The following is a 271,213-nucleotide window of genomic DNA, read 5'->3' as shown; positions in this document are numbered from 1 at the left end:
AGTGAGCAAGTATCTCTCTCTCTCTCTCTCTCTCTCTCTCTCTCTCTCTCTCTCTCTCTCTCTCTCTCTCTTCTCTTTTTAGTAGATTTTCTTTTTCTAGTGAACAAGTATCTCATAGAACAAAAAGTAATAGATGAAACGAAAGAGAAAAAAAATCACAAACTAAGATGAGGATTTACATGGTTTAGCTAAATTAATCCGTGACCTATATATCAAGAGAGATCTATTCATTTAGTTCATATTCGCCACAATTTAAGAGCAAACTATGCAAGGGAAAAATCACCTTAAAAATGAAGACAAGTATTTATTTAGAATTTCCTGAAAAACAAACAGGAGGGTAAGTTGTCAAGTATGACAGAATCTCTTTCTTGTAGAGGCTTCAAAAAATTCTAAAAGAAAAGCATCACCATCCTGCACTCTCTCTCTCTCTCTCTCTCTCTCTCTCTCTCACGCGCACACAGACACATTTCAACTCTTGTAAGTGAACACCAATAACATGTCAGATCTCCTAGATCTGACATAGAGTTAAGAGAGGTAAGAGATTTGGCTTCAACACTGCTATATGAAATAACCAAACAAAATATCTTTGTTTTTACAAGGGTGAATGACTCTTGTTGAGATTCTAATTATGCAATTATCAGATTAACCAAACAAGCTTTGAACTCATGATAGTTAGCAAATGATCAAGATTGATTCATTGCTTAATTAAGCAAACATATTATCAAATCAAGACTGAGTTTCTATCTATTTTGTAAAGCCGAAGTATTTGTTTCCTAATTGAATGAGCCTATTAACCGAGCCAAGCCCAAGCTTTTATCTATGTTTATAAGAGCAGTTAGAGTTGCCTTGTTTATGAATCAAGCTTTAACCGGTCCCTGAGCTTGTCATGTATCTCAATTGGACGATGCCTGCAAGCAAGACATCCTAGTGGAAATTATTTGTTCTCCTCCAGAATCTATGGCTGAAACTGTTCTGCTAGATGAGATGTCATCCTCCAAAACTAGATTTCTTGAAGGCAATGATCTTGTGGAGGCTCCTTTCTCTCTTCGAATATTTGTTACCCTAGTGATAGGATGACAGCACGATTTTGTCCATATGGATCCAAGAACTTTTCAATCATATATATAGAACTGATGGTCAAATCGATGAGGTTTATGCAGTCTTTCTACAGCAATCTCATGCTTGATAGAGCCAATGCTCATCTGCATACCCAGTACTGTAGACTGTAGTAAGCATATCAGATTCAACAGCCATTATGTAACGTTTGAAAACGATCAGATCAGAGATCAGAGATCAGAGAGAGAGAGAGAGAGAGAGAGAGAGAGAGAGAGAGAGAGAAGTAATAAATCAAACGGAAGCTGTCATCACATTGATTCAAAACCCCACTTCTTCCCGTTGCTCGCATATACGAGGTCGAGGTTGAGGTTTAGCCGGCAACCTCAACGCCCAGGGCCAGGAGGGGACGGTGAAATGCTCCCCCTCCCGCACGTCCCATCAACCAAATTATATTTACGGTCACACACGGATTGGGTGTGAGTTTGGGTGCGGTTTCCGGGGAGTGGGGCGGGGTACGAAAAGGCCGTCAACGGCGACGACCGCAGTGCGGAGCGGGCCACGTCAACGGACATCGTCCAACGTGGTCGGGTCGCTTACCTGTCAGGCACTTAGACGCTGACAGTCGCCTCGATACCCGAGCTCGGACACCTACCCATTTCCCTCCTTCTCACTCCTGTTTTATTTATTAATACTTTACCCCACTGCCCTCCTTTTGCATGGAGAACATCCCAATACCCGGATATTTCACTACACCCTAGTCCTCCCCTCATCTCTCTCTCCTCCCCCCCCCCCCCCCCAAATAAAAGAAGACGAATTATTGCGGAAGTAGCTGGAGAATTATTCTGGTGTTCAGATTGATTCACACGCTAAATGAAGGAGAAAACAAAAAGAAAGAACGTGATAGGGATGGCATCATATCGTTCTAAATATTAGCCATGAAGCTAATAAATGGTTTCTCACGAGACATTTAGTGATCCAGGCACCTCTCTCCGTGAAGGAGTGATATTTCGCGAATGCAATAGCCAGAGGGCATGCACAAAGAGAATGAGAATGTTCTAGCTACGTTCATGCGTACATTTAAACAGAGAGCTTAAAACGGTAGTGTGACTTATATTGTTAGATTTAATTACATTATGTTGTTCTTCTCATTGACAGGTGCTATTGCTGTTTCAAGTCACTTCCAAGGTGCATAGATCCTCGCAAGCATACCGTAGCCAACAAGAGACTTGTTTAGGGTGTAATCTGCTGAGCACCAAGTTTTGTTACACATAAAATATTGAACATTATGTATTGCTACTGCAATATAAACATAAAGCAGTGGGAGTTGCCCTTCCTCATACTATCTGTCGCATAAAATTACGCAGACATCGTCTCGTAATTTGGAGTCGTTTGGTCCAAAGCGCATTAGGCTTCGGACGGGTCATTCTTTAATGGTTGGACGCACGAGGACTCGGATTTTTTTAATTTTACGGCGAGTCGACAGACAGTTTAATTCCAAAGTTTGTAGCATATCTAGTGAATCAATCCATTGTCGATATTTGTATTCAGTTTAATTCCATAGTAATGTCTGTTTTCAACAGTAGCAGTCAAAGCAACCCCATCGACCCGAGGATATGCTGAGTCCACGCGCATGCTAGCAGGACAGTGGGAGCGCTGCTAACGTGCACCATCCAGAGGAGGAGCAACCGTCAACAGAGTTGACCAGACGGCTTCCCTCAGCCGCAGACTTTGGCCATCTGCGCGCAGCGAATCGGCGTTTGATGGAAGCTTTGTCGCTTCTACTTCGAGATTACGCTCAACATAAAATTAATTACTACGAGGGAGGGAGGGAGAGAGAGAGAGAGGAAGAGTAAAGGATGAATACACCAGTTGGGAAGAGAGGATGGAATTCATTCTACCACTCCATTTGAACTTGGGAAGTGTAATTAAGAAGAATCACATCATCATCGTCTTCGAATACTGGATACAATCAAGCGCATCATTCTTGCCCTTCCATAAAAGCTTTGAATTCTCAATACGAGGAGGGAAGCCACGCAGAGAGAGAGGGAGAGAGCTGAAGCTGAGCGAACGTCTGGGAGTTGAGATGCGTCCACTTAGTGGACAACGACTGGCCGGGTCTAGTCTTGGCTATATGATAGGCCGTGGAAGGCTTCGGAAAGGAGGCAGCAACCGGTCTCGTCGCTGCCGCACTCCTCTTCGCCGCCTGCTCCCACGTCGACGTCGTCGTCGTCGTCGTCCTGTTCGGCGGGGTCAGACGGCGCGTGGGTCGAGGTGGTGGTGGATGACGCTCCACCGCCGTCAGACGGTGGCGGCGCCCCCGTCGCCGCTGTCTCGGAGGAGGCGAGCTGCTCGCTGGCGCGGCGGATCCGGTCGACGACCCGCTTGGTGAGCGTGACGGGACCGCGGCCGCCGATGGGAACGGGGTCGGTCAGCTGCTTGCCGTCGCGGGGCGGGGAGAAGATCACCGGCATGTACTCGTCGTTGTCGCAGGCGAACTTGGAGTTCTTGAAGTGCTCCTTCAGCGCCTCCAAGCCCTTTGACCCCAACCACCCATCAGTCCAAAAAAAAGAAAAATCCGAAGTTCCAAGATTAACGAGATATAAAGGAAAAAAAATGAAGTAATTCATTTTCCATATTCCTTCTACCGTCCAGTATTACAAAGAAATAATTTTATGTTACAATTAGTAGAAATTACCTGCAACCGAGCGTAGGTAACCTGGCAAATCTTTCGGGAGTTGAAGACCTCCCAAGGCTGCTTGTGGAAGGCTTTGTAGAGTCTGAATGCGGCCTCCGGAGATGTGAGGTTTACGAAACCATACCCAACATTGCATTTGTTGCTGAATTACATAAAAGAAAGGAATTTAGAGATCTTTTCAACCAAGGAGAAGAAAAGAATTCAAGCCATATTTTCTTCTCCAACGATGCTATAGTTTCTTTTTCCTATTAAAAAAAGAAAAAAGACAGATTTTCTGACTATTTTGACCATTTTTTTAAACAATTTCTGATCTGAAAGCTGCTTTTCAGTTTCCATTGTGATGTGAGAGAAGAAAAGGGATGCGACGCAGCTTAATTTAGATGCATAAAATATTATTGCTGATTAATTTTCCAAGTCTTCTGCTGTCATTCGGGCTTCGATGGGTCTTTTCCCACTAGTGTTTCTTTCTCCATGCCAATCCTCCAAAGTCTGCGACCATTAGGGTTTGCTATTCTCCATCTCCACTGTTCCTATCCGGTAGCTTATGATTTCCCACTTTGCTCCTTTTGTGTTTGCTAGGCCACTCCATTTCCATTTGGGTTACCCCCTCTTTACCTTGCTATTTTCGGCTTATTTCTGCATCTACCAGGCTTCATCCCAGCATCCTGCTGCCCTTCCTTTTTCTCTGATTTGGGCGTAGCCTTTTGGTCGGTCTTTTCTTTTTTTTAATAATAAAAAACAAAACCTTTAATCTAAGCAACGCAGAAAAAAAGAAAAAAAAAAGAAGGAAAGAAGCCACCTTTACTAAGTAGCATCATAAAATAACTCGCTCTACTTACTTGAAATCTATGGGAAGGTAGACGAAGTCGTAGGCGGAGTAGGGCTCAATCTCTTTCCCCTCGCCAATCTCCTCGTTGCAGTGAATGCAGTGGTTGTCAAGCATGTTCAACAGCAGCTTCTGACTGCACCACCGGCCCCCCAATTATAACCCATCACCCAAATGTATTGAAACAGCGTAATAAAGGAGTACTAAGAGAGAAAGAGAGAGAGTGAGAGAGGATGCTTGTGGGGAGGCAAGTGGAGACCTGTACTTGTTGGGGATGTTTCTAATCATGACGGTGGTCCTGGAATCTCTACAAGAGGATGCGGATTCCTCCTCCTCCTCCTCCGTCTCCTCCACTTCCTTGAACAGAAACCTCGACTCCCCGCCGCCGTTCTTCCCATGACGATTCTTCCACCCCTTCCTGCTCGACTGCTGCTGCTGCTGCTGCTGCTGCTTTGAAGATGGTGATGACGACGACGACGACGATTGGTAGCTGCTGCCGCTGCCACCTTTGTTCCTCCTCCCACCGCCGCTGCTACCGTCGCCGCCATTACTGTTTCTTGCGATGTTGGTGCCGGGCCTCTTCAGCAACACCACTCCCTTCCCACTCCCTCCACTTGGCGATGGAGCGCCTCCACTGCCTTCAACCCATCTGGTCCCTCTCAGAAGCCTCGGGGGTAGAGGATAGTCCTGGTGACCGGAGCTCCTCATCGGGTAATTGCTGCCGGCGCGATAACTGGAAGAGTTAATACAAGAAGCAACTTACAAGGATTGGAAGGAATCAGAGAAAGAAGACGATCGACCGGACCTTCTTGTCTGGCCACCTGGTCTGAAGAATTCAAGCACGAGTCGCCTCCCGAGGATGTGCTTGCCGTTGAGCTTGGAGAGCGCACGAGCGGCGTCTCGTGTGTCGAAGAACTCCGCTACCTTGAGATGTGGTCTTGAACCCATCTCCTTCACCTCTTTCACAGCTCCTGCAAATAAAACGAATTTATCTTGAAAGGGAAAACTAGGAGGCTCTTTCCCATAAAGAACAAAGAAAACATAATGAGAGATGAAGGCGACAGAGACCATTCCGAAGAAAGATCTCTCTCGTAGTATGCATATGTATAATCCCAAAAAAAACACAACAAAACAAGACATAGAGAGGGAGCTCAGAAATAATACAAACAAAAAAAATTAAACAAAAATAACTGAGTCGAAAAGCTGAACCCAAGAAGAAAGTGAAAGAGACGAGCCGACGAGAGGTTGATAAAGTAGGATTTTTTCCGCAATAAGAAAGATATATGGATGTTATTCAAAAGGATGGATGTAACATTAAAGGTGGTTATCGATTTAGTCGATGCTATTATCGGAAAGTTCTTCTCTTTCATACCGAAAGGCTCAAAGATTTCTCGAAGAGCAAGCGAGGAGACGTTGGGATCCAAATTGAAGACGACGATGGAACCCTGGTTGGGATCGTCGACTCCCCTTGCGGCAAACTGGGCCCAGACCGCCTGCCCGGCGATCAGCCCCCGGCCGCCCATCGGCGGGTGCATCAGGACCATCTCGCCGCCGGCGAGCACGCCGTACTGCTGCCCGAGCAGGCTCTGCTGCCGCACGTGCTGCTCCCGGATCTCCGCCACCGCCAACTGCGCGCTCCGCAGATCGAAGAAGTGGACGGTCACGATCCCGTCGACGGCCAGCGACCTCATCTCCACCGCCCGCACCCCGCCGAAGGCCTCCATCTCCGCACGCACCGCCGCCTCCCCCACGTACCGCGGCACCATGCTCAGAACCACCGCCCTCGTCGCCGCGCCGTCCCCCGCCACCCACGCCGGGCTCACGTACTCTTCCAGTGACGCCTGCGGGTACACCGGCACCGCCGGTGGAGGTGGGTAGGGGTAGTAAATTTGGGGCTGACCGAGGGCAAACTGGCTCGTCGGGTAGAACTCCGCCGCCCCCGGATCTAGAATATTCGCCCGCATCCCTTCCATCTCGCCGTCCACCACCACCTTCTCGAGCTCAGACAACCCCAAAATCTCTCCCGACTCCTCTTCGCGCGAGAGAGAGAGAGAGAGAGAGAGAGAGAGAGAGAGACCCGGGGATTTATTCGGCGGTACGGCGAGAGCGGTATTCCGGCGTGCGAGAAGGGGTTCCTTCCGTCCAAGGATGTGGAGGCTCAAGAGAGAGAACGGTAGGGAGGGGGGGCGGCCGGGAAGCGGAGGAGTGGGCAATTAATGCGGGGCGCCGTGCCGGCGCACGTTATAAACACGCCCTGCGACCCGCGATGTAACGGTCCCGGACTTTCTCCCCCGCGGTATATATATAACGGAGTACGTAACACTGTTATCTAGCTAAATGTACACCTATTTTCTCATATCGCACTCGCGGTGTCTCCCACTGCTTCGACAGAATGTTCTAGAAAGGGTTGTAAGACCTGTACCCAAAAAAAAAGGATAACGGGTGGTGTTTATTTATGAAGCGGCAGGGAATTTGAACGGGGATTACCATAATAGGTAGGGGGCCCGCCAACGTTTGCCACTGGCTTTGTGGATTATTTACGAGAATGCCTCTGGCAGCCGTCCTCGCGCCTCCTTTTTGATGAGGAGATGTGGAAAGGTATCTTGTCTTGCACCGAAATGGGGCAGGCCTTGGAATTCGCCTGCCTGCCGCGCCTGCTTCTTTCCCGGGGAATGAACACGCAAGCGGAAGAGGTGGAGTCGGAGGAGCAAATGGCTTGGAATTTTTAAGAAAAAAGAATGGTGGATCGAGAGAGAGAAAGAGAGAGGATCAGAGAGGATCGAAGTGGTCATATCTGGAGTTTAATGAGAACGAGATCAGGTGCTTCCGAGTCATCACCACCATTTGCAGCGTTTGTAGCCGCTGAGGATGCAACGAGGGTGGTCCATGGCCTTTTAGACGTCGGCAAAGATGGCAACGGGCATGAGAAGGCAGCTTTGCTTTTGCCTTTGCATGACACTTGTTGGGATAAGAAGAAAAAAAAAAAGGCAACGAGACCGGGAAAGGAAAGAGCAGGAGCTAGGACTGGTGATAGTGATGAGGCTGTGGAAAACTGGCGTGCAGAACTGTGAACTTGCTGGGTCGAAGTTGTGAAATGGATCGTTGGACTGTAGAAGCTTGTTTATATACAGAGGGGAAAAAAAGGTTACATTGCTTTCTTTACTTTCCATGATACAGTATTATTTCTATTGAACTTGGAAGTTTATAGTGGTTAATTAGTTTGCTGGATTAGATTGCTGCATTGTAATATTATAAAGTTCACACTCAATGCATGGGTATAACCATGAAATTATGTTGCTTGATTAAGACATTGAATTGCCTTAAAGTCTCCTGTGGCTGACCTGGTTTCAGATTTGTGACTTAACCATTGAAGGGGATAAGTGTTTTAGAATTTTCTTCCTTCTGCTAGTGTTTTCAGTTATGAATCATTTATCCAGAGTGAAGGTCAAGGATTCAAGGTAAAATTACAATTCACTTGTGAATATGATTGTATTTCTACTCATGCATATGTATCTCATGTGCTCTTAAGATGCTTGATAGATCAACGTACCAATCTAAACCCCATATACAATCATCATGATCACATTGAGAACTCAAAAATCTCTAAAAGCAGCAAAGAACTCAAAAACAGAAAAAAAAAATCTAAAAGTAACAGAGAACTCAAAAAATTGCACCCGCATTTGCTGACTAGATGGAGAGCAAACAGAAAGACTTGTGTACTTTTCCTCCTAACCAGTATCCGAATAGTCCAACACTGATTGCCCAACTTTTCAACAGCATTGGAAAATTCAATTTTAAATCAGCCACTGTATGCTTTGTTTCGTTACGTTCTTCATCCATCGCATTAAAAGGATGCTCATGGTTCTGGCATGGTTGGTGCAACTTGCAGATAGAAAAATCATAACAAAAAGATGAGAAAGTGAGGCTTCAGGCCGAGAAGGTGCAGATGGAGCGAATGATATAAGGCATTAGTATTGCACCTTTATTCATTCCTCACCCTGCTACAACATCGCATGCAGCAATTTTTTTAGAATTTTTCTACTAGGTTAGGTTTGGGTCTAACATCAGGACCTAAACACGAAACCGGATTGGATCGGAGTCATTCATGACCCAGTTCGACCTGACCCATTTGCACCTCCAATTGGCACACATGTGGACAATATTCGGTTATTATGGTATAGGTTTCACATAGGAAAGCACGTGAAACATGATTTTATCTCTATGATTCGATGCTTCATAACTAAATAGTTAGCTTTCGAGGTAAAGAATATAGTTTTATCTACATGATCCATTGCTTCACAGCTGATTAGTCCATTTTCAAAGATAACAAATAGAGGTTTGTCTATGTGATTTAATGCTTCATTAGCGTCTTTCCCATCCTGACCAACAGCAAAAGTTTGTAGGCTAAGTAAATGCCATATAACACTACATATCCAAGGTAGGCCGAGTGATTACAACTAATGAACATCTTACTAGCCAATGTAGAACATGCCAAGTAAGAGGGAAATGATTTAAGAGTAGGCCGAATATATAAGAAATACCTTGCTCATCAATGGAGAATAGGTCGAGTGACGGAGTAATTCAAGAGCAGACCAATAGTCTCTTAGTTACCATTTTTCTATGAGTGAGCAGCATTCTAGTAATGAAAGTTTTTGATAATTCAAGATAATAGGATCCACTATCACTACTCAATCTTTTTGGGTCCGGTGGCATGCTCTTGAATTTATCTGACCGGTAACATGGTTGATTTCTCCCATCCAACAAAGGCACCAACAATAGGTCAAGCTGCAATTTCAAAAGCTAAACGTGATGAACACATGATATTGTATAATATAATTAGCTTGATGAATACATGATTATATAATACAATTAGTTTTATTTTTTTCATGCAAGATTGCTTGGAAATTAAAAAAAGGAAATGAGGAAAAACTAACACAAAAATAATCATTAAATTTTCAGAGGCAACTGCAGAAATTACTTGATATTCTTAGTTATAGCCTCACTTCAAAATATATGGAAGATTTTAAAAAAATGGTTTATTGTATATAGTAATTCGTAATAGAAAGTTCGCCATCACTGATGTAGATCAAGTTGGCCTTCTTAGGCCAATATATCAACATAAATGGACACATATAACTTTATGTAATTCTCACTGCGAAGCGTAGATACAAGGTTAAAACTTACAATGCCGAGTCACCGGTTATTTGAGTTTCTAAGAGTCACTGGTTAAATTTCATATTCATCTTTTTATGAACATACATTACACTTGTCCTGTTGTCCACTTGCTACTACTTGTTAATAAGAAATCAATATTAAATCAGGCAGAACATGAGTATGCATAATATCATTACAGCTCCCTTATGTCCGCTTAAGTGGGATTGTCAATCCCGTAATAACGCACACTCTCTCTCACTCTCTCTCTCTCTCTCTCTTGGTGGTACAACGGTTGTTCATGCTGCTTTAGTGTGAGTACAATCCATAAAGTCGAGGAAAAAAAAATAGCATAAGGGTGGAGGGGCGGCTTCAAGGTATGTCCAAATGACCTCTTCCGAGTGGTGAGCAGTGAAGAAAGCAATCTAGTCTGCAGCACTATTTGCCTTCCGATACACATGAGCAACTTGAAATGAGTCTCAATCTCTCGCAATTATATGAATATTTCTGCGTATTGGATGGCCATTGCCGCTCCACTCTTCATTTTAGATGAAGATGTTGTCGGCCCTTAGAATATGCCTCCCAAGCTGCCTTTGAGCTCCCCCCAATGACTGTCATGTCATAGGTACGACGCCTTTTTCCAGCAGCCAACTCGGGGGGAGGGAGAGAGAGAGAGAGAGGAGTGTGCTTTGGAGTGCATCCATGAAGAAAGCGGGGGTGTCTTTATCAACTCTCATAAGATAATGGCGGATAAATGCGAGGAAGCAGGAAGGACGTGTACGGCCGGGCCCTGCCCCTGCCCGGCCCAGCCCGGCCCATGTGCCCCGGTTCTTCTCGTCAGACCGCCGCGCCCCGACACGTGATTCCCAAAGCCCCTTAATCCACGTGCGTCTCTTCGTTACTTGCACGCCCCTGTCCCCTCTCTCTCTCTCTCTACTTTTAAGTATATACTATAAGAAATCTCCATACATTCCTTCTTTTTGTTTATACGCGATTTCCAATCCCACTGCTTGTTTAATCCCCCAAACATGAAACTTGTTTATATTATGCATCATTCATAGGCATCATCACTTTATGGGCTGTAGGTTCTGCGTCCATGCTGTTGCGAACCCACCACCCCACCCCACAACCCCACACACTCAGTGGCTTAGGAGCTTACTAAATTAGTCCTGGTTCTTCCCCATAACAAACATTCCATCCGTGTGTTCTTTTAAAGCGGGGACTAAGCCCAGGCGAGTTCCCCCCTCGCTGGATGCATGCTTCTTTGGCTTCTGTCGTTGAAGAAGCGCACACGGAAGCATATTATTACAGTGCGTGCACGAGGCGGCACTGCGTTTTCTTTATCTCTCTTCGCTTTTGTCATTCGGGAGGCACCTCAATGCTGTCATCGCCCGGGGCCTCGCCCATCATTATTTGGTTGGAGGCTTTTGTGGGTGGGTCCCCCTGTGGGATGCCGCTGCTCCCTTTGATGGTTACCGCCCGATGGCTGCCTCCCCTAGTCACGGACTGCGCTGCCATCTGCTTGGCTTTGCATGCCCTGCAGGAGGCCGTCCCGGCTGCTGACCGGGGCCTGTAGCCCTTCATTTGGGGATTGAGTAGGCAATCAGGGAGGACGTAGGGTTTTTGCCCTTTCAAGGTCAGAAAACGTTTTCGCTGCTGCAAGGGCTTCCCATCCGTTCCATATCTTCTTCAATTTTCTTCTCTTTTTTTTTTCTTTCTTTCTCCACCTTGGTTGGACAAGTCTTCTGTGATCTTTAGTCCGAAGACGCGCGGGGCGCTGAAGCTCTCTATACTGGAGGTTCTAGGTGTGGGAGAGCAGGGGAGCCTGATGTCCTATCTGGGGGTGCCTTTATGTGGACGACGACTGAGGATTAGGGACTGTGTGTCCCTTGTGACTAGAGTCAGATGCAGGCTGGAGGGCTGGCAGTCTCATTCATTGTCTATGATGGGGAGGATTATTCTGGTGCGCTCTGTACTTTCATCTGTTCCTATTTATCTTCTATCCCACGTCGATATTCCGGTGGCTGTCTTGAGGTCTCTTGAGCAGTTGTTCAGGGAGTTTATCTGGGGGAGGAGTAGCGGCAGAGGCGGGATCCACTTGGTGGCCTGGGAGAGTGTATGCCAGCCGACCAGTGCCGGGGGGCTGGGAGTGCAGTCCTTGATGACGAGACGGGAGGTGTTAGCGGCGAGGCATGTAGTCAGATTTGTGCTTGAGCCAGAGAGCATGTGGTCCTCACTGATGAGGGCCAAATATGGTGTCTTGGTGCCTGGGGGGCGGGTGGAGCGTCACCACTCTCCGATATGGCGTGTGATGTGTGCCAGGGCTATGGTGGTGCTTCCGGAGATTAGATGGGTGATTGGTGATGGGCGCTCGATAGATGTGCTGGAGGACAGCTGGGTGACCGATTGGCCGATATGTCGTTTGCCGACCATGGTGGACTCTGCGAGATTAGCTAGGTGCAGGGTCAGGGATCTGCTGGATTCTGAGGGGAGCCATTGGAGGGTGGGGATGATCAGGGAGGTGTTTGGTGAGCAGTTGGCGGAGTTGATTCTGGCCTTGCCAATCCCCTCTGGAGGGGCGTCAGATAGGCTGCTTTGGACTCCGACGGGGCGGTCACAGGTGAGGGCCAGGGATCTTTTTGCGTGTTCTGCAGGACGCCAGTGCGACAGATCATGGAAGGATGGATATGAAGATTACGGATTCATCCACGGGTGGCACTTTTCATCTGGAAGGTGGCTTGGGGATGTCTCCCGACTAGGAGTCTGCTTGTTCGGCGTGGGATGGGGGTATCTCAGTTTTGTGAGACGTGCGGTGATATCGTGGAGACCATCGAGCATGTTCTCCTGCTGTGCCCTAGAGCTCGACAGATATGGCAGTGTTCTTCGGTCCCCTTGTTTGATGCGGCAGTCTCGACTCAGGATCTGTTGCGGATGTTGAGAGATTCCATGTGTAGGCCCAGGCTGGCAGCGGAGGGTATACTGAGGGCGTACCTGTCTTATCACATTTGGTTGGATAGGAACGCAGGCATATTTGAGGGGAGGCGGGTGCCTCCGAGGATGGTGGTGGACAGAGCGGCACGACATGCGAGGGAGGTTATGGCGGCTGCCACTGAGTTTTCTTCTGGGATGGTCAGGGACACCTGGAGTACTTCTTACGCTGTTTCAGCGCCCCTTTTCGTTACTGTCTCTTGGGTACCCCCACCCCTTGGCTATCTCAAAATAAATTTCGATGGCAGTAGGTCACTAGACGGTTTGACTGGAGGGGTCGGCTTTGTGATCAGGGATCACGATGGTAGGTTGGTGGCTGCAGGTGGGCGTCGGACTCCTGGGATCACAGTTGTTGGTGTGGAGCTGCGGGCTGCTTGGGAGGGCTTATCCTATGCCAGGCAGGTCCTTGGAGCCGAGCGAGTGTTCCTCGAGGGAGACTCTGCGGTGGTGATCGATTGGATCCGGGGGATGGACAGGTACGGTGACGGTCACCCCCTTATTCGGGAGACTCGGAGGATGGCTCAGATGATGGTCGGTTTCCAGATTGGTCATGTGTTTAGAGAGGCGAACAGGGCCGCCGACTGGGTCGCCTCTTTTGTGGCCCGGCATTCCGGGGATGTTTTGTGGACGTCTACTATAGACGCTCCTTCTCCTTTGTTGTCTTTTATTTCTTCGGACATGGCGGGTTGTACTCATGTTAGATCTATTTGAATGAGTAGCTGTTTTTACCAAAAAAAAAAAAAGAGCTCGAGGATTGAGGTGCAATTAAATGAGTTGGATTGGACCGAGTCATGGGTGACTCCGACCTAACTCGGTTCCTTGTTTGAATTCTAATGTTGGACCTAGGCTCAAATCTAATGGAAGATTGGATCGAGTCCATTGCTAAAATCCAGTCCCAACCTAAAAAATTTCGAGTCTAAGTTAAATTAGATGAGAACGACTGGCTGCAAAAATAATATGCAGTACTCATCAAACTAGATTATCTGGGGAATAGCCCATGCCTTCATGTTTAGGCATTTTCGAGGCTCAATTGTTACTTTGTTGTTACAAATGCTTATTATTCTTTAATAAGCCTTCAAAACCAAACAATGAAATTGTATGAATCATTCTATGTTTTGAATCGGAACGATAAACTCAAGCTGCAAAATACTCCTCGCATACAGGACATGCACATTGGTCATAAGGCATAACTTATAAAACAATCTGGAGGCGGGCTTTTTCGGGCCCAAATTGTTTACCGGATTTGGTTCGAGTCGAGTTGTAGAGTTGGAAACCCAAAATTCAAACAGATCAGGTTGGGTTGGGTCTGAATTCTGTAAACCCAAACCCGACCCAAAAAATGGAATGGATTCAATTTTAGAATTTGACCGGCCTCATAGATCCTCCAAAATGAGTTAGATCTAGTCTAAGCGGATCAGATCAGGTCACGATCAACCCGACTTATGTCCAAACTTACTTGAGAAGGACTTGTTTGCATCATTTTTATCTTGAACGCTACAAAAGTTAAGAGATTCAAAGACCATTATTAGTTGGGTTGCTCGGTTAGTCGGTATCCATGGAGATATGTGAAGTTAAAACACATCTTTAAGGAAGCTAGTAGTGCGGCGGATTGGATGGCATCTTTTGCAGCTAGCTTTGTGATTTGAGATTTTTTCTGCATCAAACTATTTCAGCACTTTTTTGTAATGTTCTGATTTTTTGATTCTTTAGTTGTATCTATCATCGGGCGGTATAATTTGGCCATTTCAACCCCTAAAAAAAAGGACCCAAATGTTTTATTTTTCTTAATTGTGTTAAGTTTAAGTTGTATAAAAAGGTGATGGATACCTGGCTAGCTAAAATTTGATGAAGGCGATCTCTGGTTCTTTTTATCTCCTCTTTCCTTCTTTTGTTCACTTTCTTTCCATATCATCGGAGGGTTATATCATTAGCACTCGCTAAGGCTACGTCAGTCTACACATCCGTTAAACAAAATCATTGGCTTAGGGCGCAAAGTTAGATTGATATGGTCACTTCATGACATCCAAGCTCGCTCCGTTGCTTCGTTGATTTCAGACATGGTGCCGAGAATTCGGGAAACTTGCTACTACAAGAAGTCGCTTCATAGGCCACCGCAAAAAAAGTAGATTAGGAGTTCATCATGTTGAAGGACCACAAGAAGGTTGAAAGTCCCATCAAAGGCATGTTCGGCTATTTTTATAGAATTAGGTTAAAAATTCTGTAGGATTCGTAGATTAAACTATTTATTTAAGCATGGCTCTGTATCGATCAAACTTCATCCAATCCAAATCTTGTGGGAAAAAAAAAACTCCTCCATAGTTTTTTTTTTTTTTTTTATGCAACCCAAAGACTAGGATCTGAGCTGAATTTAGATAAACTTTCAAAGAATGCAAGCTATATGGGCCAACAAGCCATACTCCTACAGAGTTTTCAGCCTAATTCTGTAGGAATATACAAATAGGCTCTAAGGTGTTACGGCATCATTTAAATTTGTTACTCCAAGTAAGCCAAGTAAGTCACATTGGCAACATCATAATTAAGGTTCCACCAAGCTGTATCCGAAAAGGATTCACCTTCTATCACACAATGATTGCTTCGAGATTTATACAGGCGGATGATAAGGGAGTTCGGGGTGTTTTGAGATATCGACATCATGAGACCGATCATTCTTTAGTGCAGAAGATACAACCCGAGCCCTCCACCACATATTCTGCCTGCATGGTGTCAAGGCCCATTCCTGGAGACAGCATGTAATCTTTGCTTGGTAGATATGTGGATGGTTATCCAACGAATATAACGGTCAGGATGTCTCATACAAGAAGAAGCACATAAGTCTGCTGATTGGGTTGCAATCTATGAGGCATCTCATCCTAGAGCACATTACTGAGATTCCATAATTCCAGCAGCACAAATTGTTCTTTGCTTCAATTTGATCGAGACCAACTTGTTCCTTGGAAACATTAGAGAATTTATAGGCCAACTAACTCTATTTGCTGCGCTACTCCTGCTTTTGAAGTGCCCTATTTGACATGTCCCATTTTGATTGAATTATTTAATTTGTCATTTTGTCTTTTTGCATTGGTAAATCTATAAATATCAGCCCACAATATGGTAAACTAATGAGATGCATAAAGCTAATGAATTAAGATTTTGAGTAGCTTCAATCTTGGAAAACTCAGAAGAATATCTTATAGGATCAAGATAAAATATTGAAAGAGAACAAGTATAGAAGTTTTGTTGTCATCGAGCCTAGAACAACCCAATAAAGGCTAGAACTTTAAGATTCAGATTAAGCAGTATAATGGATATGACATGTAGCCATAAAGGATGACATATACATCCTGAAGTTACAGCTGCATGTAATGGGTCCAATAATAGTTACCAGGGTGGAAGTCAAAAGTTGGTTAGGGGTGATAAAAGGGCTAAACCACATCCGACGACCTAGTGAAACCTAGTTCGTAAAAAGGTATTTCAAATTTAAAATCTATATAAATTTTACAATATTTTGAACAATTTTCTTCAAGATTTTAAATTTTTCGAAGCAATTTCTTCTTGACTGGTTGTTCGAGAGACCTATTGATGCATCTATCGAAAGCTTACGTACGAACAGTATCTTTAAGATCATGGCAGAAGAGCCATACATACACACAAATACATACACACACATACATACATACATGCATGTGCACACGGATATGCATACATATATGCATAAACATATTATGTCAGATTGTTTGTCTATGGATAACATTTGGCTGGTTATTTCAATTTCTTCATATAGTAACCAAATAAGGCTACTTTACCTCTCCAATGCAGCCTAGGCTAATATAACATCACCTAAGCTCTATGTCTTCATAAATCCCAAAGGACCCCTAAACCACCTCATGGAGAAATCAGTACATGGATTTGATGCTTCTTTCTTCTCCCATCTACTTTGCAAATGTCCACATTACTGAGATTAACAGAACTACCTTTAAGCCTTCCAATTAAAACAAGATGAATATAAACAGAGTTCTAAAGTTAGAATCAGAAATTTATTATTGCCTTCAAACTACTACAAAACATATATGACATAGATGATAAAGAAAAATAAATCCCGAAATGGTTTCTGGCTTTCCAATGTGCATTCCTTAGGTCACCATCATCTTAGAGTTCATCCTTGGAAATTTCCCTCTTGGAAGGATTAGGGGATGTCTTGATGGGGTATGAAGCCTCCATTGCAATGCCACATTTCCCATGTTTGGCCCTGATGCCACGCTCCATTCTGATGTAGCCTTTCTCTCCCCACTCAGGTCCCCATGAGTTCTTCACAATCCAGTATTTAGTTCCATCCTCGGTCGTCCCATATCCAACGATCGCGACGCCATGGTCTAAATCTGTGCCGCAGGCGCCGGTGAAAACACCCTGCCATCAAATTAGAGGAGATTGCTTCGAAGCATAGAAATCTCCAGTCAAAACAAAGCATACATCCTGGAAAGCCAAAAACTAAATGAAGTTGCAATAGTATTATGAGTCTCAGATATGGCCTTCCTCTAGTTCATAAGCCCAAGTTAAATTAGGTCCAGTTGGATGTATACAAACTTAGTGGTAACATTACGGACGTAGATTTATGTTTGAAAGTTCACTGCAAAATTAATGATTTGGAACACGAACCTCAGAGTAGAACTGGAAAGCTGTACCACTTGCTTCAATGGCAGCAGATACTGGCTGATGAGCCACAGCTTTCATGAGAGCTGCCTCATTGTTGGCAGGAACATTCTCGTATCCATCAATCGTCACCACTGCTGAATTCTCCTGCAAAAAAAAAAAAAAAAAAAAAAAAACTTCTTCCTAAGAATCGCAATGAATAATCCTACAACAAATGCATGGATCAATCCAAGAAGTCGCATTGGATTTTTTTTTCCTTGGATTTTAATCATAAATTCTTGAAACGGAAGCAGGAAAACGTATTGAGTGTGTTATTTTGGAATGCTGTACTTTGTCAAAGATTAACGTCCGTGTATATTTATTATATCATAGTAAGTATTTATGTAGCTTTGAATTAATATTAGAAGTTTTTGTCTTGGTCTTCATTCTTTTGCAAAATAGATCTAAAAGAATTCTCTATTCAGCTTTTGAAGACTAGTTGTTGTTCATTACCTTGGAAGCGTCGCACCTTCCATCTTTGGCCCTGTAGGGATACTCAGCCTCTGTTGTTATACCTCCATTTCTCACAATGAATTCGAATGCATGCTCCATTAGACCTCCATTGCAGCCATTGTTGTCGCGGTCGTCGCAGTCGACGAGCTGTTGCTCCGACAAGGAGATTAACTCCCTCGTCTTGATCTGATTTATGCCCTCGACAGCAACCACAGTCGAGAATGCCCAGCAGCTCCCTAAATCATCAACAAGAACAGTCACATAGCTATTAAAATGAGAACTTTTTGGTCGAAGAATTTATAAATAAAATACGATTGAACTGTCTAATAGTCATAAGAGTAGTATTCATTAGATACATACCGATATACCTATCTATATATCACATCTTTTATCATAATTTTACTTATGGCAAGAGATCAGAATTCCTATTTTCCATCCAAAATACACGATGAAAAATTTAAGCACGATAATTCTCTATAGGGATGTATAACAATTTATGATACAGAGTTTAGATATAGATATATTTTGTCATAATTGAAACTGATCATATTATTCTTAACTATATATATTTGTTAAAGGTGGAGCTCGCTTACCACATTGGCCTTGGTCCTTGATGCTTGTGACGGCGCCTTTCTGCCTCCAATCAACCAAAGCAGGGAGATCACGAGCATTTTCATGCATGAAGCTTCCGGTGCCATGCGGGCGGCCGCGGCGCAGCCTGCGGTGCTGCACCTTGGAGCCGGCATACCAGCTTCGAAACTCTTGGTTGGTCATGTCGCCAAACTTGTTGAGAGCGAGCTTGAATGTTGCACCCTCCTTGTTGAACTCATGGATGAACTTGACGTTCTCCTTGAACACATTGAATCGCTCATGCTCGAGGTCTCGAGAGACCGTGTGGTGGCTCCGCCACCTCTCATACAAGTTCCATAGGCTCTCCTCGGTTGCGAGGTCCCTGTCGTCGAAGGGCACGCCATGAACAAATGCAAAAGCTAGAGCAACTAGAACCCCAGACAACAAAACCTTCCCCATATTTGTCGATAGCTGAAGAAGAGGGAAGAGAGAGAAACAAGGAGGATTTGGAGTAATGGATATCAAGAAGAATGGTGAGAGGTTTATATAGGGGGTGAGAAGTGATGAGGTTAAAGCAGGGATTAAGGTTACTTGAGGGGAACCACCACCAAAACCAGAATAAGGTGGTATAATGTGAAGACTGAGGTTGGAAGGAATGGCATTAAGGGATGGATATTCTAATTAACTTGTTCTCCTGTGGTGCAAGGAATAGTTGTTCCACATGACAAGCACGCTATGTGGGGATCGAAGGTGGTGAAAAGTGAGGGCTTAAAGTGGGTCGCTCTTTAGGCTTTATAAAGCTCTTATAAAACGGTCATTCTGTCCTCCATCGTTAGAAACCAGAAGCCACCATCACATGAGTAGTTCATGTTCTAATTAGAGAGAGAGAGAGAGAAGATTGTACGTAATAGTTGGTAACGTACACTAGTTAAGCTATTCCTGCATTTGATAACCATAAAATAATGGTTGGGTTTGATAGCTGAACTACGGCTGGGATGAGTGAAACACACAGGGAAAAGCATGAATAGATGCGATCGAGTGAGTAGAAATAGCCATGGCTGTAATTCTCTAATTGAAGGTGTTATATGACCAAGCTAGCATGGTGTTTGGTAGTTGTACCAAAAGATCTGAGATTAATCATGTTTGCCTAGGAATTTGCTGGGGATAGAGATATTTGAGGGAGGCTTCTGCTATTGAACAACTATTTATTAATGGGCCTCTTTTTATTTCTTAAAAGATCATTGTATCTGCACCTTTTGCTTCTTTTTAGAAAAAGGCAAGAAACTAGAGTAACCAATGAAAGTCTATAGTGCTCCTAAAAAATAAATAGTAGGAGTTTTGGACTTTTCATGGACCCATTGAAACTGATTAAAATATCCTAGACTAATAAAATTTTATAAATATTCTAATTATGATTTTTAATGGTATTTGTCTTTCATATCATCTTTTCTGTAAAACGGCAAAATCATAATCAGTAATCGTTATGTATTTGGTAATGCTTGGGGTTGGTTTAGAATTTATAGTCATTATTAAAAATTTATTATCCATTGAATTGACTAAAAATTTAGAACTTATAGTTATTATTAAAACTTTGTAGTCATTAATACTTTTTTTAGTATTTTTTATTCCCAAGGCTTAATTAGAATAGCCAAAGCAGACCTTTTCCTCTGCAAGCAGAACAACCATTCCAAGATCTTCTTGTAGTACAGAAAAAGAAAAATAAAGCAACATGATCATGAATTTCATGCTCACCTTCCTGTAATAGAACTTCATACTAAAGTTTTCCAAGAACTCCCTCCATGTGCTATCATTAGCTCAGTAAAAGTTTAAAGATAAAAATTTAAGCATATAAGTTTTGTGCAACATGAGAAGGCAAATTAAATTTTGGTCCACCTACACCAATGCTATACCTCGCACCTTCATACTTTACATCAGCCATTATTTTAGTGCTCACTAAGTATTCATTCGGAAACTTGAGGCAGTCCTTCATGCGGAAGGAAATTCTAGAGATTTATTTTCTAGATCTTCAACCTAGATAGTTCTAATTAGGGGTGTTTTCATTTTTTTTGTTCTTGATAAATATCATGGTATGCTGTTAATAACTAATCATTAGATTCCAAAAAATTAAGTTGTCATCAGACCTTAATGGCTATCACAAGTATTTTGAAACATGAAACTTTAACATAGGAATAGATGCCAACCATCTAAGCTGAGGCTGCCTCATGATCACTTCCTTGCATTTGAATTGATGCTTCTTAGTCACTCATTTGAGAAAAAACCCAGTAGTTATGGACGATATCTCACAATTACAAAGCCACTGTCGGTTGTGGTGGAAGGGTTTTGCTAAACTATTGCAGGCCTATTTGGAAAAAGAATTGGACTGAATTTTCTATTGGATTCATACAGTAGCTAGTTTGCTTAGAACTACAATAAACAGAACCACAAAAACAGACACAGCGTGCCAAGCCTAGCTGTTAATGATAAAGCTCAATTTGTTTTCCACAATTCGCATTCTTCTTTATCTCCTTGAGGAGATGATGCCCAGATATGCTAAATATGACTGTCCTGTGCTTTTCAAAGATAGATTTGCTTTCACTTGTAGATGCTGCAAACTTCATTTGCCAAATAATATGCTCTTATTGTCTGATGCAACTTCTACCCAAGCTGCTTAATTCTTCTCAGGTGTATAAAAAGTTCGGCTGCCTCAAAAACCCAAAGGAGCAATGCTGAAATAACAAGCAAACATCACATACAACCCCTATGAAACAGGGATATCCCATCTAAAATTTCTGCTGCTGGATTGGAAGCTGTCCAGGAGAGTTTTTTCCCTGTACATCATCAATCACTCTGAAAGTTTTCTGCCCGTCCATTCCAGATCCTCCCACCATTCCACTGACTCTTCCTTTATCCTCGGTCCATGCATCACATGCATCCCACCACCACCCTTACCGATGCCCTCTCTCCTCGATTCAAACCAATACAATTGTTATGACTGGTGGTGGTTCAGTGATGTCCTTACAAAGTCTTGAGTTGAGTTGATATCAAATTGTTGTTTGTAGAGAGTGGGAGCATCTACCAGATAAATGCAGGATGAAGGAAAAATTATGTGGACCTAGATTCAACAACTGAAATATCATATTTGTAGGTTTTCTTAAGCTAATAAGAATGCAAGTTTAACCTCGAGGGTCAAAGCGGTGCGAGGTGGACCTCCTATCTTACTGGAAAAGTGAGGAAAAAAAAGCTGTGTTAGCCACTGAGCATCCACCAGAGTGTTATCATCTTGCTAAAGATGGTATATGGTATGCGTGCATGCGTGCATATACATATATACGTGCACTTGAATATCAAGGAAATCAAATACAGAAATGAGATCAAACAATGAGCAATATATACCAACGGTGCAGTGATCATGGAATGGAACAAGGACCAAAAGCATCTAACCAAGCTTTTTGCAGAGAGTAACAACCACAAACTTACGTATGAGCTATGATGTATATATAATAGAAGATTAAAATAATCGTCTCACAACAACTGAAGAAAGACTTTAAATGAATCCTTTATAACAGCTTACAGCTAATCAGCCAGCCAAAATGCTTCTCCCAACGCTGAATTAAGGAAAAAAATACACGTAGTGATACCCGAAGTAGAAGGTACATCACCTCGAATCAACAAGAATACAAATTATATGCTCATCATTTTAATATCTAGACAGATCGGATAACAAAATATGAACTAAGAATATATTCCTAGGTTTGTACATAAGTTAAACTATACACTAGTTCAAATTAAATTGCCAGGTCTTACATGCACCCAAGCACGCATGTACAGATATGCATATGTACATATATACTACACATACAGTATTTCAGATTAAACTGTAATGTAATATATGCACGCACACATCCATGTATATAGACATACATGTGCACATTCGCACATGTTACATGTGCTCAGCCACATTATTTTCATTTCTAGACAGATCTTGACATATTACTGAATCCATAAACTAATTCAATGTTATCTGTGGCTGATTCTGTTTCAGGGCTAAAGTGGAGCAATACTAACCTGCTTATGCCTGCCAAACACTTTCACAAGCCACTTTATTCCAAAAATAAAATAAGCATTAAAAAATAAATTACCTTTCAAAGATAATCCAGAGTAAACTATTCTAGCATGCAGGATGGAGTGGTTTACTCCGAGTACCAGTGGATCACTCGTACGCTAACCCTCCTACTCCAGGTTAGCTTACTCCACAATCAGACAAATATCACTTCACCCATTTTTTATAGATTAACATGCGGCCAATTATTTACCTATCAATTCGGGTTTGCACATTTTGAAAACATTAGCTGCCTAGAACAAATTATTTATCTTAACCACGAATAAGTACCAGTTATATTATTTATTTTGATTACAAGAAGTCCTTCAATAAATGGTGGCAATACATAATATGACATTTAGTATTCTTTCTTACAAGGTATTCAGTGTTATTCCCCGAAAAAACAATCCATGTCCATAGACGGTAATTGTCAGGTTATAACAATATCATGCAAAACCAATCACATGAACAAAGCAAATGTTATTAGCAATATTAAATATTATACTCTGAGAACTGAAAGAAGGCAACAACATCACAACCCTGAGCTTGAAGCATTTGATAGGCAACCAGCTCAGAAATCCAGCATTGCAACAAAATGATAGTGAAAATAAAGATATTTGAGACTCGAGTTCACAGTATGAAAAGATTATGCATAGTTCACAATACGAAAAGATTATGCAAGTGAATCCCTTTGTTTCGCTTCAGCCAGTAGTTCATCTCTGACCTGCTTGATTGCCATTTCTCTCTCCAGCCTCTCTTTCTGATAGGAACAAATTTAGAAGCACTAATTAGAAAAGCAAGAAACTTTGTTCTTGAGACCCATTTTCCAAAAGGAATCACACAAAACATTGAAGAAAACAATGGATTTGCTTCAAGTATATTGCCATGACCAGTGTTTCAGAATTCCATACAATAAACAAAAAAAGAAAGTAATTATGTCTTCAAGGCACACATGCACATATATCTCATTAAATCATGAAAGAAAAGTAGTTATATAATCATTGATTCTAAAGTATTATAAAAAAATAAATTTAAGACGTGGGTGATCTTAATTTTTGGAATATGTTCCCTTTTTATCAGAAACATGATCCATAATTGTATCAGCTTCTAAAGCACACACCATGTCCCTTTTGCAGATGGTCAGGCGCATTTGCAACACGCAAACAACCAAGAAAGGGAATTTACCCACACTAATTGTTTCTCCATATGACATAGAATAGCCTTTCAATCAAAAAAAAAAAGACATAAAATAACCAGGATGTACAGATGCAAATATAACAATCTGAAGTTCTTAGGTAACAGTCTGATTTGATATCGATAAGAAAACTATAATGTTTCATATTTATTCAATTGTTCACCAAAATTTCCTTCTTGTTAATAGGTATGCAACATATCTTAATATAGATGATTGTTGGAACTTTAAACCTTCATTACTTTCTATCCGGATGCCAAATGTAGTTATTTGGTAGCAATAGACACAGCTAAAGAAGTTAACCTAAGAGACAAGTTTAAGGTCTGTTTGGCATCCTTTTTTTCTGTTTTCTATTTTTAAAAATGAAATCACAGAAACCGAGAAAAAAATTTGGTGTTATTATTTAAATTTTCCATTTCCAAAAGTCAGTTTTATTATTTCTAGAAAAATGAAAGAAATCTTTACTTTCTAGACAAAAACCAGAGTCGCCTTCATCGTTGCAGCCACACTGCCGCCGCCTTCACTACACAACCAATGCCCCCCCCGCCACCACCATCTCCACTAAATCACAGCTATCATTATTGCCTCTGCTGCATCACCGATGTCCCTGCCACCACCTCTACCTCTACAGTCAGTGTCATCACCTTCGCCATACCGTGGTCACACCCGCCACCAACACCACCGACACCTTCATTGCCTCCATCGCTACTACCATCACCTCCCCCACCATGGCCATGTTTATGTTTTAAAAATAATTAACTAGACCAAGCATGTTTATATTTTTTAAAATTTAGAAGAACAAATTTTCGATTTTTCTATTTCTGAAAATAGAAAAAATAATAGTGATGACAGACAACACCTTTATTTTATACTTCAATTTTACTTCATAATTTATAAAAGTAAAATAACTAAAGGACATGGAGTAAGAAAGTTTCAAAAGTACGCATCCAAGCATACATACACACAGACACTAGATGCATGGTCCTAAAATTTTATATCAAGATAATCTAGATTTGTGTAAACAACATTGTCCTAATTAAACAGAGTGAAAGAACTTGTTATCATATCAAGCAATGCCCTCTGCAGCTAAAAGAGAAAAGGGTCACAATATTTAAGGTTTATAAGAATTAATTGATCCTCTATGAAACTATAATCAAACAACCAAAGTTTTGATTTGAACATTTCTTTTATGAGTTTAGGAATTAAGAAGTGGCTATCAGAATTAAAATAGTTTCTTAATAATGTTTATAATGTATTCCACATAACGCTTTAAGGGCCTATTTGGACACCAAAAAATCTTAGCATCCCATGAAGTCTTCTTGGTGTGGCTTTGGTTCCAACTGTTTCCTTTATAAGTATGTTGGAAAGGAGTTGGTTCAAAGAGATGGGAACAGCCGACAACAACTAATCCTTATTTTTCAGGGACAAGTAATCTCTTTTCCAAGGTGATATTTCTTATCCCTAGAAAAGTAGATTAGCTATGGCCCACTTGCCCAATCTCTTTGAACCACCTGGCTTCCACCATATTTGTAAAGGAAATGGTTGAACAGAAGTCCCACCAAGAAGAATATACCAAACACGAGATCTTATAGCATGCAAACAAGCCATAACATAAACTGCGATCTAATATGATCCTTTGAATTTTTTAAGCAACACTAAATTATGGATCTGCAAATTTAATAGCTCTAGAGTTATTTGCGATCAATTTTGCAACTTTACCATAAAATATAGTATTTATTTTTCTTTAACACCATCCTTTACATTTTTGACAATGAACAAAATCAAATATCATCACATTTATCTGATCACACTGCTTCATATTTCCTTCAAGACATGCTGCATAAACTATAGCACCTAATTTCATTGATCAGTTGTTCCCTTTTTCCTTACTTCTTTCCCTTTCAATTATAATCCTATCATCCCATGCATGTCGCGAACATTTATTTGACTAATATTTGAACATGTTATGGCTAATATTTGCTAAACTACATGAAAAGGGTTCGGACAAATTTGTGTTTGAACCAAACTCCTGACAGAAGGGGGGGAATTAATATAGCACAAATGTAGAAGCAATGCAACTTCATGGAGAATCAAGTTCATGGAGTTAAAAAAGGGTGATTTAGAATTCAAGCATATTTCTTTTATTTTGGTTTGTATAGAGTTGACTTTAAATTTTTAATTGTTTAGCGGTCTGTAATTTTTAAATTTAAGAAACATTTATGTCAGTTTCAATATATTTTTTTTGTTTAAAATTTCATTTTATGTTTTCCAAAAATAAGTTCAGGTACTATTCCAGGAAAACATTTTTTGGGGCCATAATATGAGTCTTAAATCCATTTTGGTTAAAATTATTTGTAATTTTAGGTTTCAAGATAAGATACATTTTTTTTGATGTGTTGGTGTGTTAAAGGATGTTACTTCAACAAATTTACCACAAACTAAAAGAGACAAACAAGATTAGAGATATAAATTGTCTTTTACATTACCTTCAGTTTAAACTAATGTTCTTTACCAGTTTTGTCAAACTAAATCAAAAATAGACTAGATAAAGTATAGGAATATAAAAACATCGAGCTAATGTATACAAAAAGTGTATGAAACAAAATGAATCATTCTTCTTCTACCATCTTCCTCTATTTTCCTTAACTTCTGGTTGATCTTTTTCAACCCATCACCGATCTATTGCCTCTAGGCCATGGCTGCATTCCTTATGACCAGAGACTTTAGCAGCATATTAAGAAAATGAAAACTGAAATATTTTCTTGAATCTAGGTTTTGCATGGTAGGCTCAATTAGGATAGCATTACATCATATAAGAATTTAAAGATAAAACCCTTGGTAGAGTCCTTGCCATTAGCCCTAGGGTCTTTACAGAAGCTTCATTACTAACAGTTACTTCTCCCTCTTAGGCGACTTTGGCTTTGTCCATATATATGCCATTCGCAATGCTTCCCACCAAATTACTCCTTTGAATTTCCAATCATAAGATTTGTGCAAATCTATCAAATCCATGTGCAACCTAATTCGTTAAAGATTTAAATTTTCCTATAATTTCTCCGTGGAAAAGGAAAAATTCAAAGGTTGACTTTCCTAGCAAAGGAGAAATTAGGGTTTCAGTTAGTCCTCATTGCTCATCTCAACCTTGAGTACCCTCTCCTAAATCTTCTCCCTGTATAAGATGGAATCTCCATAGTAATTGGATTACTCGATAAAATCGCCTCGCTTTCCTTCCAAATTAGCATCATTTCCCTTCCCCACATCTAGCCAAAACAAACCCAATTAATCTCAAAATTCTCCATGCTCCTATAACTTCAAAGTTACCAATACCCATGCTGGCTTAAACCACCTCCAAATTCGAATCCCACTGATCTCTATTAACCATTTCCCCGACACACCATCCAATATCTGGATCCTGCCAGATTCATAACTTCACAAAGACAAAAAAAGCGTCATCGTCATGCATCTTCACTAGTCTGCAGGCAAATCACACACAATGTTTTTCCTGAGCGCTTCAACGCTCTACAACTTAACAATCACACGAACGAGGACAAAAAAAATTAGCAATACATCGATTTGCAAAGAATAAATCGACAGTGATTCGAAAGAAATAACAATCTACAACTTTGTTAAACAACTAAACCTTAATAAATTAGGGGAAAAAAACAAGGGAAAGAAAAGGAGAAAGAAAAAATGCAGAAAGGGGGAGGGAGAAGGGGAGACTCACCTTCTCGTCTTGGTGGAGGGCGATCCAGACGTGAACTTTGTCCATGGACTGCCAGAAGAGGAAGGCCCCGAAGGTCATCGCGAAATACGTCGCCACCTTCACCATCGTCGGAATCGGTCGGCTCGCTCTCTACCTCCTCCTCGCCCGATTCGCTTCGTCCCCCGTTTTTATTTCTCTGGAATGGCCGCGAAGGCGTCTTATTAGATCGCGTCGCCCTATCGAAGGCCTCGTGACGGCATCTTAAATCTTACGGAAACCAGCCAAGCGCTTCGAGGTCCGACCCGAAACCTGCGGTTAAGATTCGGAAAGCCTGATCCAACAGGCACTGGGGGGTCCGAATGTTATATCAATCATCAAATCCAATGTTGCTAGCTGAAGTTTTGCGTTTATATCTAATATCAGCTATATAATCTAATGTTACTAACTATAGTTTTGCATATATATTTTGTATTTATTATCGAATCAAATGTTACTAACTGCAGTCTTGTGTTTATATTTTATATCAAGGTTGGCGGAACCATTCCGAACCGAATTGTTTTGGCCGATTCGAGTCGTACCGGTAGGTCACCGGTACAATTCCGGCGACGGAAACGAAACTTGTTATCAGAGCCAGAGAAGAAGAAGAAAAGAAAGAGCAAGCAGAGGAGAGAAGGCTGGAGGAGGGTGGTAGGTCACCGGTACGATTTCGGCAACGGAAACAAAGCTTGTTATCAGAGCCAGAGAAGTAGAAGAAAAGAAAGAGCGAGCAGAGGAGAGAGGGCTGGAGGAGGGTGGTGGGGGTCGGCATAATACATTAATATAGGTGCTATTAATAGCGTTGTTTGCATGGCAAATGGAGACACTTCACAAATTAAACATTCATTTTAGATATATATATTAGTGTATAACATGCTTGACGTGCATTTAGTTTGTTAAAAGTTTGTTTAATCTTACTTGACCTATTTAATAAATAAACTTTGTAGGTTGGGTCAGATTACCTGCTTGATAAACACATTGGGTTCAGATTTAAAATTTGATCTATTTAATAAACATGTTGGATTTCGATCGACGAATTTTTGATCTAACTCATATTCGACCCAGCCCGCATCAAAACCAACCTAACCCGATTGCCACCCTACCTTGAAAGTCATCATGAAATTTGTCGCCACTCTCACCGTCGCTAGAATTATCATAGGTCCAACGATGGCATATTGCAACAACAGACAACCTCTTTTAGGTCAGTCCTTTGAGATTTGGAAAGTCTAATCTAATGGGTACCAAGTGGGATCTAAATATTAAATGGATCAAGTCATAATCTAATTTAATTATTAAACGGCTCATAAATGAGTTAAAGATTTAAATTTGAACCTAACCCATTTAATAAATAGATTTAGATGGGTTTATCCATTAACACCTAAACTGTTATGCTTAAAGTGGATCATTGGTGGATTAGATTAGACGGATTGGATCATAGATGATCACTTCTAATCAGAGCGTCCAAGCCACTGTGGGAAGGCATCCAAGAAAAAGGCGAAGTGGCGGCAGCGATGGAGGTATAAAGAAACGCACGCCGACTTTAGCAAAAAGAAAAAAGAAGAGAAAAGAAAACGCACGCCGTCGCGTACGCCGGACGCTGCTGCTGGGCCTGTGCTCTGCTGAGGAATCCGGTGCTGCTCTCCACTCTTCCTCTTATCCGCGATCTCCCATCCTTTCTCGCCCCTCTCCCTCTCTTCTTCTTCGGAACATCTCTGGTCCTTCTCCGGGATCCATCAATTTTTTCGAATGGAGGTACTTCGCTTGCTCTTTAATCGATTCTTCGGCGTAAGTGGACTTTTTCGTCCCCGATTTCTATTTCTTGTTAGGGTTTCTTTTTCTCCTGTTTCTTGAGTGCTTTTTTTCTCCTTGATTTCTCAGGATCTATCGTGTTTTCACGGTAGAATTTTGAGACGCAGGAACACACACCTATAGCATATCTGAAATTTATGAGTTTGTTTGCGAAAATCTTGTTTGTTCTTAAACTTGATTTCTTGCAAGCGATATGAGGGGTTCTCGCATTTAAGAGGGAAAAAGAAAAGAGTACCAGATGATGAATTAAAACGGGCCTAAGTAGGCTCACATAAAATTTCCTAGCGAGCACGTACAATAACTTATTAAATTTTAGAGTGAGGTTAACATACATAGCATGATTGCAAAGATAAGGAATCAGTAATCGAATTTTCAAATCTTGTAACTTTAATGTATTGATTATTTCATTTCATGGTCAGCGTGTTTTTGGTGGTATATTATAGCCAACTTAATTGCCGAACTAGCATCTGGACTGCTTAGCTCAGAATTTTTTCTTGTGAAAGATCTCGGCAATGCGAATGATATTGTCTGTGTTCATAATTTTCAAAAACTCACATAACTGAAGATGAGTTGGGATGAGTTTTAGATTAAGAACTTTGAGCTTGGAATATCCTGCAATCTCCATTCAATTTCATGTTTTTCAAAATCTAAATGATTGTGAAATTGCACGCTGCCTAATTTGCTTCCTAATGCCAAAATGATCTAATATAAATCACGAACTCATGATGGTAGGAATATTGCATAGTGGGGCTCTTTTGTTTAAAGGAGTTGAAACCTAGGATCAAGTAGGGGTATCAACCAAAGTTCACTATGTCGGTACTGGACGCCATACCGATACTATCCTATTATAATATCGATACACCCAATAGTGGGGCCGATTCGGTGTATCGAGTGTCGGTGTGGCCACCGGCCCTCCATACTGTGTACCGATTTAGTCGGTACGCATTGGTATTGATTGGTACGACAAACCTTGGTGTCTATTGTTGTGAAGGTTAGGATCCTCTGGGATTGATTGGAGCTAGTCAAGATGATTTGCAACAACAAATGCACAATGAATTACAAGATTACAAGATAAACTTGTAAAAGTTTTGTCAGCACTTAAAATTTCTAAGGCCTTCTTATGGTAAAGCATATCTCAAAGGAGAAGAATAATTTTACAGAATAGCTGGCATCTATGAGCTACCAATCCTGATAAACTACTTCTATGAATGATTATAATCCTTTCGAGTCAAAGTTTTGTTTCACTTACACCCTACAGACGTAAACATTTTGTAATTTGTAATATATTGTCCTCAGTCTCTCACAAGGGAAAAATCAAAGAAAAGAAAATGTAAAGAAACAAGAGGATATTTTTAAAGAATTGAAAGGAACAAAAAATATCAAGTGCTTCTTTGGTTAAATATGATTGGCATGGTATTAGTGATTATGATGTTGGAAGAGAAAACACTATCTCTTCATGCAGCCTGAAAAATCACCTTCTTGAATTACAAGACCAGCAATTTAGAGGTTAAGTGGATTAGGTCATGGAGCTTGCAGGTCAATTTGCAACATATATACAAAATCACCTTCTTGAATTGCAGGACCAGCAATTTAGAGGTTAAGTGGATTAGGTCATAGAGCTTGCAGGTCAATGTGCAACATCTATTTGTCATGAACTGGTGAGGTTATGATATTGTTTTGAGGTTATAGACTAATAGAGGTATCGAATAAAAATTAGAGAATAATACATTCCACAACATCTACACCTTACTCTTCAATAACAAACTCTTGACTCCACAAATATTGCCTCCTGAAGCATCTATTCGGATGTATTATTCTTAAAAGTAATTCTTACGCCATCCTATAAGTGCCATGATTGTTAATTTGTGGTCCAAACAAGGATTCTAGAGTCACATCTATTCTTAAAAAATGGTAAATTTTGACATTGTGAAGTTTAGGAACATAGAAATCCATTTTTGCCTCTAATTGTGTTCCCTATAAGTCCCAGAGTAATTATATGTAATCTAGGAGTCCTTTTTTGGTGTTAAATCATTACTTTAGAGTTCTTTTGCTGTACGAAAATAGGGGTATAAGTAAAATGACGAAATTACGAGGACTTATTGGTTGCCTTTAACATAGTATTTTCTTTTGTAGTGGACTTTTTCTTCTTTCTCCCACCAAGGGACATCTTTTTTCTTCTCTTCACATCTCACCCTGTGCCACATGCTATACAGCTCAACAGTTTTATATTACGATGGATATCCAACTTTAGCAAGCTACTTTTTATGTTTGAAAGAACTAGCAAATGGACATGATATCCATTTTAAAATAAGAGTACTTTGGTTCAATGATACTTTAAATCAAACTGTTAACTTATTTAACTTAAGAAGTTATGTTGATCTGTTGATTATCCTTCTCATATTTATAAATTTTTTTAGTTGTAAAGAGATATTGTTATTGGTGAGAAAGTTCTTATATGAGTGCTAGTGCACACCATACCTATTTGATGCTGCCTAAGCTCTGTCCATTTTGGTTTTTTTATACTCTTGTTTTGCATAGTTTAATTATTAATTTGTAAATCATGAGATTGTTCTCTTTTGCTCTTTTTTTTTTTGTCAATAGTCTCTTGCTAATGATAAGAGAGCAGGTATGCATTGATATTTTTGGAGGATCATCTGCCTTAATGCTCTTCTCGTTTTTTAATATAGCATTTTTGGACTAGTGGACCAAGCGATAAAAATAAAGCAATGGTGGAGTATTTGCAGCAATATGGAATAATCAAATCAAAGAAAGTGGCAGAAGTAATGGAGGCAATTGATAGGGGTTTATTTGTACCTGCTGGAAACCCACCCTATGTTGATAGCCCTATGCAAATAGGTTATAATGCAACTATATCAGCACCTCATATGCACGCAACTTGTCTAGAACTGTTAAAAGAACATCTGCAGCCAGGAATGCATGCTTTGGATGTTGGTTCAGGTGCTCTACTCAGACATGATATGTTATTATGCTGTATGATACCTGCATTGTCGGTTTAATGTTGTCATAGGGCATAGAAACAAACATGGCTTTTTTTTTATCTTTGCAATTTCTTACATTCTATTTACTCTGCATGATGATGTTTTTAGATATTATATTTGCTATCCAAGCTTTCTCAAAATCTGCAGACTACAGGCTTCATTTACATTGCTAAACTGTCATATGTATACATGCTGAGCCAACGTTACTTCATAGTGAGATTTGATATTCAGTTGAAATGGAGAAGTCAATTCCCTATGTATATTAATTACATTATTGTTGCATCTGCTGCTACATATTTTACATTAACTGAAATGGTTCCACACCAGTATTCTTGTCTGTCTTATATTCTGTAAAAGCTTTATTAACCTTATTTTTTGTAGATGGATAATTGGGGAGAATCCCAAACTTCATGTTTTATGCTTGCATCATTTTATTCGGCAATGCGTTGAGGCTACTTAAATTTTCTTCTTCCATACTTTTTAAAGGGTGGCCATTCATGGGAGGAAAATATATTATTATTTGGTTGAAAATCGACTGTTGTCTCCTAGCATGAACCTTGCATGAGTAAAGTTTCATCCAACCTGACCCAATTTTTTTTTTTGCACTGGAATGGGTCAGTGTAGCATGAGTGGCAGCGTAAAGGCATATTATAATTGTAGCTTCTGACAGTTGCTGACGCAGCTATTTTGCTTAGCAGTCATATTAATGGGGTGCTTTTAATCAACTATCATATTTCTTCTGTCAGGACTAGAAATGAATAGTTTAACTAAAACGATATATTTTTGTTAACTTGTTCCTTTTAAGCTATGAAAAGTGTTTTTTTCTCTATAGAAGTGTTAAAAAGTCATTATAATGAATATACACAGCATATAACTTTTTTGGAAATCACCCATTTAGCATATAGTTTGTATGAAAATTAACAAACAGGAGTGGTAGCTACACTTGTTTGTTTGAAACTTTGTACTCAAAATGTGTGCTATATACTAATATCTGCCTTGAGAATTGGCTTTATTGTTTAGAAACTCAACTAGAGCAGAGCAAAGCAATTTATCAAGCTTGTTTTTGAACATTTCTGATTGAAACATAGACCAAAATGAGCTTATTTTTCAGTGATGATTTTGACTATTGCCAAGAGGGATCCACTTTTGATTTGTCTGAGATGCAGAATTTACCTTGAATACTGATCACTTTTCATTATCTGCCTTTTTTTACCATTCTCAATAGCAGATCCTCCACTGTAGGCTGTGTAATATTTCCTTTTTCCTTTAGTTCATTTGGTGAAATTTGTTTGCCTTGTAGCATCTTTATTACTTACTTTCCCTGTAACTTTTTTTTTGAATATTTTATTTTTAAAATAAACTCTTAATCCGATTTTACTATTTTGTTCTATTTGGCCAAAACCATCTGCAATGGAAAAAATACTTGAACTTTGAATCTTAAGACTACGTCAAATGTGCTTTAGAACTGATTTTTTTTATATCGTGCTCATTCTACTTTAGGATATGTATAATTTAACTTATATTGACCTTATGATTTTTGCAATAAAAATGTTTTACATCGTGGTCCATTGGCTTTAAGACTTATGATTTATCTTGTTTTGGCATTATGTTTGTTTGTTCCAGTAAGATTCAATTCGATTCTATTTATGGATTATGCTCATCCATTAGTGGATATTAGAGTTGAGTGATGAGGATATCCTCCATGGAGAAGATTTAAACCTGCTTTCTGATGTCATGAAAGAAAAACAACTTTTGGGAGTAGTTTTGGAGGCACTTGAGATGTTAACTTGCAGAAAGAAATATATATGTTGCCAATGCTTGTGCCCTGCCATGGGAAAAAGGGAAACAAGGTTGACATCAGCTGGAAACTTGCATGTATGAAAATCTGCAATAACAATCCCTGAGGACATTTCAGACTTCTGATTTCACTTTCCACTGATGTGCAACATTTCCAGTGTTGTTTTTATGCATGAAAAGTGGAGGTTGACTTCTAGATTTTTTTTCAATTGAAAAGAAAAATTAAGTCCAAAGTATGAGCTATTATCTAATTTGGCATGTTAGGGTGTCCCTGAGAGTGTCCAAGCAGTGAAGCTTGGTTGCAAAAAAGTGCAAAGGTGTTCAGGGCTAGGGAGGGCACCTCAATCCGAGTAGGGTGTAAACGAGCTAAACATGAGCAAGTTGAGGCCATCTCAGTCTTGGCTTGGAATTCTAGATGAGCAACTCGAGCGCAGCTCAGGCTCAAGTCCAGCTGGAAATATTAAGCTTGAGCTTGCTTCATTGTGATGTCAAGCCATCTCAAGCGTCGCAGGTCGGGCTTCATATGGAATCTGACTACACCATCATCTTCCAACAAAAGGTAAAAAAAATAAAACCTCCTCCCATCTCTTTCGACATCTACAGCTCTTCCTCTACGAACAACCTTACCACCTTAGGCATTGAAGTTGTGATGAAAGAGGAGTTGGTCCTTCATTAGATTGATGCCCCGCCAAGGGGATCGCCACCCTCATGACTTGGGTTTTGGAGATAGGAGAAGGCCAGAGCCTTCACCATAGAGTCGGGACTGGAGAGTGAGAGGAATAGCCATCATGAGACTAGGAGGGAGGCGATCTTGTGGGGAAGTCTGAGGTGGAGGTGGTTGTGTTGATTTGGAGTTTGGAGAGAGGACAGTAAAACTGATTGGGGTGAATGGTCTGGAGCAGTCGAGAAAGAGATGGAACAGAAAGGGCCAAAGGCATTTTCTTTTGGGGTTCTATAATTTCCTTCCATTGATAGGGGCTGCTAGATCTTAATCTAATGCTTCTACTGTTAGATCTCTATTTTTTGTCTAAATAGTGGAGCCATTGGATTAAGATCTAACGGCTGAGTTAATTCCTTCTTCAAATAATTTATAGAAAGACACTAATAAATATAAAACAATATTTTTTATTAAATTATAATTATTTATTATTTTTAATATTTTGAGATATATCAAACTCAATACAAGTGAGCTCGGTCTGACTTTTATTCATCTCATTTAAATTTAGAGCTCAAAATTGTAGTTCATATTCAACTCATTTGTTAAAACAAGCAAGCCAGTGGTGACCTAACTTCTGAGCCAAACATGAGCTGCTCACGAACAGCTCATTTATTTGATAGCCCTATGTCCAACATAGATTTAGTGAAGCAGCAGCATGACATGGCTAGGGTATACCTTGGACAGCAACAAATGATGAAAGACTCATAAAGCTGGACTCAACTACTACAGATTGGATAAGATTTGTTGACTATGGCTATGGTATGTACATAAGCATCCGTTTGCACATAGTACATACATATGTTCTTATATGCATGTACATAAACATGTATGTATGTATGCATGCTCTCGTGCCTACATGTATGAATTGTATGCAAATGTGTGGGCATGCATGTGCATATGTGCGCTCATGTGCTTCTGAATGTGTTATCTGTGTTCATGATTTGGTTCTTGCATTGGTCATTAGTACATTTTGCTGGTTCATTTGACCGTTATTTACTCTAAAAAGCAAAGCATTATATCAGGGGAAAATGTTTGTCCATAAGTAAATCTGCCAGGCATTCCTTATGCTTATATTACATATATATTGGCTAATAATTTTGTTTGAGCTCGTTATTCATAAAATTTTAAAAGTAATGATTGGAGTTATAATAGTAGAATAATTAAAGATTGTCCCCTGTTTCATTGGGTTTTATGACTTCAATAATTATTTTTCCATTTTGTGTTATTTTGCAGGGACTGGGTACCTAACAGCATGCTTTGCAATGATGGTCGGACCTGAAGGTCGTGCCGTAGGTGTTGAACACATTCCTGAGCTGGTTACTTCTTCCATTGAGAATATCAAGAAAAGTGCAGCAGCATCATTGTTGAAAGAAGGTTCTCTTTCTGTACATGTTACTGGTATGTTCTTCTAAATCAGACTACAATTGAGGGGGTTACCTTGTTTCTGGCATGCTATTTATGAGGTTTCCTTGTCATATAATCACGAACTATTCAAAAAACTGAAGGAAATGCAGGAAGATAACAGTTTGACATGTAGGAAATAGTTTTAATTTTTAATCATATATAGGATTTATTTTTAAGGTGAATTTTGGATCGCCCTGAAAGGCTTAAGATTGTTTAATTTAAGTCAAAAGAGTCTGAATACATGCATTTATGGATGGGAGTAGTCTTTAATATGGCCGAGTTTCTGTTTGATTAGGATTTCTTTTAGGAGTGAAGTTATATATTAGTTAGAAACTTAGAATCCTAGGTTCTGGGTCAGTGAGGTGGGAATCCTTGTAGATTCTAAATAAATTGCTTTAGGATTTTTAGGTAAATAGGTGCCTATAAGTAGTGGTCTATGAAGAGCGGCAAATCTGTTATGGTTAATGGTTTTTTCTGATAAAGAAATTAAAGATCTGGATGTTTCTTTTCCTCTTTATGTGCCTTTGCTGCTCTTTTCCTCCTCCCCCTTTAGATAAATCACTCCATATTCTTTATTTTGTCCCATCTTCTATGGCGATAATTCTTCTTTTTTTCTGGCTGTTTATCATTGCAGTCTACAACCAACAGTTCTTATCTGATCTGAAAGTTAATTTAGTAATAAAACCCTTCCAGAAAAAAGTGCAAGCAAACTCCGAACCTAAACTAGATAATCCTACTAGCTCTTGATGTGGTTTTTGGTGTGGATACACTAAATCACAAGCGAAATAACCAAATAACATGGGTTTTGCTTCTAGAATTCATGATCTTCTTGTGTCTGTTACGCAATGTGATCCTATTTATATTGAATTTCGGTTCAACCCTTTCCTGAAATTTTAGCTTTGGTCTTACTGTTGCATGAGCTCCCAGGTTTGTTGCAGTTTTTTATATTTTTCTTCTTTAAATGGCTAATATGCATCGCTGCTGAATGATGCAGTAAAAGACATTTAAGCCCAAATTTAAGTGAACTTGCTAGGAAAGATGTTGAAATGCTTGTGACAGCAGAAGGTGTGGTCCTTTTTTATCAAGGAATGGTCACAAAAAAAAGACCTGTATAAAGACAACAGATGGGGCGAGGTTTGTATGTTAAAGTTATTTTTATGGTATCAAAGTTGGTTTATATTTTCACTCTGATCCTCTTTTTCGCAGTTGGTCTCTTACTGGATAATATCTGCACCTTATAGGTTTTCTTTCACACAATCCACTTTACCAGTTTTGTGTTTGCATCACTATGTACTACCTTAAGAGATGGTATTCTTGTATGGGCAAGGTTGACAAAGAGAGCTACAATCAACTTTGACATTTGAAGAATAGCAAGTTAGCTTAATGCTATTAAAAAACTTGGTGGAATCCAGACTATGTTGAATTGATGAAGTTTGATAATGAACTGGCGGATTTTCTAGTCCTACAACAGATTATAAGAAGTTGATGTATATTTGGAATCTACTCTCCAGCTCGGAATTTTTTGCTGCTATGCACTATTTAGATCTGCTTCTTTATTTAATATTATCTTTGTTTTATTTTGACTTACCCACTGGCTGCAGATGGAAGGTTGGGTTGGCCAGAACTGGCACCATATGATGCCATCCATGTTGGTGCTGCAGCACCTGAGATACCTCAACCACTTGTTGAGCAGTTGAAGCCTGGTGGCAGGATGGTGATCCCTGTTGGCACCCTTTTCCAGGATCTGAAGGTAGTTGATAAGAAGCTGGATGGTTCTATCAATGTTAGAAGCGAAACATCTGTACGATATGTTCCACTCACAAGTCGAGCAGCCCAGCTACATAATTACTGAGGGTAATTACTTCTGTGAATTTTATGATATGCCAATGCTAGCAACGATATCATCTTTGTTTGAATGTCATGTCAAGTCTACGAGACATAGTGAAACTGAAACCAGGGACCATGACGCCTCTGGTCACCTAGAGTATGGTTGAAAGCAACTATGGCCATCATCCAACGAAAAGAGATGCTTGTACAGCTTAATAAGATTGTACAATATACTATAGTGTTTGCAGGTTGTGGTTTATTATCACATGCAAGTCGGTCAATCTTATCTGGTTGCTCTGTACATTGTGATGACCAAGTTAAATTGCACGTACTTGTAAATATTGCTTGTCGTATCCAATGATAAAGATGTGCTTTACTGCTATATTCTTGTTTAGTAAGGCAGAAAAGGTATCTGAGGGCTTTCCTAAAATCGTAGTGTGAGTACATGCAATCATTGTGTACCATGAGATCTCCTTGCTCTAGGTGGATAGCTGGTTTGCTTCTTAGTTGACCTCATCTAAGATGCAATTGACATTCATAGACCTAAGAAATTCATAATCTTTGCAAGCCCCTGATCTCTTGTAATGCAAGGTTTGCAAGCCTCTGATATCTTGTAACGCAAGGTTTGTATCCGTAATTTTCCTTCCTTCCTTGATTTTCAGTAGAGAAAAAAAAAAGAACTAATTCTCCTGGCTTTAATTGCCTTCCAGGCTTCTGTGAAAGCTCTGAAGCTATAATTGGCTGCTTCAAATTGGTAACATGCTGTATTATGTGTTTTATCTTGGCTGCTTCAAATTGGCAGCATGCTGTATTATGTGTTTTATCTCTCTGCTTGTCGTGGTGCTCTTTGGTTTGTCAACATATGAACTGTTCGTCAAATTTTCTGGTGTTGATGGTGTTCAGAACATGCAGCGGCCGGTGACGATGATCAGTTCCAGCTAAATACCTAGTAGGCATTTGAAAGGCCTAACATCAACAACATTCAATGCATCTCAACCTTCATTTTCCTGGTGCAAAATTAGGCATTGGATTCGAAACATTCGGGCAAGGAGATCAAGCAATTTAAGTACCTTGGACGGTGATTCAGATTACAAATAGTTCTTTGGTTGGTCAAGGAGGCATTTTATGCTCTCAGTGTACTCATGGTTTGAGATACATTAGAAGATGGAGTTTGATCTGAATAGGAGCTTCTTCCAGTGATCTAATCCCTGGTCGAGTGGTGGATAAGGGAAGGTTACCAACCAGCCACACACCATCAAAAAATAAAATAAAAAAAATAAAAAAGGATAACTTTTGTTTGGCCAAAGGGAAAAAAAAATTGGGTAACTTTGATTGGTCTCTTCTGTGCCCCATCTTGCCTCTGCTGGTTCTTGGTTTTGCATCTTCTTTGATCTTGGACTAATGGATGTCTCTACTCAATTATGCAGCAATTGCCTCCTTAGCCAGCTCTGACATTGTCTCCCGTTGTCATTGAGCTCTCTGGAAATCTACTCCTCTCTTTTGTTTTATTTTTTCCTGCTATTCTAATTGGTGATCTATTTTTGTTTCAAGGACTTTGATCTTCCCATCCCATGGTTGTCCCCAGCCATCACAGGCATCCACCGGCATTCATCCCCAATTTCCCTACCTCTCTCAGCCTCCAAGGAGGAGAGGTATTTTAAGGTCCCTTACCATCTCTTTTGCCATCCATCGGTGCTGGCCAAAATGGATCCCCTTTTGCATGGCTGCTCTTCCTGGTGATCAATATATATCGGAAATTTCACTTTGATTCCATTTTTGTTATATGCTATTGTCGCAAACATTGTTGTCCCTCGTGGTTAAATAACGATGTTGACTTAAACCATGCCTAACTTTAGACTTTGGGGTGTCCGAGGAAAAACTCTCTTCAAGTTGAAATTTTTAAAACTCTATGCATAATAAGAGTTTCGTGTACTTCAAAATCTAAATTTATACTAGATTTTGGTCATAAAAAAAAATATAAAAAAAATGCTTAGATTAAGAATGCAATATAACGGATAAATTTTAAACAGCTTTATGAAGAAGGCATATTAGTGTTTTGCCCATGCTTTCATCATCTCATATCTCTTTAGCAATCACATACTTTTGCATGTGCTATAACTAGCTTTAACAAAAACATGATATGAACCCTTTTTTTAATAATGTAAGAACACTGCCTCCCCTATAAGTGTGTGTTCCAAGATTGATGAGATTAGGAGAAGACATGCCATGATTCAGCTAAAATATATTAGTCGATGGGACCAAAAACATGTAGCTGCCAAAAGAAGAGATCGCTTTTCTACAATAGGGGTTTTGGAAAAGTTAATAATGTCGAGAAATCCGTTTCTCTCCTGGATTGATTTTTTTATAGATGAGATGCGGTCAACCGAAAAGGGAAAGGGACTCTAGATTCAAAAATGTCCCAATAGACGTCATAGTTGAACTCTTTTAAATTGGTTGGACTAAAGCAGCTAAATTATAACTGGTTCAATTTCCATCAATAGCAATAGTTGAATTATCAAAACCTCTTTCCATTTGGACTTCAAATTAAATAGCCAATGCTGCTTTATCTTTTCCACCTCACAAAGTGATGTTTCTCGCCGCATACCAAAGTCCCCTTCAACTATCTCCTGCGGATATGATTGGGTATGCACGATAAGCATGATCTAAAACTGTTGCTGGAAATTGGACCCGGGGGCGGCCGCGAACCGAAGAGGAGGAGCTCCGGCGAACACTGGCGGGCGGCGATCCATCGGCGAGCGGCGTCCTCCGTGGGGGGCCTGCAAAAAGCCGATGGCCGGGGTTTCCGGCGCCGGCCCTCCGATGCTTAAGTCAGAGGGGGGCTTAATTGTGGAGAAGGAGAGGGACTGTATTTCCAAGTCCGAAGCCTCCCTTGGGAGGAAGAAGCCTCCTGCCCCCTTTTTAGAGGGAGAAGCTCCCCTTTTATAGGGAGAGTGGCATGGTTACCTGTGATGTGATTGGGCGAATTAATGGGTTACCGTCACGATTGGACGTGGGCGTGTGAAGTAATGAGTTGCCGTGGATGGCCCGTTCCCATCATGAGAGGAGATGGCGTGTTGCCAGAGCTTGCTTGTGGCGAGCAGTGCAGTACATTCTTGGGAATGGTGAGGTGTTGACAGTCGTAGCAGGGTATGGTCCCTGATTAATATGTCGTGGCGTGGCCGGCAAGTAAAGCATGGTGCGGTGAGGCTGCTGCAGGGGATGGCCGCAGCATATAGACGACGAGGTCGGCCTTCTGAGGTCAGCTCAGCCTTTTGGTCTCGGCCTGCTGTGCTCGGCCTTCTATGATTAGCCTTCTGTGCTTGGCAGCCTTCTGGATGAGCTCGGCAGCCTTCTGTGCTCGGCGGCCTGGATGAGCTCGGCAGCCTTCTATGCTCGGCGGCCTGGATGAGCTCGGCCTGGATGAGCTCGGCAGCCTTTTGTGCTCGGCGGCCTAGATGAGCTCGGCCTGGATGAGCTTGGCAGCTTCTGTGCTCGGCCTTCTGGGCCTTAGCCTTCTGAGCTCGGCAGCCTGGATGAGCTCGGCCTGGATGAGCTCGGCAGCTTCTGAGCTCGGCCTGCATGATGAGCTCGGCTCGGCTCTCTGAGCTTGGCCTGCATGATGAGCTCGGCCTGTATGGTGAGCTCAGGCTTGTTGTCAGATTTGGGTGCTTTAATTGTACGTGTGGGGTGGTCTATTTTTTCCCCAACACTACCCCCCGACTTCCGAGTTCGAGCTGCTTTTTGGCTCGGACGAAGGAAGTAGTCCAGTCGTTGATCATCCTGTGATATAGCCAAATATATATGGAGATGTGCGTGCCAAGTAGGGTGTACCTCTCATGCAGTTGGAGTCAAGTGCTTCAGGTCGACTCAGCAGCCTTCTTTGGCTTGTGGTCGACTCAGCTCTCGAGAACGTCGAGACGACGCGGCAGATCTTCCGCGTCGCACTTCTCCCAGCATTGGAGATCTGTGTGGGCGTTGCTTTGTTGTTATCCACGAACATTTTGAGGGTGCTTTGTTGTCAATCACGAACGTTTCGGGGGGCCGCGAAGGTACTACCCCGTCATCCCGAGGTCGAGGGAGCTCGGGCTCACTGTCGACTCGTCGGGGCATCTCGACCTTAGTCGAGGAGGCGCTACGGGAGGCCGCGAAGGTACTATCCCGTTGTTGGTGTTGAGCGCCACGGAGGGCCGCGAAGGTACTACCCCGTCTTCCCGAAGTGTCGAGGGATCTGGGCACGCACTGTCGACACTCGGGGCATCTCGACCTTAGTCGATGAGGCGCTACGGGGGGCCGCGAAGGTACTACCCCGTTGTTGGTGTTGAGCGCCACGGAGGGCCGCGAAGGTACTACCCCGTCTTCCCAAAGTGTCGAGGGGTCTGGGCACGCACTGTCGACACTCGGGGTATCTCGACCTTAGTCGAGGAGGCGCTACGGGGGGCCGCGAAGGTACTACCCCGTTGTTGGTGTTGAGCGCCACGGAGGGCCGCGAAGGTACTACCCCGTCTTCCCGAAGTGTCGAGGGGTCTGGGCACGCACTGTCGACACTCGGGGCATCTCGACCTTAGTCGAGGAGGCGCTACGGGGGGCCGCGAAGGTACTACCCCGTTGTTGGTGTTGAGCGTCACGGAGGGCCGCGAAGGTACTACCCCGTCTTCCCGAAGTGTCGAGGGGTCTGGGCACGCACTGTCGACACTCGGGGCATCCCGAACCTAGTCGGGGCATCATTGGAGATACATACAGGAGATGGATTTCGTTGGCGATCGTGCGCCCTTATTCGGAGCGGGGCGACGTTGGAGATAAGGATACCCGTAGGTCGTTTTTTGGATTCTCCGACCTGAAAATAGATGAAATATTGAAATTATTTGAAGCCAAAGTGGCATCCTGTACCTTTTGGAGATATTTTGATGGCTCTCGAGCTTCGAAGTCCCTCAGGACTTGGCTCAGCACCGGCCTTCTTTGGCTCGATTTTCTGGGAGGGGTGTTCTGCACTCAGGCTTCTGAGCTCGGGCTTATGAGCTCAGCAGCCTTCTGGTCTCGGCCTTCTGAGCTCGGCCTGCATGAGCTCGGCCTGGATGAGACTGCTGCAGGTCGTGGCTGCAGCATGTGGATGACGAGCTCGGCCTTCTGAGCTTGGCTCGGCCTGCATGAGCTCGGCCTGGATGAGACTGCTGCAGGTCGTGGCTGCAGCATGTGGATGACGAGCTCGGCCTTCTGAGCTCGGCTCGGCCTGCATGAGCTCGGCCTGGATGAGACTGCTGCAGGTCGTGGCTGCAGCATGTGGATGACGAGCTCGGCCTTCTGAGCTCGGCTCGGCCTGCATGAGCTCGGCAGCCGTCTGTGCACGGCCGGGGCTTCGGTGATGGCGACGCTCTGAAGGAGAGCAACGTCACGAGCGCCGTCGTAAGGACTTACACCCATGAGGAGGGAGTACATAACTCTCCTTCTCCAGACCTCAGCTTTTATTTCTCTTTTCCTCCAACTCGTTGATGTGAGACTTTGGCTACTACTTCTCACTAGTTGCCCCCACGTACGTCGTTGTAGCGGGAGCCATGCCTGATTCGAGATAGCTCGGGAGAAAGTTTCTTCCTCTGCTTAACATGAACCCGTGGAGGCGGCACAGGAGGAGCCTCCACTTGTTGCAGGCTTTGAGCTGCAATGGCTAGCGCTTGGACTTGCTGCACTAGCGCGTCGAAGTGCTCGGGTTGGACTTGTGGAGCTTGATCTGGCGGAGGTCTTGGTGGTGGATTCTGGACTGAGTGCCCGGGGCTTGGAGCATGATGCCGGGAGGTATCAGAGACTCCTCTGCTCCTTAGTTTCATGGCCACAACTCGGGCCCTTCCTCTAGCGCCAACTGTTGCTGAAAATTGGACCCGGGGGCGGCCGCGAACCGAAGAGGAGGGGCTCCGGCGAACACTGGCGGGCGGCGATCCGTCGGCGAGCGGCGTCCTCCGTGGGGGGCCTGCAAAAAGCCGGTGGCCGGGGTTTCCGGCGCCGGCCCTCCGATGCTTAAGTCAGAGAGGGGCTTAATTGTGGAGAAGGAGAGGGACTGTATTTCTAAGTCCGAAGCCTCCCTTGGGAGGAAGAAGCCTCCTGCCCCCTTTTTAGAGGGAGAAGCTCTCCTTTTATAGGGAGAGTGGCAGGGTTACCTGTGATGTGACTGGGCGAATTAATGGGTTACCGTCACGATTGGACGTGGGCGTGTGAAGTAATGAGTTGCCGTGGATGGCCCGTTCCCATCATGGGAGGAGATGGCGTGTTGCCAGAGCTTGCTTGTGGCGCGCAGTGCAGTACATTCTTGGGAATGGTGAGGTGTTGACAGTCGTAGCAGGGTATGGTCCCTGATTAATATGTCGTGGCGTGGCCGGCAGGTAAAACATGGTGCGGTGAGGCTGCTGCAGGGGATGGCCGCAGCATATAGACGACGAGGTCGGCCTTCTGAGGTCAGCTCAGCCTTTTGGTCTCGGCCTGCTGTGCTCGGCCTTCTATGATTAGCCTTTTGTGCTTGGCAGCCTTCTGGATGAGCTCGGCAGCCTTCTGTGCTCGGCGGCCTGGATGAGCTCGGCAGCCTTCTGTGCTCGGCGGCCTGGATGAGCTCGGCCTGGATGAGCTCGGCAGCCTTCTGTGCTCGGCGGCCTAGATGAGCTCGGCCTGGATGAGCTTGGCAGCTTCTGTGCTCGGCCTTCTGGGCCTTAGCCTTTTGAGCTCGGCAGCCTGGATGAGCTCGGCCTGGATGAGCTCGGCAGCTTCTGAGCTCGGCCTGCATGATGAGCTCGGCTCGGCTCTCTGAGCTCGGCCTGCATGATGAGCTCGGCCTGTATGGTGAGCTCAGGCTTGTTGTCAGATTTGGGTGCTTTAATTGTACGTGTGGGGTGGTCTATTTTTCCCCCCAACAAAAACGATTCACAATTAGGAGTATTTTTTCCTCGTACGCCTCGAATCGCTCAGCCTTCTTTTATAAAACTGGGTTCCAGCACCTGCTTCTTCATCCTTTGCATCTTATTTGTCAATACAACCATGAAGCCTGAGTCTCCATCGTCCGGACCAATGGCCGAAAGGGTTGGGGAAAGGAGGGAACGTCTAGAAAAGTCCGGTATTCCTCTGGTCGCTTAATGTTAGGACTCATTTATGTAAATAGCCGGATCTTTGAGGGTAAAGAGCAGCACCCAAGGTCGGTGTATGAGACGGCTAGGAACATTTGAGGCTTCCATCTAGCTTTTACGGTGGCTAGATTGACTCTCGTTTTCTGGCAGGCCCCATCATTTAGTTTTCTCAAGGTAAACTTCGACAAGAGTATCTCAAATGGTAGTAATGGAGAAGGAGTGGACTTTATGATCAGAGATCATAAATCCAAGTTCATTATAGCCCGCAGTCGGCGCACAGCCGAGGAGTCAGTCCTCGGAGTCTCTTCCCCTTTTCCTTTCATATTTCCTCTTCATTACAAAGAGATCTTTCTATACCGATGGTCAAATTTTAGGACTTATGCGTGGGACAATCTCAATGCTCATTGTCGTTGGTCCTCCAGTTTGCTTGTGTAGGACCACTAGGTTGACTACATCAAAAACTATAAAAAATCTAACTAGGAGAGGAACAGATTTCTCGCCATTATCAACTTTTCCAAAACCCCTCTTGCGGAAAACCGATCTCTTATTTTGGCTGCTACGTGTTTTTGGTCCCCATCAATCTATACATTTTAGTTGATTCATGGCATGTCTTCTCTTTAGTCTCTTTGATCTTGGAGTCCTATTCAACCTCCAGCCGACTGATGAGGAGTTTTCAGCAACTCCCAGGTCAAAGTTCCTTTCGACAACTTCAGTCTTCATTTAGTAGAATCAGCCATCTACATCACCTATATTGATACCTACGGTGACTGTACTGGCCCTGTCTCATACGAAGACCTCGTGGCCTTTTACTTAGTGTAGGTCTGTAACGCAGTTAAGGTGGTCAAAGCTCATCTTAGACTTACCGCAACATTGACTAAAAGTTTCTGCTTTTGATGATAAATATAACTAGATGTTGTATATTAAATTGCATGTCATCACATATATGGTCAAAATTTGTCGGCAAATTCTTTTTTTCTATTAAAAAAATTCTTTTATCACATACTTAGGCAAGCTCATTGCAAAAGTGAATGCGTTGTTATTATGAACGTTGACCACTGCAAGCATATGCCCCTAGCTATCTGTATTATTTATGATTCGGACAAGTGGAAGTATTTTAGAGCTTAATTTACGATTTGGAAGTATTTGTTTGTATGTGATGAATATCTTGTTGAAATTTGACACTGTTAGCTCATTTTCACATATATATTTATAAAGTTTGGACAGAAAATTTTCTTAACTATTTCAAGATCGATTCCTAATCGCGTCCTTGCTGGTTTTTTTTCCCACATCTGTTTAGTTCTTTAATCATTCGGTATTGACTCTGAACTGTAGAGAGGTGTTTGGACAATATTCTCAAACCGTAATGGACCATATTTTGGACGATGGCAAGGTAACGTTGAGTCGTAATTATCGCTGCTGCTGCTTTTTTTTTTTGGTCAAACTGAGTGCTGGATTTATTTCCTTTAATTTCCAACTTGCTTGATCTCTTGTTTTAAGTATAATGAATGCCTGTTGATTTTGATTTTAATCTCAAACACAGCTACACCCCTTTTTAGCTGCAATGATTCAAGCAATACTATTGTTTCCTGTGAAAAATGTGAAGGCCGACGAATTTCTAAAACAATATGGAAGCTGAAGAAACTTTTATAGCCCGAACCAAAACATTGTCCTCCACAAACCATGCAGAAGAGTTTGGAATTTGGCCATGGTAAATTCTTCTTGTCAGATCACCATACTCTCTCAAGGCAGCAACCTCACCTGTTCTTGCTGGAGAGTTTGGGACAGCATTGTTAATCTGAGAATTTTGAGTTCTTTACAAACTTTTTTCCACGAGAAGTCATCATCCCCTGGCAGAGCAACAGGTGAACCCATAAATTCCCTAGTGTCCTTTTGGCTGCCTCCAATTCTTTATTGTAGAGGTGTTTAATCCATTCCCTTGGCTAAGAAATTAGGGGAGAAGTATAAGGCACGAACCAAAGGGAACTGCATCAAGGCCACAAATTTCTAAACTTATATGCGTGAACTGTAAGGAAACCAAATCGAAATCAATTTCGACCGAAGTGCTTCGATTGAATCTATTTTCGGATCCTCCAACATGAAGTTTTAGTTGCACGTTGCACCTTCACAGGTGCTTTAGTCTTGCCTAGATTATTCAGCTGACTTGCCAAACAACAAACACCAGCTGAAATTAGTTGATTATGGTGATTCAACCCAAGCAAAAGCAATTTTGATTTTTGCACATCACACATTTCAAAAGATTTTAACCTGTCACTATAAGTCCTATCAAGTTTCTCTTGTTTCCATGCTGAATCCATGATTATCTCACAACTGCATGGATTTCCAGCTTTCTATACAAACAATGTTTATATCAATTTTGGACAGGTTGGATTAACAACTATTAGTCTTGGTGGAGACATCTTGGATATGGACCAAGAAATCCAAGTAACATATTTCAACTAGCTTCTTTTGGGTAAAGTCCTGGATCATTACACAAACCTTACATTTTGGTCGATCTGATCGACCCTCTCCCCCACCTTAACAAAAAAGGAAAAAAGAAGGAAGATTTACTATTTTAGTTCAGAGCTGTTCATAAGGTAGCACATAAGGATGCATGAATTGCATGCACCACAAAGATCTCAACCTGCTTATTTATTTGTTTGGCATATATAAGAAAGAGTTTTTCTGAGGAAAGGCATATAGAGTAGAAGTTCATACTAGCATCACAGAACATTGAGTACACAGTGGATCCACTCTTTTGGGCAATTTTGAGTCTCCACCTTTGTATAGTTTACAAGTAAGAAATTTGTTCGAGCAAGATTAATCATCATGGGGCAGGGATGTTGCCATTATAACACCACCAACATGAACGAAGCAATGAAGACCCAAACAGTCCTAATCAACAAAAAAGCATACAAAAATTCCCCTACAGCATAAACTACCAAATTAAATTTCCTTAATAAAAGCACTTACTGTGACTTTCAAGAATCCGTAAATGCTCCTTTGCTTCTTCAATATCAAAATGAGCCACGACGCGGCCTTTCTTCAGCAACATTCACTCTTAGTGCCCGACCATCCAAACTCTGTTTAACACCAACAGGGCGCATGGTAGCATGTTAGCAAATAAAATCTGCCTGGTTGAAGATACATCTAACAGGTGGTTAGTTGCCATTTATTATACTAAAATTGCTAAAACTGAAAAGCCTTTGACCAACATTTTTAGCTGATAAAGCATATACTAAAATACTGCAAACCGTACCTAAGATTTGTAACATATGAAAAAGAATATATTATTTGAGCCTCTGTAGAGTAAAATTTCTATAGCAAAAACAGCCTTCATATATGATATCTTGTTCATATAACAAGAAAAGCAGGTTTCCTAATTCTTTGCTTGAAATCATCTGTTTAGGTGAGTATAAGAATTTAAAGAGTTAGTTTAAGCTTTTGAATATCAGAGTACTAGTATCTCTAGCCAGAGTTTGCTGAGGTACTTCATCCATCTAAAGCAAGCCAGTAAGGGTGGACTGACCTGGCCATCAAGAGCAGCAATTGCATCATCTAATTCGTTCTTGGATGACATAGTCACGAAACCAAACCCACGTGAACGACCAGTCTCTCTGTCATACACCACCCTTGCATCGATCACTTTACCGTGTTCACTAAACACTTGTTCCAAGCGGGCATCATCCACTTGCCATGGCAGATTGCCAACATAGACCCTGAAAGAAGGTTCAAACTCTCGGGGAGCTCTCTCTACACGAGTACCTCTAGGAGCTGCCTTGTTTACAGTCAGCGATCTGCCATTTAGTTCCTGCTTCCATAAATCATTAGAAAGATAATAAGCCTTGAGAAAAACTATAAATTAGTATCCTCTGAAGACTATACAGTCATTTCCCTCGATTGTTAAAAAAAATATATTTCCTGCTTCCACAAATCATTAGCAAAATATAATCCTTAAGAAAAACCATAATTTGATATGCTAAGTATACACTCTCATTTCTCTTATTTGTTAAAAAATATATTTGACAGTTCACTAATGAGAGTGATTATTATAATATGTAGATACAAATTTGGTATCAGGTCTTGTTTAGGTAGGCAGGAAATTTTTAAAGTTCAAATTAAGTTGAAGATTCCAAAATAAAAAGAAAAGCGTAAAGAGAAAAAATTTATCAAATAACTAATTTACATACATATTAATGCATACAAAAACAGGCAAACACGGTGCAACAGATAACAGCAGCAACAGAATAATATTGATTGGAAATGCATGTATATACAACTGAGAAAATCATGAATATTACATGAATTGTGCTAGAGAGCATAAATCCATATTTAACATTTTCATCCCAAATAGAACATCTAGCGGAATAATTTTGGTTTCCAGGCCTGAAAAGCCCAAAATCGTATGATAGAAAAGTCTATTTTTTTTTTTTTGCTAGTATAGAACAATCTAATATGGATATATCTACAATTATGGTCTGAAACAAAATCATTCTGTTAGGTAGTATCGGTTTTCCTGCATGACAATGCATAGGCATGTCTTTGTGTGTCTTAGTTATTGTACTTGCCAAATAACATATTGTCAGTTGCTTAGTTTTCGAAGTATAATACATAATCCAAAGAACTCATGCATGTTTTTTTTAATAGACCAATGAGCAACATAATCATAAAAGAAACATAATCCAAAAAACTTGAAGGACCAAGTTAAGAGCTTCTGCTACTACTACAACATCTGTAGCAAATATGAAATACAATGCAAACTCTAGCGATTGAGATGGTGCGCCGTACAGAATAGGAGTAAGATCAAGAGCAAAAGCTGCACATGGTTTGGGGTCAAGTTGGGCTATTGAACCAACCACATGGAATCGGTTTGATCTTGATTTATAAAGAAATAATGTGGTCCTGACTCTATACCTCATTTGATCAATCAAGGATTCAGTTAAATGATCTAATCGAAACCAATTCCTCTCACCCCCTGCCCCTCTCTCTCTTTCTACACACACATATGTTTGGATGCATCTATCAATCTAATGCACACATCCATGCATGCATATAGATGCAAATACACATATATGCCAAGAATTCAAATATCAGGTATGGGACCGTAGCAATGGTAGCTGATATGGTACACATCATATCTCAATGCACCACATGGATAAAGGGTATTGATCAGTATCCTTTAGCATGGCTGGTATGCCCTTGGTAAGGCCAAAATGGGGCATACCTGCTCTGATAGTACCCGTATTTGGTCAGTTTCAGAAGACATTTAAATCCATGACATATATGTATGTAGTAAATGAGTATATGCAATGCATATAAGTATAATATATTTTAAATATCTAATTTAATATGCAAGTAGTATATGCATTTTTTAGCAATTTGGAAAATGATATTCGTAAGGCAGCATGCAAAAGATTTTAAGTGTTATGGTCCATGAAAATGATATTTGAAGAGATTTGCCTACCAACTGCAAATACAATAATAAAATCATGGGTCTATAAAGTTGCCTAACTATTAGATAAATCCATGTTTATAAAATTAGGTATCAGATATAGTGCCAAATGAAAATAAAATATTCATACCTTGTCTAGACACCTTTTTCTGCCCCTTTCCATTACTATTCTACTTTGTCCTACCTTCTCCACTTAAATATTCCATTGATTAGATTTTTGTTAGGTATTATGAGCATAGAGATCATGAATATTTAGTATGAGCCTCCCTGTTTCATTAAAGAAATTAATTCATCTTGGAGAAGGGGACATTCTGTTGCTATTTTTGTTTATCTCCTATCTCTTGTATCTATATTTGTTTCTTAAACCAATTAAGTTATATCCAAAGAATAAAAAAGAGGGTAAACTAATACAACAAAAGACTTCAGTTTGGTAGACCAAACAAAAATCTTGATAAGATTTTCTCTTTCTATTTACAAACAACCAACTTGCTGTATCCAGGCCCAAATTGCATGACCAATAGAAATCTGCCACAAATTTAATTGTGGGAATTTCAGCCAACCAAGGTTCTAGAAGATTTGCACACTTCTTGTTCTCAATCTCCCATCCATGCAACCCTCCCCACAACCCATCCAAAATAATGAGCCCCCAAGATTCCACCCTCTCTCTCTAACCTCCAAATGATAATCAGAGTATCCCTCCTTGATACACATGCACCAACTGTTCAAGGAGCCTAATATCTCACACTACAAAAAGATATTAGGAAACCAAGTTAACTAAACTTAAGCTTCATTCAATCAGTAATGTTCTTTTATAGATCATTTAATCAGTTTAACACACAAAAAATAGATATAGGAGAGAAACAGAAGCAACCTCTCCCTCTTCTCCAAGATGGATTGGTCTCTTTTAGCAAATGAGAAGAGATGGGATTGGTCTCTCTCTCTCTCTAAATGGGAAGATCATGCCTAAATAGCAATTTTAAGTAGAGAAGTAGAACAAAGCAGAAGAATAAGGAACGAGAGAAGTGTCTAGACAAGGTGATTATATTATTTTCTTTTTCACACTTGATCTAATGTTAACTCTATTAATTTACAGTTTTCTCCAGGGGTCAGGCAACTCTGTAGAGACACCAGTTCCAGCTGAGAAGAAGCCAAGTCAGTTATGACATCAATAACAAGTTTAGTAAAAAAGACTTATCAAGCCCAATTCTTTACACAATGCTTCTATTACACAATGCAAGCTGTTATGCCGAAAAAAAGAAACAAATCATGGTATACACTTGTACTAGCTACACCAGTGTGCTACATGTGTATGCCTAGTGGTAGAAATTTCGACATTTACGCAAGTTATGGTATAGTAGAAAAACTTTCTTTACATTGTAGAAAAAAAAACCTTGTATTTACATTTCAAATACCAAATCTCTTCAAAGTCGTCATGTAAAAGTTGTCAATTATATGATTTCCATTGCAACACTTCATCTTCTGCGTGATGCCCTTCAACAATACCCAAATTTCTATGGCATGCATGTCCTGCTGCTTGTTAGAACTAATTATGATAAATATATTACATTTTCACAAACACACATTGCATATAGAAATTTGCAAGTATATGTGTGTGTATGTCAAAAACTAACCTCTCAAAACCCTCTCAACTACAACCCCTCAGCCCTCTACAACATATACAACTTCTTAACCCTTTCAACACCCCCCTCCCCCCTGCTTGCATCATCACCGACTTCCCCCCCATGGGTGCTCAGGTCTACATGCAAGCTTTCGCCACTAGTGGTTTCAACGCTGACCTCTTTATCTAGAACACCCTCATCTCCATGTAAGTCGAGTATTCTGACCTGCCATCCACATACAACGTATTCGACGGAAGTTAGAGACCTCTTTTTTCTCCAAACTCTCCTCCAAACCTAGGCAGTGAGTTTTCTTGTAAGTCAACTACTACAACTTAAGTTGCAACGTGACTTAAGTTGCAATGCAACTTCAACTATAGGGCTCCAAACAGCCTCTGAGTATGGGAGATGTTTCTAGAGTTGTCGCTTGATCTATACAACTTGGCATCTAAAATTTAAATGGTCCAGGCAGTGATACGTTGGCTGGTTTTGTATGAATTATAGAATCAGTTGACTTTGAAACTAAAGAAATTATTCTCCAACTCAAGAAGTTGTTGAACTTCAGACATAAGTTGCACATAGAAAGCATGTGCAAGGAACAGTTTCAGTAACCACATAAATGATACAAGCAAATTTTCTGATGGTGATGATGTCTCACTTTTAATAAACAGCAATCTTTGAGTGTCAGCATGTCAACACTTATAACATCAATTAGGGGATCACTGATTAAAATTATTATCAGGTAGTAGGTTAAGTAATGGTAGGGGCTAATTATGCCACATGAAAGCATCCTTAAGCTTGAGAGGCTTACAAAAAACGAGCAATACAAACATGATCTACTTTCTGCATTTCTTGGACAAAAAGAACACAGATACAACAAAATGTTGCAGCATGTGCAAGGCATGGCAGGGCATAAGGCACCATCTTCCAAAACTCATTTCTTGTTGTAATAAAATTACCAATATCAAGGGAACAACTAAACCTAATATCTTCAACATGATGTAATGCAGCTAGATAAATAAAATATGAATCCTGAAAGAAAAATAAGGGCACTCTTAGCAGTTCATCATGTGAAACACTCATATCCAGCACCTGATCAAAATCATGCAAACATAATACTCCCTGTAACCATATTCTAATGAAGAAATAGAGCATAAAGCACATCAATATTCTATTCTACAATGCACATTGTGCACATCCAATCATGTCGCCAAAAAAATATGGAAAAGAAAAACTTACATAACGATGGAACGTCTCCACAGCTTTCTCAGCTTCTTCAATAGAGCTCATAGTGACAAACCCAAACCCACGACTCTGATCTGTCTCCCTATTATATATAACCTGCAAATCCAGTTACAAATTACAGAATATTATCAAGAATCCTTAGTTGCATAAGACATAACCATACAATTTTTTTCCTACTAAACAGGAAAAACAGAAAGAAAAACATAATTTTCAGAACAGGCAGTAGAACCCTCCTGAGCCCCTCCTCCATTCTTCTTCCAGAAAAGATTTATGTATATGGAGACTCAAATAAAGAAAACACATCCTGATATACTTTACTAGCAACATTTCCAGGTAAAATTAACATCTGTTCCTGATAACCCTCGTAACAATCAGAGAACCTCTCATTTCAAAAAATAAAACTAGCCTCAAAATAATCCCTGAAAAACTCATCTTGACTACACGAACGGGAGGAAATCATCATAGGAACAATCAAAAAATGGCGAGGACAATCTCATTGCAAAAAATAAAGCAAACCTCAGAAATCCACGAAAAATCACATCTTGAGTACAATAACAGGCAAAATCATCAATAAGAACAACGAAAACGACGAGGAAAATAAAACAACTGCCCTAGTACAAGTTTCGATCTTCTCTTTTAATTTTTTTTGTCAGGCATTTACCTCGGCGACTTCCACGATACCAGCCTGGTCGAAAAGGTGGGCGAGCTTCTCGCTGTCGATGTCGTAAGGGAGATTCCCGACGAAGAGCTTGGCCTCCTCAGGCGGCTCGGGATACGGCTCCTCTCCTCCCTCCTCCTCCACGTACTCATCCTCCCCTTCCGGATCTCCCTCGGCGACGACGACTCCACCCTCCTCCACGTACTCCTCGTCCCCTTCGGGCTCTCCCTCGGCGACGACGACTCCACCCTCCTCCACGTACTCCTCGTCCCCTTCGGGCTCTCCCTCGGCGAGGGCGACTCCATCCTCGTCCGTCAGCTCCTCCTCTCCCTCCAACTCGGAGAGCCCAGCTTCCGGCCCCTCCCCCTCCTCCTCGCCTTCCAAGCCGAAATCTTCGCTCTCGACCTCGTTCTCCTCCTCCTGCCTGGCCCAGTCGGAGGTCTGGGCCACGCGGGGGATCAAAAGAAGCTTCTTTCGGGTGGAAAGGAATGTGGGAAGCGAGGAAGCAGGCGAGGAGAAGGAGACGTGGAGGAGACGGAGGGGTTTGGAAGGTGGGGGGAGGAGGAAAGGGTTCGAGGGTTTGGAGGAGAAAAGTGTGCGGAGGGAGGGGAGGCAGCGATCCCCCATGGATAAGGGCTTGAAGGCCGGAGCTGCGGTCATGGTCGGCGAGAGAGAGAGAGAGAGAGAGGATAAGGAGAGGAGGAAGTGGGGTTTTGGATGATGGGGTTGGGGAGGAGCGGATGGTCCAAAACCCCAACGGAGCCTTAGAGGCCGATATTTCTAGCAACAATATCTTCCCCATTTTTGTGTGCTGCTGCTTTCAGCAACATATGGGCCGGCCTTTTCTTCATCAAGGCTTGGGCTGTGTTTGGTTCCCAAATAAAAACCCAATTAACTATTGAGATTAAGGGGGCATAGTGAGTGCTTATTCAGCTTATCCAACGAAATAATACTTGGAGCAATTCCAATTTATTCAGCGTTTCTAACCTAGAAATAATAATGTCATAGTAATTTCATAGTTATTCATGTAAAAATATGATTGAGTTAGAGTACGGAAGAGTATAAAGAAATAAAACGATTTATTCGGATATTTCAAACTATAAAAGAACTTTAATTGTTTTTTTGTTGGCCTATTTTTTTATTAATAGTAATTAGTTGATATATCTTAGAATAATTATTGATATCAGTAAATTAGTTGAATTGTTGATCATCAAAAAAAAATCTTTTTTCTTCAAAAAAAAAAAAGACACTTTCTAACTAAGATTGCATCTGACGCCAGGATAAATAGGGTTTATCTCCATTTATCCCCAGGATAACTGCCAAAGGCCTTGAGCTATTGCATGGGATAAGTTATACCCGTTATCATTCAAACTATCATGATTACACGTGAACTATGTATGGTTTAATTTGGTCTAAATGCCCCACCTTACCCATCCATTATTAGATAAAATGACGAATTTAGCCATCCTATAATATTATATAATAATTATTAAATAATATTATATAATATCTATATTTTATTATATATTATCATATAATATAATATAATATCATACAATATTATGAATGTTATAATATTATTATAAAAGTAGGATCATACAATATCATACATCATATTATAATTACAGTATAATGTGTATAATCATAGTATAATTTAATATAACAGTATATATTATATTATATATTGTCATCATATTTTATATTAAATAATATATTATATAATGCATGACAATAGGGATTGGAAGTGTAAACTTGTCCGATTTTATAAAAAATAATTTTTTCTATCTTTAGGTAATATCCAAACATCTTTTTTTTATCTCTAGTCAGCATTCAAAGACAATCTAAATTTTAGTTGGTGCATTTCCAAATATTTGAAATAGTTGATGCTCAAGTACCTTGATGCTAAACTCATACCTAGAAAGAGGGAGCGGGTATAGGGTTTTGTATTGGTTGTAGTCCTGTAGATTGATTGTTGGAATCTTGAGAGGGATTAAGATGTGTGCTAGAAGTGGAGGTGATCGAGCTTTTAGAGGTCAGCACTTTTGTTTTCATTTTTTTTGAATTTTAAATTTTTTAATCGGTCTTTTTCCCTTTCCACTAGTGTTATATATATCCATATATATATAGAGAGAGAGAGAAAGAATGCCTTTAAGTTTTAAGCAAAATCACACACTTTCCATTTTATTTGTGGAAACTTATACTTGTTCTACTCTAATTTGTTTTTTTCAAAGGAGCATTACTAGGCTAAGATGTCTTCTTTCACCTTTCGAAAGGATCACAAGCATTTACCAGGCACACTCTTCTATGTTATCCAGTAATGAGAGGACTTTTTTTATCTGAATTTGAAAGCTGTACCACTACTTTTTGGTGGCCAAACTCTTTGTGTTGGTGTTAGTGGATCCAAAATTGCATTCAAACTGGTTTGGGCGCAGATGAAATCTAAATTTTCTTGGGCTTCTTAAATCATTTGGTCAAGCAACATGATCTTCCCCCCTTCTTGGCTTACTATTCTCTTTGGGAGCATTCATGATCAAAGGCTGCTGATCTGATAGCCCATTTTTGCCTCCTCTTGGAAGAGTTGCCATGTTCAAATCCTACAGTATCTCTCAGGACTTGAGGCAGGTAATAAGCTGTGTAAGTTACTGCAGGGATTGGCTCAGGATGGCACAAGCTGGCCTGGCAGTCTGATTCAAATGAGCACAGGCCAGCATGATTTGGTCTGGAAAAGCAGGGCCATGATGTTCATAGACAATAATACAAACAAGAGTTCATGATCCAAGACTTTCTATCCACAGATGATTTAGTTGGTAGTGGTTTTGGATGGAGACTTTCTATTCCCTTGCAATTGGAGAGGGAACTTTTATGCTCTAATGACAAAACTCATGCCTCCACCTGGTCAGGAATGGTGGCTAACGACACCAATAATTTAATGAATGATTTCCTCTTCATCAGTGCTGTGAAAGCCATTTGAAAGATATCATATTCTCTCCTTTGTAAACTTAAATCAAAATTGGATAAGAATCATGGTGGCCATCGCAGTCATCCTCTTTTTCTTTGGTGGGAAGGGATTCTCTTTGCTGTTGGACTCCTCACACCAATCACCATTTCTTCACTCTTTAATCCAACATAAACACAGCCATTCTAGAGATTAGTCCCTCTTTTCTTTGTTAGGAAGAGATTATCTTCTTTGTTGTTGGACTCCTCACACCAATTACCATTTCGTTACTCAGTAATCCAACATAAAGCCAGTAGAAATATTTTAGCCAGCACACACCAGTTTATCATTTCTTTGCTCAAAACAGAGGATGGTAAAGTCAATATAAATCTTTATAGCAGAAAGGGCAGCCATAAGACAACAAGACAACTGCAGGGTTTTCTTGGAACTAACCTAGATCATTAATATGTCTTACCAACTAAATCAGCATCATTAACATAAACATTATCTTTTTACTCATATAAAGAAGCCTATTAGCCTTCACACAGCAGTAGGAAGTTTGTAAGAAGTTAATGTATTACGTATTGGCATAGAAATGTTCGAGGGAGAAAGAGAAAGCTGACAAAAAGGTCCATTGCGAGGAAGAGCCGTGAAAGAGGACCTAAGCAAAGTAGTGCGGTCAAAGTTTGTGGAGCACAAGATTCATCAATGGGGTTGAGATAGCCATGATTCATCAAAAAATAAAGAGAGAGAGAGAGGGCCGCTCCCCTATGAATTTGTCCGCATTCATCGTTTTCATTGTTACAATCATCTCACTTAAAATAAGAACCCTGAATGAAGAGTGGGCGAACAAAATGACTTAGTATGGCCCATCTTGGTATTACTAGTTAAAAAATAAAAAAAACAAATCAAATTGATGAATGGGTTTCAAAATTGCGAATTGAAAGCTATTTAAAATTTATTCCGCCCGAACCCAATCAACCCAAATATTTTATTTATTATTTATTTATTTATTTTTATTTCAAGCTCAACTGCATGAAGTTCAAGCGAGCAAAGACTCTAGATTTGGCTGTTGAATTTTGAGGCAGAAAACAAGTCGCTTATCAGCAGCCTACTCTTACTCATTTAACAGTTCTGGTCACCGTCTAGATTCAGGGCTTTTTTGTCTTTACAAGATTTTTTATTATTATTATTTTACCCCTCCCTCGAATTCTGGCTTTAAAAGCTGCTGATCCTCTCAATATTTCCTCTAGCTTAGGTCTCTCTCTCTCTCTCTCTCTCTCTCTCTCTCTCTCTCTCTCTCACACACACACACACACACAGAGGAGAGGTAAAAATGGAAGAGATCCCAAAAGACTTGGAGATGATGAAAAGAATGGAAGCTCCAAGTATTGAAGCAGGCCAAGTAGCAACAAGTCAAACGCAGCACGGCTCCGGCACAACCTCGGCTCATACCGTGGACAAAGGTTAACTAGTTTCCATGCCATCTTCTTCCCCCATCTCTTTGTTTTCTTCGTCAAAAGCCTTGCAGCTAAATGATGTCTTAAAGCCCTGAATCATTTGGGCTGTTACCATCTCTCTCTCTCTCACCCACCAAGAAGAGAAAAGGAAAATGAAACCATGCATAGCTGAATCTCATGCGACTATGCGTCACCTTGTAGTAGTAGGCAGAAGTCATAGTACTAATTTGTTCTTTGGTCTTGTTCTCAGATGACCAAACCAAGAGTAGCTTAGTTGCTATACTCTAGTTACAGTCCTTTTGGTTGTATTGTTATATGTGATTCTATCTTCGTGCATGTTCTCTTCTAGGTTTATGTGATGCTTCAAATTGTTTTTTTTTTTTTTTTTTTTTTCATTGGCAGATTCGTGGCAACAAGTGGGGCTATTGCTTGTCACAAGCTTCAACTGCGCCTACGTGCTAAGCTTCTCCAATTTGATGCTGGTGCCTCTGGGTTGGGCTTGGGGCATCACCTGCCTGGTCATCATGGGGGCCTTCGCCTACTATGCTAATTGGCTCTTGGCTGAGTTCCATGTGATCAATGGCCAGAGATTCATTAGATACAGGGATCTCATGGGCTTTGTATTTGGTATCTCTCTCCCTCTCAATGCAAGTTTGCTCTACCAATATTAGGTTTACATAACCATAATCACCGAACCTTTTTTCGAATCTTCGGGTCGGTAAAATTAGGTATGTGTGCATAAGAACCTATGCCAATGTAGGAGTCCTACATCACAAATTGCGTGTAGATATTGAAGGCTAATTAATTTTTCATGTATACCTATCGTATAGTTGAGATTGTAGTCAGAAACTTCTACAATTAGAGTTTAAGTTTTTATTGATCATGCAACCTTTGCCCCAATAAGTTGATCTTACAAAGAAAGAAAATCTCAAGCATATTCCTAGTAAACGATTTGCATCTCCAAGTATGTTTACAACTGTGGCTACGATGTTCAAAGTTACTTTAAATTGCTGCAACAATCGTATTCGTATTTTTGACATGATATAATTTGAAGCATATTTTTTTAAAAAAAATTAAATTCATGACAGTTTTTTATAACCATTAAAATATTTTTGAACGTAAGAATTTATCCATTTAATTTGTACGTACCTAATATAATAAAATTATACTTTACGACTCGTTACAAAAACGATTGATTAGTAGGATGAGGAAGACAAGATCAACATGTTAGTTAGCAGGTTAATAAATTTGAGCCAAAATAGAGACGAGGGTGAAGCACAAATGAAGGTTCTTAATACCAACCTTTGAGAACTTTCATTTAACCATGCTGAATACGCTTAATAAATTAACCATCTCATGTACAAAATGAGTGATATGCATGATTTCTTTTTTATAATAAGTTAGATTCATGAAGTAGTTTATTTAATAGGCAAGTTGGTTTGATTCAAAGTTTTGGTCAGTTTGTTGAATAATTCCTAGATTGATAGTTCTATGCGAATATCCGTGTCTCACTCGATCAATTGCCATCTCTACAACCACATGAATTAGCTCAGTCCCATCTCCTATGGTAGAGGTTGCATCCAAAAGAAGGATTCACTTTTTTTAGCGCAAATTCAACATTAGACTGTATAATAGTAGAGATCTGTACAGAAAAAAAAAAAAAATCTAAAGTGCTTTGAAATCTTATGCAGAGCATTATCCAACGGTCGACCTCGTAAGCTTTGAAATCAATTATTATTAAAGATACCATCCCGAACCTTCTTCATCTTGCTCTTCTCGTGTCCGTCTAGTGAGCCGCCATGATAGACCTTGGTGTAGGCCTAGGACTTGGATACCAAGACGTTTCCAGCTCCCTTTCCGTCTGTAATCCGTAGTCTCTTTTTTTTTTTTTTTGTAAGAAAGAGTCTCGTCTTCGGTAGTCTTGGATTCAAGCACAGAGGACAAGAATCTGACTCCATAGAACTTGGCTGGATCCAAATTCAATGACTCGTGGCTTGAATTTAGATTACCTTGCTGCTTTTTCTGTTCTTCTTAGGACGTCACAAGAAGTCAAGGAGACGACTATATTGGATGCCAGTCGAACTAAGGTTCCGTTCTATTGTGATATGGTGCAAGCGGACGAGAAGAGAGATTTTGGTTTGGTGATAGTAAAATTGGGTTAAATGAATTAGCTGGAATTATTTTGGAAAGAAGGGGTTAACTGGGTTCATCAGGCTTTGTTATGCCATTATGTCATGATGCATGATGCCACAATTTTTAGAGCTTCGTTTGGCTAGGATATGTCAGATTATGGAATAATCTAATAATTTTTAAAATCATTTATTTTAAAAAATAATTGCAGGTAAAAATAAATTTTATTATGTTGATTGGTAAAAAAGTTTCTCTAGAAAATGGAACCGGAAAAAAATTATTATATTTGGTTGACGATAATTTTATGTGATAATATTATCAAATTTTCAATAATAATTTTTAATAAATAATTCGATTAATAATATTTTTCTTTGTCCAGTCCATTTGTTGATCATTTATGGCCCACTTTTATGAAGATGGCTAATATAGGCCACTTCAAATATCAAAATATATTTATATAAGTTAATAAATATTTTCAAATTATATATATATATATATCTTATTATAAATAAATTTATGATATTTTTATCTACATCTTCCATGCCATTTACCTTCTCTTTCAGGTAGGAGAATGTATTACCTCACATGGTTCTTGCAGTTCACGACCCTACTTCTTGGAAACATGGGTTTCATTCTTCTAGGAGGAAGGGCCCTAAAGGTACACATTCATTACTTCCAATCCAAATAACCAAATGATGTTAGGTCAAATGTGTTGTTCTGCCTTCTTTTTTTGGTATATTTTAGGAAGCACATTTGCCAAAATTCAAATGTGATTGCCATGCATGAAGCTTGGATGGAAACAAATAATAATGATAATGATGGAATATTGTTATAACTCATGTCAAGTTTAATCAAAGCAAGACCTTGCTCTGGCTAAAACTAGGTCCAATACCCCTAAAGCACTCTTTCACTAAGGAGATAGTCAGGGTTATAGTAAGCCAGCATGCTGATTAATGCTTGATGAGTCACTTGCACTTGAATTTGTAATCAGGAGATCAATTCAGAGTTCAGTAATTCTCCCTTGAGGCTTCAAGTGTACATCATGGCAACTGGTGTTGCGTACTTTGTCTTTGCATACCTAGTCCCCACGATGTCGGCCATGAGGAATTGGTTGGCTACTTCTGCAGCCCTCACTATAACTTACAATGTGGTTCTCATAGTGATCCTAGTCAAAGATGGTACTCATTTCTTTCCCATCTTTACTAGCCATTACCAGCCATAATGTGTCGATAACTAAAGATTATTTTGGCATGAGTCTATTATCTCCTATCGGCATTTTGATGTGTTGCATCCAATGAAGGGAGAAGAAATAGAACAAAAGATTACAAGATACATGGAAGTGAAGTAGAAAAAGTCTTCAATGCCTTCGGCGCAGTTACTGCGATTCTTGTTTGCAACACTTCTGGGTTGCTGCCAGAGATTCAGGTAGGTTGGAGCAGCTCTTATATGACTAATGAGTAAATGTCCATGAATTACAGTGACATTCACCAATCTATCATTCACCTGGAAATGGTTACTTGCAGTCGACTCTTCGCAAGCCTGCAGTGACTAACGTGAGAAAAGCATTGGCCATGCAATACACAGTTGGCCTTGCAATCTATTATGGTGTGAGCATACTTGGTTATTGGGCATATGGCTCATCTGTTTCAGAATATCTCCCAAATCAGCTGAGCGGGCCTAGATGGGCAAATGTGCTAATTAACTGCACTGCCTTCTTGCAAAGCATAGTCTCCCAACATGTAAATTTTACTCTCTCATTTCATTTGCTGCAACTTTTGAGTAATCTATTCGCATTAGTTTATATAAGGCTTAAGAGTCTCAAAGTCTTTCTTTATCGGCCACAGCTTGTATCTTGTTTTTTTTTATGAGATTAGATGTTCTGTGCGCCGATTCATGAGGCTCTTGACACCAAGCTCCAGAGACTCGACGAGAACATGTTTTCCAAAAGCAATCTCATCCGCCGGTTCTTCCCGAGAGCACTAGTCTTTGGGGGGAACACATTTGTCACAGCCTTGTTTCCATTCATGGGAGATTTCGTAAACTTGTTCGGTTCTTTCACGCTCTTTCCCTTAACATTTGTGTTTCCTAGCATGATCTTTATCAAGGTAAGGATTGACAATCTAACTGCATTTTCGATAGATGATCACGGAGACAAAATTGAGCTGGGTTCTGATTTTAAATCTGCAATATAATTCATTCATCGAAACAGATCAAAGGGAAGACTGCAAGAGGAGAGGAGAAGGCATGGCACTGGGCTAATATTGTTTTTTTCTCACTGCTATCCGTGGTGACTACAGCAGCTGCTGTTCGATTGATAGTAAACAATGTCAGGATATACCATTTCTTTGCTGACACATGATGTTACAAGGATTGGATACAAGATTGTATGGAAAATATGGGAAGAGATGGTTGGGACCGTATGAATGATTTACTAAATCTCAACTATCTCAGAAGTAGATGTAACTTTGATTCAAGTTGCATGCTTGAAGCATATGCCAGCTATGGCAGAATGGTTTATTGATATCTATTCAAATAATGGTTTGATGAAATGAAATATGAATCTTTATTACTTCCATATCTTCTTCGAACACCTGTTCTCATTGACACTGATTTTAAAATGACTGAAAAATACCAACAGAACCATCTACAAACCCACATGACAGATGAAGGCTAGGAAATGGAGCTCGATCGAGCTCTGAAACCTCCAGGAGAGATCTGAAGTGCGAACTCGTTATATCCCAGCTTGAACTAGCTTAGGTCAGATAAGGCTGTATCAGCATGAGTTAGCTGAGATCAGAATTAAATATGGTCTGGGTCTAAGTTTGAACAGCAAGAAATCCTACCTCATTGTAGTTCCAGTATGTCCTCCGTGATCTGCAAATATGGTAAGCGCAGGAAGAAGCATGACTAGATGAGTCTTTCAAGCAAGTATGCCTTCTCAAAACTTAAAGAAAACATCCACAGAAAATGAATTGTTAGCAACTATACAGCACCCAGCTAAACTCATCAGAGTTGCCCTTGTCTTAATCAACTAGAGAATTGAATCCCAGCCAACATGTCACAAAAGCATCTTCTTACGATATAGACAGCTAAACAAACAAACAAAAAAAAAAGTCATTAGTACCACGAAAGATAATGCAACCTTGAGACATGAGTAAAAACAATTTGAAAAGGATTCTCTGGACCTAAAATTTGGCCTAAGGGTTATTTATGTACATAATTCCAGAATACGGCAACTCCATACCCCAACACAATGAACCATAACTTCAACTAATTGAAACACAGCCAATTGGATCCGAGAACCCCAAATAGTGTTCATGAAGCTTCAAACATTGCTCATTAGAAGCTGCTGCAGCCGCATAAATTGCCATAGATACTGACCACATCCATTGCACCCCTCGTAAATGCTGATCACACTAATAAAGCTTTATTCTAGTATGAATTTGACTTCGGCAGATGGGACACAACTCAAGGCTCTGGCCACAATCACAGCATGTCTGCAAGGAGGCAATTTAAGCAAAATAAACACAACAATAATAAGCATTACTTCCCAAATTGATAAGCACTGCTACTTTTAGTCTCATTATCAACTAAGATACTCAATTTATTTGGAAACTGCGCAGAACATATTCTGATTCGGCCAGTGCCTTGAGATGATTTTAAGTAAAATGAAACTAGAGAGAAACAAAATACAAAAGAACGTCAAAAAAATTCACCTGGTGCCCACAACCAAAAGCCATGTCCTTCGGGTTTGTAAAACAAATAGGGCAAAGCTGAAGAGGATCAAAAATAATATCATAGTTAGCAGAGCTTTCATTTCTTTTTCCTTTTAAAGAACAGATGGGAACAAAGAAAAAGTTAATGAGCATTTTGCATTGACAAGCTATAATACTTGGGATCATAATAATATATCCCAAGATGTAACCTTAGCAGCAATGTTTTAAAAACCAGACTAGATCAGTTGGTTGAACCGGTGAGAACCACCTGAACCGGCGGTCAAAAAACCAGTGAAACCTTTCAAACCGCTCTGGTTTTGGAGTACCAGATGGTTTTCATGAATTATATAAAATTCGCAATTTATGAATCTGCCAATCCCAATCATGCTATTTGTGCCTCTCTCTGGCCATAAGCAAGGAGGACCACAAGGTGGGTCATGGCAGCCACGTCCATCTCAAACCTTGAAACATCTCTTCCACCCACCTCTCCTTTGCGTCCGAAAATGTAAATCACATAGAGTTAGGAAGGCACCATGGCCATGGTCCTCTGTAAAGCCTCAAGCCCTCAAAACCTGTTAAGATACTTCACTTTTATGTCTCAAACTGAAATCAATCAGTGATAGAAAAAATTTCCTTCCATGTTTCAGTACAGCTGGGGTTTGGAGGAGATGAGAGGAAAAAGCTACTGGATAGTGGGTTTCTTCCATGTGAATAGGTTTGGAATCAAAGAACTGAAGTTTTTTTCTTGGATAGGCCTGTAGGCTTAGCTAAGATTGTCACTAGGATGTGTTTTATGCTTATTTTTACTGTTATATTTTTGTTGTCAGAAGGCCCAGGAGTCAGATTAAAATGTGTTCCCAGTTTTAGTTACTGATTTGGTCCTGAGCGATTGTTTAATGTACGTTTATTTACTAGCTCTTTCAAGGGTCAGTATTGATCTTGGATGAGTAAGACTTGTTAACAAAATCTTTAAATCTTACAAAGATGAGTAATAGCATTTTTATTATTATTGTGTGTAACTCCATTTTTACGATACCATGAGATCATGATTAGATATATTCATAAAAATTGTTGGAAAAATGCCTAAAATATAAAGTATATATTTATAATTGTAATGTATTTTTATTTAAAATTGATTAATAGTTAACATATTTATTGTGTTATAGCGATGCCATGTTTTATTTCTGGTAGATGCAATGGTTGAAGAGGGAACCCATAACCCCGTCACTTATCGGGTTCAGGCAACGATCTAGGTTTTAAAACATTGCTTAGCAGTATGAAACTAGAATGTTTTGATGCAGTAATGAAAAGCACATGGCAATATAATTTTGTAATGAAAAGCACATGGCAATATAATTTTGTAATGAAAAGCATATGGGAACATAATTTGTATGTCCCTTATCTACCTGATTGTCCGTTGATGCACTTGGCGCAGTAGGAGCTGTCCTAGGTGTAGTATCATATCCAGAATAAGGTGGTACACTCTTCTGGAAACTGGTCTTTTGGAAAGTTTTAGAACCAGAGGAAGATGTAGTGTAACCTCCAATAGGTGGGGGAAGAGGAACCCTCTCCGGAGACTTAGCTGAACAACGACTGCTTATTAACAACAGAAACCAACATTCCCAGATTAAGTAGGAAGTAATAACATTGCATAGATAGAAAGAGCTTCACATACTAAAGGGGCTTGTGTCCATACCCTAAGATTCCCAGTTCCAATGTTGCTTTATATTGTGCAGGTATTTCCATCAACGCTGCAAGAGCAAATGCTGCCTCTTTTCTGGTTTGGGGCATGTTCTTTGACATTATCTCCGTAAAATTTACAAACTGGAGGGGGAAAAAACAACCTCACAAAATTAAAAGCTACTGTAGAGATGAAACGTAAAGTGTTAAGGGTGCTTACCTGGAAATTATCAAAGGATCGAGCAGGAATGTTATCATCGAATTCCTTCATCATGTCCCAAGGGCCATCTCCAACTCCGACTAGAACAATAGACAATGGAAATTCACTGCAGCATGAAAAACACAGTAAGAATAATAGATTTAGGAGGAAAAAAAATCCTGTTACTAGTGACTGCCTTGTAAGTAGACATTTGTCATTTCAGAATGGCTTATCACCATGATATCAAGTAGCTCACCAGACAGATTTGTCAAATATAATCCATTCAAATATGCTAAGGTCAGTAGGATTTGAGTAATATTACCTAGCTTTTACAATACAACAGAATCAGTAGGATTTATCTTACAATGATGAGATAAATTTAAAAATAATACAACAGAATCAGCAGGATTTGAGTAATATTACCTAGCTTTTACAATCGCATCAACAGTGTTTTGCTCCTGAGAGCTCAATTGTCCAAATTCAGTATCTACGCTCCTTGTAACCTGTACCAGCCATCATTTTTAAGAGAACAAGCCAGATTAATTTGAATCAGATTATGATTACCCAAATTTTATGACTCCCCAGGATAAAAGTCGTATGCAAAGAATAGCATGGCATGACCCCACTGGGCAACATGAGTACATGACCACTAACATGCAGGCTTGGTTATATATTTCTGTGAGCGAAAGACATGCAAGGAATACATGGAGAAATGGAAACCAGCCAGCAGCAGGATATTTGTTCTAGAAAACACAATAAACTCAGCTACAGACAACCAAGGTTTACAAAATTAAATTTTCTTCAGTAAAGGAGTTGTGTTGAAAAGAGATTAGCAAGTTAATAGAAAATCCTTATTTGTAAATTCTTCTATTCTAGCTATCTCCACTATACAGATTGCTTATTAATTGTATATTTTAATTTTCAATGAGTTTCATATGATTATTTAAAGTTGCAGAAAGTAAAACTGTGAACATTTTTCAAAATCGTGACTTGTCTATACATGATATATCAACACATTTAAGTAAATCCATAACATGCTCCTCTGATGTGCATGTTAGACATTTTAGGTTGTTAGTAATGTAGTATATAAATTTTTCATAAGCATTTTATGTTTCAAACATCTAATAAATTTTTTGCATACTACTTGATTAATGCCATCTTAGAGATTTCACTTATATCATCCTACTGGTGAGCATTAACTCCTATTGGAGGTTGGATGGAACTAAGTTGTGAGAAAAATAGACAGTCCAAAGAATTGCCTATAGACTGTTTTTTATAATAAGAAATCTCCAGTATGCGCTCGAATTCATTGAGAAATAATGATGATGGTTCAAAAGCCTTCAATAATTTCAGGTCATTCCCCATCGTTAGACAAGCAACACAAACTCAAATTATCATTAAGGATGCAATAATAGTGTGGCATAGCAGGATTAAAGTAAGAAGACCCTAAGGGAAGATTGTTGGAAAAGAATAAATTATTCAAGAAGCACACATAAGTTGGCACTTGCATATAGATCAACATCGTTAGTGTTGCCCTGATGATTAAGGATGTCCATGTTTGATACATACCACTAAATATATGAAGTAGGTAAGTAGACTTGACCAAGTTTAAAATACATGACTTTCTTGGGTTTTATCCCAGATCCAAGATATGATGAGCACAATTTAAAAGGAATCACATTAGACTCCTGAAAGTTTAAGAATATATCCTTATATTCTTAAGAATGAGTTTAGGCATAAAGAATACATGCTTAAGTATTAAGTTTACAAATTTTGTAATATGTAAAGACTGAAATATGATATCTTGGCTTCTGTTTATGTTTGATGCCAAGGCACGGCAGAAAGTGTAGCATATTATGATTGGATAATTCACTGGCCAACAAAAATTAGCAGAATACATGACATTTAAACAAGAATGCTAGATATATCCAGTTAAATCTCTATTCAATTACTATTGTATTCATTAGCATCTTAGATAGTTAATCATAACATCAACATTGTAATATGCACCCTTAGTTTTACTATATGTATATATATATAGAGAGAGAGAGATAGACTACGCTCCATTCGGATGGAACCAGAAGTAAATCCGATTGCCTATAAAGCCATCCAATCCCTCACCAATCCTGAAGTAATAAGGGCCCAGTTAACAAGTTAATGGGAGCCATTAAGGAAGAAAACAGAAGCATTAATAGGATGGCATGTGCTACCCATGTATGCGCTTGTCCCTTGGTATTATCATTTCAAAATAAATAAAAAACTCTCCCTTGCAGACTGGCTACTTCATTAATTGCTAGGACCCACTTCATTAATTTCCAAGAGTAAACACAAACTGGCCACGGATAAACAGAAACCTGCACTCCCTTGCAGAAATAAACTGAATATTTAAAGGATAAACACTAACCACTCTAGGAAAAACATAAACCCTCCAGGATAAGCACATAGTCCATGCCGATAAACAGAAACACCATAGAAATACACAAAAACTCGACCCCCACCCTTGGTCAGGTCAAGGCTCACTCATGATAAACAACAAGGATGGAGGATAAACATAAAGTTTGGATGCAGTAAACACAAAGTAGTGCAGAATAACCACAAACCTTAAAGGCGTAAACACAAATGGGCCAAGCATAAGCAGAAACCTGTGAGGATGCTCACTATTTTGTGCTCCCCTCCAGAAATAAACAGACATACCTAAATAATAAATACTAACCCCTCCTCAATAAACACAAACCCTCTAGGATAAATACCTAGTTTGCAGTGCAGGTTTTCATTTATCGCCGCAGACTAGGTGTTTATCCTAGAGGGTTTGTGTTTATCCTAAAAGGATTAGTGCTTATTCTTTAGATGTTTCTACTTATTTCTGCAGGGGAGTACAAGTTTATGTTTATCCATGGCTTGTTTATGTTTTACTCTTAGAAATTAATGAAGTGGGTTCTAGCAATTAATGAAGTGGCAAATCTGGAGGGGAGAGTTCTTTTTCTGAAATGACAGTACCAAGGGACAGGCGCAGATGCGGAAGCGCATCCCTTCCCATTAATGCCTTTTCCCTTTAACAACTCTCATTAACCTGTTAACTGGGGCTTGTTAATTCGGGATTGGTGCGGGATCAGATGGATCCTGAGGCGGCCAAATTTGCTTCCAGATCCATTCGAATGGAGCGAAGTCTATATATATATATATATGCATGCATGCATGTACCCATTGAAGTTACATGTTTGCTTCATATTAGCCTTGCAGTGAAGTTCCATCAGTGTTGACTAACTAGAAATGAGTTATTCTAAGCAAACGACTAATACAACTCAAGCATAGTAGTCTCCAAGCTATCAAAAAATCTTGGATACTTTGTAATTTTTCCTCCAAATGTTTTTCTTTAACTTATGTTAGAAATGATGCATGTTGCAAAATGGAACTGCAATCATGCCCCATTTTCAGCAATACATGCAATTCTATGGTCAATGCACCAACAATATTTGCATATATTCACAAAATTTGGTTACAAGGTTGTAAACAGAAACCAACAGATAAAAGAAGCACACGCGCACACATATACACACACAAAGAGAGACAGATTTTAAAAGGAATATATGCATATGTTATTTTTCTTTTCCTATTATTTGGTCAGAAATTCAGTGTTATATTCAAATTTCTCGAGTTGTCTCCAAAGACTATACACAAGTCACTGGAAATGCAAAACAGTGTCATCTAAAACAAGATAAATTAAAGGCAATATACCTGCCCATCAGCAATTATCAGTAAAACGTGGTATTGTCCACCATTCTGTTCCACAATGGTCGTAGCCATTTCAATAATAGGAGCAAATGAGGTTGGACCTGGAAGGAAAGAAAAGATAACTACTAAATAATCAAAATGGCAAGCACAGCCCAAGCCAGAAAATATCAAATAGTAGTAAATATACCAGCCAACCGTAGACGTGGGACTAGCTCTCTGTATCGTGCTAGGGCCTCCGTAAAACCATTGCATGATCTCTCATCAGGATAGAAACTAAAGACATCCTGATCATGTGTTGATGCTGCCAAAAGACAGAAAATGCTCGACATCTCAATAAACACTAATAATTTCATTAGGTTTTTTCCTAGAAAACACCTCATAAGAAATAAAAGTTACCATCTCCAAACCCATAACATGGGATCAAGTTATCTTCATCAAATGCTGACAACGTTTGTCCGATGATAGAGATTGCTTGTTCATAGGGATTTGGAATATCACCAATGTGATGCAAGCTTCGTCCATGGAATGACAATTTACCTGATCACCAAAATATGTAAGATATCTAATGCATCTAACATGGGACATCTTCAGTGCATAAATACTGAAGAGTAAGAAACATGGGATATTTTTCATGTATAAATATTGAAAAGTAACCTGTCCACTCATTGCTCTTTGTGAAATCAATACCAACAATCAGATTTGAAGACTCCAGACCAGCTTGTGCAAGAGCCTCAGTGACCTGTCGATAAGCAAATTCACAATCTAGATTAGATAAAAAGCATAAAACAGTTAAAACTGGATAGTAATAAATTCAATCAACTAGGTGGTCCTTGGCATAACAATTTGATGACATTTTCTAATTTGCAAAACACCATTAAACATTATAGAGCAGTTTTAGCATGACCAAACAATCTCATTCAATCAATGTTGACGTGACATTTTTCCAGCTCTCTCTGAACTGAGCCATGCAGGCCATCAGTGAGAGCTTGGCAGAAGAGCCACACTAAATGAGTTTTATCATTGAGAGACCTTCTGGAGTCACTAGACATAGCTCAGCAGTCTACAGTATAAGCAAACACTGCTCAGTTAGTAAATTGTAGCTGAAACATTATAATCACTGTTTCCAAGCCAGGAAGTAAAACTATAACTTAAACTAATTGAAGACTGGAGTGCAACTGCAAATAATCATAATATCTTTAAAAGCATAATAAAATTTGTTGAATGACATTACTGTAAAGAAGACAACACTTGGTTCATCATTGCCTCATCCAACTTCATACACAGACTAGAATTAACTGCATCCTTACAATTATGCCATAAACTATGTGTCCATCCTTTTCTGTTTTTTTTTTACCAGTTTCACAAGATCATTAAATATTATAAAACTCATCTCAACTTGCTTGTTGAGCTTAATACAAGCTAAAGCTGCTACCAAATGGTTCATCCAAATCGGCAGCCCTTATTTTGAATAGGAACTCTTAGCATGCTGCAAACTCTTGTCATCCTAGATTTTGTCCCTTCTCATGTATGATAAGAGTTCATGAGGGCTGAAAATGCCCCAACATGGTTAAAAGAAAAAGAAGATATGGATCTCATTTGAAAATTCAAGAAACAACATTTAAATCCATGTATTAAAATCCTGACAAATCCAGCTAGAGCTCTTCCTAAAAGAGCCTGTACGTCTAGGTCGAACCGGAGTGCATCCATACTCAATAAACTAGTGACTTCAAAGTCCTTTTTATATCATTTTATTACGTAAACATTAGAATGTCTGGTAATTTCTCACATTATTTTTGTATGTTTCTGAGTAGGATACTTATGTTACTGCACAATTTTCACGAGGCCAACTATTTATTCATACCCCTCCAGTAATTTAAGATGATGACCAACACCCTTGACACAAGATGCACCCTAGCTGCTTCCTGAGTTTGTTGCTCGGTTACATAGATCTGGCATTGCCTAAAAAAAACATTGATTATCCAGAAATTCTCCACGCACCCCTGGAAGATCATCATCAAGTCGCTCCATTTTGCTTCATTTAAAATTACTAAAACAAGACGTTGCAAGAACCATTCTAAAATTCCACTTTGCTTCATAATGGAACAAAGATGGATTAGTAAATGCTCATTACAAAGTGGATTCCATGGGCGCTCATAGAGCAAATTAAATTTTAGAATCCTAATCAAGATTTTTCGAGATCTGCATTAGAAAAAAAAAATGCACACAATCAAGCTCATCCATTTAATTCAAAAAAAAAAAAAACCTGGATAACATACCTGCTCCACAGAATTGTAATCGTCGGTTATCTTCGAGTACCTCCGATCCAGCCTCCGTCGCGACCCACCGGCAGGCGGCGTCTGCGGCGGCGGCGGCGGCGTCTGCGGGTAGGCCTGCACCGGCTCGCCATACCTTTGGGACGGAGGAGGGTAATTCTGATACCCGGGCGCTTCATAGGGATACCTCTGGCCCCAATACTGATCCTGCGAGTAGCTCCGGTCTCCGAACGAGCCTGCCGACCCGTACCTACTCCGCGGGCTTGCCTCTCTTGAGCTTCGCCCACCCATCAACCCCACCTCCAAATCTATAAATCTCCTCCGAATTCACGCAGATTCGCCGCCTCACAGGGAATCAGATTCGCCGCCTCACAGGGGATCAGATTCGCGCAGATTCGTCGCAATCAGATCCACCGCAGATGCCAAGAAAAGACGGGAGACGACAATGCCTATCAATTGAAGGGTATTGCGAGAGATAAGGAAGAAAGAAACTCCGCAGCGGCGTGAGGAAAACAAGCCGAAGTCCACCTCCCAAGTCTTTTTGAGATTAGTCGCCGACTTTATATCTACTTCTCCGAAATTAATAAGAGTAGGTCAGATTGGATGACCAAAAGGAATAAGAAAATGTAGAAAAAGCTTGGATTAAAAGGAAATGATTTCCCTTTAAAGAAAAGTCTATGGGCTAGGTAAAAAGGAGATGATCAAAGCAAAAGTTGCTTGTCTTTTCTTATAAATTCTTTTCCACTTTCCCTTTGCGAAATACAAAACTAATGATAATTAAGAACAGACTTTCTGAAAGAGTAATTAATTGCTTGGATCGCAGGCTTCCATTTTAGAATGTTGAAAGACGAAGAAGCAGCAGCAAGCAAGAAGGAGAAGAGATCCGGAGTAATAATAATACCTGTGGATGGGATGTTATTCCGATAGGAGTCAGATCTTTTTTTTTTTTTCGGTAAATGGGAGTCAGATCTATTCGGCACACAGTTTGGACCTCTGGATTTTGACTCGCTGGAAGAAGTTTTCTCACTAAAATATTTTTGAAAAAAAATAATATTTAAAAAATATAATATTTTAAAAATAATTTTTGTATATTTGGTTAAAAAAACTCACGTCCAAATTGAGTATTTATTTTTAAAAAAATTATATAAAATATTTATTATATGAATTTTGATAACTTAAGACTGCTATTTTTCTATTCCCCTCTACTAAAAAGTAAAAACTCTAACTAAATAAAAAATATTTTATTTATTTTTCTGTTGACCGTCTTTTTTTTTTTCTCTTTGTTTGACCTTGGAGGAAAGGGGAGAAAAACTTATGTTTGATTGAGTATATATTTTTTAAAAATATATATATAATATCTATTATATTTTAATAAAAAAACTTTGTACAGAAATTTTGATAACTTAAAAAAATTAAAAAAAATAATTTTTAATTAGTGAGAAAGTAGCTTTTTTATATTTTCATAAAAATTTTTTATAAAATATAAAATCTTATTTTCATGAAATTACTGTTTTATTATTCTTTCCTTCTAAAAATTTTAACTAAATAAAATATATTTGGTACTACTGCTGATGTTATTAGTCTTATTAGCTCTCTCTTAATCGCAGTAAACTTGGGAATGTGATTTGGGGACTACAAGGTTTATTATTAAAAGAATTGGGGGAGTGTTGCGTTACTTGCGTAGGTACTTCTCATTGCGTGTGTTGAAGCGTGACGGTGGAAAACCGCCGACTTCTCTTTGTTTGACCGGAGGTTGGAGGAAAATGGAGGAAAGCTACGGTTCCAGGAAGCTTCCTTTTTATGGGCGATCACTGGGTCGCATGGTTCTAAATAACGGTATTATAGTAAGACCTCGATTTCCGCATGATCTATTATCTTCTATTATGATATCATTATAGCACTTATGTTAGTGGTTATTTTAATTTTAAAATTTTGAAAAGTTGATATTTGAGATAAATAACGGCAGTTATAAACATAATAAGGATGAATATTATGAAAATTATTTAAAAAAATTATATCTACACCCCTCCACTTTTTCAAAAAAAAAATAATTGGGCTCCATAACTTTAAGTAGCATTTGATGATCCAAATAAGAATGTTTTATGACCAATTGAAATGATTGCTATTGTTGTTGTTTTTGTGTTTTTATTTTTTAATAATTAGTGAATTACTGAATGGAGATTGATATTGAAGATTGTATTTGTACAAAATTTCTGTTCTATTTTTGTTTTTTTTAAACAATAAGATTTTTGAAAGCAAATAACTAGAACCAAATTTTAATTTTTCACATAACCAACAAATTTTAATAAAATCTAATATAAATAAAATGTAAAAATCTTACCTCCAATTGCTCTCCCATGAATCTCCAAATCAAGCTAATTCTCCAAAACTGTAAAAACAATAAGATATGGAATAATGAGCTAGACAACCCAGCAAGCAATGAGCGCTTTAACTAGATTAATCAAGCAATAAATAAATAATTATTTAAAAAAATAAGCATATGGAATTCAATAGGTCAAAACCAAATTCAGACATGCAACATCATCTAAACAACATGCATGCCAAATTTAATTTTTTTCCAAAATTCAAATCTTGTTCATAAATCTAAATTCTCTCAAAACATCAAGTTCAACTCGTCAACGATGAGCTACGACTACATTTTTCTTATGGAAGGGCCATGATACCACGCATCTTCAGATGTTGTACCGCGTATCTGCTTGCGGCGTATCGCGTATTTTATTATAACATAACCTTCAGGACTAATTAAGTGTTAGCGTATTAGCCCTATTGGCTAGGTCCTTAACATAGTTAGATTGAGAGTCCAAAACAATTATGTAGTTTTATATCTTAGTTCGACAAACATACAAGAAATCATGCGGTATCGAGATCAATTAAGCATAATCTATAACAAGATAAATTCATCAAATTCATGCATCATGAATAGTATGATTCCAAAGTTATTAATATAATATTTTTATAATTTACCAATATATCTAGAAAAAGTGAAGCATTACTTTACTTATGAGTGAAACCAGCTACATGTTAAATCAATTTTGAAAATCCCTCTCAGAGCATGATATTTAAATAATTATATTTTAAATGAAACTTTGTCATAATTATTTTTTAAAAAATAAAAATTTTAAATTCCAACATCCTACGGGGCTAACCAAGTAATTTCGTCTAATCAAGGTCAGACTAGGCTCAATAAAAATTAAGATTGACTAAATCTAGTAATATTTTCTAATTGCCAAAATGGAGGCCAATAATGCCTCGGTGGTCAAGAATTAGAACTCCCCTTACCGAGGCCAATAAAACCTAGGGTCCATCCTTCATCAACAGCAAAGAGAGAGAGAAAGAAAAGGTTAGAGATTGAAACAACAAAAAGAGAGAATGGAGGAGAGAGAGGAGAGAGAGGAGAGAGAAAAAAGGAGAATAAAATTCTCTCTCTCTAACTAAAGCGGTGGCTGCTGCCTGCTAGTAGGGTTGGAGATTAGAAAACTCACGGACGGCCAACAGGCAGCCGACGGCCAGTGGCAAAAGATGGCGGCAATGCAAAACCAATCGAAAAAACAAGGCTTCCATCCTTTAAATTGCAGGATCCAAGATATCCCGACGGCCAAAACTCTACCCATGGCTTCAAACTGTCACGGAGAACTCGACGAAGACCCCGACGATCAACAAAAAAAGAATTAAGGGCCGGTCTTCCAAAAATAAGGGAAAAAGGGCTTAGCCGATCACCGGCCGAAATTGGGGCTACCAAGGGCCACGAAAGAAGAAGAGAAAGACCAATCCAATATTGTTGGGTTCTTACCTGGACTGCAGTCCAAGCGCTAATGGCAGTCGATATTTAGAGAGGAAGACCAAAGGAATCTAGCAACAAGCTTCAATCAAGAGGCTAGGTTCTCCAACGATGTGGAAGAGAGGGTGGGAGAAGCTCTAAATAGAGCTCGAGGGACACCAAAGACCAGCCTCAAGTCGGTAACCATTCAATGAACTCAGGATGAAAAAACCCTTCCATAAGAAGTCTCTTCCTTCCTCACACGTGCGTGGCACATGCTCTATTTTTCTCTTTATTTTGCTCGGTTGGGCTGGTGTATGCTTCCGTGCCGGTCAGTGGCACCATCTCAAGAGCCAAATGATCTATTGGCTTTATGCGGCAATAGAGGTTCTGATAGACTCAATCCAGATGGTCATAAAACAAAAAACAAAACAAAACAAAACATCCGGGCAATGCTGCCATCTTATCCCTTCCAGAGCCACGTGGACTGAAGCTTTAAAGACAATACTTCATCAAATTCATACTGTCTCTACTAAAGTTAAAAAATTCTTGAAGAAAGATATGATTTCTATCATTTATCAAATACTAACAACAAGCTATTTGAATATTTAGCAAGGCATTATATTTTGTCTGTCATAGTAAAATTTCTTAATCATATGCTCAATTCATCTCTCAGAGTCACATCCTACAGATAGCATGCAGATTAAGATGTCACAGTGTTCACAAAGCTAATCACCAAGGTCCCATAGGCATGGATCAGTACATACAAGAGGTAACGCTGATCAAATCAGGAGAGGTTATGTCAGATATTGCAGCCAATTTGAGCGTAGCTGAATTGATAAGCAGAATTTTAGTACTCATACGACAAGCCTGCAGTGCAAGTAGAAGAAGAGGAGATCAGGATATTTCTGCATTCAGTTCAGTGATGAAAATACATGATGTACATGATCTACTAAAAGAGATAATACCAAATCTTAAATCATGACAAATGCTCCTCTCCTGCGAATATGACAATGAAATATATGTGTGTCGAGTTAAAAAAATGCCGATTACTTATGCTGAATTCCTTTTACTGCTTTTTTTCTGAGCAATGAATTCTCTCTATCACTGCTAACATCCGGCAAGCACTCTAGTACAAGGAGGTTCAATTGCCTTTTTAAATCAATTTATTACTAAATCTGTGCAACATTTACTGCATGATAGATGTTAGTATCCAGCAAAATTACTACTTTTTAGTCTACATTCAATAATTAACTGCTGAATGAGTAGAGGTGCTTAAATGTTAAAATCACGCCAATCAATAAACCATGTTGAGATCTGTTCATCACTACTCACATTTGGCGAGGAGTTTCATCCGAAGGAGATTAAATTGTCATTTTTCGATTACTTTAGTATTGAAATTGTAGCAATATTTAAGTGCGTGACGGATGCTAGCTGATGACAATGTCACTAACTTGAAGTCCACATTCTATAGTCAAGTGCTGAATGAGAACACACTAATATTCCCAAAGATTTGTAACCTTAAAGAAGAATTGACCAGTGGCGATCAATAAAACATTGGCCTAATTAGTTGCCTAAGAGTTGTGGAGAAAAAAGACTGGTTGATGGTTTATATTTCTTTATAGAAAGAGATGGTCGAATTCTCCTCCAGGATACGTGGATGGCTACAAAATTAACATCGAACAATATCTAATTAAGAGTCTAGCTAAAATTTTCGGTAAATTCAACATTGCTCTTGAAATAAAATGTACTCATAGCTTTAATTGAATAATAGTTGTTTGGCTTTTTCGAACATTTGTACGTAGACTACATTGCATTTTTTTTGCATGGACGTCACACAGAAAATGATATAAGTCAAAAATTGCTGGCTGTTCTTCTTGGTAGTCCTCGTAAATAGATTATTACCAGAATAAGTGGAACATAAACACACTGCTTGTATCAAAATTATAAAATCTGTAAAAATTCATGGAAATTATCAATGCTGCATAGCAATCTAAAATGAATTGACTTATACAATAACTACTTTACTTCTTTTAGCTGAAAGGAATACATACTGCAGATACTGTAGGAGATCACAACAGACTGGAGACATATCAATTCAAGTACATGAATTCCCTTGAAATGCTAATAGAACTACTCAAGTTTGTGATCAAGAAGAAAACACGTCATCCCAAATCATTCTCCATGGCTATAAAGACTACAACAATTTGTTTATGTGCTCTCTTTTGTCTGAATCTGCTTGTAACTAAATGCTTCTCGAAAGATGATAACGATATCACAACTTAATCCATCGTTTGCCCAATAATTACAGTTTATGTGTCAACCTACATCCATTTAATGCTTGTTGTTACTGATAACCTTCACATAGGTTTTAACGAAGGAACTCTGTCTTTCTGTTGACATAAACCTTAGTTACATCATATGAATTGTACGTAATAGTCTCAGAGCACTTATCTATGACTTCTTTTTGAGAAAAATTTATGATATTTTTATAAATGTAGTTCCACTCACTGCTTCATAATTGATATACAAGAAAGCTTGTTCTTTTAACACAAGCGTACAAGCTTCTTAATAACTAATCTAAGTACTTTGGTACATCTTTGGATGCTCTTATACGACACTTCTGAGATAAGGTAATGAATCCCATTTATGAATATTGTTTCTACATGGAACATAGATTTTAATGGTTAAATTGTGTCTTTGACTACCTTCAAGAGTACGATAGCAGGGTCCATGTGAATGTGTTTGTGTAAAAATTCATGTAAATATGTGTAACTCATGATGGTAATCTGAATTTTAAAAGCTACTTTTATCTTCAGGATGTCTATGGGTTGGGCGACTTGGAAACTACACCTTCTTAATTAAAAACCTTGAGAGATAAGCTTTGAAAGAAACAGAATACATAAAGTTAATATTAGAGGGCTCCAGAAATATTACATTTCTTTGCTGTTGTACATAAATAAAAACATGTGAAATCTACTTACAAACTTGAAATTTGCTCCGAGATGCATCCAAAAGAACAAAATAAAATATATGACATTAATAAATTCACTTAAAACCTTATTTTTGGCCTCCCAGATGGAAAATAAATCAGTTGGTCTCACTTGAAAATAAAGGGCCCGAAGGGTACTTATAAAACCAAAATTTTTCACCATTAACTTTAAATATGCAAGCATTTGAGGCACGTGACGGAATAAATACACATGCCTTAAACTTTAATCAAAAAGCATTATACCAATCTACATTGGGATGACTTTATAGTTCAAGCTATGATACATCTGGGTTTGAGAAGAATCTACCATCAACTTTCAACTTGACATCAAATTTCTATGATAACATGTTGCATCCATGACCATGGCAACTTTGGGCAGGAGAGGCCAGTTAGACTAGCAGCGAGTGGGCGCCCCTCTCCTACTGAGGAGAGGTTCTGGTTTCAAACCTGGAAGTGGCACTCCCATGCATTTCTATAAAATAAAAGGAAATAATGGACTAGAGAGGGCACTTAGATGACACCTAGACACCCGATCTGTGTGCAGAAAAACTATCCTATTATTTACCATGAATTTTGATCCATGCAATTGAGGAGGAGCATTCTAAGGTTCTGCATGACTAGTAGACTCTTAAATAAGAAGGGTAGAAGGCAAAGTTTGACACGGCAAACTATATTTAATTCTGAAGCACAAATATGAAGCCAAAGAACCAAATTTACAGAACAATATCCAGAAAGTCCAAGAAAGACCAAGAAGGGTGGAAAACACTATCTATCGTTACCTTAATGGAGCTTGATTCTTTTTGTGATATTGCGATAACAGATGGGGCATGCTTGAAGGTTGAGTCCGCATCCATAGCATGTCTGCAAGAAAATACAGGTAGAATCAAATAAGCAAATTATATTTCAAATGCTACAGATAATAATGGCCAGGGAACTAGAAAAAAAATAAGATTTTTTTTAGATGATTATTGCCTTAAATTCTTGTAAGCATAACAATACTGGAGAAAGTAACTAGAATAAAAAGGCTGGAAATGTCCAAACTCACCTGGTGACCACAATCAAAGGCCATGTCTTTGGGGTTCATAAAGCAAACTGAGCAGATCTACCCACAACCACAAATAATAATTAGACAATTATATGTAACAGAATCAATCCAGAGTTCCAGAGAAAAGGATAACATAGAGAGCAGTCTATTTGCAATTGTAAATGTATTTTTGTTCTATAAGATTATTGATTTTATATTTTCAACATAAGGCTCGGGTTCAAGTGAGAAGAAGAAAAAAACCAAATGGAAAATGACTTTTCCAATAAGTAGTTGGACTTTTTACAATCCTTGAAAGACAATAACAAGGTGTGGTAAGTCATATCGGATAATACTACAAAATCCTGAGATGTTATCCATGCAGGCTAGAAGTGCCAAATGGACATTAATTAGTGACACAATGGAGAAGAAAAGTTGTAGGTTATTCACATAGCGTACCTTATTACAGGAAGCAGGACTTGCTGCAGGTGGAGCTGATGCCCGTATAGAATTATATCCAGACATATGCAGCACGCTCTGCGGGAAACTAGTTGATCTGAAGGTATCTGAGACAGAAAAGGCTGCAGCATAACTTCCATAAGGTGGGAGACAAGGGGTCCTCTTTGGAGAAATTATAGCCCTGCTACTGCTTAAGCACAGAAAAGGGCCACCCTGACTAAGTTTGAATTGAATACCATAGAAGTAGCACAGACTTATATGCTGTATAAGGTTTGTATCAATACCCTAAGATGCCAAGATTTAGAGTTGCTGTATATTGTGATGGTATTTCCATTAAAGCTGCCAGAGCAAAATCTGACTCCTTTCTGGATTGCGGCACATTCTTTGACATTATCTCCGTGAAATTTACAAACTGGAAAGCAATGCAGGTTTACTCAATTAAAGGTAAATGAAGACAAGATGACATGGCTGTATATGAATGGAGATGAAATGTACAATATAGTATTTGCCTGGAAATTGTCAAACGATCGCTCAGGAATATAATCGTCATATTTCTTCATCATATCCCAAGGACCATCCCCAACACCAACTAAAATAATAGATAGAGGGAATCCACTGCAGCACAAAAAGCATGGTAGGCTCCTCAAAATAAAATATGCATGGTAAGGAGACTTGCGAGGGCAAGTAGATAGTTGGGGGAAAAAACTGTAATATTCCTCTTCTCATCCTATAGTTATCAATATAACCATCAGCATGTCAAACAATGGCAGGTCCTGAGGGTTAGATTTTCCAAAAAGATAGAAATTGAATTTTGCAATATGTGATAAAGTCTCACAGGTTTCCCTACAAATATCAACATAAAAAATATAGATTTTCATTACCTAGCTTTTACAATAGCCTCAACAGTCTTCTGTTCTTGCCAGCTTAACCGGCCAGATTCACTGTTTTCACTTCCTGTAACCTGTGGAACCAAATATTTTAGAAGTAGTAAAGCTTCAAAAAAAAAAAGAAAAAAAAGAAATTGGATTGCTCCAGTAATAAGCAGTCTATATGTATGTATGTACATATATAAATATATAAGTGGATCTGGTTTGGTGAAATTCAAAGATTGGGTTCCAAAATGAAGACCTACGAATTGAATCTCATCTACAACATCCAAATTAGCTATGAAATAGATATCACATGTTATGGAAAACTGTTGCCTATGCATCAGTGCGATCCAAAAATTATAAGCTTGTATGCTTAACTGGCAAGACTCGGGATCTTCCCTTTTTGTAACTTGCCCAAATATTTTAAAGGTAAACCTTCAGAAAAGTTGAAACAGAAAACTAGATTTTCCCAAATATAAGTAGCCAATTCATGCATACATGCATCCATCCGCACATGCATGTACCTAAAGTGTAAACTACAATGCTGAATGTGATCCACAAATTCTAATTTGCCTATAAACCAAAAATTATATATTTACGGAAAACCCTTGCCTATACATCAAGTCATCCTAATGATAACATCATGTAAGGCAATATGATAGAATGTTTTGATTTGATTTATAGGTTAAAAGAAAGCAAAACAGTTGGATTCAGGTTTGTATATGTTTTGCATTGTAAATTTTGGAAAGACAAAAACCAAGATGCATTGGCAAGAGATCTCTGAAACATATGAATTTTGGTTCAGAAGTAGTTCCTGGGCTGATTTGAGACATCCTACATGCCATTCTAGACTGAGTGCATGATGCAGTGGATTTGCATGAGTGAGAAACTGAGAATGAAATTTGAATGGAAGAATAAAGTAGGGACGTATAACGATATAAATCACTCCTTGTATGATTAGGAGGGACATGATAATATAAAAACCAAAAATCCACTAATTTTACTCAGGTCTGAGTTTCCTCCCATCTTTCCATTTGCAGACACAATTGCCTCTACTTCATGACATGAGTTCTCATGCAAATGGCCTTCATGACAACATGTTTGCTTCATGTACTACCTTGATGGGGAAAGCCTAACAAACTCATGGAGTACCAGAGCATTTGAAGTGTTGTTTACACCTAAGTAGAGCCCATTTTTGGTGCCGTTATGAGAATCGGCATCTGTTGGGTGCTACCTCTAGGTCATGAGGACAATTAGCTCTCACAGGATTCCAAACAGAATCATCCATGGCTTTAAGGACTAGCACTCTCATGGTGCTCTATATGGCTTAAGCAAGAACCCATGGAACAATATGTAAGCAAGGCCAGCTACAAGACTGTAAAGGAGACTCACATCACATTCAATTGGGAGCTATTAAAGTTTTGACGACTAGACCAGCCTTGGCTGGTAGGTGGCAAAAGGGTCATCTTCCTAGTCTATTTGGGGGGAAAATCACAAAATGATGATCCAAGGACAGCAATACTAATGTCATAACTACAATCCTATTTTAGTTACACTTGCCACATTTTAAAGAACAGAGGTTCAGCTGATTTAACATTTTCCTTTTGAAGGATTTATGCTGACTAAAGATGATGAACACTATTCCAGGATGTACATCAATGGTGGCACCTCCAATCATTCCTGCAATAACTCAAAAGTTTCCAAAGTCAAGGAACGTATGAGCTTAATCTTCATCGTGCTCACCAGACTGTAATATCCTCATGTTCACCACGGATCCATTTAATCACCGAGATTACAGCTAGTAGTCTGGATGAGGATGCATAAATTGCATATTTATGCTAATTCTTAATTTACAATCGGTACGGTAATGAAGTTTCTAAAGCTAAGTTAGCAAATATATTCAAAGTCAAGATACTCATGAGGCAAATTACATAAGTACACCCAAAAAGCTTTTAAGATCTGTTATTTGGAAGTCAAATCTCTCAAGATTGGCTGAAGATCAGGATACAATTCATGTCATCATTGGAAGCAAGAAATTATGGATCCAGCCATCTAGATGTAGAAAAACATAACAGGCACATGCCTCCAAAAAAGGAATAGACAACCTCAAAATAAGTAGGAGAAAGCCAACTTAAGGTAGCATTTAAATATTATTTCAAATGCAAACATGTTCCCCATTGGCAAAGCAGAAAAATCACCAATTGAAGTGGAAATCTATGTAGCACATATTCATCATGGGCAAGGGATCATTATGGAGGGTGTGTCCTTTCTGTTTTGTGGTTATTTAACAAAACAAATGTATTATTTAGTGTTTTGTATTCATCATTTGCATGTAATTAAAATGTTGCTACATATTGTACCAAAAAATAAAAAAACATTACTACATGAAGGACAATTCTTGAGGATATCAAATATGAATGTCCCAAAAGAATCATGTGTCTTCCAACGATCTTATATTATTGTATGGTTCGGCAGATAAGTTCAGATTTCAGGAATTTTGGTTGTTTTGGCAGATTTAGTTTCCCTCAGCAATTTCAGAAAAAAAAAATTAAGATATAACTGAGAAATGAAGTACAAGTTAGTACAGAAAATGAAGTAGATTTCATGTCAGGATATTATTTTTTTTGACACATTAGGGTGTAGAGTTTTGGTGGTTTTAGTTCAAAATCATGGACCTTTCTCGATAGGCTTTCTATGTATTAGCATCCTAATAGTTTGAATTAGTCTACAATACATCAAATTTTATTGGAAAGTTTCTTATGATCCGAATAGAGCAACCAAAATAAATGCAAAACCGCATCGAATTCGACAGAACATTTTCTAGTAGAGTGGATGATATTTGGCCCAAAGTTTATACCTGCCCATCAGCAATTATCAACAAAATATGGTACTGCCCACCGCTCTGTTCCACAATGTTCATAGCCATTTCTATTATTGGAGCGAAAGATGTTGGTCCTGCACAGAATAAGCTGAACTATGATTAGTTTACAAAAGGTTAAGAACAGCATAAAGCATAGGAATAGAGCAAACAATAAGCTACCAGCAAAACACAAATGCGGGACAATTTTTCGGTATTGTGATAAAGCTTCTGGAAAACCTTTACATGGCCTTTTATCTGGATAGAAACTAAAAACATCTTGATCATGTGTTGATGCTGCCAATACGTAGAAACTCATCACCACGTGAACCAGGGAAAACGAATTAGAATCATATACTTGATAAGTATATAGAGGACATAGAAATTACCATCTCCGAAACCAAAGCACGGAATTAAGTTATCCTCGTCAAATGGTGATAAGGTTTGTCCAATAATACTGATTGCTTGTTCGTAGGGATTCTGAGTAGCACCAGTGTCATGCAAGCAGCGGCCGTTGTATGAATATTTACCTGCTTATGGATTAGATCAGATATGTACAATAACCAAATTAGACAAATTTTCAATTATGGATGATAACCTGTCCAGTTGTTGCTCTTTGTGAAATCAATACCAACAATAAGATTCGAAGACTCAAGCCCAGCTTGTTGAAGAGCATCAGTGACCTACAGAGATTAAATACCATTAATGTAAAGGCTCAAATGTTGGAGTTTTGAATAGAATAGACCAATCATATCCCCCCCAGGTCAGAATGTTGTTTACTTTCCATCATGTGTACAGCATCATCAGAGGTTTGACAAGGAACAGGAAGCTTCAATGAACATTTCAATGCAAACTACAAAAATTAGATAGAGTCAAAAGTTTACAAGCATACAAATGCTCTATAATGTCTTCATAGATGAGTTCCAGTTCTATGGCCTCCAATGAAGTTTGGCACCCTGCCCTTTTGTTATCTATTTTAGATTCACTTAGTCCATAGATAAGAAACATAAGGACCAAATGCCTACAACGTAACCAAGTAAAAAATATTAATATACAGTTCTTCATTAATGTCTCTTTGTTTGGTAGGATATTTTGTATAAAATTCTTAATGATGACTGCATAATGAAATATTAGTGTAAATAGAAAATCGCTATTCATTTTTTTTATAGTAATTAGGCAATCACATATAATATGCAATTAATTGTTTGAAACTCTACAAGATTGAAACTCATGAAAAAAAAAAACAGAGATGAATTTAGAATTTCACAAAACATCGAACACACAAAGTAAAATCTTAACAAGGTAAATTTAAAATTTGTTATCATGAAAAAGGATTGAAAGAAGGGCTTAAGATAATTTTTCTTTACTTCTTTTTTCTTCTTTTGCCAAAGGAGCTTAATGACCCTGTCAAGTGTTTTAAAACAACCACAACCAAAAAAAGAAGAAAAACTATATAGCAACATGGATTTGCCAAAAGTTTTTTCTTCTTTTGCCAAAGGAGCTTAATGACCTTGTCAAGTGTTTTAAAACAACAACAACCAAAAAAAGAAGAAAAACCATATACCAATATGGATTTGCCAAAAGTTTATACAGGCCACAAAAGGTTCCAAAGAAAACCAAGCAAACATGCTACCCCATCCTATATCAAATCATTTTTCAATCCCGGTCGGGAAGTTTCTTTCCTATGTAAACTTACCAAAAATGCAGAGCAGCCATGACAAAGATAATAAAGAGATCCTGACAGAAGAAACATCCAAATATAGCTATGAAGTCTAAGCACATACATCACCATGGTGAACAAAGCACAGTGCACCATACCTCGTTCAAGCTAGTATAGTTATCGTCTATTCTTGAATATCTCGAATGCATCACATCCATTCTGCTATCACAGTTACGGCCATGAAAAGAAGGGGACCTATGTTTCCACTCGTTAACAACTCTCGAGCTTGCCCCTCCCATCACCTCCAATAATCTAAAGATAACACCCCCAAATTTAGGTACAGACAGAAATGGGGTTGCTGCAGATCGAATTATATTCATAAGACACAAAGCTCTTAAACACCACAAAGATAAGCTGGGAAGCTTAGTAACGAAGGAAACCGTCTAATTGGAAGCGAAACTTCCGAGTACGTGCAGCAGACAGTGACTCCGAGGAGGAGGGGGGAAAAAAAACCTTTTTTTTGGTAAATTAAGGAAAAAATAAAAATTAGGAAGAAAAAAAAACTCTTGTAGTTTCGGATTCTACTAATCATTGTTTTACCAAGAAACTCTTCAAATTTTTCATCAAAAAAAAGAAACTCTTCAAATCCACACATTAACAAGAGAGCTTCTCTTCTCGGAAATTTCGGTCCAGGAGTGTTCAAAATGTTTATTCTCTAACTCTAGCTGCCTCTCCAAGGCGATGTAACTTGTTTCATCAGGAAGTGTATGAGAAGTTGCGCATGGTCGGTTTGAAAGCTCCTCCTCCATTCCCCCTTTCTAGAATTCAAATAGATCCAGGTTACAAGATTGAAAAATAAAAGAATTTATCATTAATTTGCTCCACTTCGGAGATCGAGACAAAAATTAAAGGAGAGAGGACAAATACCACAACCGAATCGTCGTCTTCGCCCTTCCTGCTTCGACTCATCCCACCTCTCGCTACCACATTCGGAGTAAGTAATCGTCTAGGATTTTTTTATGCAAAACAAAATAGTGGATAGAACGCGGAGCTCACGCGGTAGAATCTTCGGACCTCTCCCATCCAAGTCATTAGAGTGTGAGAAGAAGAAAGGAAAAAAAAAAAGGGGGTTGTTTTTATACCGGAAGAAGAGTATATTTATAATGGAATATTAGAGATCGAGAAACACAACGTAATATTTTGGCAATTAGAAGATCTGCAGCATCCATAGAGGACATATGATCCAATGCAAATTAACTTTTGATCAATTTGATTTAGTGTTCCCAAATATCGTGAGCACTAAAAGCTCGGCCATGCAAAAGGTCTTTGATATGTTTTAATAATGTTTTGAAGTGCGACATCACGTTTTAGTAACTTATGTTGACTTGATTTTGACAAGAAAGTAAAGGCAACGAGCTTTAAGGTGTTTATGAGAATTGCAAAGTACTAGAAGTACCATAATTTGAGATTCGCTGAAAATTATCTAGTTTGCACCTTACCTAAAATGCTGCTAAAGATTTCATGACACTAACATGAGGTAGTGTTGCACCAGCTAGGGTTATCACCTCGCCTCAACATCTCATCTTCGTGTCCTCTCTTCTCTTCACCTTGTCAGCAGTTTGGAGAAAAGAATCTCACCATCACCACCAATTCAATTATGAATCATCCTTGTCTCCTCCTCCTCCTCTTCGGAAACGTACCGTATCTTGGTTCACTTGATTAAGGCCTTCCTTCCTAATTTCTTTCTTTTTTATATCATTTACGGATATGTTTGCCTTAAAAATTATATTTGCAAAGATTTTTTTTCCGATGCTATTGGGATGGGCGATGTGTCCTAAATTTCTTCTCTCATTTGATTAATCACACATGTGCCTCACGGCTTCTACTAAAAGAGCAATTGTTATAACACCACTTCAAAAATATCTTGTTTCAGATATCCATTTGATGGTTGTTCTAAAATGGATTATGATGCCTTGTGGCGCCCCGGACGTGACGACGTAAACAGAATGCATTACGTACTTTCAAAAGTCCAGGAAGCCCGAGGCCCAATAAATAGACGCAGGCCTGAAGGACAAGCCACGTCGGGCCTGGGCTTCACAACAGGATATGGTACTACAGGCTGAGACCGGCCCAAACGTGGCCCAGCCCGCCCGTTAAGCAGATACTGGTGCCTGAGAAAAAAAAACCCTTGATTCCCAAGTGGGAAGTTTTGTATCTGGAAAAAGAGTGTGCAAAGAATAGGAAGACCATCGCCTTATAATTAAAAAGTTACAAGGATCACGGTTTTTTTTTCCTTTTTTTTTTCTTGCTGGATAGAGGAATAATATCAAACCTAGAGAAGCAGTTCTGAGAGTTCCATTTCATTTCTATCTTGTTGCATACCATCTCGGAATCTTACAAAGTTCGATCCCGGCCATTGCTATGACCAGCAAACATATCTATGATTGTTGATATTCCTTGAGTCATCCCGATTGTTAGCATATGTTGGAGGGCGAATGAAGGATCAAGGACTTTAGTCTCACATTAGAAGAGTAGCAGAAAGGATTGTGCCTTATAAGGAGGGGTCACCCTTTTCCTTTCAGAGGGCCTTTTTAAGAAGGACAAAGCCGTGAGGAAAATATTGTCCATTAAGAGCTACACACAACACGCGTCGCGCGATAACGTATGCACTTCCCCAAAGCGAACAATACCTCTGGTCGGGACAGTCACTTTCCCACTCTAACAGCAGGTATGACAATGCTTAACCATTTAACCCGTGTAAGTTGATTCAACACATTATAGATCAAGTTTGGTTACTTGTTTAATAAAATGGTTAAGTTCGGATTTAATTTTTGACCTATTTAATAAATAATTTGAGCTCATACCGATAGATTTTTTTATCTATCCAGTATCTGACTTGACCTATATTTGGCTTGACCCAACCATGGCTCTCCCACAACCTTGCAGACCTCATATCTCCCAACCGTAATAATCCCAATCCTCAATCTGTAGGAAAGTAGCTTTTTCATGTCTCCTATGAGTTTTTCTTTTTATAAAATATAAAAATTTTATTTTCATAGAAATATTGCTTTTTTACCTCTTTTCTTTACAAACTCCAATAGATATTTTTTTGTTTTCTAGTTGACCACAATTATTTTTGTTCTTTTTTCACGAAACAAACGAGAACATAATATAGAGCAGACATCTCCATATCTATAAATTGTGTAGATAAAATAGCCAAACAAGATTCCTTGACAAGTGTGAGCATTTGAAAATGGAGTTTTAGTTGTTTGCAATACTTTTGTACATGTTGGTTAGTCAGCAATAACTTGTAAGTGCTACAGATATTTGGAGGGCAGGATAGCTATCTTGAACAATAAAATGGCTTTTCATATCCCATGCTCTACTTTGAAGCTAGAAGTGTTGATAAGGAATAGAGCTATTAGTTGATAGTGAGAGAAAGCATACTATCCTCAATTATATGTCATGTTATACACCTCTAAGAACATCAAATAAATCTGCTATGAAGATGTTTTTGATCTGAATGAGATGTACGATCACCTCTCATTTTTTTCAATATTGACCATGGTCTTTGCCAAAAAAAAAAAAAACTTTTCCACCATCTAGATAAAAAAACTTTTTTTTATAAAATTAACATGAATTATGTAACTTGCAAGTCGTCTATGCAATTTATTTTTTATTTAATATATAAGCAAATTTTGATGATGCACATAACCAAACAGGATGCCTTAGCAAGTGTATGGGTTGGGAAAAGTAGTCTCAAAGTTTATTTATCTTATGTTTAATGTTTTCTACATGCTAGTTAATTGACAACAACTTAATAAATGTGATAGATATATAGAAAAAGAGAGGATACCTCTCATAAACATCAAAAATAAAAAGTTTTTTTTTTTGTCCACTCTGTAACTTTTAAATTAGAATTACAGAAAATTTTTTTTCTTCAATCTAGTCAAGCAAATATCTCAAAATAAAATAATAAAAATATCAATAATCAAAATTCAAATAAATGGCTAGAATAAGTTTGTGTTGGGCCGGTTTTTAATCCGAAGGGTGAAAGTTGCAGGGCCATTTGCACTCACATGTTCAGTATTATTTATAGAGTAAATTATAAATTTTTTTTGAGATTAGAAATAAATTATTTCTGCATCTAATAATAGTTTGAAAAATTTAACAGAATATTAATCAAATTATTAATTTTTAATGGAACTCAAATGTCATATTAAAAAATTTAAGAATGATTAAAATAATTTTAAGTGATATAATAAATATCAAAAAAATAAAAAATATGCATATCTTCCTTTTTATCATAAAATAGTTTTAATTTTTTATACGAGGTAAATAATTTTTTTAACTGGGCATTGGTATTTTATTCTTATTTATTTTTAGGGTTTTTTCATGAATACCCTTCTAAATATCAAATTTATATGGATATCATTTCAAAATTGATATTTGCATATATACCCTCGTAAAATACTTATTTTGCTATTCTATCCTTTTTTTATTTTTGTTTTTGCATATGTATGCACACCATCTAACATCATTAAAAAAAAATAACAGTTTCAAAATAACATAACTAAAATATTTTTAATGGATAGATGTGTAAAAAATTTTTTTTACAAGACCATCGTCATGGAGGACAAAAAAATAATTTCAAAATTTTATTTTATATTAAAATAAATATATTTTTTATTAATGGTATTGGAAAAATCGTTATATTAGGAATATTTGTAAAAAATAATATTTTATGAAAGTACAAAAATAAATATAAATTTGAAGGGGTATCCACGTAAATTTGAAATTTGAGGAGCACAACCCCGCAAAAAAAAAAAAACTCTTATATTTAGGGATCCGAATCTCTGAAAGCATATATCCCTCGCCTTAATCCTACGGTTCTCAGATACCCGGTTACTCTAACCGACTCATCCAACGGTAGGCCACAGTAAAAGAAGGATCGAGGGAGAATTCAAGCGTGGAAGCCGAACCCGATTCCGAGTTAAAATTCTAACTCGAGTTAAGGAACGGTTCAAGACACGCGGCATCGTATCTATAAAAGGAGCTGTCCGGATAAGCCCCCCCACCGCCTAACTTTTCCTCTTTCCCCTTCTAGGGTTAGGGTTTCTTCGAGATATACGATCCTTGCGTCGCCAAACTCTTCTCGATCTCTTCTTCCCCGCTCGCCGATCATGGAGATGGAGTGCCTCACAGAGTTTCCCCACACTCATATGGATCGGCGCCCCAGGAAACGCCCGAGGTTGGGCTGGGACGTCGTGCAGACCCCAAAGGTATTGACTTTTCTTTCCGATTTTTGGTACTCCCTTTGTTTTGGCGTTTTCTTGTTCTAATCTGGTAGATCCATCGGAGTTTGTTCGGATTTACGGATTAGATCAGGTATGTTTCGGCTTGTTTATGTTTAGTTAATTTTTATTTTTGGATCTGAGATTTTGATCGACGTTGTTGGATTTGATGAGGATTCTTAACTATTTCTTATAGGACTCGTGAAAGCCTTGGATGTATTAAATTTTCACATGAAAGATACCGGCTTTATAAATTGAATTTATTTAATGGTTCTAGGGTTCGTCAGATCTGTGATACATCAGGTTATTATTGTAGTTTTGAATCAGTAATTTGGAACTTGACGATAGTTTCTTGAAAAAAGTTATTTTTTCGTCATAACTATTGAATTTATAGGATTGTTGAGATCGTCGTTTGATCTTATTTATCTCATAATATTATGATTTAGGCTTCAAGAACTTTGGTTCTCTAGTCTGTGGATTTTTTTTTTGATTTTTCGGTGATGTAGGAACCATGCAATATAATTATTTTTAATAAAATAAAATATTTTTTTATACCAAAAATAGAATAAAATAATTGATGGACTTGATACTAGTAATGTGATTGAATACTATGCGCGTAGAAAATTAGAAATCATATTTTGCTGTCTTTTGTAGACAAGTTTGCTCGCATGGATAAAGGCACCGATTTTGCCAATCTTGAACCTTTTAACTATGGCTATTGTAGTATTGATATAACTGGACAATAAGTAGTGTTGATATCACTTCTTTGTTCTTCAAACGATCATCTAGCTTGCTAATCTGCGGTCCTGATGCATGTATGGTATGATTCGTTTGGCCTCCATGATGGATCCGCTTTGGGATTACAGCCTAGCAAGCTAATTGATTATTTCTTATCCTTGTTTACCCTTTTAATCTGCTTATGTTAAGTAACTTCTATTGTGAACATGTTTATTGCTCAATTGGGATCCTCTGGAACACATTTTAAGGGAGGGAGTTTAGTCATGATTTTGTTTGATGAGTGGAAAAAAATGAATGGATGGCTATGTGTAGGCTCAGATAGGAATGTTATGTGGGCAAGAAGTTGGAGATGTGACCAGCTTGATATCTTGGAGGGCACCATCAGACCATACTTCTTCTTCTCTGTATTCGAAGGGAGTGGCTCGAAATGCTTCCCCTCCTCGGAGAGAAGATGATAAAGATGGGCATTACATGTTTGCGCTTGGAGAGAATTTGACCTCTCGCTGTAATTACACTTGACTACCACTGTAAATCTTATATATTCTATGGGCGGTTTGTCACTAGCAGTGTTGGCGGTTTGCTGCATTTCTTCTTCTTCCTGTTCCTTTTTTGGCATTTATGATCAAATTATCTATAGAAATATGTATGATATGGATGCATGAGTAGAGGATATAGTGGTATTGATTTGAACTATCTTTCCAATGTAAAGTGCATCATCTTTTTGTCCATTCTTTTTCCTTCTCATGGATTTATTCTTTTATTACATACATCTAATTTTATATCTAAAACAATTTAGTATCAATACTGTGGCTAGAGTATGCTTTTCGTGCTTGTACTCAGCTAGTTGCCAATGTATTTTTTTTTTATATAGCTAAAGGGCCTCTTTTTTATCTGTTGATTTTTCCTCTTTTTCTGAAAGTTTTGCAAAACTTTGCATTTGTTGATTTTGTTTCCCTTGATGTTTTTTTTCTCTGCTGTCATTTCTATGGCTTCTTGTTTTTGCATTTAGTAAGTTTTTTCCTTTAAAAACTTGGTTTTTGTATTTTTTTTTTAAATTTTAAAGCGTCCAAATCAAGGTTCGCTCTCTCGGTAGCGGACCGGTGTTGCACTAGCATAATATCGGTACAGTATGGTACATAATTTTTTTTAGCATACCGAGTGTCGGTACGGTACCAGTACCGAACTAGTATGGTATGGTACGCTTGGTACTGTCCGGTTTGGTATGGCATATTATGGTTAAAACTATGTTGATCTCTTCTCCGTCGTGATTTTGTTGCAACTGTAAACTTCAGAAATTTTTTCGTGTGTTTTCTGTGCATGGTTGCATGTTTTGCATGAATAATATGCTTTTATTTGCCATGTTTACACACATCTGACTCCAATCTTCTGCTTGTGCTTTGGTTGCAGATAAAATCTACAGCAAAATGGGTGAAGGTTAGTTCCTATGCTCCTAATAACCCTCAGCAATAAAATTTTTTTATTTGCTCCCCATATATTCTTTTTTCTAGATGGTTTTTTATGGTAACATCTGTTTTATTTTGTAGATGGTTTTGCTCCTGATAACATTCAGTAATAAAGTTTCATTATTTGCTCCCTTTATATTCTTTTTCCTAGATGGTTTTTTGATAGTAATATCTGTTTTCTTCCTGCATGGTTATGTTTCTCATCATTCCTTCATTGGTAATTTTATGGAGTATCCTAGCTGAGCTTTATTTATATTTAATTTCCTCTTAATAGCTTGTATTCTTATTTCAAATATGTCCTTTTGTTATGTGACAGGTACCTTTGGTCAGGTCTTGGAATGTTGGGATAGAGAAAAGAAAGAAATGGTAGCAATAAAAATTGTCCGTGCCATCAAGAAATATCGGGAGGCTGCAATGATAGAGATTGATGTGCTCCAACAGCTTGGCAGACATGATAGGGGTGGTACCCGGTGAGACATACTTTCGTCTATTTCTTTCCATGAAGGTCTTCTGTTGGTTTGTGTTTTGTTGGTATTTTAGTAGGTTTAAGGTTACATCTGTTTAAGTGGGTGTATTTTTGCAGTTGTGTGCAAATACGGAACTGGTTTGACTATCGTAACCATATTTGTATTGTAAGTATATGATGATCGATTTATGATAGCTTCCCCAATTTACCAAATATCTTTTGGGGTTAAAGTTGTCGGTGAATCTAAATGATTTCAACAGGTATTTGAGAAGCTTGGGCCAAGCTTATATGATTTTCTACGGAAAAATGGTTATCGCCCATTTCCCATTGATCTAGTTCGGGAGCTTGCCAGACAACTGTTGGAATCTGTTGCATGTGTGTAGACGGTTACTTTCACAAATTAAATATTTGCTTTACATTGATGGTTATTAGCTTCTGTATACTATTTAGTCTCCCTTCTTTAGCTTTTGGGTTCTTCTCTTGGCACTCTTTCTGGGTGTTGAATGATAGTTGGTTTTGTTCTTGCATTATATTTGGGTTCCTATTTTGTGTAATTCACTGGTTTGTTTTGTTCCTGCACATATTCTTCAGATCGTTTAGTGGTTTCCATGTGTTAAGAATACTTGTTTCCTTTGCCTCCTTGCAGTTATGCATGACTTAAACCTCATTCACACTGATTTGAAGCCCGAGAACATTCTTCTTGTTTCATCAGAGCACATCAAAGTGCCTGATGGTTCATGCTCCAAGAGATTGCCTAAGTCAAGTGCTATCAAGTTAATTGATTTTGGAAGCACTATTTATGATCACCATGATCATAGCTACATAGTATCAACAAGGCATTATAGGGCTCCTGAGGTTATTCTTGGTATGTACTTGTCATTTTGCTATCTTGATTTCTTATTTTCCCTATTTGCTCTATAAACGTGGCATTAATTTGATTTTGAAAATATTTCCAACAGGACTTGGATGGAGTTATCCATGTGATATATGGAGTGTAGGCTGTATTCTAGTGGAACTTTGCTCGGTATGCAAGGCTCTCTTTGTTATATTCTTCTCACCAGCAGTTCATTCTTGTTGGCATGAACAATTGATAATCTTTTTTTTTAAACAAAAAACTCTTGATGCTTTGTTGTAGGGTGAGGCACTTTTTCAGACCCACGAGAATTTCGAACATCTGGCCATGATGGAGAGAGTATTAGGTCCTCTGCCCCAGCATATGCTGAAAAGAGCTGAGTAAGTGTTTTGTAAATCTGCATGCTGTTAATCCATGTTGTTTCTGTATTCAGAATAAGCAGTCTCCTCTCTCTGATTCAACTCTACCTGTGTAATCGTGTGGCATTTCTTAATTGTTCTTCACTTTCAGCCGACATGCTGAGAAATATATCAAAAGATCTCGGTTGAATTGGCCGGAGGCTGCCACCTCGAGAGAGAGTATCAGAGCTGTTCAGAAGCTGCCTCGCCTTCAGGTATGGATTGCAAGGGTTGTTGAAACTTGAATGCTATCTTCAACTAATTAAATTAAAAAACCATTTACTGAGTTGCCTGTGACTGGTGAACATATTTTATAAGTTTTCTTTATCAATGTGGAGAAGGGTAGCTTACAGATTGAGTGTCCACAATTCTCCTTGTTGGATTGCCCTAGTCTGTAAGATCTGCTTGCGATTTAAATCGATGTGGGTTTTCATTTTGATTGCATAATTGAAAGAATGATAAGATATTTACTGTTTCTCGAATCGAATTCGCTGAATTAACATGGGATATCTTGGAGATCTTAACAGATCCGTACGTTTTGTGCTTATGAATGTAAAATTGATCTGCTCTCTTATCCAATTGTGGTTTTGTTTCCTGTGCAGAACTTGGTGATGCAGCATGTCGATCACTCGGCAGGCGATCTCATTGATCTCTTGCAAGGTCTCCTTAGGTACGAGCCCTCCGATAGACTGTCAGCTCATGAAGCCCTCAGGCACCCATTCTTTACGAGAGACTTTCATCGGAGGTCATAGACAGGTTTCTTGAGCCCTCGGGCGCCCATTTTTCCACCAAAGGGGAAAAAAAAAGAAAGAAAAATTCGGCGGATGGGATATTAACCTGCTTTCAAGGTACATACAGTCAAGTCTACTGTTTGCAGCTTCCGAGGGACTGGAAACTGGTATTGTTGGTGATCTAGGTGCAAGGGTTCTAGAGCTGTCAACCTAACTGATGTAACACCATACAAATGTAAATTTGGATGTTTGTTCTGTAGTTTTGTTAAAAAAAACTATGTGAAGTTTGAGGTGAACAACATTGTAGATTTTGAGGGTGAATATTTAATGTGTTCAAAACATGCTAGGCAGGCCTTTTAATGTGTGAATGTTTTAACTTGCTTAAGATGGCTGTTAAATGGATTGTGGCTTCTATCCTTCTGATCGTAGCGCTTTATCAAAGGCTTTGAACAGTTCATTTGTATGAAAAGATTCTTTAGTAAGAAGCAACTCTGGTGATTAAAGCTAGAATCTTTTGATTTTTTTTATTCAGTGTAGACAAAAAAAAATCTCCTCTTTAATTGTTCAACTACAATCATACGAACAAGAAGAGGGAAAATGAGGAGGCAGCCCATGTAGTAGTTATATATTTTTCTCTCTCTTTATGTATATATATTTGCAATATTTGAATGAAAGGTCTATAATATTGGATTCATATGGCCAGGACAGAGGTAAGGGTGGACTCACCATGGTAACTTACCTTGTTGGGGGCATCTTTAATTGCGGAGGTGCGCCTTCTCCATGGATTTGTGCCCCGGACCAAGCAGCAAATCCTTATCACGCCTCTGCAGATCCTACACCCACCGAGAGTAAGGACTTATAATGTGTGCAAGCAATTGGTTAACATACCTCCACTCTGCAAATGCTATGTGGTCGCTGAGAGTTTAACATTTATGGATTTTATAATGTGTGCAATTGTACAATCATGCAAAACTAACATGTTTGTTTGAAAATTTTAGAGCTAGCAATGTTTGCTGCAAACTTTTTAGATTGGGCCAAAGGAGGTGAACTTGTAGGTAGTTGTTATATTAATTGTTGCATCCAAATTTGTCGGCAATTTGATTTCGTCGATGGAGAGTGAATACAAGATTTGTGATGCAACTATCGATCGAGATAGAACACACTTTCATGGTATGGCGGTCTATGATTGACCTACGTAATAGAGACGGCGATGTAAGTCACGATCTGCTAACACGAGAAACGTGAGCATACGGTGCAGGTATGTTTGATTGCAATAACAAGCTAAAAAAAATTCGACACATACTATTTGATGTAAGACGCTATAATTGCAAATAGCACCCCCATAGGTTATAAGTTCAACTCTTGTTTGTATTGCTCGGGAATTTATTATATCCACCTGGACAAGTAAGCGATGCTGACATAGGTTGGGTGGTAGATTCACCTTCACATAACCATTGGGTCATCCACTGGTCGCTTTGAGATCATTGCAAATGAATGGAAGGTGGAGTTTGGAGTGCCTTGAGATCTGTGCAGTGGGCGATCTCAATGATGGGTTCACAAAAAGGAAGGTGAATCCTTCTTCCATGCAGAAGTTGCAACTTTTATCTTTCTGAAGATATCCATGCAATACGCCCTAACTAGAATTAAGGGCCAAGTTGCTCTGAGGATTCAAGTAAACTTGATTCTTTCACAATATTAATCTCCAAATCCCCTAACTAGAATTAAGGGCCAAGTTGCCCCGAGGATTCAAGTAAACTTGATTCTTTCACAATATTAATCTCCAAATCTTGCGCTCGCTTAAGAGACTTTTGTCTAATTCTTTTACTTGAAGGGTCTTTTTTATGCAGGAATTTTATTCTAAAACCTTGATATTTTTAACAATTGCAGCCCAACTCCTGTTGCCATCCGACGGGCAACTAAAATTGCTACCATATCTGCTGTGTGTCATGGAACTTGTTTCCGATTTGGATTAAATTATCAAATTTGGATATCCCGGCCCCTCGGCCTCTTACTGCGCATGGGGTTGTGCAGATATAAATGAAAAGTTCCCCTGCTCGGCTGCTCTGCCTACTCTTCAAATCAAACATGAAGCACCGAAGGGTAGAAAGAATAGGATTTCTTCCACCTCTTCCTCCCTTCTCGGAGAAGGAAGAAGAAGATATGTGTGGTCTCGTATCATTCTCGGCAACTTGCCTCCTCCTCCTCCTCATTTCATCTGCAGGCCCTGCTGTTGGAGGAGTGCTTTTCTCCACTCTTCCTAAGACTCTAATGGTCTCTGCATCCCCCAAACAGGGATACAAGGTATATGTCTCGCTCTTCTCCACTGATGTGATCAAACTACAAACAAAACCAACAAAGTTTCGGATAACAAATTCCATATTCTTCATGAAACCGAGAAAAATTTCATGCGACCGATGGATTTTGGAATATCTTTTTTTTTTTTTCATGTGTTGAAAAGCATGCAGATAAGAGGAAGCAAAGAATAGTTTTCTGGGAAATAAACAACTGCGCCTGAAGGATTTCAATTTCAGATTTGTTAACATATGATGAACACGTAATTGCGTGCTTTCTAGTGTTGGGAGCTGGGGAGGACAAGATCACGGTATCGTGGGGCCTGAACCGGAGTCTGCCTGCGGGGGCTGACGAGGCCTACAAGGAGGTGGAGGTGAGGCTGTGCTACGCTCCGGCGAGCCAGGCCGACCGAGGGTGGCGAAAGACAGACGACGATCTCTCCAAGGACAAGACGTGCCAGTTCGGCGTCGCCGTCCGGCCCTACACCACGACTAATTCGACGAGCTTCGAGTACGAGCTGTCCAGAGAATTGCCTACCGCCACCTACTTTATTAGAGCATACGTCCTCGATTTCGACGGCAAGGTGGTGGCCTACGGCCAGACCACGGACGACCGCAAGGCTGCCGATTTGTTCGAGGTCGTGGGGATCTCCGGCCGGAGTCTCTCGTTGGATATTGCCGCCGGGTGCTTCTCCGCCTTCTCGGTTCTGCCGCTGCTGCTGTTCTCCGTGGCTGATAAAGAGGAAGAAGGCCCAAGGAGTGACTGCTTTTCTTTTTTACTAAACAATTTTTTGGGGTTGAAAATGACTTTCGTAGCATATCCATTTGGATGCAGTCCACTTGTTTTAACAACGACAGATTGATTTTTACACGCTAGATTTCTAATTCATGTCTGAAGTTTGCATAGCATCGCAAGGATGACATGAAGGTGCCCTTCGCCCCCAACAATTCGTGAATGAATAATTATCCTAATTGACCGCTGGAGTTAGATACAGCCACGGATATTTTTGGATGCATCTGCTCTATATTTTTTTCTGGATGGCCTTGGCCTTTTTTGAAGATTTTATAAAATAGAACAGGCTTTATGATGTCTTATTAACTAATGTATATGCCATTCAGAGAGTAGTTGTCATGGTAAATATTTGTATTACTTTTTAGTCTTCTTCCAGCCCCTCCCAACCTCATCGAAAGCCCTCGATTTCATTAGGAACCGTCATCAAACTCTGAAATTGTCATAGAGAAGCCTACAGAAAAGAATCATGCATTCAAATCTGCAACAAACCATAAGATTTTGGCAATTCAGTTTTCTTTCTTTCTCTTTTTTTTGGGTACAGTAAAGGAGGCAAGCCCAAATCCAGTTCTTACAAAACAAGTTCCATAAGCATCAGCTGGCAACAACATAGAAAGTCTGGGTGGAAGAGAATCACCCTTGGTCCAATTAGCATCCGCTTCCAGTCCCTGCGACGCGCGCTTGTCCGCCACCACATTGCCTTCCCGATAGATGCTTCAGATTTTAAAATTGACAAGCATTCATGCGACCCTGTTCAAGCTTTGCTGCCTTCTAGTTTGAAAAGAATCCAATAGCCTGTCAACATTCAACTCCATTTCGATACTTCCATTCAAGTTTTGGACAAAGCTTGACAAATTTAGTTTAAAAAAAGGAAGAAAACAAAAAAGGCCTTGAGAAATCTCTTGTTAAAGAAACCATAGCATTTTCTCATTTGTTTCATCTTGCTGACCCAAGAGATTTCTGCACCAACCGGACTCAGATGCAAACGGCTGGAGGGGAGTTGATAAAAAGTAGAATTAGCTCACGAATAGCATCTTAAAGGCTACGATGAAGCAGGAAGTTGCAGAAAATATTTAAGTACGACAAAACATAGTTTTAGACTATCAAAGTAAATTTAGGTTACATTATAGTCCGCCTACTTGCCTTGACATGGAAAAAAGCAAATCTTACACTGCATCAAGGCAGCAATAAATAATGTGAAGAAAATGTTATCATCATTATCCGTGATTTATCACCACATTTTCTGGCAGCAAAAATGAACAAGGATTAAAAAGGAAAAAGAACAAGTTATTGCTATGTTTACTGATGTTAAATAAAATAAAAACAAACAACCCAACCCAAGCATTCACACCAGCAGCATTCACCATCTCTCCCTAGACATCGACCTGAAAATGAGAGAAACAAAAGAAAATAAGATAAAGTGAATTAGCAAAGATATGCCAAATAAACACCATTGACTTACGAAATGGCACCATGATTATTAAATCACAAACTTGGGCTATCTAAGCAAAGCAAATTATGAACAAGATGGAGTCTTGAACACTTCTCATCACATGCGCTGCACCATTAAGTCGATAGATAACCTCCTCCCACATTTTAGAAGGAAGTGCAAAACACTGCCCACCCATTGGCATTTCAACATGTCTTCAGACTAGACTTTAAAGAACAGCTTACTGAATGGCTGACTGGATTCTTAAGAACTCTCTCTATAAATCACAAAGGGAACTGCTCAACTGTATGGATAAAAATCATTAAATGCATGATGTCTGAAAGGTCAACCAATCAAGATGACATTCCTTTAAGGGGCAAAAAAAAAACCAAAAAAAAAAGGCAATTGAGCTGCAACATCACCAAATGTTTTTAAGTAAAATATCCAAACTAGCTTTCTTTTTTTTTTTTCCTGGTGTGCGCAAGGATGCAGCCATTATGGGGTCTAGAGATGGTCAGATCTATGTAGCCTTATCCCTGTGCGCTGAGAGGGTATTTCGGTGTTTCAAACTTATGACCTACAGATTACAATGAAGCAACCTTATCATTGCGCCACACTTCACAATCTTGAAACTTGAATGGTATTCCTTGTGTTAAAAATAAAGAATTGTGCCAGGGCACTAGCTGACCATACTTTTACTTATAACTAACTGAATATAAAATCAACAAAAGTCTGACACACAGAATGAAAGAAAGTAGCAGCAACATAAGCCCATGACCGTTAACTGCAAAAAATATACCTGTCCATATTTCTGCTGTCAAAGAAGCTTCTCTCTCTACCCCCATGAAATCCTCGTCTATCATCAACAGGCCTGGACCAGATATCTCCCATGCCACCACGGGATCGAGGTCTATCCGTGAAATCAATGCTTCTTGACTCCTCAGACAAACCAGACTGAGATGGTGGCCTAGTAGAGGATGAATCGCTACTGCCAGCTCCAGAGCTAGGCCTGATGTTGCTGGTAGCTCTTTGACCAAACCTTACCTTGTCATCCAAGTGACGTATAAGCATCTCCAGGTCTCTCTCTTTGCTAAGTATCTGCTCATGTAGACTGGATAAGTCTTCAGCGGATAACTGTGCAGATTTTCCATTCTGATTCTGCTCAGTTTTGTTAGTCAGTGCCTTCAGATGATTGATCTCTATTCTCAGCATCTTCTCTTCATCTGTCTCAGGTCTGAAGAATTCGATATCAAAAGAACATTAAACATGTCCTGACAAAGCGGCGTCATCCAGAAACATAAGACAATTCAGTCATAAATCTGGTGCTGTTGAATAATGTGAGGAAATTTAATCAAAGCAACATGGAGGAAATCTCGTCACGGTATCATGGACTGTATACAAAAAGACTATCCTACCAATAAGCTAAAACTTTTATATATCAAAACTGAAAATATGAACCCTGATCACTCTTTAGAAATTAATTGCATACAACAATCATGGAGTACTCATGCTGGTACATGACAAAAATTGCATATCAAATGTATTATGTAAACTCTAAGAATCACAATTTTTCCAAATTCAGCTATTTTGATCTAAATGGTTGAAAACAAAAACTCTTAAAAATGCCTTAGTGATGAATCCAGAACTGATACTAGTCATTGTTATGCAGGACTAGCTGCATGATCTATTCTTATTCTTAAGCGAGAGACAAATAGGGCTGTACAGATCAAGGTCCGCCATACCGAGTCCGGTAGGCGTACCGGTTGCCTAGCAGACCGGTACGGGCCGGTTCGTACCGTGCTCCGGGCGGTACAAACCGGGAAGCTCTTCTCCGCCGGAACCGGGAAAGAAGAAGAGAACCAGAGAGAGCGTGGGGAAGAGAGGGAGGGAGCCCACCTTCAGCTGCCATCAGAGAGCCGCGGAGGGGCGTCGGAGGCCGGTGGGGGGCGGCGGAGCCCGGCGGGGGACGGGGGAACCCACGGGGGTGCTGCGGAGGCCGCGGCCACGTTTTTTAATTTGGGGATTTTAAGTGAAGTCGGCAAATTGGTTGCCGACTTCACTTAAAAATTCCTAAATTTTGGACGCGGCCACGGCCTCGGCCTCCGCAGCGCCCCCGCGGGATCCCCCGTCCCCCGCCGGGCTGCGCCGCCCCCCACCGGCCTCCGATGCCCCTCCGCGGCTCTTCGATGGCGGCCGAAGGTGGGCTCCCTCCCTCTCTTCCCCGCGCTCTCTCTTTTTCTCCTCGTCTTCTTCGTCTCCGGCAAGGAACCGGCCTGTACCGGTTTCCACGGCTCCGGCGTACCGGTAGCTGGTCGGACCGGTTTGTACCGGCCCGTACCAGTTCGGCATACGCTGGTATAGATTTTATTTTTAACAAGGTATGAAAATGACCTATATCAGTCCGGTATGGTACGATATCATATAGTAATGACACATGGTACAGAAGATGGTTTTACTGTAAAACTTAAGAGGGAGGATGGAGGCATAGGAGAAGGGGGTCCAGCATCCTATCATGGTTGGCGGAGATAGTGGTGGTGGATGTGGTGGAGCCCATGGAGGCCAAACGAGTAGATGTAGGCACCAACATTGAAGGCGAGCTCAATGAGGTCGGTACCAGGGCCAAGGAGATTGAGAAGGGTGGGTAAAAGAGAGAGAGAGAGGGAGACGAATAGAGAAGAAGAGATCCTGATAGAGGGCTAGGACAACTAAATGCCGTAACTAGGCACAACCTGTTAGTACCATCTGAAATCAGGTGGAACCAGTCGATTCGGCCTGATTCGCCACATCCCTTATTTAGAGAGATTCAACTATTTCAGTCCTGGCTGGTTGCTACAGTATGCCTAGAACCCAGAGATTTGGGATGGTTTGGCCAACCTTGATTTTTGGGCTGCAAAAGAGATAGCTAGCAACTTGCATGGAGTAGAACAAAGAGCAAACAAGAGAGAAAAGTAAGGAGAATAGAGAAAAGAGAGAAAAAGATGAAACAACACAAAACGAGATATTTAAAATATAAGGAAAATGGAAACAAGGAGAGTAGCTATCCTATTTCCTCCTACTCTCAAGATGACTTCCCCCAAAGGTCTTACCACCTCTTTCAATTACATTTATAAGTTGAACGCAAGAATTTAGCATTCCCCTCAAGATAGCTCCAGTCCTCTTAACATTTAATAGTGGAGACATAATAAGGCTGTGATTCAAAATTGCATGTCTTCTAAAGGCTGATAAATATCTGGTTTCTGTTTCTCCGTTTCCCATACCAAGTTTTCTTTAATTTTGGCTGTGTTACATTCAGCCAAGGGCTTTGATCTTTACAAAAGAATGGAGACTTGCTTTGCCTTGCCAATTTTCAGTTAAGAATCTGAAAGAAAATAAGGTTTCCATATTCAAGTCAGTTTAAAATTCAATATCTAATTCAGGATTTCACGAGCAATTGAATCAGATCTGCATCAAACTAGGACATCAAATCGGAACGAAGGCCCTAAGGTCCAGCATCGTTAGCAGGTCAGCAACATCTGCAAGATGTTGATGAATGCCAATCGGAAAGACAAACTCAACAGTATGGTACTCGGTTAAAACATGTTGATAAGTGGTTGCTTCACCTAATATCAAGTTTTGATTCACATTTGACCTTCCACAATCTACGGGCAAAGGTAGACCTAGAATTCCATCTTCTCTGTTATTTTTGACGAGAAGGAAACTCTGAAGTAACTTTAAAGGTTGGATAAACAACCATGCCTATCTATGCAGGTTAGGACAATATTAAGTTGATTTTCTAAACCATGAAAATTATTTTGCTGATCTATAAGTGAGCGAACAACATCCAGCCGCATTCCAGATTCATGAACAATCAGGTGCTTATTTTCCTACTTATAGGCAGCATATCCAAAGTTCTGGCACCCTGGACAGCATACTAATGATTTTAGTGATGTGAATGAAAGGTCAGAGCTTACTAGAAGCCCTTGTACAAAGCCAACTTGACCAACCAAGACAAAGGGCTTGTTTGGTTTGGTGTAAGTGGGCCAAACGGGAGCCCACTTCACTGGAGTTGGTTCGGCTCCCCTTGGGCCAAAGCCACTTCAGGCCTTTTCTCCCTTAAATTGGGCCAAGTGGGAACTTAGTTCAGCTCCAGTTCAGGCCAACCAAATGCCCAAAGCGAGCTCCTCTGGCACGAACTGAGTTTAGATACCCAATTATGGGCAACCAAGCAGGCCCAAAGTTAATCACAGCTCAATCTAAATTTCAAACGCATGGGATTTTCTTAATAATAATGATCGAGCATCATCGCTAAATTATCTACAAGAGTGGCAACATGGAAATGTCAAAGGAAGCCATACCAAGGAGACATAGCCACCTTAGCAAATGATGTGTGTGTATTTAGAAGACATGATATTTTGTTAAATTTCAGAATCATTAAATAGTTGGAGGTTTCGGGTTTCCACGAATATAACCAAGAATCTTTTGGCTAATGAAGGATCATGAAAAATTGGGTTTCTCAATAATTCAAACACTAGCTATGTGTGTTTTCTAAATAATTCAGAAAATAGCTAATGGTAACTTGAATAGAATGATTCCCAAACTACAGCAATCAAACAAGTCTAAGCATGCACATAGATCAAGTCAACCAGCTTAGCCAAGATGCAGCCACTCCAATTTTTTTAAGATATGTAGGTCATATCCAGGCCAATAAAGCATAACCCCTTCTAGAAAATGGGATTGGGGTCATTATTTTTTCTCGTAGCCCTTTTTGCAAGGATTGGCCTGGCCTAGCCTAACCTAATTTTTTCCCCAAAGAACCTGAGAAGGACAGATCAGGCTCCCCATATCTAAAACAGGTTGGATTTAGCTCATACTGGACTAATTTTGGATCCGATCTGTTTGCAAACCTAAACAGCATATTAAGGGACAATGCTAGCCCATGGCCAGGCAAGAAGAGACATATAAACCAATAACAAGGTAGCAACTAGACCAGAAAGAGATTCCCTCGAAGAAAACATCGTATTCTAGACTAAGTCAACAATCAAATATAAAGTCTCTCCAAGTGTACCTCCATTCAAGTGATCAAGATTAACATCTTATTTGTTCATTTTGCTCTCATCTTTCATCTGCAACACTATAGGCACATGTGATGCAGCTCAAGTAATGGCAACAAGTTGAAATTATCTAAAACAAGGACAAGTAGGTGTTCGTATCTTAAGTGCATCTCATAGAGCCTTAGGTCCCTGTCCTACTTTCCTAATTGGAAAAATAGGTGCTTTTGGCATACAGTTGCACTCATATCTTCCACTTGATTTTTAAGCCACCATCTCAGTTTCCTAAATAACCCAAGATTTAAAACGGTGTTAAATGGATGTCCTTACACTAGCTCAATACTTCAATACCAACATCTATTATGTTTCACATTACAACAATGCTCATATTTGGCCAATTCTAGAAACATCATGTATCTATCACTCATTATCTTGAAAAAGCAGTTGTACCCTCTAAATAAAGATTGTTGGCGGTCCTTTTCAAGAAATCTACCAAGTAATATTACTCTATTTTGACATTCTCCTCCATTGCTCATTTGCCTATTCACCAAGGTTTTAGGACTCATTCGACCCCTCAGTCAAAGTTTTGGTTCCAGTAGTTTCACTCCGAGTTTCGAAATTTCAGTCCAAAAAAACAGTTGAAAAAACCCAAAGATTGAGAGAAAATAAAAATAAAAAATTGAAGTCAATTTATTTCACCTCTTTTCATTATGTTTTAAGTTATCTAGGATTATAATGTAGTCCAGACAGTTTCAGGCTGAAAGTAAACAATGTTGAGGCTTAGTAGCTTTAATATATCACATGAATGTGCTAATCTCTTAAGAAAAATACCAGTATCACTCAATCAATCATAAATTAACAAGACAAGTATGTAAGAGTATAAAATAAGTTAGATTTACTTATTCAATACCACATACTTTTGCAAGGTCGACATTAAATTAATGGTGACCATCATCATCATCATCAAGTGGGTGAGCAAAATGATATTCTTTATATAAAAAATATTTTTTGTAAAACATAATGTACTAGCTACTTACAATAATCTTTTTAAAGTACTAATAATAAAAACTATTTTACAGGCCTCTGCCTGTCACATAATATATTTATTATATATTCATTTAACTCAAGAAAGAAAAAGAAAATGCATTGAAAATTGGTACCACATAACCTAAGAACTTAAATAAATAAAAAGGTGACTAAAATATGATAGTAAACAACGAAACAAATCTACGAAAAAAAGCATCTATGGCTAGTTTTGGTCAGCTTTAGCTGAAACTCACCAGAATCTCGAAGATCAAAACCTCCAAAACTCAACCGAAACCTCAAACTGGGTCAAGTTTGGTTTGGTCTTGTTCAAAATGGATTAGTGCTAACCAAAACTTATAATTTTGCACTACACTAATAGGTATAGCCTCCTTCAGCTTTGACATAGTACATAGTTTTCTTCTATCAATTGATAACAAGAAATAAAATACCTAACTAGAAACAAGTCCTATACATAGTTCTCAAGGTACCATTCTCCATAATTGTTAAGAACCTCAAATTTTATCCCAGGTTTATTGGTGCAGTATGTGTTCCTAGGGCCAAAGGGACTCATGGGAAGCACTAAGCTTCATGAAAAATCACTTATAATAAGATAATTTCAACACGCAATTGTTTAGCTGCACAGATTCATTAATACGTTTGCAAATGGGTCAGGTCAACCCATGATCTGACACAACAACAAATTGGACCGACCCTTGTATGAAGAATGATCCAGCACAAAATCCTAACCCATATGAACTATGTTGTCAGGATCATAATTGAGTCGTAAATCATATAAAGGGTTAAATCAGGCAGTGTTGTGGATTGAGTCACTCATCATAAGAGTGTCTGATTTATTCAAAAAACTCAAAATATAAAAGAAGTGTGAAAATTGAAAGAAAAATGATAAACAATGAATAAAATGAATGAAGAATGAAAGCATTACATATAAGAACTTTAGTTTTTACCATCAAAAACCCATATATAGCAATGCAAAATGAAACAATCATCATGTAAACTTATCCAAGATACTTTTTTACTACCTATAAGCTCAATCATCCCTTTACGTAGGATATTTCTAAGAAACAAAAGTAGGCTTTAAGAAATAGTTGTACAAATACGAAAGATATGTCTCTTAAGCATAAATTCCATATAACTCCAAAATATTTTGTTTCTTTACTTTCTATAAGTCAAAAACTAAAATGAGCTTGCTAATTTTATGAGGTCGAGCTTATTAGAGACAAATAAGTAATTGTAAAAGCTATATAATCCAAAATATTAAATAAAACAAAAATCCACATGAGTTAATATGTATGTAACATGATCCAATTAGATCATATGATTCGAGGGATTGTACAATGCATAACAGATCTAGATATCGCAATTCTAATTGACTCTGATCATTTAGTGCCATTTTAATCAAGGCCATTTTAATGAATCGGATATGGATTGTAAGGCTTTAACAACAATGCAAGAAGAAAATCAGGCAAGGTCTGGGTTTTCTAGTCCCTACTCAGTCCGCACATTTCTCAAGTCTAATCTGAGTCACATGGTGCATTAGCAACAAAATCCACTTATACAAAGCCCTTATAACCAAGCTTATAAATAACGTGGGATGGGGCAAAGCAATCGGTTTCTTCGGGGAATCAAATGCCCTGCATCCCAACACTCAGGATGGCGGGTATCATGTCGTCAATCTAAATATTTGCAATTGGTGAATACCTCAAATTTTTGCATATTTCTCATTCTGTTGTTAATGCAGACAAAAATTTTAAGACTACACAACCAACGACCCTGTGAGCAAATATGTTAGCTTCCTTGTTATGAAGCCACAAAGGCTGCACGGGCAGCTTAGGTGTCATTCCTAAACAATCAAAACATCCAGCATAGAAATTAAAAAATTTCCTATATGAACCTCTTTATGGAACAAAACTGACACTCAACAAATGATGATGAAAACAATCAATTCAAAGTTTCCAAGATGCCGACTTTATATGCAAGCAATAAGTATCAATTAAGAATTATACACTGCTTTAAATACAATGATGCACTATGATCTCAGCATACTGCATTTGGAGACAGGAAACCAGAAAATGTTGCTACTGCTAGACTAATAAAGAAAACATAAAAACACATATTAAAAAGGTAGTCGGGATTGTTGAGATATAGATAGAGAGTCTATACCTGTCAACACTGCAATGCTCTAGCTCCAGATCAATCTTCCTCCAATCTTTACCCCGCTCCTGCAACAGAACCTCTCGGGGCTTGGCATCACCAAAAGGGTTCACCTTCGGCCGAGATTTGGGGGCTTCATCTGCTGCTGCTGCTGCTTGTGAACCAGGGCTCCCAGGCCTGCTTGACTGTGCACTAGAAGGCCTGCTCGAGTGCGAGCTAGTCGGCCGGCTTGCCTTTATGGAATCAATCTCAGAATCTATCTTCATCCAATCCACCCCTTTCTTTGCCAAAACCTCCTCTCTTGGCCGCGCAAAACCAAACGGGCTAGGACGAGTTCTCACAGGCTCACTCGGTGCTCCCACATCCCCCTTCGGTGGATCCAAGATGAGTCTTGGCCTCTCCTCGTTGTTGGGCAGAGGTCCTCCACCTGTCCTCCCCCACCGGTCGAAATCGGATGGAGAACGAGAATCCCTGAACCCCGATCCAAAGCTGGGGTACCTGGAAGGGAGAGGCTTCTTCCCGGCAGCCCAGTTATCCACCTCGACAGCCCTCGATGAACCTCCACTACCAAGCGAGCTATATCGATCAGAGCGTCCGGAATCGATCGGTGCAGGAGCAAAGGATTTCTTCCCAACAGCCCAGTTATCAACCTCGTCAGCCCTCGATCGGAGGTCCAAATCGGAAACCCTAGCCGGCGGTCCCCTCCGCGGCTCCTCATCAAAACCACCGTATGACCTCCTGCCGCCACCAGCGCCACTCCAGGAACCTTCCCCGTCGTCGGATCTGCGACCAGGGAAACCCCCACGGGATCCACCGCCGTAGTTCCGGAACCCGCCGCCAAGGCGGCCGTGCTCGAGCTCCTCCTGGGAGCGCTCTCGAGGACCAGTTGGGAGGCGGAGCATCTCGTCCGGGGTGAGGCCCCTGGGCTCGGAGAAAGATTCCCCGCGGCCGCCGCCGATATAGGAAGTGGCGAACTGCGATAGAGGCATGGCGACGTGCTTCTTCTTCTTGGGCTTGGTGGCGGCCGCCTCCTTGAGGCTGGGGAAGCTCTGGGCGGGCTCGTTGGCGAGGACGGTGCCCGCGGTGCCGAAGGCGGAGGAGGAAGCTTCCTCGGCCCCCGCCTGCTCGAGCTCCTCCGCCTCCGCGCGCTCGGCATCGAGCGCCCAGGCGCCAACTCCGACCCAGGCCTTGGACATTTCTCCTTCCTTCGAGACTGGATCTGAGAAGACGATGAGATTAGTATCAGGGTTAGGGTTTCGGTAGCGAGAGGAGCCGGAGCACAGCTAACATGCGCCGGGGGGGGGATAGGGTGGCTCGCCTTAGCATCAATTTTTATTTTAGTATTGCTTTCTCTTGCAATCTTTCATTATATATACATAAGGTCAATATTCCCTCTTTGTCTAATTACTTCTCATAGTTTTATTCACTCTCCCACCAATAAATATGCATGGTTTCTTATCATTAGCATCTGAGCCAACTAACAAATTCTTTATCCTCTCCCACTATTATGATCGATATAAAAGATACGAAAGAACCTCGATTAGCATAACATTTCTTATATAAATTAAAGATTATGGTCACACATTCCATAGTTGCAGTTGGTTTAGAAAGTATAATTTACTTTTCAAAAAATTGTTGGATAATAAAAATAAAAAAGAAAATTACAAAAAGGAGAAATTAATTGATAAAATGGATTTTTTCAAAAAAGTAAAAATTATACCTAACATAAATTTTTGAACAATCGTACGTTATATTCAAAATTTCCAATATTCACGAAAACACTTTGCCGTGATAGTGTAATATAGGATTATTTTTGATTATATTTCTAACCTAAAACATCTTAAATGCCTATATAGAAAAGGCTGAATGCGAAGAAATACAATCACCCAATCAAAAGTAGGCTCTCATTTGTATTTTCAGCGACGGTTTAGACAACACATTTAGACATTTTTTTTCCAAAAAATCCTATAATTGAATAGTTATGCTAGTTGTATGAAGTGCCAACAAGAGATAAGGCACATTTTAGTTTTACTTAGTGACATTTTTTAAGGTGTCTCAAAGTTCTTAACACTTTGGAGAGCTTAGAGTTGAAGGCTAAGCAGCAAGTAGAGAGAACATTTTTGTCAAGTTCATTGCCTAAGAATATTTGTTCTCACTCCTGCTCTTATTTCTACGATCATTTTTTTGCAATATATATATATATATATATATAGTAGAAATTGTTTTCATTTCAAGTTTGTCTCCTTATTTTGTCAGCACCTTAGATAGATTACCTTAGAATCTGATGTTGCTAATATCCCGTTCCAATGAACCGTATGCCGCTAGCATATTTAGATAGCAAGATTCTCAGAGATTGTAGAGTATAACCTTGACTTGTTTTTCCCTTTTCATTTGAGATGATGGAATTAATTTGAAGCATGAATTATACACTTGTTACTACCTACAATGTTATTCTTGGAATATATTGTTGATTGTATGTGTTTTAGTGTAGATAGGATGTGTTGATTGCTAAACATAATGCAATTATAATTTCTGTTGTATATTATTATTTACATGTTGATTTCTGTTTTGATCATTTATATTATTATTTGGGCAGATTATTTTACTACAATGGCTCATTCTAATATGGTAAAAAATGAGATTATTGATAATACAAGAAATGAGAATGACACTATAGAAGAAGATAGTGAAAATGGTTGACATATGGAGCTTAGCGAGGGCATGCATCTCCTTTGAGGTGAGTCATGTCTATCGGAAGGTAAACAGTATAGCAGACTAGATGGCATCTTATGTGGCTAATCAGTGGAGTTCTTTGGACCTATGAGGCATAGATGCCTAGGGCTTGTTGGTATATATTGTTTTTTGTTTTGTTTTTTATGTATTCATACTATAGTAGTGTAAATCTTCCTTTTGTGGTAAAAAAACAATTGTAAGAAAATATCCTTTGTGGAATCATTTGTTGAAGAAAAAAAATCTGATGGATTTAGATCTACTTGTAAATATTGTAAACAAATATTAAGTAATAATATTAAAGGTGGAATTAATTATCTTAAATATCATGTTTAAAATATTTGAAAAAAACATTCAAAGAATGTTATCAATTAAATGCTCATAGTAGTTAGTTTTAAAGATCCAGTCAAGTCATTTAAATTTAAGCAAAAAGAGAGTAGATGATTTCCTACAAAATTTATCATATGCGTTCAACCTCTATTTCACATTATCGAACATCCATTTTCTTTGAATTTTATGAGATCTCTTTGGCTATTGTTAAATATTATGGATCGTAAATGTCAAAAATGGGATCATATAGTTTTTTTTATTAAAAAGAAAGGAACTATTGCTTAATATGTTTAAGAAAATTTTTGTGTCAATTTCGTCGATGATATTTGAATATCAAATATTAAATTGGCTGCAAGATGCTATAATATCCTTAAATTATAAATTTATTGTCCAATGATGATTATCAAAGTCAAGTGCATACATATTATAGTAATTTTAGATATTTTGTCGAAATACACTTTTTTTTTTTTTAAACAAAGACTATAACATTGCATAGAATCCATTATCTAACAAAAAAAAACTACAGAAACATATGTGAAACCTTAACACCTTAGGGTTGATCCACTCAACCCCAAGGCTTTAAGTTATAAAACCAACCTTTCCCCTTGATAAGCCCCTATTCCCAAAAGACTATTCAAAAACACATGCATGTTAAGGCCATCTTAGCTTCAACAGCATAGTTTCCAATTGAGAGAACTTAGCATCATCTCATTAAACCAGCCTAAGGCAGGATCACACAAACACTTAGACAATTCCCTTTGACAACCAGATGTAAATATAAAAGATGAGATGTTGTTTTCCCATGGCCGCCTACTTCTTTTTTTTTTTTGTTGTCACAACTACACTCAGCCAAGTGGAATTGACAGGTGGCTACCACAATCTATCACAACCTTAAATTCTGTTAAATTTCATCAACAAAGGATGCAATGTGCCCAATTTGCCGATGCTTTTTCCGCGTTCCAAGACATTGCCGGCTTGGATGAGATTGCATTATGCGTGGCACGTGCTTCAGGTGACCTCCATCCTTTTGGAGAATGATTCGGCCACGGTGATCGGCTGGGTCCGACAGGGCACGAGCAGGGATGAAGGTGTTCATCCCCTGCTCCATGATATTTGATTGATAGTAAGGGAGGGCATTACATTTCAGGCTATGCATGTATATCGTGAGGCTAATGGGGCGGCGGACTGGATGATAGCATATGTAGCGAGCCACTCAAGAGGCACCCTGTGGGTTGGGGAGGGTGAGATACCTGTTACATTACGAGACCTTTTGTTTATCGATTTTATTGGATGTATTCATATCCGTAATGTATGAATGCCCGTTTTAGCTTAAAAAAAAAAAAAAAAAAAAAAAAAGAAAAGAGAAAAGAAGACACTGCCGCCTTGCTCCTAGATTTGGTCAAAACCAAAGCCGGCCTTCTTGTCCTTCTCAGCCTGCAGACATTCTCTAACGGACACTTCGCATAAATATTCCGATGCCAATCTCCCACTGCTTCGTAGTCTCAGCCATTTGCATAAAAAATTCCACCCTCTCCTCCTCCAAGTTTACACCTCAAGAATTTATTAGTCTCATAGAGCCCATAAGCAACCATCAAAGTTATGTGCCCAAAGTTTTGTTCTGGAACCAGATTCTCTGCTCCCTTGCATCATTGATCATTTTTATGCTAGGTTGTGAGAAAACAATTGAAAGATGAGCATGGAGAGGAAAGGATTGCATCCTAATGATGGTGAGCCTGTGGCAGACCTCACAGACTTCATGAATGACTGGTTCTTTGGAAGTGTTAGAACGAACCAAAGAGCTTATAATTTGACTGGGGCAAGTGTAAAGGAGGAGGAAGAAGTTGTCCATGGCAAGAGTAGCACGAGCAGGCTAACGCAAGAATGGCTCGAAGAGGCGAAGAAGATGGTCGCAGGTTCGCCGTCGAGGCTTGGGTCGCCGTCGAGGCTAGGGATTTCTCCAAGGTTTGCAGCCTCATCACAGACCAGGGAGCCTAGTGCTTTGCTTGATAGGAGGGATCCACTCTCACGTTCTGCAAGAAGGTATGTTACCTTTTAGTGCATCTTGTTTGCACCAAAAAAATGCATGATGATAACCATAATTATGATGATATGGATCAAAATTTGGAAATCCAAAAGGAGATAAAATCATAAAATTAGAGTGAGGCTAAGTGATCACCATTTATTTTCATGAGAGGGATAGGCCTCCGTAGTCTCGCAGTTCAATAGGTTATGCGGAACAATTTCGCAATTATTCTTGAAAAATTTGAAAGCAGAATAAGATCGAGTAAAGTTATTTAACCCTATAATTATACCCTTTTCCAGCTAATTACTCAAAAGAGCACTTGTTCTTGATTGCTTCGGAATTCGTGCATGCGATGCTCAATATTACCCTCCCTCTCCTCATACAAATGTTTAATTAGAATATTTTGGATCGCATTGGAATTTTGATTATCTGCTGAAAAGGGAGTACAAAAAGGATTAAAACAACTTTATCAACAAAACATAATGGACTTGGTCCGATCTTCTAATTGGGACGGTGGAAGATGACACATCTTTCATTAGCTATGCCATAGTTATTCTTTAATCAAGTGCCACCCGAAGGACTATTACATTGCTTATGGACAATAAGGAGTGCCTTATTTCATGATTAGCCCCGGAAGAGCATGTATTATAGTATTAAAGCATTAGTCGAAGCTACTCTAATAACATTTATAACAATCAAAAATCTCATTAAAAATAATAATTAGACAATAATTATTATTTAGAATAAAACTAAATGCGTGTGGTGCCCGCACAACTTCATGCATGATATAGGATAGAAGATGAAAAGTAGTGGTGCTTAACATTATATGAGGGTACAATTTTAAATATAGTCAAATTATAATTAGTTCATTCAAGCATGGTTGATCAAATAAGTTTGGTTAGGAATCTTAGGATATATATATAAAGAAAAGAATAAAAATTCCTCTTAATTAGCCCATGTTGCTTTGTGAGTGGTGCAAAGAGAGGACAAGGGTTGATGTTATCAATCAACGTAGTTTGTTCATCTTGATGCAAACGTGGTCGCAGGCAAAGATCGACGGACGGCATCGGCGACGAGATCCTCCAGCGAACTTCGGCCCGCCACAGCGGAAACAAATCCGAGATCTTCGCCTGCTCCTCCGACTCCTCCAAGCCCCAATCGCCCGCCTCCGCCGCCCATCACTGGTTCTCCAACTTCGTCGAACCCCCCACCTCCGCGGCCGCCGACCACCACCAGCCCCAACCCCACTCCGACGACCCTCGCGGCCGCCCACCCCCGGTGCTCCTCTCGAAGCAGCCCCTCCGCCGCAAGTCCCGCTTCCATGAGAAGCCCCCGGAGCCCCAGCCCGCCGCCATCCCCCGCCGGACCTTCCGGAACCCTCCACCGGCTGCGGCGGAGCCGAACGAGCAAGGTCTCCTGCTGTCGCCGCCCCGGAATTTGGTGGAATCGGCTCATCGGCGGTCGGTGTCGGCGTCCACGTGCTTGCTGGACAAGGTCTCCCGAGTGGACGGTTTTGGCCATAGGCGGTCAGTCTCCAACTCGTCGGAGGCCGGCGAGCGGCGATCGGAGGCCAGCGAGCGGCGATCGGAGGCCGGAGAGCGGCGATCGGTGGCGGAGGAGGACGTGGGGAAGCTGAATGCGTTCCTTAGGAGGCAGAGGGCCATGATCGCGAAGATCTCTCGCGGGGAGTTGTCTGCCAAGGCCCAGATCATACTCTCCGGATCCTCAAACAGTTGCGAGACCCACTTCACCTTCTGCTGCTCCCCTCACCGCCCGGTGTGGATCGTCTCACCGGGAAGTGATGGGTTGTTTACACTTCCTTCATTTTTTTCCCGAATTTTGTAGAAAATTTATCTTTTTTTGCCAAAAAAGACAATGTGATCGTTTTTATCAAGTAAATGAACATACATGGCAAATAAAAAAAATAAAGAGAAGAAAGAAATATAAGGAAAGAGGAATTAAAGCAGTTTCAAAAGAGCGGTTCACCAATGTTTAATAAAAAAAGAAAATTCTAAGCATTTGTTTTTAAAAAGAGAAAAGATCTATAGAACTTCACTGACCCTTATACCTCTGCTCTTAGAAATTGTATCATGTTTGAATTCATTGCCAGTATATTGACATCAACTGCTGTAATATATTTATGGTGTGCTCTTGATGATACATTCATTTGGAGGTAGGGGCAGCATAGCCCCACAATATTCTCATATATATAGTTTTTACAAAATCAAGAAGGAATTGGATTTTTAATGCAAACTCTCCTTTTCTTACTTTTAAGGAACAGTTCATTATGGACTTTAGGAACCATGAAGGCTCTGCCTTAAAGAATAAAGTTCAAATGAGCCATTACTGCAGACAACGAAAATAGAAACCCTTTTCAGGATAAAAAAGAGTAAAAGGTTAGATCTTTTGCATAAGTAATTTTTAAAAAGAATTTTTTTTTGACATGTCTTACCTTATGAGCAGGCACAACAAGTTCAATGGTGGCAGCCATTTGCTATGCATGGCTACTTGAGAACAGGGAGAAGGAGCAGGGTGGCAGTGGAGTGGTGGCACCAGTGGTGAGCATGAAGAGAGGGAGGATGCTCAAGCAAAAGCAAGCTGCCTGGCTCTTTTTTCACTTGGGGATTGATGCATCTGCCTTGCTCTTCTCTGATGAGGTATGGCATTCTATTCATCTGTGTTAAGTGTGTGCTACAGTGCATGCTGGCTTGGAACTAGCATAGCATGTGGTGCCATGTCATTCTAGTGTTAGGCATACACTGGATGGCACATAGTCATGACAGTTTAGCAATGACACTGTACTTTCCAAGCATCACCTTGGCATGGTCAGCACTTTAACTCCCAACGCTGATTTCTTCCTTAAATTTTGTTTTCATCATTGCAATTCAGTAGGTTGTGTTTGCGGATGCTGCGAGTCCTATAAATTAATCTTAGTAGCATTAGACACATGCAAGTGGTTGTGATGCCTTTCAGTTGGTTTTGTGAAGTACACTTGCATATAACAAGTTTAGATACAGATGCACATTATGAAAGATGCACATGCAATGGCAAGATATGCTGCAATATGACTATTTGCCCTGCAATGAGACATCTGTTGTTTGACTTCAAAAAATCATCTATCTTGTGCTCTTCACTTCTTTGATATTATTTAATTTATTTTAATACTTTGTATCATGAAATAGAAATACTTTGACTCTTTGAACCGATGCATGAAGGAATTGCAAAAGAAAATATCAGTTGCACTTTAGATTTAGACTCAATAAAGCACATGATGGGTTTCATAATTTTATATGAATATTTTGATACTTCCTAGTCATATTTTGCAGGCTATTTTGTATTCATAATTATATTATTATATAAAATCTTAAGTTACCCAAATTCATTATACACATAATGGTTTGTGGTATTTATTTTTCTAATTGGCATTCCTTTCAATCTCGATAATTTACATGCATTGCAACATGGTATTCCAAAGAGATAAAGGAAAATAAAGTTTTCAACATAATTTGGCTATTCCAATCTCAATTCTCATGAACATCTTGATTATCTTATGTTAGGAGGGTGCCAAGATCCCACCCTTGTGCCAATAATTTGCTCTTTTACCGGTTCTAGATCTCAAAAATGATTCTCTTATGTTAGATTGCTATCAAAAAATACTAAAAATGTACTGTCTATGTGATTTTCTTCCATTGTTTTTCATTTGTATCGATGCTGGAGGCATTTCTCTATGTTAAACTTGGATTTCATGAGCTTTGGGAAAATTTGAGTATTGAGACATGGTATTCTAAAGAGATTTAAAGGAAAACAAAGTTTTTATGTAATTTTGGCTATTTTAGACTCTAATATTAATTGCATTTAGATTTTTTCATGTTAAATTGCCATCAAACAGTAAAATGTATATCATACTGTAAATATGATTTTCAATATTATATTCTTGTGAAAAATTATATACCACTAAAATGATGTGTAAATTTATGTATTTATTTAATTCTTTATTACATCTGAATCCTTCCCTCGATTGATTGATGTTGTTATTTCTTTCCTGGTTTTCAGTCAAAATTGTCAAACTGAAGCTAAAAGCTATAGAAATGCCAAAGCAAAATCTCATGCCCGCAAATTCAAGTTTTAGAACTTTGGTTTTTGCCTGTATTATGCTCTCTTGGTAGTTGGTACTGTTTTAGCATTAGTTTCTTATCCATGGAAATACTTTGGTCTTTTTGAATCAGTGAAGAAGATATGATCTAACAATTTTCTTTTTCTTTTCTTCAGGACAAAGTTCTAATACTTGTTGACTTCTTTGCTTAATTTGAATCAGGTGGATCTGGAGGGTCTAATGCTGGCCAGACAATTAAGCATACTTGTCATCGGGCAAGATGTTCTGAAAACTAATAGCGAGGTAATTCTTCGATTCTCAAGCTTAGCAAGCATGGGATGGTGAGATGAGTTCTTATGCATGTTTCATGTTGTTCATCCAGGTGGGATCACTGTGCACAGTTCTCACAGATAATTACTGTGAAGAAGCCTATGATCTGCTTGAGACACCAAATTTGAAAAAACTTTTGGTATCGAAACTTTTAACTGTTATTTGTGTTGCCGGGCTTTATTATCAAGACTTCTCTATGCACCTATGTTTTGAAGCATTCTGCTGTTTCCAGCTTGCAGGTATTCTTTTGGATACACAAAATCTGAACAGTGCTGCTAAATTTTTTACAAATAAGGATGCAGAGGCGGTACAATTGCTTCTGGTTGGCTCTGCTCCCAGCCAGAGACATGAACTATTTGAGCAATGTACTCTTCTGTTCTAACTTAGATCACAACATGTAATTACAGAACCATCCATGTTCCACCAGTGCATAACATCTTGTCTTCTGTTTCTCAACTAGTGATGCAAGATCATAGGGAAAGTACATTTCTTGAAGCTTTGAGGCAAAACTATGGGAAGCCTTTTAATGAGGGTAAGCTTTATCCTTGTGCTCTTCAGCTTTATCAAACATAACCTACTGATATGATTTTGTCTGTAATTGGATCAAGCAACCTCCTTTTATATGCAATCTCCAAGTTATTAGATAGCTGTCTGCCTTCTATCATTGCGACCATTATTTTACCTTTGAATCTTAGTCCTTTCATGAACTTCATGAGTGAAATAGTTTCCTTCTCTTGTTTACATGAGTATTACAACTCAAGGTTACTTCCACCAAAAAAGATAATTAACCAACATTTCTCTGTGTAGAACAATGTACTAATGGTGAAAAAAATGCCGGTAATGGTGAGGCTCAGGTTGGATTTCTCTTAGCTTGGGCATGGCTTTTCACAAACTATACTGCACATCCATAGACATAGCTTGACTCTTGATTAAAAATTTCAAACTAGATTGGAACTAATTGCTTAAGTTCAATGCTTGAAACTAGGCCCTATTCTGACCCATCCATGAGGAGGGAGGGAAGGGGGGAGGGGCACAGAGAGAGAGAGAGAGAGTACTTGGTGGCATTGGATGATGTGTGTTCTTACATGTCAGCCTGGCATAGAAATATGCCTTTCCCATGAAACAGTTTTTTTTTTCAGTACGTAAACAGTATGCTTTTTTATTCCCGTAAGTGTGATATTATAAATTTTGGAGACATGGAATCATACATGCCCATGGTAACAAAAACCACTGCATTGCTCGGAACCCTAGAAACTGAAGTGGCATCTGATGGCATGTGCAAAACCCCAAACCCTATAACCCATCAAAGGAAACCCAAAAGTACATGCAAGATCTGAACTTTGCCAACGTGCTGGTGCTTCAATCTTCGACAACATGCCAGTGTGCCACCACACCTTGACAACAGCAGTAGGGTTAAAGAATCCAATAGAGGGAGCAGCACTAGTAGAGGATTAGGAAAAAAGGGTCAAGAGACCCAGCTGCTCCAGTATGTTAATATGCAAATATTATATTTCCTCAACATTGAATGGATGGAACAAGTCTCCAGTATACTATTTTGTAGTGACAAGAGCGAGAAATATATTTATGTATCTTACAACATGATTTGGTTTGATTAATTATATAAACTAGTTTGTCTTACCTATTAAATCTGATTTTGGATAGACCTCTCCACTTGATAAATTATTCTGAAGTCATTTAATTATAGATGGATTAAGATTAGTTTTATGTGGAGGAAAAGTGGAATTTTGACACTTCTTTTGGTTGTCACATGCGTCACAATATTATATTGAGACATAATGATTTTTACAATACACTCAGATGAGAAAGGAAGTTATGAAACTAAAATGAGAGTATGGAATATAAAAGATATTGTTTCAAAAACTTATGTTCCATCAGGTTATGAAAGTTAACATAGTTTATTAGATCACTGAAATGTTTTACTCTATGGTTCTCCTGTCCTATTATAGTTCAGGATTACTTTTAAATTTTAATATTTTAGAAATGTGATAGGTTTAACTTCCAAAACTCTGAATTCATATAAAAAATTTATAAAAAATCTGCACTCAAAGCATATATCCATTATTTAATTTGTAATATTCCATTCCTATCTCATTGTTTAATACCCCACTATACAACTTTGACTCTGATTTTTAGTGAAACGACTTTGAGCTGACAAAATTCTTCTACCAAGTTTGCTGTGCTGTACTTTTGAAAAGCTAAGCTTTTAAATTTACAAGTTTTAGATCACACTCTCTTCAATTTCCAATTCATTATATTTATGCAGACATATTTTATGTCATTGTGAATTTAGATAATTATGGAAGTGGAGAATCTCGTGAACAAAGGACCTCAACAACGAAGTCAGCATCCATTTCTCCTCAAGAAGTTAATATACCAACAACAGGTAAGACTACCATCCCCTACAGGAGAATAATGATTAAAAGATTTTGTCTTGTAAGGTGCAGAGATTACCGGTATTTGACAACATATTTCAACATTGGGTTAGTTAGATTTGTCCATATATATTACCAGTAAGGTGTACAAATGTGATTAATAGAACTTAATCTGGGTTTGTTATATCATTGAGAATCACACATGGAAACTTATATAAATGCAGCCCAATACTGGTAAACAAGAAGTAGCTTAAAGCTTCTCTGTGATGCCAAGACTTTGCCTTCAAAATAGTGAACAAACATACAATGGTATAGCCAGGATACCTTACCTATTCTCCTTTTTGCACTAAGGGACAAACTGCCAAGTGAATGCTGATGCCTTTCAAACTTTTTCACTCCTTCCCTCTTAGGAAACTGATGATTGATCCCAAGAGTCTTATCTTAGTCATAACACTATGACCTAGTTGTGTAAGGCTTAATACTGTTCTGTCCATATTACAAATTAAACAAGAAACCTTAACTTTTCAGGCTGCTTTGATTTCTTTATTGCACTACTATCGTGCTACACTCATGGAGATGCCATAATCCTAACTATCCATATTTTGCTGCTCAGGATGGATCCTTGTTCTATACTCCATATAATCAATTGGTCACAGCCCGGCAGCCAGCTCCTTAAAATTCCAATCTTCTGTTCCTTATAACTCCATGTTTACATTGATCAGAGCTATTTCAAGTCAATAAACTGTTACTTGGAGTCCTAGGTTCATCATAGGGAAAGTCATCAGAAAACATATTTTAGGTTTGACTGTTTATAAAGGGTCCACCAAGAGCGATGAACTTTGCATGAATTTTGAATATTTTTGAAGTAATCAGTTTCTTTTACTAGTGGATTTCATGCATTTCTCCCCTGCTTTTTTTTCTGGCTTATTCTTTTTCCTTCGACTTCTCTATGAACTTCTCACCAGCATATTATAGGTTTGAGTGTTTCGATTGTTTATAAAGGGTCCACCAAGAGTGACGAACTTTGTATGAAATTTGGGTAATTTCAAATCAATCAGTTTCTTTTACTAGTATATTTCACGTATTTCTCCCCTACTTTTTTCTGACTTATTCTTTTTCCTTCTACTTCTCTATCAACTTCTCAGCATGCTTTGCATGCAACATCATTCAACCATTTGCATCATATGCCTATACAATTTTTTTTTCCTGGACAAATATGGTGGGATACTATGGTCTATGCTAAATCCTGATGTTAATCACTGATCCATATTTCAAAATCATCAGTATCATTAATTTTTAGATGATTTGAGTATGACTGAATTTGTGTACAGCAAAGCAAAAGCCAACACCAGCTCCAGCACCAGCACCAGCACCAGCACCTACCCTTGCTCCAGTGAAGGCACAGGAAATAGCTTCTCGTGGGAAGAACAAATTCTTTTTGGCAAAGTGGTTTGGCTTTGGTTCAAAATGATTTGTATTCTTTCCACCACCTGCTGACCGTTGAAATCCAAAACTTGTATAGATAAGAAAGTTCAACTTTTGACATTTAAATAGCCAAAGTCTATGGTAGTCCTGTGGCTGACTTTCATCTTAATCATAATTTTTAAGCCCTATAATTATGCCTGTTCTTGCTTTTCTTATTTTTTTCTCTCAAGCAATTGTATGGAGTTAGCGGACTTAAAATTGGTATTTCCTTGTATGGTTCTAGCACGACTCGTTATCCCTTGTGCAATAACAGTTCGGAGAAAAAAAATATTAGCTGTCCAGTGTCATAGAAGAGTATAGCATTATGAAGCACAACCTAAAAGAACTGGGGTCTATAAAAGCTGCTGCAAAATAATGTGACGACTGAAGAGAGTGAATTGCAGTCTAATTATGAAGCAAATTGTTTAGTCTCAAGCAAAGCTGCGAGATGATGTTTTTTCCCATTCCTTGGCAATAAAAAGCCCAGACTAGCTGCTGCCTTGCAGGTGGTTTAGCTAGATTACCATCTATGAGACAAATTTGTTGTCACGGCGACAATCAATTGAAAAAACAGGTTTCGGATAAATCTGATATCCCATATAATAGAACTGACCTTTGAAACCTTAATTTTCTATTATAATGGAGAAAATGGGCATCCTTGATCAGTTTAGCCACTCAGTCATGAGTCAATTTTATTTTGGGATAGAATATTGACTGTTATAAGTTATAACAGTTATTCACCTTGGGCACTGCTTGCTGGTATGGAGATGTGATATTAGAAATATTATTTTTTTCTGATTAATAATGAAACAAAATAGGGGTCAAAGATAGAAATCATGGCCAGAGACTGAATTTTGGCAGCTAACAACCTCATCTTCATGGGATCCAATTTTCTGTGTAGACCATGATCATGAAGATAATGTTAGATTGGAAGATATAGATAGCAAACATTAATTGAAGCCTAGCAATGCATCCAGGAACAATGCACATAAAGATAGCTGCTTTCATCCAGTAGTGATAGCATTAGTAATAACAGATCTTACCTCATAGCAGCCTTGATCAATTATATACAATTAATACACATCCTAAGCCAACTGAGTTATCTCGTTTGGTGTGGGCATCAGTTTCAGTTTCAGTTGTTGTAAATTATCGATTAGAAAGGTATTATTATGGGAACTTATCAATAAAGTTACCCTTTTTGGAAAGACTTAGACTCAATCGTAGCTTAACAGGCTTGCTCGCAGCATTCTTCTTCTTTTAAGAGTTTCTTTCGAAGCCGCTTTCTAACACCTTCTTTTTCGTTGGTAATGGTTTCAGGTTCTGAATCAATTGGGTGAATTCTTAAACCGAGATGGATTCTTGCCCAAAAAATAAGGAGAACAGCTCTTTTGATTGATTCCTTATACATATGTAGGTGTAGGATTAACTATAATTATTGTGGTGTTTGTACATCAGAATGCTGGCAGTTAATGTGCATATGTGACTGGTCCAAGGCAGAGGTGTATATGATTGATGGCTGTGATGAAACTTTCATGATTCGAAACTCTAACATGCTTAGATAAGCGATTTTTTTTTACACTATAGCACTCCTCTTGTGCTCATCTTTCAAAGATATGGAATACAAAATGACAACTGTGGCAAAAAGTAGTTAATATAATAGTGGCAGTTGAAAAAAGGCAGAAGCTGGGGCTCAGCTCTTATATGACTCACATAAATGATTGAAGGGGAATGTGTATATGATGGATGATAATGGTTCCACATCTGATGACATCAGAATGAGATTTTTTTGTCTATTTATTGATGATATGGATTGCTAATGCACTTGTAGAATGGAAAGAGGGTGTTTGATTGATGGTTTGGTTCCCATTAACTAATCTTTGGGATTAGGTTTTTTTCTTTTTTCTTTTTTTTTCCTGGGAAGAATTTTTCGATTTCCATTATGCTAGTCAAAAGATAGACTGAAAATGCTTTTCTTTTATCTCTTTATGTAGCTTTATATGAAAACTTGTGTATGATGTACATGGTAAAGGAGGGAGTGCATTATATACTTCATTTACACGTGACCATGCATACAGCATGATACATTAAAGATCATATCTTTTTTTCACCGTGTAGTACTACTGATCCATTTAAGCTGGATTGCTTCCAGTTGGAGATGGAAGACAGAAAATAGAGGAAGAGAAGAGAATAGAGGTATCTTACTCATAAGCCTTTTCATAGGTATCATCAACTCATATGAATGATAGAATAGAATAGTTATTGGACTTTGGAGGTGGTTGTTTTTAGGTTTCTGAAAAAAATATTTTTTATTAGTGTTGGTTTTTTCCCAAAAAAAAGCCCTTTGTTAGAGCTGTAGCATGAGAGGACGGATTTAGGGCGGCGGTTGCTGGCTGAGAGGGATGAAATAAGGGATGAGTTCTGATCAACTGTATTTCCATTTTCATTTTTTATGAAGCAAAAATTGTTTAAATATCAAATTATCCTTTGTCATTTTAAAAAAAGATGAGTGAAAGAAGAATATTCTGTTCAAAAAAATTAGTTATGGTTAGCAATAGGGATGTCATGAAGATCAGGTAGCAAATTGGGTTTATATTTCCCCCTGTGGTTTTCAAGAATCGCATGGTAAGAAAATTACTCTAATTTTAAGATCTTTCTAACATGGTAGTAATATAGTATTGATGCCTCCCTAAATAAACATTGATGTTTCTTTGGGAAACAAATGATATTATTTCTTGGTTATTTCTTCTTTCCTAAAGAGGAGTTTCGGCGAGCAGGAGGCCTCACAGAGAAGGTGGTAAAGAGGAATCAACTGCTTGTCATCATCAGTTTGTTTCAGAACTGCTTAGAATCAAAAGATCATTATAATAAATGCTTCATTTCTATCAAGAACTCCTTAACAGCCTTCTTTTGAAAAACAATTTACATTCTTGCATTGTCTCTTTATTTCAGTATTTCATTTTTGACGGGTGGAATCAAAAACATTATCAGTAGTGTTTGCCGAATCATGAAAAGAGTAGCACCTGTTAACTCATTTATAAACAGCAAAGAGATAAAATTTGCCTTATGTAATGTTGATTGTGAATTGATTTATAATAGATATATTTATAGAAATCAAATTCAGGTTTAAACTTGGAGAACATAATTTTTATAATGAAGTTCAACAGGCTAACATCTCCATTTAATTTTTGAAAAGGACTAGTCGATGAAAATATCCCTGTTGTGTCTATAAAGCTTGGCCACAATGTGGCATGGACTTCTAGGCTTGAAGGGATTATCGACCATAAACTGATGGATAACATTTCAGCTTAATACATGAACAGCAGACAACTAGAAGTTCAAACATTTCAGCTATTGATAAGGTTAACCATGCTCGTGTATTCTCAAACTAAAATATTTTTTAAGCATTGCAAATAGATATTTTCAGTTCTCCATAAATTTCCTATTAAATGCTACCTTCCTTATTATTGCCTTTTTAACTATATTATACTCCTCTTTCTTTCCTCAACTTTCAATGTTAACCTAACCTGTTATCCTTATTGGGATTCTTCAGAGAGCTTTATCGCAGAGTCTTTGGATGGATAACAGTGTATTTACTGATTGATAAAAGTTGCACAAAATGTAACTAATTAATTCATGCACTACCTTCGGTTGTTTTCAATAATTGAGAGACACAATATAATAGCACCAAGATCAATTTTGCCATTCATTGGTTGCCATTTACCTACGACAGGGACAAGCTAACTATAGAATCATTGGCAAAATATGGGTCTTAAGTTATAAAGAAACCTCAAAATATTTTAGAAAGAATTATATAAAATTCATTAGCACAAGAGGCAACAAAGGGAGCTAATGAAACATAGAAAAGATTCCGATAATCAATGACAAGTTTTGATCGAGGATGGCATCCAAATATTAAGGCCAAATTTATGTAACTTCAGGAAACTTCATGCACAATCATTAAGGCTGACAGGCAAAAGATGTGTGTGATACACATGAAGTGAAGAAAGAGTGGGAACAAAAAATGGCAGGAGGGAAAGAGAAGATGTGGGAGGAGGTGGCGGCTATGACATGATTGAGAACCAAACAGTATGGATTTGAAATACCAAGGAATTTGTTCAGGAATCATCAATTCATAATTTTCTAAAACTTTTTAAGTTTTTTATTTAGTTTACTTCCCTCATAGAAAGAAATGAGAATTTCAAAGCTCAGATACAGCTGAAAATTTGACTGCAGATTCTTGTGCCTGATTGTGTGCAATCCAATCCTATACAATCGCATGCCAAATTCAGTTTCCTTTCTCGCTTGCTCCAATGGTCGGCCGATCACCCACCAACCGATCCAAAAGCTCTCCTAGGTCATCCACTCGGTGCATCGTCCTCAGGAAGTACTCATGAGAGTCCATGCTCCCTCCCTCTCCCCTCCCTCTCCAAACCAGTGTGGCTCTTGTTTTAACCGCTTTTTAAAGACAAACAACTGTACCTGGTATCATGCCATGGGAATGGCATTTTCAGCTAAGGATTAGACCAATCAATTGCATTGCAATAAACTCAAAATGCCAGCTTCTAGTTACTCTTAGCTCGTGCAAGCCAAAATAGCATCCATTGTCCAACTAGTAGACCCCCAAACTGCCAAACTGCCAGAGAGATAACACAGTAAATTTATTATTATTTAGAATGCCTCTGCCTGTTTATTTCCAATTTATGACTTTACATGAAATAACTTGAAATCCAGATACATCTATATTGGACAAGAATTGAATCATCTAAAGAAAAAGAATCATGTTTCTGAAATCAGGTTGCCATAGTGGGAGTTGTAAATATCAAAGTTACTTAGGTCATAAAACAAAATTAATATTTTAGGAGAAGCAAATGATCTGTTGTCCGCAACAATACTCGGCAAAAAGATCAGGATCATCAGTCCAGCGCTGCTATGACTGCATCAACAACTTCTTGGGTGGTGCTAACCCCTCCTAAATCTTTGGTCCTGTATTTGCCTTCCAAAATTACTCGCTTGACAGCGGTCTCTAGCCGGTCAGCAAATGAAGGGAACTGGAGATGCCTCAACATCATTGCCGAGGAAAGAAGAAGAGCTACTGGATTTGCCTTCTTCAGTTCCACTATCTTCTGGTTTCCTACATTGCCAGCGGAAGCACCTTGCTCAAAAACTGCATGATCTTGACCGGCGTTGCCTGACAAAAGATAAAAGGGAAATAAAAAATGTGAAGTTGTTGACAGTAAAGAAATATGATGTCAATTAAAGAATACATCCTCAGCAGCTGCTTGAAAGCATTTCAATGCCCCACCCGAAAACCACTCAAATGCATGGAGCAGATTCCAGCATACAATGCACCATGACACAACTCAAGACAACAAAATAGAACATCAAAGAAACATGCTGATTGACAGCCAGCCAAAAAATAATATCAATTACTGCACTCAGCAAAGCGAACTGGTATCTACTATAATGGGAAAGCCTTCAGGCCAGCTTCACGAAGGCCTGCAGCTTAAGAGTCCCCCAACAAATTAAATACTCATCTCAGAGTCCCCTCTTTTCCTACTTGATCCTCTCAGGAAAAAAAAAAAAAGGTTTTCCTGCAAGCACTGACGACCCTCCCCTAAGAAAAAAAAAAGAAGCTTGTGCACGTTCACCACATGTGCAAGACTCTAGTAATCTATAAAGTCTATTATGTGATTGCATTAACGCCCCCATTCTGACCTTCAGCTATGGCACATGAAGAGGACGACAGATTATTTGATTGTTTGCATAATTTGTTTTGCACACAGCCAGCATGACAGTCTAAAAATTGCAGTCAATAAGGCTTCACGACTTTTAGGTTCATGCATAGCCCAAGGCCCTATGTTTATACACAAGTTAACAAAAAGTAGTGCTTGTATAAGGAAATGGTAACAGTGCAGACCATTCCCTAGTGCTGGAAGCAGTAATAAGCATACTACAAAATAAAGACAAATCCAAGTGACCAAAATGAAACTGCATTTAAGTGTCTATCGAGAATTAGTTACCTCCTGGCATTACACCGGTGCCTCCAGCAATACCAGCAGCTGTGTTCGCCACCAGATTGCCATACAGATTTGGTGTAACCTGCGAATAAGAACAAATATGCATGATACAAGCAAAGAAATGAAATGTTGATGGAAATAAATGTGCACAGGCGCGTGCGCGCGCGCACACACAGAGCGAGAGAGAGGATCCTGGCAGTGGGATTTGGGGGCGAACCACGCAATGCAAAATAAGTAATAGGCTAACCATGATCTACTGCATTTTTTTGGTATTATCTACTGCATTTAAAATGTCTAGAACCAATGATGAGATGTTTTGGAGTTTTCTTTGCTTCAAATCAAATGAACTATCTCTACTGATTTCATGCCATTTAAACCACTTGCACTTGTTCATGTTATTCTTTTAATTGAAACTTAGCCATGTATTGTAGGTTTGTTGGCTTTGCATCAAGTGGGACATAAAACGAACCAGTAATAAGCAGTTCATATGATTCTAAACCCAAAGGAGTAGTTCAGTACCATTTAACTTTATTCTAACCCCAAAGGAGTAGTTTAAAACCATTTTACTTTCCATTAAATTACAAAAGATCAAGTTAAATCTGGTATAACTCTCATTGAGTTACACCTTTTTCTGAAAAAAATGAACAATGAGTATCCACATTGATGATCCAAACCATTGAATATTATCTACTATCTATAAAATACTTACATACCAAAAATTATGTGATTAAGAGACCTCTAATTTATGTATCAAGTAGTCAAAAAATATGTACTATTGTGTTCTCTAAATTGCAAATTTTTGACCACTTGATGCATAGCCTAGAGATCTCCAGATTATATGATTTTTGATGTGTAAGTAGTTTAGAAGTAGTAAATCACATCTAATAGCTTGGATAATCAATGTGTGACCCCCATTGTTCAATTCAAAAAAGGTGTAACTCTTGTAGAACTACATCAGGTGTAACTTGAACCTAATCAAATTATATAATTTTCCATAATAGAGTTGCCGGTTCTGTTCCAATCTCCAATGGACTGTTTGGTGCCAAGTTTTAAGAAAATGGATTTGTATAAAACCTTTAGAATAATGATGTAGAAAAAAACTTGTTTGGTCGCTTTTGATAAACCCACTTTGGAAAAATGACGGTTCATAAAACCTATCTACAAACCCAGAAGGCCATTTTGTACAACCAAGCAATGTCCATTCTGCCACAAAACATAGCCCTCTAACCTGCATAGAGGCTCTAAAACTAATGAATTCAAGCAACAATCTTTTCCTGGTAATATGTTCGAGACTTAAAAGAGTATAAACTTTTTCAGCTGTCTTGCTGTTATCCATTTTGACATTGTCCATGTGCTTCTTCAAAAGTTCCTGATATAGTAGTCCGAAATCTATCATCATTAGATACAATGGTTATCGCATGATTGCATAAAAGATGGATTCATTTATAAATACAGGTCAAGAAATTTAATAAATCACTTAAATACAATTCAAATGTTTCCATCATCAAGTACCTAATGTAATATCAGATTAATCAAAGGATCCAATAAAGATTCCATAGATGCAGAAAATAACTATACAGCAAATGATAGTGAGATAAAGAATTATATGATGCAGTACAACTCAAACGTTATATACTGCATATCTTTAAATCTATCAACATTGAGATAAAAGAGACCATTGACATAAGCAATTAACGGATAGAACAATCAGGCCAACCAATAAGATGACTAGAAAAATAAACATCTGCACTGTAAATGTTGAAAAAAGATAGAGAAAAGTACCATGACATCAAACTGCTCAGGCTTCGACACCAGCTGCATACAACAGTTGTCCACAATGATTTCATCGTACTTTATCACTGGGTATTTTGTTGCAACCTCACGACAAGATTCTAAGAATAGACCATCTGCAAGCTTCATAATATTGGCCTTATGCACAGCTGTAACTTTCTTCCGATTGTTCAGGTATGCATACTCGAAAGCATATTTTGCAATGCGCTCTGAACAGAACTTTGTCATCACCTGGAAAGGTTTCTGGTTAGGGGAAAAAACAAGAAACAAAATTACAGGGCACAACAAACTGGCAAAGAAGAAAATGTTACTGCATGTCAAACAATCCAGAAAAATGGCCCACGTAATGTTGTCATGTTTACTAGGTCACAAGAAATATTCTTTTATCAACTGAAACTGAAATTGTCAAACACTGAATTAATCCAATTTAGCAACAAAAGTGAGTGGCAATTAAATACATGGCATTTATATAATATGTCTATTGATTTTTGCAATATATAAGTGTATTGATCTAAGTCATGTATATTAAGCTGTAATTATGTATACAAATATTTGGCATAAATTACATGTGATGAAGCGTTAAGATACAACGTATCTTCTTGCCATGATGGTAGCATATGGTGCTTGATGTTTGATACAGAATAAATTATAGGACCTAGCAATATCTATTAGGGTTTTCTGCATATACACCCCTCACATTATACTCTTTTGTAGTGCTACCACTGCAATTAGATTTCTGCCTCATGCAAACATCAAAAGGTCGCCCTTCAAGCGTAAATGACTTGAATACTCCTCTGCATGAATTGCCTCCAAATTCTCCAACATTCAATTGGTATAGCAGAAAGTTTTTTTTTTTGCAGAATTACCCCCTACAAAAACCACTGCAACAGTCAGATGGCTTTAGATGCGGCTTTTTAGCACCAAAACACTCGAAATAAGCACCCAAAAGTCACAAAGGATACTCATCTCCTAAGCATCATGCCATCTAACCCTAGAGGCATGGATATTAGACTAAAACATGGCAACCAGATTGGTGAGCCTTCAATTTAAGAATTTCACTTCTTACTTTATCTGCAACAATCACGTCTCTGTGAATCCTAGGCATTGAGCAAGGCACCCAAAACCATCATGTCTGGTTTCATCGACATGCTTCTGCTGATCCCTTCTGCCTCTTCCAACAGCCCAACTTGGTCTAAGAGATCAACTATGCCACCATAATACCTCATCTTGGCATGAATCCCATAAAACCTGTCAAAGTATCTACCCCCTCATGAACCAATCCACCATGAAGACAGGCTATTAATATCCCCAAAGAGGTTATGTCATTTCGTTCCTCCCCTAATGCCTACATCTGCTGAAAGACATCAAGAACATTGTAAGCTTGCCCATTGATTGCCAATTCTATGATCAGGGAGTTTGAGCTAGAAACATTCTTTCAACCCAATTCATGGAAAAGATTAAGCAGTCTCCATGCTTCAACATGGCATACAAATTAATCAACATAGCCCTGATGATTATTTTCACCAAAGTCATCAAGTTCTTGTTGAATTCATGGAAAAGATTAAGCAGTCTTTATGCTTCAACATGGCACACAAATTAATCAACATAGCCCCAAAGATTATTTTCATCAAAGTCATCAAGTTCTTGTTTATGTAAGCATGGATCTGTTTTCCTTGACCCAAGTTTGCCAGCCGTCCACAAGACAAGAGGAACACACTCAACACTGTGACTTCATTGGGCTTTACACGACTCTGCAACTGCATAAGTTGAAGAGCTACAATGCGTTGGCATACATATTGATCAACACAGCCACAAAATTACTGTCATCATCTAAACTCATCCGGTTCTTGTTGATGTAAACATGGGCCCATTTCCCTCGATACAAGGCTTTACACTCATCAAGTGCACAATAACCACAGTGACTTCATCGGGCTTCACAATACTCTCCAACTGCACATTTTTAAGACCTACAGTTCCCTGGCAAACATATCGATAAGCCCCAGTATTATTGTCATCATCTAAAGCCAAACATTTCTTATTAATGTAAGCATGAACTCGTTTCCCTTGATCCGAGTCTGCAAGTTGTGCACAAGCCAAGAGCACACTGCCATTGTGGCTCCATTGGGTCTACAGACTCTACACTAATCTATAATAAATCTGTTTGAAGAACTCTGCACCTTTGTATATCAGTTAATTTGTGCATAACAAGAAATGATGCAGCTCCAAAAAATGACATCTGTCTCAAGCATTGATCAGACAATTCCCTTAGTCCATCTCCCGTTCCAACCAGACCCTGAAACCATCAAATTTCACAACAACATGATCTTCACTAGTATGTCATCAAACAGCTTCCCTCCTAGTGGCAACAACCCATGCCTCGTGAACCTCAACACCATCAAATTCCAGGTCATAATATTCCTCACGACCAGCATTCTGTTAAACAAAGATGCCCAACATTCTACTAAGCCTTCCTAGCATACCCAAGTGCAATCACACTTCAAAATACATCATTTCTCTCACCTCAGACTTTACATACCAATTAATTGTCATTTTTCACAAGATTAACACAATGTCTCAGAACTCAAATAGAAGAGCTGTTGAGCAGATCCAATGTCTAGAAAAGAAGAATGAAATCTATGGAGAGCCCTTGCCATGTAAATGTTGGATTAGAATTCACATCTCAACACCTCATAGTGAATCTAGACACCTTAGGAGGCACAGCTAAGGGTGGAAATGGCCTTTGCAATGAAGGGAAAGGTAAAGCTATTAGGGAAAGGAATAGATGAGAATGGAGGAGAACGTGATGAGGTAATCACAAGTGTGGCAACAACTAAACAATAAGACCCAGATAAAAAGGATGTAAAGGAAGGTGGTGGCAGTATGGCAGAAGTAGAGGCATGTTGTACCTCTATTTTTCTGTTTGCTCCATCCTCCTTTCCCTTCTTGTTTTCTTCTTCCCTATTTTTTGTTTACTTCCAATCTAAGCAGCAAAAAAGTAGATTTCTGGGCCTCTGGCTGTTATTTCAATCGCATTCCCCTGTTCCTTGCTGTTATGGCACACAAATAAAAAGGATTTGACTCTTCCCCTGATGCTATTGCTATAATAGCAAGGAATTATGGGAAATTGTTGCTGTTATGGCATAAGATATTGATCTTTTTTCGTACTTAGAAAGAAAAATATTGGCATGTTTTAGCGGCCTGTTTTGGTTCATGGTGCCTACAATAGTGTCCACTATCTGCTATCCACCACGAAACACCCGACAGCTACATGCTTGCCATCCGCTTTTTAATACATTGTGATTTACAAAGTAATCATCATCTTAGAATGCTCAATGTCCCAGTATACCCAATATCACTTGTATATCCATAATCAATATCCATCCCTCCAAGTAGGGGCTCCTTCATGCTAACAACAAAAGAACACTTAAGACAACCATATCTCTTCTCCAACTCACCCTCCTCAATTTTAATGCACCAGCAATTATTATTTCACACCTTTATAACCTATCTCCATATAATTTTAGGCTACATGACTGTGGAGGGGAGGATGCCTCCTCCACTACAACTTCTCTCAATATCCATAGTTCTCTCTTTGCTATCTTTTTTGAGGTACTCTTATCAAAGTATCATTAATGCCTCTCAGATTCCACTGTCACAGAGTCCTCCCCTCCGACAATGACTTGTAATTTTCGTTCCCTCCCTTCCTTTCTCTCTCTCTGTATGTGCGTGTGTTCCAACGAGCAGACCGAGGTCCTGTTGCCAAGAATTGGTCTTTCTTGATTGAGTCCTTACTCCAGCATGGCATAAAAAGCAAATATTGACATAAAGGATCACGAAAAATCATCAGTCTCTCAAATGCACAATTTGAAGCTGAATTTGATGATCAAATTTTTGTCCTAACCGCGTGCTTCAAATCGGACATCTTTCTAACATCCTTTTTCTACTTTCCTTGTCATCTCCTTTACAGAATGCCTTAACATAAACATAAAATTATCAATCCTCTTGCGAAAGATCAAAACCTTTACTTCCCCTACAATTCTTCCTATATACCTAGCACTCTCTCACCCTCATCAGTTACACATAACCATATAGCTAAAACCAAACCTATAAAGTATATTGACCCAAATCGTAATCAAGTGCGAAAGAGATTACATTTGCCAATGCATATGTTCCTCAATACGGAGATCCAAGTGGCGGCAGGCAAGACAGAGTAAAGATTATACCTTGAGGCTTTCGACAACACCGGGAACCACCTCATGCTCCAACCCCGAGTACTCCCCCTCCGTATTTTCCCTGATGACCACGATGTCGACGTTCTGGTGCCTTGTGGGGAGGCCGGGGAGGTTGAAGCAATTGACGAGGGACGCGTAGAGATCGAGCTCCTTTCGGAGCTGGACGTTGAGGGAGCTGACCCCACCGCCGACGGGGGTAGCGAGGCCGCCCTTGAGGCAGACCTTGTTCTTCCGTATGGACTCGATGACCTCCGACGGGACGGTGTCCATTGCGCCGTGGACCTCGTAGGTCTCGAAGTAGACCGGGGCGTGCATCGCCTCCATGACCTGCCGGACGGCGCCGGTGACGAGAGGGCCGATCCCGTCGCCGGGGATCAGGGTCACCGCCCGCGGCGCCCCGTCCCCGGGGCGGGGCATGTAGGTCACCGACCGCCGGCTCTCGGCGGAGGCGAGGGCTCTCAGTGGCAGAGGGGAGGAGGACGCGGCGGCCGAGTCGCGGAGGAATTGCCGGAGAAGGAGGAGGCCTCGTCTCGCCATTGTTGGTTGGAGTTTGAGCTGCTGCTGTCTTACGATTGGGGGGATTTCAAGAACAGCGCATGGGATGGGAGGGGTTGAGGGAAGGATTTCGGAGCTAGGGTTTGCGGGCGAACCAATTTAACGAAACCCTAGCGGGGGTGGGAATAAACATGAAAAAGTTCTTTGGGTCAACGACTCCTCATTGACTCACTGCCTCTTTCAGGCTTTCCTTTTGCCAACCTTAACATATTTCAGACTTACATAAAGGTGAAATTTTATAATGTATTAAGGAATTTAGAAGAGCAGCCTCCTAATAAGAAGATATTCTAGGATGTTTTCATCTAAATAATATATTTTTGTAGAAAGATGACAAGCTTGCAATGCGACATAATTGCTAAAGAGGAACAACTTATGGGTGCTTATATAGAAATCATAAGTTTGAATGCTCTCTTTTCTTAATTTTAATGTAGATTGAATATTTGTATGCTTAAATCAATGATAGATAAACATACAACATAGATAAATACTCATGTGAAACAAGAGCCCTTCACCTAGGCACTTGGCTCTTCACCCTAGGCACGAAATTAATTAGGCACTAGTTTGGATATGGGCTAGGTTTGTAAATCTAGTTTGGGTCTTATGTTATTAGATGTAATTTGAATCTGGGAATCGATTAACTAAACATGATAATTTCAACCGGCCACGCTATTACCACTTCTAGAAAGGGAATCGTCGTTTGCTTCAAATCTAGCTAGCATTGGGCACATGTGATGCTATTACCACTTCTAGAAAAGGAATCATCATTTGCTTCAAATCTAGCTAGCATTGGGCACATGTGATGCATGTTAGAAACTAAGTACATGGTTGTCGTTTTGGAATTAAAAGTTTTTAGAAAATATTATGTGATGCTAGACTTCATTGCTTTCTAATAATGTTTGAAACAACTTCCAACTTATAGTTTTTCAAAAATTAAAAATATTTTTTTTGAAAATCAAAAACCTGACGTCTAATGGTTACATGGATTGCATTTGAAATGTCGATTGATGTGATAATAAAGATGATTGTGGTTGGCGAGAGGATGGTGGTTGATGGGTGACATCGAAGGTGTTTGTGGCAATAGCGACAATGATGATGGTGGAGGGGCATGAGTGGTTTGATTTTTAGAAATTTTGGAAACCAAATTTTAGAGTTGTACAAATTTTTAGAAACTAAGAAAAAGTTTTCAAAAAAACTAAAAATAGAAATTAGATCAACAAACACCATTCTTATGTCAATTTCTTTATTTTTTAAGAAAAATTGACACAAAAAATTGCGACCATGCGAAATAGAATATTGAATATATCAAATTACACCAAAATATTCACCGACTCATCAAGGTGTGCAAATCTATTCCTACACATCTATATCTAGAGGTCCTAGACCAAACTTCACCCGAAATTGCCATACTATAAAACATGCTAACTTGAAACCAAGAGGGGCAAATTTGAATATATATATATATATATATATATATATATATATATATATATATATATATATATATATATATATATATATATATATATATATATATATATATATATATATATATATATATATATATATATATATGCTCTTATGCAGGTGGACTAGATTGGACTTCAATTCACATGAAACCTTTTAAAAATAATTAATCATTGCCTTTAATAATAATTTTTCCAAAATACTTGTTTTTAAAACTTTATGTAATTAGCTGGGCTCTGGGTCTCATGTGTCTGACCATCTCTATGTTTTAATATCGACATAGTAACATATGGTAGATTCCATGTTGGACAACTAGATCCTTATTTGTATCTGAATCCAATAAACCACTATGCCCCTTATCAAGGATATCAATGCTATTCCTATATTAGTGAAATACCACATGCAGATTGATGTCCAAGGTGGCATCTGTACAAAACTTTTTCTATTCCTTGCTTTATTTTCACTCCTTCTATGAAAGCTATAAACTTTGCTTCCAAAAGCTCAAAAACTTTTACAAACAATCTTCAAAAACAAAAAGGTTTCATCACACATGTTGTTGGATCGAGTTCATGTTTTCATGTGACTTAGAAGCAAACATATTGAACTTTATTTCACATATGCTTTCTATGGAGCGATCATAATCGACGGACTGGATTCAAAATTTTTCTCACACCCTATCATGCATTTTAACACATTAGCACTACTCATGCCGTCCAGTTGCATCCTCTTGATGCATAATAGATAGAAAACTTACAAAATACTTGATTCTTGCGGATGTCTTGCATGTTATATATATCATTATCAGTGGCTTGGATCAACATTTTAGAATGCCATCGGTCGATCTTGCACCAATATATTTAGGATTCAAAGCGGAGACTAGCCTACTTCTTTCCCGATTATATTATCAAAATGAAGGGGGAAAGAGTTGGTGTAGTATTCTCAAAAAATCTACCTGAAAACACGCGCGTACTAAAGATATCAAGAGTGAATGTAGTAGGCTGAAGTATAGAGCTATACCTTGAGTACTAGAGAAGTATAGTATTATTCATATGGATATACAGTAGATAAGCCAGAGATTTATTCTATATATAAAGATGCCAAGCCATGGCATCCATCATCACAGAACTATAGATAGATGATGCTCTCAAGCTGCCTTGATGTATGGTCTCATATATACTCCTTGCGCCTGATGCACTCTCCTCCTTGCATGCCCATGTCGCCTGCGTAGGTTGTCTCAGAGATTTCATAGGTCTCCTCTTCAGACCACTCCTTGTTCCTTGGCCGGCCGAAGATTCCGTGGCGTGGCTTCTCCTCTTCCTCATGGACCTCCTTGTGCTTGATCACAGTGTGAAGCTGAGGGGAGTGAGGCCCTTCAGTCATGCTTGTCTTCTCCATTTTCGACTCGTAGGTGCAGCTCATGTTGGACACTGTCTACCTGGAGTTTTAGAAGAGCTGAGGCTGGTCTGGTTTCTGAGCTCCTTGGCTCCTCCTTTTTATAGACCAAGCCTTATGATATTTATTCCTTGAAGATAAGAAGTGCATCTGTACCAAAAAAAAAAGAAAAAAAGATAAGAAGCGCATCTAATCCTCTAACTTCTGTCTGCGTCAGGCGGCTAGTGTTATTGCATGAATTTGAACCTTGATGCAGTAGCTTTGGGTGGTATTGGAAGCACCCACTGATGCTAATGTCGGTTTCTAGAACAATATATAAATAAATTTATCTCATCCTGTGCGGCCCAAATAAAACAAGGATGCTAATGCTTGCTTCGCTCTTTGCACTCTGCACCACTTGCTTCTCTCATGGGGGAAAAGATTTTTTTTGCCTTTCTAGAGCCCGTAAACTCAAAGATATACTCGACAATAATTATATTACTTTGTGATCCCATACCTCATCATATGCAAACAATTTCTCCACCGTTTGGAATTGCTCTGGAAAAAGTTAGTTTAAAATGTTTGTAATCACCATCAGATGGTTGAATAGGTTCGATATTTCCCAAGAAGAAAAAGAGAGAAGTTTGAAATTTACATAGGGGCAGAATATGAGCACCATAGCTGAGTTGCATTCACTTTACTAGTACAGTGCTCCTCTCCAAGTTCACATAGGCCTGTGTCCATTGGAGTCCATCCTATTCCTTGATCATTTCCTAGCTTACAAACCAGTGCTGCGTTACAGCATGGGCAACATGGTTTTCTGAGATCAACAATGTTTGAATGTCTTGCTGCTGCTATCTTTGTACCGTTCTTCTGTGCTTGGAAACCTGAATTGATCATACCATTCTTCATCGACCCACAGGTAGAGGCACTTGTCATCGTTATATATCATATGCTGACATCAGAAGGTAAACATTCTTGTAAGGTTTATGAACCATAGAGACAACCCAAGCTCCTAGAAACTATATGAAGTAGATTTAGAAGACTAAAAGAATGCATCAGTTTGTGAATGCTGGAACCGGCAGGGGAGGGGGCAAGGGCCATGGCCATCCTGAGAAATTAAATGTTCTTGGGATTTCCAAATAGTTCCAGTGCAGCCTCCTTGCCCCTTTAAATTTTAGGACCCACCTCCTATCTTCATTGCTCGCTTTCTTATTCTCATTCCTCAATGATCTAGACCACCAGTTCTTCATTCGCATACTTCATATGAAAGAATTCTAATCCTTGTCTTATCAAATTCGAATACCATCAATATCAATCAGCTTAGTTAACCACACCACAAATATATATTCCCTTCTTTTTCTCTCTTTTCATCGAATTTTTTGAAATTCCCCTCTCTAGGTCGCAAGGTCGATTCTCCATTTATCTTTCACGTTACATCTCTAAAAGAGATTCCTCAAACAAGCCTCCTTCAATCAAAAACCTAACATCTAATGGTTGCATGGAATGCATTTGGCAGCAATGTTAGCAATGCTGATTGCAGTGATAGTGGAGATGATTGTGGTTGGCGAGAGGATAGTGGTTGATAGGTGGTGACAGAGGCAATAGCAACAAAGATGATGGTGGAGGATCATGAGTGGTTTGATTTTTAGAAATTTTGGAAACAAAATTTTAAACTTGCATAAATTTTTAGAAACTAAGAAAAAGTTTTCAAAAAAACTAAAAAAAGAAAATAGATTATCAAACACCATTCCCGTGGCAATTTCTTTAGTTTTTAAGGAAAATTGAAAACAGAAAATTGCAACCATGCAAAATAGAATATTGAATATGTCAAATTACACCAAAATATTCACCGACTCATCAAATTGTGCAAATCTATTCCTACACATCTATACCTAGAGGTCCTAGACCAAACTTCATCTAAAATTGCCATTCTATAAAACATGCTAACTTGAAACCAAGAGGGGCAAATTCGAATATATATATATATATATATATATATATGCGCGCGTGAGAGAGCTTATGGTGGTGGATTGGATTGGATTTCAATGCACATGAAACCTTTTGAAAATAATTTACCATTGTTCTTAATAATATTTTTTTTCCAAAATAATTATTTTTAAAACTTTAAGTAATTAGCTGGGTTGTGGGTCTCATATGTCTGACCATCTCTATGTTTTAATATTAACATTGTAACATATGGTTGATTTCATGTTGGACAACTAGACCCTTATTTGTATCTGAATCCAATAAACCACTATGCCTCTTATCAAGGGTATCATTATTAATACATGGATTTTGTCACAAAATTGTAGTAAGGTATTCTATTATTTCAAGTTAAGGGACCACTTATAAGCTATTTCAACCAAGTTCGCATCTCTATCCTTGACAATGATTTTTAAAGTGGATTGTTAATATTGATTATTCAATATAACAACACAGCCAATTCTTAATGCGAGGTCATGACCATCTTGGTGGAGGAGGAACTCCATACAATCACTATACATTCAATAAGTCTTATAGGTGCAATATGCAACCTCACTTATAGCTACGAACATCTTTTGAGCACTCAAGACTCCAATCTTCTTTATGGTAAACACTTTGACCACTTCGGAAATGTGCATATATCAAAGGATCTAGGTTGTATCTTTCACGTGAAAGAATGATCCAAAGCACACCAAACTCTTTTTTTTTTCATCCACCTGCACAGATCTTAAAGTGGCCGTTGCACAATCCAATGGTTGACCTCGTGGAAAAAAAAGATGAATCATTCTTTCCCACGGAAGATACAACCCGAACCCAATATTAGAATAGCAAAAAGCTGATATTTAAGGCTGCTATTATATCACCATACACTTGGATCCCCTTCCAACCTCACACAAATCAATTCCCATACGTTAGAGAGCAGAAAGCGGAAAATAAAGCAAGAAGAGCACCCATAGAAACGAGCTTAATTCCCCCCACGTCAACGCGAGGTTGCCATTGGCGCGACTTCAGGGCACCAACGTCGTCAAGTGACCATGAAAGACGAGCAAGTCACTCATCAACGGAAGATATCTCGAAACAAATAGGCTCGACGGAAGACAGCCATGGCTCTAATATTAATTCTGGAAGAATCGGTGGAAGAAAGAGTGGCGAGCTGAGAAGAAAGCAAGAGATCTATATATAGAGGCAGTAGAGTAATCCGCTTTTGGCATGGGGAACGTTAGTTTGCTTTGCACGAATCCGCATGGCATTGATGCAGGGTCTCTCTCTGCGCTGCAGCACCGGCACGTCCGCAGGAGAGAGGGAGAGAGAAGGTGGTGGGAACCGAGGGATCTGAAAGGATGGCCTCAGGGGAGGGCAAAGTTTGTGCCTTCTTTGGGCTAAGCCTTCTTCCAAAGGTTCTCTGAGTTGGTTGCTTCTTTGCCACTGCACCTCTTTGGTGTAGATCTTAGTGAATTGCTTATATACGTGAACTTATGTTGTGTTTGATCACTGGCATTGTCTGCTTTAATCAAGAAGGAGAATCAGCCAACACTTGCGGCGATATGTGGCAAGATCTGGGCCAAAAATGATCCTATGTTCTCGTTTTATCTTGAAAAATGTTCGAAAGAACGTCTTAAAATAGGGGTGCAACTGGGAGCACGTTATGCTTCAAGCCTGAAGTTAAAAACCATAATGATAGGTAGTAGTTACAGCTTCATTAAAACAGCTTCGGAAATTTCTTCTGAAATATGTTAGAATTTCTGAGTTCTCAGAAAGGAACTTGAAGTAACAAAACCGAGAAAGTTCCAGCTTTAGAAAATCTGAAGAAAAACGGGAACTGCAACATTTTGCAACCGTCCCTAAAATCTCAGCTTTTTTTTTTTTTCCCCAGGAAACAGAGTTGCAGGTCCTATTTGGCTATTCCTACATGCAGATTGATGTCCGAGGTAGCATCTGCACAAAACTTTTACTATTCCTTGATTTTATTTTCACTCTTTTTATGAAAGCTATAAACTTTGCTTCCAAAAGCTCAAAAACTTTTATAAACAATCTTCAAAAACAAAAAGGTTTCATCATACATGTTGTTGGATCGAGTTCATTTTTTCATATGACTTAGAAGCGCTCAAACATATTGAACTTTATTTGACATATGCTTTCTATGGAGCGATCATAATCGATGGACTGGATTCAAAATTTTTCTCACACCCTATCATGCATTTTAACACATTAGCACTACTCATGCCGTCCATTTGCATCCTCTTGATGCATAATAGATAGATAACTTACAAAATACTTGATTCTTGCGGATGTCTTACATGTTATATATATCATTATCAGTGGCTTGGATCAACATTTTAGAATGCCATTGGTCGATCTTGCACCAATATATTTAGGATTCAAAGCGGAGACTAGCCTACTTCTTTCCCGATTATATTATCAAAATGAAGGGGGAAAGAGTTGGTGTAGTATTCTCAAAAAATTTACCTGAAAACACGCGCGTACTAAAGATATCAAGAGTGAATGTAGTAGGCTAAAGTATAGAGCTATAGCTTGAGTACTAGAGAAGTATAGTATTATTCATATGGATATACAGCAGATAAGCCCGAGATTTATTCTATATATAAAGATGCCAAGCCATGGCATCCATCACCACAGAACTATATATAGATGATAGTCTCATATATACACCTTGCGCCTGATGCGCTCTCCCCCTTTCATGCCCATGTCGCCTGCGTAGGTGGTCTCAGACATTTCATAGGTCTCCTCTTCAGACCACTCCTCGTGCCTCGGCCGGCCAAAGATTCCAGGGCGTGACTCGTCCTCTTCCATATGGACCTCCTTGTGCTTGATCACAGTGTGAAGCTGAGGGAAGTGAGGCCCTTTAGTCATGTCTGTCTTCTTCTCCATTTTCGACGCGTAGGTGCAGTAGTCATCCTCCGAGGAAAACCTTTCCTGGTAGCAGCTCATGTCGGACACTGTCTACCTGGAGTTTTAGAAGAGCTGAGGCTGGTCTGGTTTCTGATCTCCTTGGCTCCTCCTTTTTATAGACCAAGCATTATGATATTTATTCCTTGAAGATAAGAAGTGCATCTAATCCTCTAGCTTCTGTCTGCGTCAGGCGGCTGGTATTATTGCAGGAATTTGAACCTTGATGCAGTAGCATTGGGTGGTGCTGGATCAAATATTTTCATCCTCAAAAAGTTATCTTTTCCATATTCGCCAGACCACAGGGGAAGCACCTACTGATGCTATGTTGGTTTCTAGAACACTCAGATTGCTCTCTTTTTTTTTCGGGTATCTAGAATACTAAATTCACTTTTCTTTTCGTATTATAAAAAATATATATAATAAAAACAAAGCCGATTTGAATTTGAATTGGTGCCCTACAATAATCAGGTTCGTCTGGCTTGTGGGGGTTCGACCTCTATACCCCTGGCTAACTAATTATGCGGTCCAAATAAAACAAGAATGCCAATTGCTTGCTTCGCTCTTTGCACTCTGCTCCACTCGTTTCCCTCGCAGTGAAAAAATCTTTTTTTGCTTTTCTAGAACTTGTAAACTCAAGACATACTCCACAATAATCATATTACTTTGTGATCCGAGACCTCATCAAATGCAAACAATTTCTCCTGAAAAAAGTTAGTTTAAAATGTTTGTAATCACCATCAAGTGGTTCAATAGGTTCAATATTTCCCCTAGAAGAAAAAAAAGAAAAAGAGAGAGGAGTTTGAAATTTACATAGGAGCGGAAGAATATGAGTACCATAGCTGAGTTGCATTCACTTTACTAGTACAGTACTCTCCAAGTTTACATAGGGTGTCCATTGGAGTCCATCCTATTCCTTGATCATTTCCTAGCTTACAAACCAGTGCTGCGTTACAGCATGGGCAACATGGTTTTCTGAGATCAACAATGTTTGAATGTCTTGCTGCTGCTATCTTTGTACCATTCTTCTGTGCTTGGAAACCTCATGAATTGATCATACCATTCTTCATCGACCCACAAGTAGAGGCACTTGTCATCGTTATATATCATATGCTGACATCAGAAGGTAAACATTCTTGTAAGGTTTATGAACCATAGAGACAACCCAAGCTCCTAGAAACTATATGAAGTAGATTTAGAAGACTAAAAGAATGCATCAGTTTGTGAATGCTGGAACCGGCAGGGGAGGGGGCAAGGGCCATGGCCATCCTGGGAAATTAAATGTTCTTGGGATTTCCTGATAGTTCCAGTGCAGCCTCCTTGCCCCTTTAAATTTTAGGACCCACCTCCTATCTTCATTGCTCGCTTTCTTATTCTCATTCCTCAATGATCTAGACCACCAGTTCTTCATTCACATACTTCATATGAAAGAATTCTAATCCTTGTCTTATCAAATTCGAATACCATCAATATCAATCAGCTTAGTTAACCACACCACAAATATATATTCCCTTCTTTTTCTCTCTTTTCATCGAATTTTTTGAAATTCCCCTCTCTAAGTCGCATACCTCGATTCGCAATTTATCTTTCACATTACATCTATAAAAGCAGATTCCTCAAGCAAGCCGCCTTCAATCTAACTTTCCGTCTCCTTTTGATTTTCCTTTAACGAGGCTCATGTTGATGTTGAGAAGCACTAGACTTTCTCCATGTCATGCATGGTCTCATGATTTGGAAGGCACGAAAAGCATCGATTAGCCTTTGCAGAGCATGAAGTGCTAATTTGCTGTAGAGAGACGCTAATCTTAAGCCAGACCGAGCTTTGGAGAACAACAACAGATATTAGAGAGTAATGTGTAGAATAATATGAGATGCATACCTGGTACCTTGAGCTCCTTTTTATAGATGCAGAGTTTTTGTCCCATTAGGGTTGGACTCTTCAGAGTTCTAAGTCAAATGAAAAACTATCTGCTGGTTTTTCTTATCTAAATCAACCTAGAAAGAAACTGAGTCATATTGAAATAGGTTTCGCTCGGTGCTATGCATCATCCTAAGGTTGGTAGATTGGATTTTTTGTGCTCTTTTTAATGTACATGAAGCTCTTCGAACATATCTTGAGTCTAAAGTCCTAATAAATACTTGCATAACATTGGAGGCGTGGATCATGTAAGAATTTAAGATATGATGGTTTCCAAATCAGGTCATGTTAAACGTCCGCCCAAACCTGGCTTGATTCTCTGAAATATATGTCTAGGCCCAGAGCCGACCCCATCGTTAACTCAAACCCTTCCAACCTCAATTTTTTGAGCCAAGGGCTAAAACTCTGATTCAGGTCATATCAGGTTAGGTTGGGTTAACCCAATTTTGAGTCAGGTTGATCTTCTTCAGACGAGGTCCAGCCTTGGCTCTGGCAGAAACCTACCCAACCCAGTCCAAGTTTGGGTTGGGCTTAGCTTGGGTTTCTACCTGCCTGCCCAATTTCTACTCCTAGTGTCTACTACTTTATATTGGTGGAATATATTTTTACTTTCTTATATGCACCAAGTTTTCATGTCCATTTATTAACGAAAAAGTAATAATAAATGACAACAAATTAATCATCAACTCCAGAATATTATTTTTCCAAAAAAAATAGAATAAGGAGAAAAAGGAAAAGATCAACACTTTTGAGGTGCTTAACCTCCTTCAAAAGATATTTTTGTTTCTTATTACCAAAGATAAGTTGCAGATCAGTTAAATAAAGAACTATGGAACCATCTAAACAAGAAAACAGAGATGTGATACCCCTACATTATTGCATCCAAATATATGGATTGACTATTCAATCTAAATCTCATAATTATAAGATACTGAAAAAAAAAAGTCTAATAAAAAGAATACATGCAGCGGTGGCATCCTATTCCACCTTAAACAACCGCCGTCCTCGAGCTTATCTAAAACTTCAATTGTCTTCATGTGGTAGTCATCATCTGCAAGATCTGCTTCTTCTAACGATGCCAATTGTGATTTGCATTGCCGTCTATAGTTAACTTGCATCACAATTGTAATAGATATATTTCTCTGTCTTCCACACATCTCCACAAATATTGGAATTCAAATATTTCCAGACTTTAGGATGATTGTTGCCGGGGGTTGTCAATTGTTTGATACCTCGGTACACGAGACAGAGTGGAGAGCGGCCCGGTCTGAACTGTGTTATGTGTAGCATACTTTGCACACCACGATGGTCCTTTTGGAGGGCGATTCCGCGACGATTATTGAGTGGATTCTACGGGCATCGGGGGGGTTGGTGACTACCATCCGCTGCTGAGAGATATCCGGGCTATGGTTCGTGATGGGTTGGCCACTCAAGCTAAGCATATTTTCCGAGAGGCCAATGAGACTGCAGATTGAGTGGCTTCTTTTGTAGCCCACCGCTCGGATGTACACTTATGGGTGGGCGAGGCAAAGTTGCCTAGTGCTTTTCGAGATATATTGCTTTTTGACCTTCTTGATTGTATCCGTACACATTTGGTATAATACTTCCGTTTCAGCCAAAAAAAAAAAAATTGAGATTGCTACAAGTAGCTTCCATTTTTAAAAGCTAATTTGCATAGCCTCCTACTAAGACATGTCAAGGAAGATACTTGTGGGAAGCATTTTTTGCAACCAAATTATCATCTTTGAGATCTGAATTAGAACAATTAGTCATTAACTTAGAACAATTAATCATTAAAAAAAAAAAGAAAAAGAAAAGGGTTCCCAACTTTTTCTCTTTTTTTTTTCGTTTTTGTTTTGCTGGAACAAGATTGAAACTTGCCGGAACAAGATTCTGCTTTAAGAAGCTCCAACTAATTAAAATGTAGCTTTGAGGAACTCGCTCTGTGAAAAAAAATAATTCTGACTGGACAAGCACCTCATAGTTTAAAATTCAAATCACAGAGCTTCAGTTCAGAACACTATGGTTGATTACTTGATTTAAATACGAAAGACAAAAGACAGCATCAGAGAGTGACTTTATTAATACCACAGAGAACGTTACATGCTACAAATTTAGCGTGTCTACTCACATAATTCAATTTCATAGAAGGATCGATAATTCTATTCAGTTAGAAACAAGTTAGTATGTCCAAGAGATAAAACATAAAGCACTGGTTAAGAATAGAAAATCACTAGAGACACACAAGGACTTGAGAGATGAACTACTTCCCTCAAAACTAACCTTATTCACATAAAGGCCATGAATTATTCAAAACAAGAGAAGCTAACACATGACAGGTATGGGACATACTAGTATCATAGAATGCACTATGTTACATAAGAGACATTTACAATCACAAGGCGTGACACATGCACGAACCTATCCATTCATATCAGCAACAGAGGCTTGGTATTGCATGAAGCTTGGAACGGATGAAGCTCGACTCATTTTTATGAGAAGCAACTATATCTCTTTTTCATATCATCAGAGTACTTAAAATTCTTGTGTCTCATTACCACTTGATAACCAAGATAAGCATAGGTCCTAACCAACCTGGCCACTTCAGTAGCAGAGAGAATCTAAATCAGTTCGCCAATTTAAATTTGTAAAAGATCAACTCAATCTAGTGGTTTTAGATAAATTTCAGTAGAATTAAGATATTCTGCATGGACTTGGGGAAGAATTCTTAGGCAATCCACATAACAAAGATGAAAGAGCTCTCTCTTGTCTACCATCAATTCTCCTCATATAGAAGACTGATTATTCCAAGAGCAAGTATAGCCAAAAAACTAATGTCTGTAAGTTCACATATAGCCATGCTTTGATTGGCATCCTTCAATTGCCAAGGAAACAGGCTTTCATCCAATCTATTCAGGAAAGTAACAAACTGTACTAACTTCTCCAGTAGTCCATGGAATGGAAAAGGTATCTAGATGTTAATCAATGCAGACCATAGCTCACACTTACTTAACAACATCAGAATGCTTGCTTCCACATTTTTATTCCACATTAGCCACATCCATAGCTGCTAAATATTGACAAATATTAATGAATTATGAAGGATGAGAAACGAGCATCTCCATAGCTGCTAAAGTAGTGGTTGAATGCATAATAGTTGCATTTATGTTTCTTTGTGAACCCATGTACTGTGTAAAATAGATGCATTTATGCCAACCCTTCTTTGTGAAAGTGGCAGGCTAATAATTTACAGCAGGGTTCACAAAGAAACAGAAGAATACCAATTGCACAAAGAACAAATCCAAACCATAATAGTTGCCCGCTTGTTTCTTTGTGAACTCATTTACTGTGTATTATTAGCCTGTCATTGAAAAGTTGGAAATCCAAAACTTTTGCAATCAGCATCACTGCCAACTCGGACCAAAAGAGGGCGGAAAAAGAGAATCCATTTTCTCTGCTGAACATCAGGCAACGACAAATGTTCTTCTAGTATAGAGTTAGAAAGAATATAGATTTTTGCTCCTAACGTGTACTTAACCCAGGTAAAATTCCATTTTACATCGTTCTCTAGAATCTCAATGTCAAGGACACGAGCAAGTTCTTTGCCTTTAGGCAACAGCAGATGAACATATTCAATCATCATCCGACTCATTGGTGATCAAGAAAAGACTACAGATGTTCTTCCAATCCAGAGATCTAGAATCAGCAGCATAAGTATAATAGGAGGTTTTAAGACGACAAATCCTCAAGATTGAACAGGAGCAAGGCAGACTGACACATAATCAGGAGCATTTGTAGAGGTTGTAAGCAGAGAGTATGAACAGCATTAGCTTGTCTCCAACCTATGCTGTTTATATGATTCCAACAACATTCATCATCAGACAAAGGAACATCTGAAGGGATCTCTTTTGCCTTGGACAAGGAGGAGGACAACACAAGAAAAGAAAATTCTCCTGTGGAAGAAGATTTTGAAACTGTCTCCTGGTAATACTCATACTGCTGCTGAAATTTCCCCAAAGCTTCTGCCTTCAAAAATATTTGTTGGTGAGCCATGATACTGTAAGTATTTATTGTTAGTGATGCATGTCACATGTGAAAAAAGATGCAGCATTTCAGATTCATTCTTCTTAAGCCTCTTCAACCTTAGTATTGGATACAAGTAGAGGCATTCTACAAAAGTCACTCAGAGTAGTTCTAGTACTTCAGGATGCCACTAGGAATGTGAAACATAGCTGACCAGAATGTTTGGAAACTAAATAGAACAGTCCCTTTTAACTCAAATCTACCCACAAAAAATTGATGATCTCCCTCCAACAACATTTCAACTTGAAGCTAAATTTTATGCTCACAAGATATGACTATATGCTGAGGGAGTCTTTCATATATGCTGATACAAGGGATTACACATGGAGAGATGAGCAAATAATGAGGGTGGACAGCATCGGCAAATGAGAGGATTGAATGGAGGGTTGGAAATTCATGAGCTGAGATAGAAAGGTATTACAATAACTAAAGATCTCATTGTTGCAGAATATAGAAGATTGTTAAGGAAGGGGAAGATGTTGGTAAAAGAAAGAATAACATAATAAATGATTAAAAATGACAAAAGTAATCTCTGTTTAGGGTTGATAGATTACCAGGAAACCTCCAGTTAAGTGATGCTGGCTTAACAAATGAATAGCGACTAGGTACTCAGGAAAGATGGGGTTAAATCTAAATATGAAAATGGTATGCAGGGTTATAGGTATCAGCATTTCATGAGTGCCTGCCTGTGGCATTGAAGTCTTTCAAGTTCTAAGGTTATGAATTACCACTGATGTATCAGCACTTTATCAAAGCGAACATGTCCACTTTATGAGATTAAGCAGCATACTCCTTAGATTCATTAATACAATACAGACAATTCTGAACTCGGAAATGGATGGATAAAATATAAAAAATGAAAAGGAAACAAGAACTTACATGCTGCAGCAATTCAATCTAAATAATGACAAAATCATGAATCAATGAAGTAGATAAGGAGAGAGATGACAATACAACCCACTAGGGTGGAAAATCTCCAAGTTGTTAAACATATTATAATCACTACAATGCAACAAGAATGTTCATTTGCATAAAGCTTAATTCAGTTTTCAAATCCTGATAGTTTAGATGATAAGTCATCTTAATCCATATGGGAGTCCACATCTTAAAATGGTTCGACATGCAACTCAACGTTGGAGATCAAGTCATACCAGTGACCGAAGTTAGCAAATCAAAACACGCAAAAAACATACCATGAGATGATCATGGCATGGAAACCACTCTACCTTGAAAGACTTTCTTCTACTTTATAAATTGAACATCCATTGACACGAAACTGGTATGAAGGGAGAATTGATAATGCAAAAGGAATTTTATATAATTCCACTGTCAGAAATACCCAAAGATGAGAGACACTACATTTGTATCCTCCAAATCCCATAGAATCTCAGTTTTATATATATATATATATATATATATATATATATATATATATATATATATATATATATAAACCTTAAACGATCTATCACTACCAAAAAGCCCAATGTAGGAGATGTGAATGGATCGAGCACTGTTCTTTCTTAACAAGTGCCGCATTCTATGATGTATCTTGAACCCTAAGAGTCAAGCTCATCTATAGCAGTTGGCTGTACTCCTTTCAAGATCTGCAAAAAAAAAAAAAGCCACATTCTATGATATACAATGAATCCTAAGAGTCGAGCTCATCTACAGCAGTCAGCTATGTTCCTTTCAAGATCTGGAGGAGGAAAAGAAAACCAGAGAGAGAGGAAGGCCGGCAACAGCAGAGCTCACTGTGAATCTGGCTCCATATGTATGCAAGTATGCCCTCCGGCACGGTAAAGCTCGAGCTGATAAATGGCTTGGGGAAGCAACTCTTTCAAAGAAGCATGGTTCGCCACTGCACTACGGCTTACTGACTCGAGAGTCCCCAATGCCTTTGCACGTTCCAGAGCTTCATTGCTGGGGACATGCAATGCCAAGTAACAGAGCAGAACCAGCCCCGGCAACTGCATCTTCTCAACTGACCGCAGCAGTCTCATCAGCCGTGGCACCCCGTCGAACTCCATGATAGCCTTGGAGTGCTCGACGCAGAGAAAATTCTCAGGGGAGGCAAACTTCCCCAGTGAAATGGCTGCCTCGGCGGCCACGTCTGGATTCCAGTGTCCGAGCTGCACCACGAGCGGCTGCAGAACCCGGGTCTCCCGGGCTGGGAAAGTCCGCGCCAATGAGCCCAGAGACCTAATGGCCAGAATCTGAAGCAGTGGGCTGCTCCCCTCCTGCGCTACTCTCAGGAGCTGATCCACGACCGCCTTGGCAGCCAGGGAGTTCATCTTGAAAGCCGAGCGACGGAGGTCGGCATCGGACTCGGCGGCAGCGGCAATCTCCGTCACGGTCATCAGGCAGTTGAGCTGAAGCTCGCCGGTCTCCCGCTCGATGAGCATGGACAGGCAGAGCAGCCCCTTGGTCTCGGTGATCTTGCGGCTGTTGGAGACGCAGTTCCGGGAGAGCATCCACAGGGCCTCGGCGCACGCAACCTTAAGCTGGAGCTTCACCTCTGGGCTTTCATTCTCCCACTCCCTGCGGCGATGGTGGTGGTGGTACCAGTAGGCGTGGTGGTGGTCGCGAGAGGCCGAGACGCCTTTGCCGTCGGGCGGATTGGAATTGGAACTGGAGGACGTGACGTCGCGATTGATCCGGACAAGGGAGGGGATGCTGGTGGCCTTCTTGGAAGGGAGGCAGGCGTCGTCCAGCGGGACCTCGAAGGAGAGGAGGGAGACGAGCGGGCGGATGGCGTTCTCCTGGGCAAACTCCTCCTGGGCGACGGGGTCGTGGGCGGCCATCCGGGCGACGAGGGCGGCGAGGCTGGCCTGGAGGCGCATCGGGGCGTCGGTGAGGACCTGGACGACGGCGGGGACGGCGAGGTCCGCGAGGATCAGGGAGACGAGCTCGCGGTCGGCAGCGAGGTTGACGAGGGCGGTGGCGGCGGCAATCCGGCCGTCGGGGGAGGCGGCGCCGTCGCGGAGGAGGGCGAGGAGGGGCGGCACGCCGCCCTCCTGGATGATGATCTTCTTGTTGCGGCCGCTGTCGAGGGCGAGGTTGGCGAGGGAGGCGGCGGCCTCGGCGCGTTCGGAGGGGCGGGCGTCCATCTGGACGGCGGCGATGCAGGACCAGACCCAGGATAGGATGGGGTCGGTGGAGGCGATGGGCGGCAGGCTGAGGATGAGGCCGCCGCCGCCACCACCACCGTCGGAAGGGTCGTCGGAGGAGGAGTAGACGGAGAGGAGCCAGCGGAGGTCGCCAACCGAGGCTTCGAGGAGGGCGAGGGCCTTGCGGAAGTCGGCGGAGCCGGTGGTGATGGAAACGACGCGGTAGAGGACGCCAGAGCGCCGGCAGCGGCGGGCGAGGGAGAGGGCACGGTCGAGGCCCTTAGAGGCCTCGCCGGCGATGCGGAGGGCGGGTCGCTCGTACGGGTTGGGGATGGCGGAGAGGCGGCGGACCGCAGCGCGGAGCATGTCGGCGAGGAGGTCGGCCTGGCGGCCCATCTCGGCGCACTCGGTCTTGAAGGACTCGGCCTCGCCCACGGCCTTGCGGACCCGCTCGGCGAGGAGGATCGGAACGGAGAACTCCTCCTCCACCCTCCTCGCGCCGCCGGTTCCGGGGTCGACTCCGGCGCCGGGACCGACGACGCGGCCATTGATCGTGGACATCATCTTAGAACCCAGTCTATCTCTCCAGTGGTGGGTGTGGCGATGCCCGGAGTCGAAGGAGGACTCGGAGTTTCCAGTTTCCAGCATGTGAGCGCGAAGGGTAGGAGAGAATTCGACAAATGGCATCGCTCCACAGCGGAAAATTCTGGTACGATTTGATGTCTTTGTGTCCTCTGACACACTAAATCATATGGTCGATTACCAGATCGTGCGAATCCATCCGTAAATCTACTAAAATCCAATAAATAGAAACAAACATAATTTTGTAATTTTCACTGGAACGACAATCATAAAAGAATTGAGAAATCTTTAATAAATGGATCATAATAAAAGCATAACTAAATATATCGATATTTTTTCTGGAATGAAATGGCCAGGGAATTAAAACACTGAACCAATCAATACTTTCCCAGTGCAGATACATTGCATTGAGATACCGAAGGTGTACACTCCCAATATGACAACCATCCATAAATAATTATGCCATTCATATCATATTTTAAACTACAATCAATTCTAAAAAACTATTTTAGTATTTACATGCTTGTACCTGGTTTTCCGAATTACTTCAACACTCACATGCCTGCAATTAATTCTTGAAACTGCTCCACGAATTCTTTATATCGAGCATTAGTTGGTCATAAAATATATTTATGAGGAGCATGGTTGGGCTGATCTTAGTAACCCAAATTGTCCAATTTTATTTTATAACTATATCCGCACCGCCACTCATGAATTAGAAATTAGAATAAACGGATACCTCCTTGGAGATTTAAAAGTTATTAAATTTCCGAAAAGGCTTGGTAACTTATCTTCATGATTATTTTGAAAATATTTCAGATTTATCATAATAATAGTTGCTTAACGGTTATATGATTAATTTAAAAATTATTAAAAATCTTAAAAAATCTTAATTATTTATCTCAATAATTCTGAAAAATATTCTGGATTTATCATTACTAATCTCGACATGAGTAATTATTATTATCTTGGTACAATTTTATTTCACTTTTTTTTTCTTAATTTTTGAGTAATCTTAGCTTTCCAACTTCTTTCTTTCTCTATATTTTGCAATTGATTTACTTGATTCTTGTTTTCGGATCTAAATTTATTTTACCCTAGGACACCAATATGAGAAAGGCCATTTCAGAGTCTAAATCAAGCCACATTTGAAATGAACTATTCCTTCCAAAGCTTTAATAATATATTCGTTATACAATGTATAAAAATTATTTTTTTACAATAGACATATGACCTAATGTTTACATGTTGGTCGAATCTCTCCACCGATTGGAATGCATGAAAATGCGAAGAATAACATATGGAGATCATTAGCAGTTTATAAGCGCGTCAATACGTCCAAACATTGAGTCGGCTACGACAAAAATATGATTATTGTAGTAGTTTGGTTTTTTATCTGAATTCATAAATATTTTTTTCTTTCCATGCAATTTGATGAGCTTAACTTTGGTAGATGTTTGTATAACCAAATTGGACATGTAGTTTTTACTAAGATTACAATCACCTCTGTCAAGGTCGTGGTTGTTTCAACTTCCAAACGCCACGCTCGCCCTTAATCCGTATTTCTTTCTCAATTCTCATTACAATCAATAAAGATGTGACAAGTGTAGGGAGGATCTAGAGAATCCACTTTGACCCCGACAAACAAGTCTTGCCGTCATTATGGTCCAACCCGACTCTTAAAGCCTGCCGTGTCTCACTTCTGGTTACGCAGCCGGCCTTGACCAACGCCCACCCCTCGAAAGTTCTTCCCCAGCCCCTCAACCAACCGTCACGTGCCACGTCATCTTAAATGACACCACTCGGCTCGCCATTCGCTGCATAATTACCCTTGGACGTGGCCGCGCGTCGCTTTCCAGTTATAACCGTACCCTGGACCGTCTCCAGATTTGTATGAACCAACCTATTTGCTGAATTTCCACGGCATTGTGCCTATCGACAAAGATAGAACTAAGATGGCGTTGTGATCAGGACCAAAATTTTAAATTAATTATTATGGGAAAGGATGTTAGCATTTAGGACGGAACTTAGAACAGCATGAAAAAAACTCTCCTGTGTGATATGAGTGCTAGAGATGGCGTGTATTATCCTCGAGAAGACTCAACTGTAGTAATTGAGCGCATTCTAGAAGCAAGGCAGGCGGCTGAGCACCCGCTACTATGCAACATCCAATGGTTGCTAAAAAATACTGTGCCTTTCAGATAGTGCATATATTTCGTAAGATAAATTAAGCTATTGACTAAGCGGCCTTTTTTTTTTTTGCTGCCTATTGAAGAAATTTTTTTGGACTGAACATGCTTCTCCTCTCTACCGTATAGTGCTCTTCAGAATGTAAATATAAAAAAATTAATAAAAAAAAAACTTAATTCGTTATAGGATGCCGATTTTGCCCTCGGAGGTTTTTCCATAAACCGGGCGTAGCATTTCTGAAGGGGGAAGACCAAACGGCACGCCGATCCCAGAAGGGTTGGAGACGACGCGATACGGTCACCGCCCTGCTCCCCGGTCTATCGCCGCCTCCTTTGTGTCCGTTGCAGAGAGCCACACGGAGGGAGTCGTCGTGGCTCCACAACGGTTCCAGAGCCTCTCTCGCCGGAACATCCCCTCCTCCTCCTCCTCCACCGCCTCTCCTCCGCCCCGTTCCCGAACGCACCGCGAATCCCCTGCTCCTCCTCCTCCTCCTCTTCCTCTCCCGTTCTGGCAGCAGAACTGGTTCTTGTCCCTCCTCCTCCTGATGTCTCTCTCCTTCTTCGCTCTCGCCCTCTTCCTCTACTTGGGCCTCGATGTCCCCGAGGCCTCCTTCTCCCCCGCCTCCGCCGCCGCCTCCGAGGGCGTCAAGGTTGGTTCTTGGATCGGTCGCTTGTTAGCCCCAGCACCCCCTCCCCCCCTTTTATCTAATTTTTATCTAATTTTTATGGATTTTCTATTGATTTGTGGTAGATAACCTATGGGAGCGTGATCAAGCTGATGCACGAGAGAACTAAGTTCCGGCTGCACTCGCATGAGGTTCCGTATGGGTCGGGAAGCGGGCAGCAGTCGGTTACGGGGTTTCCCAATGTCGATGATTCCAATAGCTATTGGGTATGCGTTCTATTTCTACAACTGGATTTGATTCCTTTTTCTTGTTTTTCTTTCCTGAAGAAGAAGAAGAAGAAGAAGTATTGAATTTTGTGTTTGTTCATACTTGATGGGATTTGATGTTATATTAACGCTTTGGGCTGGACGTTGCATTTCTTCTTTAAAGTATTGGCCATTATAAAAAGTGGAGGTAATCCATCGATAGTGTTAAATGGAATATCATGCTTGCTCAGCCTGAGACACAGAAGGATAATCTCATATGAGATGATGATGATGATCCAGCTTGCACTTTTTTTGGAATGATAGTATGGTCATAGAATGCTTGTTTTTAACTGTTAGCAAGTATCTGGTTTCGGAACATCCGCATGGTGACTTATGTCTGAATGTCACTTCTTCATGCTCTTGATATTACTCGACTTGTGAAGGCACTGGTTTTTCATGAAGAGTTTTAATTGTTCATACTTAAGGGTTCTGCTGTAAGTCTATGTGCTAACTTGTCGTGCGACAAATTTGACGTGTAATAGTAGTGCAACCTTTTCGATGAATGCATGGTGGTCGTTATTGTCAGTTCTCAATTGGTGAGTGTGTGCCTCATTGCAAAGGCGAAGATTCTTTTTGCAACTTGTTTTGCCCAAGATGCAGGTGTTTGCCAGCGCCATATTCTTAGATAAACTTTCTAATTTCCATGCAGATTAGGCGGCACAATCAAAATTTAACATCAAAGAAGGAATTCCTAATGCTGCTGCCATTCTATTTGTCCAAGCCAAAGAAAAGGAACCGAAAAAGAAAAAAATAAAAGAAAAAATTTTCAACCAAGAACTCATAGATCAACCCTAGCTCCTCGTATCCTTCTTGATTTTCATTCTATCATAGTATTGAAAATGCATAAAAACTTACTTTTCTAAAGTCCATGATTCTACATATTATCATATGTTACTGCTGTGTATGAAACTGTCTTTGGCTTCAGATATGTTAATCTTATAAAGGCTCATCATTTTGCTTCTTTAATCCGATAAGCAATTGATGCTGAAGTCCCATTTCTAATCATGTCTTTGTCACTCTTTTCTCTCTTACTACTCACATCATATTGTTCCATCTAGATGTATCCTGGTCTTGTTTTAGGCATAAATATTCAAGTCCATGATGGATGGTGTAAAATGATGATCTTTGGTTACTTGTCCTAACATATGAATAAAATTCATGCATATTGCATGAATCACAACTATTTTATCCTCTTTTCGTATAGACAGATCCTCGTAAAAAGCTTCTAGGACATCCTTCTTTTTGGTCATCATGATTGATTGTGATTTTTCCAATGGAGGTTGACCTTTCTTATTAGAAGATCTCATCGTCTTTGGGATATTTCCCCGCTCTTTTGTTAGGTTTCTTGCATGAATTTTTTTAATCTATTCTTTTAGATGTTTCATTCTTGAGCTTGATGTCTTATCACGTGTGGTTTCAGATGAATCACTACTGCTAAAGTGGATTTTTGTGTTAGATAACATTGGTCTTGCTAATGCACTGTGTATAGATAATGGAAATCACCTTGGACATGCTAAACTAATGCTGCTGGTCAAGGACAACATAAATTTGTTTTCATTACATTGTATGCTTTTAATTCTACCTAGATAAGGTTGATCATGTGATCCTTCATGTTGCAGCAAAACGTGCCATTTTACCCAATCATGATCATTGATCTATATCGTTTGTTATAAGTGCTTCTCTGTATGATCATTTCACTTCTTTTTATGATTTTATCACTTCACTTCTTTTTACGACCAAATCCTCTATGGTCAAATTTCCATGTGCTAGTTCTGTGACAATTAGGTAGTATTCTCTTGGTTTTGTAGCTATTTACTAGTGTGTCTATGTCCTCAGCGATCCACTTCTTGCCCATTGCTTGGCCTAAAAGGTTTATCTTTCTAGACTGCATGCATGCCTCCATGATGTAGATAGCTTCACTATGATTTTTGTTTGATGCAAGGATTAAAGTACACCAGTATTGGTACATGTTGGGGACTGGGTCAGTACAATACCAGTACGATACCATGCTAGCACTTAGTATTTTTTTGTGGTGTCATTTCCAGTATCAATACCCGCTTTTTTCTCCTTTTTGTGTTTTCATGCTGTTCTAGGGTTGTTATAATATCTAAGGTTATTTTAGGGTCTAAAAAAGCAGTAGATTGAGTTTATGGTGTCGATACAGGTAAAGACACTGTTTTTCTAGGCTTCTTTACCTGTAAATTATTAGCATATAAACAAAGAAAATACACTGAAAAATACAGCGTGTGTGTTGATGCATACGCTACAAGAAATCCAAAATTTATGCTGAACAGAGACAATTTGGCAGGGCTTCTCTTTTGATTTGGTGATTTTGTCCACCTTTGCATGGGAAGAAATGAGAGTGGTGAGCATTTTTCCTTGGATCATGACCTCTTCTAGGCCTGGAGTCAGCTGGATCCACATTGACCTAGCCGAATTTGTGCTCTTCTAAGCTTTCCTTACTCTCTTTATCCCTGCTTGAATGCATAACATCAAAATCCAGAGACAGAAAACAAAAAGAAGAAAGAATAAGAAGCTATGTTGCTTTTGACTCAATATGGATTGGTTTCTAGCGAAACTTGCAGGTGCCAGTCTGTATCGTACCATTGTCATTCCATGGCCCGGATCCATACTGGTTTGGTACAGTCACCCAGTATGAACCAGATTTTCAATCGTATTTGATGACAATCTATCTTAAGATCAAATCTGAAAAGGGTTTGCATTTGATTTTGTTCCATACTGGAAAAGGTTGGATAGGAGATTTGATCAAATGTGATTGGACATAAGAGTGAATAGCTGGACCCGAAAACCTATTCAATGAACAAACATCAAAATCCACTGTGCTTTAAGCAAAAAGAGAATAATATAATTTTATCATTACATTTCTTAAATCTTTAGATGGCTTTATGTCTGCATATACTAACCATAATGATCTGAATCATGAAAACCAGAACAAAATCTGAACCATTGAGGTAACTTAATCCTAGTCCTTGAACTGAATCATGACTAGGGAAGGAAAAAGAGAAGATATTTACCTGTCTTATCTCTTGGAAAAGCTTAAAGGATTTGATAACATGGTTTAAGCATACTTGGATGCTTTTAACACAACCTGAAAGGGATGTTTTATCGAGGCACTCCATACACATATATACATATGCATGTGCATATGTGTTTGTGTACACATATAATAAAGAAGATGAATAAATTTTTGACTCTCATAAGTCATAAAGCTAGAAGTTACAGTTATGTCTTCTCATACAGTATTTATTTGAATATAAATGCAAACCTAAAGGCTCATTTAAATCCATCATTAATGTACCTATTCTTATAGTTTGTTTAATAAATTTGTTAAATCCTACATTTCACTTAGCACCAAAATATATGCGCTGAAGTTCTAGTTACCATGGGTATCTTTGCAGGTGGATACTGATGATCACTTCATGAAACAACAAAAATAACCGGTTCATGAAACAACGAAAATAGAGCTATCATGAAAAATTATCCTTTTAAATTTTTGTCTCTGATAGTTTTATATCATTTTAAAGGCTGTGATAATTGTTTATCTTATTTGTCTCTGCTTTGTCACTCACAATACAATAAATTCTGCAGATTGTGAAGCCTCTGCCGGATTCATCTGCTAAACAAGGTGATTCCATACCAAATGGAACGATCATACGATTGCAACATATGAGAACTCGAAAATGGCTGCATAGCCACTTGCATGCTTCGCCTATAACTGGTAATATGGAGGTGAGTAAAGTTTTGGATTTTCTTTTTACATCTTCCATTGTGACTCGGGGAATATATATGCTTATCATGATCTTCATCACAGTTTAATTTGATAGAGATAATTGTTATAAAAGTAATTATTCCAGTTTCCTTATATCCTTATCAATTGATAGTGGTTCTCATCTTGGTCCACCCCATTCTTCATGGTCTAAAATGTCCAAAGTGGCTATGACTAAGATTTCAGATGTTTGGGGCTTCTTATTATCTCTATATCAAATGATCACTCAAAAAATGGCTCTTCAGAATTTGAAGAAGAGGTTTGTTTATCAATTTGGATGGCTCACCATGATGTCCATTTTTCATCCTAGTTGATACAAATTGACATACTTAGAGATATCAACCAAAATATTTCTATATAATTGGTTGAGAAGTTTTCCCAATGCTGGCGAATCAAATCTAAGTCAAGATCAATTTGACATTCTCATAACCTTAACGTTTATTTTGTTACCTTGGGAAATATAAATTATTTCTATTTGACAAATTTTTTAATTATACAAGTTGTTGGCAATATCTTGATGATTCCAGTTTTTTAACTAAGCAGCCATCCTTACCATTTCTCTACTATCATTGATTTAATGTGGACAACAATTATGATCTGATTGTGTCTAAGAACCTTTCCTTCACAAAATAAAAAGTACCGTGTTATGAAATTCAATGAAAATGATTAAACGAAAAAAAGGTGTCATAAATATATATAACCTCCATTTTGTAATCAGATGAACAAACATGGACTTGATCATTTTGAACTTAGTGTAAATTGATATGAAAACCATCCACTTTTAAATACCCGATCTTGGGTTTTTTTGATTCAGTTGCCCAACAAGATTGCCCAGACTTGGACTTTAACAAGCTTGCAACAGGCAGAAATGCTCAGATCTCTTGCTTTTCATATTCCATTTTTCTTTTTCCCCTAACCTAAGTTGTAGAGCTTTTCGCTTTACCAACAAAGTTCCTTAATTTGATTCTTTCTAGTAATTACATCAATGAACCCTAGCTACCATTTGCTCCGGCTTAGTATATGGTCTGGATGCCAAAGGAAACCATTGTGCTATAGCTCTTGTTTTTTAGAAGTCTAGCTTGTAAAGCAACAATGGCTCTTTTTTTGGAATGACCTCTTTAAATATGGAGAAGAGGGTCGCATGCATGATCTCAAACTTTGACTTTAAAAACTAGATTATATTAGCTCACACTTTTGCAATTTGAAGCTTCTTGGATGTTTAATTGTTTAGAAATATCAACATCAAGCTACTCATGGCTCATAGTATACTTGACGTACAAATTTGATCAATCAAATCATACCATGCTAATACCTTTGGTGCTGATCCAACTTGTAAGAATGACCATGCTGATTAGTCACAATGAACTCAGTAATATTGAACATCGCAATGACTTGTTGTAATGTAAGTTGATCCTATGTTTCATACATTGAATGACTACATATAGCAAGTGTCTGATATATCAGTTTGCTTTTTTGCTATTTCAGAGACATGCCACTATATGATTTTGTTAACTCTATTGGTTATGTGCAACCTTGATTCATATTCTTTTCAGTTCAAGCAGAGTTGAGGCTTGTCCAGCCCAACCTTCTTTTGTCTTAATTGATACCATTGATAATGCCATGTGTGAATCCATTACGCCATTAGCACTCGATGCACATTCATGTTATTGCTGTGACAGATTATCAAGTACATTATATTACCTGAAGAAGTTTAATTAATCAGGGATAGTCAACCGCTGAGGGGCATATTTGGTGTTTGTGAGAACCAATATTTTCATTCATATTATTATTGAAATGAAGTTTATGTTAATGTTGATTTATGATGGTGTGATGATGATGTCAATGTTGATGTGCTACCTCTTGTTATGCTTGAACCTATCAAGTCATATCATAGTGAATATGATTAATCATTTCATTATATTTCTCTTGCATTTCTTTCCTATGTGATTTGAAATGTTGTTCTTGAACTTCTTGGATATTGGTAAAAGATCACACAAATATGTAGGTTCATGCATATAACTCATTTATTTTTACAATCACATGCCTGGTTACTTGAATTGGGAGTGGATGTGCGTATATGGAAGCTAATCTTTTAAAAAGTTCTAAAGTAAGGAAGATTTTAGAAAGTGGGTGCAACAGCAAGTTTGAAGAGAGATCCCAAAAGCGGGTACAATTTCCTACATAGAAGTTTTTTGGCTACCAAGACATTTCTAGCCACTCTATTGTTGTCTCCAGAATTGGCACCTGTATTGTCAAATGCTTGTTTCTGTTTGTCCATGCGACACAGCAAACTTTGAATGTATCAGTGAAAACTGAGCGATCGACTGTTCCAAGTGGTGACTGTATGTATTAAACGAATTACTACACTAGAGATTTTATTTTGTTTATAGTTATATATAACTGAAAAGACACCTGCTAATATGTAGGAGTTCAGAATTAAGAAAAATCTCTTATGAAGTTTTCAAAGTTAAGGATGTCAATATAAACAGGGAGGTATGCAAGTAGATCTGTTTACCAGGAAGGATTCATAAACAACAAACATTGTACCATCTATTTGTGCTTGGGTGTGTGCTTCCAACGTGGCATTTCAGCCTATAAATCAGATGGTTGGCCATTATATTTACAGCCTTGGGTTTGTGGGTCCAGTCCCTGCATTGAGGGTGGATTCAACCTACGGAACTGACATGGTAGGACTAAAGTTCTTTGTCTGCGCATGGTCGGGGTTGTTATACGGGAGGGATTAGGTGTCTGCAATGGAAATTGAGTTTGTTACTCCTAAATTTGGGTGGACAACCTTATAAATATGGTTGCCAGGTGCTGACTAAGAGCAAGCACTTCAAACTTGTCAATCTTGATATTTCTTAGATCTGTACCTTTATTTTCTTACTGGAAGAACATATAGAATCTCAAAATTTAAAACAAACTATCCTTTGGTTTTTTCACTCAATGGATATTGCATGTTATAAGCGGCCTCCAAAATTTGATCACTGCTCTTCTGATGAAAACTGCATGGCATGTTGATGATGTGCTTTCCATGTTTTAAAATTGTGTGTTTTCAGTTTTCTATATACCCATCATTCCCTTTCAAAATCTGCCCCTTTTTTTATTGTCATAATTCTGGAAAGTAACTTTCCTGGTATTTATTTTACCATACCTATAGATTAGCTGTTTTGGAGGTGATGGCGAGTCAGACACTGGAGATTACTGGCGGTGAGAAACTGCTTTTGACCTTAAAGGATTTGACTAGCATTCAACTCATGCACCAAAATGGCTTATCCTATTTGGTCTTGGCCTTCTTTTTCAGGCTTGAAATTGAGGGGAATGGGAAATCCTGGAGACAAGACCAGAGAGTAAGGTTGCGGCATGTTGATACTGGTGGTTATCTACACAGTCATGACAAGAAATACTCTCGTATAGCCGGTGGGCAGCAAGAGGTAAAATGATATTTTAGGTTTCCACATCATTGTGCATGTTAAATCCTATTTGTGTGTGCATGGCCACTGGATTTAGCCATATCATTTCTTTGCCAAAGAAATATATTGGAACAGTAATATGGAAACCACTCTGGTGGAAGATTCATGTAATTCTTTTCTCCTTCCAATTATGGTAGGACCAAGGATTTAAAATTTCTCCATCAACCTTTGTCATCGAGCTTTTATTACTACTTGCATGGGGGGTATTTGTTCGGCTTACTGTAGGTTTGATGTCCTTGCAGGTCTGTGGTGTTAGAGAAAAGCGTCCTGACAACATCTGGTTGGCAGCAGAGGGTGTCTATCTTCCAGTAAATGGAAGCAAGTAAACAATCACTTCATTTTGCTGAAGTTGCAATGAGGTGCTGATAGCCAAACAGGACAGTTATCAAAGTGCCATTACTGGTGAAGCTTCTGTTGCTGATGTAGTAACTAATACTCTTATACGTCGAGATGGTGACAGATATTTGTATCAACCTTCTGAATCAGACTAAGCTTATACCAATTAGTCAGGTGCAATAGAACCCTTCTTGTGACACAGTAGTTACTGTTCTATGTATTTTGCTTTGTTTTTGATGTCTGCTATTTACCAAGCTAGTTGATCGTTACTCTTGGAAGAAAATAGAACCTAGGGCAATCTATTATGGAACATCAAAAATTTTTGGATCCATTGGCTGGTACAGATTCTAGACGCAAACATGGGGAGCAATGAGAATCCACAACACGCATGCTCGCAAAGCAGGGTACGGTTGTTGCATCACAAGAGGACTATCATCAGGACAAGCCTTACTCCGAGCTTGTGATCAACCATGGTAGGGCCTGATCGGATGCTTGATGAGTTTTTGGATAAAAATTTTAAATTAAAATATGATTTGCCATGTTTGTGGAGAAGGAAAAAAAAATCAGGAGGGGGTTACAAAAAAAATTTAGGAGAAGCTTGTATATGGATTTTTTCGGATGAAAGAAAGGGAGGGAGACTAGCTGCATTAGAATTTAGGAAGGTCTCAATACTTAAGAACGCATCCTCCAAGAATCCAACGTAGAACCTTTAATTGTTATTTGGAGGGGTATGACAAGGGGTCATTCATGAAGATATATATATATATATATATATACATAGATTTGCCTGTTGGATATCCAAACAGTGAATAAAGGATTTACTTTGGAACTCCTGCTTTGCTAATATTGTCATATTGGTTTCCACGGTTATGTAATAGCTTGGACCCAATATAACATTTTCAAAACAAATTTCCACCTGTTTATAGAATAACTTTTTTATGAGCAGTGCAATTATCAAGTAATATAATTTTACCGTTATTATCCCATACTTCCGTTGCAGTGGTGGTTGCTAATGACTGCTATAAGAACAATCATATTATTCCGGACATCCCAACTCGGAAAATGAAAGCTCCAAAGTGTCTTTAACAGCTAAAAAGCAAATCTACATGGAGAGATGGGGTATAGAAATCATGTATCGACATATAGAATAAATTACTAGTTTCATCCCCATATCACAAATCTACATATCAATCTCTAACAGCTAACTATAAATCTTTTTCTACCACAGTACGGTTACCAATCATCCCCCACAAAGGCTACATTTTTTTTTATGTATTTCAAAAGCCCCAGGTTTCCACAGTCAAATCAGCTGCTCGAATGCTTTAACAAGATGTAAACATAAAGAACTTCTCAAGAAACCCAAGAACTAATTCCTCGCTTCATTAAGTGCAACCTATTTTTTTAGCAAAAGAGAGAAGAAAGAATGTGGAATTTCTAGATTACATGGCTGCACCAAGGAAAAACAAGAACAATGTGCATTTCTAATCATTGGCCGCCAACTGATCTCCCAGGGGTGCATTTTCTAGTTTCCGTATAACCAGCTTATCTTGTGGGGGAAGGTCTTTTGATGCTGGGGGGAGGCTGGCATCCACGATGATCGAGTCTTCCTCCTTGAAATCTCCTCTCAGCACCCCCAGAGCCACTTTGTTTTCCACCATCTGCTGTATCACCCTCTTCACAGGCCTGGCCCCGAAATTTGGGTCAAAGCCGAGAGTTCCCAGGAGTTCGACTGCTTCCGGTGTGAAATGAAGATAGAACTTCTTTTGTTTAAGCCTGTCTTTCAAACGGTTCAACTGCAACGGTAGCATAATTCATGTTAGAGGAGGCTAAGGTGGCAACATGTATGGTGATATCATCAAAGATTTCAGCAGGTTTGAGAAAGGTATGATAACATGTTCAATAAGGAACCAAATTTCTTTCAAGACTGATCAAACAGCAAAATCAAGCAAATCTGCTACAGTTTAACACGATAACGCTCTTCAAGCAACAGACATGAATAAATAAAAATTCAATCGAAGTAGCTTATAATAAGAATGTAAGATGCAGGAAAAACTATAGGCTGAACTAACAGGAGAAAGGAGAGATTAGCACAGCTGATGAGGCAATCCAAGTCAATCTCAGCCTAAGAACAAAACAATAATGGGTTTTCTCCCCTAGTCATATCCTGCCTTGACCATAGAATCGAATGGTCACCAGCAGCAGAACTAGTTACGCTGAATTAGCTAAAGAAACTCCAAAATAGAAAAAGATTAAATGAGGAGATGCCAGGTTAAAGAATCTCTACCGGTAGATATTGGAAAGTAGACACAATCTACCTCAGGCACCTAGCACAAGTAATAAATAGATAGGACAATATTTGGAGAAACAGAAATCATGTCTGAAACTTCAAATAACCACAAAATATAGAAATTTCATTATATTACTATGGAGGACGTTACCTGTAACTCAACAATACGGTTGATCTCTCTAGTATCCAGTGGCTGGAAGACGATATACTCATCTATTCGGTTCATAAATTCTGGACGAAATGTTTGCCTAGCCAACTCAACAACCTGCCTTTTCATCAGTTCATACACTGCATCCTTGGTATCTTGTGTGTTGCGAAGAGTTTCTAGAATGTAGTGTGAACCAATGTTTGATGTCATTATAATAACACAATTTGTAAAACTAACTGTCCTTCCCTGTGAATCTGTAATTCTCCCATCATCCAATAGCTGCAATAGAATGTTGAAGACATCTTGGTGTGCCTTCTCAATTTCATCAAACAGAACTACAGAATAAGGCCTCCGTCGAACAATTTCAGTCAGCTGCCCCCCTTCCTCGTAACCAACATAGCCAGGTGGTGCACCAATCAAGCGAGAGACAGCATGCTTTTCCATGTACTCGCTCATATCGATCCTTACAAGGGCGTTCTCTGTGTTAAAAAGGTAACCTGCAAGGGCTTTTGCAAGCTCTGTTTTACCAACACCTGTAGGTCCCATAAACATGAAGCTTGCTATAGGTCGATTTGGGTCTGAAAGACCTGCCCTGGAACGACGGATGGCATCAGCCACCGATTTCACTGCAATATCCTGACCCACCACCCTCTTATGGAGGAAATCTTCTAACATAACCAGTTTATCCCTCTCTGACTGCTGAAGGTTTGAGATCGGGATGCCCGTCCACTTGCTGACAATCTCAGCGATATCAAGGTCTGTGACCTCTTCTCGAAGCATTGAATTTCCTGACTGCTGGAATTCAGCAAGATTCTTCTCAGCCTCTTCCAGCTGTCTCTGTAAAGATATCAGAGTTCCATACTTGAGTTCAGCAGCACGGTTCAGATCATATTCACGTTCAGCAGCTTCCATCTCTAAGTTGACTCTATCAACCTAATGACAAAATTAAATGCCATTAGCCAAAGAAGGTTCATCCACTGTTGACATATTCTGCTATCTTGTTGCCAAAAACAATTACCTCCGCTTTAATTGATCGAATTCGGGTCATGAGGGCTTTTTCATGTTCCCAATGTTGCGTAAGCTCCCTCTGTTTTTGTTTAAGAGATGCTAGATCAGCTTCCAGCTTGCTCAGCCTTTCTTTAGATGCTTTATCCGTGTCATTTTTCAATGAGAGTTTCTCCATCTCTAACTTCAACACTGCTCTATCAACCTCATCCAACTCCGTAGGCTTAGATGTTATCTCCATTTTCAGCTTTGCAGCTGCTTCATCAACGAGATCAATGGCTACAAGCAACAAAAGTCAAGGTGTTTGATGCATACCTTTATAAGGTTACTCCCCATAGAACATGAAAATATTTTTACCTACAACAATATCAAAATTAACAAATATTAAGATGCCAACATACCCTTGTCAGGCAAAAAACGTTCAGTAATATACCGATCTGACAGAACTGCAGCTGCAACAAGAGCACTATCTGATATTTTAACACCATGATGTAATTCATAGCGTTCACGAAGCCCACGGAGTATAGAGATGGTGTCTTCCACAGATGGCTGACCACAGTAAACCTGCTGGAATCTACGCTCCAGAGCAGGATCCTTCTCAATATATTTCCTGTATTCATTTAATGTGGTTGCTCCAATACAATGCAGCTCCCCCCGACCTAGCATTGGCTTTAGCAAGTTGCCAGCATCCATTGCTCCACTAGTAGCTCCTGTAGCATTTGCCAAGAGAGCAACAGATCAACAGTCAGATGCAATTTTTATTTATGCTGATGAGAAAGAAAAATATTAAACAGAGTAGAAGCTCTTGGGGATTAGCCATCTATAACATTAGCTATGTTCAATATGCAATGATAAGGTTCCATGTATACTGGGAGATGGGCATATTTAACATCAAACATCAAACCTCATTGCTTCCACCAGCATTCTAAGCTTACCCTAAAAGAGTAAGTAGGGGCATATTTAAACCACCTTTCATGAATCTGCCAGATAAAGTTTTACCATAATTTACAGCTCTGTCCAACAAGCCTTATCATGGTCAAGTATGAACAATCAATTCCTGGGAACACCTTCCAACTAGCAATCCAATGCCCAGCTAATGGGCCAGAAGCCAGTGCTTGGCAATCTTCAGTAGAGCTGTTATGGCCAGAAAATTTCAATGGATGACAAGTAAAGAAATCGACATCATTGATAATGCAGTTAAAGCTCGTGCAGCAATAGAATACCTACTTGGAGACAGATTCAAAAATATAAACATGGTTGTATGTGATAATTAAATAGGTTATTTTTAAAGCAGCTCAATTCTGTAGCCAGTCAGCGGCATCAAACTTAAAAATCATTTTTAGATTGGATCATGGTTTTACGGAACAGACATCATGATGGTTTTGAAGGGGGGCATTACGTTATACATGTACATGATGGGTATTTAAATAAATCAATTATGTAATGGGATCAATGAGCATTATATTATCTTCTCGCTTTTCATCCAATTTAAAGTAACATTTTTAATTGAGTTCTCCATGTCATCTGAACTTTGTCATGATGTGGAAGTTTTGTTACTCCACTATGATTATCACTCATTTTCAGTTATAATGGCTACTAGCTACTGTTATAGTAGCCATTATCGATCTAAAACACCTTCCTTAATTCAGGGGAAACTGCAGAACTTGATAGAACAAATATTAGGAAGTTTTAGAGTTAAAGCAATCAACTGATCAAGTTTTAAACCAAACCCTAACCATTAGTCTAGGATATATTGATACAACATCCAGATTACTAGCTGATCCAATAACTCAACTACTAAGTTATTATCTAAACCAGGCTTGAGTTGGGTCAGATCAGCCCAGCAATGAGCCAACACAAAATATAATCATAAATCATATTGCAAATAGGGTGGCAGTGAGCCGAGTGGGTGAAAGCAGGAGGGAGAATGGTGTTGAAAGTGAAGGTAGCAGGGGCCCACACTGATTTTTTTTTTCTTTTTGATGTGTGTGTGGGATCAGGTGGGGGTGCTTGCAGCTGCTGAGGGAGCCTACTTTGGGCTACAAAGTGAGACAGTACAAGGCATAATTGACTAGAGGTGGTAGGGGTAGAGGTGGAGGAGTAATATGTAACAAATAAAATCCTATGCCGCCCTCATTCCATCAGACCTCCATACTGACTCCAGCTTCAATTCCCCTCCTGCCACTCCACTCTGACACCTAACCCTCACCAAAACCCCTCCGCCCTTACCCCACATGTACCCCCACCCCAATCCCTAATCCCCATGCCACCACCCCCTCTACGTCGTCCTTGACCTAACAAAACCCTACACAAAAACAGTGGATCAGATTGATTTCTGAATTGGGTCTTTAACCATGCACCAGATCAAACTCAGATCGGCTTTTGTTGATCCATCAGGATATCATATTCGGTAAGATCAAATATTGTAAATTCAGATTTTGAATTAACCCTGATCCAATTCAAGGTCAACCTATTGACAAGCCTAATTAAACGTTAAAACGCATACAAACCATGAAGCTTAGTCTTATAGGACAATATACAGCCAGCCTTTAGGAGGTGATTCCTTCCAATAAATGAGGAACTCAATCATTGTACTTCCAGTTCTACCAATGATCGGTCGAGGATACTGCAGACCAATACAGAGAAGTTTGAATTACTTTTGAAAAAGCGATTGTGAGTATTGACTATGCACTAATAAAAAATATAATGAGGACCTTCAGCAATTTCTTGTTTCTATATCATGCTAAATGCATACAAATGTTGCATAGCACAAATGAATGTGCACATTGGAACAAAAAAAAGAAATATTCAAAGTAAACAAAAGCAGTTTGGTGACAAGCAGTTTGTTCCCTTTCAATATTGTTTTGGTATTCATTCCTTAGCTGATTATCCTTTTACTGATCAAGCAAAAAATTTAAAATGCTATCAAAAAAATTAATTAAAGTAGTTTATGACAATTTCAAATCCACCAACATTAACAAGGAAATAAATATTACAAATTTTGTTTGATGAACTGGCACTGAAAAGAATATAACAGAAGTATTGAACATGGAAGTTAAGAAAGATCAATGGTGTCGGTGACAAAAAGAAAATGTAAACAAAACTTAGGAAGCATGATCAACAACTTCTAGATTAAAGGTTATTGAAGGCCATGGTATGTATTTTCTAATAAATGATCTCAATCAACAACAAATTCATATTGTATATTCCACAATAACTGGACATTTTATTGAAATCTAAGGGTCATTATATTCATCTAACTCAAACAAGAAGTCCATTAGTTACTACATTAGAATTTTAATTATTATTTTACAAGAGCATATACCATATTATGATGATACAAAATATCAAATTGATAGCTGAAGCATATCATATTAATTTTGAAAAACGGTTCAGAAAGTAATTGTTTTATCTTCTACCAAAGACCAAGATGAACTTCAAAAACTTATCTGTACATAGTATTAGTCTGAATCAAGATAATATCTGATTTTGCATTGCTTCAATATTTCGCATGTTTGAATGGATTTAACAGTATAAAAGATCTTAAGCATGAAATCAGATATTTCTTGTCAAAACAGGTTATTAAGTTCTATGTATTTTCTCTCCCTCTCTCTTTTTTACTCCATACAGTTTTGCAGTCAAAATACCCCTCCTAAAGTCTCAATTTCAAGTGAATCAGGGCTAGCCCCAGAGGTCACACCCCCTCTGCTTAGCAACCAGAGGTTTTGGGTTTGCTTCTTAGATGATGCATCCCAAAAAATCTGGATCTTGGTAATTATAGTATAGACAGGTCTCACTTTTTCTCTTAAAAATAAAATAAAAATAAAAAGTCTCAATTTCATATTTTAAATAAATTTTTTATCATTGACAAGAAAGATAATATGACTGAGAGTAGAATGGAAAGTCCCAACAAAGCCTTGGAGAAAGTCAAACCTGCACCAACAACAGTGTGAATCTCATCAATGAACAAAATGATCTGTCCGTTGGAAGCAGTGACTTCTTTAAGCACAGCCTTCAGTCTTTCCTCAAAATCTCCTCGAAATTTAGCCCCAGCAACCAATGATCCCATATCCAATGCGATCAGCTGTGAATAAATAACGAAAAGACCAAGGGCCTGTAAGTATTACAAATAATGGTCCACTTGACTTGTCTCAAAAGGCAAGATGACCATGAGGAAAATATAGATGAATAGAAACTCCTACAAACAGAATTATCTACTTTTATCTACTCGATCAAGTCAATCATAACGTGCACTGGATATGTAGAAATAAATAATTTTATCTACTTGCTGGATCAGTTGCTTGACTGTACCAGAAACTTGGTTTCTTTATATCCTACAATAATAGAAATTTAAAAGATTGAACAGATTTGTCTGCACATCTATTATTACCAACCAAGTTCCTAGACATCATGAATGGAAACATAGGCCTATTTACTACTGCTTAATTTCAACATATATACAAAATCCAACATTGCATTATGCAAGTGCATTGAGATGCCATATCTACAGGCTCCATGGAAACATAGGCCTATGTACTATTGCTTAATTTCAACATATATACAAAATCCAACATTGCATTATGCAAGTGCATTGAGATGTCTTATCTACAGGCCCCATGGAAGCATAGGCCTATTTGCTACTGCTTAATTTCAACATATATACAAAATCCAACATTGCATTATGCAAGTGCATTGAGATGTCTTATCTACAGGCCCCTGGCACATCTACCATTCCTTGAGACCTCATATGATTCATGGTTTCAAAATGATTCTTTTAACAACATCAAGTGACTCATGGCTATGACATTCAAGATGAGGCACAAAAGGATGCCACTTGACGGAATAATATTTTGACAGCAACATTTTCATTGCAACCACAGCAATTTCCGTTCCTGGGAAGGTAAGCCAAGACAAAAGGCGATGTCCTGTGGTCGTCCTATTTATAATGTTTTTCTAATGCAGGAGGCAAGACTAAAAGTGGATCAGAAGCTGTTTTAAAGAAAGTTAGAACACAACGCGGAAATCAAATTTTAGACTATCCTAGATGGACAGCAATTCCAATTATTTATTTAAAATAACCAAGTCACCAAACTGAGAATAACAAAGTATTAAGTGGAATAAGATGGAAATTGAATTGGAATGAATAACTTGAAGGAGATAACCAAAGGATAGGATAAAAAGTGGTAGAAGAATCTACATGATGAAAAATCAATGAAGATGCATAAATGATATGTTAGATTAAAACTAAACCATAAAAGAGCAATGAATGATGGATTTCAAAAGTTCCCTTGATTTCTTCCATGGACTTCATCAATAAGATTTCCATCCCTATCCATATTCTTCCTTGCTTCTGGTATCCCCTGTCATGTAGCATTGTTTTCTTTCAAGACTAGGAATTTGACACCACAATTACAAGACACTTTTTTCCTCATATTGCAGGGCACATTTATGCCTATCATTTGGCAATAATAGAAGGGCTGGAAAGTTTTAATCAGTAAAATTGCTGCTAAAATTTTCATCACAGATAAATAAATATCTCAGAATTATCAAACACAACATTTGGAGTTATATCATATTTTTTCGAACCATGAAACTCATATGGGTCGCAGTATATGAGCGGCACTATATACATAATATATGTAAAAAATAATTTAATGAAACTTGTTTGAGAATGTAGAATAAAGAACAAAGACCCACGAAATGAAAGACTAAATGGCAACAGAAATGTAAATATTAGCTTATTTATGTGTTTTGCCTTATAATAATAGAATACAAGTAGAAGGGATAATGCTTTTTGACTAAGGGTACAGCACAGATTAGAGCCAAGCCCTTTAGAATCTGCAGATAGTAACATGATTATAATATAATTAACAATCAAGGACATAGTGAAAAGAAAACCAATAAAAAGATGATGATAACAAATTCAATCTGACTACCTTCCTATTTAATAATGGTTCGGGAACATCCCCTCGCACAATCCGTTGAGCTAATCTGTGAGATGATGAGATTTAACAAACTAGTGTCAGATGATGTTGCTGCAAATAGAAATCAGTGAGAACATCAAAAACTTTAGGTGTCTTGATGTAAGAAGCTCACAACAAATAAAACAGTGAAGCCTTATAATACACAATAAGCAACAACTATGTTAGACTCACAAAAAGGTCACTGTAGAAAGATAATGGTCCCCGATGGAGGACATCCATTGATAGAACTAATGCAGTGGAAAACAAGATAAATGAGCATCACATTTCCAAGGTGAAGTTCAAGATAACAAAAATATATGAATCTGAGGAGTTATACCCTTCAGCAATAGCAGTTTTTCCAACGCCAGGCTCACCAATAATGACTGGATTGTTTTTTGTTCTCCTAGATAATATCTGAATGCAACGCCGTATTTCATCATCACGACCAATAACAGGATCCAGTTTACCTCGCCTAGCAAGCTCTGTCAAGTCATTCCCATATTTCTCTAGTGCTTGATATTTTCCTTCGGGATCTATAGTGAGACCATTACAGTGCATAAGTCCATTAGATGAAAACCGAAGCATGACATAAAATACAATAAGCTAAAACTACCAAAAAATATGAAAACTTCGGAAAACACAGACGAAAAAAAATCATGAAGCAGCAGAAACATAATAAAAGAACTCCATTACAAATTTGCAGCATTTAGTAGAAAACTCTGACAAAGTATGTTCAATGATAACAATCCTATCATTTTAAAATTTGTGCAGATCAATGAACATAAATTTGCACATTTTAGGAATATATGGCATAATATGAAGCAAAGATCTCAACCAACTCAAAATGATAAAACGCACTATCAGAATCCACTATTATGAGCTTTATTTGACAGTAACAAAATATGACTTAACATTACATAGATATAAACAAGAAAGTCTCGAGAACTTTAGGAAAAAATTACATGGAAAAGATGTGATGGAATGGGCTGATGAGTGAGTCAACAACCTGGTCATAACCTACCCTTTCAACCAAAATGCATATAATCACTTACCATTTTATACATCTTCCTAGTTATTGTGTTAAGCTAGGTGCTCTATCTTTAGAATAGATTGAAGAGTAAGAGGCTATTACCCAGTTATGGTCCCAACAATCCGGGGTCCTGGAAGAGGCAGATTCGGGGACAGATCTAAACCTTTGGCCTTTTTTGCGCAAATTGGCTGCCCTAGGACTTGAATAATACCTTTTTTAATCACTCATCAATCAATCAATTCAGAATAGATTGAAGAGTAAAAACAAAGTATTCTTCAACAACATTATGCAATGTGGTCATGCTACTCATTGAAGTTGTAATTAAGTATGATGAGGAAACAAACTGAAGAAAGTTCTGACCTGCTATCTTTTTTTTTTTTGGTACAATGGATGACCTGCTATCTTTGGTTGGACATGGTCGGCCACTAGTCTGTATTTAAACAAGCACATAATATGATTTTGAATGTGGAATTAGCAGATACATAGTGTTTTACTGCATATTTGGATAAGACTTGTTACATGCAAAATTGTGCTTGCTAGCATGATGGTCTGCTGCACACTAGTTCAGGGCATTAAAAGGAAACCAAATGTCCCCCTCAGCATACAGCATTCAAGTGTTTAATTCAGTCACACATTTCTCCAAGATATTGCTTAATATGAAAAGAGTAACAATCATTGAAAGCAAGGTTCGACGTACCGGTAGGCATACTGATCACCTACCAAACCAGTACGGTTCCGATTCGTACTGAAACCGGCCGGTACGAACTAGCCAGCTTTTCTCAGCCGAAGCCAGAGAAGAAGAAGAGAATGAGAGAAAGCGTGGGGAAGAGAGGGAGGAAGGAGACCTGTGGCCGCCATCGGAGAGCCGCGGATGGGGCAGCAAAGGCCGAGGGGGGGCGGGGGAAATTTAGGAATTTTTAAGTGAAGTCGGCGACCGCGCCCCCACGGGCTCCGCCGCCCCTCCGCGGCTCTCCGATGGCAGCCACAGATCTCCTCTCTCCCTCTCTTCCTTGCGCTCTCTCTCCTTCTCTTCGTCTTCTTCATCTCCGGCACAGAACCGGCCCGTACCGGTTTCCACGGCTCCGCCGTATCGGTAGCTGGCCGGACCGATCCAAGACGGCCCGAACCGGCCAATACGGGCCAGTTCGGCGAACCATGATTGAAAGCAACATCAACGGCTATGAGATGAGGACTAACCCTAGTGGTTGCAGTGACAACATGCCGTGACCTAAATCATTCATAAAACACAAATTATATAAATTACATATATCCATAGGCAGTAAGTTCGTAGTTCCACCTGTCTATATATTCCTCCATAGGCTGTAAGTTCCAAAAAATAAAATAAGCTAACAGACACTGTCTCTCGTGCAAGTACCAAAAGGAGTTTCTTTCCTCTTTAAATTAACAAAAGTGCATAATGTTAGCACCTCATATTAAACAGTAGCCAGAGGAAATACAACAATGAAAACAAAACAAACTAAAAATCTTCAAAGGAAGAGCAACCATATCTGATAAGCGAATCTTTGATTTCCACATACAAAAGGGATATCTCTCCTACTAAAATTGAAAATCATGCACAACATTACCAACTCCTACTACTCTCAGAGGAGATGAACCACTGAAATATCTAAAGCATGATTTCCTCTATTTTTTTTGTTTGGGGAGGGGGGTGGAGGGGAGGGGGGTGGAGGGGAAAAAAGAGACGAATCATACTCTGATCAGTGACTCTTTGATTTCCACGTACAGCTAGTACAGCATCCTTCAACTGCTTCTCACTAAGTTGGAGGTTCTTGAACAACTGTTGTCCAAACCTTTTGTCTGAACAGAATCCTAGCACGAGGTGCTCAACTGACAGAAACTCATCATTGAACTCCTTTTTATACTTCTTGGCATCGTCCAATATGGTTACAAAACTTGATCCTATTATGGGCCCACTTGTATCACCAACCACCTAGCAAAGCAACAACAGTTACAAAGTTTTTGTTGATCACCTGTTAACACGATACTGCAAGACAATGGCGACATGTACCTTGGGCTGCCCAGATATAAACTGATCCGTAGCTTGCAGCACCGATGTGTTGTCGATTCCAGCCTTGCTGAATATTCTCCGAGCCAAACCATCCTTCTGTTCCAAGAGGGCTTTCATCAAATGCTCAGATTCCACAATTTGCTGCTTGCACAGTCGTGCTGCTTCTACAGCACCAATTATCCCTTCCCATGCCATTTCGGTGAATTCTCCTTGGTTGATCTGGTGCAAGAAAAGAAAGTTCAGTTGCAAAGTTAAAATAAGTTTAAGAATCAATCTACGTTTTTTGGACCCGAACATATGATTATCCCTTTCTAAGAGAAATTGCCAAGGCAATAGATACTCCTGTGATTGATACAATCATTCAAGTATTTATTTGACATAATCCCTGATGTCCCCCTTCATCAATGAGAGAGACTTGGGATTAAGATAGAAATCCTTAACATCTCGCTCTCGCCCCTATTTTATCTTAAAGGCCTATAGGATCAATCGTAGAAAACCTACTCTTTGAGAGAGAGTAAACGATCCCCTGTCAAATTGTTCTATCATTCAAGTATTTATTTGATATAATCCCTGAGTCAGTAAATGTTACCAAGAAAACACCATGGGCTCCCTGTCTAACTCAGAATCTGAACAGTATGTCTTATCAAAATTTAAAACTCACATGAATATCAGACTATGTCATCAGAAAAGCAGGGGATAAACTACAATAAAAGTTGGGAAATGCTGACGCATATGAAACCAGAACTGACCGTAACGATCCCTAATTTGCTATTGATCGGTGCACGAATAACACAAAATGGAGAGAAAATAGTGATGCTCCAAGCTGTCATGCATGAATTTCGGTTGCTTTCAGCACCACAATTACATCACTGGATGGTCGTCACTTTAGAATTCTCCATGAATGATATGTAAACTACCGTTCTACATAATGCTCCACAATTTCAAGTTTTGCAGCTCAAAGTCAAGAAGGGAAGAGTCCTTCTTCCCTCTCTTCAACAAAAAGCCAATTTTACGGGACTAATGCTATACCATTGTGCTTTCTTGGCAAGAATACTCCAATATCAAAACCCAAGACGAAACACTGCTACCATAAATCGTTAAAAAAAAAATACAGAAACAGAAAAGAAAAAAAAGGAGCAACCTCTGTTCAGATTCTAGTATAATTAAATAATGAAAATCGCAGTCATGTATCCAATTCCAGAAAAATAAATGATCAGAAGAAATACCTGAGAGGAGCTTCCATAGCTGGACTGAGGAGTAGTCGAGTGGAACTGGCGCCAGAGGAAGCCCTTCTCCAAGCTCCCGATAGAGCCCGGAGCTCCGATCAAATCTCTGCCTCCGACGGAGGGCGGGGATGGAGCACCGAGACGCCCGATGATAGGCCGGGAGGGAGAGGAGAGAACGCGAAGGGAGGAGTGCGGGGAGTAGCGGCCACGGGCCGCGGCGTAAGCGGACCGTGCGAGCCTCGTAGTGGCGGCCTTGCCTACCATGGCGAGAGCTTCTCGGCGACAGATTTGGATTCGGAGAGAGGGGGACGGGGAGGTTCTTCGAGAGTCCTGGAGAAGGGTTTTAGAAAGTTTCTTGGGGAGAGGAGAAGTCCGTGGAAGTTTAGAGAACGTCCTCGATTTGATGCCGTATGGACTCTTGCGTGATATACAACTTATGGATGAGTTTCTTTTTTTTTTTTTTTTCTTTTGCATCCCGATCGATTTTACTCATATCCTTTCCATTCATGGGCCTTCCAGACCCCGTATCCGAGCAGGAAGCATCCGATCTTCATAATTTAATCGACGCCCATACGTTTCGAACTCGGAACCACTTGATTGGAAGTAAGGCCACGCTCCCACTAGACTACCATATTAGTTTGTTCGCCAAGGTGAATTCGGACAACAAATAAAAATTAAAAAATATACAATGAACAACAAACAAATAAATGAGTCTGGTCTAGCCTGAGGTACATCATCCGCGTCCTTAAGAAATTAAATGGATCCAAAGAAAGAATGTAGAGGACCTAAGTGGGCTTGAATCAGAATCTCATTAAAATTAGAGGTGATAATGCTTAACTATTTAACTATTTAATTTGATTTAATTTGTTGTCGGTCAGATTAGAATACAAGCTTAATAAAAACAACTAGACTAAGATTTATATTCTCATTTAAAAATTTGATTTAATTTTTTATGTAACAACCTATGATCTCATTTAAAAAGGTCAGTCATAAGTTTTTTTTTTTAGTTCTGTATAAGCATCCAAGATCTCCTCGATGAATAACCAATATGAAACTAAACACACGACCACATAGATCCTCATATTTTAATTTAAAAAATAAAAAAATATATTTTATAAAAATAGGTGTTTAGTAATCAAAAGTACCTATAAGATTTTTTTCTTGTAGAAACTTTTTAGCTTTTCGTATAAAATTACTAAACACTTATATATATATATATATATATATATATATATATATATATAGCTCTAAAAATCATAAAAGGCAGAGAGATATCTAGAATTTTCTAACAGGTTATAGATTTTTTATCAGTCTACAATATCTAAATTATATATAAAAATGATAGTTTAGAGTAGGTCTTGATTCCATCTATTTACCTTTATACTGAAAATGCCCTCCCATTTTTCCTATATATAATTTATTCCCTCCTATTAATTTTGATATAAAAATATGAAAAGATTTTGGATTGCTTTTACAATCCAACTGTAAAAAAGATGAAAAAAATTCTTCAAAATCAATTTGTAGTCATGCATAACTACTTTTCAAAACCTATTTGGGAAAAAAAGGATCTAATGAGGGCATAGAAAGATTTTTTATTTGATTTTAAAAAATGATTTGATAAAAATAAGAAAACATTTCTGTTAAATCAAATATAGTTTGCTAATAATTACTTTTTAAAATAAATTATTATTTTATATTAAATAATATTTTATATCTACACATATTGGAGAGAAGGAAAGAAGCAGATATGCTACCAAATATACAAAGTTCATCTACAAATATTTAATTGCTAATTGTGACTTTTGGCATTTCCAGGTTGGTGTTTTTGGAAGGCTTCTAAGAACTCGATGTGTGTGAGATTAATCTAATGCTTCATTATCGTATCTAATGCAATGCAAACAAATATTCACTATTATGGTTTCAGGTCCGTATACTAATTTTTCAACCCCTTTCCTACGTATACCAAGTTTCTATTTAGCGTACACCAGTATTATCTCAAACTCCAGCCTTTTCTATAACCTAACGAGTTGGTACTAAAGCCATCCCCAACATGATTATATGTTAATCGGGCCAAACACTAGTCCTTGAATCAAATGCAAGGATCAAATAATCTTAACTAATATGTATAATCGTAACATATTATCAATTTGAATAATAGTCAAGATTGATATTTTTTTTTAATACCCGGCTATGCCCTAGTCCAAGCCCAACTGATGTTAAAGTTTAATTCACTCTTATCTCAAGCCGGGCTTGAGCTGCTTGGATTAATTGGCAATTTGGCACTCGTAACCAGGGATAATTAGCCAAGAGCATACAAGGAGTATTTTATTTACGCAAACGCATTTGAATTTGTAAAAGAAGGAGGTCATTTTTGTAACTTAAGCCCAAAACCCTAGAAGCGTTTAGCTGCGGCTATATAAAACGGAAAGGCCGCCGCTTCTGCGCTTCATCGGAGCTTGAGCTTTTCCAAGATGTCGAAGCGAGGTACCTCTCCTCTTCCCCTGCCCCCTGTGGATTTTAGGGTTTCTTAGATCTCTCTATCTCGCTCTCTTCCTTGTTCTCCTTTCTAGGGCTGGCACGCTGTGATCCATCTATCCTCTAGGGTTTTCTTTCGTATTTCTCCTTCAAATCGTCAAAGAAAACAATGAGCCGTACTCTGTGGAACCTTTCTAGGTTTTTTTTTCCCATTCCGGGGATCGACTTGTTCATCTGATTATTTCCGGGGGAGTTAGGGGTTTGAATGGGATCTTGTTGATCTCAGGGCGTGGAGGAAACTCTTTAAGGCCCCCCCACCAGGGAGATCGACTTGTTAATCCGGATGATTTCCGGCGACTCTAGGGGTTTCTGAGATGTTTGAATGGGATCTTTTTGTTCTCTTGTTGTAGGGCGTGGAGGGTCGGCGGGGAACAAGTTCCGGATGTCGCTGGGTCTGCCGGTGGCGGCGACAGTGAACTGCGCGGACAACACGGGGGCGAAGAACCTCTACATTATCTCGGTGAAGGGGATCAAGGGGCGTCTCAACCGGCTTCCCTCGGCCTGCGTCGGGGACATGGTGATGGCCACCGTCAAGAAAGGGAAGCCGGATCTCAGGAAGAAGGTCATGCCCGCCGTTATTGTAAGGCAGCGCAAGCCATGGCGCCGAAAGGACGGCGTCTATATGTATTTCGAAGGTACCTCTGTTTAGTTTAAATTTGATTCATTCTCCTGTGAATGAAATTTAATAAATCTCTTTTTTTCAGTGGTCTTTGTGCTATTTTCACTCCTTTATATTGTATCTTTTCGTTTTTAATGATTTTTTCTAATGAAGTTGAATTAAAATTTGATACATCTCTTTTTACCAGTGGTCTTTGTGCTATTTTCACTCCTTTATATTATGCCTTTTCGTTTTTATCCTGTATAAGAATGATTTTTTTTTTAATGAAGTTGAATTGCTCTCAGGGACTTTTTATTAGATCGTAGAGGCAAGAGTAGCACCTCCACACAGTTAACCAAATAAACGTACAGACATACAAACATTAGTATAATCATTGCGCATTGCTAGTCCAACTCTAACCCGAAATTATTGTAAAAAGTTGCGCATTTGGCATGCCTCTATCCTATTGCTCCCTTCATGCCAGGACCAATCATTTTGTCAGATTGGGGGCAATAGGAAAGTCACGCATCACCCTACAGCTTCCTGACGTGAAATTTCTGGGTTGCTGAAGCACTTCTTGGAAATTAGTTGAAGGGCTTTTGACCAGCCAATGGACCTTATTCTGAGAAAAGTAACTTGTATATTATTTTTGAGAAAGATAAGAGAAAGTTTTAATACTCAAAGAGAAGTGTCTGTTGTTTTAATCTATTTGGCATTCCGAATGGAAGACATCAAGCACTTGTAATGGAGTGCATTTTAAGAAGATGGTTCAAAAGTGTGTAAATAATCAGCGTATGGGATCAATGCAATCAGGATTTTTCATTGCCAGTGTCAAAAAGTGTTTCTATTGCCAGAAAGTGTGGCAATAAGTCCGTTTATCCAAGAGTATTGCCTGTCAAGAATTTGTAAAAATTTAGCATCTGAGTTGCACAACTTTGTTGCACCTATTACTTGTGAACTTCATGTGACATATAAATGGGAAGATTTATTGTATAAACTTGCAGAAGTATGATAACATTATAGTAATGATTTGAGGATGTTGCCAATTGCTTGAGAAGTATTATACAAGCATTAGGCAGGTTTTAGATATTGGGTTTAAATATTAATTTAACATTATAGCTGCCAATATATATGGTCATAGCAATGCAATCTTGAGACTGCAAATTTAAAAGATTACCATTATCCGATACCCCATGTTAACAAGTTTATGTTTATTAGAAAAATTCAGCTGTCTTGTTATCTGTACTTTCTCGCTCTTCTCTTTCCGTCTTCATGCCCTAAATACCTAGGCCTGGATGGTTAACCATACTGCTGCTTCAAAGAACTCTAAACATTTTTACCCGACCTGATTCCTAGATGTATACAAACTTCCTCCTATATTAATTTTCACCATATGCTGTCTCTGGTCTGCTGCTGCAGATGTTGCCCTCATCTGTTGCTGTCATGATTGGATCTGCTTTTCCTTATATAAATGAATATAATATAATGATTATCATAGGATTAACAGGGTAAATGGAGACACTCATGCTTATGCTCTTAAAATGTTTTCTCCGAGCTTGGGCATAAGCTTGTCATGTTTAATGACAAGTTTGAAGACATTGAAAAAATTCTATTCCCTTGTTATAATGATAGATGGTTTTGTTTATGATCACATATTTTGCTCTTTTCTGTTGTTGAAGTACATGAATTTGTGGTGTTTTATATGAGAGTATGTTTTATAGATATTTGCAATGACCATCTATGGTCATGTATCTAGATTTTTTCATATTTCTTGACTCGCCCATCCCTTGATAAGCTTATGTTTTAGGAGGTGTTCCTTTATGAAATGTTGGTGAAACGCAGGTTCTAGGTCTATGCAATATTGAACTATTATAGCATATTTTTAAGATAGTTTGCTGGAGGAGTAAGTAGATTCATGAATGTTCTATCTTTTGAGTTAATGATATTCATGAGCTGGAGTAAACATATTCCACGTGCCAATGCTGCCTAATTTCTTGCTTTTTTTCCTCTCTCCCCCTCATCAGAGGTAGTGGTACTAACGGTCCAGCTACATGAAAAATGATATCTTTATTTTCAGTATTATTAAAATTTTAGTTTCTTTCTTTCTTTCCTTTTTAACAAAGTACAATCTCTAGTCTACATCATGTAATATGGTAATGCTTGCAATTCCCACTTCATGTGCTCTTTTTGTTCTCTTAAAGTTCTTTTCATGTTGCTTCTTTATTGACTGAGTGGCCTATATTGGCCATTCACAATAAAAAGCATATATTTAAAGAAAATTGGCCAGTATTAAACACTGTGATGTTTTACTATAGCATCATGTTACCTGTCTCCTGGTAAATAATGTTTTCAATATGCTTCGTTTTTAATTATATCAATTAGAGTATTCTAAAGTTGTTTTTCTCCTTTTATATCAACCTGGTCTTATTTTGGTTTTGCTAGATATGGTGTCTGTGGTGGTCAGCTGTTTGTCTTTGTATGGGCTTTCATGATATTCTGATTTGTTGAAAAGAACAAATATCCCCCCCCCCCCACCAATATATATATATATATATATATATATATATATATATATATATATATATATATATATATATAATGTGTTACTCACAAGTGCCAAGCATTAATTCAGCAATTTTTTTGCTACGATTAATTCAGCTTTTTTTTGGATTTCATGGTCTGTGACCGAATTCAGTGGCTAACAGTGTAAATGCATTTTGTCTGTGGAATCATCTTTCTGTTGTCATGGGTTCATCATTTTGTCTTGCTGAAATTTTGCTACCATGAACAGGCAAAAGAGAAGCTGCCTTGTGACGTTTTAATAAAAACTTGTATTTGCAGCTACTTTTTCTTTTGTGAAACTTCTGTGTTTCTAATGCTATTATTTCTTTATAATCTGTGCAGATAATGCTGGGGTTATCGTGAATCCAAAGGGAGAAATGAAAGGTATGGTAGATGCTATTTGGCAAATTCAAGCACATTATGATAAAAAGTAGCAGTCTACAACATTTTTCCACCTGAATTTGCATTATAGAATTGATAATTGGATGTCAGATCTCTTGAACTAATGTATTACTCTCCTGACAAAGTTTTATATAATATCCTGGACAAGAATTTTTGGAATCCTGATTCCATTTTCAAGTTAAGTTGAGCAATCCATGATTGCTGTGGGGATTCTTACCCATAAAAGATTGTATTTACTGTGACCGTAAAATGGATGTGTAGTGTGTCAGGTTGAAATGCGACTCATCCGTCAATTTTCACAAACAAGGTCGGGAGCTGATCAGGCTGTGTTTGTGGTTGCAGGCTCTGCCATTACTGGACCCATTGGAAAAGAGTGTGCTGATCTGTGGCCAAGGATTGCTAGTGCAGCCAATGCTATTGTGTAATGGCTAGGTGTACTTCAAATCAACCGCAGGGATTTTGGTCTGGAACTTGTTTGTAGTTGAAAAAAAAGTAGGTCCCTTTTTCAGTGTTACAGACTTGAGTTAGCCATTGGTTCGTTTGTGTTTTGAAAGAGTTTCTTTTTGCTTTCGAGCACATTCTGCTGTTGATGGAGATCAAATTACCTTTATTTTAGTTTTCATTTGTGTTTTGGACTTTTTGCTATCGTGCACATTCTGCTGTTGATGGAGATCAAAATTGCCTTTATTTTATTTTTACGAATCTCTGATACAACAATCTTGCTGATGTTATCTGTGCTAGTAGCTGTAAGCTATATTTTGATTCGCGAGCGACCTGCGGTGGTAATTGGCTTCTATCAATTGTGCTATTTTGACATGGAATTGTGCTATTCCTGTCATCGTATAGGCTTCAGTTATGATTAAAAGTAACCGCTTTTTTTGGCTCTTGAATGGATGGTGAGCCTGAGAAAAACGTTCCTGTGGCGGTTGCTCGTATGCACAAGACCCTGTCGCAACCATGACCATGCGAAAATGCTGAACAAAATAACCTTGGTAGTAGACAGACAACGTTCCTATTCTTCCACTCCTACTTAATTATCCAATTTTTAGATTCCTGGAAGCTTGTAGACAGACAAAGTGGATGTAGACTGAGATATTGGCCAATATTACTAGAGCCGTAAAATTTAAATGTGAAGAAATTTATAAAAGTCTAGTTTAACTATTATTCTAAAGCATCTTTTAATATTGGTTTCTAAAATTGGACGTTAGCTCCGGTGGTTGCATTCCTTTGCTTAGGTTTTGGATTTGAGTCTTAAATGGTGCATCCTGAAGATTGGGACCTAGGAATTTATCATGTGGGTGATGTTAATTGCGATAAAAATGCCAAGATGTATTCAATTTTTATATGCTTCCTTTATGAAAAAAAAAGCCTTATTCATAATCGCATATGTTGCTAATTTTGCTTGTTGTCGTTCTGAGCTAGAGGCTCGATTAGAACTTGTCCAAGTAGCCCTGCCCCTCCATTTAGCAGCTAGAATTTTAATTTGGATAACTATAGTGGAGCTAGCTTTTCCTTCCTTGCTTTCAAAAACTTCTGAGGCAAAGATCCCAAAACTCAATGCAAAGGCTATTAATATATATATATATATATTGAAAAAATAAAGCCTATTAAATTTTTAACCAGTGCATACTTTCTCCACAAAATTGACATCACCCATAAAGAAGAATTATTTTTCTAATAATCATTATGCATGGTAGCTCAGATAAAAATAGATGGGTTATCCAACAAATAAGCAAAATTTATCGCGGACCCTTTTTCCCTTGTGGTTGGTCAAAACTGTTCCGGAAGGACATTTTATCTCAGGTAGACCCCCACCTCGAGAGATCCAAAAGAAGAAGGGGAAACCCCGCCCCTTTTCTGCCGGAATTCTCCCCATTTCTTCTGTTTTCCCCCCATCCACCGTAGATTTCTTACCGCCCTCGCTCGATCGCGCGAAGCCCCAACCTTAGGACAGAAGAAAATGGTACTTCTCCTCTCTTTGCTCTCAGCGATATCGGGAATGAATAAATCTATTTTCTTGTTCGTTTTGTTCAATTGATTAGAACCAATGTTTGATATCGGAGCATGTAATATTAAATGTTTTCTTGTAATTCAGTAATTTGGGGCTACACTATGTGTTTGCCGTACATCTAGATGTGAATGATGAAATCGCTAGGTTTTAAGAACAATAGAATTGACTGATTGATGATTCTTGTCAAGCTTCTTTTTTTCTTGATTGCCACAATTTCGTGGGAAATCTATTGATAGGGATCTCTTTCGTTTCTATCGTGGTGGTTGAATCGGCTTTCGTGAATTTTTTGTAGGATAATATTTTGTACTGCCATGTCTTGCAAAGGCAATGCTGTTTGCCTTCTTGCTCCAACTCTTAGACTTTGGGTGCTGTTCATAATGACTTTTATTCCTTATATGTGGGCAATAGAGGCTTTATTATTCAAAATGGCAATCAAAATATTACCTTGATTTACGAGAATCTTTAGAGGGTAAGCCAGAATAAACATCATCACATCCAAAAGGGGAATGGTTCTATGTGGTGTGACATTTATTTACATGAGACCGGATAATGAATTAGTTGAGGGTGCTAATGCCTGTGGAAGCTTTAAAAGAATGTAGCTGGACTGGATATCATCTTTACCGGAGTATAGTTTTTTCAGATATCTGAATGAATTTGGCAAGTTGTGGTTAGACCTCAAGGGTGAAAAGTGATTTAGAACTCAGTATATTTTATTCATCCTTTTATGGTTTGATGAGATCAAGGAATTTTTGTCGGTAATCGTGTCTTATGCAATTCGTGAAGGCTACGTTTGCAACACTGTGAAGATGCACACACCAATTCTATGTACATATCTATGTATGTTTGTCGTATACACAATATACCCGTGAGTTAAGTAATATCTTGTGAACCTTCATATTGAAGGCTTGAGTGGACATGTCAGGTGTAGCAGAATTACCTTTTTGACATGCTTTTTCAAGCGGGGCTTGATATGGATTTATATAAGTATCCGATGCTCAACAATGTAATATAAATAAATTGTTGGATCTTATTTCCTTGGCTGGTAGAAACTAATATATACTGAGAAATCAATTGACGTGAAATTAATATTTTGCAATTATATGCTAATATCATTTTGACTATACTACAGTATATGTTTTTAAAATAAATAGATATTAAATTCAATGCTTAAAACCACAGTCTCTTGTGTTTACTATATTGGCTGACATAATGACATCTAGATTGCAATACATAGGCAAAACTATTCGGATATCTTGATACTCTAAAAATTTTCTTCAACTTTCCGTGTTGACTAAGATAAAGTATTTTCTTGGTTTATGTCGGTATAAGCTGCTTATTGAGAAGCTGGGATATTGGATTTACAAACCTTGCTTTCTGGTGAAGGATAAATTCTTGAGCTATTGATCTATTGTTACATGAGAAATGTGTGAAATAGTAGGGGCTTGTTTCCAAAGCTCCATTGGAAGTTCACGGCATACAATTAGTGCTTGAATTGCCAAGGATATGAAGGGATGTTATTTCTGCTTGAAGTTCAAGGCATTCCATTCTATTTTTTTCTAAGATGACACATTTACTCCATGTAACAAGCTATTGATGAGCATTATTGTAAATGAGTAGTTAATTGTCATGATCTTCCTACTTCCTTTGATTCAAAGAGTATAGTAAATGCCTTATTTGTAGCCTGACATAGTCTTATACTATGATGACTGGCAGGAAAAAGACCTAAACAATGGATGTGGTATTCCCCAAGTCGAGTTCACTGTCAACACTTTGGTTCACCTCCAATTTGAAGGAGTTTGTTTGAGATGTTGATTCCTCCTTTGATTCCTCATCCTTCATGCCTATAATATTGCCATCTCTTTGGCTCAACCTTTCATTTGGTACACTTCTCTATATGGCTGAGGGAGGAAGACAGGCATGCAGTTAAGTGGAATATTGATCAGAGGTCACATCTTGTAAATCATAAGATGGATTTAAAGCAAAGAGTGGGAGTGGTTGGGCAGTTTTAGGAGAAATAAGTGAAGTGGTCGGGCAGATTAGGAGATTTAGGTCTTAATCTTGTGACTGTTGTCAGAAAATGGCTTTGTGATATGATCTGAGTGGGCCAGCATTTGTTTGGTGGTTAAGCCAAAGCATGGAAGAAAATGGGGGCGGGTGTTTTAGGAGGTGTGGATAGAGATGTTTATCTACGTAGATGCTTTAAGATGTGGTTGAAGGAAGCAGGCTTTTCTCCTCTTTTTTTAAGTTTACAAGGTGTTTTAAGTTTACTTAGCTAAAAACTTTTCTTATCTAGTGTAACGTGGCCTATATATTGCAATGGCAATGTGGTTAATTTTTTGAAAAGCACTTATCTGAAATCAAAGACCACAATTTGTTGATGTGGAATTGATGATTCTTGCTGTATACTTGTGTCGATTTGTGCTAGGATAATTGCCCGCATTTGGTATGGCATGAGTAGTTTTCACGAGGTTGCCAATATTATATTATTTACTATTTTGGAAGTCAATAGAAGAGCATTTGTGGATTCTAGCTAGGGGCTATTTTCCATGCACATGCACACACACATGCATGCACAATCATCTTTGCAGGCATTTGTCATTGATGACATTGATGACAGACCACAGAATGATATTATGGAGCATTTCAAGTACGATGAGGTGGTAACTTGACACTTCAGACACAAACGTTATGGAAGGAGAAATAATTAAGGCTTTGGCTTTCTGAAATTCTTGGAGGAGAGTCATATGGCTCATCGGCTTTAGATGGTAATGGAACTAAGATATGGAGATGTAGAGAAGTACAACTTATAGACTGGTTGATTGAATTATTTATCAAAACCATACTGTATAGGGTGATGACATCATACTGCATACAGTGTTGATGTCCTAAGAATCTTTGGTTGCTTACACTAGTAGCTGCGGTTCACTTTTTTCTTTTGCGTAAGTAATTACATTCTAGTTTACCCTTTATGATCATGCTGAATAAATTACAAAACCATGATTACAAACTATGAGCAAAAGGTGCTGTGCTGTGCATGCAAGACATAATGATGATTTAGTGAAATGTTAATCTTTCTCTAAATTTTAACCATAAATAACAAGTTTGGTCCCATCTATCTGGGGCCTTGTCTAACAGGCTTCATCAGTTTTTATGAAACTGGGGCTAGTGTTTCTTTTACATTACCTGCCTCAGCATCATCTTTGGTTGCTAACTCTTCTTTTCCAACCATGCAAGTTGAGCCAGACGCCTCCTCTAGGCTTATCCACTGTGTTTGTCCCAACTTTTATCATATATTGCTGCAACTCTAGGTTTCATATGATGTGTTTGTTTGCTTATTTAAATCTGTTTCCTACATAATTGGAAGTTACTGTTCAAATGCTTTCACACTGTATATTGAAGTCTTCTTTGGTTACTCTCTCTTCTTTTTGACCTTATGACCAAGACTAGGGTGGCAACGGGTTTGGTCAGGTTGGATATGGTTTGGGTAGGATACTTATTTATCTCAAGCCTGACCTCTTTATTTAAATAGGTAAGCCAACCCGACCCGTAGAACCTGTTTAATAAACAGGCCAGATCAGGTTAAACACATTGGACATATTTTAGTCGGATATTAAATTCTTTAAATGGATTGAATATGTCTTAAGGGGTTTGGGTTGTAACCATGTCAACTTGACCAAACTATTAAATAGGTCGAATGGGTAAGATGGGTTAGAACTCTTAACCTGAAACCACCAATCCATTTAATAAATGGGTTAATCGTGTCTACCTGTTTACGACTTGAACTTGTTTATGCCAAACCTACTTATAGATTTGCATCTTTATTTCATTTACATTGTTCATTTTAAGACATCCTTTTTTATCTTCAATATTTTTGACAAAGATGTGATAATCTTCCGGTGCGAAGTGAAAAGGCTCACCATAGTTTTCCTTAGTGGAATTGCACCATTATGTGCACTTAACTTTACAAACTATCTTGTGTGCTGCCAATTTCTTGGACTTCTTCTTGGCCAATCCACTGCATGATCTAGGCAAAGGTTCTTACTGCTGAGTTTTGGTTACAGTGACATTTTCGTTCTTAATGAGTCTTATGTGCTTGTGCCTCATGCCGAGGAACATTTTGGCAGTTTACTACTCAGACCACTCTTAGAATTCTTTTTTGTCTTGCCCAATGATTCTATAAACTAGTGAAACACACCTGGAAGGTATATTGGCTTCCATTGCTGAATTGGATGTGTCATTATCTTTGTTACTTCTGAGTTAAGTAAGCTGGCCGATGGCCACTCTCTTTTTCCCAGTTGCTACTAGAGTTCTGTTTGAACTCTTTAGGTAGAACATTTGGCCACTACCCAAAACTTGCAAAGAACAAAATGCTGGATTTCTATACATGAAATTGGTTATGGACCCTTTTTACGTCCTACATGCATACCTAAGCATAAAACCTGTTTAGATGTGCTGATAAGTGCGCAAGCATGGTGGAATGCTGGATCAGCTACAAAGTCAATTGAGTCATTAGCCATCAGATTAAGATTACCGGTCATTAGCAAAAGGATCCAGAGTATTTCATTTTCCAATTCATGCACAGATTTCAACTACGCTTCATGTTGCAAAGCAATTCTATTTATTGTTGATGCTCAGTAAACACTGACAACAGAGTTGGCATCATAATTGACAGGTGTATCACTCTAGTTTTGTTGACGAAGAGGGTATCACCAAAGCTTGCGGGTGCCCTCTTCTTCCATTAAAAAGCCACATCAAGGGTCCTGCCCCACACTCAGATGCAGGTTTCCCTCAAGTGCTTATTTCTTTACATGGTATCCTGTTTCCTTTACCCAATAATTATTCCTTATGTTGTTACTGATTGGCATGCATATGATCACAGACAAGATTGATATCGTAGACGAAGCAATTACTTTCTTTCGAGCCAACGTTTTCTTCAGGAACTTCGACATTAAAAGCCCAGCTGACAAGCTCCTTATATACCTGACACTTTACATCAATGTGGCCTTGAAGCGGCTGGAGGGTTGCAGAACGCTGGCTGTAGGGACAAAGGCAATCATTAATTTGGGCCTTGAAAAGGTCCCTGTGCCTGGAGAGCCAAGTTTTCCTTTTCCTGGCCTATTTGCCCTTCCTCAATCTCAGCAAGAAGCAGGTATGTTTTCAAGTATTTTGGTATCTTATTGTGAAAGTTTATACTTTATCTTCTGATGCAAGTTCCAAGCACCTGACTTTAGTTTTATATTTTAAGTTTTCGCAAGAATTACCTTGAATTTGAAGGATTTCTTGATTATCTGGGTACATATAAAGTAATATGAAAGTTATCTTTATTGTGGAATTGCAGAGCTTTTCAGGAACTATCTGAAGCAAATAAGAGAGGAGACAAGTGGAAGACTACTAAGCTGTGCTTATAGACCTAATGGCACTCCTAATAAGTGGTGGTTGGCTTTTGCTAAGAGGAAGTTCATGAACATAATTGTGCCATAGGATTTGTTTGTCATGGAGAGGCCAGGTTGCCAAGTTAGCTTGCGATCGCTCTAAAAGCATCGTTTACGTACTATAGTTCAAGAATTCACTACATTTTTGATGTATAACACATAGCATAGCATAATTGCAATGGTCTAGTAAATTTGGGACTATGTTGGGGAATACTTGAAATAAGATGATATGCGCCAATATACACTTAATATCATATCTTGATTGAACCGATGACGATGTGGTTTCTGTTCATTTTTCTTTGACATCCGTGGGAATAATGCTTTTGTTTCCAATCTTTTTTTGTTCTGGTTATTTAGTTTTAGAGTGGGTGAATAAGATCAAGAGAAATATCAATTGCATCTATTCTATTGTATAAGCAGGGCACTCTTCACAAGGCTATCTTCTATCACTTGCATGCCACTTTAGATGCTGTATTTTTTGACAGAAAATTAGATCACAACTATGTATCTTGCTTTCTTTTCGCATGCATTAGCATGCGCTTAGTGATAATACTCTCAGATAATCTTTGGTTCACAAATAGAAAAATGTGAATAAGATGCTCTATCTCTCTGTATTCCTCTAGATTCAACTTCATCTTGTTTTCGTATGAATAAATCTGTAATTTTTTCGATTGGAATCTCCAAATAAATTGGAATAGATGCAAATGCCATTCGGTCAGATAACTTGGAATAAATGAATAACTACTAACTTTTTCACAGTTTAAGATGAATTAAAGCCATTCTAGAAGTTGAATAATTCCCTTCTAGTTGGAATTGATTTAAATAAATCAACATGATTATTTATCATTATTAAAATAAAATTATGTTGGTTAGAGATGATTAAGAATTTCATGTTTGGTTAAATAAATCCATTATTCAGCGCTTATTGGGATTTATTCACCCGTGAGCTACCAAAAAATTTGCATCTTCGCCACCAAGGTGGTAGCCTGGTGGTAAGGGGGCGATAATTTCACTCGAGTTGCCCGGGTTTGAAACGCGCAAGCATCGATTAAATTAGAAGACCGAATGCCTCATGCCCGGATGGCTCGCTGGCGGATATGGTTTTCTTCCATCTGTATCAAGGTGGCGCTAGGATGACGTATCCATATGTGAGACGGTGAGCCCAGTGGGGTGAGCTCACGGGGCGGGAAGGCACGTGAAAAAAAATAAAATTGCATCATCTATCGTCCATCTAACACCTCCCGCTCCCCGCTAGCTCAAAAGGACCACAAAACTCAACCGCACCGACTGGACTCTCCGGGCCCACAGTCTCACACCATGCCCTAATGCGCCACGTGTACGAACGGCACCAGCCACCGGTGGGAACAAAACAAAGGGACATTCTTTTCTTATACGACAAAAAGTACACACACCCAATTGTCCAAGCCCACCGACACACCCATCCGCCTTCTCGCGGGTCAGCGTTGGCGACGAGGTCGGCGTCCGGGAGCCTACAAAACGTGCACGAAGCGTCCGTGTTCTCTCACTTAATCAGTTCCAGCGGAACATCCCACCGCGGCAACCACCTCTACCTTTCCTCCTCCTCCCCTCTTTCTCTCTCTCCCTGCCTTCTTTGTTTCGCTTTCCTTTCTCTATTAAATCCCCCCTTCTTCGCCCCGATGATTAGACCCTGAAAGCCAAGAGGGGGGCGGAAAGCCGGAAACCTCCTCCTTCCCCCTCTTCTTCGACCTCAGAAATAAATAAAAAAACTCGCCTCTGCCCAATTCCCCCTCTCTTCTCCGCCCTCGAAAAAGATCTCAGAAACTCTAAATTTCCCACAAATTTCCTCCTTCCCCCATCCAATTCCAGCCTAAATCCGCAGTTTCCTTCGATTTCTCTAGATTCGACATCAGATCTCGCTCCTTCGCCCCCGATTTTAGGATCTCGATCCGTCTTCCTCAGGATCGAGGGCTTCTTCGATCCTGACGTCGGCTAGGTTTTCTTATGTGGCTTCGAGTTCCGAGGGATTCGAGGCTTTGATGTCGATTCCGGCGAAGACCGACGATGCCGTCGAGATCCGGGAGGTGTGGGCGGACAACCTCGAGGCTGAGATAACTGTGATTCGAGACATCGTTGACCAGTATCCCTTTGTGGCCATGGACACCGAGTTCCCCGGCGTCGCGATCACCCCCGTCCGCGCCTTCAAGGACATCGCTGATAAAAACTACCAGACCCTCCGCGCCAACGTCGACCTCCTCCACCTCATCCAGATCGGCTTCACCTTCTCCGACGACGCCGGCAGACTCCCGCTCTCCCCCTCCGGCGGCGGCCGCCGATGCGTATGGCAGTTCAACTTCCGGGAGTTCGACGTGGACCACGACGTTGCCAACCCCGACTCCATCGACCTTCTCCGCCGTTCCGGCATTGACTTTAAGAAGAACCGGGAGTGCGGGGTTGACGCCCTCCGCTTCGCCGAGCTCCTCATGTCCTCCGGTGTCGTGCTTAATGACTCGGTCCAGTGGATCGCATTCCATGGCGCGTATGACTTTGCGTACCTCCTCAAGATCCTGACTTGCCGCAGGCTCCCGGAGACCTCAGAGGCGTTTTCTGATCTCGTCAGCACGTTCTTTCCTACAGTTTATGACATCAAGCACCTGATGAGATTCTGCAACAATCTCTATGGGGGGCTCAACAAGGTCGCCGAGCAGCTGGATGCTGAGCGAATTGGGTTCTGCCACCAGGCGGGCTCCGACAGCTTGCTCACAGTTCGTGTCTTTTGGAGGTTGAAGGAGAAGTACTTTGATGGGTCCATTGAGAGCTATGCTGGATTGTTGTATGGTCTTGAGACTTGAGAGAATATTTGGAAAAGGGGAAAATGTTATAAATAAGTTAATGAATTTCAGAAAAAAAAAAGCTTCCTTTGGTGAATACATGTTGGTGTGATCTTTTCCTCATCTGTTTGCTTACATATATCTTTGGTTGGTAGAAGCAATGGCTTCTTTGCTGGTTCTGATTACCTTATCTTATAGCTTTTGTGCATGCTAGAGTTTTAGGATTGCATCTCATGGATTTATTCTTCATGAATTTGTGGTGAATCATCATGATGCTCCAGATTTTTGAGTTGGGGCAGGTATGCTTTAGGAGTCTTCTTGCTTGGTCATTCTTCAAGTTCTGATCATTGCTCCATCGGTTTGGCAATCTGAAATATCTTTTGATTATTATTGTTCCATCCACTCTTCTGTTGTCGGGAGGTTGAAAGATGCTTCATCAAATAGAAACAACTCCTATTAAAGAACATCGTATCATTCAAGGTATGCATGTGTATAACTCTTAAATGTTTCAAGCTTTCCTTCTCATTTCTTGAGCTTTATATTTTACATTGCTATCTCTAATTTAATAAAACTCAAAACTATGTTGATTCTTCTTTTCATGTTAAATGAGATGCTCGACATGGTCATGCATTTACCATATTTTTCTTGGGCATCACAGCTTTAATCGATAGAGGGCATCCTTAGTCTATTTCTCCATGTGCTTGTGAGCAAAAAACTATTGTTTGCCATTATGTAATGCATGGTTTTACCAAGATTTTTTTTAAAAAAAAAATTCTGGTACCAAATCCTGTATTGTAATTCCATTGGAATGTTACAGTATTGGTATCGATGTGATGTACCAAAACTGAAAATATCGAAAAAAATGAAAAACCGTCACTATCAACTGGTATGGTTGGTGCGGTATGCATCAGTATGCACTGGTATGGCCGGTAGCATATCGGAATGGATGGTTTTAGTGTCCCCGCACCCATTCTTGTGCCGGTTTTGCATCTGAATGGTATGGTACTGATGACACCATCCCATTTTGTGGTATTTAAATCTGTGATTTTTTTTAACATCTACTATTACACCTTGATCTTTGGATTGATGAAAGTCATCGGTAAAATGTCAGTATTGATGAACATTGGTTATATGGCGAAGATATGTGTGAGGAAGTAGTTTTTTGGGTTTAGAGATGGAGGAAGTTTGTGGAAACAAGAGGTGAGGCTTAGATGATAATGCAGTAAAGTGGACTGGGAACTGAGATGGTTGTAATTAATTTTATCTTGAATTAAGCATTAGGATGGGGTTTAGATCCTTTTTCAATGACCAAAGGAATGATATGCACATGTTAAAATTTCGCCTATGGAGATGGATATGTGAGACCTGGTCTCGATGCAAGAAGTTTTGGATAGTCCAAAGGCAAATCTTTGTACTAATTCTGCTATATGGAAAACCTGAAAATTTTAACCCATCTATTAAATGTGGACTTAGATCGTCTGTCTCCTAACTGATCGTATCAACATGTTAGTGATATAGTGTCAAGATGAAGGATTAGAGGTATTTGGAGGTAAATGGGATGTATTTTAAGGATGGAATTGTAATGGCAAGCCTCAACCAGATCTGATGTAGTGATAAGGTGGAGGCCTGTCTTAGACTCCAGGCATTGGGATTAGAGATGAATGTACAAGCTTTTAAAGGGGTTCTATTGGACTGTTCTCCAGGAATTGGTAATGGACTGGTTGAGACAAAACCAGTCATTAGTTGAAAAGGGTAGGCTGGATTCCTAGGGTTTTTAGGATTAAGTGTTGGCAATTGAATTCAGGAGCTTGAATTCGGAACGTATCTGGATAGATTGTAAAGGTGTTTAAGGCACTGTAATTAGTTTTTGAGACACTGTTGACAGATACGTAAATTTTGTGCATTTATTTAGGTATTTGTCAAAAGAAGAGAATGTAAAAAGTTTTTATGATTTACTGTGGCTTGGAAAATATATCGGATTCCTAGATGGCGTGTTTAGTGTACTTGGAGGGAAGTGATCCATGTTTTTGGCTGCAAAAGTGATCTCATTTTTGGAGGCCGGATGTTCAGTGGGCAATAATGGGGAGGAGGAAGTGATTCAGCATTAGTTGTTGGTTTAGGGAGGCAGTTGATTGGTGGCTTGAATGAAGACATGAGGGGTGGCTGTTTGGTGGCTTTGTTAGACTACAAGGTATAGGGTTCATAATATACTATGACAGAAAATAGGTAGACTACCAAGTTTAAATAGCTTATCAACTAGAGCTCTACAAGTTTTTGATTACATTAAACTATCTTCTAGTGATTCATCTACCAAGCTGATCTTCACTTTCTACATTAAACCATCTTCGAGGTAGTATGGCATGACTCATCAACCACTTTGGTTTGATTTAGAAATTTTGCAAGAAAATTTAGAAGATCATATGATGAGAGGGAATATGGACACCTATGGAAAACTAGAATTATTAGACTAGAAATTCTTTGAAAATCATTTTGTTTAAGTACAAAATGAATATATTAGAATTTGATTAACTTTGGTTGAAATGGATTTATTTTTTTTTTTTTTAAATGGTTTTAGAAGCTTAAGTCATTTTTGAGCATGATAGGATACCAATGATGTTTATTGTGACTACAATGTACTTTTATATTATGGTTTCTATAAAGTTATCAAGCACATACACAAGTGCAACATAAACTATAGAAGTAAGGAAAAAAAGATCTCAGTCTACATCATCAGGGAAGTGTCGACCTTTTTTATTTTAAACTAAACAAATGGAACTGCACCCTTCATTTCAATGAACTTAGAACTTTTTACTGCTACTACTGGAGGATCCGTGCGAACGTGTGTTTAGTCCCACATAGGTTATTCACTAGGTAGATCTTGGGTACTTATATAGGATCAAGAAACCTAAATAATACTTTCCGGCTAGTTATTTTGGGTGAGGTCCTGGGTTGTTACAAATGGTATAAGAGCAGACTCGACTTATGGCTCATGTGAACTAGGGAACACTGTAGCACGGGCTTATTGAAGCTGACCACGGGTCAATCGTGGTGCTTGCGATTAGATTTGAATGGATTTAGACTCTTAGCCTGGTGAGAATGCCATGCCTTAAAACGGGGAAAGAATGTGCATGTGTTTAGTCCTACATCTGTTATTCGCTGGGTAGATCTTGGGTACTTATATAGGATCAAGAAATTCAAATAATAGCTTATGGCTAGCCATTTTCGATGAGGTCCTGGGTTGTTACAACTACTGATATAACCAAATGCAAAATAGAATAATATGTTAGATTGCTTGAAAGAACTAGTGCATTGCATCATAAGTTGTTTGATATTTGCCAAGTTTCGATTTTTGAAGTATCTTCATGTTGTTTGATATGGTGCAATATAGAACCAGACACAGATATGCTCTTTCATGTCCAAAATGCAGCAGATGCTTGTGACAACTATCAGGTGTCAAATGCAGACTTTGTTGTGGTATCTTATTTAACAGCTTTATAGAAGCTGGTTCAGAGTTCTTGGAAGCTACTTCTTTGAAGCTTCCGCATACATAGTATGCATGATTGCCACTGATTCTGCAGTTTTTTTGGGGTGTAGGGTGTAAACTATTGAAGTTTCATTTAATTGCAACCTTGCTTGATGTATCTGTTTAGGACACAGCATGTTTAGGTTTTTATGAGTACAGCCACAACATGAGGATATAACTTGATTAAGTCAAAGGATTGGTTTTGCCCAGCGGTTTCATGTAAAGGTCCTTGCTGGAGAGCAGGATTTATTACTTGTAAATATCGAGATATTTGAGTAAAAAAAAAGATCCTTATTCTTGATTGACTTAGCAGCTACCTATGACCATATTCCTGATGGCCATTTACCATGATATATGATGTCTGCAATGTCTCTTGTTCTTCCCTTATCCATGCAATTTTCTATGTGCCTATGATGTGCTTCCATCATCCCATTTATCATTAGTTGCATTCATCCTAGCTAGTACAATTAAAAATAGCTCACTTCTTTGATTTTAAAGTATTTTCCACATTTGCTTGAGTATGTAATGCCTGCCTTTTGGTTAAACCGTAACTATTGAGTTTCTATATTTTCTGACCGACTCCCCTTGTTGCCCATAGGCTTAGGCTTTATTTTATTATTTTAGTTTTTGTTTGGATTCATGGGCAGGAAATGATGTGCATGATTTTGGGCGAGGGATATAAAGTATTTTGCCCATGGGGATTTGAGAGCTAGTATTGCCGACTGAGAGTTTTTTCTGATGGCTTGTCCATTCATTCCAAGATCACTAATCATAGGAATTTTTTTCCCCTAGATAGTGGTCAGTGTAATTGAGTTAAGTTATTTTATCTTTAGACCTCTTTTATCAGCAAATGGTTTGTACACAGGTAGAAATATTAGATTTTTTTTAGCTTGTATGCTTTATAAGGGCGATCTATTGCCAAAAAATTATCTGACAATGGCATTCGTATAGTTCAAGTAGTGAATATTCACATTTTTTTTTAAAAAAAAGTTTTGTTGATTGCAAATCTAACAAAAAAACTGAAGTGGATCCCTGTCTATGATCTTTGAAAGGGCATGCCTGCAGTTGTGACCTGTAGAATTGTTGAAGGGATGCTGTGAATAACTGCAGTAGTCTTATTTAAATCAGCCAGTTTTTTTCTTTTCACTCACTCTGATTGTTAGTGAAGTTCTATCAGTCTCTTTACATCATGTTCTTCGAATATGTAATACTCATTGCAGTCTCATATCTGTGTATGGCAAATGCTAATGAGTATCTGTGAACTTTTCAAATACCTGCTTGAACTTGCTTTGTTGATGGCCATTACTATTGTGATGGACACACCCTGGAAATCAGAAGACAAGGTTACAGAGCCAATCATCTTAAGCTATTTGTTAGTCTCCTTTTGCTTTTATTTAAAATGATTAAATATTTTAGTATATGTCTAAGAGGCAGGGTTAATGGACACCAAAGTCCAAACATCCTCCACTGCCTCAGAGATCTTCAAGATTGTAATTTTTCATGATGAGAAAATATGCACGGATTGGATATCATAGCGTTGCTTTGATTCAAGCATGGAAAGAGTATTGATCATAACCATTAGAAAAGCAACATCTTTGTATATTTCGACAATATATTTAAGTTTCATTAATAAACTAAAAATAAGAAGCAAAATGAAAAATTAATGAATCAGGCGTGGATCCGGTCGGATTCGGGTTGTCGGTTTCTACATCCGACCCGAACGCGGCCGAAAGAACCGGATCAAAATTGCCGACTTCTACTCTTCTAGGGCCTTCTCTAGGGTTCCTCCACTATAAATACTGGGGCTGGGGCTCTGTTCCTCCGCTAAGGCTCATTAGTTTAAGTATGAGGCTTATGGGAGAGCGATGGAGGTCTGGTTTTTGGGAAGGGTTGCCGCCTCCTTGCGTCTTTATCTTCTCCCAAGCCGATGATTCTTGACCAATGCCCACAACCCTTCCTGAGGGGAGGCAAAATGGATCGTCCTACCCCAGCGTGGGGCTACCATTTCTCCGTCTCGGCCGGCGGCTTCTCGGCTTCCTCCGGCGTGGTCACCCTCAGGCCAAATTTGAACCACAACACTTCCCCTTCCTCAAGCACCGCAGGGGATCCGGAATCGGATCGCAGTTGTATCCTTCGCGCGAAAGAATGATTCATCTTCCTTCGAGCCAATGCATCGTTGGATCATTCACTGCTCGGTTTGAGATCCCTCTTCTCCCCCTTCCTCTTCCTTTTCTTGGTCTTCCGGCCGGATCTTTTCCTCTCTCTCTCTCTCTCTCTCTCTCTATGCTTTAGAGGCGATGATGATGATAATGTTTATCTCCAGATCCTTGCGATTCGGTTCGAGCTTTTAAGCGATTGTCTTAAGTGATGGAGAATCTCAGATTCTTGGTGCGTAAACCCTATGCCTCGATCCTCTCTTCTTGTTTTCCATCCTAATGGACTGATGGCGGGGCAGCTCGGATGGCCGCCAAGGCAACCGCTGCAGCCGTGCCTTTAGGATGGGGTTCAGAAAAGGGTGGAGAGGAAGGGAATCATATAATGTGATCGATCAAAGGCGAATCTGAGCCTCCCCCCCTCCTTTTCCTTCCTCTATTTTATTTTCATCTGTTTGTTTCTTTGTTTCTTTTACGGTGATTTCTTTTTCTAGGGTTAGGTCTTAATGTTATGACAAGGATTTGCATTTATTTTGCTTTTCCTATGTTTCTTTTGTATTAGTATGTCATTCGTTATATTCTGATATATTTTTATTTTTTTTCCCAAACATTCTAAGCATAGTCTATGAAATTTTCAGGGAAATCGTATAAAGAAGCCGGTATTTTCTGTTATGATGATATTTTTATTTAATGTAACCTATCATATAATATGAAAACCACAGTTATTTGTTGATGATATTTGATGCTTTTTATTTTTTTGAATATCTTTTGTTATTTATTGGGATTTTCCGCCGTAGTTTTCCCCTTATCTATATGTATTGGACCCTTTGGGAATTGGGAATCCGGAAAGCTTATTAATTTGTATTGGAAATTTCGCCGATTTGGTGCACGTTCCGGGTTTTCACATGGTATTTTCGGTCGATAAGAGCCGATCGATGATTCTACATAGTATTTTTTTTAATATTTTTGGTACATTTCATAGTATTTTTGTTGTTTCTATTTTTTTTTTTAAGCATTTCGACTTCATCTCTTACTTTGGCCATTCGTGAATTGTTGGACTCCCGAGGCTCGTTTGATTTGTGGGAAGCATTTTTTTCTTTTAGAAATATAATTTATGAAAATATAATTTTTGGAAAGAGAATGCTTAAAAAAGTAGTTTTGGTATGTTTGATTGATAATGAAAAAGTGACAAATTTTTAGAATGCTTATGTTTGTTTGGACGGAAAAGTTAGGTTGGGCGGAAAAGTTATGTGTATGTTTTATTATATTTTTAATAAAAATTAGATTTTTAATGTTTCTTCAGAAATATATGTGAAAGCTGCTATCTAAAGACGAAGCAACTATGACGTCGAGACCGACATTTCTCAGAACATGCTTTGGCTGTTACGCTAATTGACCATATGGCTGTCGACCTTGGTGTTCTTGCAGCTCTGCTGTTCGTCTCGCATGATAATATTGGTGTACATCGGATGCTATACCTGCCAACCACGGCATCTGGGAGCTATCTCAGGTGGGCTCTTCACCCTTCTACAGGCCACCTCGGTCCCGTTAGTCCAGCTACGGGCAGCGGGGGAGGGTGTGCCTGCAGCATTGGCTGTCCTCCACCCCTCCAAGCCGTGCATCTAAGGTGATTCAAACACTCTAATAAGCTGGGTTAGCGGTCGATGGATACCTTAAAAATCTTTAATTGCATGACGGCCTGCTTGTCTTTTAAGTGCATGACGGCCTGCTTGACTGACTACGCTGCTGCCCATTTCGCAATGTGGTTGCCGATTACCTTGAATGTACTGCGACTTGTTGGGTTCAAGGCACTGGACCCATGATTTTCCTTTGGAGTTATTGTAATTAGTTTTATTATTTAATATACAAAAGTAAAAAAAAAGGTTTAAATCTCACTTTTCAATTTCTCTAAATTTGTTATAATTATTTTTCTGAATTATGGCTGAAAGTGGGTCAGATTATATTCGTTTTTGTTTCCGATTTAGATTTGATTTGGATACTATTTTTTTTGTCCAATTGGATTTGGATATAGATTCAGATGGTTGGCCCAAAAACTTTTTGGATACAAATGGGAATATATCAGATTTTCTCAAATTCGGATTTCGTTATTTATATAAAAAGGACAAGTTTAAGTAAGTTAAATCAAGAAATTAAGTAAGTGATTAATTAAATTTAAGTTATAAAGGAATTTAGATATCGGATGATCGTCAGTAATTTAAATATAAAATATTGGATTCAAATAAAATGCTTTGAATCACCTTGCACATGTTACATGGCTTAAATTCTTTTTTTGTTAGTTTTTCCTCTTTTTTTTATTGCTTTCAAGCAATTAGAATTTTTAAGGGTCCGTTCATTTAGAGGTCGTGATGAGCAATCTTTAGCGGTATATTTTTTATGATATTATTAGATTTTATTACTGATAAATATTTGTCAATTATATTTTTTAGTTCATTTTTTTTTGGTCATGTCTTCATCATTAGTTTTTATTATTGAATTTTGCTCAAATTTGATTAATATTTAAAAAATATTAAATTTATTATGCTTGGATAAAAAAATATGGATATTTTTAATATTTTATTTGTATTTGTTTATAATAAATATGAATATGTTTAATATTTGATTCGTATCCATATTTTTTTTATAAAAAATATGGATATTAAAATTTTGATGTTTTTTTAATATCTATATTTGTATTTAATGAAAAAGGTAGATACAAATATGAATATATCAATATCTGATTCGTTTTCAGCCCCATTTTTAAGTGGTTTGAGTTGAAGGGGCTTGAATGGATTGCTTCATTTTCTCTGTCTAACTGAATGTACTTTTATAATCTAACAACCAATGCAAGGTTAAATTTAAAGCAAAATTGAATCAATTATTTGAAAGGTAAAACAAAATAAATATATTAAGTTATATTTATCTTTATTTTTTAAGGTTAGAAGTCTCATATTTCTGTGCCTATGTGTGTATGTCACATAGGTATCTTGCCAGTGTGATTAACATTTTTTTCGAGACTAAGGCCCTGTTTGGGGGAGCTGTTGGCAGTAGAGCTGTTGGAAGTAGAGCCGTTGGAAGTAGAGCTGTCTGAAGTAGAGCTGTTATAAAAATCTGTTTGCTGTTTGGTAACTACATTCGTAAAGTGCTGTGGTATTTTGTTTTGTGTTTGGTAAACAAACTGAGAAAGTACTTTTATATGACAAAATTACCATAAAGGACATTGCATAGTATTATACAACACAACATAATAAAACATAACATAAATTAATACATAAATATACGATATAGTATAATATTATTGTAATATAAAATAATATTATGTTAATATAGTATAATAGTAATAAAATTATTAGAGTAAATTAATATTTAGTAATATAACATAATATTAAATTATTTAACATAACATATTAATGTATTATGATATAATGTAATATATATTATATTTATAATATAATACAATAATAAAAGTATAAAATATTATAATTATTAGTATAAATTAATTTTTCATAATATAACATAATATTAAATTATTTAAAATAACATATTAACGTATTATAATGTAATGTAATATAATACAATATTTATAGTATAATACAATAATAAAGGTATAAAATATTATAATTATTAGTATAAATTAATTTTTCATAATATAACATAATATTAAATTATTTAACATACCATATTAATGTATTATGATATAATATAATATGATATTATATTTATAGTATAATACAAAAATAAAGGTATAAAATATTATAATTATTAGTATAAATTAATTTTTCATAATATAACATAATATTAAATTATTTAACATAACATATTAATGTATTATGATATAATATAATATGATATTATATTTATAGTTTAATACAACAATAAAGATATAAAATATTATAATTAATGTTATAAATTATTTTTTCATAATATACCATAATATTAAATTATTTAAAATAACATATTAATGTATTATAATGTAATGTAATATAATACAATATTTATAGTATAATACAATAATAAAGGTATAAAATATTATAATTATTAGTATAAATTAATTTTCCATAATATAACATAATATTAAATTATTTAACATAACATATTAATGTATTATGATATAATATAATATGATATTATATTTATAGTATAATACAAAAATAAATGTATAAAATATTATAATTATTAGTATAAATTAATTTTCCATAATATAACATAATATTAAATTATTTAACATAACATATTAATGTATTACGATATAATATAATATGATATTATATTTATAGTATAATACAAAAATAAAGATATAAAATATTATAATTATTAGTATAAAATAATTTTCCATAATAATTTTTCTTAATTTTTCATAAAATAATTTTTCGCGGTCCAGGGGCTCTTCTTCATGGTCCACGCTCGAGGAGGACCTCAGCATGGGCCACGAGGTTGATGATAAAAAAAAACAATAGATTGATTTTGGAAGGTATGGAAAAGGATTAAAATTTTTTTCTTCTAAAAATGTGGTTCAAGAGATGCATACAAAAATTAAAAAGAAAAATACCTTTTCTTACGGAAGGGAGTCTGACGGCTTGGGTTCTTAGCTCCAGCAGATTTTTAGGTTTATACAGGGATAAACTATGTAATTATGTTATTTTAATATGGGCATTTTTATCAAAAATATAGCTTTCCGAAAAAGCTAAAACAGCTTCCTCCCAAAAGCTCCAAATTGGAGCTTTCTCCCAAAAGCTGTTTTCAGCTTCCCGCAAAAGCTGAAACAGCTTTTTGAAAAATTTACCAAACACAGTTTTTCATCTAAAAGTACTTTTGGAGGGCCAGAAAGTGCCAAAAGCTCCCCCAAACAGGGCCTAAAGCGGTGTGCTTCTTACCGATATCTGGCTTATGTGTGATTTCTACTCGGAGAGAAATTTTAATCTTGCGGAATAACATCGTTCAGGGCTCAACCGTGAACCCCATTTAAATAAACCGCAACAGAATTAATGCTCGAGTCATGAAGAAATTATACAGAACTTATGAAGGAACAAAACACCCCATACAAAGGAAATAAAAGGATTAGAAGAGGAGGAAGAAGATGGAAGGGAAGGGAAGAAAAGAGGAGAGGGAAGAGAGAAGAGGGAAAGTTTGTTTTAGCCTTGAAGATCCTATGAAAATATGAGTGTTTCCATGAACAGCAATGTTGATGGTACCCGCTCGGTCGGGCCCCACCACCTGGGAAGGGACCGTTGTGTTTCCACGAACCTCCGTGGAAGCATTCGGTCAAGGTGTGCATTCACACGTGTGAAGTACAAGTGCGTTACGGACGGTGGTAACAATGTTAAAGGTCTCCATCTCCGGCCAAGAGTCCATGACGCGGTTAGTTCGGGCGAGAACCCCTTCGGGAGCATGCCGTATCCACCTCCTAGGAGACTCTCCTCTCTCACGCTCTCTCCTGTGCCGACACCATCTCCAAGTCGCGCGAACGAGGTAACGAGAAGATGGAAATCCAACGCGGAAATCCACCCACACTGGGTCCCAACCATCGCGACCCACCCATCCAAATCCAACGGTCCATCCTTCATCCCTCCCCTATATAAAAGCCAAGAATCTGTTGCCCCCTTTTGTGTCATACATGGGCCGGTCAACGCCAACCCCCTTTCTTCCCTTCTTCCCTTCTCTCCGCAGCTTCCATCAGAAGAGCCCCAGATCCGAGATCTTTCCTCGTCCCTGCCTCAACTTCTGTTCCCAGAAGCTTCCTCTTTGTTGCTCTTTTCAGTAGCAAAGACCGCTACTGCCGGCCACTGTAACCAACCAGAGCAGTAACAACTATCTCAGATTAAGACTAAGAATCTGTAATATTCTCGTACCATGAGGGGTGAGAAGAGACCGCCACCCACAGAATGGGAAAGAGAGGTGGCGGCGCCGGAGACCTCCTCCTCGTCGGCAGCCGCCGCCGCCGCCGCCGCCGCCAAGAGGCCTAAAGTGCCAGCTCTCACTGGGTTGGTTTCTATTCTTCTGAATTTCATAATATTAGATAGAGAATTGATATTTTTGTGTGTTTTAAACTATTTCGTGGTTTTGTGGGAGCAGTGTTATAGTAGAAGCGCTGAAGATGGATGGCCTGCAGAGGCTCTGCTCCACTCTAGAGCCTCTTCTTCGCCGGATTGTGAGTTATTGAACGTCCTTCGTGTTTTGGTTCTTTATTATTTGAGTTGTATGTATTGAAATTCTTATGCTGCTTTCATGTTTTCTTAGCTTAGTTGCTTGAGAATTATGTTGCTGCAACCTTGTTAGAACACTTCAACCGATTTCAGAGAATTGACATGGCCATATGTGTTGGTGGAGGTAAATTCATGGGAGTAAGACATGTTTGAGTTGTCCGCCTGTACTGGATCTCCTTTATTTGTTGGCTGTTCAAAAGGATTCTGAATGGCTTCTGTTGATGCCAATTGTGGGTTAAAATCAAACCTAACATGCATTCAAGATAAAGCAATGCAGAGTACACATAACACCATATTAAAAAATGGTACATGAATAAGGTCACATGAATACTTTAAGGATGTATCAACATAACAGATGATCGGGATTTAGACATCATTCTCTTCTCAGTTCTGAAGTCAGAAGCTTGCCGGTATAGTAGTTAGTGATTGAGAGCATGCCTTGGTAGAAAGGTAAGGTTGCTTCGTTGTGACATGGGTGTCACGGGTTGCTTGATTGCATGCATCTGACCCTCTCTAGACCTTGTAGTAGCAAGAGCCTCCTATATTAGGACACCCTTTTTAGATGTGGTTGTGATTATTTTGGAAGTTGCAAATCATGATGACAAATTTAGGCAGGGTTTGGTTGCCTTAAGGGCAGTATAGCCCTTCCATTAGTTCTTTAATGTTTAGTTTTGGTTTCAGTTACTTATGGAATTTTAGTTGCCTTTGGACAAGAGTATATTGCAGGCCTACCTGCAGGATGCGGTCAAAAGGAGAAATCCATTTTGCAGTTCTCTCTGTGCAGTGAAAATATAAGCTAAATTGTCCAAAAGATGCACACTTTTTGGGAGAGGAATGATAAAAATGTACGGACATTATGGCAGGAATGTGTTCGTAGCATCCTGCCAAATTCCATGTTGCAATTTAGAAGATAAAATTAGAATACTGGATAAAGTATTGAATATTTTAATTTGTTGTTTCATAGATAATAATTTCTTCTCTAAAGAAATTAGATTATCAAGGTTATTTATCTGTTGATCTAAATAGGAAGTGGGGCTTGCTCTCATATTTACTTATCCTATTGCATTTCACATGGAACAACAGGTCAGTGAAGAAGTGGAGCGTGCATTGACAAAATTAAGCTGTGCCAAGCTGACTGGAAGGTGGGATATTTAATTATTTAATATAAATAATGTCAACCAATCACAAAAAATTATCATGTATCAAGTCACAGTGGTGTATATAAGTTTGTATCAGAATGTAATAAGTTGACAAGCTAATTGCATACCACGGAGCATACTCCATAGCTTGGTCTTATCTGTTTAGATCCTTCCATTATATGTTGCCCATAATATCTCCACGTTTTCTCTTGCTGCTGTGTATTCATGAAGTCTTCATGTAGCTTTTGATACTTTTCATTGTAGAGCCAAATTTATAGCAATAACAACACTTTGATATCTGGGGTCCTATGGTTTAGACTCAGGACTCATTGCAATTTGTAATTCTGCATATATATATATTGGTTTTGGTTCAATTTAGCAATAGAATCCTATCTCCTTTTGCAATGTTCCTTAGTTGTGATCTGACAATAACTACTTTTGTAATCTCAATACCTAATACAATGTCAATTGAGACAATAGAAACCATGAACCATCTTCCTAAAAATCAATAGTCAGTTCTATTTGTTATAAATACCAATTTTAATGTAAGTATTGTTCTGTAAATATATGAACTGAGAGTTGCCTCGGTGATTATACCTCTCCGCCTAGCAGTTGAAGGTTCTCGGTTCGAGTCTTGGTTGGTGCATGTTTAAGAATTTGGACCTAGCGGTTGGGTCTCCTTCTCTTCCCTCAAAAAACAAAAAAAAAGAGTTCTGTAAATATTCCTCACATATTATTTTTCTGTGCATGTAGATAGGAGAATTGTCAACCATAGGTGATCACAGACATTGTGTATATAAAGTCTGCTGCATCGCAGTAATGGCATATTCTACCGTGATCCAACTTTTCCTCTGAAATTTTCTCCTTCTGTGACAACCACAGGGAGATGAGAACCTGAGTCCAAACCTTTGTATGCACACCTAAACAGCACTCTGACAAGATTTCATCTTGCTATGAGTCCCTTGTACATGTCTTTAGTTACACTGTATGATATGTTTAAACCTTTAATAATACCTGGTAATCACCTGCTTGTGGCACTTCATCAAGATCATAGATTTTTATTTAGTTTAATAGCCATCCTTTAACAGGAAATCTTATATACAAGAGAGGGGTAATGCGAGCAAGAAAAGGGCAAACTAATGAGGTAGTTGCTGCAATTGCAAAGCAATCCTACAAATCATTTCATAAAAATGTTTAATATTTTAGAAAGAAATACGTTAATAGGACAGTTTTCTCATTTTAATACTTGAAGAGGTCATTTGTAACAAGAGTGCGGGCTCTGGCACAATGGTAAGGTTCTCCATTTTGACCTGGGTATCATGGGTTTGAAATACGAAAATAGCCTCTCCATATGCAGGGGTAGACTGCATCCATCTAACACTTCCCAAACCTAGCAGTGGCAGGAGTCTCGTTCATTGGGGCTTACTTTCAGAGGACATTTGTAATATCAATTTTATGAATATCATTGGTTCCTTTGTCATATTAGAAGCTTCTGATTGTACGAAAACTCTAATGACAACCCACAACATTATTACTGTTCATGCTAATATATTGACTTTATCCCCACTCACAAACTCTTTTAGTGTTTCTTAAGAATTTTTTATGATCTGAGAGAAGAACGCTTTTTTACAGAGATGGGCCTATGGAGGAAAGTGTGATTTTGTTTACTTAGTAGGAAACTTTTTATTCTAGTTTTTACAGCTCTTTTGGAGAGAAAATGCTTTTTAGCTATTAGGAACATCTGACAATTTAAACTGCTGTCAAATTCAGCAGGTCCTCTCCCCAGAGAATAGATGGACCAGGTGGGAGGAAGCTGCAACTTCATTTCAGATCAAGGATGCCCCCTCACCTATTCACTGGAGGTAAGGTAGAGGGGGAACGGGGTGCAGCGATCCATGTTGTGTTGCTGGATGCAAACACTGGCATGATTGTCTCAGGGCCCGAATCGATGGCTAAACTAAATGTAGTGGTGCTGGAAGGTGACTTCAATGATGAAGCCGATGATGATTGGTCCCAAGAGCACTTTGAAAGCTATGAAGTGAAGGAGCGTGAAGGAAAGAGGCCACTTCTCACTGGTGACTTGCAGGTAACTCTCAAAGAAGGAGTTGGCACACTGGGAGAATTGATCTTCACAGACAATTCTAGCTGGATAAGGAGCAGAAAATTTAGACTTGGTTTGAAACTGGCTGATGGTTATTGCGATGGCATTCGCATTCGTGAGGCTAAGACTGAGGCATTTACCGTAAAAGATCACAGAGGAGAATGTAAGCTTTTGTATTCTGCTTTCTAAATGTTATATCATCTCTTTTATACTCTTTTTAAATCTTTTCAATGCATCATGATTTGATTTTTGCTGTCATCATTATAGTATACAAGAAACACTACCCACCTGCCTTACACGATGAGGTATGGAGATTGGATAGAATAGCGAAGGATGGAGCACTGCACAGGAAGTTGGTTAATGCCAATATAGTAACTGTTGAAGATTTCCTCCAATTTCTTGTCAGAGATCCGCAGAGATTAAGAAATGTGAGGACCCATTTTCACTTTCTAATATTCCTTTCATGTTCTCTCCACTTTTCTTCTTATCACCAATTTGCTCCTTTTAATTCCATTGAATTTGCTTACAAATTGTTCGTGGAGCTTTGACTGTATAGATACTTGGAAGTGCGGTGTCCAATAGGATGTGGGAGAATACAGTGGAGCATGCCAAGACTTGTGTCCTAAGTGGGAAGCTTTATGTATACTACTCTGATGAAATAAGAAGCAGTGGAGCTGTTTTTAACCACATTTATGAGCTTAGGGGACTTATTTCAAATGGCAAGTTTCTCTCTGTTGAATCACTCTCTCATGATCAAAAGGTATCGTGCTGCTGCTTATCAATGAGACTGTCGATAAAGGCTACATCACATGGATTGGTCATTATGTTTTTCTCTTTTTTAATTTTTGTTTCTTTCATGAATTATGTTTTATTGCCCACTTTTTGCCATCTTTAAACTGTGAAAAAAATTTATTTTCATCAATTAGCATGTGTTTTTGGGAATATTGGAATTAGTGTACTTTAAGCAATATGAAAGTTATGTTTATGGTTCCTTTTCTATCGAATGATTTAAAACTTCATGTGATATAAAGTACAATCTAAAACAGGTCTCAGTTGATCTATTAGTCAAGAGAGCATATGATGACTGGAACCATGCCATAGAGTATGATGGCCAAGACCTGCTGAATTCAGAAAAAAGTAGTCAGAAGGCACAACATCCGCCCACCACAGTCTATAACTCCCCCCTCGGCCATTGTTTCGTGCCGACGGCACACCCTGAAGGCTACCATTCTTCAAGCACTGGAACTTGTCTCCAGAATGAAGGAGCTCCCAGTGATCACTCAGCCCTGCTAGCTCTTGAAACACCACAAACATCATATGGCGGTGCTTGTACTTCAGGAGATTGGCCACATGCGCAAGAAGAGCAGAATTTCGATCATTACATGGAAGAGATCCGCATCAGGAGTTCGGAGATCTTAGAACACGGTGACATGCAGTGTTTGCTGAGCTCCTTTAGTACAGGTGGAATTGGAGGTTTTGGTAGCTCCAGTGAGGCTCATTATTCTTATCCTAGTGCTCACTTTGAGCCCCAGAGTGAGTTCATGTTTGGGCAGGAGCATAACCGAAATAACGCTAAGGCTGCGATAAGTTGGCTTAAGCTGAAAGCTGCTTTCAGATGGGGCATCTTCATTAGGAAGAAAGCTGCAGAGAGGAGAGCTCAGCTGGTGGAGTTGGACTGAATAAAGATGATAAAGTATTGATCATCCTCTTCTCTTCTATCTGAGTCTTCTGTATTCATGTCTGCTTTGGGAGAAATGGTAACATTGACGGCCTCTCGTAAAGACTGGATGATAGAAACCAGAGAATATGGCCAGCAACCAGCCTGTTGTCTATATATGAGCTTAACTCGTGGTCTAGAGATAATGCCAGTCAGCCTTCAATCAGTCTGAGCCTATTCTCATAAACCATGTTCTATTCCTAATACTATCACTTTGATTTAGTACAGACTTCTGTTCTCGCTATGGTATATGAATTTGCTGATTGTTGAAGTTTTGAGGCTTAACCTTGGAAACTTTCAGGTGTTTCAGTGTAGCTATTGGCCAGTTTCATCGTTGCATCTATGAGCTCCGATCCTTTGTAAATTTCACTGTGGAAGCTACCTCAGCTTTGTAATAAGGGCGTCAATTATTTCAGTTCATTGCTTGGTATCGTTTAAAATTTTGCTTCAGTTCCGTGATCTCATTGCAGTGATGATACAATCAGCAGAAGTGGAATCCAGTAAGTAATGAGCTGAATTGGGTATAATTGTCTGGAAAGATGAAACAAATGCTTTCAGGTGTATCAAGCTTTTGTCGAATTCTAGGCCTTAGGTATTCTGCAGGTAATTGGCTGTCATCGGTCTCATTACTCTCATCCATCTCGTCTGGGAAGCAACCGACAATACTCAAGTAGTGATTTCTAGATATGCCCAAAAATCTTGTTTATAGGTGTATGGATTGAGTGTCAGGAAGTAGAGCTGCGTGAGTATCTAGCAGACTTGATCAAAACTTGAGATCTTGCATCCAGATTTATTAAAATGCAGTCCAGTGCAAATAAAGTAGTTTGTGTTGCTGCAGGTAAAGTATTATGAAGGGATAAAAATGAAATGGATAATATTCATACATTTGGAAAATCATCCAACTAGTATTTGCATTTGATGCATACCAAATCATACAGTTTGCATATAATTTTCTTTTTAAAGCCTTATTTTGTCTCATATAGACTCTCTCTTTGATCACATTTCTTAAACTTACTAAAGAAATCTAATACCATGATTCTTTGAATTTTATTCATACTTTTTTCTGAGGTAGAATTCTATTTATACGTAAGCTGGATGTTTGCAATTTTAACATCCCTTGTGGTCTCCTGCGAATCTAGCAACCCTGCTCCCGAGGGGCAAGCCATTAACCTGATCCATCGCCACTTAGCATCACTAGCCGTGGCATCAATTCGACACCAAACATTTCTAAGAATTATTCACCAAAGACAGAAATTTCTAAATTTAAGCAAAGAATGGAAACTTAGCAAATTGTTTGCTCAAAAATTTGACAAAAAATTATCAACAGTTAAGAGGAAGATGAGAACAATTAAAAGTTGAAAATTAAGAATGTAAAATAATGTCTTGAGACGGTCATTAACATCAAGAATGAGAGAGAACAACTGCAATTAGCAGCACCACACAAACATTAGTTATTCAATTATGCAACTCTTCATAAACTATCCTTGAACACAATACTCAAGCTTTTGATTAGTCCTTGAATAATTTAATAACAAAAGGAAATTTTAAAGATTGTAATAATAAATATTGACGAGTCTATTTTTATTTTAATCTCCGAAAATAAAGCAACCGTCTTCTGCTACCTACTCCAGAATACTAAGCAGTCGAAATCTGTGATCGCAGGGAACAGAACAATCAGTTCCAAATTAGATAGAGAGGTTTCAACAGAACTCTGATCCTCCTCCAACATGAAGACCAGCCCATTTCATTGTAACAAGAAGTATTATTCATACTGTCATAAAGGCCCATAGTACAAAAGGTTGATGCAACGTCGAGTGGTCATTTGATACACATATGTTGAGCGTCCTAGAGAAAGAAAAGGTAAACTAACACGACCACAGTAAATACGACCTTTTAAAATAGGGACTGCATAACAGTATAGACTATGTTTATAAATTATGCACAAACCAAGCACCGATGACCCATTAGTTCTCAAACTAAAGAGTTTCACTTCCACTTTCACATTCATATTCTAACTTTCCATCCATGAGTTCAAGCGTTTGACAATGTTAAGCTCCTGCAACACAAATATAATGCAATTAGCTACATAAACATATCTTACCTTCTGTGAATTATATGGACAGATACTTATTCTAAAATTGAAATCAACAATTGCAAGCTATTCAGATTTGCAATAAACAATGCTGAACAGAGAGACGAATGGTGGGAATCTTAGAGATACGCAGTTTGATCACAACAAACTCATTATGGTGGTTTACAGAATCCAACATTTGGATTTAGTTTTGGGAAGTCAACTTGAAAATGTTTATATCTGGGTGGTTAGATATACCTCACCATATCTTTCAGCTTTCCAATTGACTGCAAGTCTTGCTCCCATGTTCAAATGTCTGTATGAATTGGGATATATGAGAAGGAACATGGGCAACAAATAAGTCAACTTATTGCAAGTACTACAAGGACCCTAGAATCAACAACTAATGTCCAGCTACTATATTGTGCAGTTCAAATTTGTATATGTCTAATAGAAAGAATTTTTTTTACTAATTAATGGCAAGTGAAGATAAAACCAGATAAAAATCTGCAATAACACGATTTGCAGCAGTTCTTGAGACTACCGGTACAGGGGGATTCTTCTGTTCAGGGAAGTAAAATGTCCATCCTAAAGATGCAGATTATGCCACCTTTCACTCAAAAAAATAAGCATGTTATGCTGCTTCAGAGTTTTTTCCAGGTTTTAAAATGTGTAAAGTGAACAAAAGCATGATCTCAAATTATATTTGCCTATATTATGCAGTGGAAAACTCGGTAAGTCTCATCTCACTGGAGCCATTGGGCCTTTCCTTAGGTCGCACATGATCCACACTCTTACCCTTTCAATACCCTTGTCCTTGTATATATTTTAGCAGTTTCTCATATAGATTTAGTTTTCTCAGCTCTGCCTCCAGTATCGTTCTTATTCACTTCTATCTTTATTATGCTAATAATGGAAAATATTATTTTATGGTGTTACGTTAGGTTTGGAGCACCACTATGTTCCTTTTTCCAAGCACAAGGGGTTGATGTCCACATTCAACTTTTTTGTAACCCTAGAAGCTCAAGAGTATTATCTTAATCCAGAAAGTATCGATTTCTCATCTTCTAGCTTTGTTCATCATGGTATCGATTTTTCATCTTCTAGCTGGGTTCCTCACCAACAGACTCGAGTTCTTAGAAGGCGTACGATCCCGACGTATCTAACGCATACACCCAACCACAACTAATGGCATTGACCAGAGCCACTCAAGCTTTCATCTCAATACCTCATGCCAACAACACCAGTTCTAGCCAATAAAGCAACCAATCCTCTGCAAAATACAATCCTCACAGCTCAAATCTTATTGGGCTCTCCACACCGACCTATTCAATACAGTAGCTTAGACTCTACAGATTGTTAACATCATCACTACAATATGCTCAAATAGCTGTTAAGTACAATGGACTCATTCAGAATTACTGCACTAGAAAATAGGGGCATGTAGTGTTGCATAGACACAGACTTGTGTCACATTTGTATGCATATCTAAGTGTCTCATTCAGAAAGAGGAAAAGTAAAAAAGGACATGCAAGAATGCATTTAGAAAAACAATGATTTTAACTAAGAATTATATTAGATTTTGATACTATGAACTGAAAATATATTAAGGTGTTTTATCTGCTCTATAAATTTGAAGGGAGAAGTTCATTGATTGCTAACGAAAAGGCTTGTTATGAAGAATAAGCCTATTTCCATGAAAGGATAAAGCACTACTTTCTTGGTGCCAACTCATTAATAAATTATTTACATCAAAACAAACATTAATAAATTATTAATTTAAATACTATTATTCATTTCAAAAGTTTCAATACTTTTAATTTGTTTGATGTGTATGTCAAAATGTGTAGCACTAGTAAATTGATGATGCTTGCAAGATCTTAAAGAGCTGTCATACATACAAAATTACAAAACTTGAAATAATATTGTTTGTTTGCTTTATAGAGTTAGAATTAAAGGGTTTAGCATCAAGAATGATCATAAGAAACATTAGCAAGATATATAGAATGTTATCAATAAATGCTTAAAAATATGATAATAGAAGGTTAGTATTGTATGGCTTACAAAAATATTTGTTATCAAAGTACACGTCTCATTCTGCAAGATTAACTAAAGGAAACAAGATATGCAACATCACAAAGTTTCGTAAATACCTCCGTCCTTGACCAGGCTCCAAATGCCAAAAAAGCTTACTTCTAATGTCATGTGCTGGACTTATTGTTGGAAGCATTCCACTCTCCATCAACCTTTAAAATTAACAATCAGAAGTGTTGATAAAGTATCTGAACTGTGACACGTATCCAACTTGCTGACATGTCAATATGTACACTTTGAGATATATGAGTCCAAGCAATGCTAGTTAGACTTTTCAGGACAACTACAGCTTCAGCTCAGAAATAAAATAATCCAAATTTATTATGGATAAGCAATCTGTAGAAGAATCTTTGTGCTAAACTATAGACGAAATTTCTGAAACTACTGAGATGAAAATCCAAAATGCATGATAAAGGCATCAACTACTGGTTGACAAACTATGATAACAGATCATCTCAGAATGGAGAGCAGCTTATGCCTCTAATATGTACCATGAACAGTTTGCATTCCATCCATAAATATAACAAAAAGAAAGATTCCTCCATTCTTGACTTCTTTTTAGGACATTTTCACCTCTCTTTCTGTCTAATGCTGATGCATGCTGAAGAAATAAAACGAAAGACAAGGTCATGGTGCAAAACCTTTTTATAAAATATATTCTTGCCCAATCATTGGTTATCTGTCAATAAAATTTTGATATTTCTGACCTTTGGATCAATAATTTTGATTGTCTAATAACACCACCACCAACTGCCTTTTCCTCTTAGGATCTGTGTTGTTGCAAGAAAAACAGCATGGAAACTGTATCTTTCAGCAAAAAACAGTGTCCGATCTATTTTGTTCACCAGAAAATGTGTCAATCTGGAAAACCTTTTTCTCTATACTTCAGAGAAAATAGAACTTTCCATTTTCCAAAAGAACCTCCTGAAAATGAAAGACAGAATCAAAGGCCCACTTAGAAAAAGAGAATTAGCACCTCTTCTTTATTTTTCATTTTCCTTTTCCTATATTTCAAAAAAAAATTCTTTTCATAAAGGAGGTTTTCATTTTCATTTCATTTTCCACAGGTTTCCTGGCAACCAAAAACACCCTAAGCTTCTCCAATAATCTACATATCAGTTGCACAGCTGATCCTTGAACTATAATAAAAGCTAATGAAAAAAACATATCAATAAGTACGACATAGTAAGTGCAACCAACCAAAGGCATCTTGAATTCACCATGCCTTCCAAACTTAAACAAATACTCTACATGCATTACCGCTGAAACTCATACCTACTAGCATGCGTGTATTTTAAGTAATGAAAATAAATTGTCCAAGAATAGGCATGGATATGAGAAGTGGATCTAGATAGATGTCCATAAATCTAGTCAGCAAGGAGAGAACAAAAAAGAGATATGGAAATGTTGAATGCACAAGAAAAAAGCTTTACTTATATATTTAAATATTTTATAAAAGAAATTGTTAAAAACTATTATTGGTTAAGGTCTTCCGCTATGCATATTTCTTATCCAAACTTCCTAATTAGCTTAAGAATTTTAGGAAAATAATGTTTTGCAAAGTTATTTTAACACTTACACTCTTGACCAATCTCTAAAACAAGAAAAGCTCACTTTTAGCATTATTATAGCTAATTGAACTCTTTGTTGGAGTCCACAGCTCTCTACCAAATGCAAAAGCTGCAATTAGAAAACTTATGATGACAAGTATCCATGTCTGATGCACATTCAATTTGTATACATATTTGATAAGGATTATAGGAGCCAGACACAAACATGTAGTTAACACAGATTTGAACACATGCATGAGTGTTGACAGTTTAAGATATAGTAGAAATCACTATCAGTGTAAATTTTTACTTTTAAAAAGTAAAACTTCTAGTTAGTATTTGATTAAATTCTTGCACGAAATAAGAGAGGTCAAACCAAAAGTAAAACTTTGTGCTGATAATATCAATGGTTTCCATCAAAGTTAAAATGTTTTGAATGTTTCAAGTCAGATTCAATAGCAAAACGTAACCTCAATGTTGCAAGTCATATATATGCCACACTTTTGGCCCATAATCCTAAATTGACCCTTATATGGTGCTATGTGAACTATAGGATATAACTTGGATTCTCTAATATCTATAACAAGGATACATATTGAGACTTTTTATAGAAATTGATTTTGTCAATGCAAAACATTATTCATATTACGGAAAAAGATGAAGCAACTAAATCTAAGAAAGAGATGAGAGCTAGAAATTTGTGTTTGAGAGAATAAAACAACAACCAGAAATCATTTAGAATAGCTCCAATCATCTTTTCTCCCCACATTCAACCATGGTTTGAAAGTTCTGGTTAGGAGATAAGAAATGGACTACTAGGTTTTTTAAGGGAAACAAAATTGATCACACTGCCTTAATCATGGCACTTACAAGTTCACTATAGCTGCAATCAGCAGAACTGAAGTTACAGTGCGACTTTGTGGTCTCCAATGCATATTCATCCCCATAAGCCATCTGTCCGTTAGCTGTTGACTTATCGAAACTGCCCTGTTGTGCGAGGTCCCGAGCGTTGAGAGCTGCTTGTCCAATCTCATCTGTATCCATCTTTTTGTTACCAATGGCACTGCTCAATATCTGATTGGCAATAGGATCGTTTCCGTGAAGATTGGGCAATGAAGAATTTAAGGAAGAGCTGAATAGGGCATTGGGATTAAAGCTATGATTCTGTTTCTGTTCCTCCCATTTTTGTTTAGATTTGTCTAAGCTACTTAAGTCGGGGAACTTTGGGTCTTCGTAACCACCCATTGGAACAGGCATCATACTCCCACCAAGTGAGCCAACACGGCTGTGTACATCATTGCCTATCAACAAGCCATGCATAGGTGCCACTGCAGCATGGATGGAAGATTGACCACAAATATCACTATCCATATTTGAGACTGTTGAAGGAACACTGCCTCCAACATTGCTAGGAGGTGAACAGTTATTACCAAAAGGGGGACCCATGGGCAAAGTGGTTGCACGATAATCAGTTAATGGAAGAGCATCTTGCCAAGTATTGCATCTAACAAGATCGGGAAATTGAGAAGAATCCACAAGACAACTCTCAAAAGGGTCTGAGCTAGAGGAAGACATTTTAACAGAATAATATTTGTCCAATTCCCCAGCATGTGTCTGCTCCTTATTTGCTTGCAGTGAGAAAGGTTTGTTTGCCATATTAGTGAAAGAGTTACTGCAAAGACCATTGGTCAGTCCACTGCCGGAGAAACTAGAAGGCAAGATGTTGTTTGCTTCCTGCACTACATCGAGTCGTCGCAGCTGATCTAGTCCCATAGATGTTGGTATCCCCTGAAGTGAATTTCCTTGATGGTTTCCAGGTAGACTAGTGCCCTGAAGCTTCCATAGATCATTGATAACATTACTTGTGTTGTTGTGTGTACAGCCAAGTTGAACTGTCTGAGAAGGCACCAACCTATGCATTCCAAATGCAGTTGAACTATTCATTCTACCAAGTAATACATTTGGTTGAAAAGATGTAAGGGCTGGTAGCTGTCTAGATCCCCCAAATGCAAGAAAATTTCTAAAACCATCCAATGAACTCGTATTAGTATAAGAGGAGTTTCTACCTCCTAAAACAGAGGCCATGTTAGTTTGCTGGTTTGCCACAGTACTGAGCCTTTTCAGGTAGAGCCTGTACTTCTGCAATCACAAGATGGAAATTCAGCCATTCAGCAAGAAAACAAACATGTAGACGAGCAACTGCTTATAGGGAGGGGAAGGATGCATTTCTAAAAGACAGCCTGATTGGATTATTTTAAACATCTAAAAGTTTACCCTTGATTAAATAATGGCCTACAACTTTTACAACCATTCTAAAAGGAACTCATCAAATGGACAAGTAGATCCATTCACCAGAAAATTATCAGGAAATCACCAAAGAAGGAGAGTCCTTATTGGCTTTGAGCTAAGGTGTAAATAGCTTCCGATCAAAGTGTTCTAGCGTTAATCGAATTAAATATTCAAAATGGCATAATGCATCCTCAAATAATGTACCAAATATTAGAAAGAAACATATGCCAGCAATTGACTGAAAATTAAAGCCTAACCTGTAGATGGCTAGCAACATTTTCTCTCGTTAAATTTTCAACGTTCATGAGATCTAATATCTTCTTGGGTACAGCCTCTGTTAGGAGAAACAACAAAATGGGGCTTAGAACTAAAGCGACAATGGCATTTAGAAAATTATGATGTCCATCCAATCAAAAGATTAATAAAGGCATTATTATGGAAACACAAGCGTTATGTTTTCTTTCTACCAAATGAACTAAATTATTGTTGAAAGTTCTTACTGTCAATTCCCAGTTGATTAACAGCAGCGACAAATTTGCCATGTAGGTCAACAGACCAAACGACCCTTGGCTTCTTCTGGGTGGAGGAATCTTCATTCTCTTGAATGTTTTCCTCAGAAGCTTCATCATCTTCTTCATTCTGGTCCTTCCTCTTCCTGTTAGGCTTATCACTAGAATCACCAAGCCCCTGTACGCTTTCAGAATTAGGTAGTTGGGCCCTAGGACCGTTCTCCCCATTATTGTTATGTCTCGCATCAAACTTTCTCCTCCTTACTACATGCTGCCAGATGTTCTTGACCTCCTCAAGCCGGATGGGCTTCAACAGATAGTTGCAAGCACCATGAGTTATTCCCTTCATCACAGCTTTGGTATCACCATTGGCAGACAGCACTGGATTGCAGATTAGCACAGACTCCATCATCAGTTGCTTTTTGGATTTCATGCAATATAGAAGAGATTCTATTCTTTCTTTCATTAAGGTATCAAATGCGACAAAACCAAAACAAATAGGGGGTAAAGTAAGATTCTTGTTGAAAAAATTCGGATGAAATTTTTCAACGCTTTGTAATTACATATATTCTCAGGAAAAAATATGCGTCCAAATTACAAATGAAACCAATCAAGGAAGAGACTAGCCTTCATTTTAATCAGAAATATAGGAATAAAGAATAGCACTCGAGACTTACTAATAACCGGGAGGTCCATTTCGAGGCCTACGAGCTCCAAAAGCTTGAAACCATCCATGTCCGGCATGTGGACATCACTGATAGCCAGATCAAACTTGTCCTTGTTCTCCCTCAATAGCTCCAAAGCGACGGTCGCCTTAGTGGTTGTCGTAACTGAAGGAAAATAAATCCATGTCTCCTTAAATCCCAATTCTTTTCTTTTCTAAAAACAAAAACTCAAACATTCTTCTCAAAAAAGTCCACTTTGCTCCAAGTCTTATAGATAATCACATTAAAAATCAAAACTTTTGATCAAAACAAAGGAAAAAATAACAAAAAAAAAATAGAAAAAATAAATGTTCGGTGAACTACGAATGAGAAGAGTCTCAAATACGATCAAAAACTAAACTTTTTTTTTTCCATAGAGAAAAACTGTGATAAGGAAATCAACCAACAGTTATATGTAGAAAGCCAAAAAGAAATAAAAGGAGAAAAAACGGAAAGATTATATGAGAACAAACCATTGTACTGGCAGCGGAGGAGCAGATTCTCCAACAACTTGAGGCAAGTGGGATCATCATCGACGGCGAGAACACGCATGCCCGCAGGGAACTCGTCCGTGGGTTCCCCCTCCTCCATGCTTCTCCTCCCCTCTTCTTCTGTCATTCTTTCAGCCCAGAGAGAAGCAGACGACCAGAGCACCAAATCCTTGGCAAGAATCCCAACAAGAAAACTCCCCAGGGACCTCAAAAGCCACTTTAATATAGCCTACTTGAATCCTACAACAGAGACTGGTGGCAGAGAGAAGACAGCGTGAAAGCACCCGGGAGACAACAAAAACAGGGGAGGGAGAAAGGCGGCAGCTTTGAAGGGAGTCGGAGGAGGAGAGATGGGCTGGCGAAGGAGAGGGAAAGGGTTGACAGAAGGGAATATTTGAGGTTGAATGGGGGAAAAGAGGAACAGAGCTTCGTATTGGGAGGGATGAATGGAAAGGGGGCCCAATGCATGCACCCACGAAAATGGAAACTTAGCTTTCCTTGTTCTATTTTAACATTTATTACTTAGTTTTCTATTTGCCATCAATCAACAATGGAAATAATTCTCAGGAAATCATGGGAAACGATAGCCTAAAGGAGCTAAATGAGGTAAAAAAATAGGAGGGGTAAGCATTGTCCCCATTTAATTAATTTTGGTGTTTTCAATATCAATATTATGTTTTAGTTCTGATTGAGTTTTAGATAGAAAAACTTTTCTTTTTATTTTGTTTTCTTTTATGATCTTATGCTTAAGAGCACTATTTTTTTTTAATTTTTTTTTTGATACCACGGCAGCTCAAACAACTCCAGTGTAAGTACACGCCAGAAAAAATAAGAAATAAAAAAGAGCGTAAACATGGAGGAAAATAGCACTAGCATCATGCACACATGCAATGCATGCGGCTGTGAGAGAAAAAATATTATGAAACTATTAAGTGCTACATATGAGATATTGTGGGGTGGGGCGTTAAATTTGATAATTATGTAGTGTCACCTCATCATTGTCATCCTTGTAGCCATAGATAACATTGGAAAAGGTAACAAAATGAAAATATTGAAGATATATATATATATATATATATATATATATATATATATATATATATATATATAAAATATTTCACAACATGTTTTCTTAAAATAAAAAAAGTAATTTGACATTGCTCACTTTTTATTTTTTTCTCTATTCATGGATAAATAAATCATATGGCTTATCCACCCTTTCAGAACATAGTGGGACCCACTGGCTAACATTCCACATCCCAAATCAATGTCAAAATTTTTAAAGAATCCTCTGGAATAGGGTATTATAACAAAAATTGTTCCTATAACTCTATACAATTCACTTGTATCTATTATATATATTTTTTGTTATCTATTATTGAATAAACTAATGAGAAGTTGTGATTCTGTATATCAAAAATTTTCTCTTTGATAGAAAATGATAAAATATAAACTTTATTTTATTCTTCTAGATATTTTAATATTTTTATACTTTAAAATATTAAAATAATCAATAAGTTTGACAAATTTCTCTATAATATAATAATTTTTTTAATGTTCTTTAAATTTATATGTTTATCACTATTTTATACATATGCCACAATTAAAGCATCATGTACAATACATAAGATTTAGTATATTTTAAAGTTATTTAACCCGATTTGACCAACTTGGTGCTGGTTGCACCACCGACATCTTAGCTAAGTTGATCCTATTTGAATTTAATAACGTTGCTTTATTTATTTATTAAAAATAATTGATGCAGTAATTAAGTATAGGTCCCTTTTCAATCGACACTTTTATACAACAGTAATTGGACTTGAAAGGTGACTTCTTTGAACAAGAAAAATTATAGGAGATCAAATACTCATATATCTCTTTTTATATTTTTTTTCTTATGCTCTATGATGGTATGTAAAAAATTACTTGTAGGTTCCATATTAGTTCTTAACTTATTTCGAAACATATCCTTATCAAGAAAAGTATTCATGCGTCTTTTTCAATGCTTCATTATGAAACCTAATAAGATGACACACAATTGAAAGGGATGGAAAGATAGATTAATCTTAGCGTTGATTTAATTCAAAAATTGGAAGAGAGGCATAAAATGAATTTTTCTTTGAATGAGATCCATCTTAAAATAAATTAAGAACCAACATAGGACCTATAAGTAACTTTTATTTGTCATGTAATCTATAGAAAAATTTCTCATAAAAATAAACATATCAATAATTGATCTATCGTAGTACGATCGGACCAACAGATTGGATCATTGTTGCAACTATTAGGCTAATCGTGTAGACTGCATTATTTTAGAATAAATTTATATAAAAATTAAATATAATACATGAAAAATGTGCATGAGTATTGATGAATTTTTATTTTATTACTTCTTACTCATATGTATTTATATTCTAAACTATTCTTTAATTGCGGCATAAATAAAAATATCTATAAATCATCTAAATTTCATAAAAAATGTAAGAAATAATATATATTACATAAGTATACATAATTTGTCGATATTTTTAATTATGCTAAATAGTAAAGTTTCAAAAATATCAAATGACAATATGAAATATATTTCCTTTTCTTTTATTTTATAACAAAGGAAAGAAGGAATGATTTTTTCATGCACAAACCTAATTATGGAAATGCCACATCTTGCTTAAAATAACTATATTTATATTTATTTAATTCAAAAAATTTATGTCCTTTAATTAGTCTCGGTGGTTAAGTCTTGAAATATACCCATGATCACGATTCAAACCAATTTTGAAACAAAAGTTTCTACCCATATTTTTCTTATTTTCTCGTCCAAGAAATATGTGGGTCCCGTAGACATGTGGGGTCTTACCCTGCATCATCTTCTTTATTTTAGGAGAAATAATTTTTTCCTTTTGTTCCTTCTCTTTTATTGTTGGAGAGAAGTTTTTTAGTGCATTAACTCCCCTCTTTATTTCAAGATTGCCACTCTAAATAACTTTATTTATTTCTCTAATTGCAAAAATATTATGATGGTTATTTATTTTATTCAATGAGGGAAAAAGAAATCGAGCCCTCAAAATAAAAATCAAGGATTGGTATGATTTAGTGGGTGGGGTAAAGTAAAATAACCCATGAAGTAGAGGTAAAATACTTAATTATATTCTTGGCATCCCATCTTCTTTATTCTAGAAGAGAGAGATATGCTCCTAATACAATAATTTTTTTGGAGCATCAACTCCTCTTTTTCTTCCAAGATTGTGTCTCTAAATGAATGTTATGATGATTATTTATCTTATTCAATGAGGAGCAAAGAAATCCAACTCTCAAAATGAAAATCAAATGTTGGTATGATTCAATAGTGGGGTTAAAATGAAATAAGCCATGAAGATAAAATACTTAAAGTACAAGAGTATGATTTCAGTATGCTGCATGGATAGAGAGAATGTTTCATAGGAGTGACATAAAATCCTCTTATGGTTAAGACAATGGGGTTAACCTAAGTGTCTCTTTCTCTCTCTCCCAAACTTATATATATATATAACGTATGTGTGTATTTATATGGTGATTGTAAAACCTGTTATGGTAAAGAAAATGAGGTTATACTAGCCAGTTAACATTATATGATAGAATGCTAGACAAGAGGAATATTAGTAAAGAATGTATCGCTTCTTCTTGCCCAACAATAGCTCACCCTCACCCTAGTCCCTCTATTTCAAATCAAGATAAAAGCTTAAACTAATATAAGAAGTACCTAATAATAATCCGAACCAATCAATATCCAATTACTTTTGTATTTGCTATTGGGTTTGACTATTGTACATATAATTTGGGCTGGATATATATAAAATCAGACTTGAACTATTGCCATCCATAGAGTGTTGGGAGCCTATTATCATTCTCACCTATTACTATTTCCACAATTGTTACCATCAATGTGAGTATTGGAGAATTATAGTCTTCGAGAAGATTATGGGTTCATTCTCACCTATTACTATTTCCACAATTGTTACCATCAATGTGAGTATTGGAGAATTATAGTCTTCGAGAAGATTATGGGTGAGGTGAGATGTTAGTAGTAAGTTTTTTTGGAGGGGTGGCCAAGATTAGAGAGAAGGGTATTGGTGGAAGTAAAGATGGTTATTTTATAAATTCAAAAAATTGATGAAGTTTGAGGTGCTAAAAGAGGGAGAAGATCTCTTGTTCAACTTAATATATTGTTGACCCATTTCATATTAGCTTAAATTTTTTATATTGACTAGTTAATTAAAATAGCATTAGAGCTCATGTTTACTGGAGGTCATGTGTTTGTCGTACGAAATATTTATTTAGTTATTTCAAGTATTATCTTGAGTTTTTCCAATCATTGTGGTTGTTATTCTAACTCATTTTAATTATTATTTTGATTCCTTTAGACATCCACATGCATGATCTGAGCTACACATGAGCAAAGGTGTTATACTTAATGTGAGGACCCGTGCGGGCGTGTGTTTAGTTCCACATCGGTTATTCGCTGGGTAGATCTTGGGTACTTATACATGATCAAGAAATCCAAACAATACCTTTCGGCTTGCCATTTTGGGTGAGGTCCTGGGTTGTTACAAATGATATCACAGCGGACCCGGCCCATAACTTATGTGGACTAGGGGACACTGCAGTACGGATCCATTAGGGTTGACCACGAACGGATCGTGGTGTTTGTGATTAGATTTGAATGGATTTGAAACCTTAGCCTGACGAGGACGTCAAGGCTTGAACGGGGAAGTATGTGAGAACCCGTGCGGGCGTGTGTTTAGTTCCACATCGGTTATTCGCTGGGTAGATCTTGGGTACTTATACAGGATCAAGGAACCCAAACAATACCTTCCGGCTAGCCATTTTGGGTGAGGTCCTGGGTTGTTACACTTAATATATATTGTTCATTTATTTTCTATTAGTTTATTAGATTGTTAACATCCTAGATAAAAAGACAACAAAATGGCATGCAGTGGTGTCTAGGCTTGCTTAATTCGTCTATCCATCTTCATTTTCTTTCCCATCCATAGCATGTGAGGAGCATGCATGGTGTCAGGATATTTTAAAAATTGCAATTGAAGGGAGACAAGGAACAAAAAAAACCTATATAACAAAAGAGGAAATAAAAACATCTTTATATTTGCCGAACAATTTTTGATAAACAAATACAAGAATAATTATTCTAGAAAAACTACTGGAGAGTCTGAACTTTTACATTTTGTGTCTCATCAGTCATCAGTTTAACTTCAATCATATAATCTGCAATCTGAAAGAAAAAAAAATGTCAATGAATTATTTATTCATCCCTTCAATGTCTAGTAAAATCTTGTCAAATTTTAATCTGACCCGGCTCAGTTGTCATCTTTATTGGAATATCAAACCATATACCTTCAATTGGACCCTAAAACATATATACTATGTTCATGATTATTCTCACGATATTTTTTTATACATTTAGTGCACATGAGAGTAGCATAGATGATCTAGTAACCTAACTAAACATTTTTTTTTGATATGTTCACTTTAGGTTTTAGAAGATGTTTCTCTCATTAGTTCTCTACAGCAAGTACAAACTAAAGTTAATAAGACACATTTATTTAATATAATATATAAGATGGAGCTTTTAGAAGTATAGATATAGAGTAGGAAAGGCAAAGTGCAGAGCAGTGTTGCTAAAAACAACAGCTTAGGTACTTAATTTGGTAAGGCTATCTAGACAAAGCATACTTTTAAACCCATTTTTTTTCTCGATTCGAGTCTCATATGGAATACATCAGAGGGAGCAAATGTTACCACCTAATCGGGGATAGCAAGTTCAGAAGTATCTACCATCGTGTCAACTAGTAGCCACAAGTAGCGATTATGGCTGCAATTGCTAGCAAATTTGCAAATTTATTTTTTTTCCCTTTTTTGTTCGAACCAATCTAATTTTTTCCATCCTCTAATTTTTACTCTCTATTTTCTATTCCCACCTCTTCTTTATCTAGTCATTTATCATTATTTCTTTAATTTTTATTCCTTTTATTCTTACTATTTTCTCATCCTTGATAGTTGGTAGTTTGTTGTGAACTTGTAGCCCTTTGGCTGCTGATTCTTGCCCTCCTTCTCGTATTTTTGCTAGGCGTTAACTACTGGAATATGTTTTGCAGCTACAACTTACGAGCTGCTTCATAGTAGTAATATTGTTGTTAGTCTCCTCCTTCCAATAACCTTGGTCTTTGGACTTTTTAAAATGTGAAAATTAAGAGGTCTGATGATTCAATATATGATTAAAAGAGAGTGTATATATAATATATGTGCACGTTTATTTGGCATATGATTAAAGGTATGTATCATAAAAGCTTGAAGGGATTTTATTTGTAAGTATCCATCCAAGGATCTAGTCATTCGCTTAGGCTATACAAGAGGTCTACCACTTGGTACCGCCCAGTTAATTTGACAAGCTTGATGCAAAGAACTCGAAGTGGTTGTAACATATTGGATAGGATCTTATAGAGCTTGCTATAAATTACGAAGAAAATAAATAAAATGAACACTATGAATTATGAACTGAGATATGGGGGAAAAGAATTGGAGATAGAGATGCTTCCCAAGAATTTGCATTTTATATAATACATAGATCTTTTTAGCCTATTCTTCCATAGCAAGTGAAATTTAGTGCAATTCCTTTGTCTGGATTAAGTTAACACCAATGGAGCTGCATGGAAGTTGATAATTTGTTTATTTACAATGTATTTATCGCATTTTTTTCCTATCATATCATTTTCATGCTGTAGAGCGAGCATGATGTACATGACATGAGATAGCTGCATGTCATTGATTGCACAAACGAAATCCCATCACGGTATCTTGTCAAATTAGCTTTTATTCTTCCAAGACACGTACAAAATAGATCATCTTTGGCAATTCTAAGAATATGTGACTCCCACCGAAGTCTTACCAAAGTCCAGGCCCTAACTAATGCTTTCTGTTAGGTTGGTTCGCGTCATGTCTGCTATACTTTGCCTTGGCTCCTTTTGGTGTCTTTTGAGTTCCTTCCATGACCAATGAGCCAAGATGCTAGAGCTATGTGCCCCTCCTTCTTCAAAATTTTTAAGAAAAGACTCATCAAATTATTTCGGTTCGATCAACTTCCTTTCAAAAATATGTACATGTTTTGGCACAATCAAATACGAGATATCGAAATACAGATAATAATATCAAACCATATCAATGGTACAAATTGAAAACTTTGATATGATAAAGAGGAAGAAAATAAATGCGAACAAGGAATTACGCCTTCAAGGGTGCTTCAAGAACTATATAAAGTCTTTGCATAACGAAGAATGGATGGCGTGTCCATGCATTACCACTAAATCTAAACAGATAATGACAATTTATAAATTCTAATTATTTTCAGATTTTCTTCCATAATTTCTTATTTGAAAACGTGGCATTAAAGTGCACAATCATATGGTAATTATTTCTATTTGCAGTCGTAATTCATAAACTTGGTCATATCTTTGCATGCACGCGTATCTTGATTACCAACATGCTCGTAAGAATTCCATGCACCAAGTGTTCCACATCCATCAGCTTGCGTGTGGCATCACTATGGTGATCAGTGATACAAGAGGGCGATGCCATATATGGATGGATATATAGGATATTTAGAAATTTTTGATCTCATAATGACTCAAAAATAAGGCCCAACCTTAAGCACTTTTGTTCCCCAAATGTCAAGGAGCCAATTGACAAGATAATATATTTGGGTCACCTAGATAACTTATTTCATAATTTGTGCTTCGTCGCGACAATTTGTGCGCTAAATGTATGCTTGATCTGATTGTTCGAGTTGGTTCAAACCCACAAGAAAAAATGTTTGGTTCCAAGTCTGTTACAACATCATCTCACAAATTATGTGTAAGTTAGTGTGCTATAATTTATGAAACTTTGGGATTTATGTTTGATGAATGGTGATAATAAAGCTTCTCGCAAGTTCATGCAAAACTATTTGCCTCAATTCAATGACCATTTTTTGTTAATCTCTTCAATCCTTTTTATGTATTTATTATATCCTTGAATCTCGCAAAGCTGTCCATGGAATATGGTTAATGTATATATTACTCCAAAGTTTACTTCCTTTTAAACTTTTTGCACACCTTTGCATGATCCATTTTAATCAGGTTGTGGGTCAGAGGCGTGTACATCACTTTGCAGGTTAATTAACATTCTTGGCTTAAAGAAGACACCAATTGCTTTCTTAAAGTGCCCAACTTTTTCCCTTTTATCACTTTTAAATGCTGAATCTTTGACATAAAGACTATGGTTTAAAATATTTATTTATTTAGATTCATGTGTATATGCATGTCAGGACATAAGTAGTATTTTATGTTATGGATTACGGTGAGATATGAAAGGAAACATATAAAAGAATATAAAGCACTGAAATATAAAATTAGAAGAAAAAAAAAACCAAAAATCCAACATGCATCTAAGAGTAGGACATTCTCAGTTTCTATCTAATGCATAAAATATCATATCTTTTAAATAAAAATATAGCATTATAAATGAATTTTTAGCCGTTGCATTCACATTGATTGATAGCGAGTATATGTAATAAATACTAGTTAATTACAAGGTCTGGGATAGTAATTATACAATGATTTCTTGAAAACAGTTAACTCTTATCATTAGCAGTCACTTTTAAGTAAATTTCATTGTATGTGTCATGCATGCATGTATTTTATTTAACGAATAACTGATCAATGATTGTGATTGCATCAGTTAAAATTGCTGAATAGTTGTACTTCTTGCTTTAGAAGTGGTGTGGGACATTCGGATGGGCATTTTAGTTTCCAATCCCATTGAAAAAAGAAGAAAAAAAAACTAAAGCAACAAACTAGATAGAGAAAAAGGGAAATGATAGTAAAACACATTCTCATGCATGGAGCTGAGAGATGGGGTGAGATCTCATGAGTTTGCCAAAATATGACTCATTCAAGGAGTTTTCATCATAAATAGTAAACAATAGATATATATTGGAGAATGCTGAAAACAAGGGATGGGAAAATTAATTGGCAGTTATGGTGGTATGACTTAACCAACCCTTGTTCAGTAATCAGGGAGAGAGCTGTGCTGCAATGGCTGACCCATGCAAGGTTGCTTGATGATCACAATTACCAACCTCTCCAAAAAAATTTTGGCAAAGATTTTAAATATTTTTGCAATTTATTGAGAGAGACTTAAAATATAGAAGAGATATAAGTTTTTTTAAATATTGTAATTATTTAGTTTTACATAGGACAACATTCCTCATGATAATATATTATGCAGAGACTTTTTGTGTATTATCTTGACTTTTAAACAATTTACAAAATTATGCAGCTGCAGATTTTTTTTTTTTTTTTTGGTGTTAAGGGAGGTAGCTGTGGATTATATATCCACTTTCTTTTATTTGTCTTTCATCTGTCTATTTACCAGCTGGTAAGCTCCAATAAAATTCTGATAAATATGTAAAGATTAGATCTTTTACTTTCCAGAATAATGATAGATCTTTCACTCTCAAGAATATGTTGACTGATATTTTTCGACAATAAGGCTACTTACTTCCAAGATGGTGTTTTTTGGATGGATTTTTTATTTTTCCATATCTTCTTTAGATAGACTAGGAATAATTCTTTAATAAGATCCAACCCAACCAACTTTCATCCCTTTGGCTTCATCAAAAGTATGAGAGTAATGGAGCATCAAAAGATTCACCATTTCTCAGAATTTTTCACCATTTCCAGGAATTTTATCTTATAGAGTTCATATAGAGTGTATATCTAGCCATTTGAGAAATGATCTATTCTTTGTAGTATGGTAAGAGCATCACTGAAATGTAAGGACTATGCATGTTCATAATACAAGTTGCATTTCTAGCATATTTCTACGTCGGCGCAGTGACCTGCATGATAATGTGAATGTCGCAAACTACATTACCTCATCTATAGAATTAGAAGCTTTAAGTACCAAAATATTTCAGACATAATTGAGAGGGGAAAATAGGGAAGAAAAAAAAAACAAATACTTTTTCAGAGGGAAAGAGCACATTTTATTAAAAAATCAGATAAATGAAAAATTAGCATACAATTCTCCTAATAGAATATGATGCCCTTGATTGAGCCATTGACTTAGCACATATTTTTTTCTGGAGTTTTCTAGAGGTGCATGAACCAAGTGTAGAAATAATTGAGAGCTAAAGTCAACATTGGAAGGGTACTAGTGTCTCTCCCAATCAGGCAGAAGGACCATGGTGTGATGGCCTTGCCAATCTTTTGCTGCATTAGCTGCTGAACTGGTTTGCAGGGTCTCCCCAGTGGTCCAAAAAAAGTAGCATGAGGACAAAACCAGGCACTCCTACTCCAAACCCCTCTTCATGCCATTGGGGTTGTTAGGCTTTAAAATCTTTGTCAGGACATTAGCTTTTCTGAAAAGGTGTCATGAGTCCATGGTGTACTCTCTGCTTTCTTGGAAGCTTTCAATGATCATGGCAAACTTGGTTCTGTGACTGGAAACTTGTGGCATGCCTTGCACCAATTTCTTAGCTGCTGAACATCTGCATGCCCTTTAGAGTGTATTTGTCCTTCTCTGTCCTTGAACAGCAATTGGAAGTGCATGAGTGTTCCACATAGTTACTGTGCTCTTCTAGTTACATTTAAAGAACATCAGAGTAATTTGGCCATTTGAAATGGATCAAAATTCTTAGCTTCTTCAGTTGATATGCTATAAAGGTTGAAAAAGAAATATCTGTTCATCTTCGTATATATATACAAGATGGAGGATGTATGTATTGGTTTATTAATAGAATATGTAATTCAAAATTTTGATGTTTTCAGAATAGTCCCACATTTGATATTAAACTAAACATAAGCCTACTTAAATATAAATTATTATCTTAGACACCTAAATAATTTTGTCTTTTGAATAGATAAGATTTACTTTTTATCTCGATGCTTCTCGCTGTTGCGCCTCAAACCAGAGAACATCTAAAACTTTATTTATTTTATTTTGTGTGTGCAGAAAACTACTCATTAAATAATCAAGATAAAATAATATTATTAAATTAAGAGATTTACAATATTTTAATAGAAAAATTTCCAGCAATATGATATAGTAGTTGTTGAACTTCAAGTTTCACAGGTTCATGTTCAAATACTGAAATGGTTAATGAAATAATGCTCATGGTCCCTTTCTCAAAAGAAACTCTAACAAAGTCGTGGCAGTTCATCATCATGAAGATAGTTTCACTTGGAGCATTCTCCTCACAAATAATTGATATCGGAATTTTCTTTTGTTTTCATTTTTTATGGTTCCAAAAGAAATTTGGCCCATTATTTTCCTCTTTAACTGAGATAACAAGTCCCAAAGGACACCAATGGAGTCATCTTATTAGGCAAGCAAATCCATCTCATGAGGTAATCCATGGAATAGCAGTTCATCATAAGCCTCCGCAGGAGGTTGGATTCATGGCATAACAAATCCATCAGTATGGCTTTCCGCCTATGGCATGTCAATTAGAGCTGATCATAGCTGATTTTGGATACAGAAAATATCAAATTTTAAGTAGGCCCGGCCTGAAGCCCAACTAAAAGTAAATAGAGTTTAGGCCCGAGGCCAGACCCAGCAATAGCGATGGCAAGACAAGTGCCAAGACCCCCATAAACCTACTCCTACCCTATAGACCAAGGTTGGGCCTATTCTTGTTGAGTATTTTCTGGCCTAATTCCCTGGCTAGTCCTTTTTAATTTCTATCTTTCTTTTCTCTTTTCAGACTTCCCCCAATGGCAATGAAGGAAACGTATGTCGACCTGAACCCAAAATAAGTTCATAATAAAATATTTTAAGAGACATAAAAGAAACTACATAACTAATAAATAACCCATAACCAATATATAGACATGTAAACTGAGAATGAGAACCTCTAAATGTCAGTTCTTCCACCGTTACAAAGTTACTTCCTGTCATAAAAGGTGATATTATTATGAACATTTGGAAAAGTGCTAACTTAAAGAAATTAAGGGAAAAAAGGAAACCTCATTCCTCTTTCAATCTACTCATTGTACAAAGATATCTAATTCTATCACAGTATACTCTAATCAATAGCTTATATGCATGAATCCCTTTGAACATGTAATTCCAATTTATATCTGTGCATGAAAAAAATTGTTAAGTTGACCTGTAGTGTAATAATTATCAAATCGATACCAAGTGAGATCACATGACAATTATCAATTAAATACTAAAACAAAAACAAATTTGCCAAATTCTTGTTCATCATATTTCACTTGTAGATGGGATTAGAGGAAGACATGGAAGACATCAAGAGCGTTATCGTCATTAAATTGCTCCAAAGATTGGCTGGTTGGGACGCATGGCATCCTTTTACTATGTTTTTAGATCTTGTTCGGTTTTTATTCCATTCTTCATCTTTTGCTTAGTAGTTTTTCTTTTTGGTTATATTTTGTGTGTGCTCAATTCACTTGTGCATGTCTTAGACTCCCACATTGAAGTAGAAAGAATTACCTCCCAACTGGTTCAAATTAACTTGTAAATTAACTAAAGATTGTCCTGTCCCAACTCTTTTTTGTTGTATAGACTTGGAGCAACATTCATAAAAATGAGAATTTTCTAGTCTGCAACACCAGAATGGGTGTCCAGATTTGCATGGAGAAGTCCAGCTCCATTCCATGATATGTCAGCTTTGAGCTGACAAATATAGTTTCAGGAAATTGACCACTAATTGATATGAAACACTTGATTTACTGACCTAAAAAACATAGCAAGTTGAGCATCCCCAGGCATTCAAACAGGAAGCATTCTTTCACTTAAACCAGATATGTACTTGTACCTGCTACCAATCAGTCCTCTAATTTTGTGGTATCCAAACAACAGAGGAAGCTACTCCACTTAAACCAGCAGGATGGTGTGACTGATCCAAGAAGGTGCCCTCTCCATTAACATCATCTCATTTACTTGTACTGCAGTGGTCATTGTTCTGAAATTGATGTATAGGATTTATCTGTGGTGTTTTATTTATGGAAACTGATAGAATGCCTACTTGAGCACTCCTCCCCAGTCAGCTTCTCAGGATGAGAAAGGCATCCCCTGTTCAAGGATTCAAAAGAAGTTTTGGTGAGGGATTGTAGGAAGTCCTATTGTTTGTTTCATGTAGTATCCTCTATGTCAAACAAATAGCTATTAATGGATGAGAGACTATGGAAAGTTTTTAGACTCAGAGAAGAGAAGCCAAATTTGGTAAATGTGTAATGGTCATAAGCCAGCAGCTTGAAGTCTCTTTGTATGTTGATGCAAAAGGAATTTGATTGCCAATTTGCCCAGTAAGCTGAGAACACCAAGCAGTATCAATGCCTTCGTCAAAAATCCGATGCTATCATTGCTTTAATGCGAAACGGTATAGCCAGAAAAGTTAGTATGAGCTATAGTTTGTCTGTCATTTTAGCCTTGGAGATCATCCAGTAAAAACACTGGGATCATTTCTTCGAGTTGAGCGTTTCCATGGATCAGTTGTTTTTTTAGTTGTCCTTGATTGTTGCTCCACATTTTGAACCAATTAGTCAGAGAACTTTGACATACATCTTGACTGGATAAGCTTTACCACCTGTTGCATTAATATATTTAGCAGTTGCAAAGTCCTGCTCAAACTAATTAATATATTTGAGATACATCTTAACTAGATAAGCTTTACTTCTCAAACTAATTCAACTGCACCTACCTTCTAGATTTGGTTTTAGCCTGGCAATGATAAAGTCATTGTCAAGAGCCTTTTTTTTGTTTTGTTTTGTGTGTGTGTGTGTGGAATGAAAGGAATGCTAGATGTTTTTGAAGAAGAATACTTCTGTTGTGAGGGTGGTAGCCTCTTTTATAGTTAACTCTCTACTTGTTTTGCTTCATGGACGGCCGGAAGGTGTCTTTCTATTGATAATGTTAAAACAAGGGAAGGACGAGAAGATCTCTACAATTCTGATTGATGTAAAAATTACTTGTATATAATAATATGTACAGAATGTATATATAAGTTTAACTATAACATACTTTGGTTATAAAAATAACTTTATTAATATTACAAGTTGGTTATTTTAACAGATGAATTAAATGGTATCCATTCCCTTCTATTCCACACACAAAGAATCTTTAGCAAGATAGCTTTCATAAGCAAGAAAAGAAATGTTCTAATTACTGTCATCTCCAGTACCTAACTTCTCTCTCTATGGACTAATAAATACCAGGATTCATTCACTTGTAGGGAATTATGGATGTGAAAGGTTAGGAGTAGGTCAAGTCATCATAGATTACTCTTGATAGGCCAAGGAAGTGACTCTAAGCATGATATTCGTTGACATGATGTGATTTAAGACAACCATATCTTCCCAAGAGTCACAATTGTCATCTTTACATCTTGCCTTCCATATCATGTTCTTAGAGCACAATGACCATAACAGTAACATTTTTCGCATTACTGAAAACTTACTAAATTATTTTTTAAATTTTTTTTTGAACATCTTGAATGCTATTCTTGGATAATTGAATTATTCAGAAGTATTCAGTATTCACAAGTTCTACATATTGCTCATGTATTATCATTAACAACTTGTACTTTAGATACCCATGGATTATGTACAATAATGCCATCCTAATTGAATTATTGCTGGACATCAAAATGGTGGCTGTGTTTCCAACTTTAACACATGCAGGATTAACGTAACCCTGTCAAAAAATGGAGTCTCTCACTTTTAGTGCCGAGTTTGAATGACCTCAATCTACTTCATGGATGTTGATTTGTCTAAAGAAACCATCATGGTAGGCCACTGTGTCTCCAGCTAACTTTGCTCTGCCTTTACGTCATTGTTCATGAGATTGACTGCTTGGTTGATGGATGAAAACATGTAATTTAAAAAAATGTTATGATGTGAACAGCATGACTTCTTCGTGATTCATTTAGACTACTTATTGGATTTCTTCGAGGATTAAGAAATAGAGAATGTCCGTTCTCCATGCTGATTGAGGCCAAATTAAATGTAGAGTTGACACCGAGCTTATTTGAGACCAAAATTTCATAGGATAAACCAAGATCTAAGTCTCTCCTTCATTTGTGACAATCCAATGATCTACTTAAACCTGCTTCAACTAGAAGAAGACATGGAAGATAATATCAGCCGAACTAAGCTATATGATAACATTGTGATTTTTATAAATATGATATTAGAATGTTGCTTCTAGTGGGGGGAGGCAGGTTTTGTGTGCAAAGACTAATCTTGACATAGTTGTAATTCAAATAGTTTTAGAGTTATATATATATATATATATATATATATATATATATATATATATATATATATGCAAAAAATTATGAAACTAATAAAAAGGCAAAACGTATGAAATCCAATTTACTAATATAAGAATGGTGATAAAATGTTTGTCTATATTCTAAGAAGCACATATTAAAAACTTGAATTCAAAAAATATTTTCAAAAGTATAGAAAAGAGGACTAAAAAAAATACCACCGGAAATTGGTAACGAGTATACACCCGAATGAAGAGACGTTACTCTTGCCTTTAAATTTTTGCTAGCATAATTGTACTATATAGATGTTAGAATATTTGCAGAAGAAGAAAAAAATAAAAAAAAGAAAGAAAAAATTAATTTTATTTCACTGTTCCATCATTTTCAGTACATGTTCCATCATATTCGGTACATATTCCATCATATTCGCTACATGTTCCATTATATTCGATAACGAGTACGAAAAGATATTACTCTTTGCCTTTAAATTTTTGCTATCATAATTGTACTATATAGGTGTTAAAATATCTGTAGAAGAAGAAAAAAATAAAAGAAAAAGAGAGAAAAGATTAATTTTATTTTTCTGTTCCATCATATTCGGTACATCTCAGGGGTTATAAATACTCGTATATAGACTTGATACAAAAAAAAAAATATAGAATGATATAAGATCATGCTAATGAAGAAAGTAATACTTACCAATATAAGTTATTATGTGATCTCTAAAACTACTCTAACAAGATGATCTTACTAATAAAGAAAAAATAATACTAACCGATACATGATCATGTTAACAAAGAAAAATAATATAGGCGGAGACGTGCTGTTATGTGATCCTAAAATTATGCTAACAATAGGAACGCAAAATCTTATATTTTATTTGATTTTCTAATCAAAGCTTTATCAGAAAAATGGAAATTAAACATTAGAGGGATTGGGCCATCATAAACGGCGGAAAACATAACCAAGGGATAAGTAACCTAACTCCTATTCTATTCAAACTTAAGCACCTCTTCTCGCCTTTAAAAAAAAAAGCACCTCTTCTCGCCTTCAAAAAAAAAAAATCTAAAAGTAATTGAGAGGGAAGGCCCATCATGCGTACTGGATATCAGACCAAGCGGGACGTAGTTTTGGTGCAGATGGGATGGACACATTATTAATTGTGCAGTCATCTAGTAGCAACATGCATGGAGTTTTCTCCGTGTTAGATCTCAGTTAGTTTGAGTAATTTATGGCTTCTTCACTAGATGAAGGTGCTCGTTTCTGAGTTTTTTGTATCTCCTTATTGGTTATTCTGATTGATGGAACCATAATCATATCATTTACTCCAGCTCTCCAAGTTTATCTAATCTGCTTTCATTAGTTGATGACAGCAGCTCGGCAGAAAAAATAATAGCAATTATTCTTGATTGCCTGGAATTCTGAAGATGATTGTCCTTCTGTTTGCTTTTTCTCGTTGTATTTGAAATTCCAAGGCCAGAAGATCCAGCCTAGAGAAGGGATTATCTAGAAGAGTTTTCAGAGTTACATCAGTCATATTAATTGTGTCTCACGGCCTCGAACCAAATCATGTTAGGATCTTGCTAAGATCATGTCTGTGTGCAACATTTCCCTTTTGTTTGCCTAACTGGTCATCATGATGGAGACAAGAGGAATTGAACCTTTGGACCTTGTTTTCAGTGGGTTGTTGATTCCTTTATCATTCATTTCAGCTGACTGAAACCTTGGCCTCCCACTTTTGTAGCCTTTTCTCTTTTCTTTTTCTCTCACTAGCTATATATACATGGGAGCAGATGTGGACATTGAGATCCCAACAAGATATATATGGCCTAACCCAAGTAGACAAACTAACAGGAGGAGATATTCTTGCATGCAGATGGGGAAGTGAATGAGTATATAAAGCACTATGGTTAGGCTTTTGTTGGTTCAGTACACCATCCTTTAGAGTGGGGCTCATTGAAAAGGGTGCTGTTGTGGACCCTAGTATGTGATGACAGTGGAAAAGAAGCTTATCTCAAAGGAGGGGATGAGGGGAAAGTTTGTTTCGTATTAGATATGATAATAATCTAACCAATGCAGAAGAACCTGCTACTGTAGGACAGCAGTTGATGGGGGAAACTCCACATTAGCTTTCCTACCTATTGTCGGCCATTTGCCGGCCCTCCAATGTGACAAGCAGCAAGATCTTGTCTTGCCATGTGGACTGCTTTTATTGGCCGTCTTATGTTAGGGTGTCACCAAGCCATTGCATGGCTGTCACAATGCATTCCAGTTTGTTTAAACTATGTGGCACAATGAATTCGCCAATTATTAATTCTATCTATTAGCGCACACGTGCGACGTGCACACGCATGCACATTCTTATTAGCTGAAAGTTTACAAGATTACCTTTTTCTTTTCATCTTCTCTAGTTTAAGAACTTTAAATTACTTTCTACCAAATAAGTCTTCATGTTAATTTATAGGCAATAGTATTTCTCTGCCATAGTTCTTCATCTACTCTTGTGTATAAGCTTCTTTATGTGATACTCACCGAAGCATTTCGGGGAGGGCTCTCATGCATTCCTCTCATGGAACTTGACATACAAGCAAAACATAAACTTGAGAAAGAGTTAATTATCAATGAAATGGGTGATGATAATTTTTCCTTAATTTCTACTATTTAAGGAAAAAATGTACTTTGCAGTTTGTATTTCTCGTTTAATGCACCAATAATCAGATATTCAGTTACTTTGGACCAAACTTATGCATTTCGTAACAAGAATGATCAACTAAAGTGTGTTAGACAGTCTTTGGTACGTAGCTAAATCAAGGGAATTATGAATTGATACTAATCAATATATCATGCAATAAAATTTTGATACTGAAAAATTTAGCGAATTAGACGGTTTGTAAAAAGTTGTGTTTAATTAATTCGTATAGATAGCGTACTTCCTTATATAGCCCCTCTTTGCTCCTAAAGTGTTGTTTCTTTATGTAATTTATATAATGTTTATCAATATATCGAAAATAAAAATTTGATATTAAATTGCACAAATCAATACAAAATGAGTTCTCATCATACTACTTGAACAAACCTAATTCATTAAAGAAACAAGATCTCAATTATGCATCTGAATCCAAACTGAGCCAACAAAGGAAGAAAGTATCGATGAGTCGGTCATGTTGTAGTCAATATCAAAGGGCTCGAAGGTAAGCTGCATCTAATCCTAATCCCACCCACTTGCAGTTTGCAACACTAGTGAGTATCAAAGTAACAAAGGAGAAAGAAATCTACAAAATCTACCTTGGTAAAAATTAGGGTGGATGATTAGTTACCTCTGAAGATGCTAAAATCACAAAAAGACATTTATAAATTTAGCCAATGTTGGGGCACCTACCGTATATGCATATGAAGAGGAGAGAAAAAAAGAAAATAGGAAAAAAAAGACTCTTGATCATCGTTATAGCAATACTTTATTGAGGCATAAACTCTAGATTATGAAAAATTTAGGAAATGGAGTTCACTTATCATTCCACAACGACACATAAACGTGAAACATTACTTAATTGGCTTCAAAGTATGTTATAGAGTTGTAGCGTCACTTCAAAATATATAAACCCAATGGAGACTAAACATATCATGAATAATTAAACTATGGTCTATAATTAAATGTGGAACCTGCATGTTACTAAGAGGATGCAAGTTTGGATGTTAGTGGAGAAGTGGTCCATCTATTGCTCTAAAAGAAGAAAAGAATTGATATCTCGAACTTGATACTATCACTTCAAATATATAAGAAGACCAAAGTACATTTCAATATGTTCTTGTTATATGTTAGAAGACTCTGATCACATGCACTAATGGATAATAATGACACCGTTTATCAGATACCAAAAGAATGTATATGACTGGTTGGCATTGAATTGAAATAAGTATGTAGCATACATACATACATACATGCATACATATATATATATATATATATATATATATATATATATATATATATATATATAATTTGTGTAGCAACTAATACCTATGTTTCAGAAAAAGAAAACACAAGAAGAGGAAAAAAAAGGAGAAAGAGACTAATATTTATGTTGCAAATGCATCTTTTGTCGTATCAACAACTAAGCACGAGATGCTTTGATTTTTTCTTGATGCACACAAGTTTTGTGGTGATTAGAAAGCTTTAGTAGTCTGTTCTCAATCTGAACCTAAACCAAATATAATTTCACCTAGGATCAAAATATAAATTTATACATAGAATTTGGGATTGAGAACCCTAGATGACCAAAGTCCGATGGGATTTGATCCAACTAATATGGTTCAAAATATTAATTTATCCCCAAAATTTGGACCCAGCCATACACTAGTTGCACATAGGTTGAAGTATAGGACTTAATTAAAGAAAAGATCCAAACCTATCTTGGAGACAAATTACAGCAAACTCAAACTCAAACCCAACCCAAAAATCTGACTGCAAGTTCAAAAATCTAATATTAAAATTCAAATAAACTCCAAATTAACATAAACTTCTAATCTTTTTTTTTCCTAGCAGGATATAGACAACCCAAGATTTAAGAGATTCGGATATATATTTTCCAAATAAATATGGTCTTCATTAACCATATCGCTCAAACATTATATGGATTTTGTTCAATAAATATACACTTCATTAACCATATATCTCATATATCAAATCGTAGCACGTGACACCAAGTTCGCGCATTTAGCCTCCACACACCAATATTTGCTATGAATAAAACGTGATTGCAACCAAATTAGCAACCATTTACATGAGTGGATCTCAACCCAAGATATCTCAGGTCCAAAAACAGCTGGTATTGGAGCTCCTTCTGTGTATGTGATTGAAGAGAAGATAAAAAAAGGAGATAGGATTGAATTAAAAAGGACTCTTGATCATCGTTATAATAACATTTTATTGAGGGATAAAGTTCAATAGAGTTCACTTATCATTCCACAATGATAATAGAGTTCACTTATCATTCCACAATGATACATAAACATGAAACATTACTTAATTGACTTCAAAGTATGTTATAAAGTTGTAGCGTTACGCGTTCAAAATATATACACCCAACGAAGACTAAACAAATCATGAATAATTAAACTACGGTCCATAATTAAATGTGGAACCTGCATGCTACTAAGAGGATACGAGTTTGGATGTTAGTGGAGAAGTGGTCCATCTACTACTCTACAGGAAGAAAGGAATTAACATCTTTAATTTGATACTATCACTTCAATTATATAAGAAGACCGAAGTACGTTTTCGTAATGTTCTTGTTATCTGTTAGAAGACTCAGATCACATGCACTAATGAATAATAATAACACTGTTTTATCAGATACTAAAAGAATGTATATATATGGACTGTCTAGCATCGAATTGAAATGAGTACGTAGCGTGTGTATATATATATATATATATATATATATATATATATATATATATATATATATATATATATATATATATATATATATATATATATATATATATATATATATATATATATATATAAAATTTTGTAGCAACTAATACCTATATTTCAGGAAAAGAAAAAATAAGAAGAGAAAAAAAGGAGAAAGAGACTGATATTTATGTTGCGGATACATCTTTTGTCGTATCAACAACTAAACATGAGATGCTTTGATTTTTTCTTGATGCACAGAAGTTTTGTGGTGATTAGAAAGATTTAGTAGTTTGTTCTCAATCTAAACCTAAACTAAATATAATTTCACCTAGGATCAAAATCTAAATCTATACATATAATTTGGGATCATGAACCCTAGACGACCAGAGTCGACAGGATTTGATCCAACTAATATGGTTCAAAACATTAATGTAGCCCCAAAATTTTGACCCAACCATACACTAGTTGCATATAGGTTGATGTATGCATGGAATTTAATTAAAGATTTGATCTAAACCTATCTTGGAGGCAAATTACAGTAAACTCAAACTCAACCCAAAAATTTGACTGCAGGTTCAAAAATCTAATATTAAAATACAAATAAAGTCAAAATTAACATAACCTGTAATCTTTTTTTTTTCTTTTTCCTAGCATGATATAAACAACCCAAGATTTAAGAGATTCAAATATATATATTTATTCCAAATAAATACTGTCTTCATCAACCATATCTCTCATATATTATATGGATTTTGTTCGATAATATACATGCACTTCATTAACCGTCTCTCTCGTATACCAAATCGTACCATTTGAGTCCAAGTTCATGCATTTAGCCTCCACACACCAATATATGCAATGAATAAAATGTGCTTATGGCCAAATTATCAACTATTTACGTGAGTGGATCTCAACCCAGGATATATATCTCGAGTCCAAAAATAGCTAGCCGTTACCTAGTATTTACTCACCATATCTCCATATGTGAACTCCTTCCAAAGCGAGGCAAGTGCGCATTAGTTACACGTGGGACAAAGTCCATCTAACCTTTCTTACATTATGGTAAGATTTGATTTGTCATACAAATCATATCTTATCTCTAACACTGACATATGCTAAGATATATGTCATGTTAGACACATATATTATAGTGAATTTCCTTGTTTTAAAGATCCATATAATTGAAGAGAAGATAAAACAAAGGAGATAGGATTGAATTAAAAAGGAATCTTGATCATCGTTATAATAACACTTTATTGAGGGATAAACTCTTGATTATGAAAAATTTAGAAAATGGAGTTCACTTATCATTCCACAATGACACACAAACATGAAACATTACTTAATTGACTTTAAAGTATGTTATAGAGTTGTAGCGTCACTTCAAAATATATACACCCAACGGAGAGTAAACATATCATGAATAATTAAACTATAGTCCGTAATTAAATGTAGAACCTGCATGTTACTAAGAGGATGCGAGTTTGGATGTTAGTGGAGAAGTGGTCCATCTTCTGCTCTAAAAGAAGAAAGGAATTGACATCTTAAACTTGATACTATCACTTCAAATATATAAGAAGACCGAAGTACATTTTTGATATGTTCTTGTTATATGTTAGAAGAGTCTGATCGCATGCACTAATAGATAATAATGACACTGTTTTATCAGATACCAAAAGAATGTATATGACTAGCTGGCATTGAATTGAAATGAGTGCGTAGTATACATACATACATACATACATACATACATATACATATATATATATATATAATTTGTGTAGCAACTAATACCTATGTTTCAGGAAAAGAAAAAATAAGAAGAGAAAAAAAGGAAAAAGAGACTAATATTTATGTTGCAAATGCATCTTTTGTTGTATCAACAACTAAGCACGAGATGCTTTGATTATTTCTTGATGAACACAAGTTTTGTGATGACTAGAAAGCTTTAGTAATTTGTTCTCAATCTGAACCTAAACCAAATATAATTTCACCTAGGATCAAAATCTAAATATATACATAGAATTTGGGATTGAGAACCCTAGATGACCAGAGTCGATGGGATTTGATCCAACTAATATGGTTCAAAATATTAATTTAGCCCCAAAATTTGGACCCAACCATACACTAGTTGCATATAGGTTGAAGCTAGTATGGGACTTAATTAAAGAAAGATCCAAATCTATCTTGGAGACAAATTACAGCAAACTCAAACTCAAACCCAACCCAAAAATCCGACTACAAGTTCAAAAATCTAATATTAAAATTCAAATAAACTCCAAATTAACATAAGCTTCTAATCTTTTTGCCTAGCATGATATAGACAACCCAAGATTTAAGAGATTCAAATATATATTTTTTAATTCAAATAAACTCCAAATTAACATAAGCTTCTAATCTTTTTGCCTAGCATGATATAGACAACCCAAGATTTAAGAGATTCAAATATATATTTTTCAAATAAATATAGTCTTCATTAACCATATCGCTCAAACATTATATAGATTCCGTTCAATAAATACACACTTCATTAACCATATATCTCATATACCAAATCGTAGCACTTGACTCCACACACAAATATTTGCAATGAATAAAACATGATTGCAGCCAAATTAGCAACCATTTACGTGAGTGGATCTCAACCTAAAATATCTTAGGTCCAAAAACAGCCTATGCTGGGCCACCTGTTGTGTATGTGATTGAAGAGAAGATAAAAAAAAGAGATAGGATTGAATAAAAAAAGACTCTTGATCGTCATTATAATAACACTTTATTGAGGGATAAACTCTAGATTATGAAAAATTTAGAAAATGGAGTTCACTTATCCTTCCACAATGACACACAAACATGAAACATTACTTAATTGACTTCAAAGAATGTTATAGAGCTGTAGCATCACACGTTCAAAATATATACACCCAACGGAGACTAAACATATCATGAATAATTAAACTATGGTCCATAATTAAATGTGGAACCTGCATGCTACTAAGAGGATGCGAGTTTGGATGTTAGTGGAGAAGTGGTCCATCTACTGCTCTAAAGGAAGAAAGGAATTAACATCCTGAATTTAATACTATCACTTCAATTATATAAGAAGACCAAAGTACGTTTTTGTAATGTTCTTATTATATGTTAGAAGACTCAGATCACATGCACTAATGAATAATAATGACATTGTTTTATCATATACTAAAAAAATGTATATGGACTGTCTGGCATCAAATTGAAATGAGTACGTAGCACATATGTATAAATTTTTGTAGCAACTAATACCTATATTTCAGAAAAATAAAAAACACGAATAAAAAAAAAGAGAAAGAGACATATATTTATATTTTGGATGCGTCTTTTGTCGTATCAACAACTAAGCATGAGATGCTTTGATTTTTTCTTGATGCACAAAAGTTTTATGGTGATTAGAAATATTTAGTAGTATGTTCTCAATCTGAATCTAAAGCAAATATAATTTCACCTAGGATCAAAATCTAAATCTATACATAGAATTTGGGATTGAGAACCCTAGACGACCAGAGTCGACAGGATTTGATCCAACTAATATGGTTCAAAACATTAATGTAGCCCCAAAATTTAGACCCAACCATACACTAGTTGCATATAGGTTGATATATGCATGGGACTTAATTAAAGATTTGATCTAAACCTGTCTTAGAGGCAAATTACAGCAAACTCAAACTCAACCCAAAAATTTGATTGCAGGTTCAAAAATCTAATATTAAAATACAAATAAAGTCAAAGTTAACATAACCTGTAATCTTTTTTTTTCTTTTTCCTAGCATGATATAAACAACCCAAGATTTAAGAGATTCAAATATATATATATTCCAAATAAATATTGTCTTCATCAACCATATCTCTCATACATTATATGGATTTTGTTCGATAAATACACATGCACTTCATTAACCGTCTTTCTCATATACCAAATCATACCATTTGAGTCCAAGTTCATGTATTTAGCCTCCGCACACCAATATATGCAATGAATAAAATGTGCTTATGGCCAAATTAGCAACTATTTACGTGAGTGGATCTCAACCCAGGATATATATCTCGAGTCCAAAAATAGCTAGCCATTACCTAGTATTTACTCACCATATCTCCAAATGTGAACTCCTTCCAAAGCTAGGCAAGTGCGCATTAGTTACACAACATGGGACTAAGTCCATCTACCTTTCTTACATTATGGTAAGATTTGATTTGTCATGCAAATCATATCTTATCTCTAACACTGACATATGCTAAGATATATGTCATGTTAGACACATATATTATAGTGAATTTCCTTGTTTTAAAAGATCCATATAATTTGGGACGCACATAAAAGGCAACATGGTAGCGGAAAGAGAGAAGACAAAAAGGAGGGAATGGAAGAAACTAATAGCTGTGCAAGTTACCTTGTAAGCCTCCCCCATCACCATTCTTGGTGCTTTTCTGATCTATAACTCCATTTAAACTGCGAAATCACGCCATCCTTCCATTACTGGAAGATAGCAATAAAATTATTGCCTTCTCATGCCTTCTCTCCCTCTCCTTTATAGGCAGGGGAGGGACCTCCGAAGGCCAAACGCATCCACCATCGCAGCCTCTCGAAGAAGCATGTCGGGCCACCGCAGCATGGAGGAAGAGAAGGGGAGGGAGGAGAGAAAAGTTGCACCGCTACTAGAAGTAAAAGAAGGTGGAGAGCCAAAAGAGGTCATATTGGTGGATTTGGAACTGGCCGAGAAGGATGGAGGGGACGGATCGACGTCGGAGCCGCCCGTGCTCGAGCTCAACCTCATCGGATCATTCGGCTCGGTGGAGGCTGACCAGCCGGCGGTGACCGTGGAGTCGTCGCCCGAGTCGGAGCCGCGCGTGTTTTCGTGCAACTACTGCCAGAGGAAGTTCTACAGCTCGCAAGCGCTCGGTGGCCACCAGAACGCGCACAAGCGGGAGCGCACCCTCGCCAAGCGCGGCGCCGCCCACCGCCACGGGGGGTTCGTCGGAGACCACGCAGCCGGCGTCGGAGGAGCCCCCTACCACTTCCCGCCTTCCATGGCGTCGCTGCCCCTCCATGGGTCGTACCCCGGGAGGCCCCTCGGCATCCAGATGCACTCCATGGTCCACAAGCCGTACATCGGGACGACGACGGCATCGATGGCGGCGGCTGGATTGCTTTACGGGCGGCACGGGGGTTGGTCGAGGCCTCCACCGTTTGTCAACCGCCAGCCGGCGATCGGAAGGCTGCTCGCCGAGGAATTATATGGTGCAACGAGAGCCCCGGTGGCGAGGTTCGATGAGTCGGCAGGAGCGGCAGTCGGAGGTTTCCGGTGGAATGGTGGTGGCGGCGGCAGCGGCGGCGGGGGTGATGCCGGTGGCGCCGTCGGCGGTGATGCCGGTGGCGCCGGCGGCAGTCATTTGCATGTTAGACAAGAGGAGTTACCCAAGCTTGACTTGTCTCTCAAGCTCTAGAATAGTTTCTCTTTGGTTTTGGTCCACTTCCTGTTACTAAGATCGGACATAGGACTTGGAGAGTTTAGCTTCTCTTTCCACTGGTTTTTAGTTCTTTCTAATTGACTTCCGATTTGTGAGTAGTTCCTGATTCCTTACTGTTGAACTGAATATCTCTTTTTCTTCTTTTGAGTTGATGTTGAATAATTAGTAAAGATCATTCTGATTTCACATGAGCAATGGAATGTATAGATTTCATTTATTTGGTTCTAGATTTCTCCTTTTTTTTTTTTTTTGGTCTCCATGATTCTTTAAAAGGGTTGCACAAGCATTCTTTCTTTTTTATTAGTATTGGATGCCTAGTTATAAACTTCTTTAAGATCTAGGAGAACATGGGTTTTAAACTTATGTTGCAGTTGAATTGGGTGTAGAAGTTGAAAGGTTGCCCTATATGTGGGTAAATCAGTGATTTTTTTTTATTCAATATAGTCAGTTTAAGCCTTCAAGGGATGGTTTCTATGCAATGGAAACTCATGAAGAAGATAATTGTAATTTGTGCAGTGGAAAGGATTCTTTATACATGGTAGTATTTCATGATAAGATCATATTTATTACTATATGGTAAAATCTTTATTTTCCTACTATGTTTCAACATCTTGACATCTTTACTATGAAGTTATTGCAAATTGTAAATAACTCCTTGTCATTTTCCTTTTCTAGATTTCCCCCTGTAGCATCCTCGATTTTGCTTGTATTTCTATGATTCTTTATTTGCTTTCCTGCCACACTATTTACTAATAAAGGCAATTAAATTATTTACAGCATGCATAAATTCCGAATCCTAGGGATTCATTGCTAATTTTCTTTAAAGCTTTATAACATGGGTGCAAATTTAGATGCCGCTGAGTTGGCTTGCTTGTGTTGGTTTGCTTGCTCTGCAACTCTATCAAAGGACAATCCAATTTGATTTTGTGTTAAGAGGATTAAATCACATTGCAAAACTTAATTAGTTGGGTCTTCAAGTACCCTTCTCAAGTGAATATCTCTTATAGTAAGACAGATTGGAAGGTGTATGGGGTTGTTTATGTTCTCAACATTGTACCTTGTATTGATTAATATTTTAAGTAAAATAGTAGTCCAATATCTCATAACTTTTGCAGGGTCAAATTAGATCATTATTGATAATTAAAAAGTTGAATTACCCAATAACAAATATTCTTCAAAGAAGAAACTGTGTTAAATATTAGAGTACTATTTCTACATATATATGGATATTTTTAAAATTTACAAATTGGAACAATTAAAATATCTCAATTCTACTATTTTTTCTATATTTTATGCAATTTTTTACATTTTTAAGTAGATGATTCATGATTGTTTTCTATTTATGTTATAATTAAAGAATAATATAGAATGTAGATCTATGTGATTTAAAAAATGGTAATTAATATATACTAATTATATTTTTTTGCTATATTTTATTATAAATCCAATCTAATCAATTGACTCAATGATTGGATTGGTGACCTGGTGAACTGGCCTTTGGCCGGTTTAATAACTATACCTTAAGCAACAACGGGGGAATTCACTCCTACACTTCAATCAACACCATATTTTCTCTCTTGTGATAACTTTGGAGGAAACAATTTTGTTGAAGGATGGTCTTAAAGTACCAAAGAATATAAGGTGTTGGCATTGATTAGCCTTTCAGGTCCATTGGAAAATTGTTCCACCTAGTTAGCATTAGAATCACCTAGTTGATGGGTGATTCCAACTCTATTCTCAAATGATGTATCAATAGTGTATGCATCTCATATGTCTTTGTGGATCTCCATCAACTGCCATCATAAATTAAAAAATTTAGTCATAAGTTGTATCAATTAACGACATGAATTTTCTTTTTTTTACTCTTAGCAAATCCAGTTCTTCTCTAAATTATTCTTGAATGTCTAAATTGTTAGTATGCCAATGGTAAAATCAACTACATCTATGGTTTGAACAAGAACGACGCCCCATTTGCACCTAAAGTCGTAATTTAACTTTTGTATGGAACCCTATGAGTAATAATTATGCCTAGGTGCATCTATATTAAGATGATTATTTTGTGCCAACTCCAGTTATGATACATGTATGCCACGCCAAATAATTCGTGGGAATCGAATGCTGGAATGTGATTCATTTTTCATAAAATATGGATTAAGTTACGACTTTAAATAGCCACTTTAGCACGATATGACAAGGTCTAATGGCATTACAATTTGATTGTAATTGGATATGGCATGTACAAACAATGTAGTTGGTTCGAGATCAAGAAGAGGACATCGGGATGTGCAAAGAATGTAGTTTATTGAAGAGGAGAAAACATTTGTCGAATAGACATGATCCAATCAATCAATATTGTTTGAGGTAGTTTGACAAAGTCTTTCCTCATTTGATGTTGCTTTTCTCTTTTATCTTTTACTACATTATTCTTAGAGTGAACAATGACATGAACTCATTTCCAAAAATGATTTAAGGTGTCCAATATGCACACATAAACTTTATTTATAAGCCAGTAAATACTTATTTGACAATTAATAATCAACCAAACCTTCATATATGGCAACAATTCCAAGCTACATCAATTTCTCCTATCACATGGCTGAAGAACTGTTCATGTGCATGCAAGTTTATGTTCATGTGCACATAAACTTGCACCCTTTTCTTTGGGTAATATAGAGAGATGGTCTTACCAAAGAAGGTTGCACATATAAAAGAAAGGAAGATGGATGGGTTACAATTGGGGCTTGCATTCAACCATTGAAACAGGCTAACCTAAATGTCGTACATTTGAATGGCAAGGGTTACCAGAAATCTTTGTACACTACTAATTAAAACAAGAAAAGAAAAAAAATTAGTATGAAATTATTATAAAAAATGATAAATAAAAAAAAAGGATTGCAAGATCCTCATCATTTTCGAATCTCAAGCAGCATTTGCTAACCACCACTCTCTTTTTTTTTTTTTTTTTTTTTTTTGCTAAGGAAAAGGGGTAGGGGGGAGGAAGGGACAAGCCCACCCCCGCGTAGCAGCCCCCACTGGGCCCCCGCCCCGCCAGGAGAATGTTCGATGCGGGCAGAAATGGCCGTGTGTTGGGCACCCCGACCGGTTTTACTCATACCCTCCCCACCCGTGGGCCCGGCTCAGCTACTCCTCTGAGCTCTGGCTCGAGTCCCACGTGTGAGTACGTCACACCCGGCACCACCCCGGCTACTAGCGGTTCAAGAGCGGTCCTACACCACAAGTCCAAGCAGTGGCCAAAGTAGTGAGCTCCGGTCCACAATTTAATCGTCGCCGCAGCGATTCGAACTTGAGACCTTGTGGTTAGAATTGCTGCCCAGTACCACTAGGCTACCACCTTGGTGGCAACCACCACTCTCTTTTCCCCTCTCCTTTTTTGAGTAGTTAGGAAGATTGAGCTTTAGTGGCTACGCTGTGTAATACTGAACAAACTCCTGATGAGGACATGAAATATTTTTATTAGAAAAAAGAAATCTGAACCAAGATTTTTTTTTTCAAGAACTAGGAGATCCGGGAGATGATTATAAATCGTTTCTTGCATACAAGGAAATTCCATGCCACTTACATCATCAAGATGCTCAATTTTCTTTTTCTTTTTTTTTTTTGGAACCAAAGTCACAAGAACCAAACAAAAGCTACACTCTAGAAGGAGTGAGATAATTGAAGCAAAACGTTTTATCATCTCTTTTCTTTTCCACTGTGGTTGTAGTTGTTTTCTTGGCCAATGTTTTGTCATAAAAGGTTTTTTTTTTCCTAGCCTTCAAGCCAGGAGATAGTATTGACTTGAGGGTGTGGGCGGGCTGACAACAAGTTTTAAGTAATACATTATTTTATTATAACGGCACCCTAGCAAAATTACTATTAACTGTTATAATGATTATAATAACTATTATACATCTCAAGTTTATTTTAAATATTTAATATTAGAATGACCATAGGAATAATATGTAGATGCTATAATGATACTATAATGAAAAAAATGAATAATAACAAAACAAATGGTGGTATTTGTCTTTTTCCTTTTCTTTTTATTCATAGAATTATAAACTTTTGAACCATATAATCACTTTATCAGACAACTTTAACAAAATTTAAAGTTTAAAAATAATTAATATTGCAATGATAAAATAATAATAATAAATAATATAATATCATGTAAAGTAAATTATAAAAAAATAAAAATTAGAGATTAATTACACTTGTATCCAATAGTTTGAAAAACCTATATTCTTCTCTCAGATTTATTTTTAAACAATGCTTATTTTTAATTCATAACTCAACAGAACGTTAGTCAAACCATTAATCTTAAATGAGACCTACATGCCATATCAGAAAAGAATTCAAAATGATCTTTAAGTGATATAACGACTCTCTGAGGACATAGAAAAATATATGTATCCCGCTCTCCATTTAAGAATAATTTCGACTTTTCATATAAGATAAACGATTTTACTAACGTCGTTAATTTAACCTCGAAAAAAATTTTATAATTAACTCCATTCTACTATATAATATAATATAGTAGTTGTTATATTTATATGTTATTTACTCTAATAATATAATGGGAGGTGGCTGGAATTATCATCATGTTCATAATGCTGTTACTAAAATCGTGATTGACGGCGCCCCAACTGAGTGCGTACTTTTGAAGATTCCCTGCCCGTCATATAAAGACTGATGGAAATCTCATGCTTAGTTTGGCCAAGGCCTGCTTTGGATTACATGAAAAAGATAAAAAGGAAAACGGAATACCATATTAGTTGCTCTCATTTTTTGCACTCATTCTTTCTTCTTCTTTTGAGAACTCGCAAGTGAAAGATAAGATCCATGTCAGTCATCCACATCCACGTCAAACAAAGAAAAAGGGCCCAGTGATTTAGCAGAGTGCTTTCTTCCAGCGACAATCCATCAAAGCATCCATTTATACGTGGGTTTGCATCCAATGGGATATTAGCCAGCTCTGGTTCAAAAGTACTTTGGATTCCCTTGGAGTGGCTTAGGATTCAAGGAGGACAAAGTTTTATGCAGTAATGATGTCTTAAAGTAGGGTTATTTAAATGATGTTCTTTACTTGTTCTTTCTCATAAAGTTTGCAGGTAGATGGATGAGGTCAAGATTTGCATGATGAAATGGATGGGGAAATAGATTCTCATGGGACCCAACATACTTTGATGCAAAGAATAATTAACACTCTTTTAAGGTAATGGAGTTTGTTGCTATCAACTTAAACAGGTAGCAAGTTGGGATTCAAAGTCTAAGAACCATGTTTCAACAGGTGATATGAATCCTCGGAGTTGAAATAGAATATTTGCATGACATGTTGGAAGAAGACATTGATTCAGTGAAGATTGGATCAAGAATGGGCATTGCAATCCCAGCAAGTGGGAGAAGATTGAGCCAAGAAAAAAGAATCCATACAACGCATGAACTACAAAAGACTTGTATCTTTTTTCTTAGGCAACACTAGGAGTTTGAATGCCATTGAAGCATCCATGGAGAGGCATATGTAAAGGTAGATAAGCCAAATCAAGGTGAGAGGTTACTTTTATTAGGCAACACTAGGTTAATTTAACTTGCCCTAGTTCGACTATAATTTTAAATTAAAACAGCAGATTGCAGTAGCTTTCACCAAGAACATTTGAAGAGACACAGCATGATGAAACCTTCAGATCCTACCCCATTTTAGTTTTTGAAGTACACCTGCTAAGAGGCCTGCTGCTTCTCAATCTTATGGCTGGCTATATTTCTTCCAGCAAGAGCGCAAGTCCAGCATGGCTACTGCCCAAATCCACTCTGCTTCATTCCTTGGAATACAGAAACCAATCCTAACCTGAATCACATCTCAAACTATTATTTTCCTATTTTTATTGTTGTTGTTTAAATAAAGTAAGTCGAATGATCCCCCTCAATAACACCACAAACAATACAATGGTGCGTAGTCTTAAAGTCCTTGTCATATGCCTATTGCAAGGTTAAACATGGCAATTCTCAAGAAGGATCTATCGACATTAAACTAGTGTTTCACACCAGCACTTACTGTGAAAGTTTAGATGAATATTGCAGCACCAAATCATAGTTCTGTTATTAGTAGAATTGATCTTTGGGCAATCAGTGATCCTGAAATGTGAAAGTGGATGTCACACATATACTAAAAGCTAGAAATCATCTCGCCACCTAAAAAGATTATACATTTCAGGCATGCTATGCCTACAAAAGCATATAAAAGCATATAGGCAGAATTTGACTAATGCGACTATGTGCCAGGGCCAAAATGAATAAATGAACCAAATAAATGATGTAGTATTGATTCTGTTTGGTCACTGAAGCACTATCCTTAAAGCAAACAGTTTTCAGAAGTAAAGTTAGTCTCCATCTTACCAGTGCATCTCTGCAATTTATGTTCTGTTAAATACAAGATCTGAGCAAATGCAAAATAAATGCAGGGAGCAAGGAATGAGAAAAGGGACATTATTTTCAAATTATTCCTGTAATGTTGTCACTTGACAACTTATAGACTTACAAAACTTGTGATTAAGTTGGATCATCTCAAATTTTTGATCAAACCATTTCTTCCAACATTGCACAGAACTATTATCCACGGACAGGTAACAGGACACATCCGCAGAATATGAGACTATGGGTCCACTCTTAAGAAGTCGGTTTTTGTCAATCTTTCTCAATTACTATATGTGAAGGTTAAGGAAATCTGTTACAGTGGCCCAGAAGATTTATGAGAATACAGAGGAAGTTACAGCAGAAAGAAAAGAAAGACTAAGTTGGACGAGTTTATGGGACTACAAAATTTATAGCTGCGGGAATTTTGCTCCATAGAAACTAGTAGGCTGGTGTCAGTTTGAGAAAAGTAAGGTAAAGAAGGTGATATGTGCATGAGAAGTAGGTTTTAGAAATCAGAGGCGCAGTCTCCTCGCGTAATGAACTTTCCCTCAACACAACACCAAATTATTTCTAGAGGGAGTAAACTAAGAACATTTTGATTGGACGGATGGTCAACTCTTCCAAGGAAGTCATTTTATTCCAAGGATTTAAATACCAGTACTAAGCCCTCTACCAGTTTTGATGCGGGATGGTATAGTATTAGCATGATTGGGACAGATCGAGACAGTCAATATCAATAACAATAAAAGCAAGTAGTATGCAATTGGTAGTCTTATGGACCATCAGTATACAACCGATAAGGACCGATCTGCCCGGTATGGACCGGTATAAGAGAGAAGCAGTTTCCTGCACTTGTACCAGTACAACTTTTCCATCGGAAGAGTATGGCACTGGTGGTACCGTACTGAACCAGCAGCATTCAAATTCTTGTTTTCTTCATGCCTGGGATGACAAAATATATGGGCAGATGGGAGGGCAAAAGGAGATTCTCTTTGAAAATCTTCTACCCTTTCAAGCAGATAGCTTACAAAGGTTTTTGTTTCACAATTTTATTGGATTTTTTCATTTTCATTGAAAATTAAAGTGCTTACCTGATAGGTAGTTCAAAATAAGTTACAGGCAAAAGCATGCTTGAGACGTTTGACAAAAATGTTTTAAACATTGGATAGATTTCTTACTCAGCATAGTCTATTAACTAGGAGGTCTGATTATATACTGTAGGTAATATGAAAATAGAGCAGGTTCATATCCCTAATATGGGGGACCATGGGGCTTTGGGCCTATGAGCTAGAAAACAAAATGATATGGATGTTTGTTATGGCAAGGGGGAATTGTGTTAGATTTCATCGAGAGTCAGTTAGCCCTTTTATCTGATACAGCATCTTAGTCTCACAATCTTCAAAGCTGAAGGCAGAAAAATGAAAAATCAAGTGGATATGAACTGTAAGGATATTCAGTCATGGATTAATATAAGCGATGTACCACTACTTCCAAAGCTTTCTTACAGATAAACTGACCTTTTGCCCAGCTGTGTCTAGTGCTTAAGCTTCCTCTCAATATAAATATCTAGCTTTCTGGTAACTCCTTTTACTGTTGATCTGATTTAACATACTCATCTTTGATAAGCTCATCATTTTTGCCTTTAACTTCTGGCATAGAATTATGATACGTACAACATTATTTATCTTATCATCATTCTTATAGATATCTCATTGACTGCCACCAACCATCACGCAATCATATAACTCTCCAACTATTACCAATTTATCCAACCCCTTCTATTCATTGGAATGGTGACACTTATGCCCGCATTCTTCCATGTTATTGGTCAAATGTAGCAAATATTAGTGCTGCAGCATATTGGCAGTCAATCATTTTTAGGACCGAACTTAGTTATTTTCCTGCTAAAATCAAAGTCCACAAGCTCTTATTCTAATAGTTGCTAGATCCCTATCCCAATAACTATGTTCTACAATTCTAGAGATAGAATCTACCTCCGCTATACCAAACAACTAAGAACAAAGCATCCACCAACAAAAAATATCATGGAGCATCTAAGTATTTTTAACCATCTGCAAATTATGATTAGTGGGAAGGTGGAAGTGTTTCAATTAGACCTTTAATATAGGACTACTAAAAGTAGGAGCACATTATTGATAGTGCCATCAGAATAATCCTTTATGATGCTTATCTTCTTGACCTCTTATGAAATTCATCAAACCATATGATTGCTTATGTAGATTTTGTTTTCTGGCCAGTCCCAACCTTCTATTGATAGCCTAAGCAAGAATACTTGTTCAGATTTTTTAAGAAAAGCTCTAATAAGTTTCCCTCATATAAATTGTTCATCTTTCATCAATTGTTCATCAAATAAATAAATAGATTCAATTCTATGTGGTTACTGTTGTTTCTACCAAACTATCTCCTAACTTTATCTGTCAACTAGTTCCATGTAAGTTAGTCTACTTTTTCACACACGCCAGTTCCAATTTCAACAGCTAACACCACTTCTGCAATCAGCTAGACTTCTCCTTACACAAGCTTAACAGCAAGCCATGCCACCATGCCTAAACATTTCACGTTGTCAATTGGTATTGCCTGAGCATGTAGTTCCTTGCTTTGTTCATCTTATATAAAACTAATTCTGCATTAGTTGTGAAAATTGGCAGATGGTGAGACATGAATTCCCCAATAATCATTTGAGTTGACTCAAAACTTAAACATGCCAACTTAAGACAATCCCAGACACAAAATGCATTTGACCAAATTTAAAACTTAATCAACTTTTGGGGTCACCTTGTTAAGTTGACCAGCTTTCAAGTTGATGGTGTCTACTTTGAGCAATCATGGAGGAGTGTAATCAGGTGAATTTTTAGGTGTTGAGGATCTCATTTTATTCCACCGAATTTCTAAACAGATTAAGCAAAAGATCTCTAAAATGTAAATTGTTTTCATTCTAACTCTTAGGTTTAATCCAACACCTCTGTTCAACTTCTGTGTGTGTAATAATAATAATAATAATAAATAAATAAATATAATCATCAAATCTTCTTCAATTTTTGAATTACACATCATGCCCTTTTCATACTAGGCATATAAAATAATAGTAAAGAAAAATCGTTCAGAAAACACTTGCATGAAATATTCATCCAGATGCTACTACTTACTCTCTAACTCTTTTCCCACTTTGGCTGCTTCTATGACTTTGTAAAAGTTCGTAACCATGTCTAACAGATCCTGTATTATTATGCCATCGCATATGAGATTGAAGTACAACTAGAAATGGATGCAAAATCGCCAATGAATTTATGGTGTCCATAAATGAGAAAGAGAGGTGCATTCTGCAAACAAACAAAAAATCTCAGCAATGCATAAGCATTGGAATGAATCAGTAACCTTGAACAATTCCAGTAGGAGAGAACAGAAGTGCAAACCCATAAATAGTTGCAACCGTATCTACTTCTGGACATAAGCCTCTACAATCCTCAACCAGCGAAGCAGCTCTGACTTGTCCTTGTTCATCATGTACTCATGCAAAAACTCAGCAAGCTCATCATCGACCTCCCTCTCTTCGAGGTACTCCTGCACAGCGCTCTGCATTCCCTTATCCAACTCCCTGCTCACCACCCATCACATTCCTCAAATCTCGATCAGATCACAACATCAACGAAGTGAAGCAGGAACATGAAATAAAAATCACATTTTGAAGCTATGGAATTATTTGAAGTCACTACATCAACATATTGAAGCAGGAACAAGAAATAAAAAATCAAATTTTGAAAGTACGGGATTACTTGAAGTCATGACAACAACAAAGTGGAGCAGGAAATAGAAATAAAAATCAAATTCTGTAAATAAAAATCAAATTTCGAAGCTATGGAATTACTTGAAGTCGCGGCCCATGTAAGGCCGGAGGACGGCGCCCCTCTGGCGAAGGGGGAAGACCTTCTGGACGTGGAGGGAATCAGGCCAGGCGGAGCAGATGAACTCGAGGACGGAGCCACGATCGTCGCCCCTCGACACCTCGACAACGAGGCTGATGTGGAGGTGGGGGCCTTGCTCCAAGGCCTCCACCTTCTTGGAGATGGAGGACGTCGGGATCGGAGCCGCGCCGTCGAACATGGTGGCGTCGACCTTGATGTCCTCCTGTGGCCCACCGGAGTGAGTGCTCCTCAGCCGGATCCACTGCTCCCCGGGGCGGTCCTCGACCGAGAAGGACTTAAAAGTCGCCGGGGCCTTGACGAAGCAGGCCAGAACAAAGGATTAGAGAGGGGAAATCAGAGGAACGGGAGGAGTAAGGAATGGGGGGATTGGGTTACCGGGTGAGGGGGGCGGTAATCGGCGAGGTAGGCGATCTCCGAGCGGAGGATTCGGAGGAGGTTCTCGTCGAAGGCGAAGGGGCGCGGCTCGGCGATGAAGGCACGGGCGAGAAGAGGAGTGAGATAGGAGTAGGGCGGACTTTTAAGGAGGAGGGGAAGGCGACAGCGTGCTGAGAAGAGTAGGAAGCGAGCCATCGTGAGGCGGGGTCGTGGCTTCTTCCGAGGGTTTAATGGGGGTTTTGGAGAGCTTTCTTGCGAGGGTTTAAGGGCGGCCTTTGGGAGGCGCCCACCTCCAAAGCGCGGAGATTGCAGGGCCTGAAATAACGCCGCTATAACATTGTAACGCTACCGCTGCGGTATGTAACGCCCATTATTTGCCCCGGTACAGGAAGAGTTGTTCGTGTTTATAGTTATTTCTATTTTAGTCATTATGACAGCTTTAATTTATCTTGCACAAATAGTATGAAGTAAAATTTTGAAATACTTTTGTTTTGACTCGAGCAAAATGCTCTTCTATTTGTTTAATTGGAGTTGAATGATATATATTTTTAAAAATAAATGCAGCAAAATCCATACAATTTTTTTATCTAAATCGAGCTGATTTTATCTGAAGATTTTGTCCAATAAATTTCACTCGATACCGGTAGAAGAAGAACCCAACCTGATAATATTACAAAAAAAAGTTGCAACAAATTTTTTTAACTATGAAGCCTTTTTTTTGGGTTTAGCGAACCATTCTCGATAATTACCTGATGCACATATTTACTCATAATAAATGCACACAGTTTATCCAGGAAGCTAGGAGCATGAGCATATGAAAATTTGAAAACTGATCATTCTTTGCAACAACAAAAAAAAGTGTGACTTTTACCACAAAAAAAAGAGTGATAATGGTGTAAATTTGCAATAACAATTTGTTTTTCCGGTTGCAAGTTCAGACTACAATAATATAATTTTGAGGATGTCCATTATCCGAGGAATCTCCGATATTGAAGACCTGTCTAGGAGAGAGTGGTTTAAAACAACAGCTGTTGAGCTCTCAAAGTAGCTGTTAGCCTGTTACATAATGAGAATGGATAGAGCCCAAGGAAGATAAAAATTTCTAAGTCTCAAACTTTTACCTCAAAAACTCCTCTCCCATTGTGCATCAAGACCTTTTCTTTGTTAATGGCTGATCCCCCTCTAAACAAGGACATGATTTACCCTGTAAAGAAACAGCTGGTGTAGACTTGCACCCTTGGACACCAACCAATCTACCAGTTGCTGCCCGAAGCAGATCGCAGTTTTCCTTTGTTGTATACTTATTTGCTGCATTTTGCAAAAATATTAACTAAAAATAAGCAGGATAAATAGATAAACTTTCTAATCCAATTCATAAGATCTGACAAGCAATTAAACTGAGAGTTTTAATTCATTGAATGACTTCAGAATTGCCAGAAACCATGCTTTCCTTCAAAGAACATCATTATAACGCAACACCAATAGCAACCAGATCTCGGCATTAAAAGCCATCAATTCAGTAAGAGTGAGGATTGGGCAATTTTCTGCTAAAATTGCGACAGAGGCAGGAGGGCCTCTTTCTGATAACGAGACACGATATGGTCTCTTGTTTTCCACTGTTGCATGTGCATGAAGAAAAGGAATTCTTAAGGGGAAGTAGACTGTTCATATACTCCCAGCCTGAGTCATGGTCCATCGTAAGAGATTTTGAATACCATACAAGGTTCCTCTCTTAAATATAATGAACGTACCACTTGAATATCACCTCTAGCAGGCTCCTTCAAGGATACAGGTTACTGATCAACATGCATTTTGGTGGCAGTCAAGAAGCTCGTCACCTTAAAAAAATGGAACTTATCCCCTACTGTCAAACAAGCAATGCACAAATGGGTAAAATTTATCAGTGAAAAAAACCTTGCTTCTCCTGTAACAGGGTTCCTTGATTCATTTCACCGCCCATCAAGCAGCTGCTGTTACACCATCGCAAACCAGCATCGCTTCATTTCTTCGACTCTCCAGATCCTGTCTCTCCATTTGAGGCCTTTCTTGTGTGTCTCTTATGCTCGTCATCCACTGCAATATTAGTCGGAGGCTCCCCACTCCTGCTTGTTGATGGTTCACCAGCTTTCGACATTTTTTGAGGATCAGTTCTCTCACCAGCAGACACAGCCTGCCCTATATTTCCAACTTCTTGATCCTTGGATAGGTTGGATTGAGAAATTTTCTTTTTCTCATCCACAATTTCCTTCACAGCTTCCTCCAATGCACCCAACCTGACTTTTACCTTTGATAGCTCTGAATCAGGCTCTTCTTCAACTGAACTAACTGCAGCCTCTTTTGCTTTCTCTTCTTCCTCGGCTTGTTTCTTTTTCAGCTCCACTTCCTGGAACACCATGAACTAAATGATCACTTAATTTCCTATTGGAAGAACCGAAATATTTTAACATATTTAAGCGCTTCTACAAAATCAACAAGCTGTAAAAAGTGCTTCCAATGCATAACAAAGTTGAAACTAGAATATCAATGAAACAACATTATAGTCTAAGAACAGATTAAAGCAGTGAAACAATCGCATAAAGTTACCTACTAGGTCATCTATATTTAGAAAATGTTCACCAACACATTATATTACTGAGGGTCCAGAGAGGTCAGCATGCATGCAGAAGACAATCCAAGATAACTATGATGAAATTGTTGGGAATTGCAAAGCTTATCTAAATAGAATGGGCAACTTCTACATCATATTTGCACGATAAAATTAGATAGTGATAAATGTTATGTACAGACATGATCACACTAACTGGTGCAAACAAGCAGATTAACTAATAGGAGAAAAATAATGGTCAAATAATCAAAGATAATATGATCAATATCCACAAGTAATGGCCTCTAGTACAGCATTGGGATCAAGGAAGATATTGTACACTCTTAACATTATTTGCTGGTGTCCAAACTAGGTTAAAAGGTAAAGCCTTAATGAAAACACTAACAACACAAAGATATGCATGAGTATATCACTCATACTAACAGAAAAACTGATGAATCATAAGTAAAAGAAAGTTCATAATGTTGGTTGAGCCAAAAGGCTAAAATAATCAGTTGTCTAACTACACAACCTCTTTTGCAACGTTGAAGATCTAGCATTATCTAATAGTATTAGTGAAGCTCATCCAGGGAGAAGGAATCATTTTTGAAAAGGTACCTAAAGCTTTCATTGTCACGATCTGGTACCTAGCTCTGCGAAGTCCCAAGTCTGGTAACAATTTTGATGAATCAATGGCTAAATTCAATTCAACTGAATATCGCGGAAGCACATAACATGTAATTATACAACAAATGACCATTTGTTCAAACAGAGAAAAGCTAAATATCATTCAAAATTTATTTTGACAAACACAATACATTGAAGCCAAAACAAAATCTACTTTATCCCATTGTCTCGTAATACGCAAACTAATTCATTATACACACATTATACATCCTTTAGTATAGGGACATTACAATGCTCTCTCTTCACTCCTAACACAATAGTAATCTAAAACATACCTTAGAGCTTGCAATACAACGCCCAATATGACACTAGGTCCCTTTCTAAAGTACGCTTTGATATGTACACCCAAAATACTTCCAACTTCTAGCAAGCTAAGCCAACAAGTCCTTCAATTTGAAACATGATAAATAGGTGGGTGAGTTATACAGCTCAACAAGTGGCCAAACAGAGCAAACAATATAGTATTAGAAAAAAGAGAACAATGGAAGCAATAAGGATCCACACCTCCTAAAACTCAAAAAGCTAATAACAATATCTTCAAAGAGATATCAAATAACTAGACTTACTGAGTCTTGATACACTTGAATGCTTTTGAAAAATTAGTATTATTAAAATACATGTCTTTTTGTGCAAATTTGTTGAAAACACTCGTTAGGGGAACACTAAGATACATTTAGAAATATTTTAATGCACTAGGACACCTAAAAATATTTAAATATATTAAAAAATAAAAATATTTATCATAATCATTTCAATACCAACTAGTTAGTAACCACCTATTATATCCGTTGGTTTTGATGGCCTTGTCCCCAAACTATATTGTCAAGAAGTTTGGATAAGTGGATCGGATATTTCAAATACAAACTTGCTACCGACAAGCCTAATAAGATACTAATAACAGAGTGATTCCAGGTAGACAAACTTGTAATCTTAGTTTAATATTTTATATTGCACAATAAATAACAACTATCAAGGTTTGCAAAACCAACCATACTGCAATAACATACTCCCCATACTGTGGCGTATCGAGGGCATAACTGTACCATATAATACCACAGTATCTCAAACCTCCATAAACCATGAGTAGATACAGGGGCATGCTGCAGTACATACTACACTAAGATGCGACCGGTACATCCCCATACCATGGTATCTCAAACCTTAATATTATATATGAACCTCTAGCTCTCATTCTCAAAAACATAGCTTTTTTTCTTAATCAAAAAGGGTTCTGAAACAACCTCACCTAAGCAGACCTGTTATGCCCCTACCAAATGGACCAATATGTTCAAGATATTCAATTGGTCATTAGTCTGACCTTACCAACAGCCATGATGAAGCCTTTTCTCAGCATAACTTGTTAAGTACAAAGGCCAGCTTTGTATCTAAATCCTCAAATAGAAATAAATTAGTCAGGTCCAATTCATGGTAGATCAGGATTGAATCCAACTATTTTGCATCCTAGAAGTAAATAAATTTACCGTGTAAACAACAATTAATACAATGATACAGATAGATAACTCCCATGTTAATAGCATTTACACTTTGGTTTTGGCAAAGCAAAGCCTGATCAGTTCACCATGAGAAGCCATGCCTAAACCCTTGTGATTACATGGGACTAATCAATTAAAAAAAAGAAAAAAATAATAATTCCTCAAAAACTTCCACATTGCACCCAAAGTCACCTACCTAGTTTATTGAATCCAAATCCTGTCATCTTTTTGGACCCCAACTAATACTATATAAGGCAAAGTCTAATTATACTGTAACAAGAATAGATACATCATCAAGTAATTTCCAAAAGCAAAGGTTTTTAGCATATTAACTTTGGACAAAAATCAATCTCATAATAATTACAGATGGATTTGAAGGAGGACCTAACAGTATAGCCATACAGAAGCTGATGACACTCGTAAAAACTAATGCGAGTAGGAGGCAGGACATGGAATGAGGGAACTTTTCGTCACTACCAAAATATCGGGTTGAAACTCTTGACAGTTTCAAATAATAATTAAAACCCGAATGTGATTTAAAGACATTTTGGTCAGGATTTCTCCCATCATAGTTCTCGAAAAGAATATGGTTTAATAAAAAACATGTTCAAAGCCTGAAAACCCTATGAAAGTTCCAACAACTCATCACTAAATCCTACTATTCATTCATCCACTTTTAGAACCTTTTCTTACAAGAATTACATCAACGTTTCTTGCACAGAAAGAAGTTGTCAGGGATGGTCATAGTCGAAAACTCCAAATTTTTCGGCTTTAACTGTTGCCCAAAGTAAAACATGTAATAATGCAATCAGAAAAGCATCGCCTATCAAGCCCATGCACCATGCTAGATAAGATTGTAAGAAGGTCCCGTGGCTTATCAATAGGCAGAGGATCTTTTATTTCCCAAGCAGATTTAACCCATATTTAACCAATCATAAGTACTCCATTTTTGGATTCTATGGACTTCTTTACAGCCCCAGCATTTTTAATAAGCATCACATGACATCTTCATGTTAATTTTGTTATAGTTTCATGCATATAAATAATCAGTTTTCCATCCCAAGGTCATGCATTAGTAGTCAGAAAAAAGTTAGCATGAGTTTCTTTGGGTGATGTAGAGCACAGGTATGTTGTTTTCAGTGAAAAATGATTTTACAGTACCATACTAGCTCACTATAAATTAGAAGTAATCACATTTGAACTATTATATACTTCACAAATAAATGATGCATAAAAATTGAAGCCCACTGATTTTCATTAAATATTGTATACCTGACCTAAATTGAAATTATATTTGTCGAAGACTAATTCATCGATAGGTAGCACTAGAGGCAGATCAGGTAAATATCACAACCATATCTACACACATAACCATAAATTTACTGTATATTACAGGTTTGTGCCTTAAGTGAATTGATGCATATTAGAACCAGATTTACATTGCAAGAAAGTGTAAATAGACACAACAGCAGACAGATAAAATTGCAGGAACAAAAAAATATCAAAATATTTTGTTCTGCGAGATATACAGGTCAGAAAATACAGAGAAAAATTTAAGTTTAATTTGAGGATGTCACTTTGTTCATTTGCAACTATGGAGTCATTTCATGGTTTCTAAACTATGAGATCTTTATTCAAAACAAGATAAACCTCTACATATAATCTGAGATAGAAAGTTATCGAGTTTAGAACCCAGATAAACTATTTCTGAATGACTTCTCTTAACAACCATAGTGTAGCTTTACAATGTTATATATCAAATGTAGATACTAATACAAATATGCCAAATCAGTTCTCTCCCTTATTCCATCAAATTCATCTTTTAGTTAGTTTAACTAGATTAAGCAATGTGCATCCAAAGAGGAATATCAGGTCGAATTAGCTTCAAAAGTGTGTTATGCTTAAGAACTACCCGATTGCTACATTTTACTGTTTATGAGGCTCCTGCCTACCCAGAATAAGCAAAATCATCGGTCAAAAAGCAAGTTAAACATCATACTGACTGAATTCTTCAGCAATCAAGTAAAGAGAGTGAAGCACGAAGCGTTACCGCCTCCATTCTTTTGATCTCATATCGAGCATATTGAGCCACCAAATACACAGCTGTTATCACAAAACAAACACCCACAGATTTCGACGTCAAAAGGCAGGAATCTTCCCAAATAGAAACCCGATTTTAATCCAGTGCAAGAAATGAATACCTAGCGAAGGCATGCAGGCAAAGAAGAGCTGCACGAGATGGAAATCAAGCCTGCACCCAACCAAGAGAACCAAGAGCCTCAGAATCAGAACCCTAACCCTAACACTGGATTCAAGAGTGCGGTAGAATGGGATTACAAAGATTAAGTGGGGGATGATGGAAGGGATTACCCGAACTTCTTCCTCTTGGGAGGGGTCGTGAAGAGGATCTTGGCGGCGGTCATGAAGTCGAGGTTCTGAAGCTGGCGGTAGGCATCGTATCTTGCCCCCGCCTCAGCCGGCGGCGGCGGCGGCGGCAGCTTGTCGGAGCGGTGGTCCGAGGTGGAGGAGAGCGGCCGGGCGCCGAGTAGGAGGCGGAGGCGGACGCGGACGCGGGCGAAGTGATGGGAGAGGAGTATTGAGGGAAGAACACGGGGGCCTCCGACCATCTCGCGCTCATCGCCCGGCCAGCTTGCGGGAAAGCCTCCGGGAGTCGAAGCGTAGGGAGAGAAGACGAGTCGGCGACCAGGGAAGAGAGGACCAGTGATGGTTCAGGGATTTGGCCGGCCTCGAACCGCTTTGGGTCGGTTTTTTCTGTTGTTTTTCCAATTAGAGCTGCAATTGGTCCGAGCCGGCCTGAGGCCCATCAAATCAGGCTACGGGCTAGGCCCAAAAAGCTTTCGACCAGGTTCGAGCTTTATATGTAGGATCTATTATTGGCCCAGCCCAGATGAGGCCCGAAATAGCGCCCAAACTTAGGTGCTTGTTTGTGAACTACTTAGAAAATAAGAATGCCATTACCAATTGTGTTATTAATTTGCTTTTCTTGTAAACATATTTCTGATCATTAGATGGTTGCTAATGTGAAGCTATAGTATTTCATAAAAAAATGTGCAGCTATAGTATGAAGGATTGAAAGATTAAGCTTCAATTGGGTTCGGGGTCAATCCTGTTTTTAGCTCAAATGGATAATTCAGGCTAGCCCAATCGAATTCAAATCAGGCTTGAGCCTGAGCTCGGGTCAAGCACGGGCCTAGTTTTTCCAAAAGTTTTCTGGCTCAATTTTGAACTACTTATATGCATATAAACACAAACACACGAAGATGCACAAGCTCACAATCACATATGTATTTAAGGTATAAAAGTATAATGTAGCATGGATTTTTTTTTCCTTTTGAGAGAAATATTAACATAGTCACTGCAATTCATTAATATGAGGAATTGATATAAAACAAAAATAGAGAAAACACAAAAGCTAACAATGGTGAACAAATACCACGCATAGCACTAACAAAATAGAGGCTCCACCAAAATGTAATTTGAACTATTAGCAATACATGAGTATCTAAAGTTATATGGTACCTTTAGGGATGGCACTTTACTTTGCCCAGTCCATTTAGAGTCAACAACGAGCATGGGTCTTTATTCTAAAACCTGTAATGGATCTTAGGCAGGTGTGGACGGATAATGGCAATGTTTGCTCCAAGGCTGATCCGATTATACGTAAGTCTTGATGATTATAATGATTATGATGATAATGGAAAAGAAAGTATTGTGATTAATCACGAGAAAGATTAACCACGCGAAAGGCTAATTTGGTCAAGATGTATGCAACTTGTTCGTTTTTTTAGTTAATTGCTTTTTTTAGCTTATGAAATATTCGACCTCCTAAAGGATAGTATTTCGATCTATTTGTTTGTCTTTCTATTATTGTTGAAAATTTGTTTGTTATATTCTATACCTTGGCCCTTATTTTATCTAATATTATGTGTAGTACTAAGATTTAATTTTATATTATTTTTATTTGTTTGAATTGCATATAAAAGAGATGATTTCTGCAGTTTTATCCGTCCTGACTAATCCCAATATGCCTCATCTAACTTTACCCGTCCTACCCTACCCCCGAGACAAGTAATGGTAGATACGGATACATAGTTTCCAATTACAAGGCAGGAACATGTAATGGCCTACTTGACACATACCCATCCTATTACCATCCTTGAGAATGATTGTGACAGTGCCTCCTTTATATTGTAGTCAGTTTGCATATACTAGTTTCATTTTATAATACATTTTAGCTAGTAAAGTTTGTTTATGTGAATTGAAGAATATTAAGGAATAAGTCTATTCTACTATTTTCTCAAAATATTGGAGGGCTAAGCGATCAAAAGTTTTTTTTTAAGAAAAAAGAAATATCCTAAGTATCTTTGCACCAATTTTTCTATGCTAGCATGAAGTAGTAAACCTGAAAAGAGAAGTAATTCCTTCATTAATTTCAATTTTCCAACAACCAAGGAGGCACAAAAATATCAACATATATGCATTTAATAGATTAGAAAAATAATTTTAGGAAAGATATTATCTTTATGACAAGCAAATGTCTTTTTATGTTGTATTTTATTTTCCCCTCTTTTTATGGATGTATATTAAGGCATTTTGAAGGTGCTAGCTTATCTTACTGGTATTTAGTAAAGCTTCTTCATAGTTGTAATAAAAATTTGGATTTGCATTCTGCCTTCTCGAGGATTTGTGGGGTTATGATTTTTAATGGTCACTTGAATATTATTTGAAAAGATTTTGAAAAAGATTATATCACTATGCTAGAGTAAAACTTGCGCAAGGCTGTTTAGATATTAGTTGAAGGATTATTGGATCAGAATTTTAGCTAAAGATATCAGAAAGGACAAGAAGATATAATTTTGGTTAAGAAGGGGAGTGGGTGGAGATATAATCATCCCAATCTTATAAATACAAAGAGATTTAAATCTTAATATATTCTTCATGGATGATATAAGTGTATATAAGTTTACTTATACCCATGAACATAATAAAATAATTTTAGGATTTAATAAATATTGTTTTTGTTAAATAGACAAATTTGATGGATTCATAGATTGGGATGTCAATCTTCGTTTGGAGAAGGCTATTCACACCTAAGCCCAAATTATATATGCTAATTTAAAACGCAAAACATAGACCCGGTTTAAATCTTATACACACATACTTAGTAGTAAGCCCAAGAGTGAACATGTATTGATAAACTTTTGGATTGTTATTTAGTGTTTGCTGCCTAATGTGGATTGTATCTTAGCCATATGATGAGGTGAAAGAGCAAAGATACGAGTCGAATTTGGGAAGAGAAAAGGAGTCAACCCTAATTCTTTATCACATTTCGATCTATTAAGTAATATATTCCTAGTTTTTTCCCATTCTCTTTTTTAAGATATCATCTGAAGAGAAGAGTTGAATCCACAAACCATACTTACTAAAGTTTGGGCCATTGCAGGGATATTCACAAGTAAAAAGAATATACACTATAATTTTTTAATTTTTGAAACCACAAGATTGTAGAGATATGTGATGCAAGTCATTTAAATTTTTTTTGTTATTTAGGTTTTGAATCTGAATAATAAACTGTTGGGCTGGCCAATAATCTCCAAGTTTACTCTCTTTTATTTTATCTTCTCTCTATTCCTTAAATTTTTATTCTTGCGACGAATTTAGTCTAGAATATAGATTTCTCGGCCCCATAGTGAAAGCCCAAGGGCCACTAGTCCAGTTAACGGGCTGGATCCATTAGGCCTTTGGTTGACTCGGCCCATTCAGCCTATCCCCAGCTGACCTCACGCTGTTCTCGGATCCCATCTCGTCCTTCCTACCTATAAATAGCGAAGGCCCCGCTTCCGGGTTTCTCCGAGAGGTAGGGTTTCCGCTGTTGCCGTCGAGCGCCATGGTATGCGTCTCTCGACCCCGATTCCGCTCTCTCTATTTTTCTACCACTCTTTTCTCGTTTCTAGGGTTTCTTCCAGCTACGGTTTCTCCTGCTTCTATCGGATCCTTCTCCTAAACTTGTTCTCTTCTGCTCTTTTTTCTCGTAGCCGTCGCACAAGACCTTCCGGATCAAGAAGAAGCTGGCGAAGAAGATGAGGCAGAACCGCCCCATCCCCCACTGGATCCGCATGAGGACCGGAAACACCATCAGGTGCTCTCGATGTCTCTTCTTCTTCTTCTTCTTCTTCTAGCTGGATTCTTCGATGGTTTTCTTGATAAATCTTTATCTCCTCTATCTTCATATCTCTCAAAGTTCGCTTCTTTCTTCTTCTTTCGTTTATCAGGTACAACGCCAAGCGCAGGCACTGGCGCCGCACGAAGCTAGGGTTTTGAGGCCGCCCTAGGTTTTGCTCCTTGTCTTTTTTAGAGCTAGGGCTTCTTTCATGCTTAATTTCGTTTAGTGCGAGACATCTAACTGGGATTTGTCTTTACCTGGGTTCAATAGTGAACCTTGAATGAGGAAGGAGTCCTGCTGGGATGTTGAGATGTTAGGATTGTATTTTGGCTCCGGTAAGCTTGTCATCGTTGTCTTGAGAAATGATGTTAATTATTTAAAATTTTGCTATTTTTCCGTTGATTTTTATTCCTATAAAAGAGGGTGCTCCAATGCAGTAATTCATGAAGTATATGGTTTGTTTGTTATATTACTAATTTGATCTATGTTGTTAATTGTAATATTATTCATAGATGGTTTCTACATTGTTTTGTATATATTTCGGATTCTGTTGTGCTGGACCTTGTCTTGTCTGCTGGTTTATGAATTACTTTGATACTTAGTTCTTATTCGTACATGCTTTCATTGCTTTTTAATTTTGTGATGACAAAAGGATCACCAGTTAGTGTACTCTGTAGAGGGTAAATGTTTATATTCATTTTGATGTCAGATGCCATTAGGTATTTTTATCTGATATTGAATTGTATATTAAAGGGGTTGTGGTTCTACTGTGTTTTGCACAGAGTTAATTAGGTATAACACCAGTTTAATTATCAGTGCAAAGAATGTGCACCTCTAGTAATTTGGCGAGGGCATAGGTTCTGTACATTGGTATCTAGGTTAATTACAAAGTATTATGTGATCAGTCGACCTTTATGCTCACTGTTTCGTTGATAATTTTCTAATCTTTGCCAGTTTGTAGTGCATAATAACTTCCTGCCAATTTATGATGCATTGTGGTTATGAACTTATTTTATTATTGTAGTACTCTAGAATGTGTAGAAGAAAGATTAGATATTTTAGGATTGTAATATGCGACTAAATATATGGAAATTTAGAAAGGCATTATACTAGACTTTATTTATCATATCTGACTTAGGATTATCAATTTAATAGGTCAGACATAAAGAAAGAAGCTTGTCTTTTGTTTAAAAGAGATGATGGAAGATAAGCAGTATTGGTTCAAGTGGAAGTATCAATTAGGTGGACAGATCTATTACTGGTAATATTGAGATTGAGAAAGATGTGAATGGGATGCTTGGATTGTCGAACATGTAGTTGCTAAAGGTAAAATGTTATAGGAGAGATGCTCCGGGGGATGCATTCTCTAGGTCAATCTGGATCAGAGAAGTAAACACTCATCAGAGCGAGATGTCAAGACAATATAAAAATTGTCAAAGTTATGTGAAGTATAGCAGGAATCAGTGTTGTGGTTAGAATTCCTTGTGTACATCCTAGAAAAATCAAAAGATGACCAAGGCTTTGAGATTGAGAATCCTCTTTCAGGGAGAAAGTGCATATATTGATTGCACTAACAACTACAGGCTTTAGGTTGTAGGATACTTTATGTATCTGCGATGTACGAAAGGAATAGAAGAAAGATCAAGAGGTTTGATAATGGTATACAAGAACTAAAGAGTCTATTAGTTTTACTATCTGTTAAATTCTTTTCTGGAGAAACTGAGGGTCAAGAGAAGCATCTGTATTGTGTTGTTAGAACGCTGGCATACTAAGAATTGGTATTGATTGAACTGAAAACATTTTTGAGTAATGATAAATTTACATTTTGATGGATTCGTGAGCCTCCTCTTTTTATTGAGAATAAAGTAACGAAAGGATGCTCAAATTTCCACTGGGTTACTCAAAATTTCAACTGGGTCATCCTGCACTAATAGGCTGTTTGCCAGGTATTACTAAATAGATTTTTCAATAATTAAAATGAATTATTTTTGCAAAAACATTTGTTTCGATATGTTTTGTATGTAACTGATTTGGTATATTCAGGCAAGTTATAAAACTTAAATAACTTTCTGGAAAAACAAGTCTCCCCCTGTTTTCTGTAAGATATATTTTACAGAAAACAGGTTTTTTTGGTCATCTGTTTTAAGAAATTTCATGGACAAACAAAGCTGCCTTAATGGGTCATCTTTCCACCCTTATTTTTCTCAACATTTACTTAAATTAGTTAACAACAGATATTTAAGATATGAAGTCTCTACCTGTCGTATATTTTTGATCAGTCAGATGTGACCTACAGTCAAGGCCAAATCTAAATAGTTACTGGTATGAAATTATGTGTCAATTAGGGAACCGCAGATTAGATAAATGACAATACAGGGAAAGCAATTTCAAATTGAAATCTCAGTTATGATTTATGTACTAGATTTCTTTTAGTTGACTATTTGAACTTAAAAATGAATTCTTGAAAGTGACCATATTTGTTAACTTGGATCTGTCATACAAAAGAATGATGCGAAATGATGATACTCTTAGTTGATTTCAATGCATGTTGGATGAAGTGGGGAAGTGTTTGGCGCAGGTGCAGCCTTTTCTTGTCAATTCGACGAGTAAAATTTAGAAAAATAGTAACTAGATTCTGAAAATTGAGCATTTAGGTGTGAAACATTGTCTGCCCCACTTTTTTGGGGCCTATCTTGACTCATGATGATGATGAGCTGGTTTATGCTTTTATCATCATCCATTAGGAGGTTTGGTTGTTGCATCCTATGGAGAAATATTTCAAGAATGACCTGGTTTCACTCTATCTAAAACCGATGATGGATCAATCATCTATTTTGCAGATGATTTTTTGATGTGCACGAAGGCTAAGTTGAAGAAGAATTATAAGATCAAAGATGGTTATTTTAAAAGCTGTCCAGGCCAAGACATCAATATTTACCAATATGGTATCCTGATAATCCACATGAGGCTTTGAAGGATTTTGGTACTTTTCTATAATACATAATTAGTAATTTGTGGAGCTAGTTTGGTAAAGGGAATAATGGTAGATGGCCGGAGCTCCAAGATCTTTAGCCTCTCTTTAAGAAATTCTAGGAGAAGCTTATTCAATCTAGTGCAAGTTCAACACTGCAAATAGTGCAAGTTCAATCTAGTGCAAGTTCAACACTGCAAATAGTGTCTCCTCTCGGTCATCCCTTAGTGCCATGAACAATATAGAAAATTAAGAACTTTGGTGGAAAAACCTTGGGGGATCATGAATCAAGTCATTCATTAAAAAGAAAAGCTGCTGCCTCTGATTCTAACAAAGCATTGTGTGAGGAGTCAGGAAGTTAATATATGTTTGAAGTTGTAGCTGCCTGTCATGGATGTTTCGTTTCTGCTGTTTCCTCTTTGCTGGATGCTGTAAATGGGCAATTCAGTCGAATATTTGGTTTTGGACTTCATTTTGAAATTTCAGTACTACTAGTAGGACTTAATATTTTTCTGCTTTTCAATGGAAACTGCAAGATATCTGCAGCATTGTGAATTGCTCTTCAGAGAAAACCTTTGATGTGTAAAGGTACTCTAGGCTCACCAGATGTTACTCACCATTGCTTCTTTTATTTGGTGATGAAAATGTCATAAACCAATTTAGCCAGTATTTCATAGCAATATCGCATTCCAACATTATCATGTGGGTTAGTTACAGGACCCCTGAACCCAAATTCAGGATATATTACAGCTAGAATTAAATATGTTTTCAGAAGAGGTGGATTTAGTCCTGGAGCTTGTACTGTTTTAATGTGTGTCGGTGCCTTTTCTCCTCCTGCAGAGTTCCCTGTTATTTGTGGTTGAGTGATTTCCTCAGCATTTGGCCCTGCCTTCGCTACAGGGCATATGATCTCCTGTTCAATTGAACAAGGTTTAAGATAATCTGCAGGAATTTGCTAGTTCCAAATTCCATGTTATGGAGTGATTTTTTTTCTGTTTGTATCGGAGTACAGGAACTTCACTATTAAACTACTGGGGGTGGTTTGTGATGGGCGGGCTGTTCTGTCCAAAGTGTAGGATCTGTGAATTTCCTGAATGCTTGGAGAAAAATGTTTTGCTTCATGTCTAG

General features: G+C 38.0%; 23 protein-coding genes, 3 long non-coding RNA genes, 1 other non-coding gene and 1 pseudogene across 57 annotated transcripts; 13 read left to right on the top strand and 15 right to left on the bottom strand.

Annotated features, from left to right (window-relative positions):
• Nucleotides 1-2,930: 2,930 nt before the first annotated feature.
• On the bottom strand, nucleotides 2,931-6,823 carry LOC120111430 (protein terminal ear1 homolog). Of its 2 annotated transcripts, none has more exons than XM_088706383.1 (6): nucleotides 5,950-6,823; nucleotides 5,383-5,548; nucleotides 4,843-5,295; nucleotides 4,591-4,713; nucleotides 3,752-3,893; nucleotides 2,931-3,590 (listed from the first exon to the last, which is right to left on the bottom strand). In XM_088706383.1, exons 1-6 carry the CDS (start codon nucleotides 6,548-6,550, stop codon nucleotides 3,174-3,176), a joined length of 1,902 nt encoding a protein of 633 aa, XP_088562509.1. In that variant the 5' UTR covers nucleotides 6,551-6,823; the 3' UTR covers nucleotides 2,931-3,173. The 2 variants fall into 2 exon arrangements, with proteins under 2 accessions (XP_088562509.1, XP_038984415.2); XM_039128487.3 differs by having other exon boundaries at nucleotides 4,837-5,295; nucleotides 5,950-6,821.
• A 9,627-nt stretch (nucleotides 6,824-16,450) lies between these two features.
• LOC120104613 (thiol protease SEN102-like) lies at nucleotides 16,451-22,840 on the bottom strand. Of its 3 annotated transcripts, XM_088706381.2 has the most exons (5): nucleotides 21,997-22,840; nucleotides 18,449-21,643; nucleotides 17,856-18,091; nucleotides 17,370-17,510; nucleotides 16,451-17,120 (listed from the first exon to the last, which is right to left on the bottom strand). In XM_088706381.2, the coding sequence occupies exons 2-5, from the start codon at nucleotides 18,882-18,884 to the stop codon at nucleotides 16,863-16,865; spliced, it is 1,071 nt and encodes a 356-aa protein (XP_088562507.1). In that variant the 5' UTR covers nucleotides 18,885-21,643; nucleotides 21,997-22,840; the 3' UTR covers nucleotides 16,451-16,862. The 3 variants fall into 3 exon arrangements, with proteins under 3 accessions (XP_088562507.1, XP_038971985.2, XP_088562508.1); XM_039116057.3 differs by having other exon boundaries at nucleotides 18,449-22,840; XM_088706382.1 differs by having other exon boundaries at nucleotides 16,978-17,186; nucleotides 18,449-22,840.
• Nucleotides 22,841-22,989: 149 nt separating this feature from the next.
• LOC120111367 (uncharacterized) lies at nucleotides 22,990-27,679 on the bottom strand. The gene is made up of 2 exons (XM_039128343.2): nucleotides 27,441-27,679; nucleotides 22,990-23,284 (listed from the first exon to the last, which is right to left on the bottom strand). Exons 1-2 carry the CDS (start codon nucleotides 27,543-27,545, stop codon nucleotides 23,198-23,200), a joined length of 192 nt encoding a protein of 63 aa, XP_038984271.1. The 5' UTR covers nucleotides 27,546-27,679; the 3' UTR covers nucleotides 22,990-23,197.
• Nucleotides 27,680-28,904: 1,225 nt separating this feature from the next.
• LOC103712368 (protein-L-isoaspartate O-methyltransferase-like) lies at nucleotides 28,905-38,391 on the top strand. Of its 2 annotated transcripts, none has more exons than XM_008798873.6 (4): nucleotides 28,905-29,207; nucleotides 31,952-32,222; nucleotides 36,012-36,176; nucleotides 37,784-38,391. In XM_008798873.6, exons 1-4 carry the CDS (start codon nucleotides 29,202-29,204, stop codon nucleotides 38,032-38,034), a joined length of 693 nt encoding a protein of 230 aa, XP_008797095.2. In that variant the 5' UTR covers nucleotides 28,905-29,201; the 3' UTR covers nucleotides 38,035-38,391. The 2 variants fall into 2 exon arrangements, with proteins under 2 accessions (XP_008797095.2, XP_017699923.2); XM_017844434.5 differs by having other exon boundaries at nucleotides 28,907-29,240.
• Nucleotides 38,392-47,786: 9,395 nt separating this feature from the next.
• On the bottom strand, nucleotides 47,787-54,854 carry LOC103712353 (28 kDa ribonucleoprotein, chloroplastic-like). Of its 4 annotated transcripts, none has more exons than XM_088706378.2 (5): nucleotides 54,081-54,852; nucleotides 53,414-53,515; nucleotides 48,636-48,917; nucleotides 48,080-48,189; nucleotides 47,787-48,001 (listed from the first exon to the last, which is right to left on the bottom strand). In XM_088706378.2, exons 1-4 carry the CDS (start codon nucleotides 54,735-54,737, stop codon nucleotides 48,124-48,126), a joined length of 1,107 nt encoding a protein of 368 aa, XP_088562504.1. In that variant the 5' UTR covers nucleotides 54,738-54,852; the 3' UTR covers nucleotides 47,787-48,001; nucleotides 48,080-48,123. The 4 variants fall into 4 exon arrangements, with proteins under 4 accessions (XP_088562504.1, XP_088562505.1, XP_088562506.1 ...); XM_088706379.2 differs by having other exon boundaries at nucleotides 47,787-47,886; XM_088706380.2 differs by having other exon boundaries at nucleotides 47,787-48,240; nucleotides 54,081-54,854.
• Nucleotides 54,855-58,239: 3,385 nt separating this feature from the next.
• Nucleotides 58,240-63,739, top strand: LOC103712291 (proline transporter 1-like). The gene is made up of 8 exons (XM_039116055.3): nucleotides 58,240-58,478; nucleotides 58,875-59,099; nucleotides 61,166-61,260; nucleotides 61,594-61,780; nucleotides 61,903-62,027; nucleotides 62,126-62,341; nucleotides 62,477-62,707; nucleotides 62,812-63,739. Exons 1-8 carry the CDS (start codon nucleotides 58,349-58,351, stop codon nucleotides 62,959-62,961), a joined length of 1,359 nt encoding a protein of 452 aa, XP_038971983.2. The 5' UTR covers nucleotides 58,240-58,348; the 3' UTR covers nucleotides 62,962-63,739.
• On the bottom strand, nucleotides 63,575-76,854 carry LOC103712299 (E3 ubiquitin-protein ligase RGLG2-like). Of its 6 annotated transcripts, none has more exons than XR_015970989.2 (14): nucleotides 76,014-76,206; nucleotides 74,544-74,591; nucleotides 72,206-72,768; nucleotides 70,584-70,668; nucleotides 70,326-70,466; nucleotides 70,117-70,230; nucleotides 69,933-70,030; nucleotides 66,621-66,700; nucleotides 66,219-66,324; nucleotides 66,015-66,142; nucleotides 65,725-65,911; nucleotides 64,319-64,375; nucleotides 63,847-64,099; nucleotides 63,575-63,691 (listed from the first exon to the last, which is right to left on the bottom strand). XR_015970989.2 is itself a non-coding variant. In XM_088706372.2 (14 exons), the coding sequence occupies exons 4-14, from the start codon at nucleotides 72,491-72,493 to the stop codon at nucleotides 64,019-64,021; spliced, it is 1,365 nt and encodes a 454-aa protein (XP_088562498.1). In that variant the 5' UTR covers nucleotides 72,494-72,768; nucleotides 74,544-74,591; nucleotides 75,706-75,843; nucleotides 76,014-76,206; the 3' UTR covers nucleotides 63,575-64,018. The 6 variants fall into 6 exon arrangements, 4 of the variants coding, with proteins under 4 accessions (XP_088562498.1, XP_088562499.1, XP_088562497.1 ...); XM_088706372.2 differs by adding an exon at nucleotides 75,706-75,843 and having other exon boundaries at nucleotides 63,575-64,099; XR_015970990.2 differs by lacking the exons at nucleotides 74,544-74,591; nucleotides 76,014-76,206 and adding an exon at nucleotides 73,104-73,196.
• Nucleotides 76,530-87,064, bottom strand: LOC103712316 (E3 ubiquitin-protein ligase RGLG2-like). Of its 3 annotated transcripts, none has more exons than XM_088706376.1 (13): nucleotides 86,766-87,064; nucleotides 85,997-86,656; nucleotides 84,777-84,861; nucleotides 84,568-84,708; nucleotides 84,419-84,475; nucleotides 84,179-84,276; nucleotides 81,334-81,413; nucleotides 80,962-81,067; nucleotides 80,737-80,864; nucleotides 80,453-80,639; nucleotides 80,018-80,074; nucleotides 79,752-79,833; nucleotides 76,530-76,850 (listed from the first exon to the last, which is right to left on the bottom strand). In XM_088706376.1, exons 2-12 carry the CDS (start codon nucleotides 86,216-86,218, stop codon nucleotides 79,753-79,755), a joined length of 1,242 nt encoding a protein of 413 aa, XP_088562502.1. In that variant the 5' UTR covers nucleotides 86,219-86,656; nucleotides 86,766-87,064; the 3' UTR covers nucleotides 76,530-76,850; nucleotide 79,752. The 3 variants fall into 3 exon arrangements, with proteins under 3 accessions (XP_088562502.1, XP_008797027.3, XP_008797064.3); XM_008798805.6 differs by having other exon boundaries at nucleotides 84,362-84,475; nucleotides 86,766-87,063; XM_008798842.6 differs by lacking the exon at nucleotides 84,419-84,475 and having other exon boundaries at nucleotides 86,766-87,063.
• A 3,827-nt stretch (nucleotides 87,065-90,891) lies between these two features.
• LOC103712277 (serine/threonine-protein kinase AFC2-like) lies at nucleotides 90,892-96,122 on the top strand. Of its 3 annotated transcripts, XM_008798758.5 has the most exons (11): nucleotides 90,892-91,120; nucleotides 92,183-92,375; nucleotides 93,278-93,304; nucleotides 93,650-93,803; nucleotides 93,917-93,965; nucleotides 94,060-94,174; nucleotides 94,446-94,664; nucleotides 94,759-94,823; nucleotides 94,935-95,032; nucleotides 95,163-95,265; nucleotides 95,653-96,122. In XM_008798758.5, exons 1-11 carry the CDS (start codon nucleotides 91,022-91,024, stop codon nucleotides 95,800-95,802), a joined length of 1,272 nt encoding a protein of 423 aa, XP_008796980.3. In that variant the 5' UTR covers nucleotides 90,892-91,021; the 3' UTR covers nucleotides 95,803-96,122. The 3 variants fall into 3 exon arrangements, with proteins under 3 accessions (XP_008796980.3, XP_088562496.1, XP_008796986.3); XM_008798764.5 differs by lacking the exon at nucleotides 92,183-92,375 and having other exon boundaries at nucleotides 90,915-91,120; XM_088706370.2 differs by lacking the exons at nucleotides 95,163-95,265; nucleotides 95,653-96,122 and having other exon boundaries at nucleotides 94,935-95,036.
• A 1,392-nt stretch (nucleotides 96,123-97,514) lies between these two features.
• LOC148700554 (uncharacterized) lies at nucleotides 97,515-98,918 on the top strand. The gene is made up of 2 exons (XR_015970988.1): nucleotides 97,515-98,082; nucleotides 98,355-98,918. It is a non-coding gene; the product is annotated as an uncharacterized LOC148700554 (long non-coding RNA).
• A 1,016-nt stretch (nucleotides 98,919-99,934) lies between these two features.
• LOC103712266 (eukaryotic translation initiation factor 4B1-like) lies at nucleotides 99,935-109,873 on the bottom strand. The gene is made up of 3 exons (XM_008798747.5): nucleotides 108,526-109,873; nucleotides 101,091-101,525; nucleotides 99,935-100,247 (listed from the first exon to the last, which is right to left on the bottom strand). Exons 1-3 carry the CDS (start codon nucleotides 109,710-109,712, stop codon nucleotides 100,223-100,225), a joined length of 1,647 nt encoding a protein of 548 aa, XP_008796969.3. The 5' UTR covers nucleotides 109,713-109,873; the 3' UTR covers nucleotides 99,935-100,222.
• A 4,734-nt stretch (nucleotides 109,874-114,607) lies between these two features.
• On the top strand, nucleotides 114,608-123,453 carry LOC103713546 (uncharacterized). 6 transcript variants are annotated; one of them, XM_017843970.4, is made up of 8 exons: nucleotides 114,608-115,331; nucleotides 116,063-116,256; nucleotides 117,915-117,995; nucleotides 118,075-118,161; nucleotides 118,255-118,387; nucleotides 118,483-118,554; nucleotides 120,334-120,426; nucleotides 121,747-123,453. In XM_017843970.4, exons 1-8 carry the CDS (start codon nucleotides 115,262-115,264, stop codon nucleotides 121,884-121,886), a joined length of 870 nt encoding a protein of 289 aa, XP_017699459.3. In that variant the 5' UTR covers nucleotides 114,608-115,261; the 3' UTR covers nucleotides 121,887-123,453. The 6 variants fall into 6 exon arrangements, with proteins under 6 accessions (XP_017699459.3, XP_088562495.1, XP_026662634.1 ...); XM_088706369.2 differs by having other exon boundaries at nucleotides 114,631-115,331; nucleotides 123,197-123,453; XM_026806833.4 differs by having other exon boundaries at nucleotides 114,631-115,331; nucleotides 116,060-116,256; nucleotides 123,197-123,453.
• Nucleotides 123,454-126,524: 3,071 nt separating this feature from the next.
• Nucleotides 126,525-134,676, bottom strand: LOC103712256 (isocitrate dehydrogenase [NAD] regulatory subunit 1, mitochondrial-like). Of its 2 annotated transcripts, none has more exons than XM_008798736.5 (4): nucleotides 133,911-134,676; nucleotides 129,679-129,918; nucleotides 127,900-127,978; nucleotides 126,525-127,067 (listed from the first exon to the last, which is right to left on the bottom strand). In XM_008798736.5, the coding sequence occupies exons 1-4, from the start codon at nucleotides 134,454-134,456 to the stop codon at nucleotides 126,793-126,795; spliced, it is 1,140 nt and encodes a 379-aa protein (XP_008796958.1). In that variant the 5' UTR covers nucleotides 134,457-134,676; the 3' UTR covers nucleotides 126,525-126,792. The 2 variants fall into 2 exon arrangements, with proteins under 2 accessions (XP_008796958.1, XP_017699931.1); XM_017844442.4 differs by having other exon boundaries at nucleotides 129,679-129,930; nucleotides 133,911-134,587.
• Nucleotides 134,677-136,961: 2,285 nt separating this feature from the next.
• LOC149751589 (uncharacterized) lies at nucleotides 136,962-138,945 on the bottom strand. Of its 2 annotated transcripts, XR_016397913.1 has the most exons (3): nucleotides 137,965-138,945; nucleotides 137,827-137,867; nucleotides 136,962-137,480 (listed from the first exon to the last, which is right to left on the bottom strand). It is a non-coding gene; the product is annotated as an uncharacterized LOC149751589 (long non-coding RNA). The 2 variants fall into 2 exon arrangements; XR_016397912.1 differs by having other exon boundaries at nucleotides 137,827-138,945.
• Nucleotides 138,946-141,827: 2,882 nt separating this feature from the next.
• LOC148700553 (uncharacterized) lies at nucleotides 141,828-144,099 on the bottom strand. Its single transcript, XR_015970987.2, has 2 exons — nucleotides 143,016-144,099; nucleotides 141,828-142,906 (listed from the first exon to the last, which is right to left on the bottom strand). It is a non-coding gene; the product is annotated as an uncharacterized LOC148700553 (long non-coding RNA).
• A 5,397-nt stretch (nucleotides 144,100-149,496) lies between these two features.
• Nucleotides 149,497-152,170, bottom strand: LOC103712246 (uncharacterized). The gene has a single exon (XM_008798728.5). It carries the CDS (start codon nucleotides 151,998-152,000, stop codon nucleotides 149,955-149,957), a length of 2,046 nt encoding a protein of 681 aa, XP_008796950.4. The 5' UTR covers nucleotides 152,001-152,170; the 3' UTR covers nucleotides 149,497-149,954.
• A 2,162-nt stretch (nucleotides 152,171-154,332) lies between these two features.
• Nucleotides 154,333-162,848, top strand: LOC103712239 (stromal cell-derived factor 2-like protein). Its single transcript, XM_008798715.5, has 6 exons — nucleotides 154,333-154,734; nucleotides 154,836-154,976; nucleotides 158,625-158,765; nucleotides 161,963-162,012; nucleotides 162,107-162,236; nucleotides 162,518-162,848. The coding sequence occupies exons 1-6, from the start codon at nucleotides 154,630-154,632 to the stop codon at nucleotides 162,599-162,601; spliced, it is 651 nt and encodes a 216-aa protein (XP_008796937.1). The 5' UTR covers nucleotides 154,333-154,629; the 3' UTR covers nucleotides 162,602-162,848.
• Nucleotides 162,849-163,979: 1,131 nt separating this feature from the next.
• On the bottom strand, nucleotides 163,980-176,704 carry LOC103712232 (chaperone protein ClpB3, mitochondrial). The gene is made up of 10 exons (XM_008798705.5): nucleotides 176,300-176,704; nucleotides 175,074-175,292; nucleotides 174,758-174,995; nucleotides 172,352-172,547; nucleotides 171,988-172,042; nucleotides 169,985-170,135; nucleotides 166,453-166,761; nucleotides 166,065-166,330; nucleotides 165,050-165,979; nucleotides 163,980-164,404 (listed from the first exon to the last, which is right to left on the bottom strand). Exons 1-10 carry the CDS (start codon nucleotides 176,561-176,563, stop codon nucleotides 164,093-164,095), a joined length of 2,940 nt encoding a protein of 979 aa, XP_008796927.3. The 5' UTR covers nucleotides 176,564-176,704; the 3' UTR covers nucleotides 163,980-164,092.
• Nucleotides 176,705-178,668: 1,964 nt separating this feature from the next.
• Nucleotides 178,669-183,031, top strand: LOC103712223 (large ribosomal subunit protein uL14). Its single transcript, XM_008798695.5, has 4 exons — nucleotides 178,669-178,783; nucleotides 179,185-179,469; nucleotides 182,337-182,378; nucleotides 182,739-183,031. Exons 1-4 carry the CDS (start codon nucleotides 178,771-178,773, stop codon nucleotides 182,819-182,821), a joined length of 423 nt encoding a protein of 140 aa, XP_008796917.1. The 5' UTR covers nucleotides 178,669-178,770; the 3' UTR covers nucleotides 182,822-183,031.
• On the top strand, nucleotides 181,644-181,776 carry LOC113463181 (small nucleolar RNA snoR137). The gene has a single exon (XR_003386938.3). It is a non-coding gene; the product is annotated as a small nucleolar RNA snoR137 (small nucleolar RNA).
• Nucleotides 183,032-184,169: 1,138 nt separating the features above from the next.
• On the top strand, nucleotides 184,170-190,110 carry ARPC3 (actin-related protein C3). Of its 2 annotated transcripts, XM_088706367.2 has the most exons (5): nucleotides 184,170-184,359; nucleotides 186,121-187,172; nucleotides 189,080-189,188; nucleotides 189,287-189,556; nucleotides 189,746-190,110. In XM_088706367.2, exons 2-5 carry the CDS (start codon nucleotides 187,170-187,172, stop codon nucleotides 189,886-189,888), a joined length of 525 nt encoding a protein of 174 aa, XP_088562493.1. In that variant the 5' UTR covers nucleotides 184,170-184,359; nucleotides 186,121-187,169; the 3' UTR covers nucleotides 189,889-190,110. The 2 variants fall into 2 exon arrangements, with proteins under 2 accessions (XP_088562493.1, XP_008796897.3); XM_008798675.6 differs by lacking the exon at nucleotides 186,121-187,172 and having other exon boundaries at nucleotides 184,171-184,359.
• A 1,258-nt stretch (nucleotides 190,111-191,368) lies between these two features.
• Nucleotides 191,369-200,220, top strand: LOC103712200 (putative CCR4-associated factor 1 homolog 7 pseudogene; annotated as a pseudogene). Its single transcript, XR_015970986.1, has one exon. The product of XR_015970986.1 is annotated as a putative CCR4-associated factor 1 homolog 7 pseudogene (transcript).
• LOC103712187 (calmodulin-binding protein 60 E-like) lies at nucleotides 199,820-209,922 on the top strand. Of its 2 annotated transcripts, XM_039116047.2 has the most exons (8): nucleotides 199,820-199,952; nucleotides 203,500-204,303; nucleotides 204,395-204,470; nucleotides 205,609-205,667; nucleotides 207,438-207,928; nucleotides 208,033-208,193; nucleotides 208,322-208,525; nucleotides 208,812-209,922. In XM_039116047.2, the coding sequence occupies exons 2-8, from the start codon at nucleotides 204,173-204,175 to the stop codon at nucleotides 209,442-209,444; spliced, it is 1,755 nt and encodes a 584-aa protein (XP_038971975.2). In that variant the 5' UTR covers nucleotides 199,820-199,952; nucleotides 203,500-204,172; the 3' UTR covers nucleotides 209,445-209,922. The 2 variants fall into 2 exon arrangements, with proteins under 2 accessions (XP_038971975.2, XP_088562492.1); XM_088706366.1 differs by lacking the exon at nucleotides 199,820-199,952 and having other exon boundaries at nucleotides 203,505-204,303; nucleotides 207,435-207,928.
• A 1,258-nt stretch (nucleotides 209,923-211,180) lies between these two features.
• On the bottom strand, nucleotides 211,181-219,678 carry LOC103712167 (two-component response regulator ORR24). 3 transcript variants are annotated; one of them, XM_088706365.1, is made up of 8 exons: nucleotides 219,173-219,678; nucleotides 218,673-218,825; nucleotides 217,987-218,376; nucleotides 217,744-217,820; nucleotides 216,068-217,336; nucleotides 214,289-214,571; nucleotides 213,707-213,799; nucleotides 211,181-211,538 (listed from the first exon to the last, which is right to left on the bottom strand). In XM_088706365.1, the coding sequence occupies exons 1-6, from the start codon at nucleotides 219,315-219,317 to the stop codon at nucleotides 214,533-214,535; spliced, it is 2,073 nt and encodes a 690-aa protein (XP_088562491.1). In that variant the 5' UTR covers nucleotides 219,318-219,678; the 3' UTR covers nucleotides 211,181-211,538; nucleotides 213,707-213,799; nucleotides 214,289-214,532. The 3 variants fall into 3 exon arrangements, with proteins under 3 accessions (XP_088562491.1, XP_088562490.1, XP_008796839.3); XM_088706364.1 differs by lacking the exon at nucleotides 214,289-214,571 and adding an exon at nucleotides 211,812-211,869; XM_008798617.5 differs by lacking the exon at nucleotides 214,289-214,571.
• Nucleotides 219,679-244,358: 24,680 nt separating this feature from the next.
• On the top strand, nucleotides 244,359-245,534 carry LOC103713538 (uncharacterized). The gene has a single exon (XM_008800506.4). The coding sequence runs from the start codon at nucleotides 244,477-244,479 to the stop codon at nucleotides 245,410-245,412; it is 936 nt and encodes a 311-aa protein (XP_008798728.4). The 5' UTR covers nucleotides 244,359-244,476; the 3' UTR covers nucleotides 245,413-245,534.
• A 9,338-nt stretch (nucleotides 245,535-254,872) lies between these two features.
• On the bottom strand, nucleotides 254,873-257,410 carry LOC148700552 (uncharacterized protein At2g39795, mitochondrial-like). The gene is made up of 5 exons (XM_088706362.1): nucleotides 257,288-257,410; nucleotides 256,167-256,481; nucleotides 255,734-256,083; nucleotides 255,282-255,463; nucleotides 254,873-255,188 (listed from the first exon to the last, which is right to left on the bottom strand). The coding sequence occupies exons 1-4, from the start codon at nucleotides 257,360-257,362 to the stop codon at nucleotides 255,304-255,306; spliced, it is 900 nt and encodes a 299-aa protein (XP_088562488.1). The 5' UTR covers nucleotides 257,363-257,410; the 3' UTR covers nucleotides 254,873-255,188; nucleotides 255,282-255,303.
• On the bottom strand, nucleotides 256,980-263,658 carry LOC103712158 (uncharacterized). 3 transcript variants are annotated; one of them, XR_005506997.2, is made up of 5 exons: nucleotides 263,301-263,658; nucleotides 263,132-263,181; nucleotides 262,981-263,033; nucleotides 257,918-258,549; nucleotides 256,980-257,474 (listed from the first exon to the last, which is right to left on the bottom strand). XR_005506997.2 is itself a non-coding variant. In XM_039116043.2 (4 exons), the coding sequence occupies exons 1-4, from the start codon at nucleotides 263,555-263,557 to the stop codon at nucleotides 258,166-258,168; spliced, it is 744 nt and encodes a 247-aa protein (XP_038971971.2). In that variant the 5' UTR covers nucleotides 263,558-263,658; the 3' UTR covers nucleotides 257,879-258,165. The 3 variants fall into 3 exon arrangements, 1 of the variants encoding a protein (XP_038971971.2); XR_005506998.2 differs by having other exon boundaries at nucleotides 258,081-258,549; XM_039116043.2 differs by lacking the exon at nucleotides 256,980-257,474 and having other exon boundaries at nucleotides 257,879-258,549.
• Nucleotides 263,659-266,775: 3,117 nt separating this feature from the next.
• LOC103712149 (large ribosomal subunit protein eL39-like) lies at nucleotides 266,776-267,581 on the top strand. The gene is made up of 3 exons (XM_008798594.5): nucleotides 266,776-266,841; nucleotides 266,987-267,090; nucleotides 267,224-267,581. Exons 1-3 carry the CDS (start codon nucleotides 266,839-266,841, stop codon nucleotides 267,270-267,272), a joined length of 156 nt encoding a protein of 51 aa, XP_008796816.1. The 5' UTR covers nucleotides 266,776-266,838; the 3' UTR covers nucleotides 267,273-267,581.
• The last annotated feature ends 3,632 nt before the right edge of the window (nucleotides 267,582-271,213 follow it).

Source organism: Phoenix dactylifera, chromosome 11 (assembly GCF_051530095.1).
Source record: "Phoenix dactylifera cultivar Ajwa chromosome 11, Ajwa_hap1_PhDact_Kaust_v1.1, whole genome shotgun sequence".
NCBI classification, from domain to species: domain Eukaryota; kingdom Viridiplantae; phylum Streptophyta; class Magnoliopsida; order Arecales; family Arecaceae; genus Phoenix; species Phoenix dactylifera.
Note: the sequence above shows the minus strand (reverse complement) of the source record. Positions and strands in the feature narration are given on the sequence as shown.

Bases quoted from the DNA above. Each gene is read 5' to 3' on its own strand.
- LOC103712316 (XM_008798805.6), bottom strand. From the start codon at position 86,218: ATGAATATAATTCGATCTGCAGCAACCCCATTTCTGTCTGTACCTAAA. The intron at 84,277-84,361 runs GTAGCTTATTGT...TATTCTGTGCAG, and splicing joins CCCGCATTTGTGTTTTGCTG to GACCAACATCTTTCGCTCCA. The intron at 81,068-81,333 runs GTAATGAAAATC...TTTGTGCTGCAG, and splicing joins GAGGCTATTGTAAAAGCTAG to TGGATTCCCTCTATCTATTA.
- LOC103713546 (XM_026806827.4), top strand. From the start codon at position 115,262: ATGATCGCGAAGATCTCTCGCGGGGAGTTGTCTGCCAAGGCCCAGATC. The intron at 116,257-117,914 runs GTATGGCATTCT...AATTTGAATCAG, and splicing joins CCTTGCTCTTCTCTGATGAG to GTGGATCTGGAGGGTCTAAT. The intron at 118,388-118,482 runs GTACTCTTCTGT...TTTCTCAACTAG, and splicing joins ACATGAACTATTTGAGCAAT to TGATGCAAGATCATAGGGAA.
- LOC103712246 (XM_008798728.5), bottom strand. From the start codon at position 152,000: ATGCCATTTGTCGAATTCTCTCCTACCCTTCGCGCTCACATGCTGGAA.
- LOC103712149 (XM_008798594.5), top strand. The intron at 267,091-267,223 runs GTGCTCTCGATG...TTCGTTTATCAG, and splicing joins AGGACCGGAAACACCATCAG to GTACAACGCCAAGCGCAGGC.
- LOC120104613 (XM_039116057.3), bottom strand. From the start codon at position 18,884: ATGGGGAAGGTTTTGTTGTCTGGGGTTCTAGTTGCTCTAGCTTTTGCA. The intron at 17,511-17,855 runs GTAATGAACAAC...TTTTTTTTGCAG, and splicing joins GAAGGTGCGACGCTTCCAAG to GAGAATTCAGCAGTGGTGAC. The intron at 17,121-17,369 runs GTTCGTGTTCCA...ATTTGATGGCAG, and splicing joins CTTTCCAGTTCTACTCTGAG to GGTGTTTTCACCGGCGCCTG.
- ARPC3 (XM_088706367.2), top strand. The intron at 189,189-189,286 runs GTTTCCCTCAAG...ATATGATCACAG, and splicing joins TGCCCCACACTCAGATGCAG to ACAAGATTGATATCGTAGAC. The intron at 189,557-189,745 runs GTATGTTTTCAA...GTGGAATTGCAG, and splicing joins TCAATCTCAGCAAGAAGCAG to AGCTTTTCAGGAACTATCTG.
- LOC148700552 (XM_088706362.1), bottom strand. From the start codon at position 257,362: ATGTCCTTGTTTAGAGGGGGATCAGCCATTAACAAAGAAAAGGTCTTG. The intron at 256,482-257,287 runs GTAAAAGTTTGA...GCGTTATTTCAG, and splicing joins ATGGGAGAGGAGTTTTTGAG to GCCCTGCAATCTCCGCGCTT. The intron at 255,464-255,733 runs GTAATTCCATAG...GGTGGTGAGCAG, and splicing joins TACATGGGCCGCGACTTCAA to GGAGTTGGATAAGGGAATGC.
- LOC103712223 (XM_008798695.5), top strand. The intron at 179,470-182,336 runs GTACCTCTGTTT...TAATCTGTGCAG, and splicing joins CGTCTATATGTATTTCGAAG to ATAATGCTGGGGTTATCGTG. The intron at 182,379-182,738 runs GTATGGTAGATG...TTGTGGTTGCAG, and splicing joins TCCAAAGGGAGAAATGAAAG to GCTCTGCCATTACTGGACCC.
- LOC103712368 (XM_017844434.5), top strand. From the start codon at position 29,202: ATGGAGGTACTTCGCTTGCTCTTTAATCGATTCTTCGGC. The intron at 32,223-36,011 runs GTGCTCTACTCA...GTTATTTTGCAG, and splicing joins TGCTTTGGATGTTGGTTCAG to GGACTGGGTACCTAACAGCA. The intron at 36,177-37,783 runs GTATGTTCTTCT...CACTGGCTGCAG, and splicing joins TCTTTCTGTACATGTTACTG to ATGGAAGGTTGGGTTGGCCA.
- LOC103712291 (XM_039116055.3), top strand. From the start codon at position 58,349: ATGGAAGAGATCCCAAAAGACTTGGAGATGATGAAAAGAATGGAAGCT. The intron at 59,100-61,165 runs GTATCTCTCTCC...CTTCTCTTTCAG, and splicing joins TCTCATGGGCTTTGTATTTG to GTAGGAGAATGTATTACCTC. The intron at 61,261-61,593 runs GTACACATTCAT...ATTTGTAATCAG, and splicing joins TAGGAGGAAGGGCCCTAAAG to GAGATCAATTCAGAGTTCAG.
- LOC103712353 (XM_088706378.2), bottom strand. From the start codon at position 54,737: ATGACCGCAGCTCCGGCCTTCAAGCCCTTATCCATGGGGGATCGCTGC. The intron at 53,516-54,080 runs GTAAATGCCTGA...CTGGATTTGCAG, and splicing joins GTATCGTGGAAGTCGCCGAG to GTTATATATAATAGGGAGAC. The intron at 48,190-48,635 runs GTCAGTCCACCC...GGTGTTAAACAG, and splicing joins TTGCTGCTCTTGATGGCCAG to AGTTTGGATGGTCGGGCACT.
- LOC103712256 (XM_017844442.4), bottom strand. From the start codon at position 134,456: ATGGCGAGACGAGGCCTCCTCCTTCTCCGGCAATTCCTCCGCGACTCG. The intron at 129,931-133,910 runs GTATAATCTTTA...TCCCCTAACCAG, and splicing joins GTGTTGTCGAAAGCCTCAAG to AAACCTTTCCAGGTGATGAC. The intron at 127,068-127,899 runs GTAACTAATTCT...ATCTTTTGTCAG, and splicing joins CACCGGTGTAATGCCAGGAG to GCAACGCCGGTCAAGATCAT.
- LOC103712277 (XM_008798758.5), top strand. From the start codon at position 91,022: ATGGAGATGGAGTGCCTCACAGAGTTTCCCCACACTCATATGGATCGG. The intron at 93,966-94,059 runs GTAAGTATATGA...TGATTTCAACAG, and splicing joins ATCGTAACCATATTTGTATT to GTATTTGAGAAGCTTGGGCC. The intron at 94,175-94,445 runs GTGTGTAGACGG...GCCTCCTTGCAG, and splicing joins ACTGTTGGAATCTGTTGCAT to TTATGCATGACTTAAACCTC.
- LOC103713538 (XM_008800506.4), top strand. From the start codon at position 244,477: ATGCCTTCTCTCCCTCTCCTTTATAGGCAGGGGAGGGACCTCCGAAGG.
- LOC103712158 (XM_039116043.2), bottom strand. From the start codon at position 263,557: ATGGTCGGAGGCCCCCGTGTTCTTCCCTCAATACTCCTCTCCCATCAC. The intron at 263,182-263,300 runs GTAATCCCTTCC...GGTTGGGTGCAG, and splicing joins CCCAAGAGGAAGAAGTTCGG to GCTTGATTTCCATCTCGTGC. The intron at 263,034-263,131 runs GTATTCATTTCT...TTGTGATAACAG, and splicing joins TGCCTGCATGCCTTCGCTAG to CTGTGTATTTGGTGGCTCAA.
- LOC103712187 (XM_088706366.1), top strand. From the start codon at position 204,173: ATGAGGGGTGAGAAGAGACCGCCACCCACAGAATGGGAAAGAGAGGTG. The intron at 204,304-204,394 runs GTTGGTTTCTAT...TTGTGGGAGCAG, and splicing joins AAAGTGCCAGCTCTCACTGG to TGTTATAGTAGAAGCGCTGA. The intron at 204,471-205,608 runs GTGAGTTATTGA...ATGGAACAACAG, and splicing joins AGCCTCTTCTTCGCCGGATT to GTCAGTGAAGAAGTGGAGCG.
- LOC103712299 (XM_088706373.1), bottom strand. From the start codon at position 72,493: ATGGGTGGGCGAAGCTCAAGAGAGGCAAGCCCGCGGAGTAGGTACGGG. The intron at 70,231-70,325 runs GTAACTTTTATT...GTCTTTTGGCAG, and splicing joins ATGTTATGGGTTTGGAGATG to CATCAACACATGATCAGGAT. The intron at 65,912-66,014 runs GTATGGACACAA...GTTAATAAGCAG, and splicing joins TTGGAACTGGGAATCTTAGG to TCGTTGTTCAGCTAAGTCTC.
- LOC103712239 (XM_008798715.5), top strand. From the start codon at position 154,630: ATGTCTCTCTCCTTCTTCGCTCTCGCCCTCTTCCTCTACTTGGGCCTC. The intron at 158,766-161,962 runs GTGAGTAAAGTT...CCATACCTATAG, and splicing joins CTATAACTGGTAATATGGAG to ATTAGCTGTTTTGGAGGTGA. The intron at 162,237-162,517 runs GTAAAATGATAT...ATGTCCTTGCAG, and splicing joins TAGCCGGTGGGCAGCAAGAG to GTCTGTGGTGTTAGAGAAAA.
- LOC120111430 (XM_039128487.3), bottom strand. From the start codon at position 6,550: ATGGAAGGGATGCGGGCGAATATTCTAGATCCGGGGGCGGCGGAGTTC. The intron at 5,549-5,949 runs GTATGAAAGAGA...TTTTATTTGCAG, and splicing joins AGAAATCTTTGAGCCTTTCG to GAGCTGTGAAAGAGGTGAAG. The intron at 4,714-4,836 runs GTCTCCACTTGC...CCGGTGGTGCAG, and splicing joins AACATCCCCAACAAGTACAG to TCAGAAGCTGCTGTTGAACA.
- LOC103712266 (XM_008798747.5), bottom strand. From the start codon at position 109,712: ATGTCCAAGGCCTGGGTCGGAGTTGGCGCCTGGGCGCTCGATGCCGAG. The intron at 101,526-108,525 runs GTATAGACTCTC...CGAATTCTTCAG, and splicing joins GAGCATTGCAGTGTTGACAG to ACCTGAGACAGATGAAGAGA. The intron at 100,248-101,090 runs GTATATTTTTTG...TCTCATTTTCAG, and splicing joins GACAGCAGAAATATGGACAG to GTCGATGTCTAGGGAGAGAT.
- LOC103712167 (XM_088706364.1), bottom strand. From the start codon at position 219,317: ATGACAGAAGAAGAGGGGAGGAGAAGCATGGAGGAGGGGGAACCCACG. The intron at 218,826-219,172 runs GTTTGTTCTCAT...ATTTTCCTTCAG, and splicing joins CCTCCGCTGCCAGTACAATG to TTACGACAACCACTAAGGCG. The intron at 213,800-216,067 runs GTAAGTGCCATG...TTAATTTTAAAG, and splicing joins ATTGCAGCTATAGTGAACTT to GTTGATGGAGAGTGGAATGC.
- LOC120111367 (XM_039128343.2), bottom strand. From the start codon at position 27,545: ATGGTGAAGGTGGCGACGTATTTCGCGATGACCTTCGGGGCCTTCCTC. The intron at 23,285-27,440 runs GTGAGTCTCCCC...TGTTCCTATCAG, and splicing joins CCCTCCACCAAGACGAGAAG to AAAGAGAGGCTGGAGAGAGA.
- LOC103712232 (XM_008798705.5), bottom strand. From the start codon at position 176,563: ATGGTAGGCAAGGCCGCCACTACGAGGCTCGCACGGTCCGCTTACGCC. The intron at 166,331-166,452 runs GTATGTTGGCAT...TGTTGCTTGTAG, and splicing joins ACGTTTTTTGCCTGACAAGG to CCATTGATCTCGTTGATGAA. The intron at 165,980-166,064 runs GTAATTGTTTTT...TTTTGTCATTAG, and splicing joins TTCGATCAATTAAAGCGGAG to GTTGATAGAGTCAACTTAGA.